This window comes from Ostrinia nubilalis, chromosome 3 (assembly GCF_963855985.1).
Source record: "Ostrinia nubilalis chromosome 3, ilOstNubi1.1, whole genome shotgun sequence".
NCBI lineage: Eukaryota > Metazoa > Arthropoda > Insecta > Lepidoptera > Crambidae > Ostrinia > Ostrinia nubilalis.
The window spans coordinates 11,014,975-11,256,574 of NC_087090.1; the positions used below are offsets into that span (position 1 = coordinate 11,014,975).

The following is a 241,600-nucleotide window of genomic DNA, read 5'->3' on the forward strand; positions in this document are numbered from 1 at the left end:
ATTGTCACAAAATATTATGGTCATAAACCTATAGATTACGTTTAGAATCACAGATGCGCAATTGCATTAATCAGTCAATATTTATAACACACTAATAGTCTAATGTGATAAAAAGTAACTCTAAAATTGTTACAAAATATTATTATTTAAGAATCATAGATACGTATTTTTTATTTGTTTGTATTGGACTGGGTGTGTAGGGGTTAGTTTCTACGTATAATAAGTATGTAGGTATTTACAAAAAAAAAGTATTTAAGTATGTTTATATCCGTTGTCTAGCACCCATGGTACAAGCTTTGCTTAGTTTGGGACTAGAAGCGCAGTGTAAAATGTCTAAGGATATTTATTTATTTAGTTACATTAATCAGTTGTTGATTAACAATAAAAGTAAGTTTAACTGTCACAAAATATTATGGTCATAAACTTAAAGATAACTTTTAGAATCACAGATGCAGATATTAATAATAAGACTCCTGTATACATTTACACTGTTGAGATGCTGACAGATTTTATACTTGTTTTGAAATCACTTCATAATAGGAGGCGTCGCTGAGCAGTGTGTTTAACAACTCTATGATATTCGGTTGCTTTTTTTTTATTGTTTTATTAAGCTTTTTGTGCCATGCCATGCCTCAAGCATATTAGTAGTCCGGTGTCTCTCTCCAAATACGCACCAGATTGGAATAAACTCGTCTCGTAACCACTGACTGAGCATTTGCGGAAAAGCTTGCTTTTTCCATCGTCAGGGCTCTGGGCAGCTATGTACCACCAACCGTTAAAAATTTGATTTTGTCAAGTGTGCTGTACTGCCTCATTTGCCTCAAAATCAATTTTTTAATAGTAGGTAGTCTGTAAAAAAAACGGGTCACGATCATAGCAAATGTTGTGATAGGGATATAGACATGCGATTTTTGGTTTTACAAAGGTAATACAATAGAAAATAATACAAAGTAATAAAAACCACCGGTTATAGAGGCATTTTTTGGAGAAATTTATCAAATAACCAAAAAAACCACGAATTTAAAAGCAGACTTTTTTTCAAAAAGTATCATTTTTCATTATTTGTTGGCCTTTTTTGTGTATTTGAAGTATTTTTTTAGTATCGCCTGTTATTTAGCATTATTACTGTTTTTATTTTATCAGGATATACCGCTTAGTTTAAAAGTTATTACGTTTTCTTTACAATAAGTAATTGGAAGAAAAAAAATTCTAGAAGAAACTAAACAAAAAATTTTCAAAAATTTTTTGACCTCTTTTTGTCGATAAAAATAGGTCTAGTTTTATGTATTTTCATATGTACACTTTAACGTGACTCACACTGTATTTTGTAACAATTTTAGATTTCCTTGTTACTATTTGTTAGTGAGGAGTTTTAGAGTTACTTTTTATCACATTAGACTATTAGAGTGTTATTAATATTGACTGATTAATGCAATTGCGCATCTGTGATTCTAAAAGTAATCTTTAAGTTTATGACCATTATATTTTGTGACAATTAAACTTACTTTTTTATGCTGAAGATTTTTTAAACAATGACTGTTAAATAAAACTGATTATTATTTACATATTATTATTATTATTATTATTTTTTATATTATTAACAGTTTTTATTTTCGGTATGCAATACCGAGGTGGAACCTTTTAGATCTGTGTCATCCGCCACGATTAGTGAAATACCGGGGTGGTTGAAACTTGATTTGATCCATCCGCCCCGTTAAACGATATACCGGGGTGGTTGACACTTGATGTGTTCCAACCACCCCGTTGAACGCTAAGACTATGACTACCGGGGACGTTGAAACACTTTTTCCCATCCACCCCGTTGACGGGGCAGATCCACCGGGGCCGTTGGGACTAACCCCTCTATTCTCTATCTACGGACAGTTCAGCGTGGGTCATCTATAATCAGATTTAGACATACTCTCTAATCTGTGCTAATAATCTAGAATCGATAGTACGCCCTCCTGTCAATTTCATAGATGGGTTGCTGGGGACCCGGCTGTATGGCGTAATGCCCTTGCATTTTCATGGAATGAATCAAACTAAAAAAAATCGTGTATAGATGACCCACGCTGAACTGTCCCACCAAACTCAATGACAGGGGGGCGCTACCATCGTTCAACTGTATGGTTTCCAACATGGCAAAAATCAGAACCAGCGATCCGGTATTATATTGACGGTGGCGCCCCACTGTCAATGTCATGCATAGGACAGTTCAGTATTTTGGAACTTATAGATGTTCCTTTGTATTACTTTTCTCTATGGATGTCATCACAATCATGATGTCATTTCATTCCGTTAAACCTGTTAGAAAAAAAAAAGATGTCATTTCATTTATGTCACTCAGTGGGTAGACACTTCTCATACAAAAACTAGTCTCTATATGTAGCAATTGATATACAACCTTATCCCTTAAGCAATAAAGTGCATTTTGGATTGATTTTACTATAGCAGGGGAACCCGCGGATCAATACCACCATACTAAAAATAATTGTTAGTGTCCTTATGTTGGTAGTATTGTTAGTTTGACAAATGAAAAAAAATGTCTGTCAATTGAGTTTGAGTTTTTAACCGGCGAATTGATTCGTGTGAAGTTATTTTCTCAGATTTGGTGCAATATTACTGTAAATAAACTTTTCTGTCGTTTACGTTGAGTTGATTAAGTTCCTCCGTATCGGGCGTGATAAAGTTTGCTGTTCAGTGTTATGTTTTTTGTGAGATAGAGACTCTTTTAAATAAGCTGTGTTTCAACTTCTACAGAAGTTTAAACTCTTATTTACTTTTCTGTTTAATGGGTATGTTATCTACTTACTTGAAATATTACATCTATTACAAATCTATTTTTCATTAAAAACAACCCTATGTGATGAAAATGTAAATGTACTTTCAAAACTGGTAAATGCATGAACCAGGGCATTGACACTGGTTGGAGAGAAATTATAGGCTTTGTTTAATTAATACCTATTTCATTTTAGGCTTCTACTGATAATGGAGAGTAGAAACAACAAGAAGTGCGTTATTTGTAATAAGAGGCGAAGTCGTGGTGGATCACCCTTACTTTTGAGTAGGTTTCCTCTGGATTCTGACCGGTGAGTTTCTAATAACACTCATTTATTACAAGATAATTTTACTGATTGTGTAAACTTAAAGGCTGGGATTAATATTTTTAATCATACAGTAAATAACCATAACCAATTTTTAATTTCAGTATTTTGTTTCGTACTCTGCAAATGAATTGCATAACAATACTAAAAGAAATTAGTTGATGAATAAATTTCAGTTTGTTATTCTTTTTCTTTTCTAATAGGTATTTCTTATTTCAGTTGTCGAATGTGGGTTAAAAATGCTGGCTTAGAAGACTTAGCATATGTACCTATTGAAAAGTTACACCAACTGAAGTTTGTTTGTGGTGGGCACTTCACTCCTGAATCCTTCAATGCCAAAGGAACTCGGCTGAAGAACTCAGCTATTCCAACACTGGAATTGAGCAATCCCATCTTGCCAGATGAAGTTTTGACAGAGTTTCCTCTTCATGTAAAAGACTCCAATAAAGAAAACCTCAAGACAGGTATGATGATGACTTCAATTATTTTTTTTAAATTTAATTTACTATCTATCAATTTTTCTGAATTATTTAGATGTCTTAATTAATTTTCTTTGGTTTCCAAAACAAACCAACCGAATGCAATTTAACAAGGTTCTTTCTTTGTAACCACAAACATGTGTTGTATGCTTATCAATAAATAATATATAATTTCAATTATTAATTATATCTATACTTTGTTACAGTTCTTTATGATCATTCATATTGCATTCCAAAGAAGTCAAATCCAGTTGAACGAGGTATGTTTATCTAAAATTATACTAATAATATAAAAAGGAAATATTTAATTGTTTGTTTGTATTTGATCGGCTCCGTAACTCGAGCCAAGATAGCCTAAAGTGCGGGTTAGAACCCCACAGCTTGAATATTGTAGTAAACCCACTCGTAACACAATTTAGCTTAGAATGTGTGTTGAGTTAGAGGGACTTTAGTAATTTGTGTAATACAAATTCTTCAAAAAAAGTACCGGACCAATTTGAAAAATTTTAGGCAATCTACATTAATTAGCCAGGTCAGCTAGTTTAATAATATTTATAAGCTAGTAATTTTTAATGTGAGCAAGACATGTACTAGACTGATTGTACCCTAAAGTTGGGTAAGAACATGACATTTTATTACCCAATTCACATTTCATTATCTGCTTTCAGTTCCCCTTACAACTACAACCAAACAACTAAATTCAACATGTTTGGGAGCTGTGGATATACCAGATTCTGGTATTTCTGCGAAAACAACTTTTGAACCTCTTCCTTCTACTTCCAGTGCACCAGAACATATGACCTATAAACCCATTACTCATGGTAAGTGTACAAACTAATTATTTACCTTCTAAAATATGCCTTCCCTCAAACTAAAGAATGCCACCCTGGATGCGTTCTGCAGTCTGCAGTCAGGTCAAAATGAACTTATATGTACAACATTCTAGGTTTCTGTACATTTTATATTAATGCGATTTGACCGTGCGGATACGAACAAAGAACGCAAAGCACACGTGACTGATTGCCTTATCACGACCACTTACAGATTGTCTTGACATACCCGCAGACCGCATCCAGAATGCAGAACATTAAAACCTCTAAATGCCTTTAATTTAATATTATGTCATTGTTATTGAAGGTGGGCCCACGCTTCATATTTTATGAGAAGAGCTATCATTATCCTGTCTTTGCATTTTTTTAAAACTTGATAATGATTGATTGATTTGGAAATAATATGTTTCATAAAACAACAAAATAAATTTTAAACTAATTTGCATATTTATAATATTTCAGATGATAAAAACATTTGCCATCAAGATGCACAGGCAGAAATATTAGTCCACAGTTATAAAAGACCTAAGAAAAACATTGAAATGAAAGGTAAGATAAAACATACCTAATTTAAAAAACTAAGTAAAATTGCTGATTAATAAACCAATATTCAATTCAATTTGCTTTAATGTTGTTTTTTTTTACTAATGGAAATGTTTTTATTACAGACACTTCATCAACATTTACAATTAAAGAGAAGAGGCTTTGGCGACAGTTACAAAATGCAAAAAAAAACAATAAGGAATATAGCGAAGGTAGTTGCAGAAGAACACAACAGAAATTTTTTAAATATTAAAAAACTGAATAGTACCATTGTAAATCCAACATTCAAAACTAAGATGAGGGTGAAGTATGCTGCGCATGCTCTGAGTAATACCGTGGCAGCTATTTTAAAAATGATGGCATGGAAAGAAGTTTCTGATTGCAATGATACAGCATTTGTGATTGAACAGTTAGATAAACTATTTGATTGTACAAATGGTCCATCATCTTTAAATGACGTAAAGAAAGGGATCCGGGAAAATGTTTCCACATCAAGTAATCACATTGAGTCTTGGACCTTTTATACTGATAAGTTAAAAACCATAAAATTTATAACAGCAGAAAACACGATACTAAAAAATGTTAAATGCGTAAAGGGATATCAAATATCTATCAAATCCTTAAACGATATTTGGGAAAAGTTAAAGAATGAAGGGTTTAAATATATGAACCTTAGACAGTTTAACCAAGACTCTGGAAAACTTATTTGGAATCATTAGGCAACACAGTGTAACCAATAGAAATCCCACTATCACGCACTTTACTGCAGCGCTTAAAACAAGCATGGTTACTGGGCTGAAAGTGCCTCATAGCAGAAGTGCTAATTGTGAAGCAGACAACAATAAACATATGCTGGAATATAAAGACATTTTAAAAACTAAATTAAAAACAACAGAAATAAAAATTAATGTTCAAGATTCCACAGACACTGAATTTTATCCTGTGTTGTCTATCCCGGACCCTGAAAACTTAGAACAGCCCATTGAAAATTTGTGTAGCCTTGAAAACCAACCAGTAGTATATGTAAGCGGGTATTTAGCTGCCAAACTATTACAGAACAGTTCTTGTTTAATTTGTGAAGAGTGTTTGAGCGTGAAAACTCCTGTTGACAATGATTTGTATGCATATATATCTCTTCGCGAATGGTGGCATGATAAAAAAAGTCTCGTTTATCCAACAATTCAATTATGTACCACCGTAAATGAAGCTAAACAATTTTATCATGACCATATTGCCGACCAGATATATATGGAAAATGTTGGAAAATTCATTTTCTTAATGTTGAGTACAAATTGTAATTTTAGTTGGTTTAAATGTCAACAACATAATAAATAAATTTATGATAAGATGTTTAAAATATTAAGTTACCTTTTTCTAAGAAAAAGTTGTAAAATCATTAATGACAGCTTCATAAAAAGTGAAAACAATTTTGCTGACAAAAGTAAAAAAGCACAGCAACAAAGCATTGAAAAGTAATCTTAGGGCTGAGGTTCGATCAGCTGATAAGAAAATTAAAGATGTTTATAAATAAAAATCCTATTTTTTCTTAGAAAAAGTTGTGAAAATAAAAGTTTACAAAATTATCATTTCTGTACTTTGTTATAATTTTCAATAATTCCTCATGCCTACAACTGCTATGTCATGTTCAATACTTATTGTAATATACCTATTTTATTTCGAAATAAATAATTTACGTTACAAAACTTCGTTTTACTTACACATAGTATAAAATAAAAATAGTAATCATTAAAATATTGAAGGTTCCTATACTAGATATCGATATGCAATTACAACCCTAGCAAAGTATCGATAATCGATAAGTTATTACGAACGTCACTAATACTGTCAGAAAATAAGGCATTATGTTGGTAGCTCCGCCTGTAGTTTGTGCGGTTGGTAAAGATTTGCGGGTCGTTCTCTAAAATGCATATGTGTGCGTGAGCTCAAAAAATATCTATGGAGTGCCGTCTCTTACTCTTTTATGCTCTTTGATGTCACTTGTCAAATCATCATCGATGTTTTAAAACTGATTCATCTGGATTCATTGAATATTTCTAAATTATCCGGCTATTCAAGATAAAAAAAATTGAATACGCTACAATTCTACGAAACTATCAGAATGTCATCACCATTAATTGACAAGTTTAAACAGTTAGATGCTTATGCCAAGACATTGGAAGATTTTAGAATTAAAACTGCTACCGGTGCAGCAAGTAAGTTAAAATTTGCCTTACTACGCTTTGCTTTTGCTTTTTTACTTGCTTTAAACGGTGCCGAAGATAATAAACTAAAACGTGCATTTTATTTTAGTTACTATCATTGGCGGTATTGTTATGACTTTGTTGTTTATTTCTGAACTTCATACGTACATGTCTCCAAACATATCTGAAGAATTATTTGTCGACACGTCAAGAGGACACAAGCTAAGGATCAATTTCGATATCGTTATACCTAGGATATCATGTGATTGTAAGTATCATTATAATGTAGTTTTAAATAAGTGAGCCTTGTCCACTAGACTTTGTCATCTGCATTACAAAATCAGTATCATGAATAAAAATAAAAGAGACAAAGCTTCACCTACGATAAGTACTTAAATATTTATTTATTTTATAGTCCATTTTGGACCACCACATCCCAAACAAGAATATGATACATAAGTAGTAAATGAATGTGCTTAGCAATCCTAATAATTAAAGATAGATAATCTTGTATTTATTTTGCTAAAAATATTTTTTTACTATCTGTAACCATTTTATTTTATTTTTTAGACCTGGTGTTAGATGCTATGGATTCATCAGGAGAACAGCATTTACAAATGGATCATAATATTCACAAACGCAGACTAGATTTAGATGGAAATCCTATAGAAGAACCTAAGAAACAAGAAATCGCAATATCATCCACTACTGTAATTTCAACATACATAATAACCTAAACATAAGTATTCTTTAATTACTTACTTTTTAAATATTCCCAACCTACATAATATTAAGTTAATATGCTAATAATTTTTATAGTTTTTGTAGGTCAAGAAATGAAAATGTACTGTTGTCAGCCCCATGAGACAGAAATAACAAGCATTGAGGATAACTAAAAATCCCTTTGGAATAAATGATATAGATTACATATTTCTATATTGTTTATATATTTTTATACATATTGCAGAATCATCAAAACAACAGTATTGCACTTAAAACAACATGTGGTAGCTGTTATGGAGCAGCTTACAATGAATCTCAGTGAGTATTTAAAGTAGCATATTAATTTTTTATGTGGGTATACATATAAATAAAGCAATATTTTCCTTTCCTTTCCAATTAAAAAATGGTTTACTTTTACACTCACATTTACTTCAGATGCTGCAATACTTGTGAAGATGTAAAAGAAGCTTATAGAATAAGACGATGGGCTCTTCCAGACTTATCAACAATTGAACAGTGTAAAGATGATGACTCTATTGAAAGAACTAATTTGGCTCTTAAAGAAGGATGTCAATTATATGGATACATGGAAGTTAATCGGGTAATTTAGATAAATGGAGTTATATGTATGTCATGAGCTTGAAGTTTTTACTTGGTTTGTTATAAAATGGACAAATACAACATTCAAGCTTAGACTTACTAAGCCTAAATTAAATTACTTTAAATTGTAGACTGTTTAATTACAGATGATTCTCTTTTCTAGGTTGGTGGAAGTTTTCATATAGCCCCAGGAAAGAGTTTCACCATCAATCATGTTCATGTTCATGATGTGCAACCATTCTCATCTTCTGTTTTCAACACCACCCATATAATCAAACATCTTTCATTTGGAAGTGATATTAAAAGTGGGAATACTGCACCACTGGATGGTATTACTGGCACAGCTAAAGAAGGTTAGTAAAACTGCATACAAATCCTTCATCTTTGTTTATTTAAAGTTGTTTGTAATTCAAATGAAATCTTCATACTAGAAATCACTAAATTATCATATTAGCATTTTCTGTTCATTACTTTTCATAGATTTTCACAATTTAAATTCCTAATCTTAAATTCCTTTCTACATTGACATAGTAACATTGATAGTTAATTTGGGCAGTACGTAAATGTTTGTCAGAAGAAAATTTTATGCAGTTGAACTAAGTTAGGTTCTCATCAGTGCCGTAACTAGCCTTTTATGCGCCCGGTGCGAGAAATATAAAAAAATGTAACCTTTTTGAATAAAAAGTAACCTTCTACGGGGGGGGGGGGGGGGGGGGGGTATAAGATTGTTCATGGATGGAAAATGAATACAATTGATCATCAATCATTTACCTAAATTCGAAATTTTGACCATTCCATGAAGACCGAAGAGTGACCGGTCATATAAAAACGTTTCATGGATTTGCGTTTCACTATCGAAAAACATTGGCTAAAACTCATTTTTTATAACAAATAATAAATCAAATTCATGTTTAAATGCAGTTTATGACATAATTTTTAAATTGTCACTATTAATATTTTTTACTGAAGAACCTGTAAAAGTTAATTCTACAATTTCTGAAAAATCACCTAAAAGTAACCTTTTCATTAGTGTAACCTAAAAGTAACCAATGCAGTTCAAAAGTAACCTAAAAGGTTACAAAAGTAACCTTCTGGCAACACTGCGGCTATCTGAATGCGTGATTCTCGATGTATCGGGGAATCCCCGAACATTGGGTGGGACGGCGCGGCAGAATGGAACGTTTGTGAATCGTTTAGTTTTGTAAGTCATCCTTTTCACTCTTGTCGAACGATGAATTTTCTATCTATCTCTCGCACGCTAGTGCGTCAGTAACGCCGCACGTAGTTAATGAATAAAATCAAAGATAAAGGGAGGACCAATGAATGTGGCTGACAGCAATGACAGCGTAACGTGAACTATATGTACATCTCCTCAGCTAGATTGACAGATTTGCTTAGAACTTCTAAGTTAGAAGTGGCGCCCTCCAAATGAATATAGACAGAAATTGTCTCATAGTTACGGTATAGCCTCGTAGCGCCCACGCGCCTTTTGATAACCCAAAATAAACATGGCGACTACAGCCCAGAACTTTTTTCAACTAACTTTCAATTACCGCCCATGCGCCTTTCAGAAGGCCATATTATTAAACTTTGTCTAGATTATTGAAATTTCGCGGCTTAAAGAAATAATTTAATTCGATTTCTGAACGAAATATTAGGGAACAGTTTCCGGTATGCTACCATTGGCTGTCACAATTATTGACAGATGGGATTTTTTGAAAAATGGCCGGCGGTATGGACGGCTCACTAACACGTAGTTAGTAAATCGCATTTTTTTATGATAATCCGTGGTTGTCGAGTATGTTTTTATGCAAAAAGTTGCTAACGAATAGGTATTACTTAAATAGAGATAATTACTTTGCATTTTTAGGGCAGAAATTCTGCGAAATCTTGGTTTGAAATAATATGTACTTTGTGAAGGCGGTTGGGTCGAAGCTAGTACTAAAAATATCACAATATTTTTAGTTTGTGGCTTTGTGTTATATTGGTTTATGGAATATTACTAATATAAAAATGCAACTTATCTTTCACTAATAATTAATTTAATTAATTAATTATTTATCGGCCGTTTGGTGTAGTAGTTCTAAAAGGGACTACTATGCCGAGAGGTCCCGGGTTCGATTCCCAGCCGGGCAGAAATTAAAATGATGAATTTTAATTTCTGTGACGGGTCTGGGTGTTACTAGTATAATATGTATGTATTTAAAACGTATATAATGTAGTATATCCGTTAAGCGAGCACCCATAACACAAGCATATTAATTGCTTACTATGGGGCTAGATAGCGTTATGTGTGAAATTGTTAAAAAATATTTATTATTTATTAATTTAATACTCTTTACACTACTATTTTTTTTGTATTATTTAATTTTACTTCACTTAATACTTCCTTTTAATCTAGTATTTGTGGCCCGATGGCCTTTGTAAAGAACAAAATGTAGACAAATAATTGAATTTAAAAACACATGCTAATATAATCATAATTATACCCTGAAAGTTTCACTTCAAACTGGTAACTCTAACACATACGAATTTCAACTCAAAATCTTGGGCTGATAGGACTATAACTATGATGTCCTATAAGAAGGACGGTCGGGTCGTAGTTAAAGAGGATCCAAAAAATCCGTGGGCGCTACGAGGATAGGTACTTTTGTTTGTGTATGTAATATTGCGAGCAAGACAAGGTGGATTTATATTTGTCTGGTGTGTCGTGACGTGACGCGTCAGAACTGTATCGGTTCCATACATAAGACATCACAACACAACACGTTACGCACTAGTGTGAACGTTACCATCCTACTAATATTATAAACGCGAAAGTTTGTATGGATGATGGATGGATGTTTGTTACTCTTTCACGCAAAAACTACTGAATGGATTTTAATGAAACTTTACAATAATATAGCTTATACATCAGAATAACACATAGGCTACAATTTATAAACATATTGTTCGAAATACTAATCCTGCGCAGACGAAGTCGCGGGCACCAGCTAGTACTAAATGTATGAAACCGATACCGTTCTGACGCGTCACGTCACGACACATCAGACAAATATAAAACCACCTTTACAAGTGTTGTTGTTTCAAGATCGCTTGAAAAATGCCATATATGTAGATATAGATAGTACAGAGGGCGCGTCTACACCATATTCGCAATAAAACAAAATGTACCTACTAACTACCATGCATGAAACAAAACTAGATACTGGTCTGGTCATTTCTGCGCCCCTCCAGGGTCTGCGCCCTGTGCCTGGGCACCGCTGGCACCGCCCTAGTTACGGCACTGGTTCTCATATTACATAATGAAAGCCCTAAATACCCCCAATATTTTTAAATAAAATAACATTTTGAGTAGGTACTACAAGTTTAAATTAAAGTATTTACAAAGTACAAAACCATATACTTTCAACAACGTATTCCGGTTCCAATAGCCATAAACGTTCCAAATGTTCCTCCACCTTGAAGCATAACTTTTCCAACAGAATGAACTAATTCGCGCCCTCTTGCTCCATATCTAAATAACAATAAAGATAATATAATTATTGGTAACATTGAAATAATATATTAAAACATGCTAGGTTACATTAAAAAACAACCTCAAAGCAGTGAAGCCACCGAAGAGACCTCCACTAGCCATTCCCACGCAAAATCCTATCATGAATCCCATTTTCATTTTATCAAAACACGAGGGTCCTTGACTTTGATAAACACCTCCAGGAACAGGCATTATTACCTACTCGTAATTTACTTCAAAATTAAATGCGAAATCTGAATCTCAGGTCAAAAACCAAAATGCAACAATGAATGACAGGAGACAACTGTCAAACTGACAACTTCAGTCTGACATTTTACGACAACATTTTTTATCTACTTACAAGCAGAGATCACATTATATACAGCCACTATACAGCCATCAAGTTTTTATTTATTTTTATTGTGCAAAATCTTTTTTTTTTTGACACTGCGTTTGGGCGGGTTATATAAATGTTGCAGCTTCCAAAAAGCTTTCGATTTTTTAACTTTAGTTATTCTTTAGACACTCTTTAGGGAATTCTGATCCATCACTTAACATTCCCTAAACACTTCAATTTTCAGGTGCTGTAATGTTCCAGTACTACTTAAAAATAGTTCCTACAATGTATGTAAAATTAGATAAGACTGTGCTATATACCAACCAATTCTCTGTGACTAGACACCAGAAATCAGTCTCAAACGCCAATATGGAATCTGGCATGCCTGGTGCTTTCTTTAGTTATGAACTATCACCTTTAATGGTAAAATACACAGAAAAGGAAAGGTAAGAAATAACAAGCACATTTTATGATTTAAACTGTTGTTTATTATTTATCTAGTATCTTCTACATTATCTTCTCATTTTTCAGGTCCATTGGGCATTTGGCAACCAATATATGTGCTATAATAGGAGGAGTGTTCACAGTTGCTGGTATATTTGATAGTTTATTATACCATTCACTTAACGCTTTTCAGAGCAAGATGTTATTAGGAAAATCTGGCTAATTCATAGTGTCTTGAGAAACACATTAAAATCATTTATATTACATTTGGCGTATAATTTACAAAAATCTACATCCCTTCCTTCAGCTAAAGCCATTATTGGAACATAATTTTCTTTCGTAGGATCAAATTGGGCTCTGCCTAATTTTTGTAAAAACAAATATCGTTGTTTAACTTTAAAACTTCTACATAATAAAATTTCTGGTTGCTGCAATATTGTTGAATGTGGAATTTTTATTGTATTATGTAGCAGGTTGAATCTTTCTAGAAGTGCTCTTTGATCTGCAAAAAAAGTTTAAAATATTATTTTTCTAAAAGAAACCATTGTGTTAATAACAGTAATAATAGTCAATAAAAATGAAGAAAGAGAATGTCTTGTGGCATTAATAAAAAATAATAAACAATTGTGGGCCGTGTGGTGACGGCAGAGTAGAATACATTTGTCACCAACCCCTACTCTTCCCGCGGGTGTCGTAAGAGGCGACTTAGGGACTACACATCAAACAGAAAATGGGCAGCAGCGCTCTCTGAAAAACATCAATCTTTTAAACTGCGATCTCCAACCCGCCTGCCAAGCGTGGAGATTATGGCAAAACCCTCCACTATAGTGGAGGAGGCTCATAGTCCAGCAGTGGACTGTAAAGGGCTGTTGATGAATAAACAATTGTAAAAACTTGAGAGTTCACATTTTTCATGTATGAATGAGCACTATATTCTCTACATTCATCGTTTTGTTGCACAAACCTTAGTTATTTAATATAAATAAGAGGTACCTATTTAGTATGATTTATAAGAAATTACAACTTACTCATCATCCACAATCTAGGTTTATCTAATAAAAGTTTCTTTACTTCAGATTCTTCAAAGCCCATTTCCTCTTTGATAACAAATGTGTTGGTTGTTACATGATGTAAGCTGTATGTTATCAGTCTAGGTTGCTTTGTTGCTAAAAACCTGACCTCATCACCACATAAACCAAACTTTTGTTGATAGTAGCCCAATCTTCTGTCAATTCTTAAAGTGCTGAAATAAGTTACATTTTATTAAAATTAGTGCTGTAAAATAAATTACTTAGCATTAACATTTCATAACAAACAAACATACCTGAACATGAGCCAAAAGGGATTGTGTTGAATAATTCTACTTATTTGACTTTTAGAAAAATGTTTTGACTGTAAATAATTAATTCGAACCTCTAGATCATCAAGGGGCTGGCATAATATTAATGGATTTTTAGTTAGGTAATTTCCCAGTTCTTCTTTATCAACAAAGTCATTGATAAACAAAATGTGTTTCTTAATATCATCAAAATTCAACTTAAGTATTTTATTTACAACATGCGGATTCTTTTCAATTTTACTCAAATTTATATTGAGATGTAGTAAATTCTGCAAAAATTCTGAGTTGTTAACATATGAAGCCAAATTAAAAGTATTAGGGTAGTATGGAGTTACCGACGACAAATCCTCGGAAATGCTTTCATCAATAAATTTATCATTAATCAGTTCATTTTGCGACTTTGGTTTTTCTGTTAACAAACTAAAATATCTCCAGTTCTTTGTTAAAGAACTTAGGTTAATTCTCAAATTTCTGGAAACCGCCATGGTTTTAGTTTACTAATACTAAATCACTTTAATGTGTTGTCCCATTTAAAGCTGTAGTCCCATGTAAGTAGTCCCCAGTTGGCCCTCTGGTAGGTATAGTAAGATGAAAATGTTTCACCTACTAAAAGACCTGAAAAGAAGAGAATGATACGAATCATACAATTATGTAAACACAAGTAGGCTGAAAATTAGATACATACCTACGTTTAAATACTAAATGAATAAATAAATTAATATTTCTCAAGTACACAATATTTTTTTACTATATAAATTTCGGTGTTTGACATTGACAAGTCAGTTTTGTTGAGGTTATGTTTTTTACCCGACTACGGCAAAGCAAAAGGAGGGTTATGATTTTGACAGGCTATGTATGTATGTATCAGTGCAGTGGGTAGACACTTCTCATACAAAGACTAGTCTCTATATGTAGCAATTGATATACAACCTTATCCCTTAAGCAATAAAGTGCATTTTGGATTGATTTCACTATAGCAGGGGAACCCGCGGATCAATACCACCATACTAAAAATAATTGTTTAGTGTCCATAAGTTGGTAGTATTGTTAGTTTGACAAATGAAAAAAAATGTCTGTCAATTGAGTTTGAGTTTTTAACCGGCGAATTGATTCGTGTGAAGTTATTTTCTCAGATTTGGTGCAATATTACTGTAAATAAACTTTTCTGTCGTTTACGTTGAGTTGATTAAGTTCCTCCGTATCGGGCGTGATAAAGTTTGCTGTTCAGTGTTATGTTTTTTGTGAGATAGAGACTCTTTTAAATAAGCTGTGTTTCAACTTCTACAGAAGTTTAAACTCTTATTTACTTTTCTGTTTAATGGGTATGTTATCTACTTACTTGAAATATTAGATCTATTACAAATCTATTTTTCATTAAAAACAACCCTATGTGATGAAAATGTAAATGTACTTTCAAAACTGTTTACTTTTAAAACTGGTAAATGCATGAACCAGGGCATTGACACTGGTTGGAGAGAAATTATAGGCTTTGTTTAATTAATACCTATTTCATTTTAGGCTTCTACTGATAATGGAGAGTAGAAACAACAAGAAGTGCGTTATTTGTAATAAGAGGCGAAGTCGTGGTGGATCACCCTTACTTTTGAGTAGGTTTCCTCTGGATTCTGACCGGTAAGTTTCTAATAACACTCATTTATTACAAGATAATTTTACTGATTGTGTAAACTTAAAGGCTGGGATTAATATTTTTAATCATACAGTAAATAACCATAACCAATTTTTAATTTCAGTATTTTGTTTCATACTCTGTAAATGAATTGCATAACAATACTAAAAGAAATTAGTTGATGAATAAATTTCAGTTTGTTATTCTTTTTCTTTTCTAATAGGTATTTCTTATTTCAGTTGTCGAATGTGGGTTAAAAATGCTGGCATAGAAGACTTAGCATATGTACCTATTGAAAAGTTACACCAACTTAAGTTTGTTTGTGGTGGGCACTTCACTCCTGAATCCTTCAATGCCAAAGGAACTCGGCTGAAGAACTCAGCTATTCCAACACTGGAATTGAGCAATCCCATCTTGCCAGATGAAGTTTTGACAGAGTTTCCTCTTCATGTAAAAGACTCCAATAAAGAAAACCTCAAGACAGGTATGATGATGACTTCAATTATTTTTTTTAAATTTAATTTACTATCTATCAATTTTTCTGAATTATTTAGATGTCTTAATTAATTTTCTTTGGTTTCCAAAACAAACCAACCGAATGCAATTTAACAAGGTTCTTTCTTTGTAACCACAAACATGTGTTGTATGCTTATCAATAAATAATATATAATTTCAATTATTAATTATATCTATACTTTGTTACAGTTCTTTATGATCATTCATATTGCATTCCAAAGAAGTCAAATCCAGTTGAACGAGGTATGTTTATCTAAAATTATACTAATAATATAAAAAGGAAATATTTAATTGTTTGTTTGTATTTGATCGGCTCCGTAACTCGAAGCCAAGATAGCCTAAAGTGCGGGTTAGAACCCCACAGCTTGAATATTGTAGTAAACCCACTCGTAACACAATTTAGCTTAGAATGAGGTGTTGAGTTAGAGGGACTTTAGTAATTTGTGTAATACAAATTCTTCAAAAAAAGTACCGGACCAATTTGAAAAATTTTAGGCAATCTACATTAATTAGCCAGGTTAGCTAGTTTAATAATATTTATAAGCTAGTAATTTTTAATGTGAGCAAGACATGTACCTAGACTGATTGTACCCTAAAGTTGGGTAAGAACATGACATTTTATTACCCAATTCACATTTCATTATCTGCTTTCAGTTCCCCTTACAACTACAACCAAACAACTAAATTCAACATGTTTGGGAGCTGTGGATATACCAGATTCTGGTATTTCTGCGAAAACAACTTTTGAACCTCTTCCTTCTACTTCCAATGCACCAGAACATATGACCTATAAACCCATTGCTCATGGTAAGTGTACAAACTAATTATTTACCTTCTAAAATATGCCTTCCCTCAAACTAAAGAATGCCACCCTGGATGCGTTCTGCAGTCTGCAGTCAGGTCAAAATGAACTTATATGTACCTACAACATTCTAGGTTTCTGTACATTTTATATTAATGCGATTTGACCGTGCGGATACGAACAAAGAACGCAAAGCACACGTGACTGATTGCCTTATCACGACCACTTACAGATTGTCTTGACATACCCGCAGAACGCATCCAGAATGCAGAACATTAAAACCTCTAAATGCCTTTAATTTAATATTATGTCATTGTTATTGAAGGTGGGCCCACGCTTCATATTTTATGAGAAGAGCTATCATTATCCTGTCTTTGCATTTTTTTAAAACTTGATAATGATTGATTGATTTGGAAATAATATGTTTCATAAAACAACAAAATAAATTTTAAACTAATTTGCATATTTATAATATTTCAGATGATAAAAACATTTGCCATCAAGATGCACAGGCAGAAATATTAGTCCACAGTTATAAAAGACCTAAGAAAAACATTGAAATGAAAGGTAAGATAAAACATACCTAATTTAAAAAACTAAGTAAAATTGCTGATTAATTAACCAATATTCAATTCAATTTGCTTTAATGTTGTTTTTTTACTAATGGAAATGTTTTTATTATTATTACAGACACTTCATCAACATTTACAATTAAAGAGAAGAGGCTTTGGCGACAGTTACAAAATGCAAAAAAAACAATAAGGAATATAGCGAAGTCAAGAGTGAATTTAGACAAGTTAGATTCGGAAGTGCTGACATCGTTAGTAAAGGATGTAGTGCAGAATAACAAAAAAAAGTCACAAGGAAAAAGGTGGACTTTAGCCAACAAAATATATGCTTTGGCTATATTTAAACGGTCCCCTAAAGCATACCGCTATATGCAAAAGCTGTTTACGCTACCAAGCACTAAAACACTCCAAAGGATTTTAAAAAATATACCAATGGAGCCTGGTATAAATAAAAATATAATTGATATGTTAGAGGCAAAAGCATCAAGTATGCCAAAGGAAAATAAATATTGCTCGTTAATATTTGACGAGATGGCGTTAAAGAAACGGATAATTTATAACGAAATTGCTGATAAAGTGGATGGCTACGTGGATTATGGAGAGGGCGAGAACATGGGACGAGAAAAGAAAATTGCAGACCATGCGTTAGTGTTTATGATACAGGGTGCTAAACATAAATACAAACAATATATTGCGCACTATTTTGTGGAAGGCACAATATCAACAGCAAAACTGGCAAAAATTATATCGGACATCATCAAAAAATTAAAAGAAATCGGATTTGTGGTTCTAACAACAGTTTGTGATCAGGGATCTACAAATATAGGAGCTCTTAACATGTTAAAAAGAAACTGTGGACAAGGCATAGATAGCAACTTTTTCTCTGTAAATAATGACAAAATTTTTATAATCTATGACATCCCTCACTTGTTCAAATCATTACGAAACAATTTCTTTAAAAGTGGAAATATGTCTTTCGATGGAAAAATTGCACAATGGAGGCATTTGGTAGTTGCAGAAGAACACAACAGAAATTTTTTAAATTTTAAAAAACTGAATAGTACCATTGTAAATCCAACATTCAAAACTAAGATGAGGGTGAAGTATGCTGCGCATGCTCTGAGTAATACCGTGGCAGCTATTTTAAAAATGATGGCATGGAAAGAAGTTTCTGATTGCAATGATACAGCATTTGTGATTGAACAGTTAGATAAACTATTTGATTGTACAAATGGTCCATCATCTTTAAATGACGTAAAGAAAGGGATCCGGGAAAATGTTTCCACATCAAGTAATCACATTGAGTCTTGGACCTTTTATACTGATAAGTTAAAAACCATAAAATTTATAACAGCAGAAAACACGATACTAAAAAATGTTAAATGCGTAAAGGGATATCAAATATCTATCAAATCCTTAAACGATATTTGGGAAAAGTTAAAGAATGAAGGGTTTAAATATATGAACCTTAGACAGTTTAACCAAGACTCTCTGGAAAACTTATTTGGAATCATTAGGCAACACAGTGTAACCAATAGAAATCCCACTATCACGCACTTTACTGCAGCGCTTAAAACAAGCATGGTTACTGGGCTGAAAGTGCCTCATAGCAGAAGTGCTAATTGTGAAGCAGACAACAATAAACATATGCTGGAATATAAAGACATTTTAAAAACTAATTTAAAAACAACAGAAATAAAAATTAATGTTCAAGATTCCACAGACACTGAATTTTATCCTGTGTTGTCTATCCCGGACCCTGAAAACTTAGAACAGCCCATTGAAAATTTGTGTAGCCTTGAAAACCAACCAGTAGTATATGTAAGCGGGTATTTAGCTGCCAAACTATTACAGAACAGTTCTTGTTTAATTTGTGAAGAGTGTTTGAGCGTGAAAACTCCTGTTGACAATGATTTGTATGCATATATATCTCTTCGCGAATGGTGGCATGATAAAAAAAGTCTCGTTTATCCAACAATTCAATTATGTACCACCGTAAATGAAGCTAAACAATTTTATCATGACCATATTGCCGACCAGATATATATGGAAAATGTTGGAAAATTCATTTTCTTAATGTTGAGTACAAATTGTAATTTTAGTTGGTTTAAATGTCAACAACATAATAAATAAATTTATGATAAGATGTTTAAAATATTAAGTTACCTTTTTCTAAGAAAAAGTTGTAAAATCATTAATGACAGCTTCATAAAAAGTGAAAACAATTTTGCTGACAAAAGTAAAAAAGCACAGCAACAAAGCATTGAAAAGTAATCTTAGGGCTGAGGTTCGATCAGCTGATAAGAAAATTAAAGATGTTTATAAATAAAAATCCTATTTTTTCTTAGAAAAAGTTGTGAAAATAAAAGTTTACAAAATTATCATTTCTGTACTTTGTTATAATTTTCAATAATTCCTCATGCCTACAACTGCTATGTCATGTTCAATACTTATTGTAATATACCTATTTTATTTCGAAATAAATAATTTACGTTACAAAACTTCGTTTTACTTACACATAGTATAAAATAAAAATAGTAATCATTAAAATATTGAAGGTTCCTATACTAGATATCGATATGCAATTACAACCCTAGCAAAGTATCGATAATCGATAAGTTATTACGAACGTCACTAATACTGTCAGAAAATAAGGCATTATGTTGGTAGCTCCGCCTGTAGTTTGTGCGGTTGGTAAAGATTTGCGGGTCGTTCTCTAAAATGCATATGTGTGCGTGAGCTCAAAAAATATCTATGGAGTGCCGTCTCTTACTCTTTTATGCTCTTTGGTATGTATCAGTGGGTAGACACTTCTCATACAAAGACTAGTCTCTATATGTAGCAATTGATATACAACCTTATCCCTTAAGCAATAAAGTGCATTTTGGATTGATTTTACTATAGCAGGGGAACCCGCGGATCAATACCACCATACTAAAAATAATTGTTTAGTGTCCTTATGTTGGTAGTATTGTTAGTTTGACAAATGAAAAAAAATGTCTGTCAATTGAGTTTGAGTTTTTAACCGGCGAATTGATTCGTGTGAAGTTATTTTCTCAGATTTGGTGCAATATTACTGTAAATAAACTTTTCTGTCGTTTACGTTGAGTTGATTAAGTTCCTCCGTATCGGGCGTGATAAAGTTTGCTGTTCAGTGTTATGTTTTTTGTGAGATAGAGACTCTTTTAAATAAGCTGTGTTTCAACTTCTACAGAAGTTTAAACTCTTATTTACTTTTCTGTTTAATGGGTATGTTATCTACTTACTTGAAATATTAGATCTATTACAAATCTATTTTTCATTAAAAACAACCCTATGTGATAAAAATGTAAATGTACTTTCAAAACTGGTAAATGCATGAACCAGGGCATTGACACTGGTTGGAGAGAAATTATAGGCTTTGTTTAATTAATACCTATTTCATTTTAGGCTTCTACTGATAATGGAGAGTAGAAACAACAAGAAGTGCGTTATTTGTAATAAGAGGCGAAGTCGTGGTGGATCACCCTTACTTTTGAGTAGGTTTCCTCTGGATTCTGACCGGTAAGTTCCTAATAACACTCATTTATTACAAGATAATTTTACTGATTGTGTAAACTTAAAGGCTGGGATTAATATTTTTAATCATACAGTAAATAACCATAACCTATTTTTAATTTCAGTATTTTGTTTCGTACTCTGTAAATGAATTGCATAACAATACTAAAAGAAATTAGTTGATGAATAAATTTCAGTTTGTTATTCTTTTTCTTTTCTAATAGGTATTTCTTATTTCAGTTGTCGAATGTGGGTTAAAAATGCTGGCATAGAAGACTTAGCATATGTACCTATTGAAAAGTTACACCAACTTAAGTTTGTTTGTGGTGGGCACTTCACTCCTGAATCCTTCAATGCCAAAGGAACTCGGCTGAAGAACTCAGCTATTCCAACACTGGAATTGAGCAATCCCATCTTGCCAGATGAAGTTTTGACAGAGTTTCCTCTTCATGTTAAAGACTCCAATAAAGAAAACCTCAATACAGGTATGATGATGACTTCAATTATTTTTTTTTAAATTTAATTTAGGTACTATCTATCAATTTTTCTGAATTATTTAGATGTCTTAATTAATTTTCTTTGGTTTCCAAAACAAACCAACCGAATGCAATTTAACAAGGTTCTTTCTTTGTAACCACAAACATGTGTTGTATGCTTATCAATAAATAATATATAATTTCAATTATTAATTATATCTATACTTTGTTACAGTTCTTTATGATCATTCATATTGCATTCCAAAGAAGTCAAATCCAGTTGAACGAGGTATGTTTATCTAAAATTATACTAATAATATAAAAAGGAAATATTTAATTGTTTGTTTGTATTTGATCGGCTCCGTAACTCGAAGCCAAGATAGCCTAAAGTGCGGGTTAGAACCCCACAGCTTGAATATTGTAGTAAACCCACTCGTAACACAATTTAGCTTAGAATGTGTGTTGAGTTAGAGGGACTTTAGTAATTTGTGTAATACAAATTCTTCAAAAAAAGTACCGGACCAATTTGAAAAATTTTAGGCAATCTACATTAATTAGCCAGGTCAGCTAGTTTAATAATATTTATAAGCTAGTAATTTTTAATGTGAGCAAGACATGTACTAGACTGATTGTACCCTAAAGTTGGGTAAGAACATGACATTTTATTACCCAATTCACATTTCATTATCTGCTTTCAGTTCCCCTTACAACTACAACCAAACAACTAAATTCAACATGTTTGGGAGCTGTGGATATACCAGATTCTGGTATTTCTGCGAAAACAACTTTTGAACCTCTTCCTTCTACTTCCAATGCACCAGAACATATGACCTATAAACCCATTACTCATGGTAAGTGTACAAACTAATTATTTACCTTCTAAAATATGCCTTCCCTCAAACTAAAGAATGCCACCCTGGATGCGTTCTGCAGTCTGCAGTCAGGTCAAAATGAACTTATATGTACAACATTCTAGGTTTCTGTACATTTTATATTAATGCGATTTGACCGTGCGGATACGAACAAAGAACGCAAAGCACACGTGACTGATTGCCTTATCACGACCACTTACAGATTGTCTTGACATACCCGCAGACCGCATCCAGAATGCAGAACATTAAAACCTCTAAATGCCTTTAATTTAATATTATGTCATTGTTATTGAAGGTGGGCCCACGCTTCATATTTTATGAGAAAAGCTATCATTATCCTGTCTTTGCATTTTTTTAAAACTTGATAATGATTGATTGATTTGGAAATAATATGTTTCATAAAACAACAAAATAAATTTTAAACTAATTTGCATATTTATAATATTTCAGATGATAAAAACATTTGCCATCAAGATGCACAGGCAGAAATATTAGTCCACAGTTATAAAAGACCTAAGAAAAACATTGAAATGAAAGGTAAGATAAAACATACCTAATTTAAAAAACTAAGTAAAATTGCTGATTAATTAACCAATATTCAATTCAATTTGCTTTAATGTTGTTTTTTTTACTAATGGAAATGTTTTTATTACAGACACTTCATCAACATTTACAATTAAAGAGAAGAGGCTTTGGCGACAGTTACAAAATGCAAAAAAAACAATAAGGAATATAGCGAAGTCAAGAGTGAATTTAGACAAGTTAGATTCGGAAGTGCTGACATCGTTAGTAAAGGATGTAGTGCAGAATAACAAAAAAAAGTCACAAGGAAAAAGGTGGACTTTAGCCAACAAAATATATGCTTTGGCTATATTTAAACGGTCCCCTAAAGCATACCGCTATATGCAAAAGCTGTTTACGCTACCAAGCACTAAAACGCTCCAAAGGATTTTAAAAAATATACCAATGGAGCCTGGTATAAATAAAAATATAATTGATATGTTAGAGGCAAAAGCATCAAGTATGCCAAAGGAAAATAAATATTGCTCGTTAATATTTGACGAGATGGCGTTAAAGAAACGGATAATTTATAACGAAATTGCTGATAAAGTGGATGGCTACGTGGATTATGGAGAGGGCGAGAACATGGGACGAGAAAAGAAAATTGCAGACCATGCGTTAGTGTTTATGATACAGGGTGCTAAACATAAATACAAGCAATATATTGCGCACTATTTTGTGGAAGGCACAATATCAACAGCAAAACTGGCAAAAATTATATCGGACATCATCAAAAAATTAAAAGAAATCGGATTTATGGTTCTAACAACAGTTTGTGATCAGGGATCTACAAATATAGGAGCTCTTAACATGTTAAAAAGAAACTGTGGACAAGGCATAGATAGCAACTTTTTCTCTGTAAATAATGACAAAATTTTTATAATCTATGACATCCCTCACTTGTTCAAATCATTACGAAACAATTTCTTTAAAAGTGGAAATATGTCTTTCGATGGAAAAATTGCACAATGGAGGCATTTGGTAGTTGCAGAAGAACACAACAGAATTTTTTTAAATTTTAAAAAACTGAATAGTACCATTGTAAATCCAACATTCAAAACTAAGATGAGGGTGAAGTATGCTGCGCATGCTCTGAGTAATACCGTGGCAGCTATTTTAAAAATGATGGCATGGAAAGAAGTTTCTGATTGCAATGATACAGCATTTGTGATTGAACAGTTAGATAAACTATTTGATTGTACAAATGGTCCATCATCTTTAAATGACGTAAAGAAAGGGATCCGGGAAAATGTTTCCACATCAAGTAATCACATTGAGTCTTGGACCTTTTATACTGATAAGTTAAAAACCATAAAATTCATAACAGCAGAAAACACGATACTAAAAAATGTTAAATGCGTAAAGGGATATCAAATATCTATCAAATCCTTAAACGATATTTGGGAAAAGTTAAAGAATGAAGGGTTTAAATATATGAACCTTAGACAGTTTAACCAAGACTCTCTGGAAAACTTATTTGGAATCATTAGGCAACACAGTGTAACCAATAGAAATCCCACTATCACGCACTTTACTGCAGCGCTTAAAACAAGCATGGTTACTGGGCTGAAAGTGCCTCATAGCAGAAGTGCTAATTGTGAAGCAGACAACAATAAACATATGCTGGAATATAAAGACATTTTAAAAACTAATTTAAAAACAACAGAAATAAAAATTAATGTTCAAGATTCCACAGACACTGAATTTTATCCTGTGCTGTCTATCCCGGACCCTGAAAACTTAGAACAGCCCATTGAAAATTTGTGTAGCCTTGAAAACCAACCAGTAGTATATGTAAGCGGGTATTTAGCTGCCAAACTATTACAGAACAGTTCTTGTTTAATTTGTGAAGAGTGTTTGAGCGTGAAAACTCCTGTTGACAATGATTTGTATGCATATACACCGTGTTACTTTGCATTCTTGCCATATTCACAGAGATAAAAGTAGGTAACAATACCTATTATTTAAGATAAACAAGATACTCCCATAAAGAAAGTACACTAAGATTTTAGTAAATTTGGTTTTTCAGTACAAATTGGAATAAACCAATTTTGTCACGCACGTTCTACAGGTGCAAGTGGAATAAACCTAGTGGGCGTGGCCTAGTTCTTAATTTTATGGCTTTGGGTACCAGCCTTTTTATCCAGTCATAATAACTATTTTAAAATACTCTTCAGTTGATTTCAGATTTTCCTTTCTACTATTACGGGCTTAGGACCGTCAAAAATACGTAATAATTATTAGGGTTTCAATGAATTTACAACATTGTACCCTATTTTTACAAATTAATAAATTAAGTATGAAATGAAATCACCTTATTTACGATTAATAATTTATTCATAAGTTCCTACTTACAAAGTTTACGTACTACGAAGCAAGTGTTCAAAGTGTCCTCCGTTCTGATGAAGGCACAGTCTAGCACGGCGAAGCGTAGGTTTTTCGCCTTAGTTTTTGCAACACATAAACGTTTTGTATCACAGTTTCACTAAAACAATCCTTTCATGTAACGCGTTTACACTGTTTATTTCTTCTGCGCATACCAGTCGTTTCAAGTCAATCCAAAAATTCCATTGGTGTCAGGTCCGAGGATCGTGGTGGCCAAGCTACTGGACCCCTCGTCCAATCCACTGTTCACCAAACGTATTATTCGCGCACTTGACGTCCTTATTGTGGGGGAGCACCATCCTGCTGGTAGTAGAGCATTTGGTGTAACGCTAAGGGTACGTCATCAAGCAATTCGTCTAAGACGTCCTGCAGACACTCCAAGCACCATTTTGATTAAATTATTCGTTGTTTGAATACACTTCAGTCATTTTTGTATTATTTATAACGTGATTTGTGTTTGATGGATTTCCCAGTTTTTTACAAGTGTCAAAAAGACATTTTAAAGACAATAGATTGCAATAGATATTTAAAAATACAATAAAAAGTAAAAAAGTCTCCATCGCCATCGCCAACAAGTGATGTGCATGCGTTACGATAATTAGTGGTGTGTTTAACAGATTGTCGATAAAATAAAATACTCAAGATCAAAAAAAAAATTTTTCGGGTATTATTTTTTTACGGATTTGTGTTCAGTATCAGTAATATAGTAACCTCTGTAAATATGGCAAGAATGCAAAGTAACACCCTGTATATCTCTTCGCGAATGGTGGCATGATAAAAAAAGTCTCGTTTATCCAACAATTCAATTATGTACCACCGTAAATGAAGCTAAACAATTTTATCATGACCATATTACCGACCAGATATATATGGAAAATGTTGGAAAATTCATTTTCTTAATGTTGAGTACAAATTGTAATTTTAGTTGGTTTAAATGTCAACAACATAATAAAGAAATTTATGATAAGATGTTTAAAATATTAAGTTACCTTTTTCTAAGAAAAAGTTGTAAAATCATTAATGACAGCTTCATAAAAAGTGAAAACAATTTTGCTGACAAAAGTAAAAAAGCACAGCAACAAAGCATTGAAAAGTAATCTTAGGGCTGAGGTTCGATCAGCTGATAAGAAAATTAAAGATGTTTATAAATAAAAATCCTATTTTTTCTTAGAAAAAGTTGTGAAAATAAAAGTTTACAAAATTATCATTTCTGTACTTTGTTATAATTTTCAATAATTCCTCATGCCTACAACTGCTATGTCATGTTCAATACTTATTATAATATACCTATTTTATTTCGAAATAAATAATTTACGTTACAAAACTTCGTTTTACTTACACATAGTATAAAATAAAAATAGTAATCATTAAAATATTGAAGGTTCCTATACTAGATATCGATATGCAATTACAACCCTAGCAAAGTATCGATAATCGATAAGTTATTACGAACGTCACTAATACTGTCAGAAAATAAGGCATTATGTTGGTAGCTCCGCCTGTAGTTTGTGCGGTTGGTAAAGATTTGCGGGTCGTTCTCTAAAATGCATATGTGTGCGTGAGCTCAAAAAATATCTATGGAGTGCCGTCTCTTACTCTTTTATGCTCTTTGGTATGTATGTTCATCTGTTCCCTCGTAACTTCTAAACTACTTATCAGAATTCGACAAATGACATATCATTAGAAGCGTCTTAATTGTCCGCTGGTTATAGGCTATATGAGGTTTCACAAAATCTAATGTGGCGCCCTCTAGCGGACAAAACAAACAGAGTAAAAAAATAAAGTTAAGATAAATGTGCCGTGTTTGGTATCATTTGAAAGCGCTTTACTTGTACATTTTGAATATACATATATATGTTACGGTCAATGTGATAAATTGAAAATTATTAATAATAACCGGTTATTATGAATAATTACCGACAGTCGCGGTAAAAGTGATAAATTAATCACATTTAACAGTGATTATTTAATAATTCAACCTTAGTACTATCAAATTTCATAAAAGAGAACAACATCTTGTGTACGTGCTCGTGTACAGCCAAACTTTTGAACGTTTTGATATCATATATTAATATAATTTGGCATAATGAGTTTGGAATGTTTCTTGCATAATATTACTTTTCCATGATGCCTATAACATAATGTTTTGATTTAAAGCGAAAAATAGGTTAGGGTGCGGCGGGGGTGGCCCTTGGGCCACCCCTAAGCCGCCTATTTAGTTTTATACACACATAAATGACCTCGTATTAATCACATTTACCAAATCATGCGGTAATTATTCATAATAACCGGCGATTATTCATAATTTTCACATTTATCACTTTGACCGTAACATATATATTATAGCCTGACCAGGAACATAAAAACCCTCGCCATGTTGCGGAAAACGAATGGTAGGGGAAGATGGGTAACAGTGGATCGTGGGTCACAGTGAATCACTTTGCATAACTTTGTATGTATTGCACGCACACACTCACGCGCTTGTGTGTTTGATGACCTAGCGGTGCCCCCCGCGCCTAACTAGTTGCTCGCAGTGTTTCGAAGCGGGAGGCCGCGCGGCGACTATCTCGAGACTAGGAAAGTACGAGAATAAATTTTAAGGTTATTTTTGAACACGTGTTTTAAACATATTAAATGAAATTAGCTGGATTTTTGTCTTAAGGCCTTGCTCTTTAATGTTTATGGTGTTATTTTGTAAATAGATGCTTGTGATATACGCAACAAAAACTTTTTTAAGGTTGTTTTTTTGATGAAGGTATCTTTGGGTTTCACTGAATCATTTTGAATTGGGAAACAGTGGATCGAGATCAAGGGTTGTACCAATTTGATATGGACTTTTCTAGAATAGATCTACGTTAATTAGTTTTCTTTTCTACTCAGAAGATGTTAAATGTTTGTAGAATAGATCTGCGTTAATATTTTTTTATGTTGATTTTCTACTCATAGGATGTTACTGTTGAGTTTTCTTTATTAAAATTTGAATTTTATGTCAAAGTGGCTAACAAATTGCTTATTATAAAGTTTTCCTTAAGGGTATTTTGACGGATCTAGTCTACCTACTCATAGTTAGTTTATTTCAGTACTTTCAAAGTATAAAATGTTGACCTAATTGAATATTGAATATCTTTGTTCAGTGATTCAATGTGAAGCACTATTTTAGAATTTAATTTTTGTTGTCTTTTTGTTCAAAAACGGTAGTTGCCTAGTTTAATTTTCTTTGAGTTTAATTTTTATTTAGAGGGAGTTCTTCATTTGATTTTGACTTGCAACAATAGTGTTGCTCAACTAAAAGTATTATTTGATCTCATTACGCATTAAATAATAAATATTGTGTCTATAATTGGGTTTTATTACTATTATAATAATGATGATCCTGTGTACCCCATATGATCCAGTGTGCCCAACCCACTGATTCACTGTATCCCAAATATGGGTCACAGTGAATCAATCACCACTTTTTAAAAAAACGGTTATATCTCATTAATTTATCTTGTAATATGGCCGTTGACGTTTTTTTTCAATAGACAGATATATTTATAGCTGAATCATTCAAAAACGCAGTACTTATAGCTTAAAATTCCGTAATACAGCCGCTTCGAAAAAAAATGATTCGCTGTCCCCCATCTTCCCCTACTAATTTCTTTTAATGGCAACAGTAACTAAAAACTTCATTGTCATGTCACCTTGCATGTCAGTCTATTGCTGTCAAAGTGTAAACAAACTTTATTTTAAATATGCGCAATTGATTTTGTGTATTAAATTGCTAAAATCTTTTTATAGTCGTGAAAGAAAAGTGGTTTACAATGTGTTAAAGTATTTGTCGAAGAGAAATACTAAGGGTTCGGACAATATTTTCATTGAATAATGTTTCCGACAAAGGTTGTCAAATTGACTGACATGTTTATCGCATAGTACAGTCCACTATGAAAATTTGCTGTGGTTTGTTTCAACTACCTATTTTAAAAATTTTTGTCACTTTCTAAGTGTTGAATTTTATGGAATTGAGAATGTTACTAGGTATGCAAAATCACTTGAAACCTATGTTACAGTTAAGCTTTTACATTTACAAATACATTAGTTTTTATTTCATTCAAAAATACCCAGTAGTTATGATTTTATAGGCATTCAAAGTTCGCTTAAATATTGAGTCCCGCCGACGGTCACGTGACCCCGCGTGACGTACATTCACAGTGTCCGCTCACTAGAAAACGGTTATAAACATACTTAAATACATTTTTTTTTGTAAATACAAACTTATTATACATATTAACACCCAGACCCATCACAGAAATTAAAATTGAACCAAATCCAAACTTGATGCGATTGTATCGTTTTTTTGCGAATTACCTTCCAGCTCCATCATTAGACCCTGATTACTATATAGAATTAAAGTACTCATCAATTCAAAACGAACGAGCCCAAACTCGATGGATTTAAGTCGTTTTATTATAGAGTTCCTATGGCCACCTTCCAGCTCCATCCTCAGATCAGCTCCATGTCATCATAATATTGCATGGTCATCCAAATCACATGTGTTTGCGAAATTTCAGCTTAATCGGTTGTCCGAAAGTGGGTCTTAATTCAGCTTGCAAGATTCCACCCATACAAATATGAGCCAGTCACTGTAATATGACGTCACGCGCATAAAATGGCGGGCTGGCCGCCGCCCGCACTTTTAAAATTCAATATCTTGGAAACTAATTGACGTATCGAAATAATTCTTTCACGTGTATTTTTTATTTTTAACAGAGAATACAGAAAGCTAAAAAACAAAATTAGTGAACATTCTTCATTGGAAAAGAAGTAGGTACCTACCGAGTTTGAAGCGTTCATGAGCAAACATTGCAGTTGAATATTCAAGTTCTGAATTTGATTATTGATGAATATTAAAATAAATCCTACTAGCTCGATTGATGGTTTCATTTAATTTATTTAAACCAGGTTACCTATAATAATATTTTTTCGTTAATTTATGAAAATATCAAATTAGCCCGTAATCCTGAATCCTGATACATAAAGTTAGCCTATTAATTTAACACAGGTACGACTGTACTCAGTGTTGCACTATCAAATGCAATTGACGCGCCTCTATGCCAGGGTTTTTATGTTCCTGGTCAGGCTATACTAGCATTTGCTTATGACTTTACCTGTATTCATGGGCTGATTGCATATAATTCACATCTTTTCGTTCATAGCTTCTTTACTACGTATTAGTTCATCAATTTAACTTTTGTTCATATTATGCGCCACAAATACACTTTAACACCAAAATAGTACAAATAATAAATAAAAAGTAAAAAAACTAAAACCCAACTACGACAAAAAACGGCGCTGAAAAAGTATAAAACAAGATTTTCAGAATACTGAACTGAACAAAGTTGCTAATGTAGTTGCATAGTTATTTTCATGTTTGGAAAGGCGTAGTCACACGTTACATATACCTACCGCAGCACTTTGACAACGTGTGACTGCGGTTTTCCAAACATGAAAATTACTATGCAACTACATTAGCAACTTTGTTCAGTTCAGAGCCCCGATTACGGTAATTTTTAACGTCAACAATCCAGACACGCTTCTCGATTCTGCGATACGATTGGTCGTAGTTGGTCGTTCAACAGCGTACGTCAGCTGTTTTGACCAATCGTATCGCAGAATCAGAAACGCGTCTGGATTGTAGACGTTATAAAAGTTACCGTAATCGGGGCTCTGTATTCTGAAAATCTTGTTTTATACTTTTTCAGCGCCGTTTTTTTTTTTAATGAACAAAAATGCTGCCGGGGAGAGCTCCAATCCAAAGACCTAGTAAAATAGGGATCCAAATTGCGAATTTATCCCGTCTGCTGACGCTGTCTTGTTGGGGATTCGAGTTAACAAGACAAGCGGGTCTAGTCAAAACGCACTTTAAAATCGCAAACCCATCGCAAACCAGTCGCAAACAAATAAACAAATCGCAAAAGAGGTCGATAACAAAAAAGGCTTAGTCAAACGGCAAAAAATCGAATCGCAAAGCCCTACCTATCGATAATCGAAAGACTGGATTGAAATTTCCCATACAAAGGCTTAGCCAACATGCATTTAAGACTCAATCAAAATCGAATCGAATCGCAACACCCGCCATTTTCATTGCGATTACTAAAACCCCGGTGATAAGCTTCGATTCGATCAAAAACCAATAGGGTGAGTTGCACCACCTAACTTTGACCGTAACTATGACGTTAACCGGTGTTTTTTGTATGGAGTTTGACAGATTTAAGACGTTTGTCAACGTTAAACTAAGATGGTGCAACCCACCCTAAGGCTGTTTTGACAAATCCGTATCGCGATGTCGTTTTGACAGTTAGTTTGACGGCGAAGCATAGACGTAAACAGAGAGCAGAAAGAAGGAAGAAACAAATTAAAAAAAAAAAAGCTAAAAAAAGTAAAAACAATCGCAAAGTCATAGACATTTTTTAACTTTTTTTCGATTTTGAATGAACTTTTATATCGCCGCGTCGTTGGTGGTTCAATGTGCATTTTGGCTGCCATTTTCCGATCGAATCGAATTACTGGTGACGCGGCGACTGACATTAGTGAAAACTTCATATCGGTTTGCGATGGCATTTTGACTAGACCACAAGAGTGCTGTTTGTCTCGCTTGCGTACACGTTCCGATTCCCTCATAAATTGCAACAGCATTGACCCGATTTGAATAGTATCGATTAATTACGTTAAAAAGGGTGAAACGTAGTAGACATCCCTAAATGAACTGTGTCTGTGTGATGTGTCATTTTCGTCGCCTGCCAATGGTCTGCCGTCTCTCTCTCATGATTCGGTCGGAGTTCGGAACTTCGGACGACGTTCACACTATTCACCTATTCACCACTACATCGGTCTTCTCATTCATTGCTTCTCTCTCATGCTTTCATTTGCCGTCGTGTCAGTGTGATTTATAAAATTATAAAAGGTTATTCCTGAAACGCCGAAAGGTTGGTTTTAATTTTGTATTAAACATCTACCTTAAGCTTCATAAATGCATAAATCCAAACTTTTAAATTAATGATACGCATTGCAGTAGAAATGCATTCTCTTGAACCATATGGCATACCCTGGTATACCTTCTTTAGATTATCCTAATGAGATATGCACCAAAAGCAGCTTAATACAGTTTAACCTGATGCTGTTGTAGATTAAAATTACTTTTTATCGTTATTTTAATGTTGTTCTTGTAATTGTTAAAGTTTTAATAATGTATTTTATTAACAACTTGTTTAATTATGATGATGCAATAAACAAATAAATTGTGGCTAGCCATATTAAAATACATACATGCTATAGGTACCTGAGGTAGGTACCTACTTAAAAATAGTTAAAATAAATGTATTTGTAAATAACGTAATTTGTAACTTTGAACTTGATACATTTATTGGGATCAGGGATTCACAGATGTTTATAGATTTGCAAAGGCTATTAAGGCCCTAAGGAACTGTATACATTTCCTAGGATATGTGCATATTGAATAATCTCTGAATCAATATTTTATACATTTACTAAATAGCTTCAGAATTGTATATGTTACGGCTAAAGATAGGTGTGAACATAAACTTAAGATTAGCCGGCTAAACTTAAGTTTATCTTCGACGAGGTGTTAATGTTAGTTTCTTCTATCTTTAGCCGGCTAAACTTAAGTGTAACCGCAGGCCCTTGGCTAAAAATGTAGAACGAAATGGAAAAGGAAACAATGTAATAATGTTTACTATTTTGACACGAAAACTTTATTAACACGTTCCGACGCTGTACTCCAGTCCACTATGACACTAACAATCTTCACATAAATGTTTCATACACCTATACCCGTACTGCTGTTCACAATATTTTGCAACAACAAGTCTGCTCTCTATGAAACTCTAATGTAAAATCGACGGTTGTTGCCGTAGTGATTTTTAGATTGATTTTCGTGAAAACGGCGAGACCCGTACTGCCATAATATGAATGAATTCCACCTTTACTGTATGTGCCGTTACCGCGGCGGAACGTGTTAAAAAATAATCACTTTCATTACACATACTTTTATGTACCTATGTAGGTATTCAAAATTACAATTATTACAATCACAAAATATTAATCACTTAAAACAAAATCTACCTAATCATTAAAATAAAATAATAAGGAACCATTTGGTCATTACAATTGAATCTTCTGTAGGTATTTAAAATTACAAAATAAAACTGCGCGCGCGTTGTCTCCCCAGCGCCCCATCAAGCCCTCCGCCGCACACTGGTTCAAGAAATGATAAAAATGGAATTAGCGATTTATTCACTTTTTTCGATGGTATCATGTGTAGAATGTCATAAAAAACGTTTTGTTATATTTTTCTGAGAAATGCGTAGTTTTTGGTATATTTCATGTTTTGTGTTTTATTTGTATGAAACGTTTCCTTCACGAGGCTCTTATTCAAAATGTTAAAGTTTGTTAGATATGACTACTTATAGGTTTTAAAGAGTCATACTAATAGAAGCTAATACAGTAACAACTTTGTCCCAGTGCGTCCCCGTTTAGGATATAAGTGATATTTTCTAAGGTACGAAAAAGTAAACAAAATATATGGATATAAGGCAACTTTATGATAATTTGTTGATTTTCTAAAATAAAAAGAAGCTAACAATCATTCCAATCTTAATCTTTTATTATTCAACATCATCATCAACATCTATAAATTCAAAAGTTTCATCATTATTTGAAGCTAGTAAATTTTTAACTTCATTAGGAAGAGGAGATTTTGACTCATACTCATTTTTGGTCTTATTGTGACAAAAAAAGGATCCGAAGAAATAAGTAAATTATTTAAAATATCACGATTGGTCACTTTTCGGTTAAATTTACGCGTATGATTCTCTCTGATCTTTATTCCGCGATTCTGCAGCTTCTTCTCTTCCGATAGTGCTCCTATTGGCATAATATCTAAGTAAATTGAGTGAAGTTTTGGGGGTTTATTTGCTCACCGGAAGCCATAGCCCTTAATAATACAGACAACCTAGAAATCAGCTCTTGACTAACTCCAGTGATGTTGGATATTTTTTCTGGATCTGCAAAAAATCTACGCGCAGTATTTCCGTTGTTTGTTGTTCCAGCCCCTTGCTGCACAATATCTATTAGCAATCCAGTTTCATCGCGAAACCGTTTTTGTATTTCAGCTTTTCGTTTCTCCATAATATTTGCTTTTTTATTTCCTCTTGCTGTCCAAGTTTTAAATTCTAGTCTATAAGTAATGTGTAATATAGTCTCCATAGCCCGTATCCATGCGTGCAATGAAGATAGGCCATACTTGTACATATCGATATTTAAAGATCTTTGTTTTAATTTTGTTAAATGATTCATGTCAGTTGGTTTTGCTTTGCACTTAGATATTATGCCAATAGGAGCACTATCGGAAGAAGCTACAGAATCGCGGAATAAAGATTTTAGAAAGATCAGAGAGAATCATACGCGTAAATTTAACCGAAAAGTGACCAATCGTGATATTTTAAATAATTTACTTATTTCTTCGGATCCTTTTTTGTCAACAATTAGACCAAAAATGAATGTGAGTCAAAATCTCCTCTTCCTAATGAAGTTAAAAATTTACTAGCTTCAAATAATGATGAAACTTTTGAATTTATAGATGTTGATGATGATGTTGAATAATAAATGATTAAGATTGGAATGATTGTTAGCTTCTTTTTATTTTAGAAAATCAATAAATTATCATAAAATTGCCATAAATCCATATATTTTGTTTACTTTTTCGTACCTTAGAAAATATCACTTATATCCTAAACGGGGACGCACTGGGACAAAGTTGTTACTGTATTAGCTTCTATTAGTATGACTCTTTAAAACCTATAAGTAGTCATATCTAACAAACTTTAACATTTTGAATAAGAGCCTCGTGAAGGAAACGTTTCATACAAATAAAACACAAAACATGAAATATAGCAAAAACTACGCATTTCTCAGAAAAATATAACTTAAACAAAACGTTTTTTATGACATTCTACACATGATACCATCGAAAAAAGTGAATAAATCGCTAATTCCATTTTTACCATTTCTTGAACCAGCGTGCGCCGGCCTGGCGCGCCCATCGAATACATTTTTAGCCGTTTCGTTTTGGCTAATGTGCACATTAGCCGGCTAAAGATGGAATATCACGACGCAAACTAACATGCTATCGAACTTTAGCTGCTTTTCGAAGATAAACTTAAGTTTAGCCGGCTAATCTTAAGTTTATGTTCACAACTATCTTTAGCCGTAACATACCTATACATTTCCTAGGAGATTCTGATTCTGAAAAATTGTTTATTTGGCACAATGTATGGAGATGTATACAATTCCTAGAATTCATACATTTCCTGTAACATTTATAAAGAAAAAAATATGTTCTAGAGTCACAAATGGTGATAAGCTGATAACATCTTTAAAAATATATGGATTAAGCAAACTTGATAAAAAAAACTTTCAAAGTGCTGCAACTGCACTGCTGCTACTTTACATATTCTAACTAATTCATTAATAAATATTCTTTGTTTTACAGAATTGGTGCATCATGGACACTTCAATGACGGGGAATGAAATTCGTAAGACCTTTATAGATTTTTTCATTGGAAAAGGACATAAGTATGTTCACTCTTCATCAACAATACCATTGGATGATCCAACTTTACTATTTGCCAATGCAGGCATGAACCAGTTCAAACCAATTTTCTTAGGATCTGTTGATCCCAACTCTGACATGGCACAATATGTAAGAGTTGTTAATACACAAAAATGTATAAGAGCTGGTGGAAAGCATAATGATCTAGATGATGTTGGAAAAGATGTGTACCATCATACTTTCTTTGAAATGATGGGCAACTGGTCATTTGGTGACTACTTTAAAAAAGAAATATGTGCTTGGGCTTGGGAGCTTTTAACTGCAGTGTATAAGTTGCCTGCTGATAGATTGTATGTAACTTATTTCGGGGGAGATGCTTCCTCTGGTCTTGAGCCAGATTTAGAATGTAAAAACATCTGGTTAAATTTGGGTCTGCCAGAATCACATATTTTGCCAGGTAGTATGAAAGATAACTTCTGGGAAATGGGAGAAACCGGACCGTGTGGCCCATGCTCTGAATTGCATTACGATAGAATTGGAGGACGCAATGCCGCACATCTCGTTAATATGGATGATCCAGATGTATTAGAAATTTGGAATTTGGTATTTATACAATTTAATAGAGAATCCGATGGTTCTTTAAAATTATTGCCCAAAAAGCACATTGATTGTGGATTGGGTCTCGAAAGATTGGTGTCAGTCATTCAAAACAAAAGGGCTAATTATGATACTGACTTTTTTATGCCAATATTTAAGGCAATTGAAAATGGTACAGGCGCAAGACCATATTCTGGAAAAGTAGGCGCTGATGATGTAGATGGCATAGATATGGCATACCGTGTATTAGCTGATCACGCGAGAACATTAACCATCGCCTTATCTGATGGCGGTTGCCCTGATAATACTGGAAGAGGATACGTACTACGTCGAATTTTAAGAAGAGCAGTTCGATATGCTTGTGAAAAACTCAATGCTAAGCCAGGATTTTTTTCTTCATTAGTTAATACGGTAGTAGAGTTATTGGGAGATGTTTTCCCAGAAATTAAAAAAGACCCTGAATCAATAATTCAACTTATAAATGAAGAAGAGATTCAGTTTTTAAAGACACTCTCTCGAGGTAGAAATTTGCTCAACAGAACTATTGAAAAATTAGGCGATTCTAAAGTAGTGCCAGGGGACATATCATGGCGTCTTTATGACACGTATGGATTCCCTATTGATCTGACTCAACTTATGTGTGAAGAAAAAGGTCTGAGCATTGATATGGAAGCTTATGAAAAAGCTAAGAAAGAGTCCATTCTAGCTTCTCAAGGAAAAGTTGCAGGTCAAGAAGATCTTTTGGCGTTAGATATCCATGCTATCAGTCATTTACAAGAAAATGGTATACCAGTCACAGATGACTCGCCAAAATACAATTACAAAGCAACTACGCAGGACAAAGAAGCAGTTTACAATTTCAGTGACTGTAAAGGTAAAATAATTGCAATTCGAAAAAATAAGCAGTTTGTTAATGAAGTTTCATCGGGAGATGAATGTGGTTTGATATTGGATCGCACAAATTTTTACGCTGAACAAGGTGGCCAAATATTTGATGAGGGATACATGGTTAAAATTGACGATGAGAGCTCTGAATTCACTGTTAAAAATGTACAAGTCAAGGGAGGTTATGTTTTGCACATTGGAAAGGTAGAAGGAGTGTTCAAAATAGGAGATCAAGTAGCTTTACATATTGATACAGTAAGAAGACGTCTTGTTATGAATAATCATACTGGAACGCACATATTAAATAATGTGTTGAGAAAGGTTCTCGGCAATGATTCTGATCAACGCGGATCACTTGTCATGCCCGACCGCTTAAGATTCGACTTTACAAACAAGGGACCAATGACTACCAAGCAAATCAAGGACGCGGAAGATCAAATTAAATGTATAATAAACGACAATAAACCAGTATTTGCGAAACATACTAGTTTAAGTGATGCTAAAAAAATTAAAGGATTAAGAGCTATGTTTGACGAACAATATCCGGATCCCGTTCGTGTGGTATCTGTTGGCATACCTGTAGAAGAGCTAGAGAAGAACCCCGAAGGTCCCGCAGGTTTTGATACGTCTGTTGAATTCTGCGGTGGTTCGCATTTACATCAAACTGGTCATATTGGAGAGTATGTAATTGTAAGCGAAGAAGGTATTGCTAAAGGTATCCGAAGAATTGTGGCTTTAACAGGCCCAGAAGCTATTAAGGCTTTGAATAAACTTAGTATTTTAGAAAACGAAGTAAATGGTGTTGCTACTATGATTCAAGAACAAGGTGACACTATCAATCAGAAAGAAATAGTGAAGAGGATCGTTGATCTTGCCAATGATATATCTCAAGCACAAATATCATATTGGAAGAAAGATGAGTTAAGAACTATGCTAAAGAATTTGAAGAAACAATTAGACGACAAGGAAAGGGCATCTAAAGCAATGACAATAAACATAGTCACTGAAAAAGCTAAACAAATCTGTCTTGAAGAAAAAGATTCTGAAATAATTGTATCTGAACTACAGGCTTTTGGAAACACCAAAGCATTGGACAGTGCCTTAAAACAAGTAAAACAGCTGTGTCCTAAAACCGCAGCTATATTCTTTTCAGTTGATAACGAATCTGGTAAGATCTATTGTTTGGCTGCGGTCCCTAAGAGTATTAATGAAAGAGGTCTTTTGGCGTCTGAGTGGGTTCAATCCGTCGTTAACATTATGGGAGGCAAAGGCGGTGGAAAGGCGGAATCAGCTCAAGCATCTGGTAATAATCCGCAAAATCTAAAAGAAGCTTTGAAAGTTGCTGAAGAATTTGCTAAATCCAAATTGTCTTGAAGTGGAAATTATCAACATTTACTAAACTAAATTATTTTTTTTTTTTTAAATATCGGAAACATGATGGTTTCATACATTATTACCTATGTAGGTACTGTTTCTAATTTTTAAAAAAACTTTCTGTTGTGTGGTGCACTTATGTTTATTATAGCAAATAACTAAGTTGTATTTTTGCCATTTATTATTGGAAATAAACATTTAAGTTCTAAATGAATCTTTTTTTAACGCACACAAGTTACCGACCATCAAGGACAGTTTGACAGGACTCTAAATTGGAATTTATCGGGTTAGTTAATTGGACATTCTGAATGGCATCTTGTAGTAGTGTCAGCATATTATTAGCTTTTATTACAAATCTAGTCTTTCAAACAATTTAATTGATTTGTTTTATTTTCAAGATCGATATTTTAATGTCTATGGTAAGACGGAAAATACAATGAAACATGACAAGCCTTGCGCGCTTGCGCAGATTTTATCGGTAAAGCACCCGCACAATCATAATCTTGAACAAACAGATGCAACAGCATGTACAAAATCACGGCCAAAAGTGTCCCAAAAATAGCAAGAAATAAAACAATCAAGATAATTTATTTATTTTATTGAACTTTATAGACGAACTTTGTTAAATATAGTTCAAACAAAATATTTTCTTATATAACTGACAGTATACTAAACATATCTACATAATAATTATAGTTTAAACAAAATATTCATACAGTATTTGGTTGGTCTTTTCGTGACAGCACCAATTCTATTGGTGAATAACCCGCTGTTACTCAAATGGTGCAATTTAATGTGCTAATAATTTACATTGGGTTCTCTATGTTTTATCAAAAGTCGTTTCATCGTTCGATGTAGCGTTTTCAATGTTATGACATTCGATGCAACGACTTTCGATATAACGTAGGAAACCCATATTTTACTAATATAGTTATTTCATAGACATTTTTTATTCTTGTCCAAAGCCTTCGGTTTCTTCGATAGCATAATTAAGTTTTTCGCATAGTTGTTCATAACTCTTATAAGGCGGTAAATCAAGCCTGTTGAAACAGGTATGTGATCGAGGCAGCCAAGTATCTTTGCCCACCTGTAAATAAAAACAACATGCCAAATATACATAAATCCTGATGTAGCGTTATTTTTGCAAATTCATAGATAACAAAAATCTAGTAAAATAGGTCCTTCGTACACAGCGAATTGACAATGCGATATAAATTGTTCTTTGACTCGACGTTTTTAATTCGACGTTTGGTTTGTGAAAGGAAGACACTAGAACATTTCATAGAGTGGTTCGTTGTTCTGATACAAGTAAATGCTCTGGTCTGGTCTATACTCACCTTAAGGAATTTTAACCTTGTGATAGTAAAATTTAAGAGTGAATTTTATTTGCAATTACAACAGAGCGACTTGCAAACATGCAAGTGTGGCAAGCAAAGATTCCGTTTTTTATTTTTCAATATGAGCAGTTCTGTTCTTGCTGAATAAACATTTATTTCTGCCATTACCAACGACGATATCTAACCCCCAAGAGGTCACGAGTCTGGTAAACAATTTATTTATGTACCAACGTGGCAATGTGTTATTATGTGTCTCAAAGTAAATGGGTTAAATAAATCATATTATTATTATAACTTGATTATTAGTAATAGGTTGATACATTATTGATAAGGGACCGTAAACTAGTACATAGTAGGTTAGCAGTGTTATTTTACATCTACTATCAATATAACACCTTTCATATCGATATAATATACTATATCGGTTTTCAGGTCGGTAATATTTTAATAAACGTGTATTTACTTTCGTGTCATTTCTTATGCTGATTTAAACTGTCTATGAGAATATGAACATTTGTTTAATTAACAAGGGGGAAAAATTACTATCTCAAAAAAATGTGGTACAGTTAAAATTAAATGTAAAAAGTAGTTGAGTATTTCTCAAAAAAAATGTACATTTTGAAAAAAAAAAGTGTGCTTTGAAACAGTTCAAAAGTTTTATATTTATAAATCATCACACAAAAAAAACACACACACAATTTTGAAGGATGAATATTAATCTTTAAGATAACGAAGAATTATAGCTATAATCCTACTTATTACCAAATATTTAGATATTTTAAAAATAGTCCTTTTTTACCTTTCATACAAAAACCTGTTTGCCACCCTAGCTTTTTCATGTATTTTTGTTTCATAAAATGCGATACGTAACTAAATTATTGTAAATTTCTTTGTATTATCGTTCTACAGTAATCGCAGTTTCTGTATCAAATTGATTTTCTATGGGGTGTCATAATGAATTGGCAATTTAAAGCAAAAAAACAAAATGAGTCGCTCTCATTTACTATTTCGTTATTTACTCTTTAGTTACGATTTATTTCTACTTTCCCATGGTTTCTGAACAATTCCGTATTTATTTTACACGGACAACAATAGCTGCACTCTGAATGGCTGTTGGCCTGACGTCTCCGCCATAACATCTATCGCGAAAATTAGTGAAAACGTGTGTGGTTTGTGGGATTACTTTTTCGTAACAGGCAGTAAAATCAGCGATTTTATATAGAACGGTAAGTATTCATTTAACCATTTTTTGTAATACGTGTGGTACGAACATTTAGTAAGCTTTTATATTTGCTGTAACAAATTTTATCAAAAAAATACTTGTTTCTGATCTCATTTTGTCTAATATTTCGTTACGTTTTTTACGAATTTCGTTACGTTACGAAAAAGTACAACATAATGCTGAGTGTATACTGTTATTACCTGACTATGCATAGTAATATTCACTACTTAATTTATTTCAAAAAATATAGAGCGTTAATAATAAAAGGATTGGATACTATCTGCTTTACAGAAGTGCCACCAGCAAAAAATTATCAAATCATTTAGATTACGTTTTTATGTGATTACTTCTTTTGTTTTTTTAGGAATGCCGCCAAAAACCAATGCCGAAAGGCAAAAAGCTTACAGAGAACGACTCAAAATGGATAAACATGATGGAACAGAAATAATTTTATTAAAATAGTATGAATGATTACTCCCTTATTTTATTTCTAACCCCTTAATATTACCCCGTATTTGGGTGCATACTTACAAATATTTCGAATTGAATAAATGAAGAGCATTCACAATATTTCGCCAATGTATAACAAGCCTTATGGCCTTACTATTTCGTTACTACCGTTTCGTTACGTACATTTTTTTTGAGAAATACTCAGTTTACCTTTTCAATGCAGAATCTTTGTGGTCCATTGGACCCCATCAATTCGGCGAAGCCTCCCACGGGCACGCGGCACGTGCCCGTGACGAACTGCAGTAGCCTCGCTCGCTTCTCGTTGTCCATCTGCCGTACGAACTACAAAATACCAATAGACATGGCGTTTCAGTTGCTGAATTGACAATGTCTATACTTAGATCGTTTCATCCACGAAGATGCGCCCAACCATTCTTCCGCTAATGTCTTAAGTGTTATCGGTGCACGCTAAATTATCCATAAGTGCACACGCACACTACAATACTGCCCTCATAAGCCAAAAAGCGGCATCATATTTCTTACATTTCAGTAGCCTTAATTGGCATTAAAAAAATCAAAAGATACCTAAGATATAGACATTAGAGATCTCATGACGTCATGGGCATTTTAGACAGACACGCACACAGAGTCCCATACAAGCTACTATAGGCGGGTGACATTTGACGTCACGCTCAGCTATTTCCATACAAAGTTTAAACACTTGTAACTTTTTTGTTTCCAGTTCGATTTCTAGATTTTTAGTATGATTTAACTAAAGTGTTTATTTATACATAATTTATTAACTTTTAAAATCGATGCATATCCTATTGGTGTTTTCCGATGTCTGTACCTGCCAGAACCAGACGACTTGCTTGCTGGTCCGCGTGTAGTGGCGGTAGATGGTGTTGCGCTGCCAGTCGTCCACGTCCACCTCCTGCATGCCGCACAGCATCAGCTCCAGCTCGCGCTCGTCGAAGTACTTCAGCCACTCCAGCGGCACCACCTGAAGTAAAACGTAAAATTGGTTGAAAACCGCATCTTCATTGCATAAAGCTCGATTTGATTTGGGGTCTAATTAGTCATACTTGGATAAGGGTTAAGGATGAGCCACAATTGAGCGCTGCGTGGCGCGTCACGAAGTGTCAAAATATTCTTTTACACATTTTAAATGGTGAGTGTCGCATCAAGGCGGAGTTACAGCGAAGGTCGTTCCATAAGTGATGTGCAACGCAGTACACGTCTTCAACAGCGAGTATTTGAACAACTACATTAACGCGAAAGTATAAAATCTTATATGAACTATAGTCTGGTCGCTGAGCACGTAGAATTTCGTCCAATGACCCCAAGCTACCCATCCTTATGTTGCTGTCGCGCTCGCACACTCACTGCGACAGCAATATAATTACGCGCGAGCGATAAGGATGGGTAGCTTGGGGTCATTGGACAAAATTCTTCGTGCTCGGAGACCGGGCTTTAGTAGGTAACACAAATTATAAATGTTTATTAAAGTACAAGGTAATTTACAATTGAGAAAAGTGATGTTACCTCATTAAATCCATCTAGAAAAGCAGACGTTTGTTCTTCTATACCTCGTGTCATTCTCCATTGCGTCACGAGTTGAAGATATTGTTCTTTATTTGCCTGAAAACCAAGAAATACATATCAGTCAGTATTTCAAAATAATGTGTATGTATAGCAAAATAAGTTTCTCAACTTGCAGAAAAATAGAGATTACATTGAAAAATCATTGTGCAACTACTTACTTCAGTAACGCGTTCCTTGTCTCCTGCTGGTTTCAGTTCATGGTGAATAACCTGCCCCAGAACTTCGAAATCAACGCTAAACCACATCTCAAGGCCACATTCGTCAATATTATTGTCTTTTATCCATACTAGTGAATTGTAAAACTCTGGATCGATTGATTCTATATCTTTCATTGTTAACTTTTTATTTAACATTCTTTTGTAAAATGGCATCGTGAAACCAGAGTATATGAATCTTCCGTGATATAACGCCATTGCGATAAACCTTCCTATAAATTTGAAATACAGCAAATGGTCAGGATTCACGTAGCTAGCTGGGTTGATCTGTAGACTGTAGTTGTTCTTGTTGGCGTACTCGAATAAACAGTACATGGGGTTTAAAACTTCATGCGAAAGCAAGAAAAACCATTCTCGACTGACACCGCCATAATCTAATCCTTCTTCTCCACGAAATATTATATACAGTCGTCTACGTAACTCGTAGGCTGGTAACCTCATGATCTGAAAAAGTAATAAAGTATTTTTAAACAAAACTTTTATGTACCAACTTGATTTGGGTGTGGCTCTGATCATAATAATAATGTGATTAAAAGTTTCCCAAAAGTAACAATTAAAATAGATAAATAAATTGACAAACGATAATACAAATAATAAATTTTATAAAAAGAAAGATCAAAACTTACTTGGTGGTAGGAGTCTTCGAAAAGCGTTTGCCTTGAAAGTGTAATTTTGATATGGCTTGGCAGAGCGTTGCTCTGGCAAAGGTATCTGAATTGACTGAGCTTCCACCGGAATGATCTCTCGTATGCGCGCGGTACTCCATACGCACCCTATGGAATGAAATAGAAGGTATTAATTAAGCACATAAGTATAGCCACTGTTTTGAAACAGAAGTTTAGTTGATTCTGAACTGAACTGATTTCTCAGAACTTAAAACCGTTACTGAGCTGGTATTGTCACAATTCGCCTGCTTCTTGCTACCCGCTGGCTGCTTAGTTGGGCGTCTCTAACTCAAGGCACCTTTAAGTTCTGAAAAATCGGTGTTGTTTCAACTCATCTCTATTTCAAAACACCTCGGTCTTTCCTACTATTATTCAGTTCTGCTGATTCTTAAATGTGAGTAATTTAAGAATTTCCAGAACAGGTTTGGGTTTTCCCTTTGTTTTTTCATGTGAATGAAATGAAATAAGAACGACTTTTATAAAGGATTCAAACGACTAATCATAAATTGGCATAAGCAAGAGTGCGGTGTACACCTACTGTTGTCAACAGTAGGGACGGTAGGTAAACAAACGTCCGAACGAGTAACAGTGTGACTGGATGGGATTTCTTTTCCCAACGAGTAACAGTGTCACTCGTTTGGGTGTGACTCGTTCGGAACAAGCGATTAAAGCCTGCGTGCGCGATGGTGATCAATGCGTTTAAGTCTGATCGCCATCGCGCACGTAGGCGTTGGTTTGGCCGAACCTTTAAAAGGGTCTAGTGTTACCTGCGGGCCCTTGGGCGCGCCGGGCCGCGGGTCTTGGAAGGTGGTGGTGCGCGTGTTGTGGTCCACGAAGTAGCGCGTGCCCTCCTCCGTGAAGCGGATCTCCCAGCCTGGAGGCAGCGCCTCCTCCGGCGCGCTCACTTCTTGGCCCTGCAGCGACAATGACACAGTCAAGATAAATAGGTAGTCTAGGGGGCATCATCATTATCAGGGCCCCGATTGCGCTAAAAATTTTCAACTGCAACGCAACTGGACGAAGAACGAACATCAGCTGTTTTGACGAATTCGTATCGCGGTTTTGACATCTAGTTCAAACGAATCTTTAACGTAAACGGAGCGCAAGTCACGCCTTTGAGTAAAAACTGACAAAAAGATACTTTACAGATACGTTTTAGTAATTTTAGTTTAAAAAATAACTTAATGAAAAGTGCATAAATCAGTTGTTACGTTTTTGTTTGCGCGTGAACTTTACCACGATACAGTCCTCACAACTTAAGCTGAGAATTGCATTTGTGTGAGTGCACACCGAATAGTGTAGAGTGGCAATCGGCTTGAGGCGCGGCGCGTCCCGCGCATGGTTTAAACCGGTTTATACTAGTTTATAGCAATCGGCCTGAGGCGCGGCGCGTCCGCCACGCGTCACTTCCCTGCCGCTCACATACTTCACTTCACCCCCGGTACTGGTAGCAGATAGAAACAAATTTTATGCTAATTGAATACGTATTTTAAAGGTGTGAACGAAAAGTTTTTAGTCTGTTTTTATTTTGTAATTTTATAAATTTGTTTGTCTTTTTGTTGTATTTTGTAAGGCTGGTTGGACGCCCTCTCTATAAACGGTGCTCGCAGAATATCAGCGTCGCGGTACTTCGTGCCTTGGCAATTGGCATAAATGCTGAGCGAGGACCTGTTTTTATTTATTTATTTATTTAAAAGGATGTGTCAAGTGTCGTTACATCGGCCCAATTGGTAGCTAGTGTTTTATGGAGTTCCTTTTAATAAAACATTAATTTTATTTGTATATGTTTTACTAACTGTACTTTTGGCGATCACTCACACAAATGCAATTCTCAGCTTAAGTTGATAGGACTGTACCGAATTGCACATCACTGGAATGTAAATGGTACATGACTGGAGTGTAGATTGGAGATGATGGAATGGAATTAGCGCAATCGGGGCCGTGCCGTGTAGTCTCTATAGCAGGAACACGGCCATCTCTAATTTACCAAAGCAAATGTAAGATTTGGCCTATACTCCCCGCGATAGTCAGAGGCTACATCTCAAGACTGAAGAAGATTTTTTGATAAAAGAACGTTAGTAGATTGAGTACGCTAACCAGTGACGTCATAGTGTCACTTTGTCTTAATGTTGCTAAAAATAAAACAGCATAAAATTTATCCATCTTTAAGACACGTCATGCTCAGCAACCTTGCTCGGTCAATAGGGGTCAGGGCCGTCTTTAACCTACTAGGGGCCCTGGGCACTTAAGGATCAAGGGGGGCCCTTATCATCTGGAGAAAAGGTATTTTGAGCGGGGCCCTGGGCATGTGCCCAAAGTGCCCAGTGGGAAAGAGGGGCCTGATAGGGGTTATCCAGAATTTTATGCCATTTAAGCGACGCCAGTAGTTTTAGAAACAAACTTAACAAAGCAGCCCGAGTAGAGAAGTGGTATGAAGTGAGCAGTGTTCTGCTTACATTGACCCTCACAATCAACCCTCATTCGGCTAGTTGACCCTGACCTTTCTTATTTCTTTTACACTTAGTCAAGTAATTAAGTAGACTTCCAAAGTCAAGTTCAACCAACCCCCACCCTGAGAAAGGCATTATTGATTTTTCACCTTCCACTCGAAAGTAGATTAAGCTCATGGCCATTAGGTAATAAAGACGCTAATTAAGGCTACACGATAAAGGCCATAAAATACTCCAGTTAATAAAAGTATTACTTTTGTACTGCATTAAATGAAAATTGGCTATGATTTCTATGGGACTTACGCTCGTATTCACAAACGATGGTTGCTTAAGTGAAGAAGCAAATCGAACGCACAGCGTTGAATAGAGCTTTGTGATTGGTTCATATGTCAGCCTGTGCGTCCACGCGCACTGTGAGACCTCATAGTAATGTCTGTGAATACGGACGTTAGTTACATGGTGTGTCTTAGGCCCGGTTTCCACTAAAGCGGAGCGGAGTGTTGAGTTCTTGTGGGGGATGCGTCCACGCGTTTTAATATTAACTAAGACGCGGCCGTAAATCTACTAAGATGCGGCTGTAAACCTGCACGCGGCGATCCAGTGGCGTAACTACAGGGTGGCCGGGCTGGCAAAATACCACGAGCCCGAGCTAAAAAAAAATACATTTAAGTATAATGCACACATTAAATTGTTTGGGTTAGCGATTCGAAGTTGATAGAAGGTACTCATTCGTCTCATTCATACGTGCTAAGATACCAACCCCCCCTTGTCATTATGGGATTTCAATGCCACGGGCCTCGGATGGTATAGTTACGCCACTGCGGCGATCATACATTCCACTATGAATCGATGTGCCATACCTGCGTCCTGGGGTCCTCCCACTGCGTGGTGCGGTTCTTGTGGTTGACGAAGTAGGGGCGGCAGTAAACTTGCACGCGGCGCTCATTCATTCCATTGTGAATTGATGTATCTTCCATTGTGAATTGGTGAATCTTTCATACCTGCGTCCTCGGGTCCTCCCACTGCGTGGTGCGGTTCTTGTGGTTGCAAGGTGCAAAAAAAAACCTGCACGCGGCGGCGCTCATACATTCTATTGTGAATTGGTGTATCTTTCATACCTGCGTCCTGGGATCCTCCCACTGCGGGGCCCGCTTGACCCGATTCTTATAGGGGACGCGTCAACGCGTTTAACTAATGCCCGTGTTCACCATCAATTCCTAATTTTTAAGTAACCCCTATTGTAGAACTTATCAGGAATTTTGTTTTCATAGGGGTCACTTAAAACTGAGGGAATGATGGTGAAAAAGGGCATAAGACCTAACTAAATGTACTAAGATGCGGCTGCTATTCCACTATGAATAGATGTGCCATACCTGCGTCCTCGGGTCCTCCCACTGCGTGGTGCGGTTCTTGTGGTTGACGAAGTAGACGCGGCCGTCGGGCTGCACGCGGCGCTCCCAGCCGGCCGGCAGCGCGCCCAGCGGGTCGTCGGCCGCCACCGCCGAGCCCACGCCGCCCGCCGGCGCCGCGCCCGCCGCGCTGCTGCTAGCACTCGCGCCTACACCGGAGGCGGCGCTTGGAATAGGCGCAACGCTGCTGCCGCCTGGACCTGTGGGGAAGATTAAGTTTAGACAAGGAATTCTCTTCACGGGTTCGCCCGTCTTTTTTACGCGCTGGGGATAGGGGCCACGCTGCTGCCGTCAGCACCGCTGCGGTCACCTGGACCTGAAAAGATTAAGTTACGCGGAACGCTCTTCACGGGTCCACCAGCACGTCCATTTTTACGCGCTGGGGGTAGGTGCTACTCTAGTCACCTGGACATGTGGGAAAGATTAAGTTTAGACACGGAATTCGCTTTACGGGTTCGCTCGCCTTTATTTTACGCTCTGGGGATAGGGGCAACGCTGCTGCCTCCTGGACCTGTGGGGAAGATTAAGATTAAGGAATTCGCTTTATGGGTTCGCACGTCTTTTTTTACGCGCTGGGTGCTACACTACTGTCACCTGGACCTGTAAAAACAAAACTAAGTTTGGACGCGAAATTCTCTTCACGAGTCCACCAGTACGTCTATTTTTTACCTGCTGGAGATAGGTACTACTCTGCTGTCGTCTGGATCTGTGGAAAGATTAAGCTTAGACGTGGAAATCTCTCCGCAAGTCTACAAGGCTCTTTTTTACGCGCTGATGGGTAAGTGCTACTCTACTGTCTCCTGGACCTATGGGAAACCTTCACTTTAGACGCGGAATGCTATTCACGGGAACCGGTACCGGGTACTTCAAGATTTTAAAGAATACGCCTGTACCTATATAATATTTGTAATGCAAAGCTATAAATTGTTTTTGTGTTGCTAAAATGATAATAAAATATACAAGATATATTTTATCCTCTCCGACACAGCTCAAGTTTGCTAGGAATTAAATAACTTTCTGTATTTTATCATTATCATTCCAAGGTGTTGCCTTTTTACTTGTTTATCCCTCTTATCAAAGGCGGACTTATTTGCGGTATTAAAAATTGAACCTAACTAAGCCATTTCATATTTACATAGACGACGAACTAATTCAACCTAAATTAGCAAAAGTTTTTTATAACTCATTTCGACATACTGAAATGCATGATAAAAAAACATACTATAAAAACGTCATATAACTTATCTATGCTTATCAGGAATTATCATTATATCGATAATGAGTTTTATCAAATAAAATACTTTCTCTGTGATAGATAACTTAACTAAAATATTGTTATGAATTATATTATGAATAATAATAATTTCTTGCTATTTTGGTATCCTCATTCAATCATTGTTCAATCTTAAATACAAGCTTTCTTAATTCGCTCCAATACATTGCATCTTCGTCCCATTTACAAGTCTCGTTTCAAAATGTTTAGTTTACTCACTAACATCATTATCATCGTCTCCACATGAAATACCACACAGATTTTTCTACGACTATCCGGAGCGTTTTCGCATTCGGATCAATCATAGACATCATAGTGCGATGCGAAATCGCTCTTTAGCTGTTGGCTCATAAAATCTGACACGACAGTGTTGAAAGTTGCTCCGAAAAAAACGTTAAATGGTTTTGGTTGTCAGGAGTTATATACATTTCTAGTAGCAGTGTGGTTACGTCTGGCGTTCCGCAGGGCTCCATTCTTGGGCCGCTGCTGTTTATAATATTTATAAATGACATCAGTGCTTTAAAAATTGCGAGTTTCTGTTATATGCAGATAATCTAAAACATTATAACTCAGATGACTGTCTTAGTCTTCAGGCAGATTTGAATCGTCTTGTTGAATATTGTAAGACTAAATAAATTACATCTTAGAATGTATTGAAAAAAGTGTAAGCCCATAACATTCACAAAAATACTGACATTGACAGTTAACTTTCTCCCGGAACAAACTTGACCTTCACTGGTTGGGTTTTATTGGAGGTTAAGCTGTAGATCCTGGCTACACAGGGCCCCGATTGCGTTAATGATTTTCAACTGCAACGCGACTGGAACACGAACGATAATCAGCTGAAACGCGAATGAATTGGAGGCGTAATAAATTAGCGCAATCGAGGACCAGGAGTGGGAACAGTCCCGTGTCATACCGACGGCGGCAGCGTCGCTGTCAGCGTCGGGCTGGTGCGGCGGCTGCGGCGGCGGGTACAGGAAGCGCTGGTTGCCCTGCGCGACGACGTGGCGGCGCTCGCCGCGCCAGTGCTGGAAGCGCGCCAGGCGCTCGGTGTCGGGCCGCTGCCAGGTGGTGGTGCGCGTGTTGTGGTCGCGTGGTACTAACTAGTCTCGTGACATACCGGCGGCGGCGGCGTCGCTGTCAGCGTCGGGCTGGTGCGGCGGCTGCGGCGGCGGGTACAGGAAGCGCTGGTTGCCCTGCGCGACGACGTGGCGGCGCTCGCCGCGCCAGTGCTGGAAGCGCGCCAGGCGCTCGGTGTCGGGCCGCTGCCACGTGGTGGTGCGCGTGTTGTGGTCGCGTGGTACTAACTAGTCTCGTGACATACCGGCGGCGGCGGCGTCGCTGTCAGCGTCGGGCTGGTGCGGCGGCTGCGGCGGCGGGTACAGGAAGCGCTGGTTGCCCTGCGCGACGACGTGGCGGCGCTCGCCGCGCCAGTGCTGGAAGCGCGCCAGGCGCTCGGTGTCGGGCCGCTGCCAGGTGGTGGTGCGCGTGTTGTGGTCGCGTGGTACTAACTAGTCTCGTGACATACCGGCGGCGGCGGCGTCGCTGTCAGCGTCGGGCTGGTGCGGCGGCTGCGGCGGCGGGTACAGGAAGCGCTGGTTGCCCTGCGCGACGACGTGGCGGCGCTCGCCGCGCCAGTGCTGGAAGCGCGCCAGGCGCTCGGTGTCGGGCCGCTGCCACGTGGTGGTGCGCGTGTTGTGGTCGCGTGGTACTAACTAGTCTCGTGACATACCGGCGGCGGCGGCGTCGCTGTCAGCGTCGGGCTGGTGCGGCGGCTGCGGCGGCGGGTACAGGAAGCGCTGGTTGCCCTGCGCGACGACGTGGCGGCGCTCGCCGCGCCAGTGCTGGAAGCGCGCCAGGCGCTCGGTGTCGGGCCGCTGCCAGGTGGTGGTGCGCGTGTTGTGGTCGACGTAGTACACGCGGCCGCGCGCGTCGCGCCGCACCTCCCAGCCCGGCGGCAGCGGCTGCGGCCGCTCCCACGACGTCGACCGCGTGTTGTGGTCCACGTAGTATCTGTTGTCGTTCGATTTTAACTTTTAGGCCACTTGTAAACAACCGTTTTTTTTTACCGGACTACGGCCCGATTTTTTCGCCTGAATTAACGGTGGTATATGGTGTATAATGAACGTGTGCAGATGCATCGGACATAGGTCCGGCGAGAAAATTGACAGCAAACAAAAGATATCCGTTTTGTGACGGTCGGTCGTCCAGTAAAAAAACGGATGTCAACAAACGGCCTTAGAGCGCTTGTAGACGTCCGTTTTTTTCACCGGATAACGGACCGTGTTTTTCACCGGATTTAGCAGTGGCGTATGGTTTATAATGAACGTGTGCACATGCATCGGACATGGGTCCGGCGAGAAAATTGACAGCAAACAAAGTCCGTTATCCGGTGAAAAAAACGGACGTCTACAAGCGCTCTTACGGCTTGTTTTTGAGTTCGTCGGTATGATAAATCGCGGACACTCAAGTATTAGTTTTTGATCTAAGCTACAGACAGACCAAATAGGCAACGAAATAAATGTTTATGTGACTTCTGAAGATTTATGATGATTAAATTGTTAACAGTGTTTATCTAAGTCACGAAACCGAGATCCAACTTTCCTCGTTTCCTCGCTACAGCTAGCGTAATATTAAAATGTAAGCTGATAAGTTAGTAGACAATGTATCTTGCTCAATTTTCTCCTTTACCTCCTGCCGTAGACGTCGTATCTCATCTCCCAGCCAGGAGGCAGGGGCTCCTCGGTGGCGGCGGGCGCGGGCGCGGGCGGCGGCGGGTGGTCGGGCGCGGGCAGCGCGGGCTGGCTGGAGGGCCCGGCCGCGCCCGTCCCCGCGGCGCTCTCGGCGCCCGCGAGAACAGACCCGTTGCTTATAGGCGGTGGGCCCGGGGGTGGCTGAAAGAAAATAAACCTTATTATACTTAAGGCTTGAGGTTGAGAGCCATCTGCGCTCACCTATTGTTGCTATCAGCATTGTCAATCCGAAAAAAAAAAGTTTAGTTTTAGGAAATTATCTCACCCTAAATTTGCTATTATCGAAATGTGTTCACGCCACACATGAAGAATAATGCAAACATCGAAACACACAGCATGACCTAGATTTATACGCGCACTTTTTTTGCTAGATGTTTTATTATTATGCTACATTTTGAGATCCGCGTCAATTAATCTTATATGTGGCAGAATGATACTGATGTTTAAAAAGGCTATGCTGTTGTAATGTTTTTTCATCAGATAATGGTGTATACTAGTTGAATGATTATAAACAAAGTATTGAATACATAACATGTTTATAGGATTAAATTCTATAGCTACCCTCAATGTTTGTGATCGTAACATCGATCTTAGTGTTTCTGGATTGTTTCGTAGTCTGATGCGAGCTCGAATTCCTTCGTTTAATGGATTTCTTGAAGAACTTGCTTCTCCAAGAACTTCATGTGACTGGTGTAAAATAGCTGGGTCAATTCTTAGGCCATCCAAAAGTATGATAAGCTCAGCTGTTTTAGTTTCAGAATTTGCACTGGAAGCATTGTCTTGGGATGGGGTTTTCATCATATCTAAAAAAAAGTATTATAAGAACATATTAAATAATTGGCAATTGCTGAAGTAACACAGGAAATAGTGTGAAAATTCATAAACTCACCTAAAGTCAACTCTATATTTTCGCATTTTCCGTTAAAGAATTGCAGAACTTTTAAAAGATTTATCCTTTTTTCACCTAGGATATTGTCTTTTCTAAAGCTATGATGGTCTGCAAGTTTGAACAACAACTGTGACAATGGTGTGACCAATATTGTGAAATTTTCGTTCCATTTTGGATGTAAAGTATTCTTTATAACTTCAGTTTTTCTTGATAGCTTGTCATCAACAGTTACTTGCAAATAAGGATTTGGCTTGAATAGTCCTGAATTCCGTATGCTTGCTGTTTCAACTAAAATCAAGAATATTATAAGTGTATTGTGAAGGTCGCATTTCATAAATAAAAATTACAAATCTAAACCCTGGAATAAGCAGACTAATGATGTCAAAAGATACAATATATTTAATTAAGTTTGTATCCAGTAAAATGTACCTGTTAAGCTAAGCTGGTGATATGTGGACAGAGATATTGGAGCTGTGAGAGTTGCTATACTTTCAGTCATTGTGATAACTAATACTTCATATTAACACTCAATTCCAAAATCTGCTATATATTTGAAGTGAAGAGACCTGAAACAATTTTATTTGAAATTAAAATTAACTAATCTATAGTTGCATATCTAGAGGAAGTATCAACAAAGGCCATCTAAAAGAAATCTAGATAATCAAAAATATAAATAAATAAAACACTATTAGTCATCTTTTTAACATAATTTCCAACCAAAAGTATGAGTATGGGGAATGGAAATGTACAGAAAGTCTAATTTCTAACAATAGGTACCTATTTTTACTACTGCATTATTGTAGGACAGTAATGGCACAAATGGTTTGTAGTTTTCAAGGAATGATAATATTATTATCGAATTAGCTGAAAATGTAGATAATGGGGAGATCTAAGTTGAAGATGTAATAGATTACTGTACATCATGATCAAAATACCAAAGTTTAAAGAAGCGCTATTGCTTAAAAAAATAATGAAATAGGCTAATCATAAATTTTATTCTAGAAAAGTATTTTATTTTAAGAGAAGGAACAAAGGCTACAAATTAAAAAACATACAATATTTATCCTTCTTTTACAGTGAACAGAAACTGTTATCTTTATCCTGTTTTTGAAGTAAACCTACCTCATGTCATGCATACAACGTTGATAAAAGGGAGTATCAGTCTCGATAGCACAAGAATTTAATTAAAAAAAACTATGCACTAATTAGATAAAAAGGTGCATTAGATTACTATAAAAAAAAGTGCCATACAAGCAAGTAAACAAGTGTTTTGGTAGGTAAGTGTTATTTATTAGAAATCGATATTATTTCATAACATTGTTACCAATTTAATACAATTCAATCTGCAAGGCTCTTTTAAATTTATCTCATTATCGCAAAGCCTTATCTTGCTGGAAGGAAAAGACAAGAATTATGTACTCAGAAATCATTAGAATGAGTCGATTGCAATATTTACTTTGTAGATCTTACTCACTTGACATCGTTAGGTAAAACTTTGATTAATTGTGTAAATAACTTCACTGCTACACCATTAAATTACAAAAAACGCGAAACTTTAGCGTAAATAAAACAATAATTCTGAAATTAATCACCAATGACCACAGATGTTGCAAACAAACATGGCTTTCCTTCTGACAATTTGACATTGACTTTTCTTCCTCCTCCCTCACAACCATTGATAATGTAATAATGAGAAAGACATTTATAAAAGTTATATGGATTAATTTTCATCGTATTATAATCGTGTCGTTTTTCTGTAAAGTCCACGAATCAGGAGAGAAAGTTGGGGAAACGTAGAGAAGAAATTATTTTAAGTTTATCTTGAATTCTATGAATAGGAGTATTTAGTATTATTATTATTATTCTGTCTAATGGCTTCAATAGTGCAAATTTGAAGCACACTATTTTAAAATAATACTTATCAGTTAAAGGTTCAATAATCAATAGATTATTATATTAAAGATATGCATTTTTTTATAATCTTCTATTGCTAGCTATGCTGGTTATGGTTACGGCTGGCTAAATTCTATGCTTTATTGCCTTTATTATTTTATTATCGGTATTCTATAGGTTTGTGCTAGCTACATCTTTTCTTAAATAATCTCTGACCTGCTTGCTTGTGTCACTTTTATCAGCTGTCTATCTGACAGATAGCGTTATTTGACTGTTTGTCAGACGTTTCATTCATGTTATTGATTTTCGACTTTTTCAATCTTCGATTTTCGTACATCATTTTCAAAAACATTAATACACAATACATACATATATCGTCATTTATAAGTTAGTCATAATTACTCAAGCTACATACTGCATCTTGTTTTCCGTTGTATGAAAAAAATATACGTAGTCTTCGGACTTAAACGGGGTAAGTATTTCCTCACTTGCAAGACGTAAATACACCCACAAGCACACACATTACCATTTTGTCTTTAATTTGTTTGTCTCAATGCCAACTGGTAGTCTTACAACACATCCATTACGTTGTAATAATGAATAATAGTAAGAATAATTTGAACCATATGCCACAGTCTGTAATAATATCCATCATAATTTTCATTCATTTGTAATATATCATACATCATAAGACTTTCACATAATTTCTTATTACAAACAAACACCAATATAACAAGATTTCACTTTCTAAGCAATGCTAATTTATAATTAACAAAAACTAAACTTAGTTTATTATTTAGGTTTATCATGAGTCCTGTGGAAAGTGTACCAGTAGCAGTACTGAACTGCATTGATGATTATGTGGAGTTGCTCTATGATGATATTCCAGAAAAAATTAAGGGATCAGCTCTGATTCTTCAGTTGGCACGAAATCCAGATAATTTAATTGAATTGTCAAGAAACGGTCAGTCTCTCATTTTATAGTTTGTCTCTACATAGTACTCCTAAACAGCCTTTTCTTAATATGCTACAATTTTATTTCCAGAAGCTTTGCTGAGTGCTCTATCAAGAGTTTTAAGAGAGGAATGGAAAAGAAGTATTGAACTAAGTACCAACATAGTGTACACTTTTTTCTGTTTTTCAACTTATAATGAATTTCATCCTGTAATTATACAGTATAAAATTGGATCACTTTGTATGGATGTTATAGATTATGAACTGAAAAGGTATGACCAGTGGAAAGAAAAGGTAGAAGGGAAAAAACCATTGTTAACTCCTGATAAAGTAAGTAATTCAATTAATTAATCAAAACACTGCTATCCTATCCTAATTAATCCATAATAGTAAGAGGGTAATGCAATAAATATTTTCCTCACTCTTTTCAGACTAAATAACTTTTGTATTCAGTTTCTAGATTTATAATCTGAAGTCTTTTTTGCAGAGTGAATTACCCAAGAGTAGGATTCCTGAACCAAAAAGGAGGCCTAAGTCAGGCACATGGGCTGTGGCTGATGTTAATATGCAAAAATCTAGAGCTCTTGTTTCTAGTTACCATGAAGACCTATGCAATGCTTCAGATGAATGTCTTTCTAAAAATGATGAAGAACAAATGAAACGAAAACTAAAGACCCTATCTAAGAGACAAGAACAATTGCTAAGAGTAGCCTTTTATATGCTGCTTAATATTGCAGATAATGTAAAAGTGGAAGAAAAAATGCACAAGAAAGATATAGTTGGTCTATTGATTGGAGCAATGGAGAGACATTCAAATATTGATTTACTTATTTTAATTGTGTCATTCCTACAGAAATTGTCTATTTTTGTGGAAAACAAAAATAGTATGGCTTCAAGAGGAATAATAGAAAAACTGGCACCTTTGTTAGATTCTCCCAATGCAGACTTAGTCAATGTTTCTTTAAAACTGTTGTTTAATCTAACATTTGACACGAAATTGCGCAATAAAATGATTAAGATAGGTTTGCTGCCGAAATTCATTCAGTTCACAAGTAAGCCACCCACTGCATTTATTTTTCAACATCCATGAAATTGATATATTTCATACTCCACTGAAATCATATCACACCTTTTTTTTATTTACAGGTGACGACAAGCACATCAATTTAGCAATGAAAATTTTGTATCATCTGAGCATGGATGACAGAGTGAAGCTTATGTTCACCCAGTCAGATTGTGTAAAACTTGTAAGTACATACTTATCATTATTAATCCTTTGTAAAATGTGTATTTCCAATAATTTACATATTTTTCTAATGAGTTATTAAATAAGGGTTATTTGGTCATGTTTCTAAAAAAAGGCGCTTCTGAACGTGAACAGGACAGCAACCCGGCTTCCAGCCCGGGCGTGACGGACTTGCTTTTGGTCATTTTTCGTAATAGACCCTATTTTGGCACCCTCGTTTCCAGCTAACGGACATGCTGCTGCTAAACGTGAACAGCGAGAGCAGCCCGTACTCGGGGCCGGGCGTGACGGACGTGCTTCTCTATATGTATAGGGTTCTTTTTCAGGGAGGGCCTGGCCCCTGATATGCCATGTCTTATTAAATTCGTATCATAGCTCATGAGTTGGTACTATCAACTATCATCTTCAAACCAGTTGCCCAACATCCTGGGAGGGGTACCAGACCATACGCCCCTCCGCTATGTACGCGCATGAATGTTATCCTTCGTTATGAGTACCTCGTTTCCAGCTCACCGACATGCTGCTGCTAAACGTGAATAGCGAGAGCAGCCCGGGCTCGGGGCCAGGAGTAACGGACGTTCTACTAGCCTTGTGCGTGAACCTGGCGTGGTGCGAGCGCGCCGCGCAGCAGATGGCCGCCGAGGGCCGCCTGCGCGAGCTGCTCGCGCGCGCCTTCCGCCACCGCAACACCATGCTCATGAAGCTCGTGCGCAACTTGTCGCACCATGCCCAGAATAAACTCCTCTTTGTGGTGAGTTGCGAATTTATAAATGATGTGGGCACTGACCTGTTATTAATACACACTTGACTGGCTGCTGTTATAATATTGTTGTGCCGCCTATTTCAGTTTCGCCATTTTGGCGCTGTAGGCCATACTCTACGCAGATACGATTGTCCATGGAACTAAAATTAAATTTCTCGCTTAGTCCTATGCTTCCTCCATACAAAGTACGTCAAAATTAGTTCTCGGGACAATCGTAGTGGCGCTTCAAATTGCCACACAAAATTAGCTGTAATTAGTATGGAGACAGTAGCCTGTCCAGTGTGTAATAATACAGGTCATTAGATGTGGGAACCCATAATTGTACAAAAGCCAACTATGATAGTTCAAAAAGGCCACAAGGCCCTATTTTAAGGCCCTGCCGCTGATACTTGATTCTCTAAATCAGCTACAAACGTTTATCACTTTGTGAAATTACTCACGATTTCAGGAATTTGTTGGTGACATAGCCGGGGCCGTCACTAGCGGTGACGCTGCCGAGGAGTTTATAATTGAATGCATTGGGACTTTGAGCAATATTCTGAATTCGAACAATAACATCGACGTTTATGCCGTTGTGGAGAGATACAACTTGATTCCTTGCATTATGAAAATTTTAGATCCAGGCAAGTACTTATGTTAACTAATTAATATTAATTTGATATGTAATCGTGTACTTTTTAAAATAGGTAAGTTTACGACATATCAGGCTATCCTACGTTTTAGGGTAAAACGAAAATATTGTTCAACTTATTAGCAGTTCGCGATTCGTGAAGTCTACTCCTAGTTAAATGAGATCGATGAATCCGTATATTCTTCTATCTCGCACGTTGTGATAATTTTTGATTTGTGAAAGTCTTTTTGATTTCCTGCCCAGTGCCCGTTTTAACCACGTAATGAGGGTTTTCGCGATTGAAAATTCCGCCAGATGGCAATACGTAGACGCGAGGTCCAAATGCTGCATGATTGGTTATTTTTGACTTGACATTGACTGACAGATATGTCAAAATCCACCAATCACGCAGCATTTGGACCTTGCGTCTACGTATTGCCATCTGGCGGATTTTTCAATCGCGAAAACCCTCATTGGGATAATTTTATTGAGTAGGTAACAGTCGACGATTGCCAGCGCTCATAAATAGTCTTGTGTAGTCAGACGTCCTCTTGCGACAAGAGTGTGACATCTCTATAGTTCTTGCAACTCACGGAGGCGAGTGAGCTTTACTTGTGTGTGTACGTGTACATGCACATAACGATATTGTAGTCTATCAAAACTTTTGAAAGACAAACAGTAGCGACTAGCGAGCCACCACACATGTAAAGCTTATTTGCCTTCATGAATTGCAACAACTATAACTATAATACATACATATAAGAGACTAGCTTTCCGCCTGCGGCTTCGCCCGCGTGAAATTTTGTCTGTCACAGAAAAACTTTATCGCGCGCGTCCCTGTTTCAAAAACCGGGATAAAAACTATCCTATGTCCTTTCCCGGGACTCAAACTATCTCTATGCCGAATTTCATCAAATCGGTTCAGTGGTTTAGGCGTGAAAGAGAGACAGACAGACAGACAGAGTTACTTTCGCATTTATAATATTAGTATATAGATGTCACACTGTCGTCGCAAGTGGACGAGAACGGGACTATTCCCACCTCTCGTTCCCACCACTGCAACTCCTGTGTAGCCAGGATCTACAGCTTGACCGCCACAAAAACCCAACCGATGAAGGTCAAGTTTGTCCCGGGGGAAAGTTAAACTGTCATTGGACCCGCAACGAAATTAATCAGAAGAACATAGGAGGAGTTCGAAATTAAGGTTCGACTTCCCTCCATTGCAAAGCGGATGACAGGTGACAAACAAAGGTTTAAAACCTTCAAGAAGAGATTATGCACCACGGACAATAAATTAAATTAAGGGGGCCTATCTTATGAGCAATTAGCAACGCAAAGTGGACGAGAAGTGTTCGACGGGGGGCTTATATTCCTTCGGGTGTCCTGCGCAGAGAGCACGTGCGACCCGGAGCTGGTGCTGGAGGGCGTGGTGTGCGCGGGCGCGCTGGGCGCGGAGGAGCGCGCGGCGGCGGCGCTGGTGCGCGCGGGCGGCGGCGAGGCGCTGGTGGCGCTGCTGCGCCTGCGCCAGGCCGACGACGAGCACGTGCTGCAGACCGTCTACGCCTTCCGCCAGATGCTGGCGCACCCGCGCACCGCGGAATACCTCGTCACGCGCACCGGTCAACTTTTTTTTTTAATATTAAGTTATTTGTTATTACACTATGAGGGTTTTCGCGTATGAAAGATCCACTAAATAGCGGGACGTGGATGTGGGGTCTGACTGTTGCGTGATTGGTGGATTTTGACATATCTGTCAATGTCATGTCAAAAATAACCAATCGTGCAGCATTTGGACCTCGCGTCTACGTATTGCCATCTGGCGGATTTTTCATACGCGAAAACCCTCATTATAGTTCGTTTCATCCACGAAGAGGCGCGGGGTCGAGGGAAGCGCGGGGTGCTGGGAGCATGATCCGACCAATCCGAGCGTCATCATTGTAGTTTGCGCGCGCACTCACGGACAGACAACTATCCAATGAGGGCTATCGTTTTAGCGCTCACCAGTTGGCGCCACTGTAGAGTAAGGTCCTGTCACTTGCTAGTAGCGAAGACAGTGGCACCAACTGGTGAGTGCTAAAGTGGTAGGAGGACTATCGCATTTGCACACATCAAGATGGCGCCACTGTAGAGTAAGGTCCTGTCAATCGCCAGGGGTGCCAACTGTTAAGTATAAAAACGATAGCCCTCATTGCAACGCTGCCAATGCCAACAATGACGCTCGGATTGGTCGGATCAAACTCCCCGCACCTCCCGCTTCCCTCAACCCCGCGTGTCTTCGTGGTTGAAACGAACTATACTAATAGTTAGTTAGTTCAAGCTTGCTTTTTGTATTTAATAACAAATAAATAAATGTCGTTAACCCCTCATGATAATTGCCGATGCTTCATGCTTGTGTTACGAGTGGGTTCACCACAATAGTCTAAACGCGTTCCTCATAATATCAAGTTGCGTGTGAGTCGGCCAGTCCGACACCTTCACGATTCGGCTTTTGTTAGTATTTTTAGTTAGTAGTAAATTTATTAACATATTTTTATTTTACAGAAGCTCCAGCTTACCTCATCGATCTCATGCAAGATAAAAATGTTGAAATTAGGAAAATGTGTGACTCATGCTTGGATATCATATCTCAGATGCAAAATGACTGGGCAGCTAGAATTAAGGTAACACTATAGAAGAAGTATAGATCGTTCCATCCATGAGGATGCGCCCCACCACTTTTTGGGTGCGGGGAGTTTGATCCGACCAATCCGAGCGTCATTGTTGGCATTGACAGCGTTACAATTGGATAGTTGTCCGTGAGTGCGCGCGCACACTACAATGATAACGCTCGGATTGGTCGGATCAGGCTCCCCGCACCCCGCGCTTCCCTCGACCGGGGAGTGGTGGGGCGCGTCTTCGTGGATGTGATTTCTATAACGTGTAATATTTTGTGAAAGGTTGAACGGTTCCGGTGCCACAACGGGCAGTGGTTGTCAGTGGTGGAGACACTGGGCGCCGAGGGCGGCGCGGGGGACGCCGCGGACGACCTGCCTCCCTACCTCTCCGCAGAATACCTCACTACGCATCGACTTACTACCTCAGGTACATATTTATTTGAATGTTAACGCTTCATCGAAATTAATTAATATTATGTGTGTACTAAGAAATCGATTGAGTATTCAATCAACTCAAATTATTACCATACTGTTAGGTTCCTGTTGTAAGTTGTAATACATTTTTAGGAGCAAAATAAGTGGGCATTTTGCATTTCTAATTTTTCTGATAATCTTTAATTTTATTTTAGATTCCCAAACTTCGCTCAACGAAGATTCGGACAGTTTCTCAGGAGAAGTTGACATGGATCGTATGAATAACAGGTAAACTAAAATGAAATACAGTAATAGGGATGATGACTGGGTAATGAAATCGAAATTCTATTTAGTCCGCCAGTCAGACAATAAAAAAAATTTTAGACTCATATTTTTGAATTTTTTTCATAATCGAATAATTACAGTATTATAGCCCGACCAGGACCATACAAATTCTACGTGCTCACGGACCAGGCTTTAGTGCCACACTGAGTACCGACGTACCTGTGTTAAATTAATAGGCTAACTTTATGTATCAGGATTCTGGATTACGGGCTAATTTGATATTTTCACAAATTAACGAAAAGGATTATATTATAGTTAACCTGTACGGCTAGCACGAAAAACTTTCGAGTTCGAATTGTTTGCGTATTCTAATCGCCATCAAAAGATTTAGTACGAAAACTACAACAGCGCCCTTGTGAACGTGTCGTAAAGTGAACTTAGTATGAGAAATAGTAGCACGAAACTTATTTTGAGAATCAAAATTGTCACGTTATCGTTTAATTTGAAGGTTGAGTATCGAAATTTGTCGAAAACGTAAACGATTCGAACTCGAAAGTTTTTCGTGCTAGTCGTACCAGTTTAAATAAATTAAATGAAACCATCAATCGAGCTAGTAGGATTTATTTTATTATTCACAATAATCAAATTCAGAACTTGAATATTCAACTACAATGTCTGCTCATGAACGCTTCAAACTCGGTACTTCTTTCCCAATTCCATAAAATTCAACACTTACAAAGTGACAAAAAGCTTTAAAATAGGTAGTTGAAACAAACCACAGATAATTTTCATAGTGGACTGTACTATACGATAAACATGTCAGTCAATTTGACAACCTTTGTCGGAAACATTATTCAATGAATATATTGTCCGAACCCTTAGTAGGTATTTCTCTTCGATAAATACTTGTAACACATTGTGAACCACTTTTCTTTCACGACTATAAAAAGTTTTTAGCAATTTAATTCACAAAATCAATAATTGCACACATTTAAAATAAAGTTTGTTTACACTTTGACAGCAATAGACAGTTTAATTAATGACATGCGAGGTGACATGTCAATGAAGTTTTCAGTAGTTACTGTTGCCATTAAAAGAAATTAGTACCTTTAGTTTTCCGCAACATGGCGCGGGTTTTTATGTTCCTGGTCAGGCTATATTATATTGAGTTGAAATGTCGTCTCACGTCACTCTTGAGTAAAAAATCTACTCAAGTGTGACGTAACGCGCCTTTTCAACTCGATGTAGCACTGTTATTATTTAATTATGAAAGAAAATAAAAAATATGATTAATATTTTCTAATTATCTGTCTTTTTTCGGACAAATAATTGAAATTTTGTCTTCTAGCCTACAAAACGTACAAAAAATATTAATTTATAAACATTGGATTTCGATGTGATGAATGGTTTTGAACTTTGTTTATTTTTTTATTATTTTTTTTATTAGGGATAACAATAAATAAAAGTTGCGGGCATCTTTTAGTATAGTCAAACGATTTTGAAACATCAAGTTGCAAAAATCCGAACTAATTAATAACCCAGAATTGATAATAGCGCTCTCCTATAAATGCCATAATTATAAAATTGACCAATGTGGCAAAAATCGGAACTATAACCCAGTATTGATAGTAGCGCCCTTCTGTCAATATCATATCTGGGACGGTTCAGTTGGTTCAGTGTTAGACAACTATACCTATTTTTTTGCAATGGGTACATTGCAAATACACGGAGATATATTTTTTAAAAAAATGTAGAATCACCTCAGCCGATTCTCACTAACAAGGTTAGTTTGTTTACTTTTTTTCCACTTACTTTATTTTTTTAAATATTTTTTTTATTCGGTCGTGGGTTTGAAGTTAATTTGCCCGAAATAAAACTGTAGCATTACTATTATAGAGCATGTTGATGGAGCAAGAATTTGATAGGATTTTTTTTGCAAATACACGGAGATATATTTTAAAAAAAAATGTAGAATCACCTCAGCCGATTCTCACTAACAAGGTTAGTTTGTTTACTTTTTTTCCACTTACTTTATTTTTTTTAATATTTTTTTTATTCGGTCGTGGGTTTGAAGTTAATTTGCCCGAAATAAAACTGTAGCATTACTATTATAGAGCATGTTGATGGAGCAAGAATTTGATAGGATTTTTTTTTGTTATTATTAATGTTTAATCCACTCTTGGCTTCATTTTCAGTAACCTGGGAAGCAGTCAACACAGTGACTTGTATGGAGTATCAGAAAAAACATTGGAAAGCGATGTCCTATACAATAATGATTTGAAATTATTTGCCTAAATATTTTTTTAACATAGAATGCGATATTCTTAAAATTTTAATATTCTGAAAACTAGTTACCAATATACATTAAACTATAGAAATAGATTGAAACATAATTAATGTATTTTTTTTATGCTGCTAGGTGATCCGTGTCATGAATAACTAAGCTTTTACGACGAAACCGCGACGTCGTGATTTAACAAGTGAATTGTTCATTTTCTGTTCCTCGTTTCTTCCAACGGCAACTTTCCAGATTTTTTTTTAGTTTTAACTAAGTAAACAATAACACAGCGCGCTATTATGAAAGCACAATCTCACCTAAGTTTCATTGTCACAAAATAAATACATAAATAAATTACTATAATGATATGTGTTTTATTTTCATACCTATACAGTTGCGTTTACGGCTCGGTTGCGGTGCAAAGGTGCGGTATGTATGAGAAACGATGCGGTAAAGGGTTAAGGTTAAGGGCTACCTTTTTAGGGTTCCGTAGCCAAATGGCAAAAAACGGAACCCTTATAGATTCGTCATGTCTGTCTGTCTGTCCGTCCGTCTGTCCGTCCGTATGTCACAGCCATTACATTATTAAATTCATAATATCCGGCGATTATTAATAATTTTCAATTTATCACATTTACCGTAATACCACAGAATAATAATAAGTACTGGTAATACATACACTTAATTAATTTGTAAGGGGCTCATGGCATGGTCCATTGATGGTAACTGGAAATACCCTATTGACGGGGCATGCGAACGTTGTAAGAAATTATAGATGGATTAAGTAAGTGCCCCTTTTCCTGTGATGCGGATTTCGGCCGCGTGCGTATTTATTTAGTATGAGTTTTTCCTATTACGCGGGCTACACGCACGCGGAAAAGTGGATTGGCTGTGGGCATACAATACAAAATCTCTGTCCTGCATGCAGCCAGTAGCGTGATTTTACACGCAAGCGGACGGAACATAACCGCACGCGTGCCGAAATCCGCATCACGGGAAAAAGGCACTGAGTAGGTAGGGACTTAATAATAAGTGCAATATTTAGAATAGAGGCTAGAATTATTTATTAAACAACAATTTTCATAAAAGTAAATAATCAGGTAAGTGTATCACATTGCTACAATGATAAATGAAAATAATATCGATAATACATACAATCACATATTTTTTTAAATCGATAATACCGTACATTTCAGTAGTAACCCAAATAATCAGTTGCCATTATTACTTTTCAATGGACTTCAAATTTTCGTTTCTTAATTCTTCTCTAATACTTCTATTAGATTGTAAAAGTTCTTTCAATTTTTCATGAATGTCATCCGTTCTTTTTTCTAAGAAATCCAAAGCCGTATTTAGTTCATCAAGTTTCGTGTCTAGTAAATAGTATTCTGTAAAAAGAAAATAAAAGAAGAAAATACATTATATAAAAAACTAAATCAAAAACATTTAATTTACATTGTATTCTATCCTTATACCTTCACTCATGTTCCCGTCGTTATCTTGTTCTGGGTCTGTGATGTCTACATCGTTTTCAGGCGCAACTTCGTCTTCATTGTGTTTAGTTTCATCTTGTCCAGCCATTTTTAACAATTTATAATAGATTTTATTGATTTTAATTGAAATCTGAAAGCGCACACAAAACACAAAAACAAGATAGATATTATCCCACTGGGAAAAGAAGTCTTTTAGTGGCGCTAGTGTGTAACCAAAATATGTCAAAATACCTAATAAATTTTAGTTCCAATAAATTCCGCGTACCAACAGAATCATGGCGATTCATCGTAAATTGTCTATGCCCGACACTGGTCAAGTGACTGCGGGGTTATTCCGAAAAACGATATCGATATTTCAAATGTTGCCATCCCTCCCGCGCACAGGGAGATGCCAGCATGAGCGACGATGACAGATAGATTCGAAACTACTACGTAAACAGCGTTTCAGAGTAGCGGCCGTGACAAAATAGGTAGAAGTAGTTTTATAGAGGCTAGACTATGGTTTTTTCCACCATTTTATTGTGTGCTTGGAGCTTGGAGCCATGTCGGGGAACATTTTCTTTTACTTTTATTAGCTGGCTCAAACAAAATCACACTCCCATCTCCCATACAAAAAAAAACTGAAAATAATGGCGTCACACAACTCGCACAACACTGAAGCCTGAGGCGTTCAAAGCTTTCGTTTTAGCGGGACACCACAAATAAGGAAAGATCCTAAAAGATATCGACATCGATAAAATCACTGGAACATGGAATACGATTAAATAAAGTTTCGTTCCAAAGATACAATAACACGATGTACCTATTTGACATTGAATTTATAACTTCCTGCCTGCCTACGTGTTCCCTTTCACTAATCTCTTCTTACTCTTTGCACTAGACTTTGCTCTGTGAGCCAACATTGCCAACTAACTATGGTTTCCACCACAGTTTCAACTGCCAATAATTTCAAGGTAGGTAATGTCTAATTATTTATATGTAGTGAAGAAGCTTAATTTCTCGAAGTTTGTAAGTATAGATTCTCATTTGTTATTTATAAAAGTTAACTTAATATCATCAATTAATAGAAGTTTACAATTTTTAGTTCCTAAAAGATTATCAATTGTTTTAGTGGGTAGGTAAGTACCTACTAAATATTAGTAAAAAAATTGTAAACAACTAAAATTACTGGAAAAATTGTTTAATAATTATTATCAAACAATTACCTATTTTAAGTATACCTAAGGTTTTTTGTAATACATATCTATGATTGTGGGCTTACCTAACAGGTACCTTATTTGTTATGTAGACCACAATATCATGCGGTAGTGCGGTACATAACTTATAGTCATTATGCACTGCCTAATAATAATAAAATATAATGATAATTTTGTAATTCAGTAGCACACCAAACAATACCTACATTTTTGATCCCCTAAACATTCTAGCTTTGATTGAACATCAAAATAATGCCATTATGTATTTAATTTTATTTGCTATTATTTTTAAATTAAATTAATTTTAATAGAAAATAAATAGGTTGGCAATGGTTGGCATCAGCACATGCCTAGCTTCAAGTTATAAGTTGCTTTTGCCATACAAACTAGTTTCAGGCTATCCTTTTTCTAATAAAATATGTACTTATGTAAGTAGGTAAACAACTATTTTTAGAAGAAGAAGAGCATTTAACCAAATTAATAATTTAATGGTATTGTCAATATAATATATTGGTTTTCTTTGGATTTTTTTCAGGATTCAAAAATGCTACGAGCGGGTTATAAAGTGGTAAGCAAACTAATACACATATTTTATCTTAACCCCTTGAGTATCAAAACCGCCGGCGGTCGCTGTTCTAATGCCGATTTTCCGTCAACGATCACAAGACCGCCGGCGGTCGTGCTTGTTCGGGCGACTTTTGCTCTTATACCTCTCGATACGTTATATTTTTGTATGGACAATGGACATGTTTATTTCATACATCAACAGGGTATACCTACTTAGGTACCTATACCTATCAGTAATACTGTGGTAATACCAACTAAGAAAAAAATGATATGTTATGTTTATCGTCTTACTTTTTCTTACCTCCACCTAGACAGTAGATGCACGTAGATGTCGCTAGCGTAGGTCAAAAAAATCAGTCGAGTAAGTTACTAAATCATTAGTCGAGCCAGTTTATTTTGTTCTATTTTGACAGGCGAATAGTACCTACCCCCCACCACGCCACCACGCATCCCTGCTCACTCGCTCATCGGCTTTAAACAAGTTCGAACCGGGTAGTTTAGTCCAGTCCATTAAAAACACTAACTACTTACAGTAGCAACATGTAACCTACTCAACTAAATTTTTGGTTTTCGGACACGTATAGCTACTAAATTACTCGCCACTCGCCTAAATTAATCGACTAGCGCGAACAAGGCTTTACGAACTTGTTATGACATGTAACTATTAGGATTTAACTACTTTTATTTGTAACTTTATATGAGACTAATTTGTACGCCACTCATAGGCAAAACATAGAGCTCTACTCACTATGTACCACCTGAATTCCACATGTTCACCTATGTTTTAATAAATAAATGGATTTGATTTGATTGGAACTGTGATATGTATTTTTTTTTGTTACAGTGTGGACCCAAGAGTCTTTTTTTGAAACCTTATGCAAGTTCTTTTGAACTGTCTGCTCATTATGTATCTGCAAATACTGCTGCTAATGTTCAAAATCTTCCGCGGCTGCCAGTCCCAAAGCTAAGCGATACCCTCGACAAATATTTGAAAACCGTGAGGCCACACTTGAACGATACGGAATTTTCACAAACGACGAAATTAGTAAAAAGCTTTGAATCTGGGGAAGGTAAACAATTACAAGTAAGTCTAACTTAATAATTCTTTGCTTTAATAATGAAGGTAGTAGTATAGAATACTAGAGGTGGGTACTTATTTAGCTAATAATTTATCAGTTTTTCTTTTTTCCACTTTAGAGATTTGCCACTGGATCCGCGCCTTTGTGTTAAATAAATTAGTTTTGATCTGATCGTACATTTTTTTACAGAGTTTATTGGAAAGTCGAGCTGAGAAACATCTAAATTGGCTAGAAGAATGGTGGTTAAATACAGCGTATCTCGAATATCGCGACCCAGTCGTTGTTTATTCCAGCCCTGGCTTAGTATTCCCGTTCCGTAAATTTAACAATCAAAACGACCAACTCCAATACGCAGCGAAGACTTTGCTCGCTGTACTGGAATATAAAGCTCTAATTGACGGGTAAGGGTATAAAATTTAGCATAAACATAATATTTAGATTATTGATTGTTATTTTATTATGAATACCTTCTATGTTTTAGTCTAGAAAATTGATAGTTATTTTATTATGATTACCTACTAGGTACCTACATAAACATTCTTAATTGCGTTATAATACTTGTGTTTTACAGGAACAAAATACCCGTAGAAATGATGGGAAAGAATCCACTGGATATGTCACAATACAGAAAAATATTCGGCACATGCAGGATACCTGGAGAAAAACGAGATAAACTATCATACAACGATAGCAAATATGTCACCGTCATCCACAATAATCACGTAAGAATACTAAGGCTTAATCTATACTTCTATACTAATATTATAAATGCGAAAGTAACTCTGTCTGTCTGTCTGTCTGTCTGTCTTGCTTTCACGCCTAAACCACTGAACCTATTTTGATGAAATTTGGTATAGAGGTAGTATGAGTCCCGGGACATATGATACTTTTTATTCCGGTTTTTGATACAGGGACGCGCGCGATAAAGCTTTTCTGGGGCAGAAAAAAATCCACGTGGGCGAAGCCGCGGGCGTAAAGCTAGTATTATGAATATAAAATACTGCACTACAATGAACCGTTAAGACTATGTATTGTACATTAATAATAAGTACTTAAAGTGAGCATTTAGGTATTATCCTAAATTGTTGTGTTAAAAAAACTGACACTTAACACTTCTAATATTGTATGGCTTTATTAAATGTATGTAAGCTGGAAGTATTGAATTTTCGGATAGATCCAGTTTATTCTGTAACTTATATTGATATCATTGGATAGAGCACGTGAAGCACTTTTAGGATCAGTAATATCAATATTGATTTGTTCTTGCAGATATTTCATCTAGATTTATGGGGCGAAGATGGTGTGAGATTAAATGAAGATCAAATCAAAGATCAACTTAAAAAAGTAATGAAATTATCCGAAACAGCAACAGATAAGGGTATTGGAATACTTACATCTGAAAATCGTGATACTTGGGCTAAAGCTTATAATATTTTAATTAAAGGTGGGTATCTTCTTGTCTATGTAAAATAATTAGCTATGTAATTATAAATTTAGCGTTATGAGTTGCTATTTTAGAGGCTTTACCTGCGTTTTATCATACATACAAAATTTAATTGGTAATTTCTTAGATAAGCATATCACTAAATATATCCGAGATATCCATAACACTAAATTACTTACTAATGCAGATGCGAACTCAATTTTAATTATTTATTTCTTGGTGGACACTGGTGTACTACTCTATGTATAACTGCTAAGAAGTTACCTACAGTACCTAATAACATTTATTAGATACGTACTACACTACTGTAATATGTAATTAATTATTTATTCAATTGTTTATTATTATAACTCAATCGTTATTTTCAATTCATAGATAATTTGAATAGGGAGTCGTTAGCCGATATAGAAAAAAGTTTAGCCGTACTCTGCTTGGACGCACCAGTAGACTTATGGAAGTGTCCGGACAAGAATGCTCGTCAAAATTTAGCCGCTGCCCAAACAATTCATGGCGGTGGTTCAAACAGCAACGGTTGCAATCGCTGGTTCGACAAAACAGTACAGGTTAATTCACTAAATACCCTGTAATAGGTGATTAAAGTGGTGGTGGAATTTTACTTTAAATTATGTTCACAATTCTGTAACAAACTAAAGTTAAATGATTTTTACCGCAACGCGCAACCAATGAAATCTATTGCTAAAAATACTAAAAACTTTTCCAAAGATTATTAATTAAAGGAAAGTTTGACAGGCCTGATTTAGTATTAAATATTTTTCCTGATGAAATAATGATAGTTAGGGAGGCGAGGTAGCTAAATGGCGTAATTCAACGGCGCCGTCGAGACCTATCAAAATCGAAAGATAAAATAATTTCGAAAAGAAAAGCTCGTATGGCAAAAACCATTTTAGCGGTGGGTTTGGCGTGTACGGTTTTTCAAAAATGTTAAAAAAAACAGTTACTTGGGCATTCTCGAGCGCGTCAGATATTCATACTACGTATGCCCCGAGTGCCTCTGATAACAACGGTATACTAATCTGCCGGTTTGCGTGGTGGGGGTAGGCATATAAAGTAGTCAAAAATGAAAAAAAAAAAATTACTCGAGCGCGTCAGATTTTCGGAAGGGGTGTTAAGTAGGCCCCAAAGAAGCTCCCTTTAAAAAAACTGACGATTTCGGCGTGACGATAAGTTACGATGAATTTTTGAAAATGCAAAAAAAAAAGTTTTTTTGAAATACTCGAGCGCGTCAGATTTTCATAGGGGAGGTTTATCTCGGTATCCTGAAAGCATATTTTTTTAATCTGACAAAAATGTTGGTGGGTTCTCTTAATCTGACCGAAAAAGGTTTTTTGGTTTCTTTTTTTTCCTTTCTTTCTCCTTGATAAAATGGGGAATTTAAGAATGTCAATAAAGCGATACAACCAACGTAAATGTTTATTTAAACTTTTTTTTTGTAAAATGTACCGTTCGCGACTTATATGCCGTAACGCGTTCTTAGGAAGACGAAATGGCTTCTCCACACTTCCGGTCATGCGGAAACCGGCAGATTTTGTATTTTTAGTAAGTTTTAGATTATATTCTTCAAAATAAAAAATAAAAAATCGCGCTCGAGAATGCCGGATTAACGTTTTTTTTTACAAGTTCGCGACCCTATAACTCGGCGGCGTCAAGGACTTATCGTCAGATTAGTTAAATTTAGTCTTTAAACACTAAAATCAACCCCCAATATCTTAATCTGACGCGCTCGAGTATTTCAGACTATCCATTTTTTTTACTAATCTGATCGTCTATCCTAGGCGCGCGTCACTACATATAGAGCTAAATACTTTACAAGGTTGTTCTATTAGGTCTAAGGTATCTCTCATATCTTAAACTGCCACGCTCGAGTATTGCCGAAAATTCCCCTATTCGCCTCCCTAACTATCTTAAATCCATTGCTACTTTAGTTCAGCCTTTATTAACCTTTAGCAAACCTAACAAATAATTTTAAGGTGCCCAATAAATAATGGCAAACGAAGCGGCACGAAGGCTTGCTGTACCTACTACTTTCACCATACACGCCTCTACCTCGTTCTATCTTCTTTCTTTTCTTATAGAAAAGTGACAAAATTATCATATTCGTAATTTGTGTTGTTTCCATTTGCAGTTTTTGAAAGTTTAGCAACCAGATAATAATTTATTATTATAAAAATATTTCAGTTCATTGTTGGCGCTGACGGAATAACGGGTTTGACTTACGAACATTCTCCAGCGGAAGGACAACCAATAGCTGTTCTAACCGATTATATTATTCAATACATGTACGTTTTCTTTCTTTATTATTCGTTAAAGGTATTTTTTCCAAATAAGGAAAATAAAATAAAAAATGTAACTTGCTGTGCCATCGTCTATTACATTTTATTTCTCAAATTTTCAGAGAACAAGATAAAAAGTCGCCGACGCAGTCCGCTAGGCCTAAGGAACCAGTTTTATTGAAATTTGCGATGAATAATGAAGTTTCTGAAATGATAAATAATGCCAAAACGAACTTGAACAGGTGCGTATTGTAGAAATTATTTAATTTCATGTATGTAGGTAGCTACACAACAATTGAAGAAAAATTACAGTCTTTTAATAGGAGCTTTATAGCCGCTACTGAAAATGTAATTAACATAAATTGTTATTTAAGGAAACGTTGTTTAAAAATGGCTTTTATAGCCTGACCAGGAACATAAAAACCCTGGCATAGAGGCGCGTCAATTGCATTTGATCGTGCAACACTGAGTACAGTCGTACCTGTGTTAAATTAATAGGCTAACTTTATGTATCAGGATTCAGGATTACGGGCTAATTTGATATTTTCCTAAATTAACGAAAAAATATTATTATAGGTAACCTGGTTTAAATAAATTAAATGAAACCATCAATCGAGCTAGTAGGATTTATTTTATTATTCATCAATAATCAAATTCAGAACTTGAATATTCAACTGCAATGTTTGCTCATGAACGCTTCAAACTTGGTACTTCTTTCCCAATTCCATAAAATTCAACACTTAGAAAGTGACAAAATTTTTTAAAATAGGTAGTTGAAACAAACCACAGCTAATTTTCATAGTGGACTGTACTATGCGATAAACATGTCAGTCAATTTGACAACCTTTGTCGGAAACATTATTCAATGAAAATATTATCCGAACCCTTAGTATTTCTCTTCGACAAATACTTTAACACATTGTGAACCACTTTTCTTTCACAACTATAAAAAGATTTTAGCAATTTAATTCACAAAATCAATTGCGCACATTTAAAATAAAGTTTGTTTACACTTTGACAGCAATAGACTAACATGCAAGGTGACATGTCAATGAAGTTTTCAGTTACTGTTGCCATTAAAAGAAATTAGTACCACTAGTTTTCCGCAACATGGCGAGGGTTTTTATGTTCCTGGTCGGGCTATAAATGACATACCAATGAAGCTTTGGGCATTAATTCAAATTAATTCTTTTCCCAGTTCTGGGGGCGTATCTTATCTTATCTTATTTTTGGGCCGCGCATGGGCGCAGTGCACGTCGACCCATTGGGATCTTTTGTGCTTCCCTATACCTTTATCCCCCCTCATCCACAAAGATCCTATCCATATAGTGGATCAAGTGCTTGGGTGAGAAGGACCTATATTCTTCTGGCGTCGGATAAGCCGACCCCAGGAGACCCATTCTAGTTCTAGCTAGCGCGTCACATTCGCAGAGTAGGTGTTTCATGGACTCCGCATGTTCTCCACATGCTCGACAGCTGTCATCCGTAGTTAGGCCCATTTTGTGGAGCATGTGGTTTGTAGTGTAGTGTCCTGTTAGCGCACCCGTGATCACTCGGGCTTGCCTTCTGTTTCCATTGAGTATGAGCTTTTCCCATGATCTTGTGTTTCCAACTAGGAATAGTTTGGAGTGGCTCATGCCGTTGGAGCTTTCCCATTCAGCTCTGTGCTTCCTGGATGTATATTGCCTCATGGCCATGTGTGGCCCAATAGGTGCCGCCTCTGACCCTTGTCTCGCTAGACTGTCGGCTCTCTCATTGCCTTCGATTCCAGTATGTCCAGGTACCCACATGAGGGTCACCGTGTTGTGCCTTCCAAGTTTATTCAGTGCCAAGATTGCCTCCAAAACGAGTCTGGATCCAACCCTCACTGAGGCAATGGCTTTGAGTGCTGCCTGACTGTCACTTAATATGTAAATGTCACGCTTTTTATGCGCCTGTTCTATATTCCTTACTGCGCACATGATTATAGCATAGGTTTCAGCTTGAAACACTGTTGCAAACCTCCCTAAGCTTTCACTGTGCTCAGATTGTTTGGAGTAGATGCCCGCTCCTGTTCCTGAGTTCATCTTGGAGCCATCAGTATACCAGATCAGGCTGTCTTGTTGACGTTTTGGTCCTCTTTTCCAGTCTTCCCTTGTTGGTATAGACACTTTAAAATCCTTGCTAAACATGTACCTAGGCTGCATTGTATCACAACCCATGTCCATTATTGCATCTAATTGAGGATCACTCCCCATCCTTGTGTGCTTGGTGCAAGGTTTGGATGTACTCCAAAGTCCCGCCCCCTTCAGTCTGTGCAGCGCCTTCCTTGCATCTACTTCTAGCGCCAAGTGCAGTGGGGGCAATCCCAGAATAATTTCCAATGCTGCAGTTGGCGTAGTTCTAAACGCACTCGTTATTGCTAGGCATGCAGTTCTTTGCAATTTGCCCAGTGCCGTTCTGCACGTCTGTAACCTAATTCTAGGCCACCAGACAATGCTGCCATAAAGTATTATTGGTCTCACCATAGTTATATAGATCCACCTCATCACTCTGGGACTAAGTCCCCATGCCTTCCCGTATGCACCACGACACATTCCCAGCACTCTCATAGCCTTAGCTATGACCGTATCTTGGTGTTTACGCCATGTAAGTTCCTTATCTAGGATTACCCCTAGATATTTCACTTCATTGGTCCAGGTTATTTGCTTACCATAAAGGTAGAGATGTCCTAGCCCTGTTGTATTTCTCATTTTTGTAAATGCAATAGCATTCGTTTTTCCCGGATTCACCGAGAGGTGGTTTTTGTCACACCACTCTTCCAGTGTGTTGAGGGCTCTTTGCATGATGTCTGTCACAATAGTTGGGAACTTGCCCCTTACCATAATTACCAAATCATCTGCATATCCAACCGTGTAGAGTGGTCCTTTGTTTAGTTTCACAAGTAGTGAGTCCACGACCAGGCTCCATAGCAAGGGTGAGAGTACCCCCCCTTGCGGGCAGCCCTTGACAGTCCTTACACTCATGCACTCTCCTTGCAGTTCTGATTGAATAATCCTGCCTTTAAGCATACAGTCTATCCACCGGCATAGAGGTAGTGGTACCCCGTGGTCAGAAGCAGCAGCTCCTATAGAGCAGAAGGTAGTGCGGTCAAATGCCCCCTCTATGTCGACAAATGTCCCAACAGTAACCTCCCTACTCTCAAGAGCCGCCTCCGCCCTGCCGGTTACATAGTGTAGCGCAGTTTCTGTAGATTTCCCTGCCTGGTATGCACATTGAAGCTCATGTAGAGGAAATCTTTTTAGTGGTCCTTGTCTTATGTACTTATCTACAAGTTTTTCAAGCGATTTGAGAAGAAAAGATTGTAGACTTATTGGCCTATATGCCTTAGGGTCGTTGTAATCCGGTCTACCTGGTTTAGGTATAAAGATCACTTTGACTTCTCTCCATACCTTAGGTATGTATCCAAATGCTATGCAGGCCTTGTATAACCTGCATAGATGAGGAGTCAGAATGGAGATTCCTTGCTGCAAGAGAATTGGGTAGATCGAATCTGGGCCTGGTGCCTTGTATGGTTCAAAGCTCCCAATTGCCCATCTCACTTTAGTCTCATCCACTACTCTCTTAGCCGTAACCCAGTCGAGCTTGTTTGTTGTTCTATTTTGTTCCTCCACGCTGATTGGATCTTGATCATCGTTTAGGACCTGTGACACAGAATAAGTAATAGTACAGGTACAGAAGGATTACTCCGCAAGACGATTTAAATAAATGCGAGTCTTGCTACGACGCGATACAGTGGAATTCAGCTCGCACAGCACTACGTACCTACAATTTTATTCACCTACAAGTTTTGTCTCTTTCTATCGCGTGCCTCTGAACTCTTCTTACGCTGTTAGGGTTGCTGTCTAGTGAAAAAATAATTAATCTACTTATTTGTAATGAGGTAAGGTAAGTACGCATTCATTATGGAAAACCTTGGTAGAGGCCTTTGTCCAGCAGTGGACGTCATTTGGCTGAAACGAACGAACGCATTCTGAGCAGTAGTCATGATAGGTTAGGTTCCTATACTATCCTAAGAATTATTGATTACCTACATGGCCAACATACCTTTCAGCATCTTTGAGAAGCGAAAAAAAAGATAAATCCGGTAGATTTATTTTCGAATTTAAACACCCGAACGCCGCACAATATTTCTTTCTCTTTATGTCCATTTTTAAATAATACTTCGATTATAGAATTAGGTACTACAACGCACGCCAGCGTGTCAGGGCGCGCGCGTGACACTCGACTGATATAATACCCGCCGGCGGGGCGCTTCGATGTAGGTAATTATCGGATGTACCGCGCGGAGTGAGCCAGGCCTGCCTGTGATTCAGGAAAGTGCGTTGCTATCATTGTTTTCAACGTATCTTTGCCTGCTTCCGTATATCCCCCCCTCTCACTCCATACTGTAGTGAGTGGGTTCGCTTTGGTTGTTGACATGGCCTTTGTTAGTCTTATGCCCTCGGGAACTGAGTTGATCATCTCACAATGATCCCTCCATGCCTTCCTCTTTGCCTTTCGCACCGCTTTGCTATACTCCGTCAGTGCTCTTCTATACTCTGTAAAGTCATTCCTAGCTCTTGCTATATTGAACGCCTTTCTTGTCTCCCTTCGTAAGAGGGCTATTTCCTTGGTCCACCATGGAAGTTTCTTCGATCCCGCCTCGCGTTCCGGGCAGTTATCCCTCCAGGCAGTCTTCAAGGCATTGGTAATTCGATCAGCGTCAAACTCTATTTCAAGCACAGAGTTGAGTTTGCATTTTGGTTCACTAAGTTCCGTCCTTAGGTCCCGTTTGAAGTCTTCCCAATCAGTGTTCCTGGGATTCCTTCTTTTAATTGCGTCTTTTCTTATAGGAGCATTATACTTAAAGCATATATAGTTATGGTCAGACAATGATATCTCGTCCGAAACATACCAGTTAGTGATTTTCCGGACTGCCTTCTTACATGCAAGCGTCAGGTCAATCACCTCTGCCCTCCGGGCATTGAAGAATGTAGGTTTGTTACCCTTGTTAATAATATGTGTTTCAGAACTCACCAGAAAATCCAGTAACCTCTCTCCTCTGGCGTTGTTGTTTGAGCTGCCCCACACAACATGATGAGCATTCGCATCGCAGCCAATGATGGTTTCCAGATCTTCTTGGTTGCCGTGTTGTATCAGATCCTGCATTTGCCTTGACACAGGATCTGCCTTTTCATATGGGAGATATGCCGATGCCACTATCACTCCTCGCAAATCCCCCTCCCTTTGGATCTTCACTGCTGTGAGATCCCTGTAAGAAAACCTGGATAGAGGAATCGCACTTATCCCATTTCTGACATAAATGCAAGTCCTCGTATCATTAGTAGAACAATTATATATTAATATTCCACCTGTGCCGCCGAGTCCTTTCACCTCACCTTTGTACAGGTAGGGCTCTTGGATTAAGGCGATATCATATCTTTTGACCTTGAGCTCTCGTGCCATGATGGCAGTCGCCGCTTTGCAGTGATGCAGATTAATTTGAACGCACCTTAAACCCCCGAAGAGAGCTGCAGACGTCAAATTCTGTCCCCGAGCTCGGTCTCCTCATCCGCGGAGATATCATACTCCAGCGGCGAGGACCGTCCCAGGTCCAGGTCAGCTATGGCCTCCAGCGAGCCTATGGATGCGGGAGACAGAGCGGCAGCAGGTTCATCTACCACCAGCTTCTCCCCCGCACCCCCAGTCCCTCCGGATAGCCCTTCACTCGCACTAGGTCCCGCTATTGGTTCCAAGGCCTGCTCCTCTGTCCGCGGGCAGTCTTCCGGGACCGCCACCGCTGGGGGCGTAACTGTGAGTTTACATCAAAAGTCGTCACTAGTGAACGCGTAAAAAAATGACATTAAAGAAGAACGGTCACGCCCCATACAAAAAAAAAACCCAGACCCGACAGAAACGAGACATACCTCAGTTTTTTTGTCATGTTTTAATTAGTTAAATTATATATTTTTTATATTCGAAATCTATGTATAACCACAGAATAATAATAAGTACTGTATAACACCAAAATATTACCCTTTGTTTTTGTTCAGGCGTTATACAAAAACTAATACAAAATGCCTATTTATCACCAAAATTGGTAAATGTATGTACCTAAATGTCTATTACAGTTGCTATGGAATGTATCTAGGGGACCTGGAGATACAGCCGGATTATACAGGGTGGTTATACATATGGAACGATAGTGATCTCACTCGATTATTTCTAAACTATACAAGATATCGAAAAACTAGTTACTGATTCTGAAAGTCTCTTTCAAATGGTACCAATAATAGGTTACAGATTATGGAAGCTAGTAACATTGAATTTTTGGATTTTGTAACTTCTCGTTTCCATCCTGTATAATCCGGCTGTATCTCCAGGTCACCTAGATACATTCCATAGCAGCTGTAATAGACATTTAGGTACATACATATACCAATTTTGGTGATAAATAGGCATTTTGTATTAGTTTTTGTATAACGCCTGAACAAAAACAAAGGGTAATATTTTGGTGTTATACATAGATTTCGAATATAAAAAATATATAACTTAACTAATTAAGACATGACAAAAAAACTGAGGTATGTCTCGTTTCTGTCGGGCCTGGGTCACAGATGTCCGTTCTTCTTTATGACCCCCTATGCGCCCCTAGCGGAAACTTACAAGAACTAAAATTTCCATACTTTTTTTTAATGCGCTTACTACTAGTGAGCTTGTTTGATGTAAACTCACACTAAGCCCTCAGGATGCTGAAGTACCTACCTAATACCACTCCATTCAGTAGCAACACATAATAAATACGGTTGCGATAGCTTTTAAATAGTGCTGCTATAGGCAAATGTACTTCGTTATGGTTACTCCAATTAATTACGGTTCTGTGATGAATGGCTGTCCATCAAGATTTTAAGTCAGTAGGTTTTTAATAAGAAAATTACTGTAGCGAGTTTAATTCACTTGGTTCGTACAAAGAACTTGACGGATATTTTTAATTAATTCATCATAATGTTCCAGACTCGCAGACAACTTGGAACTCAATTGTTTTACTTACGATAAATATGGCAAGAATTTTATAAAAACTCAGAAGATGAGTCCCGACAGCTATTTGCAGATGGCGATGCAATATGCTTTTTACAGGTTGGTTATACATCACATTGCTTTTGAATATTGTTTATATATGTTGTTAATAAATCATAAAGTTAATATAGGTTCCATAAACTAACTTTGGCAGAATGATATGATATCAAAAATTATGACTAAACCATTCCAAATGCTTTTTATTCGAAGCTAATGAAGGTTGAAGAACTAACTAAAAGAACGCAAGCCATTGCAATGGTATCCTTCCGTTTGGCCAAATTACTTTTCGCCAAATTTCACTTCGCAAACAACTTATCGCCAAAGTTTCATTTCCCAAATGAACTTTTAGCTACTGTTACTTTTCGCACCTAATTCATTTGGCAAAATTTTACTTGGTCAATTTTTTTATGGCAAATGTTTAAAGCAAATGTTTTATTTTGCCAAATATATATACCACAAATCAAAGCATAAGGTCATAAGATCATGATTTTCTTTTAAACAAAATTTTTAAATTTACCTTAAATTTAAATTTAACAAAATAGTATGGTTTCAGAAAGTAGGTATTGCAGAAAATATAATATAAATATCCTTGGACATTTTACACTACGCTTCTAGTCCCAAACTAAGCAAAGCTTGTACTATGGATGGGTACTAGACAACGGATATAAACATACTTAAATACTTTTTTTGTAATACATAGGGTAAACCAGAGAGTGATTGCCCACTGGTAGTAATTGCCCGCTTTAAGGATAATATTGTCAGGTGCTGACTTTGAATCACTCTAGTTATATTTGAATTTACTAAGTAGATGGCTCCGAGATCAATGAACAGTAGATTTAAAATTTACAATAGGAAACACTAAAAAAACAGTCATGGCGGATTTTGTCAAGACGGGTGAAAATGTTACTCAAACAGGTAAAGACTTTAACAATTTTACTAAGGAATGACTTGCTTGGAGGTTAAATTTTTTTTTGCAAATTATTTAATATTCAACTAATGGTGTATAGTCATGATGAAATTATTAGTGTTTTCCCCATTATCAATGAAAATAACTGGTAAAATTTGATTTCTAACGGTCATTTTAACGGTGGGTAATCACTGCACGTAAATCTGTATATTTTTAGTTATTGCCCACCATCATTTCAGTTATTGCCATATGTTAAGTATAGTTATTGCCCAGGGCAATTATTATTAGAGTGTTGCCACCATGCAGTAGCAGTGTTTACGTTGCTCATTGCTAGACTTGTTTTGCAATTTACAGGCATAAATATTGAAATGTCTTTTAATGTTTCATTTACAGTATGTCAAAGACTCCAAAAGTTCAATATAGCATAGAAAATTTGCAAAAAGCGATCGAAGCTGTACAAGATGTATCCAACAATTTATCTACAAGATAAATTGCTGAAAAATATGGTTTGGCTTGAAAAAATTGATAAAAATTCAAACGCAAATACAAAAAATGAAAATCCTACGTTAAATCTACTAGTGAAAATGTTAATTGTAAGGAAATAGATACAACTTTAGGGAAGAATAATCAACAGCTAATTGAACATTCTGAGCAACCACTTGAACTGATATCAAAGAAGATAAAAAAATAAATACATATATAAAATTCAAATTTTTGCGTCATCTATGTTTTGAAGTAGATGATTCTGTCTCTACCGATTCTGACTCATCAACATTAGCTCAAGAAATATTTGATAATATGTTAATAAGGCCAAACGCAATTTATTTTGAAATAAATTACTGTAGTACTAGAATTTAAGTTTAATGTTTTGTTTATTTAAAGCCTATTTTGTCATTTTAAAATTGATTATTTTGTTTTAAGATACTGGGCAATTACTGTGCTTTGATGTGGGCAATTAGTGTAAGTAATGGGCAATGACTGTACTTTTTGGAGGATTTTAAATTTATTTCAATATTTTCTAAGTTACGTAAGTTTTAACTAAAAACTGTTAATATTCTGTTTAACAGTTAATTGAGTTATAAGAAAAAAGTCATAAATGGTCGATAATTAAAATACTCTCTTTAATTTTTCATCTCAATGTATTTGAAATCTTTAAGTGGGCAATAGCTATACGGTTTACCCTACATACATATTATACATAGTAACACCCAGACCCATCACCACAGAATAAGTAATAGTACAGGTACAGAAGGATTACTCCGCAAGACGATTTAAATAAATGCGAGTCTTGCTAAGACGCGATACAGTGGAATTCAGCTCGCACAGCACTACGTACCTACAATTTTATTCACCTACAAGTTTTGTCTCTTTCTATCGCGTGCCTCTGAACTCTTCTTACGCTGTTAGGGTTGCTGTCTAGTAGTGTCTAGTAAAAAAATAATTAATCTACTTATTCGTAATGAGGTACGCATTCATTATGGAAAACCTTGGGAGAGGCCTTTTTCCAGCAGTGGACGTCATTTGGCTGGAACGAACGAACGCATTCTGAGCAGTAGTCATGGTAGGTTAGGTTACTATCCTAAGAATTATTGATTACCTACATGGCCAACATACCTTTCAGCATCTTTGGGAAGCGAAAAAAAAGATAAATCCGGTAGATTTCTTTTCGAATTTAAACACCCGAACGCCGCACAATAATATTTCTTTCTCTTTATGTCCATTTTTAAATAATACTTCGATCATAGAATTAGGTACTACAACGCACGCCAGCGTCCTGACGGGCGCGCGCGTGACACTCGACTGATATAATACCCGCCGGCGGGGCGCTTCGCTGTAGGTAATTATCGGATGTACCGCGCGGAGTGAGCCAGGCCTGCCATCACAGTAATTTAAATTCATCATTTAAATTTCTGCCCGGCCGGGAATCGAACCCGGGACCTCTCGGCATAGTAGTACGTTCCGAACCACTACGCCAAACGGCCGACAGTGACCATTAACGCGCGAAGGCGAGCGAACGGAGCGAGCGAAGTGAGCGTGCCGCGGTAGCGGCCGCCGAGCGCTAGAATCACCTCTATTGTTAATGAATAATTTGGAAATTTCCATGAAAAGAATGAAAATTTAAATTTAATCTAAATGAAAATTAATTTAGAATAAATTTAATATTAACTAAGTACCCACAAAATAATAATAACCACAAGCTAATTTGTTTTCCATTCTATGCACCAATCAAATTATTTTGTAAATTGTTTATCATGAAATACTTTGGGAAAAGTAACTTTGCCAAACAATAATTTGGTAAACAATAATATGCCAAAAACGATATTTGCTAAACAAAAATTTGCAATAAGTTGTTTTGCCAATGAAAATTTGCGAAACGTTGTTTGCGATGTGATAATTTGGGAAACGTTTTTGGCCAAACATTAGTAATCCCATTGCAATGCTTCCGTCTCTGCTCCATATACATACAATAATGTTGTGTAACATTATATGCTTTTTTATAATAATTAATTATACAAGGTGTTGATTTCAATCCTCGCCATATTTAGGGAGTTGATTAAGGCGATTAGAGTCCTCAATGACCTTGGGCGTTTGACCTTCACGCCGCGAGCAACACCCGCGTACCCCGCACCAAAAACTCCGATTTGACACCGATCAAAAATACACGGGCATAGGTAGATACAGAATAGAAGCTCTTTCTTCATACATTACTGCCTATTATTTTAAACTTAAATTGATGAACCTTGATGTCGGTGTCATTTAACTCAGGCGTAAAGGTATTTAATAAAAATAACAAAATCCATGAACATTTTGTACGGGATAAAATTTTATTTTATTTTTCGTAAATTTTCTAATGCTTTTGTCGGTTCAGTCGTTCTCGAAATTTGAACAAACCCGACTTTATTACAAGCTTTTATTTAGCTTGCAATTTATGATGTATGTAGGTAATTACATAAATGTTTGTTCGGGTGGAATCTTGCAAGCTGAATTAGTTGCAAGCTGAATTAGTTAGACCAACTTCCTGACGACAACTAGGCTAGATGACAAAATTTCAATTATTTGTCCGCCAGACAGATAATTAGAAAATATTAGTTATTATTTATTTTCTTTCATAATTAAATAATAACAGTGCTACATCGAGTTGAAATGGCGCTTGAGTAGAATTTTTACTCAAATGTGACGTCACGACGCGACATTTCAACTCAATATAATACTGTAATTATTCGATTATGGAAAAAATTAAAAAATATGAGTCTAATATTTTCTAATTATCTGTCTGACGGACTAAATAGAATTTCGATTTCATTACCCAGTCATCATCCCTATTGGAACGCATTAGTACCTACCTAGTATGGTCTATGGCTTAAAAAAGCAAATGTTTCTGCTTTTGTCTATCACTTATGAAGAATAAACTGAAAATGTATTTGTCTTTTTATTAGAAATCCTTCATCAATTGAGTTCAAATTTCGGATATACATGTAATTCGGGTGACAATGCAATATTGTGATGACATGGAGCTGGAAACTGCAGGGTCTGATGATGGAGCTGGAATGTGGCCATAGGAATAGGCTAGTTTCTTTAAAAAAGACTTTTGGTCCGTCAATTTTACATTATCAAAAAATATTGGACACGGGATATTTTTATTTTTCAATTAAACAAGTAATTACGAAGATAATGATGCGATGAAATTCCGCGTGACGACACAAATCGCCACATTTTTAAGCATGCCTTGACGTCATGTGCCTCATCTTCTGAACTTTGGTGCGCTTCATCTCTTTAAATTTTCATAAGTTTAAAAAAGTGAAAAATACATTTAGAGTTTTTTTTTGGTAAGTTCACCGACGGTCTTATTCAAACTCTTGCTACTTTCTTGCTTTATCCACGAAACATCCCTATTCTTCGAAATTATTACGATCTACAAACGGAAAATCTCTGCTACTACGCCGCAGTAAATTCCCCATCATAAATAAAAAGATTTTTTTTAAAACAAGCTCTTTTATGCTAATAATTTTGGTTTCATGACATGCTCCTAAAATTCATCACCTTATAAGAGGATTTTAGTTTTTATCTGCGAAACTTTTTAATAGTAGGTACGTTTCATGGTTTGGTAATTTAGGGAAGTTTATTTGCACTTAACATGAAAAATATGGCATCAATGTACTGAGTACCTATGCACCTTCAGTGGCAACAACAAGGTCTACTGGGTACCTATAGTCTACTAAAGGCATGAAATAGATTAATTTCACTAAAAATTAAAACCAACTCCAAAACGAATCACCAAAAGGTAGGACACCGACACCGACTCCGAAAATGGCTAATTTTGTAATCAGTATCCAAATTTTTAATAAGTTCTATAGAACAATTCAATACCACTTTATCTTAATTTTTTTTAATGTGACAGGAGGCAAACGAGCAAACGGATCACCTGTTGGTAAATGATTACCGTCACCCATAGACACCCGCAGACCCAGGGGCGTTACAGGTGTTATTTTTAATTGTGGTATTTTCGCGAAGAAACATATTTAAAATCTAATTCTAATAAGTATGAAAAATATAAATTGTTTTCTTCACGTAAATCGATTAAGTTACAGATTCTGACTAGCTCCTAATTTGGATACTGATTGCAAAGGCCTAGTAAATAAATAACGTAATAATTTTTCTACTTGTATTTATCTAGTGCAGTTGTTTTGGAGTCAATTATAGTTTTTTTACACTAATAGATTCTATTCAGGTAGAAAATAGCGTCTGAGCGCGTCATAATTCAATTGTATTGTCTGACTGCACGTACTCTATGAACAATTCTGACATAAAATCTATTGTCGAACAAAAGCTGGGTTGCACCATCTTACTTCAACTTTGACAAGCGTCAAAAGTCTGTCTAACTCCATACAAAAAACACCGGTTATCGCCAAAGCTACGGTCAAAGTTAGGTCACGTCAGGTGGTGCAACTTAGCCAAAGAAAAAATTCATTTTGATCGCTAATGTCAGTTTGTAGCGAGTGACACAACCTCCCCGTCTGAAGGCCAGCGGCCGACTGCCGCCCGCACCCCGCGAAGGCCCCCTCAACAGCAAAACGTTCGGAATTTATCAAAAGTAAAATTTATGAATGAAAGTAATGTTCGATTGAAAAACGCAACGTGTCATTTAAAGGTTAAAGAATTCCCAATCTATTCGTGCAAAAATCTTTTAAATTAACATAGCCGTTTTGGAGGAGTAGGGAATTTAAGTAAAAAATCGATGTCCCGTATTTATTTTTTTAATCCAAAACAAAGAGACGTAGCGAAAATTCAAACGTCACAAATGTAGTCCTTGAACTGTTGTATAACATATATTTTTTTCAACTATTTCTGTCCAGCAGTAAAAGAGGAGTAGGCTTTACAAAATGCCCATTTAGCGCGGATTGAGGACACTAATCGCCTTAAGTAGCTTATTCTGATCACGAATCAGTAAAAAAAATTACTTCGAAATAAAAATGAACTTTAGTTAGTCAACTACTTTACGTGGCTTCCTTCTGTAGGCTATCCAACATGATAAGCGAGCGATCCGCGTGGCTCGATGGTGCCGCAGTGTAAACGTGCAGTATTGCGAGCCACAGTACAGTTGATGTCGCACGGAAAATATTCGCTAAAAAGTCCACTTTCGTTTGTATTTTTTTTGTGGAAAATGCGTTTATATAAGTCATAATAGATCACCTAAATAAATATGGTGAGGATTGAAATCAACACCCTGTATAACTAACAAGCTTTGTTTTATAACTAAAATAATTTTAGGCTTCATCAAACCCCTGGCGCTCATTACGAATCGGCTGCTACTAGAATGTACGTTGGAGGCCGCACAGAGACTATTCGATCGTGCTCTATAGAGTCTATTGAATTTGCAAAAACAATGCTAAATGCTCAAAGTAGTCCAAAAGAAAAAATACAAGCTATGAAGAATGCCATAAATGCTCACAAGAACTATACAGTACAGGTAATATTTTCATAAAATTACATCTGTTATCACTTAAATTATAACTAGGGATCAATTCAATATCAGATTTACCAGGAGGCTAAGTGAACACTTTAATAGAAAACCCATCGAATAGTATAGAGACTGGGGGAGGAGGAAATAAATGGGGTAAATCCCCACTGAGCTAAGTACCTAATCTTCGTAATCAAGTACATACTATAATAATATTATTATTTCTTTAAGGCACTTCAAGGATATGGTGTTGACAGACATCTGCTTGGATTGAAACTTACTGCTTTGGAAAATGGAATAGAAGTTCCCAAATTGTACTCGGATGCAGGGTATATCAAAAGTGCACACATGAGAATTTCCACAAGCCAGGTAAATACCACCGATAGAAATCGTTACAGGGTTAAACAAATGAATATTCCAAAGAGACAATATGGTAATTTCAATGGATGAATTTGGTTAAATTACGTTTGAAAGACATTATCATAGAAAAAATATAATTTTTCAGATAAGTTTTTGTTCTTTACTTGATAAAAGATGGAACGTTTAAACACTACAACTACACTAAAGGCTGATTTACACGTATTAAGTAGTTAAGTAGGTAACTAAAAGGCAATGCCGGAAATAGGCGCATTTTTTTTCGCGCGGCCAACAACCAAACCTTGTTGTTATATTACAAAATAGTGTGATAAACCAAACTTACTATGACATGTATACCTCTAAACCCAGTCTGAACTGAGTTACGAGCGTTAGAAGTTAGATGATTTTACATACTACTAGATTTATATGAAACTTTGCCTTTTGCGCGCAAGTTTTGTAAGAAATTGCAACAAAATAGCGACATTGTATGTGTAAACAAACAATACAACCTATTATAGTCTCCACCTCCAGCCATTAGTGTGGAGCAGAATCAACGCAATAAAAGAAGGATGGCACTATACAAACGCCATCGACACTGACATGTTACATTCGGACATTCTAGTACATTGAGATAATGCAGGGCAGACAGGCAATACATCCACTTACTCGTACTGCAGATGTTCCATGTTCAAACATCAAATGCCGTAACATTGAATGATCATAATATCGAAAGGTAGATTCATCGTGACATCTTCTTCTTCTATTCGTATTCGGTTCTCTTTTCTTCGTCTTCGTCTCTTCTCCGCTTCGCCTTGGTGCCGGGCCGGGCCTTAATCGAAAATCACATACTCCGAGGATTTCTTTAAGATTACACAGATAATAAATTAAAAAAATATGTTTAGTCATGCCTATCCTAGGAAACCTTTTTGATAAACAAAATAATCTTAAATTCTTAATAAACATGACTCTTGTATATTTGCAGGTCGCCTGTAAATGCGATGGATTTATGTGTTACGGACCATTAGTAGCTAATGGATATGCTACGTGCTACAATCCTCGCGATAATGATGTCAACTTTGCAACATCTTCATTTGCGTCGAATACCGAAACAGACTGCAGTAAATACCGAACGGCTTTGGAGCAGTCCCTCCAAGACATGCACGATGTTTTGCTACAAAATACACAGTCTAAACTGTAAAGCTTTTTAATCAGCAAGTTTTGTCATATGTACTGAAATGCATTTTACCTTGTCATTTCTACATAACTACTTTGATACGTTTTAGTTTAAGAAATTGGGTATTGGTGGAGAAATTATGCATATTATGTAACTTAAATATTTATAATTTATGTAACTTAAATATTTATAATTCACTGTAATACTTATAATAATCCCAACTAATATTATAAATGCGAAAGTAACTCTGTCTGTCTGTCTGTTACGCTTTCCCGCTTAAACCTCGCAACCGATTTTGATGAAATTTGGCATAGAGATAGTTTGAGTCCCGGGAAAGAACATAGGATAGTTTTTATCCCGGTTTTTGAAACAGGGACGCGCGCGATAAAGTTTTTCTGTGACAGACAAAATTCCACGCGGGCGAAGCCGCGGGCGGAAAGCTAGTAAGTACTAAATGTTAAAGATGTATAATGCCTACATATTTTAAGTGATTGTTATTACAAGACTGACAAATAATCTTGCGTTACACTAGTTGCGTTATAAAAGGCTTGAGATTATTATAATTTCCTTTTATTGTAAACTAGCTTTCCGCCCGCGGCTTCGCCCGCGTGGAATTTTGTCTGTCACAGAAAAACTTTATCGCGCGCGTCCCTGTTTCAAAAACCGGGATAAAAACTATCCTATGTTCTTTCCCGGGACTCAAACTATCTCTATGCCAAATTTCATCAAAATCGGTTGCGAGGTTTAAGCGGGAAAGCGTAACAGACAGACAGACAGACAGACAGACAGAGTTACTTTCGCATTTATAATATTAGTTGGGATTGCCGAATCGCTAATAAATTGTAACTGTTTACATTTGCGTATTAATTATAATACTATGTACATATATGTAGACGACTGCCCATCAACTTAGACCAATGAATAGTACTGTAATTAGTACAGTATCATACCGTGAGTTAGTAACTATCAACTCATCTTCAAATCAGTCAATCACCATTCTTGGGGGGGTGCCACGCCGCTATAAAGGGTGGAATTTTGTAATGCCACCTGGAGGAAAAGTACTCTTAATATATAAATTTTTTCTCAAAGAAACATTCCTTTATTTTTGAAAAGAAATAGAACTGCATTCAAAGATTTCCAAAAATTTGCGTGCCACACCCGGGAATCGAACTAACTATAGTCTGTTAAAAATTACACCCTGTATTTTTATTACATCGATCGTTAGGGTTTAGTATAAGGATGAAATCTCTCTAACAAACTTGATAAATCAAATGAAAGGAAAATATGTTACAGAAAATTGTATGGTACGTTAGTGAATTTTCGAAAATCTTTGAATGCAGTTCTGTTTCTTTAAAAAAATAAAGGAATGTTTTCTTTCAGTAAAATTTTCTATCTACAGTATTAAGAGTACTTTCCCTCCAGGTGGCATTACAAAATTCCACCCTGTATACGCGCATGATTAATACATTAATTCTTATTCGAGCGGTAGTAGTAACCGCTTAGTTCAGTCAAATCAAGAAATACTTTTATTTTTTGTTTTGCTTCAACGTTTGCTTTAACACAAGGTCAGCAGGCACTGCGGTATTTATGCAAAATAAATAGCAATGCAATGTAAGTACTACCTATTAATGATTTATGGTGGATTTAACTAATTGTCTTTAACACTTCCGATTAGGAATTCCCAACCCTTTTATAGACTAATAGTTAGTAGTTTGCAGGAAGAACCTCCCTTTTATTGGCTTATTCCACTATTCCCCGGGGATAAGTGAACTTTTTGTTCACTAATCCCCGTTAACGCCAATTGGAGCTTATAATGGGAATAATGAACTTAAAAGTTCATTAATCCCCGTTATATTAGGATTTTATTTTGAACGTAATGGGGATTTATGAACTTTTTAGTTAATTATTCCCCAATATAAGTTCCAATTTAACGTTAACGGGGAATAGTGGAATAAGCCCTTTAGTTGGGAACCCTTGCGTTTTAGCAAAAGTGTGCGAGTTGGTTGCAGTACTTTTCTATTTTGTGGTTGCAGTCTAACGGTGGCACAGATTTAATAGACAGCCATTTTTAACTACCTAAAGCTATTTCCGTATGCCTGTTGAAAAAATCTCGCAAACTGTCGATGTCCAATTCTTTAAAAAAAAACGTGCTCAATCAATTGTAATGTTTCTATTATAAATAAATAAGTAAATACTCATTGTTTTATTATTTAATTAAGACCATTATACAGATTGCGAACTATAAAAACGCATGTGTAATAATATTGTAAAGCTAGATTATTTTACATAAAATATTTATATTTTATAATACATTTTTATTTTAAATTAGAAATTTGATATTTAATATATATATTTACATCAAATAATGCTCTTTTTTTTCTTCTTAAAATACCTATCAGTAGCGATTTTCAGATTCTGCGCTTGGGCAACGTTCTCAACAGAGTCTACTTGGGTTGAACCATCTTACTTTAACAAATGTCAAAAGTCTGTCAAACTGTACTAAAACGCCGGTTAACGTTATTTATACACTCGGCGTCATAAAAAACGCACCTCCCGCGACAATAACTTAGCCTAGGTGCAGAACTTATAGTTGGCCGATTAACTATCGGTCTAGTATTAATTGGTGGAGTATTAAGTGGTATTAACTAGTCGGGTTTACTGTATGAAAGTGCGCACATTTTACACTGATTTGATATCCGCCGATTCTTCATACAAAATAAAATCGGGCCCAACTATCGGACAACTAAAAGTTGGTGGTCTGCGCCTAGGCTAAAGATCATGGAGGTGGTATATACGTCGGTGCTAAAGATTGTCCTCTGACACAAACATGGTGCTCCACCAATTTGGTGTTATTTGAAAGCCCAATACTGAAATTTAAAGAAAAACACACATTTAATAAACGATTAACAGGTACCAGCAGGCTGATTTTAGCACTGTCTGAAACCCTACTACTATTGTAACTTTGTTTCCTGTAATTCCTTTGTTTATATTAAAAAAAGCAATAAACTTTTTTTTTATTTACTGGCTTTGAAAATAAAATAGTGGCTAGTGTTCAACTACTCAATTGATGGTTTATGGGTGAACAAAATAGATTTTTTAGCAGGGTTCGAAAATATCCGATATTTATTATAAATATCAAAATATCGGATATTTATGATATACAGTCGTGGTCAACTAATTAGGGACAGATAGAATACTAAGCAATACTAAGTGTTCATATCCTATTATTGTGAGCTTCATTCGATATTACTGGCTGTTACTTTGTAAACATATTGACTATCAAGTACTCTATTTAACAGAATACAATAACAACAAAAAAAACTTACTAACTTAATAAAAAATCTAAATCAAATCACATGAATCGGTAATTATGGTACGGACGGTCTGGCCACCTAATTAGGGACGCTTAAGTTTTTCCTTCTAAATTAAAAAAAATAAAAAGTAATAACTTTTATTCTGTTCACTTGTAATTTCGGCGTCAATTTGAAAAGCGATATTCTTATCTTGCGAGTTAAAAACTCATCAAATTATTAAAGGTAATGGGCTGAAAGAAAAGCAACAATGCGCTAAGTTATAATCAATCTTTATCAGTGTGGATGGCCATACCGGTAAATTGCAGATCATCTGAAATGTTCAAAAACATGAATCTACGATGCAGTGGCTTATTTCAAAATCATGAAACCATAGAAAGTATGCCTAGAAGGAAGAAGCCAATAAAAACAACCCCACAAGATGATCGCAGAATGGTCACTCTCGCAAAGAGACCCCTTTAAGGGTTTCGTTCTGATCAAGAGCGAGATTTTTGGACCAGAACCGACTGCTGGAGTATCTGCGAGGACCGTCAGAAGGCGACTGGTGGAAGCAAAGCTTGTAGGAAGAGTTCCTCAAAAAGTTCCACTACTGAAGATGGAACACAAAGAAGCAAGATTGGCGTTTGCAAGAAAGTATGGACATTAGGCTTTTGCTCAATGGATAAATGTGCTGTTTTCTGATGAGATCAAGATAAATCTTATTTCATCCGATGACAGACAATACGTGCGACGACTTGTAAAGTCCGAAATGATACCAAAGTAAACGAAGAAGCAGGTGAAACATACAGGCGGCAATATAAAAATCTGGGGATGTTTTTCTGGACATAGAGTGTAACCTATAAAAAGAACTGAAGTTAAACTTGAGCAATTCCAATACAAACAAATATTGGAGAAAACGATGCTATCGTATGCTGAAGAAGTCTTACCAGTCTTATGAACATTTCAACACGATAACGACCCAAAACATACCGCGTACTCTGTTTAATCGTTCCTAGCGCAACAGTCAGTGACGGTACTAGATTGACCCGAAAACAACTCAGACTTAAGCCCTATAGAGCTTATGGTATGAAACGAAGGAAAAAGTTGCAGCTCAACGTACTGGCACTAAAAATCAGCTTTTCGTGGCATTTCATGGTGTTTGGAATAATATTTCTTTAGAAACCTGTAATGATTTGATTGCATCCATGCCGCGCCAATGTCAAATGGTTATAACCAACAAAACCAACCATATTGGTTATAAAAATACGTTTGATGATTTTGTTTTGTATTCTATATTTATTAATGAAAACTTTTTATGTAAGAAACACTTAAATAATTTCCAATTTATTTACATTTACAGTGAAAGTGTTACGTGTCCCTAATTAGTTGTCCATCCCTAGGTCAATAAATGTGTAGGTGGCAATGATTTATTTATTTTAAAAATATTGATCGCAACTAGCTAGTTTCTTTTCTGGCCTTTTAATATTTAGAATACTAGCCAAATTACTTGTTATTAATAGGCACAAGCTACAAAGCCTCGTGAAGATTTTTTTTTTCGGACTGGAGAGACGGTCTTGTGTTTTAGTCATATAACGTCCCTAATTAGTTGACCACGACTGTATATCAGATATATATCAACTTTGATATATATCAATTTTGTATGAAAGTCATACTATTATTTTATTGTATTATTCATGAATACTATTGCATAAGTGTTGCATTAACATGTTTTTAATGTTTTTAAAACTTAAAATCAGACAAATAAAGCAAAATCATAAAATTTCTTTTGAATCCGGCAAAATTTACAAAAAAAATAAAAATCTTATGTCAAAAAGTACAAATACAGTAACAAATTTTAAAAGTTGATATATATCATTAAAACCGGCTTGATATATATCGGATATATATCCGATATATATCTTGATATATATCCCTTGATATATATCCTCGAACCCTGTTTTTTAGTGTCCTCATTTTCATCTCGGAACCATTTCACCCAGGTGAATTGAGTCGACTAAAGCAGTCGTCTTTATTCATCTAGGAATTTATTTACCCAGGTGAACAGATGCGACTTTTTTCATTGATCAAGTGGACTTATATCACTAATTCACCTGGGTGAACAAAGTGGAATAAACCAATTGATGCTAAAACTTAGATTAATAAAATTTTAGCATTAATTGAGTAGTTAATCTATGTACTAAAAGCCAACAGCATTAACTTGTAAATTGGATTTTCATAAAAATGAGCTAAACTAATGCTTTAAGTTCATGATTATTTTGAAATTATTAAACGCCGTGCATAACTGGCCAAGCGCAGGTGTATTTGCCAGTCGTAACGCTAAATCTTCTTTACCTAGTTATAACTACTGGCTAAACGTCATCTACGTTACTTTCTATGAGTTGCAATACTTATAATAAATATTTTAAGTTCGTCGACTGTTACGCAATTCGTAAAACCGTTTGTACTTTGTAGCTGTGATAGTTTGCATACAAAGTGTACGGCGGGTACGCCGCTCGTGTTTTGTTTTTGATGCATACTCGGGGAGACGAATGAACACTGACAGCTCTAATACAACGCACGAGAGTGTAAACTAACAGTGAGTTAGGTTAAGTTAGATTGTAATCTAATTACTTCTGATTATAATCTGACGGAATTCTCAATTTTAAGGTGACATTGATAGTATAAAATAAGTACCTACCTGATTGAATATTAAAATTTATACATATAACTCATAAAATCTGAGAACTATTAATATCTATTTTAGAAATTGTGTACAGATTGAGGGATAGCGAATATTATGTTTCTTTTTGGCAATTAAAGAAAATAATAACACTATCACTGTGCTTCTAATGCGCGACTTTAAAGAAGTAATAAAGTAGAGGAAGTAAATAAAACAATATATGCCATCATTTTCCAGTGTAATAAATGAGGCAGCATAATGATTTACAAAACAATATCTATAAACACGATTACCTATTTGATTAGTATCTTTTACCAAACATTCTTCAAGAAGACTACATAAAAACCAAGTGCTTTAAGGTCATATTATGCGGAAAATAAATTGCTTCGGACCGATAAATAAATACTTGCTAAAGCCTGGTCCGTGAGCACGTAGAATTTTGTTCAATGACCCCAAGCTACCCATCCTTATCGCTCGCGCGTAATTATATTGCTGTCGCGACTGTGCGACGGGTACCCGCAGTAAGTGTGCGAGCGCGACAGCAACATAATTACGCGCGAGCGATAAAGATGGGTAGCTGGGTGTAGTGGGTTCATTGGACAAAATTCTACGTGCTCACGGACTAGGCTTTAGTCATCGATTGGTCCAGTCTTGAATATAACGTGGAATGTTAAAACAGTGTAAATAAAATAAAAAGAAAGTAACTGAATTCATAATAATTGCAATTATTACTAACAATGATTTCTTAATAATTAAATACGATTTACTATAAATAAGGTTGAGGGTTAAGAAGAACCGCGGAGCGCCGCGGCGTGTTAGGGCGCTTTCAATTTAGACGTTTCGTGTCGCACGTTGGTCGTGCGTTTGCAAGACCGCACACTAACTATTGGTAATTGATAATTTTATTCTGACGCAATTGTCATACAATTAGCCATGTGCGGTCCTGCAAACGCTCGACAAACGTCCAACACGAAACGTCTAAATTGAAAGCGCCCTTAGCACGAGCAGTAGTCGCGCGCGGCGTGTTAGCACGAGCAGTTGTCGCGCGCGGCGGGCGGCGCGGCCAGCGGGCGGCCGGGCGACGCCGGCTTGTGCTGCACGCCCGACTCCGCCGCGTTCAGATCCAACCGACCGTCCTGAATACTTTGATATATTTTTTTTGCCGTTTCAAGGAAAGCTTCTTCAACATTCTGTCCCCTGAAAAGGAAACGTATGCACTGTTTATTTCAGCAGCTTGTGGTATGTGTGCGAATTATCGGCAACACTATAAAGATATTGCCCAACTGCGAACGCTCTGTGGGCTCCCGACCAGTGACTCATGGCGTATTTCGAATCCGCATTATTTTATACTCTATTTTGAAACAATAAAGGCTTCCACAGACCAAACGTGGGTCAGAAGCAGTGCGGGTCAGTTGCAGCGCGGCTGAGGCACACTGAAAGCAGCGCAGTTTCAAAGCAGTTGCAACGCGGACGGTTCAATCAACGCGCTGCTACCGCCCTGCGTCCGGTGTGTCATGCTAATTTATGGCCGCCATAGTAATAGGTACAACAGCGCGGGCCCGCGTTTAAATTTGGTGTGACACACTTCAAAGAGTTTCTTGTATTACAACTTGCGCGGGCCCGCATTCAAACTGCACTGCTACTGCCCCGTGTTTGGTCTGTGGAAGCCTTTAAACTTAATGAAAACTCTTTGGCTTTATTTGTATTCAATTTTGAACTTGAAAAATTTCCGCTGGACACTCTTTACAACGTAAACTCACTTCACAACTTTAAAACAGCGTGACAATACCGCGTCCGTTCAAGTCTGATTGGATTCAAGTCTGATTGGAACCATGAGTGCACCCGATTCACTCCGAAGATATCCAAACGTTATACGTCACCATCTTCTTCACGTATTTCTGATATTCGGTTTGGCCGAAGCTTCGGTTGGTTTTTGGCCGAAAACGAATATTCGATCGGTCACTAGTATTTTATTCTGACGCATTTGTCATACGCCTTAAGTACTGTTTTTTATGTGCATGTAAGTTTTAAATAAATAAATAAATACAATGGTGAAATCAATAATAATTTTACTCACGTCTTGGCACTAGCTTCGACGAACATTAAGCCATTCTCATCAGCAAATTGTTTAGCTTCTTCATATGTAACATCTCTCTGACCATCTAAATCCGATTTGTTCCCGATTAAGAATATCACAGTGCTGGGATTAGTCAAGTTACGTGTGTCTGTAAGCCAGCTACTTAAATGATTGTAAGTTGACCTAAGAATGTGAAATGACAGTTATTGTTATTGTTATCAAATCAGTTTTTTCTGCAATGAAAAAATATGTAGGTACTAGGTGCCCTTCGGGTCGCCTAAAATGTTGGGTCCGTGGCCGACTCCCCCAGTGTTCGACGCACCCGTGGTCGACGCCCCCGGTCAGTGAAATTTGATTAGAAGCAATTTTTAATCAAATGTACAGTCAGGCACAAAAATGTTTATAAACGTATAAATATTTATATTGATCGTACAAATAAATGTTTAATATATTTTACCATAGTGATTCCTACAAAAAATGATAGGTTTTATTTTGTAACTAACTACAAATAAAATTTTAAATTATAAAAGTTTTAAGTATTTATAACAAAAAATTAAATACAGCATTTTTTGTAATAATAACATAAATAACAATTAATAGGAATTAAATCACATCTTTTACTTAGTCATCATCATTGTTTTTTCATTAGTTTTCGTTGACTGTACTTAGTGCAAAAGCCGAAAAAATATGACATTAAATTAATTTAAATCGCGGGCGTCGACCACGGGTGCGTCGAACACTGGGGGACTCGGTCACGGACCCAAAATGTTTGGTCTTTATTGGCGTACATTTATGTATGTTGTTCGTTCGTTCGTTCGTTTCAGCCAAATGACGTCCACTGCTGGACAAAGGCCTCCCCCAAGGTTTTCCTAGCTCGTAGAGACGATGTATGTTGTACCTACATAAAATTCTGCCCAGTTAAAAAGGCGCAACAATTTTTTTTTAGATATGAGTTAAACTCAAGGACAGGTATTTATCACCGTTTTAACTTGTTGTTACGCCCAGCGGTGCGCCCTTTTAACTGGGTTACCTCCGCCATGTCGAATAAAAAATGATCGAAAATCAAAATATCGAACACGTTTCTTCGAACGATCAAAATATCGAATTTACAAATGATTGAACATTCAAAATATCGTTTTTGTAAAAATAGGTATATTCTTGATGAACATACTGTGCCTATTAAAACGGCACATATGAAAACTCTGGCGATTCTGTTTTTTTTTTGCCAGCTCCTTTCATTTTTCGTAACCTTGGTACAAAATAAGCATAAAATATTAATACATAACGAAAACAAAATTGGGACTATAGTACATCGGGACCATAGTAATATATTTGAATTTGGAAAATAAATAATTCCTGTCTTTGAAAATTAATCAATGGTAAATCATAAGGTTCATCAGAATGTGAATGAATATTATTTATTTAAAATAACAGCTGTTTTACCTTCTCGTTATATCATAAACCATTAGAGCACCAGCTGCACCTCTGTAGTATGAACGAGTGACAGCTCTGAATCTTTCTTGTCCTGCAGTATCCCAAATTTGCAATTTGATTTTTTGTCCAGCTACTTCAATTATTCGAGTCCCAAATTCTACACCAATAGTATGAGGACAGTCGGCCATAACTGTAACAAAATATTATATTTTAGTAATGTTGTGTTTATTTATTCACTTAATTTTATCCAGGTCAAGCAGAGACATAGGTTATACAGGGTGGAATTTTGTATTGCCGCACTATGGATCGAAATTGCGATTTATGGACATAGCGATTTTTTTCACAATTTCTATTTGCAAAAATTACCTATCGATAGGTTACGTTATTCTAATGAATAAATGCTGCACAAGTTTTTCTCTAAAACCAATAGTTTGGCTGGAAAAAAATATTTTCCATTTTCGTTGTATGGAATGAAACATAAAGTGGTCGATTTCGACTAAGCCTTGACAGATCTTGCTTTGAAACTTCTTGAGCCTTTTTTTATGGCTTATTGACTATAATCGTACGCTATCAGCGCGTGCCCAAAGTTGCCCGTTCACAAGTTATGAGGTTCTGAATTTTTTAAAAAAAGTAAGTAAAAGTGACTTTTTTTTCGAATATCTTTAAAGATTTAACGAAAATATAAAGATTCTATACGTTAATAATGTGAATTAACCTTAAATTACTGCTAAAAACACATTTTAATAAAATTCAAAGGAATAAAAGCAGCGATATTTTTTTCACAATTTCTGTTTGAAAAAAATACCTATCGATAGGGTATGTTATTCTGATGAATAAATATTATGAAACGTTTTTCTCTAAAACCAATAGTTTGGCTGGAAAAAAATATTTTCCATTTTCGTTGTATGGAATGAAACAAAGTGGTCGATTTCGACTAAGCCTTGACAGATTTTGCTTTGAATCTACTTGAGCCTTGATCTATGGCTTGTTGACTATAATCCTACACTAACAGCGCGCGCACAATGTTGCCCGTTCAGAAGTTATGAGGTTCCGAAAAATTAAAATTAAAGTAAGTAAAATTGACTTTTCTTTAGATAAGACGACAAGAGAAAGGTTAATTACATTACTAAAGTATAGAATTTTCATGTTTTAGTTGAATTTTTAAAGATATGTCCCAAAAAAAGATACTTTTACTTACTTTAATTTTCATTTTTCGGAACCTCATAACTTCTGAACGGGCAACTTTGTGCGCGCGCTGTTAGTGTAGGATTATAGTCAACAAGCCATAGATCAAGGCTCAAGTAGATTCAAAGCAAAATCTGTCAAGGCTTAGTCGAAATCGACAACTTTATGTTTCATTCCATACAACGAAAATGGAAAATATTTTTTTCCAGCCAAACTATTGGTTTTAGAGAAAAACGTTTCATAATATTTATTCATCAGAATAACATACCCTATCGAAAGGTATTTTTTTCAAACAGAAATTGTGAAAAAAATATCGCTGATTTTATTCCTTTTAATTTTATTAAAATGCGTTTTTAGCAGTAATTTAAGGTTAATTCACATTATTAACGTATAGAATCTTTATATTTTCGTTAAACCTTTAAAGATATTCCAAAAAAAAGTCACTTTTACTTACTTTTTAAAAAAATTTCAGAACCTCATAACTTATGAACGGGCAACTTTGGGCGCGCTGATTGCGTAGGATTATAGTCAACAAGCCATAAAACAAGGCTCAAGTAGTTTCAAAGCAAGATCTGTCAAGGCTTAGTCGAAATCGACCACTTTATGTTTCATTCCATACAACGAAAGTGGAAAATATTTTTTTCCAGCCAAACTATTGGTTTTAGAGAAAAACTTGTGCAGCATTTATTCATCAGAATAACGTAAGCTATCGATAGGTAATTTTTTCAAATAGAAATTGTGAAAAAAATCGCTATGTCCATAAATCGCAATTTCGATCCATAGTGTGCCGCCTGGATCGAAATCCTACTCTAAAGGCTTCCACAGACCAAACGCGGGGCAGTAGCAGCGCAGTTTGAATGCGGGCCCGCGCAAGTTGTAATACAAGAAACTCATTGAAGTGTGTCACACCAAATTTGAACGCGGGCCCGCGCTCCAACCGCGCCGCACTTCAACTGCCGAACGACAAACGAGGCGGCGCGGGTGCGAGACAGAAGCGGCGCGAACGCGGGCCCGCGCTGTTGTATTACTATGGCGGCCATATTAGCATGACACACCGGACGCAGGGCGGTAGCAGCGCGTTGAAAGCGGTTTTCGAATATTTAAATTTTTGACAACCGCCCGCGTTGCAACTGCTTTGAAACTGCGCTGCTTTCAGTGTGCCTCAGCCGCGCTGCAACTGACCCGCACTGCTTCTCACCTGCGTTTGGTCTGTGGAAGCCTTAAATATTTCACTCAAAGAAAACATTCTTTTATTTTTGAAAAGAAAGAAATCTGAATTCAAAGATTTCCGAAAATTCTGAAAATCTGTTAAAATTGTAATACATTCTGTGTTATATTGCATTGATCATTAAGGTTACCTAATTATAAGTATGAAACCTCTCTAACAAAGGGCATCTGACAAAATGGACGAAAAGTGAAGTAGCCGGCCAAAGAAAATTGTGAATCTGATATCAGGTTGGCGGGTGTATGCTGAAATTGGACGATACAAGTTATGGTTTTGTAATATTTATCATTATATTTTAGTACCTCAGATGTACCTCACAAATATCTATAAAAGCTCGATTATTAATATAAAACCGAATACGACGAATAATTAACGAGAAAATCGATATGAAAAATTGCTACATGACTAGCTGAACATTTTTTATTGTGACGTGAGATGTCATTCCTCTAGGTCTAATAACTGATAGTATGAGTTTTACCACGTTTTACTTACAAACATACTCTTTTTGCTTTGACTGAAATGCTGTGTTTTAACCTTGTGTACGTGACAAGATTAATATCTGGGACTATTAAAGGACTAATGTCCTATAGGAATGATGTCATGATAAAAAAAATCGGGTAATCAATCATGAATGAATGAATACTGAGGGAGAGAATTTACTGAAATACCCCTCCATAAGAAGTCTAGACAAAGTGCAATTAGAATCGCAAACCAGTCGAAAAGTAGTCGAAAGGCCTTTTATTTTGTATGGAGTTTTGATGGATTCGATTTTCGAATTGATTAAAAAGTGTAACTTGTCTAGGGGGGCTGATTATGACCCAAGTCGATTGCAGATAAAAAAATATAATAAAAATAAACTTTTTTAAAAACAAGCTTTTATTCTGAATTTCGAAAGTTTGTATCGCGCATGGAATTTATTCCTCTTTTTCTCTGTTTGCGCTACAAGCTTTCGAGATTCAGAATAAAAGCTTGTTTTTAAAAAAGTTTATTTTTATTATAATTTTATTTTACACTTTTTAGTTATATCTTAATCTCAGGACCCTGGACATTATCTAACACTAAAGTGATCGAAAAGACAAATCCAACGAACCCAAACTCGATGAGTTTCCGCCGTTTTGTTTAGGAGTTCCTATGGCCACCTCCCGACTCCATCATCAGACCAGCTCAATGGTACCATAATATTGCATTGTCATCGTACTTACATAAGTATACCAAATTTCAGCTCAATCGGTTGAGGAGAACTGGTCTTAAATTCAGTTGCAAGATTTGTCCCACACATACTAACAAGTGAAGTCAACAATATACAGGGTGACTGGAACTGAACCCGCCATAGCTAATACGCGTATAGAGGAGGTCATTTGCTAATTATTGAACCTTACTTTCCATGACTAAAGTTTTATAGTTTAGGAGATATGTAAATTTTTATACTTTTTTCAGATTTTTCCGAAATTTGACCTAAAAACTGCTTAATTTTTTTTTCTCGCATGATTTTAACCGATTTTTTTATTTGATACTAATATCGAATAAACCTTTAGTCATATAAAATAAATTTCAGATCTAGATTATGATTCAATAACTAGTTACAAGACAAGCCGTCAAAGTTCAACAAAAGTACAAACCACGATAAAAAATTCAAGTTTGAATTCGATTTAAATAAAAACTAATGGTGATAATGGATTGCCAATGATCTTAAAAATATCTCTACCTTCTCTTCTTTCCAATGATATATCACACGTAGTAATTAGATATTGAAATTTATCAAAAAATCAAAGTTTATGGAAGAAAATGAAGTAATAATACGAAAATATCTATACAAAGTTTCTTCAAACATCTCACATTTTCTGCTATACTCCTTTTCATAACTATTTTTGTGTGCTTTTTGAAAAATGAATTTAAAAATAATAATCACATTATGAAGAAAAGAGTTTAAAAAAATTCAAAATCAACTTTGTATGGATATTTTTTGTATTATTACTCCATTTTCTTCCATAAACTTTGAATGTTTGACAAATTTCAATATCTAATTACAACGTGTGATATATCATTGGGAAAGAAGAGAAGCTAGAGATATTTTTAAGATCATTGGCAATCCATTATCACCATTAAATTTTGTTTCAATTGAATTCGAAGTAGAATTTTTTATCGTGGTTTGTACTTTTGTTAGACTTTGGCGGCTCGTAACTAGCTATTCAATCATTATCTGGATCAGAAATTTATTTTATTTAAATAAAGACATAGTCGATATTAATATCAAATAAAAAAAACTGTTGAAATAACGCGAGAAAAAAAATTGAAGCAGTTTTTAGGTCAAATTTCGGAAAAATCTGAAAAAGGTATAAAAATTTACATATCTCCTAAACTATAAAACTTTAGCCATTGAAAGTAGGGTTCAATAATTAACAAATGACATCCTCTATACGCGTATTAGCTATGGCGGGTTCAGTTCCAGTCACCCTGTATAGGCCAGTAGAATTAAACACAAAAATGAATTAAATCGGAAATAATTCCTACTAAAGATTTTAGTGCTTTAATGGCTTCATTAGTTGCCCATAAAGACTCTCCAAGGTTTTCGACTTCGACGGAGTTGTGCTTAAGTGGTGGGGGCCCCCGAAAGGGGCGCTTTTTCGGTTTTCCGGTTATACCGCGTAAAGGGCTTACCCTATCGAAAAGTGGTCTTCCTGACGGTTGAAGGGTATTTAATCCTGCATTAAATAAGACCAAATTCATATGTTTTGAACAAACCGTTCTCGTGCAAATGTTCGGTAAAGTAGAAAATATGTGTATATAATTAATGACCCTCTCCGCGTCCAATGGCTCGTTACCCGCAGGCTTCCAAGTCTTGAAAAGGAGCGCCTCAACCAGTGTAACCCTATCAAGGCATACGAGCTGGATTCACCTATCCTTGTTCGTCCCAGCCGTTCCTTAACTGCGGTTGCTGCACCTCTTCCTGGCACTCACCTGAACGACTCTGTGTTACCTACTGTGGCTGCTCCTCTTCCTTGTATCCTCCTGCACGACTACGTTGCCTAGCCGTATGCCTGGTCTAAGGTTTGACGCCAAAAATCAACAACAACAAGTTCATATTAAAACGCTGAAGAGTTTTTGATTGTTTGTTTGAACGCGCTAATCTCAAGAATTTCTAGTTTGATTGAAATAATTATTTTTGTGTTGCTCATAAATTGAGGAAGGCTATAGAATATATACAATCACTCTACGACTAATAGAGGCGAAGCAGTAAAGAAAAATGTTGCAAGCATGGAAAATAGTATTTAAACTATTTTCACGCGTGAGAAGTTGATTTTGTGGCGTCGAGCCTTGGACCAGGCATATGGCTAAGCAATGCAATCGTACAGGAGGGTACAAGGAAGAGGGGCAGCCACATTAGGTAAGGTAACACAGAGTCGTTCAGGAGAGTGCCAGGAAGAGGTGCAGCAACCGCAGTTAAGGAACGGCTGGGACGAACAAGGATAAGCGAATCCAACTCGTGAGCCTTGACAGAGATACGCTGGTTAAGGCGACCCTTTACAAGGCTTGGGAGCGTACGGGAGACGAGCTATTGGACGTGGAGAGGGTCATTAATTAACATATTTTCTACTTTGCCGAACATTTGCACGAGAACGCTTTGTCCAAAATATATGAATTTGGTCTTATTTAATACAGGATTAAATGCCCTTTAACCGTCAGGAAGACCACTTTTCGATAGGGTAAGTCCTTTATGCGGTATAACCGGAAAACCGAAAAAGCGCCCCTTTCGGGGGCCCCCACGACTTAAGCACAACTCCGTCGAAGTCGAAAACCTCGGAGAGTCTTAATAGGCAACCAATGAAGCCATTAAAGCAATAAAATCTTTTGTAGGAATTATTTCCGATTTAAAATCTTATTCTACTGGCCTAATAAAGCTTGTAAAAATGGAAAAAAGGTAATCATGTCTATCATATTAGTAGGTCATTAATTTTCTTAAGCCAGCTACTTTGTATTTGGTCCATGAAGCATGTTTTAATTATATTACAAAAAATACTATGGTATGGTAGAATTTTTGGAAATCTTTGAATACAGTTCTCTTTCTATCCTACTAATATTTTAATCCGAAAGTTTGTATGGATGTTTGTTACTCTTTCACGCAAAAACTATTGAACGGATTTTGATGAAACTTTACAGAATTATTTTTTATAACCCATAAGTTTAATTTAGAATTTAGCGACGAAATGGTAGGATGAATGGCTAAGCTGAAAAGAGCGGGACCTAAGGGGTCACTTTGCTGACAACCGACGGATGAAGAAAGAAGATTGATAGCTTTAAAAAAAAGACGGTGGGATTAGACCTATTGACCTTCCTTTATATGTCTGGCAGTGTTACAGTATACATTCTAAATTAATTTACAAAAATAACTCAGAATAACATTAGGCTATAATTTATGACGATCTGTGACAAATGAAATTTCACGCAGGTGAAGCCGCGGGCAAAAACTATTAAAAAATAAAGGAATGTATTTTTGAGTAAAATTTTCTATCTACGGTTTTTACTTTTGCAAGTAGGCTTTTAAAAGCCTCTTTTAGACGTCGAAGTAATAACCCTACCTTCTTACTATTGCTTCGGGACTATAAATGGGGTGTGCGTGCGTTACCGCAGCGTCCATGGTGACGCTGATCAAGATGTGCATATATGGAAAAGTTAGTGCCTTATAATATCCTGTGAATGTGCTGCAAATCTAGAATTTGTGCCCAATAAGGTTTAGGAGTAATTGGAGAAAATAAGATTCCGCTGCGGTAATGCTTCAAAAAAATCAATCAAAAACATTTTATTCAATTTAGACCTCTGGTTCACGTTCATAACGTCAAAATATCGTAAATAAAAAAAAGCTAGCCCTTATAGATATGTTACTTATCTTTTGGGCCCTACCAGCGCTTCGAGACAAACATATGGCAAGTGCTGAGAAGAAACGCCGGAACAAACTCAGTCTCTCTTTCAAACTCTTGAAAACGTAACCGCAGCAGCATAATTTTTATCTATAGACAAATTTAAAATAGCTCAAAAGATAGATTGTATTTGTGCCTTTCCTTGTTCAAGCAGCGGCATTTGTGCCCCCTGTAGTTTTTGAGTAATTGCAAATGCCGCTGGGGTAACGTTTCGCAGATTTCCATAATTATCTTCAGAACGACTTGATGGATACGATTTTTTGTCAGCAGGAGCGCTATGATTAGTGCCAATTTGTGCCATAGTCATTATTCCAAAAAAACGCATATGAATTATATGGGTTTCTGTGAATATAAAAAACAGCCTCTAGCTCTTCAACCACATAAGAAAGGCGCTGTGATTGCAGTGGCAGATGCCTATTGCCTATACCATGAATTCATACAGAATTAATCTATACTTCTATACTAATAATTATTATAAATGCGAAAGTAACTCTGTCTGTCTGTCTCTCTTTCACGCCTAAACCACTAAACCGATTTTGATGAAATTTGGCAGGTAGATAGTTTGAGTCCCAGGAAAGGACATAGGATAGTTTTATCCCGGTTTTTGAAACAGGGACGCGCGCGATAAAGTTTTTCTGTGACAGACAAAATTGCACGCGGGCGAAGCCGCGGGCGGAAAGCTAGTGACAAAATAATATAATAATAGTTAAAAATCATGCCGCTGCGGTTACTGTCTACGCACGGACATTGCCCGCGGGCGGCGTGACCGGAGGGAGCAGCGAGCGGGCGGCGAGCATTCAGCGAACGGACGAGTAATGTTCGGTTCGCAAGCGAACATCCACAAAGACAACCCTGAGGCATTCTTCAAAGATTTTGCACTAAACGGTTGCTATTGTAAAGAACAATGGGACAAAACGTCCCCAGAACTGTAGCACTTTAACCCGGCGAGGATGTCAAAGTCAAAGTCAAAATTTCTTTATTTGTTTAGACTAATAAATAGTTCTTACAAATCGTCATTTTGCTCTTAAGGAGCCTCTACATGTCTCATAATCTTTTTACCCTACCAGCGCTTCGAGACCAACATTTGGCAAGTGCTGAGAAGAAGCGCCGCAACAAACTCAGTCACCACTGTCTGCCGGTTAATATAAATACCTAAATAGAAATAGTAGTAGTAGGTACATTCGATTCAGGAGCAGTTCACTGAATTTACCATGCATTCTTGTATGGTGTATCATAAGAATGGGTATACAAGATTGCGTGGTATATTAAACAAGGTAGTGACGTGCTAATATCTAGACTTACATATTAAGGTACTAGTAGAAATGACTCGCATAAATTTGAATAACTTGGATTGACCAGTCCCCGAAAGCAGCGCCTGTTCACAGACATGACGAGTGAACCAGCCATCGCTTCACTCGACCATATTAGAGGGAATGTAACGTATGCTATACGATGTGGTACAAAAGGTATAAGTCGAGGATGTGGAGGGTCTTTATGACCCTGTATTTGATTTGTAGATTTTCCCTATTTTAAGCGGTAATTAAAGTAATATTTATCAAGAAACTTAAGTAATAGTTAGTAGTTAATGGATTTAAATTAAAAAATTCACCAATAGCCATATACATGTTTAAATAATAGAGATATTCTAACACTCTAAAAAATAGTGAAATTTGCGTTATCTTGTAACAAAAAAGCAATTTCATCATATTTCATAATATTAATTAGTATTTTCTAGTAATCAATATATTATATCATTAGTTATTCATAATTAGTCTTCTAGGGCACAAATTAGCTCATTCTTAACAAAATAGAGCAATGTTATTTTGGCAAAATTTCGTCATTTTTACGTTTTCGCACGTCTATTTTCTTTCACCAGCGATGGTTGACTCACTAGTGGCGTGCAAAGGGTAGCAGAGTTCAATTACTCCAGCTACTGAGACGTTCAACAGCACACGGCTACGGGATAAATAACTGTACACAAAAATATGAAGCACGGGGTCAAATTGACCCCTCCACATCCTCGCCGGGTTAATACCTACTTTATATGATAGACCATGCTAATACTATAATTTTATTATACAACAGCTCAAGTGTGACATGTCTCAGAAAAAAGTTATATCAAACGGTATCACGACTGCTTGAGCGTTAAGAAAACTCGACCCGGACAACTCGACCCCTGCGACAAGTCGATCTCTATTACAACTCGACCCCTGTTACAAGTCGACCACTGCGACACGTCAACCCCTGCGACACGTCAACCCCTGCGACTACTCTGAGCACTTATTATAGATTCAGTTCAGGCATTGATTGATGGAGCTAAATGGTTTGCAATATAATATAATACAATATAATATAATGGTTTGCATAGTTGAATATTTTGGAGTCAAATTGTCACAGTGGTAGACTTGTCGTAGGGGTTAAGTTGTCCGGGTCAAGTTTTTGTAGGGTCGAGCATCGTTTGAAGTAGGTTAAAATTAATTTAATCGAATTATAATACGATGTTATAGTACAATCATATAAGGTAGGTATTAAAGTGCTAACAGTTCTAGGGATGGAGTTCATACAAACAAAATGTCCCATTATTCTTTAAATCAAATAGATTCTAATTTTATACAGTCCACTCGTTATTTTATTTATCAACCTGCACTTACTCCTAAACCTTATAGGGCACAAATTCTACATTTACGGCACTATTACAGGATAATAATTATAAGGCACTAACTTTTTAACCCTTACACGCTTATAACTATTCCAAACCATAAAATTCTTTTTTCTTTAGTTATATCTATTTATTTAAGTCTAATTAAACATAAAAGTAGGACAGAAAATATAAGTGCTATGTATTTCAGTGTTTTTCAGTCGGGGACACATATGTCCCTATATGCGTTAAGGTATACATTCCCTCATATATTGAAAATAAAATACTTCGACGCTTTTATTGCAAAATAAATACAAATCACACTAAAAATGCACATCTAATCAATAAGCTTATTTTTAATATTTATAGGTAATAAGAAATTTAAAATAGATAGCATCATATCTTACGTATTTTTATATTTGATCCTCATCTCATCATAGACTTCTTTCTTGAAGTTAGACCTACCTAACTAAATTGTTTGTTTCAAGAACAACTTCGAGTGTAGAGTCTCCAGCGTGCAGAGGAGTGCGTGTCACACGGATATTTGACATAATTTTTTCGTGTTGTCCATGTTTATTTTGAATCCCATTTATTGAAAGCCTGTACTGAGGCCATAGAGCATTGATTCTAGGTCTTCCAAGGTCTCAGCCGTGCCGTGACTACAATCGTTGAATCTTACTTGGGGGGACAACATCCGAGAGGCTTCGCGACATCTTTTTACCCAAAATACCGCAGTGTCTCAAGACCTTTGACTGAAAGTCTTTGACCAATGTGTGTTGGCTTGGCGGCGATGACGCACGGAACGGAGACGTGTTCCTTCACTGTGGGCTTTATGAGAAGGCTCAAAGTCACCCAAAGGGTGATGAGGAAGTACGCAGGAGACTCAAAGTAACAGACATAGCTCGCATAATTACCAAACTATCGCGGCAATGGGCAGGGCACATAGCTCCCAGAAGTGATGGCCGTTTGGGCAGAAAATTTCTCGAGTGGCGCCCACGTATAGGAAGACGCACTGTGGCAGGCCTCATGTTCCTGTGCTGCTCATGTACATTCATGTATACGAGCAGCACAGGAACGATTGTTGTGAAAATCCTCAGGGAAGCCTCTGTCCAGCAGTAGACACCCTTTCATCAGGGAGGAAATCCTTGTTGTCACTATTTTCAGTCATCATGACTTCTAAAATTCGTCTTTCCTGAGCGAAATTTCTTCAAGTCGATTTGCAGACAAATTATTTACAAAAAATATGTATAAATTATAAATAAAACATCAATATAAACATAAAAATTATAACGAAGCAAACAATATCCTTAGTAAGAACCAAGTTGCCTTTGACGCACATAGGGACACCCGTGTCCCAATACAGATTTTCACATAATATTCATTATACATACGAAGAAAATGGAAAATATGTAATAAAACGATAATTATACTTATTAGTGAATGTAAATCGGAAGAAAAGTAATGGCCAAACAGCCGCTAAGTAATATTAAAATATTTTTTAATTTTGACGTCTAACGAATTTTTTTTTCACATTTTGTGCCAGTATTTTTTTACACAAGGAATCGCGTTTTTCATTATTTATAGCGCATAATCATGAAAGATAATAAAAAAATTTAAGAATATTAAACTACCAAGGGTTTAACTTAACTAGTATTACTGTAAATCGTAAAAACTATGCGGGGACAAATGTGTCCCATATGCGTGAAAGGGTTAATAAATATATGCACATCTTGATCAGCATCACCATGCCGCTGCAGTAACACACACTAAATGGGCCAGTGCTTAGACAAAGCAGCGCAAGAAACTCAGTCACTATTATCAGTCTCTTTTCCATGAGTTTACAGTATATTATATTGTGATGAATGTGAAAATGATTAATAAATTAATTACTGCCGGTTATTATGATAATTACTTCATGTCTTGGTAAATGTGATTAATCTTGGTAAATAAAATCATTTATGTATGTATAAAACTAAATAGGCGGGTTAGGGGTGGCCCAAGGGCCTATTTGACACTTGAAATCAAAACAATATGTTATGGGCATCACGGAAAAGAAAGAAAAATTCTAAACTCATTATGCTAAAATATGTTTAAATTAATGTATGATATCAAAATGTTTAAAATATGTGGCTGTACACAAGCCGGTGTTCTCTTTTATGATATGTGTTAGTACTAAGGTTAGGTTACATTATGAAATAATCACTGATAAATGTGATTAATTTCTTACCTTTACCTCAACATGTGTTTTAAATTTAAGAATGGGCAATTCTACGATTTATTGGTAATTTATTGAAAAGTTTAATGCATGTTCCCAAAAATTAATTACCAATCTTATGCAGTCTCGATATTTGGAACGGCCAACTTATGTAAATTATCCAGTACATAAATATTTCACACACAGGTAGATAATGTTGTCAGTAGGCACATTCAAAATAAATAAAGGATAAATAAAAACAAAATTACTTACATTTTTTATCAGTAAATTGATGTAAAAGACATGACTTTCCAACTCCCATATCACCAATAATGATGTACTTAAAAATATAAGAATAATTATATGGTCCAGAAGTCATGATCCTGCAAATAATTAAGATAAAAAAAGGTAAATAACACTAATTAATTAGAAAAGTTACATATTCAACATAATTGCCACACAAACAAAAAAATCGTAGCGCTTTAATAACATTCAATCAATTCAATGGAACCAAATGATAAACTAACAATTAATTTGAAGTAGCCCTATTATTGGTGTGTCAGTGATTCATTCATAGACCTTCAGTACCCAAGGTAGAAATGCACAAGTAAATACATATTGACAGTAAAATGTATATAAAAACCCAAGACCAATTTAATATTACTTACGTAGAATAGAGATGATTTTTATTACGCGTAACAACACAAAGAATTTTTTGTCTTTCTTTTTAAGCCTCAGCAGTAAGTGTCAAGTGCAAAACTTTCACTAGTTGGACTAATATCTTACAAAGTTTCAAATCAAGAGACTTTCAACAATTCCAATACTTAGATACTACAATGTATTGTTAAATAAAAATTATTCACACTAGTTTTCCACCATCACAGAAAAATCAGCAAATGACAAACAACAGTCGTCAGTCACTCGCACAGATTATAAAACTTTAGTGATGTAGTCAATGCGATTACTTAAAAAAGTGCGATTCGGTATAAATAGTATAGATGTCCTACACTGAACCTGCGCCACCGTCAATACTCTGTTATTAATAGTTCCGATTTTTGCCACGTCGGAAACTACTGAAAAATGTCATTTGCAGGAGGGCGCTGTCATCAATTCCGAGTAATATTTGCGATCTTTCCACCACCACGGGTGAGACGGTTCGGTGTAGTTCATCTATACCCAGAGCACACCCAGAGCCTACTAAATAAAAAAAAACATCATCTGTCAATGTCACTGTGGCCATCATCCCACATCATCCATCAAACCTCGAAAAGTCAGTGTAATTTTATGTAATCTTCAGAATTAGTTTCAAAGGATAACAGCTATATAAAATGAATTCTTCAGTCAGATTATTGCAATCTAAAACGCTACTTCAATCTTATAAATATGTGACACCGTGTTTAAGTCGCAACGTTTCAAACAAAGTAGAAGATATCTGCACCCACACAGGCCAAGTACATACTTTTGTTTTTTATTAAATTTTATAGCATAGAAGGCTATTTATTCTGAAAATATTACAGTTTTGGCAAAAAATTAAGATAAAATTAACTACAACTTAAAATCCACACTTCAATAATATATTATCTTTACCAGCAGTGTGTATAATTCAGGTATTCTATACAATACCTAGGTAATTTATACAGGATGTTTGACGGAAGGTTAGACGTTAGTTAGGGTCATTTAAAGAATACAAGTTCGCCCATTTGACCCTAAGTAAGCTACTTTTTGTTTAATTAATAAAGCACATAATTAAAGACCTAATGCCAAACAAAGCGCCAGGTTATCACTGGCAGGGTATTGAAGGAGTTATTTAGAAAGGCAATCATGCTAATAACATATCCAACGCCATAAAATACTGTTGAAACGAATGAAACCCCACATTGATGACGTGATACCTGAACACCAATAACATTTTTCAATAACATCCACAGAACCATAAACATCTTTTCAGAAGCACTAAAAAAGAAACGATACTCTCAGCTGCGTTCTTGGACATAAGTCAAGCCTAGCCCACCACCATCTACAAGTTCTAGCCCGTTCTACATAATGCTTGGGTCATATTTCAAAGACAGATGCTTTGAAGTCAGACACTTGTTCTGCCCTATGCAACATAACGTCTGGTATGCTCCAGAGTAGTGTCTCGGGGTCTGTGCTGTACCTATTGTTTACCGCAGACCTGCCAACCACTGGATTATACAGGGTGGAAACGATAAGTTATCTCACTCGATTATTTCTAAACTATACTAGATATCGCAAAACTACTTACTGATTCTGAAAGTGCTTCACGAGCTCTTTCAAATGGTATGTTAAATTCGTACACATACTCACTCACAAATTGGATATTAAATACAAATAGTCTGAAACCAACTTATTCACCAATACCATAATTTGCCAATTCAATCCATCAATCATAGGTACACAACACACTGATATTTTAGAAGGCTCTCGGGTCATGGCGTTTAGCTCGCGGCCAACGTTCGAATGCCACAAGGAATATCTTTTTGTTATCCCGTACGACTCCCCGCGTTCCTCAGGTGTAATTTGATAGCCAAATCAGCGTTAATCCTTTCGTTGCTAACATCGTTGCTAACAGACGGCCGTCCTGATGCCGGAATGTCCCCATTCCGCTTCGGCCATTCGAACGTTATGATGTATGTCCCCATACATGTATGCTATCTATGTCGTTTAATTACTTGAGAATCAATTATCATCTGCAACACCTTAATCAACAGTTGAATCAATCGTCCAGCTGAAATTCGATTCGCATTTGACAACACCAGTGTAGTGTCAACACCTTCCTTGTGAATAGTTTCACCCGAGGACCTTAAATTAAACATTCTATTTTACTCTTCCGTCTTCGTTACATTTTCTTTTTCTCTGTTATTGCAATCATTCTGTCTGAGCGATATTCAGTACCATTTTCATAATAATGATTCTGGCAGTCTTCGAGGCCAGTGTCATAAATCAATCTTCTTTCAGTAAGTCCTGAGGTACTTTCTTCTTTAGTCTACGAACGAATACTTGAAAATATATCGTCCACAAATAAACTGTTATGTAGCTCCAGTTTTCATTATGATAAGTTTAGCTTTATTATTTATTTCTTCTTTCACTGTTTTGATACCGAATTTTCGGTAAAGTCTCTCGTGACGTACCACGGTGCTTCTACAATATCTCAATACTCCATCGTATACTGCTGCTTTACCACATTAGTGCATTCACATAAAGATTTACAATTCAGGTAGCATCTTCGACAGTTTCCATTGAAACTTCAACAAAAACGTTTGTCTAGATTGGTTTCATTATACACTTATACTATAACAAGACCTTATTTTCCACTGCAGGTTGACCATTTCTTATGACTTTTTGCGTTATTGTTGTCCTATTGCTGGACGTTTGGTAAAAATATGCTTTTTCCACGTTACGTTTCATCCAAGTACATGCCAAGATGTAAATATCTCTTCATCGAAACTAATTTTGTCACGTTCGCTTTGACGTTCGTTATTTCATTTCATTATTTCATTTCATCATTTCATTTCATCATTTCATTTCATCATTTCATTTCATCATTTCATTTCATCATTTCATTTCATCATTTCATTTCATCATTTCATTTCATCATTTCATTTCATCATTTCATTTCATCATTTCATTTCATCATTTCATTTCATCATTTCATTTCATCATTTCATTTCATTTCATCATTTCATTTCATTTCATTTCATTTCATTTCATTTCATTTCATTTCATTTCATTTCATTTCATTTCATTTCATTTCATTTCATTTCATTTCATTTCATTTCATTTCATTTCATTTCATTTCATCATTTCATTTCATCATTTCATTTCATTTCATCATTTCATTTCATTTCATTTCATTTCATTTCATTTCATTTCATTTCATTTCATTTCATTTCATTTCATTTCATTTCATTTCATTTCATTTCATTTTATTTCATTTCATTTCATTACGCTTATTCATTTCATTATTTCATCTCATCTCATCTCATCTCATTTAATTTAATTTCATTACATTTATTCAATTCATTTCATTATTTAATTTCATTTCATTACAATTCATTTCCTCATTAACAGGTTTAGGCGGCATAGATACAGTGTAGGTTCCATGACATGACCTTGTGGAACTCCTGCTTTCACTTTATCAATCCCTTTAAGATTCTACTTGTTCAAAAACTGAGTAAGCATCGCTTGTGCATCGGCATTCTTTTCACTCATAATAATATGTATATTCATAATATTTATTTATTCATTATTTGCAAGTCATATTTCATCACATACTGTATCATACTTAATATTAACTCTGTAAGGGTGTAGCAATTTTACAACTTATAATAATTTAGGTACTGAGTGAGCGCAGCTTGTGCTTCGACATCCCTTTCACATTTTTGAGTGAGCACCGCTTACACTTCTGCCCCCTTTTCACTAACAATATACATATTCGTAATAATTCAGGTACTGAGTGACTACCGCTTGTGCTTCGACATCCCTTTCACAATTAAAGTGAGCACCGCTTGCACTTCGGCCTCCTTTTCACTCATAATAATATAAGATTTATAAACATTAGCGTTCCATTTCAATTCAGTAAATCGTATAAAATTGTCACATTGAGACCAGCGTTTCTTTATTTTACTCATAATGTAGTTTTAAAATAATTCAGCTATCTACTGAGTGAGCACCGCTTAAGCTTCAGCATCCATTTCACGATTAAGTGAGCACTGCTTGCTCTTCGGCATACTTTTCACTCCTTTGTCTAATAAATAATATTAAATCATTACCTCCATTGGTGCCAGCATTGCTACCAAAATAATATTCTTAATCACCTTTTTTTTTTTTTATCACTTGCTTTCCTTCTAAGTAGTTTGGTCCCGTAACAGTAATATAATAAACATTCTGAAGTAAGGAATTCCACCATTGCTTTAACAGTAACATTATAATTTACATTACATTACATTTTATTCTCAATATAGTCAACCAATATGTAAATGTTCATAAATAGGACCCAGTAATCATTACTTGTACACATGATTAAAATAGTTGCCTGCAAATTTTGTCACGTACATATCCCAAAATGAGTAGTAATTGGATAGTCCACATGTCTAATCTTAACTCTCAATGCGCTTTTCATAATTTAAAGTAGGTATCCATTGGTGACGACTTTTCACATTGTCAAGTCTCTAGTTGACTCACTCTAGTCTCAACTCTCAATGCATTATATCCTAAAGTAGGATCCATTGGTAACAACTATTTATTTCACATTGTCAAACCTCTAGTTAGACTCACTCTAGTCTCAACTCTCAATGCACTATATTGTAAAGTAAGTATCCATTGGTGATGTGACTATTTCACATTTCAAATCTCTCATTTTAAATTCACCTTAGTCTCAATTCTAGTATTCGCTAGATTCACAATCGGCCTTGTTATTACTGCACTGCTGTCCAGGGTTTGTTTGGAATTATAAATGCTTGATAACTTTAGTGCTGCTCCTTTACTCAAGGAAATAGTGGTGAGTCTGGATGTACTACTCACATCTCGCATACACGGTATGGTGGATTAGATCACTATCATAAGTTTCATTAATGCTTTTCAAGTGTGACAAACTAATGAAGTACCACTTATATTCGTCAATATGTCTACCACTTCATAAGACAAGACATGTTTATTCAAATTCAAATTATTTATTTCTCATTATGGTAGATAAAGATTTTACCACGTGTTAATCGTACCTATGTTTTTTCAAGTGTATCCCATTTATAAAAATTCACTGTTTTCTATAAGTTGGAACACATTATCATGTATCTGTATACATACATCTTGGATTATTTCACTGAGATGGCAGTAAATATACTTTTCTTTGTTGTCACGTCCACTAAATGTATAGTAGTAAATGTATATATTAATAAGTACTTTCACCAAACGTACCTATAATATGTAAAACAATAACACAATCACTTTGATTTCATCATTCACCATTATTGTTCAGTTTCATAAAGTCCAGCATTAAAACTCTTCTCATTTAAATGAACTACGACTTGTTGTATCCTTTGCAACTTAATTATTTATGTATGAATTTCGTATACATAATGTTCCGATAATGTTTTATAACAATAACTACACTCGAGCCTGGAGTCGGTCATTTGAAATGTTTGTAAACATCTCAGTGTCCACACTTGTATCGACTTCCATGGACAAATTTTCATATGTGGCCAATTAATTATTACATTATCATCTTCAACTTTTCATTATCTTATGCTGTTAAATTCAGTTACAGTCCGGAATACCGGAAATGTAATGTAACATTTCCGGTGTAACATCATTATCTTCAGATTTTAAAAGTGGGAAGCAAATAAGTATGCGTTATAACTCTTGTGAACTGGGTCGATCGTTGCAGAATTCAGTAAGTACTTACTAACTCTTCCACCAATGAACTTGAATCATTATAAAGAAGTTTAGTCCCATGTAAATAGATACATAATGTACTAAAATAATGTCTTCATTTAACACTGGAACAGCCACTTCGAGAATCGCCAAGATAAACGTAAACTTTTACTGTTTGCAATTATCGCTCTATTTTATTAATATTTCATTTATTCTAGTGATCGGGTTTTCAATAAAATTTTGTCCTCCGTCAAAAGCCTGCTTAAGGTATCTTTTGCTACTCGTATTATATATCCATTATCAACAGGCAACTTTTTTTTTTCATTTTCTTAACGTTCCATTTATTAACCTTTTACTTTTATTTCCATCCCTGGAATATCATTCTGATTTAACTTAATCACCAAATAAGTACATTACTTATTTTAAACTTTCGTATACCATATTTTAAGTGTACCTTGAAATGTGGTTAAATTTATTTCTGTATAATATTATAAGATCTATCCATGCGAGGATTTTATATTATCTACTCAATTGAGTACATTGTTTTCACCGTATGACACTCGTAGAAGCTGCTCTCAATTAACAAAATGCTCTAAGATCTGTCTGTCAGGCACATGCCTCCTCGTAGTCCTGTTTTGAATTTACATAGTTGTATTCTCCAATTTACACACCTCTAGTTCTTTCGTCTTCAGTGTTGTAGGTCTCGCATATACGTAACAACAGCTAAATTGAGTCTCATAAATCATTAGTATTGTGTTATCAATTCATTATCAGGCAGGTCCACTAGTACACTGCTCGAAAATGGTAGGTAAACATTAAACTCTACATAAATTACAGAGAATGTGACCATGTAATATGAACTTCAGAACGACGAGTCTGTTTCGATTCCTTGTCTCGCAAATAAGCAGGTTGCTTCTTTTATTTTTAAGTCGTATGACATTTGTCGCGGATATTTATTTTTTTACATACATCACTATCACATTTCACATATCAATAAACATACATTCTTTTCACATAGTATCACTCGTATATTAGTCTCTTCTCCATAGTGATTCAGGTCTATAGCTTACTTATTTGTTAGTTCATTCATCACTATTCATTCACTATAAAATATAGGGTATTTGACACAATTTGTGTTACTAGAATCAAATAGTTCGATTTGCATCAATTATTATGGGTAATTTGTCTATTTATAAGAATAATCTCTGGCACCCTTGTATTTGTTCTCATAGCATTTCCCTTACTCAATAATTCAGGTATCTATCTACCTACTGAGTGAGCACCGTTTAAGCTTCAGCATCCATTTCACAATTATGTGAGCGCTGCTTGCTATTCGGCCTACCTTTCTTACTCAGTCATCGAATAATAATAATAATTACAACATTAACACACCATAACTTTTCCCAACGGGATAGTTACACTCAAACTAATATAACGTAATTTCAATGATGTATCTATTTTCACTGCTAATTGGTTATACCACCAATCACAATAAACTGTCTCTTGGTAAATCAATTGTAGGTATGCTTTAAAACACTGTTACCCATATGGTACACAATTTATCTAGCTCTAATTTCGCTACATCCGCTTCAACAAGATCAACAAACGTAAACTTAAAACCGCTCTAAATAACTGTTGTAAAAACCAGTAATTTGATTAAAATTATATTCATCGATACTACATGGTATCGCTCACTACACATGGCTGTATAAGCTGCACTGGATGTATTACACATCAGTTATGTATTAAATTACCTTGTTCCGGTTAACAAATCATCATTTAATTCAAATCTTTCAATCAGTATCTGTAAACATTACCTGTAAAATCATTGTTATCATCACAACATCACCGGACTTTCGTGATCTTTACACTTAGGTATCAAACCATTATTAACTCAAGTTAAATTTTTCATAGTGACGTAATAACCAATACGTTACTCATATAATATCACAAACATTCTAGCACAATGGCTACCAAATCTGAAAGCCCAACTGTTAAATCCCACATTGATGGTTGAAAACAAATTACTTACTTATCACTTCATTTACCTCAGATACGATTTTATTTCAAATACATTGCGTGTGGTAACATAAATGTAACGCAGACACATTTAGACAATCACGTAGGTGTCGCTTTTCAACTTGTAAACTTTGACCAATCTTTAACCACTCTGACAGTGTTAATTACGTATCTTCAAAACAACTCCATTCACTGGAGTAATGAACTAATTACCGAATCTTATTTATTTTTCGACGTCAAAATCAAAACACTTATCATTTGTGTTCACATCTCTACGACAATTAGGTAGTCTTACCTACTTATTATCGATTTGTTAAAATTACCAACTTTCATCGTCCATGTGTTCAGTCAGTCAATGTTATGATTATTTCAGTACATTTGCCATTTGTAAATATAGCAGGTACCATACCTTTCCATGGGCTAAAATACACAAAATATAAATTATTATTACCAGTAACTCTTAAAATATATGTATCTCCATAAATCATGTTTGCACAATCACGACAAATTGTCGAACCAAATTCATCATAATAGTAACAAATCACAAGTACTTACTTTGAACCTTTAGAACCACACACAATGGTGTTTATTGTTTCGAGGCCTCGCCACGAAATTTTATCTTAATGGTGTTAATATAAACACAGGTTCGCTTCGCTAGCGCAATCCGAGTCAGGATGTGTTTGTTCCAAACAGCATGTCATATTACATTATTTTAATACAAAACAATTACGAACTCTATATGGGTAATTTAAATTTACTTAATTTACATCACCATAATTATTATTTCACAGTAATATATTCCATAATTGACTCACATAACTTCTAATAATCCTTTGTCACTTTCAAATAATTCACATTTATTTTGTTAAGATCTTAATAACCAATGATGGAGTAAAAATAAAATTAATGAACTGTGCCATTATGATATATTTTTATATTAATCATAAACTATCTGCTGAGAACTTATCTTTTCTCTTAGTAAAATGGTACTTTTACGAATTCAATATATTCACTATAAAATCACTTTTAGCAATTCCAAATTCATACCTTAGTTTCTTGCGAAGATCTAAATTATAAATATCTTCAATACTTGATAAATAAAAGAAATCTTTCTTTGCAAAAATTGCATAATGACATCCTCATACCAAAAATTACTCACTTCGCGTTTTTTTTTTTTTTAATTAAATTAAAATTTTAAATTATCGAAGCAGATCTTCTCAAATAATAACGTAAGTAACAGTATCCAAAATAATATCAGTTTTTTTTTCTCACTGTATTTTCCATTCATTTGTTGTGAACTTTATCGCGCAAAATAAAAGCGCATAAAATAAGGACTTAATGTTATTTTCTGCCAGTCAACTATTGATTGAGCGGCTACTTCCAGAAAACTCACTTGTTGTTTCATGCAACTGCATCAATAATAATAAAAATAATTTACATACCAATGGGCGTCGGACTCACTTCTGATATGTTAAATTCGTACACATACTCACTCACAAATTGGATATTAAATACAAATAGTCTGAAACCAACTTATTCACCAATACCATAATTTGCCAATTCAATCCATCAATCATAGGTACACAACACACTGATATTTTAGAAGGCTCTCGGGTCATGGCGTTTAGCTCGCGGCCAACGTTCGAATGCCACAAGGAATATCTTTTTGTTATCCCGTACGACTCCCCGCGTTCCTCAGGTGTAATTTGATAGCCAAATCAGCGTTAATCCTTTCGTTGCTAACATCGTTGCTAACAGGTACCAATAAATAGGTTACAGATTATGGAAGCAGGTAACATTGAATTTTTGGATTTTGTAACTTATTATTGATATAATTTGATACAGAGCTCATGAAGCACTTTCAGGATCATTAACTAGTTTTGCGATATCTTGTATAGTTTAGAAATAATCGAGTGAGATCACTTATCGTTTCCACCCTGTATAATCCGGCTGTATCTCCAGGTCACCTAGATACATTCCATAGCAGCTCAGGTTCATACATTTACCAATTTTGGTGATAAATAGGAATTTTGTATTAGTTTTTGTATAACGCCTGAAGAAAAACAAAGGGTAATATTTTGGAGTTAAACATAGATTTCGAATAACTATTTTGTCATGACAAAAAAACTGAGGTATGTCTCGTTTCTGTCGGGCCTGGGTCACAGATGACCGTTCTTCTTTGAAATTTCTTTTTTGTTCACAGAAAACCGGAAGTAAAGTTTTAAAATCGAATTTTACATAATTTCGGGATTTTCAAAATTTTTATTTTAAAATATAACTAGTAGTCTATAAATAACGTGTGTAACGAATCTGCATTGGTTTTTTATTTAGACGCAGTACAGTGCGAGAGCGCGCCGCAATGAGCGTCATACTGGCTATCGACAGTTGGCTACTGAATAAAAATTATTTGTTCGGCACTCGGAACTTCGTTCTCCTAAAAAACAATGATTGTTGGCATTGATATGGTATTAGGGCAAGTGACCCGGTTGTGGCCACCGACCCCTTTGTGGCCATTTAGAACTTCAAATCGTTATAACTAAGTCAAAGACTAATATATTACTGTATGGTTTACGGGAATAAAAATATCTAATATTAGCAACACTGATAGCGTTAACAGCTTTGATGTGTCAAGCTTTACTTCAATCCAACAAATCATTATTTTTTGAGAAGCGTTAATTGTTTTAAGTCTTAGCAAAAAGGCTAAGGCGAGCGGGTGAGTAAACAATCATTATTTTCTAAACCCTTCTTATTTTTTTAAATGTTTATGTTAATCCTTAATAAAGAATACACTGTCTAAGTAGTACTAATGATATTTTATCGCTATTTGTTTATTAAGTGGGTTTATGAGAGGTGGCCACTAATGGAGCCAGAATGAATGAATTTTCCCATCTTTGGCCACATGACTGGCCAAAAGTGGTGCGCGAAGAACCCCACTTTTGGCCATTTAGTTTTTATCGTGATTTTTCAATTTAATTACTTAGCTATTTTGATATAAGTAATCGATTCATTTTCAGAGTTACGATTATAATGCCTCCATCGAAACCAAATACTAAAAAAATCGGTGTTGTGAAAAGAAAATTGTTCCAGTACTAACCGCATAAACTTATACTATAGGTTAATGTTGATCCTTAATTGTAATTTCAATTCAAGCTGAGATATTATATTTCATACTAGCGGCCGCCCACGACTTCGTACGCGTGGATCCCGTTTTACCCCCTTCATCTATCTTACGCGGTTTAGATTTTTTCGTACAAATGTTTTTTCCCGCTAACTCCCGTTCCCGTGGGAATTTTGCAATATCCTGTTGTAACTAAGCTTTAAGTTTACTAAGGTACCTGCATGCAAAATTTCAAGCGTCTAACTTAAGCGGTTTAGATTTTTCATACAAAAGGATTTTCCCGCGAATTCCCGTTCCCGTGGGAATTTCGGGAATTCCTTGTAACTAAGCTTTAAGTTTACTAAGGTACCTACATACCAAATTTCAAGCGTCTAACTTAAGCAGTTTAGATTTTTCATACAAAAGTATTTTCCCGCTAATTCCTGTTCCCGTGGGAATTTCGGGAATTACTTGTTGTGACTAAGCTTTAAGTTTACTAAGGTACCTACATGCCAAATTTCAAGCGTCTAACTTAAGCGGTTTAGATTTTTCATACAAAAGGATTTTCCCGCTAATTCCTGTTCCCGTGGGAATTCCTAAGTATACTATAACCTGCCCAGGAGTATGAAAAATAATTGTACCAAGTTTCGTTAAAATCCGTCGAGTAGTTTTTGTTTTTTTTTGATGAATTTTGATGGCCACAACTGGCACATGACTGTGGCCAGAAATGGGGTAAAGCTGGCCAAAAGTGGCACAAATTCCCATTTCTTTTTCTTTTCTACAGGATTATTTTTCCATTGAATCATTATGAAAAAAAATGTATCCTTAGGCTAGATCTAAATATATTTAATCACTTTTTACAAGAAATAAGTCCGTGATAACAAAAACTGTAAAATGATATAGCCTCAAAGTCTAAAAAATTCTTAAAATGGCCAAAACCGGGTCACCTGCCCTAATTAGGTCGCGCGCGGACTACCCACAACTTATCCGATAATACACTAAAAACATTACCCTTCTTTTTTGGACCAATGCAGATTCCATTCTACAACTTTACACATGTTATTTATAGACTACTAGTTATTTTTTTAAATAAAAATTTTAAAAAATCCCGAAGTTATGTAAAATTCGATTTTAAAACTTTACTTCCGGTTTTCTATGTGAACAAAAAAGAAATTTGAAATTTGTAGTAAATAGTAAGAAACACAGTTATTTATTCTAAAAAATCCAATTGTTACTTTATTTTTAATCAATTGTAATAATAGCAGCAATAGCTTCCGAAAAATATGTTCCTAAAATTTTATCAAATTTTTGAACGCTCATAAAAAACTATGCACATCCATTCAGGTCAGACAGCAGTACATACATTTAATCCAAATATGAAAAAATCCAAAACCTGACTTGATTTTTGCTGTCCGCTTCACGTGATATGTCCCTACAGTCAGAGAGAAAATAAAAAACCACACACTCCGCTACAAGGATAGACTATCAAATCATCCTAACACATCGGTCCAACATCTCATGACTATTTTATTTTGCGCCTGCCACGCATTTAACTCTTCTATTCATTGAATATTAGATGCAAACGGCACTTGAGCTTTGTTTTATAATCAGATCATTCGTATTAGGTACTTACTAACGCATTTGTTTTTTTTTTCAGAAATGGGATTCAAATGATTATAGAATGGTTAGATTCATGAACGCTCCTAAACAAGTTAATCAGAATTGGGCAATTAACTTAATAGCCGAAGTTCCTCCAAAAGAAGTGACAGGTAGAATTGTTTGGTGTGATGGTGGCAGTGGACCAGAAGGACATCCAAGAGTATACATCAACTTGGTATGTTTTTATTTTCATTAATTTGATTTTGTGGCTTATTGTATTTCCAGAATGAGGATCAGTACTGTTGTAGATAGAAAATTCAATAAAACTAGTATCTACGTTAATGTTTAAGACATAAGAAAAATATATCTTTTTGAATTATCCAAATCGGACCATTACTTACGAAGATATTAAGTAATAAACACAGGCCGTTTTTGCCGCTAAAAGTCAAGGTACGCAGGGCCGCGTGACGTCACTATATCCGAATCGAGCAGCCGGCGTACTATTGGGATGGAAAATATTTTTTTTCAACTTAACTATCAGTTTTAGAAAAAAATTTTTGATAACATTTATTCATCAAAATAAAGTAACCTCGACCAGTAATTTTTGAAAATAAAAATTGTGAAAAATAGGTATCGCTATGTCCAAAAACCACATTTTGGGGGGAGGGGGGGGGGGAGAGGTCAAGTCAAGTCATAACCAGCTTCTGGCCGAGGGGGAGTCATACCCAGCTTATGCTTATGGGCTGGGGGGAGGGGGGGGGTCAAGTCATACCCAGTTTCTGGCCTGGGGGGGGGTAAGTCATACCCAGCTTCTGGCCTGGGGGGGGGGGGGGTGTAAATTAGAGATGAAACGGATAGTGGTTTGGCCGGATACCGTATATCCGGCCAGCAGCTAGGCCGGATAGCCGGATATCCGGCGGCCGGATAGTTGGCCAATTGTCTCGTTGCATGTCGTGACGAGCTTAGCGCCGCACAGGTGCTTCGAACGCGATCAGTGGGTCTATTAGTAGACTAGACTAGTCACACTTTTCGAAAATCGAATCCGTCCGAATATAATGTCAGATTTTGCCACTTGTCTAGGGGGCAGATCAATTCGGGCGATTTCGGTTCCTATCGTGAGTGTGTGATTGAATAGCGAAAATTAAATTAGTTTACTTGCTGCGAAATCTGACTGAACTGCATCATGTCATCAGATCATCAGTGAAAAAAAGATCGCCTATTTTATTTGACAATATTTCGACATTAACAGATATTTACTATTTATGTATTCGTCATTAGAGTGAATAGCCCAGAAAAAGATTTTAGTTTTTTGAAAGGCTTTAATATGGCTTTTTTGTAACATTTTGGACTTTAAATAAAAGCCGTCATTATTATAAGCCATTTTATTGACATTTACCTCAAAGATTAATGCATTTCATTTTATTAATAGGAAATTGTCGTAGTTTTTTAATATCCGGTATCCGGCCAGATAGTGAGTTACTATCCGGTATCCGGCCGGATAGTAAATTTAGGCCGGATATCCGGCCTACCGGATAGTTACCGGATATCCGTTTCATCTCTAGTGTAAATCATACCCAACTTCTGGTCGAGGGGGAAGTCATGCCCAGCTTATGACCTGGGGAGAGGAGGGGGGCGGGGGAGTCATACCCAGCTTCTAGGCTAAGATTAAATAGATTTATAGGAGGGAGCAGCTGTCCTTTCCTGCAGCAGCTGGCCCGCCCATGGGAACGGCGAATAGACAGGTATTAGGTACGTAGGTTTAACTCAAAAAAACTAAATAACAGGTAGGTATTGCGTGTACATCAAAATGATCTTCATAGCAATGTCGCTCACTCATTGCTCGCTCAGTTCTTTGTTGCTCTATTCCGCTAGGGAGGTAATTTAAGATGCTATCAATTGAAAGAAGATATTTATATTCTTTTATTTTATTTACTTATCCCTGGACCTGTGGCCAATCTCCTCGTTGTGAACTGTATAAAAATGATAAATGTTAGTAATATTACAAGTTTGGCGCACTGCAGTGGCAGTGGGCACGCAATAATAATATGATATTTACCAAACTCGACGTCAGCCGGCACTTGTAGAGGCGGCGTCGGTTGCCACGAAGTAGATGGCTGTAGTGGATCCACTTGCGGCGTAGGTTGCAGTGGATCCACTACTTCGGGCAGCTCCCTCTCAGGAGAAGCATTTCTATACAGAAAAATCAGTAATTACATGTTGATCTAGCACATTCAAATAAAGGTAAAATATCAAAAAGGTAGGTACTTACAAAGTACTGAACTGTCCTATGCATGACATTGACAGTGGGGCGCCACCGTCAATACTGGATTGCCTTCCTTACATTTTAATTTCTATGTTATGTATCTATTTGTGGTGTCTCAATTTGTGTTGTCTTTTTTGTTATAAGTACACAAATAATAATTTTGCTTATTATTAGAAAAGTTAAATATTTTTGTTTTTTGTAAACCCTGTTACTTTGTCAAAACTGTTTACGTGACATTGGCGAAATCATGGTTCTCAAAACCAATCCGTTGCCATAAAAAAAGAAGAAGAAGAAGATGGTTCCGATTTTTGCCACGTTGGAAGCCATATAGTTGAACGATGGTAGCGCCCCCCTGTCATTGAGTTTGGTGGGACAGTTCAGCGTGGGTCATCTATATCTCCAAATTGTCTATGACTTGTCTCTGACACATCAGTGCTGTAACCTGTGAGTCATAGACAATAATCTGTAAATTTAATCGATATTATTTTAAGTATTCACTTATTCAGATTACTGATAATTTTAAATAAAAAATATACGATCCTACTTTGTTTAGTTTTCCAGCGATAACTTCGACAATATTGGAGATCCCATCAAAAACAATACTTGTCAAAAAAACCAAGTCTCGCAACTCAGTTGTTCTACGGTAAAAAGTTGTGAGATCCATGTAATACCAAGTCCAGGCCAGGAAATCTTTAACGTTTTACATAAATATATTGACTTGGCCATCGCACTAAATAATTTAATTTACACGTGTTTTCATGCGATGGCCAAGTCAATATATTTATGTAAAACGTTAAAGATTTCCTGGCCTGGACTTGGTATTACATGGATCTCACAACTTTTTACCGTAGAACAACTGAGTTGCGAGACTTGGTTTTTTTGACAAGTATTGTTTTTGATGGGATCTCATTTCTTTTTGTATTTTGTAGACAGCAGTTATGTATCTAGAAAACTGGACCGAAATTGAAAAATTTTACTCGACTTGGCGGTTGCGCTACCGTGCCCCCAAATATTTTAGTTTTTCCTTGATTCATACACCAAACACTACTTATATTCCAAATTTGAAGCTTCTAGGTCTGCTAGAAGTGCCTTAGAGTTTTGATGATCGGTGAGTCAGTGAGTCAGTCAGTGAGTGACAAAATTAAGTAACTTTGACCCGTTATAATTCTTAAACTACTGGTTCAAATTGAATGAAATTTTAAATATACCGTGTCTTTTACAATGCCTGCATAGCTAATGAAAATTCAGCCTTCTAGTTTTATCCACAACGAAGTTACAGGCGGTCGAAAATGGCCTGAATTGCTTCGAGAAAAGGATGGTACGGCCGTGCCGCTTTTTTGCTCGACTTGGTGGGGGCACTGCCGTGCCCCCAGATAACGTAAAATTATTTTTCTACTTTTAGTGTATTCTTTTTCGGAGTCGGTTTAATTTTTAGTCGGTTTTATTTAAACGAAATTATTTTACTTTTTTATGCAGTTATGCTTACGTATTGTTCCATTGCTTATTTTCCTATATAACACATGATTTTAAACGTCAAGTCAATTTGACAAGTCTCACAAATTTTCATCGTCCACGTATTTTGCTAAAATAATTTGTTTCAAAGATTGATTTCAAACTTGTATAAACGTGAAAATAAAGTTGGTTTCATGGGCTTGTTAATAATGTGTATGTTAGTATGAACACGTAATTGATTAAGGTGTAATTGTGTATGAAAGTGTTTGTTTACATCTCTGCTGGATTCTAAAAAATCAAGGTATATAGTAATGGTCCGATTTGGATAATTCAAAAAGATATATCTTTCTTATATCTTAAAGATTAACGTAGATACTAGTTCTATTGAATTTTCTACAACCGTACTGATCCTCATTGAATCATATTGAACCTATTCACTTTAAAATTAAATGAACACACTTTGAGGTGTGTTACTGACAATCTCAGTAGGTTTGTGTTAATCCAAACATTTTGTTACAGGATAAACCTGGTGACCACTCCTGCGGATATTGTGGACTTCGTTTTGTTAAAAAAGAGTGTCATTAGAACTACTCGATCTCGATATCGATGTTACTGTAGTGTAGATAAATAAAAAAGAAATATGTAATTTAAAAATAATGTTTTCTGAATGTAGTAATGTGATGGCATTCAATATATTATGTTTTTAATTGGTTACTAATAAAAATAGTAGTTTTGAATTCTCATGATTTGTCGTAATATTTTTCCCAGAAATTCAAAATATTTAAAAAAAAATATATTTTTTTACCCCTTCACGACAAAGGAAAAAAATTTCATGAAATAAATTTCAGATTTTTTTATCTAGTTTTATAAATGCAGTTAAATCATTCATATGATTTTTATTGGCTTTTTGTTTGTTGTGAAATTTATCCACGAAAACTATTAATGTATAACTATAACTATACAGGGTGTTAGGTAAATGGGGATGAGCCGACACTAGCCCATGTTAACATGGTCATATAAATAGTATGGTGAAGTCAGAAAATTGATATCTTCATTTTAATTATTTTAATTACAAAACATACAAATCGCCGAAAATTTTATCACCGAAAAAAATTTAACAGGTTATGTAGAAATGTGTGAAAAATTTAAAGCAAAAGAAAAAGAAATGTTTTTCATAAAGTTAATTTTTTCATAAAATTTTCTTTAGTCCGTATTTTACGCGTCACAGCTTTGTCACTCCGCTGCTCGCTAGAGTAGTCGTACGCGCTCGCACGTTGCATCGATCTGTATATCTCGCTCACGCCTCGACCACGCTTCCTGTCAGGTGTTATTATTACATACTTAGCTAACTTAGACCATTTTGAATTCTAATAAGTGTTAAATTATCGTACGTAAATAGTGCTAGCGACGTGTGTGTCCATAAATTACCAATTTTAGGAGGAAATTTTGAGTCACTTTATTTAACTTTTCTTTTTGCACAAATGGGATCAGTATCAATAACTCATTATCCATATTTTTTTTTTCGGTGATAAAAATTTAGTGGTGTATATCTGATATACAGGGTGTCCCGTAATGTAACGTCAAGTCGGAACTGGGTGTTGAGGCAAGTTGTGCTGGTTATCAGAAAAATATAAAAAAAAATCTATGTGGCATATTTTCAAAATAATAGGCATTTAAAAAAAATCTAAAAATTCTACTCCAAGTGACGGTCCTTTTACTCGTGTTGCCACAAATCTTCACTTTTTCCAATTTTTTTTTTTGTTATGTACTAACTCTGAATAATGCTTCTCTAAATTGTTATCAAAATTACAAAACCAGCTGCTCCAGCTTCGATGAAAAAATACATTATTCCCAAAAAAATTTTCAAAATAAAATTTTTGCCTAGTTTAAACTGACTGTACTGAAAAAAAAATGTACTACGCGAGTGTGGCAAGTGACGTCATAATTTGGCGCATTTAGTAAGGATTCCAAAATGGTATAACACTTGGTAAGATTTTGCTGTAATTGTCGACAATTTTTGGTTTTTTGGAAATAGTCCCGTTTTTAACTTTATCTACCTTGGTTAAAAAATATTATTCTAATTTGCCCAAAATTCAAGTTTCTGTGACTGACTACCGTACAGTCAGTCACAGAAACTTGTGTCACCATGACAGTAATAGTAGTTGACATACTGTGACAAAAGTCACCCGTGCGCGCGCGCCTTTACTACCTGTTCTGCCTGCACTTGTACTTGGTCAGGGATAATAAGGATATGAAGTTTCGGTTATGGATACGGTTACGGATATTAGAATAATATTATACCGGTTTCGGTTACGGTCACGGATATGAAATCATTTCAGATTATCCGAAAGTTTCGGATAATTTCGGTTACGGAATTATTAGAATTTCAAAAATGTAGGTAATACAAATAGCAAGATGCTGCGTGAGCGTGACCCACATAGCTACTTTATGTACCAACTAAGACGACACCTATGTATGATAAAGGTAAAACAGGCTGGCATATTAGATGGTGCCAGCGAATGCCAGACAAGTTGGTAACAAATATTAAGATTTAAGGTACAATTCCAAGACGGGCCGCAGACCGCAAACTGCAAAACTATGAAATCGGCAGCGCGGCATTGCAGCTGCGGCGTGTATACTGCAGATTTCTTAGAGTTTTGCAGTTTGGAATTGTACCCTTAGACTCCGCCTTTATCCGAAACTATCCGTAACTTTTGAATCAGTTTCGGTTACGGTTATGGATATTTTTTTATTTCGGATATCCGATAGTTTCGGTTACGGTTACGGATATCCATAACATCCCTGCCTGGTAAGATGGCCCTCTCCGTCCCGCTCATACCTTTTAAAATGGCTTCTCCACCTCACTTAAGCCAGAAACTTTAATTTTGGGCACATTAGAATAATATTTTTAACCAAGGTAGATAAAGTTAAAAACGGGATTATTTCCAATAAACAAAAATTGTCGACAATTACAGCAAGATTTTACAAAGTGTTATACCATTTTGGAATCCTTACTAAATGCGCCAAATTATGACGTCACTTGCCACACTCGCGTAGTACTTTTTTTTTTCAGGACAGTCAGTTTAAACTAGGCAAAATTTTTATTTTGAAATTTTTTTTGGGAATTATGTATTTTTTTCATCCAAGCTGGAGCAGCTGGTTTTGTTATTTTGATAACAATAATTCAATAAAACTAGTATCTACGTTAATCTTTAAGACATAAGAAAGATATATCTTTTTGAATTATCCAAATCGGACCATTACTTACGAAGATATTAAGTAATAAACATAGGCCGTTTTTGCCGCTAAAAGTCAACGTACGCAGGGCCGCGTGACGTCACTATATCCGAATCGAGCGCAGCCGGCGTACTATTGGGATGGAAAATATTTTTTTCCAGCTAAACTATCAGTTTTAGAAAAAAAACTTTTAATAACATTTATTCATCAAAATAAAGTAACCTATCGACCAGTAATTTTAAAAAATAAAAATTGTGAAAAATAAGTATCGCTATGTCCAAAAACCACATTTTCATAGGATTCGATGCAATGCGGAGACGCGGTTGGGGTGAGTGTAACTTAATGATTGTTTGTATTGAACATAATAATACATAATATGATGCTAATAATACCCAGTTTCTGGCCTGGGGGGGGAGAGGGGGGGGATTAGTCATACCCAGCTTATAGCCTGGTGGGAGGGGCAAGCCTTAAACAGCTTCTGGCCTTGGTGGGAGGGGGGAGAGGCAAGTCATACCCAGTTTCTGGCCTGGGGGGGGGGGGGGGGGGTCAAGTCATACCCAGTTTCTGGCATGGGGGGGGGGGTGTATGAGGGGCAAGCCTTACCCAGCTTTGGGCTGGGGGGAGGGGGAGGGATCAATTCATACCCAGTTTCTGGCATGGGGGGGGGGGTGTCATAACCAGCTTCTGGCCGAAGGGGAGTCATATCCAGCTTATGCTTATGGCCTGGGGGAGGGGCAAGCCTTACCCAGCTTCTGGCCTGGGGGGGGGGTCAAGTCATACCCAGTTTCTGGCATGGGGGGGGGGTGTATGAGGGGCAAGCCTAATAACAGGTAGGTATTGCGTGTACATCGAAATGATCTTCATAGCAATGTCTTGTATGTAGCCTAGGCAGAGTGTATCTGCCTCAGCTATACCTTATTTGTCGGCCGTTTGGTGTAGTGGTTCAGAACGGACTACTATGCCGAGAGGTCCCGGGTTCGATTCCCGGCCGGGCAGAAATTGAAATGATGAATTTTAATTTCTGTGACGGGTCTGGGTGTGACTATGTATAATATTTATGTATTTAAAAAAAAAGTATATAAGTAGTATATCCGTTAAGCTAGCACCCATAACACAAGCATTAAGTTGCTTACTATGGGGCTAGCTGGCGCTGTGTGAAATTGTCCAAAGATTTATTTATTATTATTTATTTATTATTTATTGTTAGAAGTAAATAAATTAATACTTATACATTTTTATATTTTACTTGGAAGAAGACAACACTTTATGAACACTTTATTTGAATAAATCGCCAAATATACCACCGCGGAGACCCCAATCGCGTCTCTGCGTTCCATTGAATCGTATGAGCGTATGGATTTTTTGCGTTATTTTTCACAATTTCTATTTTTTAAAATTACCTATCGATAGCTTACTTTATTCTGATGAATAAATGTCATTACAAGTTTTTCTCTAAAACTGATAGTTTGGCTAGAAAAAAATATTTTCTATCCACGCAGTACGCCGGCAGCGTTCGGATCGGATATAATGACGTCATCGTCCCCGCGCCGGGCGGTCAGTGAACTTTTTTAGTAATTTGGCCATAACTTCGTCAATTTTTGTCGTAGAACAAAAATTTTTGGACTGTGTATTAAGGATTTCTTAGCCCTATAAATCTGCATTCACAGCTAAAAATCGAAATGATCCTCATTTAGAGAAGCATTATTCAGGGTTAGATAACAAAAAAAAATTTGGAAAATGTGAAGATTTGTGGCAACACGAGTAAAAGGACCGTCACCTGGAGTAGAATTTTTAGATTTTTTTTAAATGCCTTATTATTTTGAAAATATGCCACATAGATTTTTTTTTATATTTTTCTGATAACCAGCACAACTTGCCTCAACACCCAGTTCCGGCTTGACGTTACATTACGGGACACCCTGTATATCATAAGGATATTTATGATATACACCACTACATTTTTATCACCGAAAAAAAAAATTCTGGGTAATGAGTTATTGATACTGATCCTATTTATGCAAAAAAAAAGTTAAATAAAGCTACTCAAAAAGACAATGCCGGAAATTGGCGTCTTTTTTTTTTCGCGCGGCCATCGACCAAACCTTGTTTTTTGATTACAAAATAGTGTAATAAACCAAACTTAGTATGACATGTATACCTCTAAACTCAGTCTGAACTGAGTTACGAGCATCAGAAGTTTGATGATTTTCATACTAGATTTGCTGTTTGGGCGCAAGTTTTGTAAGAAATCGCACCACTCAGCTGTTATGGCGGATCTTAAATTCACGAACTACGAACGACGCGCGATCTCAATTGGAGTTACACAGTAGGTATTATTATTAACTAGTGTTAAAAACTCACAGAAATACAACGTGACGTATTACGTAATTACTAAATTACTGTTTTCGTCCTTTGCCCTGCGTTTAATTACAATTCTAATTACCTACTTGAAATGTTGCAATAAAAATAGCCTAAGATAGGTAGCTAAGTAATACATTATTATTATTCTGTGATGATAACACTGAAAGCCGCTGTTTTGGCAGATCTTTGAATTACAAATTTCTTTTAAAGTCGTAGTAGCCTCGTAACGACACATTGGTGTGTATTCGTAACGTATTCACAGTAGGTAGGTAGTGTATTATTAACTTACAATTAGTGTTAACAGTCAGAATACCACGTAAAGAAGTACGTAAGTGTAATGAAACACTTATTAGAACTCAAAATTACTTGAAATGTTGCATTAAAATGGTCTAAGCACAGAATAAGTAATAGTACAGGTACAGAAGGATTACTCCGCAAGACGATTTAAATAAATGCGAGTCTTGCTACGACGCGATACAGTGGAATTTAGCTCGCACAGCACTACGTACCTACAATTTTATTCACCTACAAGTTTTGTCTATTTCTATTGCGTGCCTCTGAACTAGAGGTGGGCGCCACGCCGGCGCGCCGCCGCCGCCGCGAATTTTTTCACGCCGCCGCCGCCGACGACCAGCTGTCGGCGCGCCGATACTGATACTGTACAAACTATTTGAAATTTATTCCTCTCCTATACTGTACTAATTTGTGTTTCAAACGCAGAAGAACTATTTTTTTATTGAGTTGAGCGGCTATTCTAGTTCAATAAAGTCCTAGTATCACTGCGACCGGTACCGATCTATTGTGAATTTGTGATCGCCGCTATTTTCCTTAAAGTTCGCCTCCGAGTCCTGCATCCATTAGGAATTGCAGTATCTTTTGAGGGGCGATATGTTTTACATCTTGTGGGCTTAGGATGTGTTTGCCCAGGTGTAAGCTCCGCTTGCGCATCAAAGGTCCGCAGTCCGTGAGAATGTGTAGTGGCGTTTCATCTGCCTCTTGGCACATCCTGCACGTTCTTGGATTCGGACAGTCCCATAGTGGACAAGTGCTTTTTAAGCTGCTGTGTCCAGTGAAGGCTCGAACTGAGATGCGCATTTTGATCCTACTCAGTCCTATGATCTGCTTAGAGCATTTTCGGTGATAGGCAAAAGCCTATATAAGAGCTTTGGAATGAGTTAATCCTAGCGTATCTGACCATGCCTAAAAGGATTTGTTTAAATAGATGTTCTCCAGGGTCATTCGAGCGAGACTTTTGAGAATGCCACAAAAGGGTTCTGGACCATATTGTGTTCCCTCCGCTCCCGCTCTGGCCAGTTCGTCGGCATTTTCATTGTCCACGATTCCCGCGTGACCTGGAACCCATCTCAGCGTTACTCTGTTACGTTTTCCTAGGGTATTCAGTCGACTCATGCAGTTTTCTACCAACTTTGAGGTGATTAAGTTGGAGTTTAAGGCCATCAGCGCGGCCTGACTGTCTGAGTTAATGTAAATTATGTCGTTGGCATATTTTTTTCGCAGGTTAGCTCCCGCACATTCAATAATGGCGTAGACTTCTGAAAGATAGAGGCAAATTTACCCAGGCTTTGAGAAAGCCTAAGCTTCGGCTGCTCTCCATACACGCCAAAGCCTACGTTAGGGCCCATTTTTGACCCATCAGTAAACCATATAACAGAAGAACTAACTATAATATTTATTCTTTAATGCCATATAAATTGTACACAAGGCGAACTTAATGCCATTGATATACTAATAATTGATTGAATACCTTAATACTAACTATATTAACAGTTAATCAAGTACATTATTCAAGTTACTGCTTGGTCTAGTAAATAATTGATCGCAAGAGGCGCCGGTCCCTCAAGATAACCCACACTATTGGAATATACTTTAAGCGAATCACTCACACAGAGATTGGCAAATATGTCTCGGAATGCAAATGGGTACCACAACCTCTGGAAGGCAACAAAGTACCTCCCTCAAAGTGTTCTCTGCTTATTAGGTCCGGTAAAACATGAGTGCGAACTGACAAGAAAAATCTCAGACCTTTGCTACATGACACGCGGTTTATTTAAACCCATTGACACGGATAATCCAAAAAATCCACAATTCAATCAAAAAAATTAATAAGATCAAGCATTGGACTTGATCCGAGACTTGCAGCTATGCCTGTCTTTGATTCCTACTGATGATGCTGATTCATCCGACCGATTTCGGTCATGGTGACCACTTCGACTTAGCTGTCTTAGCGGCGCTGGTGCGTCCGAAGATGGCTTACATAGCCGATCTTCGCGGCAAACTCCTCGCACACTGAGAGTTAGTTAGTTAGTAGAGAGTAAAGTTACCCGCCGCCAACATAATTGTAGTGAATGGCGGCAGATGGACGGGATTTACATAATCGCGTTTTGCGCCGAGTTCAGTTGTGCGTTGCTCGTTGAATTCGCGGACTCGGCCTTCCCATTGTGATTTGAGAGGGCTCATTTTGCATCTTTTCGTATGCTGCTTCTGGATATCTTTGTACTTGACTATCTGAGGAGTTGACCGCCATGTTTCCGCTTACCCTCCTCAAGTTCAAAGTAGAAGATTGATTCCTACTACGCTAATTGAGGACGAAAGACGCAGGAGGACAAAGTGACTGACATAGCCCATAGAATCGTTAAAATCAAGTGGCAGTGGGCGGGCCACATATCTCGTAGAGCTGATGGCCGCTGGGGCAGTAAAGTTTTTGAGTAGCAACCACGAGCCGGAAGACGTAGCGTGGGCAGGCCTCCCACTAGGTGGACCGACGATTTGGGGAAGGTCACAGGAAGTGCCTGGATGCGAGCGGCACAGGACGTCTTTCGGCTGAAACGAAAGAACTGACGCTAAGAGAGATGGCTAAGCTAAAGAAATAGCCAAAATGGACCCTCGTAAAGCACTTGCATTTAATCTGATCACCATGAAGTCCATGGTCTTGACAATGACCACACTGAGTGAGAAGAACCTCGCAAGTCTCTTAACTTTGGAAATTATCCATAAGGCTGGCAAGTCGCCTAACGAATTCTCTTATCGCTCAATTAATCTGACATTTGTATTGTTAAAATTATCATTCTTGCTCGTTTATTCCCTTGCCTAAGTATGACAAATGTAATATAGTATACCCGACCATAAATTTTGGCAGAAACCATACCAACCATAATCAGTACAATGTTTGAAAAATAAAGAATCCTGTACGTCTGCTTTCGCTGCGGCTTCAGCTGGGTTTATCATAAAGGACTACTCTTTGAAATTAAAAAGTACCTTCTAGCACACTCCTGCTGATGGATTCTTATCTCAGTGACAGACAGTTTTAAATCAAACTCGGTGACAAAATCTTCTCTTTTTAGCTGCAGAGCTGGAGTACCCCAGGACTCTGTATTTGGTCCGATACTCTATAACATCTACTAGTAAAGTAGCCCAGACACCAGAAAGCTGCGGCATTCCTCAAATGTAACTGTGATCTTAAAGTGACTAGACTTTTGCAATGTCAGCTGCTTCGCTGACCAAGTGGCGCATGTAATTAAGCCCCGAAGTCTCACCATATTATCATTTAAGACGTGACAGCTAATCCAACATTAACTATGTGCCTCCAAAGAGCTCAAAAATACATGTTAAGGGTACTTTTATCGGCACATTGGTACGCTCGCCTTTAGGAAATACACGAGAACCTGATCTCAGCCAAACCCGCTATCCAAATATCAAAGTATCTATGATCAAGAGAGCTAATTTACTAGGGTAAACCACTGCTTTAGTGGCTCAAACCCCAACCAACTGCATATCACCTGATTAGTCTTGACGACAGATACTAAAAAAGCAGATTTTAAAAAAAATACCTAATGAACAAAGGTCAAACAAGGTCACGCCGCCGACGCCGCCGCCGCCGAGGTCAAAAAGTCGGCGCGCCGCCGCCGGCCAATTTTATATCGGCGCCCACCTCTACTCTGAACTCTTCTTACGCTGTTAGGGTTGCTGTCTAGTGAAAAAATAATTAATCTACTTACTTATTTGTAATGAGGTACGTATGTAGGTAAGTATGCATTCATTATGGAAAACAAGGCCTTTGTCCAGCAGTGGACGTCATTTGGCTGAAACGAACGAACGAATTCTGAGCAGTAGTCATGGTAGGTTAGGTTCCTATACTATCCTAAGAATTATTGATTACCTACATGGCCAACATACCTTTTAGCATCTTTGGGAAGCGAAAAAAAAAGATAAATCCGTTAGATTTCTTTTCGAATTTTAACACCCGAACGCCGCACAATATTTCTTTCTCTTTATGTCCATTTTTAAATAATACTTCGATCATAAAATTATAATCATACTACAACGCACGCCAGCGTCCTGACGGGCGCGCGCGTGACACTCGACTGATATAATACCCGCCGGCGGGGCGCTTCGCTGTAGGTAATTATCGGATGTACCGCGCGGAGTGAGCCAGGCCTGAGCCCCGATTACGGTAATTCTTAACGTCAACAATCCAGACACGCTTCTCGATTCTGCGATACGATTGGTCGTTCAACAGCGTACGTCAGCTGTTTTGACCAATCGTATCGCAGAATCAGAAACGCGTCTGGATTGTAGACGTTATAAAAGTTACCGTAATCGGGGCTCTGGTCTAAGTTAGTAATAATAACACTGGAAGCGTGGTCAAGGCGTGAGCGAGACAGACAGATCAATGTGCGAGCGCGTACGACTACTCTACTGAATGAACGAGCAGCGGAGTGGCCCAGCTGTGACGCGTAAAATAGGGACTAAAGAAAATTTAATAAAAAAAATAACTTTATAAAAATTTAACTTTTTTTTTTTACTTTATAATTTTCACACATTTCTACGTAACCTGTTAAAATTTTTCCGGTGATAAAAAAGTAGTGTATATCCGATATTATATCGGATATACAGTGTGAGTCACGTTAAAGTGTACATATGAAAATAGATGAAATTAGACCTATTTTTATCGACAAAAAAGAGGTCAAAAATTTTTTGAGATTTTTTTTAAATTTTTTATAGAATTTTTTTTCTTCCAATTACTTATTGTAAAGAAAACGTAATAACTTTTAAACTAAGAGGTATATTCTGATAAAATAAAAACAGTAATAATGCTAAATAACAGGCGATACTAAAAAAAATACATAAAATACACAAAAAATGCCAACAAATAATAAAAAATGATACTTTTTGAAAAAAATCTGCTTATAAATTCGTATTTTTTTGGTTATTTGATAAATTTCTCCAAAAAATCCCCGTATAACAGGTGGTTTTTATTACTTTTTATTATTCTCTATCGTATTATCTTTGTAAAACTAAAAATTGCATGTCTCTATCCCTATCACAACATTTGCTATGATCGTTTGAACAAAGGCCTGCCACAACATTATTCTCCGCTACAGGTAGAGACAATTTTAATTTGAACTAAAATGCTTGTTTTACTTCGAAATCTTTTGTTTTTATTTGAAATCTAACTTGTCTTTATCAAAATTACAGATCTAGAGCCATTTTCAGTTTCGTTGTTAACTAAGCGTTGAATGGCGCGCCCGCGTCTTTCCGTTCTATACATAGCCAGAACGCAAGGGTGTGAAACTAATCGAGTATAGTTTGGAGATGACTTTTTTTACTAAGCTCCTCCAAACTATACACGACCAGTACGCATATGCTGCGTACTGCTCGCGTATACTTTTTAGTGACTTAGGTCAATTATCTTACTCCAAAATATACATCGCCAGTACGCATACGGACTAATCATGTATGTATTGTAATAAGTGCGTGATTACAATTTATACGCGAGTAGTTGCATGCTAGTCATTTTGACTTATTGACCTCTCTTTCTATTACATATTAATTCATATCTGCGTGTCTACTTTAAACATTGAATCATCTTTCGACACGTATTCTGCCATAGAAAAGATATTTGTTTTGGGGCTGATATTTAATTTTCACCAATTCTCGAATAACTCTTAAATTAAGAATTATGTAGGTATGGAAATATTATTATGTCAAAATGATTTTGTTCTTGAGATAAAAGTTAATAAATAAAATAAATAATAAATAAATATCCTTAGACATTTTACACTGCGCTTCTAGTCCCAAACTAAGCAAAGCTTGTACATAATACTAAGTATTAAACATACATACTTAAATACTTTTTTTTTGTAAATGCATAGTTACTATACATAGAAAACACCCAGTCCAATACAAACAAATATGTTCATGCACACAAATGTTTGTACTGTGCGGGAATCGAACCCGCTCCCTCCGGAATAGTAGTCCGTTTCGAACCACTACACCAAACGGCCGATAATACAAACCTATTTAGTTCAAACGATCATTGCAAACGTTGTGATAGGGATAGAGACATGCGATTTTTGGTTTTACGAAGGTAATACGATAGAGAATAATACAAAGTAATAAAAACCACCGGTTATATATCAAATAACCATAAAAACACGAATTTAAAAGCAGATTTTTTTTCAAAAAGTATCATTTTTTATTATTTGTTGGCCTTTTTTGTGTATTTTATGTATTTTTTTAGTATTGCCTGTTATTTAGCATTATTACAGTTTTTATTTTATCAGGATATACCGCTTTGTTTAAAAGTTATTACGTTTTCTTTACAATAAGTAATTGATAGAAAAAAAAATCTATAAAAAATTAAAAAAAAATCTCAAAATTTTTTGACCTCTTTTTTGTCGATAAAAATAGGTCTAGTTTCATCTATTTTTATATGTACACTTTAACGTGACTCACACTGTAGGTATATCATAAGGATATTTTCGAACCCTGGAATACACCCAGAGTCAAAAACCAATGGAGTGTGGAGAAAATAGGATTTGTCGATAAAATTGATCATATTACTGCGCCCTAACGGGTCGGACACTGCAGCTGACCGGACACACTGTAGGTATAGGATTTAACTTTTCATAATCTAGTAGCATAGCTGGGCATTAACTCGTTAATCCGTTAATCGTTAATAAACGAAGTTAACATTTCTATTAACGTGTGGAACTCAGATCATAGAAAGAAATCCCTTTCTATGATCTGAGGTGTGGAACAACTCTTGCAACTGAATTTAAGACCAGTTTTCCTCAACCGATTGAGCTGAAATTTGGTATTACTTATGTAAGTACGATGACAATGCAATGCTATGGTACCATTGAGCTGGTCTGATGATGGAGTCATGAGGTGGCCATAGGAACTCCTAAATGAAACGGCGGCATCGCATCGAATTTGGGATCGTTGAATTTGTCTTTTCGAGCACTTTAGTACGAGATAATGTCCAGGGTCCTGATGATGGAGTCAGGAGGTGGCCATAGGAATTCCTAAACGAAACGGTGGAAACTTATCGAGTTTGGGTTTGCTGGATTTGTCTTTTCGAGCACTTTGGTGCTAAATTGTATTGTAATAGGGATGTTTCCTGGGTAAAAAAGCAAGAGTTTTATCAAAACTACTCGACACGTATTTTTAACTTTTTAAAACTAATGAAAATTTAAAGAGATAAAGCGTGCCAAAGTTCTAAAGTAAAGGCCCGTGACGTCAGTGAGTGCGTAAAAGTGCAGCACTTCGTGACGTCGCGCGGAACTTCAACGTCTTCAACGCCCTATAACTTTGTAATTATTTGTTAGATTGACAATTCAAAATATACGTGTCCAATATTTTTTTATATTAAAATTGACGGACTAAAAAAATTTTTTTAGGAAACTAGCCTATTGTACCAAGGCCTGAGGCTCTGAGATTGAGATACAACTAAAAAGTGTAAAATAAAATTATAATAATTAAAAAACTTTTTTAAAAACAAGCTTTTATTCTGAAATGCAGTTGTACTAAAACAAATAAATAATTGTACTTATTCAAGCCTAGGTTCAAATAATTTCGAAAGCTTGTAGCACAAACATAAAAGAGGAATAAATTCCATGCGCGATACAAGCTTTCGAAATTATTTGAACCTTGCATACAATCATTTTTTTCGTTTTATCATGTGTTAACGGATTAACGATTAACGTTAACTTGCGTTAAATCTTTCGAAATGTAACGTTTTAACGTTTAACGAAGTTAATTTTTTTATTAACGGTTTAACGATTAACGAAGTTAACTATTTGATTAACGGTGCCCAGCTATGTCTAGTAGGTAACCCATAGGCCCTGTGAATTAAAATAACAGAAACAGAATTTGAATTATTTTTATTGATAAAAAGTCTCATTTTAATTTATATTTACTGACTACATTGATTTGCTTTCTTCTACACTTTAGGCTTGAAACTAGTTACTTACCTACTAACTAACAACATAAAAAATAATTTAGTGTTACATTATTTCGTGTTTTGATGCTTGAGTACTTAGGTACCTACATACTTAAATAAAAAGTGACCCATTCGTGGTTCGTGGGTGATCAAACAGATAGGATTGATTAAAGCTCAAAATATACAACAACTTTTCTACAGAGGTACTTACAAATTCCAACAATAAAAAAAAGATTTGAACTTCTTTCTCTTGCGCATGGGTCTGCTGGACTGGATCACACACATCGCGATAACACGAAGATTTGCGCTATCGCGACGTGTGTAGCCAAGTATTCGCGTACTTAATAAAACCTACCTACATTATTTCGGTGCTTTTTGCATAGTACAAGCTTCGGCAACAGTGTTAACTATCCATTACCTGTCATGTCGTCTCGTTCTATCGCAAAGAATTACCATTTGATGAGAGCGAGAGCAAAAACGGAAATGGATAGTTAACAGTGTGCGGAAGCGAACTGCAACGCGATTGAAATGACGTACGAAAATCCGCTTTTTGACAAATCCAATAAGCCCTAAAACGTATACGCGGGAAAATGCCGCAGTGCGGACGTTTGCATTAGTAGGTATTACTTGGTTATAAAATCATGCGGCAGCGGTCTAACCGTAGTGCGGACTCGGCCTAAAAGCTGACAGAAATCTACTTTTACTCAAACGCAAGTCAAACGCTTCACGAACAATTGCTGTGTTCTAGTAATTTTAGTTTAAAAAATAAGGTGTTCGGACTTTTAATGAAAAGTGCATAAATCTGTTCGTCTTTGTTAGCTTTACCGTTAGAACTTTACCGTGATACCGGTCTTAGATATGTCAAAAAAGGTTACAATATTTTTACTAAGAAATAATCTTGAGTGACCCTGGCTGAAAAATTAAAAACTACTAGATTTAAAAAAAAAATGGATCTGTCAACAGCACTGGACCAGACAGAGCCCCGATTGGGCTAATTTTTAACGTCTCCAATTCATTGCCGCTTCTTCACCAGTTGCGCGCCGTTTTTCATTCCAGCTGAGGTGCAAATTCGGTATCGCGGTAAAGTAAAGAGTTAAAGACGAAATAACGGAATTAATCACTTTCCAATAAAAGTCCGAACACCTTAAGGTAAACGGCTACTAGTTCGTGATAGTACGTAAGTTCGTAAGTTTTTTTTCTAGCTCAAATAATAAGCAAATGGAATATTATTTATAAAAATTCTTCATTACTATAAAAACTCTATTATTTAAGCTATCTAAAAAACCAAGTACCAACATTGTGGCGCCAAAAATGAGAGCAATACGAAGCTTCAAACTCTCAGAGAGCCAAAAACAGCCGTGCGGCTTGCAAAGGTTGTTCTCACCGTAAGGTTAGCGCTCCAACTTCTTAAGCTTATAAAAAGGCGAAGGAACGTCCATTTAAATAAAACTTGTAATAGTGGTTTCATGTGTTCCTTGACAATTGATTTGGCTTAGAAAAAAGTTATATGAAAACGTAGAATTCCTTTAAAATTGCGATTAATTGACTCACGAAATAGCGAACATATAATTTTTCGGGTGTCCCCTATTTCGTGACACTACCGATTCAAGGATATTATGGATAACATTTTGATGCTTGGTTTTTAAATAATTATTTATGATAATTTAAATGTAAGTTATGAAACAAATAATGCATTTATTTAAGTTTCTCATGACCTAAATTCGGTATATGTTTCGTTCACTAGAATTTATATGATACGAGTTTGAAGTTCACATATATGACCAATTTTAAGATAAATTAGCTTAAGTAGTACCAGCATAATTTTGGTTTTATTTCGATTTGTTTTATTTATCTTTGTTTATTTGTATTGTATCTGGGATAGATAATAGTTAATTGACACATTTTGACAATAATCCATGAATTTTACTTGGGGAATTTGGAATAATCAGTATCACGAAACAAGGAACCGTATTATTGTTACTTTTTTCCAAGTTCGTGATATGTTAATGTATGGTGTTAGGTACTTTTATGACACATACCATTAAAGAAATCGACATATTTTTTAGTTTTTAATACTTACCTACCTAAGAAATTAATTAATTACTTACTTTTTATTATGAGTTATTGGCGTATCTGGGGTTCTTTTCAGGAGGGGGGGGGGGCTACCCTCACTTGAAACAGCTCCAGGGGTGGGATTATGGGGAGAAGGGGGAGGGGTGTTACAAATAACAAATCAAAATTTTACGGCTACGAAGGGGGAGGGGGGGGGGGTAAGTCCCCCTCCACATTTCTAATGGTTATATAAATATTTTCACATATCGCTAGAAATAACAAATCAATATTTCATGGGTACGAAGGGGGGGGGGGTAAAGTTCCCCCCCCCCCTACATTACTAATGGTTATATAAATATTTTCACATATTGTTAGAATTAACAAATCAAAATATTACTAGACACATTATTTCTTATGAATATTTCAGGTAAGTAATATCGTCAATTTCACTTAATTATTTTATTCTAAATTTTTATTATCGTTTTTCAATTTATTAAACCCTTAATCATTATTTAAATATCCTAACTGGATGCATAAAACCTTATCCCGAAATAGGGGACATGAGTTCACGAACTTAGAAACAGAGCAAAATTTTGTCACGAAACAGGATCCAAACAAGAGGTCCGCAGAACAATTAATATAAAAAAAAGTTCAAACTATATAACTATAAATTATGTATTAACTTACTGTCAAAAGACCAAAGTTTAGCATACAAAAGCTTTCATACTGATATCATGCTTGGTTATTTTTAAATAAAATGTTAAAGTCGTAAGAGCCTTAATATACCGAAGCAGGGGGCACTTACCTTATTTAGTGTTTTTTCACTGCAGACCCACGATACCCCTGGCGATACCCCTGGTGGTATCGTGGGTCTCGTTAAAGAACTACACTTCAGACCTACGATACCCCTGGGAGTAAAGCTGACAAACGAGGACGGCGCGGGCGCGGCGCGCGGGGAGGGGGGCACATCGCGCGCACAGTGTTGTTTGTGCAATACCTCTATCAATTCTAAATTGATTTCATTGAACATGCAATAAAATTTATATCGTTCAAAATAAAAATAAAATAACAACAATTCATACCTACATACTCGTATGATGATTAATTAGTATCAGGTAAAGTACCAGGGCAACATAACCATATAGGAGCTATTTTGTGAATACATAATTTATTTCTCGGGTCAACCAAGAAGAATTTGATAATAGCTCCTATAAGGATATGATACCCTGGTACCTTTTATTTACCGCAGTAAATTCCTTTTTTTCCCCACTGCTCAACTAGACTGCTCAACTGCGCAACTGTTCAATTAAAATATAGCCTAAATTTAATATTAGGTGAATAAAAAAAATATAAATTATTGATAATATCTCTTTTTTTCCCAAGGGCAAACTAATCATGTGAATCATTGTCGCACACAACGTGGTAGATGAAATTATCTTTTTATCACATCAAATAACATAGATTAAAGTACCAGGACAAAAAATAAATACATAATTATAGTCAAAAAGTTAATTTATAAGTGCTATTAATTAATTATTCGTTGTATGTAGATATGAATTGTTGTTATTTTATTTTTATTTTGAACGATATACATTTTATTGCATGTTCAATGAAATCAATTTAGAATTGATAGAGGTATTGCACAAACAACACTGTGCGCGCGATGTGCCCCCCTCCCCGCGCGCCGCGCCCGCGCCGTCCTCGTTTGTCAGCTTTACTCCCAGGGGTATCGTAGGTCTGAAGTGTAGTTCTTTAACGAGACCCACGATACCACCAGGGGTATCGTGGGTCTGCAGTGTATTTTTTCACTATCCACAGCAATGTTCGTGAGGGAGTTTGACTTGAGTTTGAGAAAAAGTAGCTTTCTTTCAGCTTTTACACAAAGAAGCAACAGTTGCATTTTGTTTTCGTTTGAACTAGCTGTCAAAGCGACACCGCAATACGAATATAGCTGACCCACGCTGAACTGTCCCACCAAACTCAATGACAGGGGGGCGCTACCATCGTTCAACTATATGGTTTCCAACATGGCAAAAATCGGAACCAGCGATCCGGTATTGACGGTGGCGCCCCACTGTCAATGTCATGCACAGGACAGTTCAGTATTTTGGAACTATATGTGAATAATTTCGTTCGTCGTCTAGTCGCGTTGTAGTTGAAAATATTTAGCGCAATCGGGGCCCAGGGGTGATTTACTGTTTGTACTCCGAATGACTGTCGTGACTATACCGATCAAAATGGCGCAAATATTTGTACGCGCAACTTTAGGGCCCTGTCACTTTTTTATTTGTAGAGATATTTTCATGATTCTTTCACAATTATTATTAGTTTTATTTACATTTTCAAGTTTTATGAAAAGAAAAAAATTGGAAACTTGTCCATTGCACATCAGCTAGAATGAAATTGGAGCGCGAGTCGCGCGCGACTGGAGATGAAACGCGAATGAATAGACAATTTGACACCATTCCCCAACAATTCGAAATCACACCTAAAAAGGACACTTCATTCTGGTTCTTCATTTTAAATTGTCTATAAATTACGAATACGTGAATCCTGTCTTATTAAAAGTTCTTGAGTCGTAACTGCATACAACTGATGAACTGATGCGCGAGCATGCGTCGGAAGCCGGTCGGCTTCGAGCGTATTCCAGCGGATACGCGCGTTCCACCGCATTTTTGGCCGAACGGACGCTGCGCTGCGCGCCGACTTGCACCGGTCAATGTGAATCCTGCCTTAACGTATAAGATCACCCTCGAATCAATGGGTCTGTATTTCACCAAACTGAGTTATGCAAAAAGACAGTAGGATCGACTAATGTACCTAGTCAAAAAGACTTTCTAGGATTTCTATTGGTCAAAGTGTTAATGTTCGACGATTTTACTTAACAAGTACTAAATAAATAAGTTCGGCAGTAAATTAACTCAAATTAAAAATTAGACTAATAGCTATCGATATACTTATTCGATACTGATGTAACCTAAGTGCCTAAGGTTATAGTACCTAATCGGTACAAGTATCATAATTATTGATACCAATGGGATGTAGTATCATTTTACTTCGACGTAAATACGAGTGAGTACTTATTCCAAGCCTAAATTGTACAGTTGAATAATTAATTAGGTATTATAATTATTATAGATAGACAGATAATTAATACAGAGTAACTTTTAAATTTGTTGACAACTTACATTACCATTCATGATTTTCATGAAGCATCCAAATAATTCTTATTAATTCGTCTATTTACGCCCTTAGGCTAAGCCCTTATAGTGGTTTATTTTATCTAGGGTTTCTGCCTAAAGGTGGACGGACGCGCACCTGTCCGCGTCACATTTTATAAATCTTTATCTACGATCGCGCACCTATCCGCGCCGAACGATCCGCATTCCCTAAAAAGCTGGGGCAGATGACGTCATGAAATTCAGCGCGTTCGATGTGTGCAGCTGGTGCAGCGCGTACGGTACACATTACGATTGCAAGTGAGCGAGACTATGAGGAAATGCGATGACTGCGGCGCGGACAGGTGCGCGTCCACCTTTAGGCCTCAGCCTCGAACTTAGCGGGCAGCGGGGCGGCGGCGGCGGCGGCGCGGGAGCGGCAGGATCTTATGCGTAAAATCAAATGGACCGGTTCTCGAAAACAGCGGCGCGGCAGCGGGCAACGAGCGGGCAGCGGCGAGGGAGCGGGCATCGAGCGGGGAGCGCACTCCTTCTTTTGCCCACAATAAATCGAGCGTTAGGAATAAATTTGAATCGAAATAAAATTGTCGCCGTTGTTCAGACATTTCGTTTGCGAATAAAAACAAATATCTCGACAACACAACCCCGAACACAACACTTCGCCGCTAAAGCGCCGCGCGAGCTGCCCGCTGGTTTCGAGAACGGGTCTGCGTTACCCGCCCCGCTCCCGCGCCGCCGCCGCCGCCGCCCCGCTGCCCGCTAAGTTCGAGGCTGAGGCCTTAGGCAGAAACCTCCAGTTAAAATGTACAGTCAATTATAACATCTATTTCTGATGACATAGTACCAACATGTTTTGTAATGTACAAATTTTATTATATAAGTAAGTAGCAAGGACTTCTGTTCTGTTCTGTACCTCTAGCACGAAAAACTTTCGACTTCGATTCGCCATCAAAAGCTTTATTTTGAAAACATAAACAGCGCCCCTCTGAACGTGACGTAAACTTGTATGAAAAATGGTAGCATGACTGCACGACACTAATTTTGACAATCGAGATCGTCACGTTATCGTTGAATTCGAAGGGCTTATTCCACTTTTCACTACTACACTACACTACAGTGAACTTTTTGTTCACTAATCCCCGTTAACGCCAATTGGAGCTTATAATGGGGAATAATGAACTAAAAAGTTCACTAATCCCTGTTGACAATCCCCGTCAAATAGTGGAATAAGCCATTCGAAGGCTGAGTATCGAATTTTGTCGAATACGCAAATAAATGATTCGAAGACGAAAGTTTTTCGTGTTAGAGGTACTGAGGGAGTGATTAATTAATTATAACATTCTACAAATGGGATGTTAATTCACCAAAAAAAATCCACTTAACCAATTTAATGGTTGGTTGGTAATTTAGATATTCAGTTTATTTAGATGGGACAACTGTTTACTAAATAGTATCAAGTACCAACAAAGTAGAACCCCAGGTAAATAAGCTTCCTGATATGTTTTGGTTTTACATAATGAACTTTGGTGTAGTTTCAATGAGTTTAATAGACCTTATTTGCTACAAATCAATACATCAATAGTTACTCTGTCCAGATTATTACATAATATTGATATAGGTAAGTATGCAAGATAAATATGCTTATAAAATCATGAGTTTTATGCTTTAAGAATACAATAGATATATAGCAACTACAATAATATGCAAAGTACAATCACATTAATCCAGCTTAAATGCAGGCCATAAATGTGTTTTGTAAGTACAAGTATAAAATATTGGAATGTAGGTACATATAATTAAGATACATCTTCTTTATCATATAGCTGAATGTTACTAACTTATTACAATAGTACTTACAACTTATGTGTAAGTTTAAAACACTTAAATGTAGTTTAACTTCAATTAGAAAAATATGCATCTTATTTGTGGCTAGATTAATGAAATTGTACTATGCCAATAATTCACTTAAGCTTTTTTTTATCCACAAATAAATATATTTGTGAAACATTTACAAATCTATTAGACAAGCTCCAATTACAAAACCATTCAGATGTTTTTAGCTGTGCATTGGTGTTTATTTAAAGAGGATTCTTTATGAATACAGATACTGTTCCATAAATTTCTGCCTTTCTAGCATAATAGCTACAAAGTACACTACACAAGACAAATATAGGTAAAGGCTCAAGATATGAGGTGGATGTATAAAATCACCATTACAAGGTCTGCTCATGATTGCAAGATTCAATAAAACATGCAATAGATGTTTTTTCCGTTTTCTGCACAGTTACCTATACCTAGGTGTAGAATTCTCATTATGTAGGTAGAGTACCTCTAGAAAATTAATTAATAACCTAAAGCACTGAATATCCTCTTAAACATCATCAACAGTGGGCAACCAGAATGCCATATTGGTACATGCTGATGCTAACATCATAAATTTTGGATTAAACTGTACACATTGTATTGGTGCTGGATGGTCTCCATTTAAGACACATACTTTGTAACCAGTGTCAGCATTCCAAACATGGACCCTGCCATCTGTTGAACCACTAAATATATATTGGGAATCTGGACTGAATGAAGCTTCTATTGGAATTCCTTTATTATTCAGGTGTCCCGTGAAGGTTTGTAGAGGGGTTCCATGATAAGCATCAACAAGACGTATAATTGAGCCATTAGTACTTATCAACATTGTTTTGCCATCCCGTGAAAATTTTAAACCTGTCCAATCACACTCCTTTTCTTGATTTAGTTTAAATGTCACAAATGGGCCTTTATCAAAAGACCTCAAGTCATATAATTTGATACTTTCAGAATTTACTCCTGCAGCAAATATAAGACCCTCAGGGTCATATGCTGCGACTGGTTTACCTGATAAATGCATTAACCCTTGACAGTTTGGTGAGCGTAAATCCCAGAGTCGTAAAGTCTTGTCCAAAGATCCTGATAAAAAAGTGTCTTCTATGGGAGATAAACAGAGTGTAACCACTTTTTTGGTGTGTCCCTGGAAATATCTTATGTATTTGTTGTCATGTAGTGACAAATATCTTATTGTATCATCAACTTTAGTGGAACTGTGAATTGCTGTGTTTTTAGCATGGGTGAAATGTATCAGATCAACTCCATATTTCTTACTGTTAACTGTAATCATTTGAGTTCCTTTTTCGCAATCATATATCACAATTTGATCATCTTCACTGCATGAAATTAGTGTTTCACCATTCGGTGAGAAATCTATACTGTTTATTTTATCTGTATTTTCTCGAAATACCTTCGCCACCTTAAAACTCCTGACAACTTGGTCTACTAGCTTCATCATAATGTTCAGAATGAAACGCCGATGAAGCAAATATTTCTTTTCTTTGAAGCTTTGATCCAATATATTGTCAAACTCCTGAAGATCAGAACAGCAGAATCACTGTACGACGTAGTGAACACGATAACTACTGGGCACAACAGTCGGTAGATATTTGTCTGTTAATGCTGGCTGATCAACGTATCGTTTTGTGTTAGCTAATTCAATTTTCACGACGGTGCTTCTTTTTCACATGAGCTTGCCTTCATAAAATTCATTTAAACAAACAACCACAGACCAGCCATATTTCAGCTAGAGAAGTGCGAAAACTAGATGAAATGATTGACTCGTAATCGTATAATAATCGAACTTAACATCCGTATCCGTGTCGACCATGTTATTTAGAGCAATAAACAATTTTAACTTACAATCACGAAATAAAATGTAAATTCTAAGGTTTTTCGTGCAAAAAGCAAAATTAATAGATACCATGGCGATTATTTATCGACAACGATATTTGTCTACTTTGGATACCGTAAAGTGGGTGAATAATCAAATTTGAGGGATCTGGAATCTGGATGAAATCTGGAATAATAATATTATAAAATACGACATACAGGCATTCATATAGTTCTTACAGCAAATAACGATAGCATTGATAAAGATAGCATGATAAACTAAGCTATAATCATGTCGTTGTTATTCACCCCGTTTTTAATACAAAATCGGACCTCAAATTTCAAATGACCCAAAACTAAATAGGTAATAATTGAATAACGCTTACCTTTCAGCAAATATACAAAGTAAACAAGATTTGTTTTGTTTCCGTTAGTTATGTTGTAGATAATTGCAAAGTTAGTCACCATCAAATCTGCTTTCAACTGTTGGACTCACTTTGACACCAAAAATATCTGCGAAAATGGCAAATTTCAAATGAAAGCATTAAAAACTATCAAAAAATTAAGTTCATTTAAAAATGCAAGGCCTTGTTTTATGAATATAAGCGTGATTAAAAAAAGAAAAGATGTTTATTTCTTTCCATAAAAATGTTGCACTTAGAGATGGGTAGTGGGTAAAAACCCATTTCACCCGATTGGGTTTAAACTGGGTGATTTGGGTAAAAACACCCATTCTGGCGGGTGAAAACAAAAATAGCGTTTTTTTAAAGTGAGAAGTGGTATTTGTTGCTAAGGGGGCGTTCTAGTGTTACGTAATGCAATCTGGGGGGAGAGGAGGTCTTGAAAAACGTTACAATGCGTTACAGTGGCGGAAGGGCGGTCGATTTCAAGTTTTTAAGCAGAAGTACTTTGTAGTTGGTGTTGTTATTTGTAACTTTATACCGTAATGTCATCAAAGAGAGAGTTTGGCATCTTTGGCATCACCCCTCCATGTCCTTGCCATGATCACAAATTATTGTGTTCCTACTAAATTTCTTTTAAATCGGTTCAACGATTCTTGAAATAACACCATTTTATAAAATAATTGGTCACATCATCATAACGTGATCAATTTTACGATTTGGCCACGATATAAATGCATATTAGTGTTAAATTTGACTTATTACTTATTAATCAATAAACTTAAATGAGAAAAATTCAATAAAAATAAAGAAAAGATACCAATTGAAATAATTATAAAATTATTTGTTTTCACCCGGTGTAAACACCCACGGGTGGAATGAAACGGGTTTTTATTGGGTTTTTACCCTCATGTGGGTTTTTACCCGGGTGGAAACCCATCTCTATGCACTACACCCCGCAGTTGCTTTTTACCCCAGAATACTGATTGTTTCCAAAGAAGTTATTGATAGGTAGGTACATAGGTACATACTCCATTCTCTTCTCATTTAATCAATAATCATAATTTGTTGTATTTGTCATCATTATTTATTATTATTTTCTTTCTCATTATTCTCTCGTACTTCTTTTTCGTTTTAAAATCTCTAGTCTCCAAACATAATATCATATTATACAAATAGTTTGTGTAAGCTATGCAAACTAAAGCCGGGTCTCCAGTGTGGTCTTTGGCGCCTACACAATCCGGCCACAGGCTATAAGTATTGTAAAAAGTAAAAACTATTACTGAAAATTAGTTTCAACTCACATGATAATTCACATCAGGCTTTGGTTGTTTCTAATTTACTATTAATATTATCATGCTTAATTTACATTCAATAAGTTTTTTGTTCTTCTTCTTTTTTGATGATGTTGGCAATACACGTCGAGGTCGACTTGATTTGTGCCATTTTCAAGTATTTAAGTGATATTATACGAGTTACAAAATGAGATCAAGTAATATAATGATGGATGATAGATGATACCCCTTCCCACCCTTTGAGTCTCAGTAAAGTTGTGGTGCTTTACTGAGACCTCCTATGGATAACTTGAAAGAACCAGAAGAATCACGATGCACTGTTTTGCTTCACTTGCCCACACTCATGCACGTTCACGAACACTCAATGGTTAATAATCCACCATTATTACACATTAATAGTCGCCCAAACACTTCAGATTCCCGCCAAGAAGTTCAAGTTTTTTGTTCAAATATGGTTCAAAACTAGGCCATATTTTCTAAGATATCGATTGTACCTAGTATCGATTTCATTATCTTTCGAGTCTGTTACCTATCATTCACCCCCATCACCATCACTGGCCCACTTACCAATTTAAAAAATTAAGTTGAAACAAAATGGACGGACGAGTGCAATGGCGTTCTTGTGATTTTGAATAATCGGTGTGGAAATATTTGTTGTTATACTCGTGGAATCTCCCATAAAATAGACCAGAGAAATCTTTAGCCGACTATTCTCATCAGATCACTTATATCTTGCTACATATTGAAATTCAATTTAGCTCATTGAAATTAGTTTAGCCAGGCAGGAGTCTCGACTTTGAGTATGGTATCCATTTTGTGATCTACCTTGTTGTGTGGCGTTTTTCGTAAGTATAAAGTTTTCGATAATTTCTGTTCTAAAGGCACAAAATACACGTTGTTTTTGAAAATATTTTCTTTTAATGACGCTAGAAATGTAGTATGACGTGGTTGAGTGTTGTTACAACTTGTTATTTGAACAAATCCTTCTTGTTCTACTGTCCAAAAATTTAGAAAGAAATCTGCAAAGTACTTGTCTTTATTAAGATAAGTATTGTGGTGCCAGTCCTAAATTTTATCTCCTAGGTCAATAAACTAGTTTTAACTGTGTATAATGAAACCATGTCATGGTTATTAAAAGCTTAATGTACCTACCTGGGCCTAACTGCTAGAGTATTACATACCATCCAGCAGATTAACCCATAATTTTTCCACATGATAGCATCATAGGATAATATTTTTCCAGAGTACTAAAATTTACAAATCTTTTTGATAATTTATTCATTTCTCACTTAAATGCATTTTTTTTCATCTTTTTGGTAAGTACCAATTAAAAGTAATTAAAAATAGTGTGATAACAAACACTTTTTATTTGTTTAGCGTCTTCCATACATCCTCTATTAAATTTTACTTGTAAGTAATATTTTCGGCGTAAACTTTAAAATACAAATTTTCAGGGAAAAAAATGACAAATTGTTATTTTTATTAAGGTATAAATTCTTTAGCTGCAATTTATTATTCAAGATAAGTTGGGATGACTGATTTTGATCTATTGTCATAATAATACCAAAACATATCAATATTAAGGGTGTATGTATATGTTACGGTCAAAGTGATAAATGTGAAAATTATGAATAATCGCCGGTTATTATGAATAATTACCGCATGATTTGGTAAATGTGATTAATATGAGGTCATTTATGTGTGTATAAAACTAAATAGGCGGCTTAGGGGTGGCCCAAGGGCCACCCCCGCCGCACCTTAACCTATTTTTCACTTTAAATCAAAACATTATGTTATAGGCATCATGGAAAAGTAATATTATGCAAGAAACATTCCAAACTCATTATGCCAAATTATATTAATATATGATATCAAAACGTTCAAAAGTTTGGCTGTACACGAGCACGTACACAAGATGTTGTTCTCTTTTATGAAATTTGTTAGTACTAAGGTTGAATTATTAAATAATCACTGTTAAATGTGATTAATTTATCACTTTCACCGCGACTGTCGGGAATTATTCATAATAACCGGTTATTATTAATAATTTTCAATTTATCACATTAACCGTAACATATACATTAAGCCCCGTGTCTTACTATTTTAGTTGTATGTGTATCATGCAATTTTTGGTTTTACAAAGGTAATACGATAAAGAATAACACAAAGAAATAAAAACCACCTGTTATGGGGGCATTATTTGGAGAAATTAATCAAATAACCAAAAAACACAATAATTCGCAGATTTTTCTCAAAATGTCGTTTTTTATTATTTGTTGCCATTTTCTGAGTATTTTTTAGTATCGCCTGTTATTTACCATTATTACTGTTTTTATTTTATCAGGACATACCTCTTAGTTTAAAAGTTATTACGTTTTCTTTACGATAATTAATTGGAAGAAAAAAATACTTTAAAAAAATAAAAAAAAGCAAAAAAAATTTGACCTCTTTTTTGTCGATAAAAATAGGTCTAGTTTCACCTATTTTCATAAATGTACACTTTATCGTGACTCACACTGTATATTCATATCTAAATGTGAAGCTGAAAATTTTATGATTTAAAAACACATTAACTTGAAAACTACAAAAAAACTGATTACCTTTATGGATATTGTAAGTAAAATGTGTCAATTGCCAATTGTGGGCTTTTATATCTATTGTTTGTTTGCTGAAGGAATAAATCAATATCAGATTATACTTTAGAATTGTGGCACTTAAGTAATTCTAAACATTTAATTGTTATCATTAGCTTACTTAGGAGGAACCATGTTATATTTAAAAATGAATTAATCTACAACACCATGGACTTCAAGGCATGAGTGAATAGGCATTTTCCAAGTAACTTGCTTCATCATACAAACAATGCAAACTACTAGTCTTGCAGAAATAGGCTGACTGTGGAGTATCTCACAACTGTTGCAGAATTGCTATGTAACCTAACGGGAGAAGCTGTATCGCTATATGTTAACTTCATATTCATAAGCGTATAGCTTTTCCCCTTGGTCACATTAGCAAAATCATCATCATCCAATGAGAAGATTAACAAAGAAGAACGGTCACGCCCCATACAAAAAAAACCCAGACCCGACAGAAACGAGACATACCTCAGTTTTTTTGTCATGTCTGAATTAGTTAAATTATATATTTTTTATATTCGAAATCTATGTATAACACCTAAATATAACCCTTTGTTTTTGTTCAGGCGTTATACAAAAACTAATACAAAATGCCTATTTATCACCAAAATTGGTAAATGTATGTACCTAAATGTCTATTACAGCTGCTATGGAATGCATCTAGGTGACCTGGAGATACAGCCGGATTATACAGGGTGGAAACGAGAAGTTACAAAATTCAAAAAATGTATGTTACGAACTTCCATAATCTGTAACCTATTATTTGGTACCATTTGAAAGAGCTCGTGAAGCACTTTCAGAATCATTAATTAGTTTTTCGATATCTTGTATAGATTAGAAATAATCGAGTGAGATCACTTATCGTTTTAACCCTGTATAATCCGGCTGTATCTAGATACTTTCCATAGCAGCTGTAAAAGACATTTAGGTACATACATTTACCAATTTTGGTGATAAATAGGCATTTTGTATTAGTTTTTGTATAACGCCCGAACAAAAACAAAGGGTAATATTTTGGTGTTATACATAGATTTCTAATATAAAAAATATATAATTTAACTAATTAAGACATGACAAAAAAACTGAGATATGTCTCGTTTCTGTCGGGCCTGGGTCACAGATGACCGTTCTTCTTTCTGTCAAGATTTACTCAAGACTGAAGATAAAGAATACAGGAGCACTGGTTTCTGCAAATTTAAAAATAGTTTGTTTGGAATGTTATGTATGAACAACATTGTTGGTATTTATAATATTTGGTAAAGATGCGATTTGACCACGTAAACACGCGTATAAAACGCAAAAGGCACCACTGACAGATTGCATTGTCACAACTAACTGAATGCCCTGACTGAAAATGTTGTTCATACAATATGATGAGGGTTGCAATCACTTTCACTTGACCGGAAACACATCCAGTATGGGATTCCTTTTTATAGTGTCTAAATGTATTAATCAAAAATACTTGGAATCATGGACCTATAAAAAAAGGCGGACGGAACTCGCGCTACAACAAAACTGTGACGCAAAATTTTGGCGTTTGTCTATTGTGTGAGTGAATTTAGGGATGCCATGTTAGCCAAAACATTTTACCCATTTATTTTAAGAAAAACATAGATCGGCAGATGTTACTTGGAAATGTAGACAGAATTATTCCGTGCCATTTTAAAAGGATGAAAGGTGAATGCGTTGAGGTAGGCGCGAAATTTTCTATGTGCAAATTTTCTTACATTGTTTGCAAGTCAGTGTGTCAGGGTAGGTATATAATGTTGATCAAAAATGATTCACGCAGTTACAAATTACGAATCTTGTGTACATTATAATCATAATCTTATGCATCATCAACATATTATTATTATCTCTGATAGATTTTTTTTTAAAACATACAACCTGACACTGACTTGCAATCAATGTAAGAAAATTTGAATTTCGCAGTTCCACATTTTTGGGAAGGATCAAATTTGCCTATTAAAATATATCCCATTAAAACACAATTATTATGATGCATTATTTTATTTCCATAGTATGCGTAATAAATAACTAAAAAGTCCTAAAATTATTATTAATTTCCCATATTTCGGGTAATTTTCCCACGTAAATAACTGAGAACACTGGTCTTTGACGTATTATTTTTTCGAGTGAATGACGTTTGATTTCAATTAATTTCAATATTTTAATGTCGGGAAATAAGTGATTGGATTATTATTTTGCTTGTGAAATGTGATTCCTTAATTTTTGTTTGTTCGAACAGAACGGTTTTTACACAATTTCATCACACAAGACATGTCGTATTCGTGTTGTTTTTTCGCTGCTTAAATGTGTCAACTGTGTGAAGTTTGTACTCGAAGTGGTGTATCAGGGTGTGAATGTGTGCGTGCCGGCCTGTACGTACAGGCAAGCTGGTGTATCCTAATGTCACAGTATTTTGTTGATGAGAATCCGTCCGACTTTTTTTATAGGTCCATGCTTGGAATTGCTAATTTAATTGTCTCTAGAATGTCTCATTTTGTATCTATTATCTGGCTTACCAGATGTTTAGTTATCTCAAAAATACTAAAATCTTAGCAGCAATTTTAGTAAGTGACACATTGCTGTTTATTTAAAAGTGGAGCTATTTTATTAATGCATATTTAATAATAGTAAATCTATTGCATCATTTATTTAAAAACTTAGGTACGCCTAATTATTTTATCGTGCACTGCAGTTTATCTAAATTAAATACCATTTTATTTGTCATAATAATCGAATAATTCAATATTAATCACAGTATGTTAAGATCAAGAATCGAATACAAATTGTAACTTCTACTTTCTGTAGTTTTTATTTAATTATTAAAGTAGCTCCTGCTTTAGCGGGAAAAAATAATGCCGAAAAATATTGACATGTACAAAATAATAAGAGAAAAATTTATTGACGAAAATGTAAGCCACTACACATATAGATTAAAATGTGAAAGAGCATACAGGGTTGTACTTCGTGGCCTGCACCCATCCGAGGATACATCAGATATTGCCTTAGAGTTGGAAAAACTAGGACATGACGTGAGGCAAGTGGTTAAGGTCCTCCACAGAACTACCAAAGAAGCTCTTCCTCTTTTCTATGTAGACCTAGAGCCTAAACAAAACAATAAAGACATTTTCCAGGTAAAGATGCTCAATAACATGAAGGTAACATTTGAAACACCCTACAAGAAAAGGGAAGTCATCCAGTGTAAGAGATGCCAAAGATTCGGACACTCCAAGAACCAATGCTTCAGACCTTTTAGATGCGTCAAATGTGGGCACGACCACCCAACAAGCACATGTAAAAAAAGTCGAGACACAGAAGCAACATGCGCTAACTGCCAGGAAAGCCATCCTGCTAGCTACAGAGGCTGCTCAAAATACAAACAGTACAAAGAACAAATTCTAAAGCTGAACCAAAGAACAGGAGAAATTAAACCACACAAAACCTACAATGATAATGGTCACCAATTTACCAAAGTCGCTGACGACAGACAACCAACTGGATTAAAACAATTCATTCTTAATAAAAACCCGACAGCGGATCGTAAGTTCGACCAAATAGATGAGACATTCCCTGCAATTGGTCCTGACTGGCACAGGAACAAAGCACCTCAAACTCCTAAAACAAAATCAAAAAGACCCTTCAAATCATTTGCCGAAGTTGTGAAAGCAAGAAATACCGAAGAAAAATCGGAGCAGCCCATTCGACAGCAGGACTAGAAAACTTAGAAATAATAATTGACAGAATGTTTACCAAATTTCAAATAATCATGACTAACATGATGGACAGCATGATGAATCGTATGATACAACTATTTAGCAGCCTCCTACAGCCAAAATAAACCAAAAAATGCGAATTATGACATGGAACGCCAACGGGCTCACAGAGCGTAGACAAGAACTAGAGACATTCCTCAATACAGAAAATATAAGTATAGCACTAATATCTGAAACAAGGTTAACCACAAAAAGCCACATCTCCATTGATAACTACAATGTTTATACCACTAATCACCCATCCGGCCGGGCACATGGAGGATCGGCGGTCATAGTTAGGTCAAACATAAAGCACTACCCAATTGAAGAATTCTGCACGGAAAAAATTCAAGCATCACAGATTAAGCTCTGTGACACTAAGGCGGAAATGACTATATCATCAATCTACTGCCCCCCTCGCCACACTATAACAAATGAAAACTACAAGGAATAAGTACACTAGGCAGCCGCTTTATTAGTGGAGGCGATTGGAATGCGAAACACACATATTGGGGTTCCCGTCTAATCAACCCGAAAGGAAGACAGCTTTACCGAACTCTGGGAGACCTCAACCTTGAGTGCATCTCCTCGGGCGAACCCTCTTATTGGCCCACAGATCAAGCCAGAATTCCCGACTTGCTGGACTTTTTTGTGTTTAAGTGACTGTCAAGTAACAACATGAGCGCTGAAAATGTTATAGACCTCTCCTCTGACCATACTCCGGTTATTCTCAACATTGACTGCAAGGCTATCCTAACAGAAGTACCGAACAAAATCCATAACAGAAACACCAATTGGGAAGACTACGAAACCAGGATAACCTCAGAAGTGAACCTCAGGGTCCCTCTTAAGACTATCGAAGACATAGAATCTGCCGTGGAGACTTTGAACAGGATAATACACACTGCTGTAATTGAATCTACACCTCTACGTAAAGCATACAGTCCAAAAGAGCATATATACCCAGCTGGTATAAGAAATAAAATCCAAGAACGACGCAGACTCCGTAGGATTTGGCATAGCTCTAGATATCCCAGTGACAAGACTGCTTTTAACAGAGCATCCGCAGAAGTTAAATCGCTGATAAAAGATATGAGAAGCACCAACTTACAGTCGTATCTTAGCAAGCTGACTGCTACTAGCGACACCAACTACTCCCTGTGGAAGGCAACCTCAAAGCTTAAGCGCCCCAAAAGCCAAATAACGCCTGTTGCGGACAGCCGCTCGGGCGTGCGGAAATAAGAAAAACCTTCGGTTAAAATGAAGATGTATTCCTGCAAAATATGCCCACAACGGCTATCAAAAAACATTAAACTTCAATCTAAACAAAAGGTATCAAAAGTAATAAAAAAAGTATAAAAAACATAGACAATATAAAAAAGAGGTTGGTCCACCAATCGGTTCCCAACATCCTCCCCTCCTGTGGCGAAGCCACACTACTCTAGGGGTGCACCGACAGGTGGATCAGCCTGGATGGAATGGGAATGAAGCACCTAAAATGAAATGGAACGGTGTAAGGGCTTCAGGGCAATGAGGGTCGGCTGGTATATCTGCAGTGGACTGTGGGCGGCTATTAGCAAGAGCCTCTGCGTTTCTCGGAGCATGGCATACAAGGCAGTCTCTACGGGGCGTCATGTGCGGAGCCATTGGCGGGTGATAGAACCAAGAAATGCCAGGGTTGGCTCCAGCTTCTGCCATGGACTTCAATATGTTGGAAGCGCCGACGAAAGCCGTCCCATTGTCGGGAAAAATCTTCAATGGAGTGCCGCGTCGTGCAATAAAATGCCTCCAACGCCATGAGCGCGCTGTCTGTCGATAAACTGGCCACCAGCTCCAAATGGATCGCTCTTGCAGTCAAGCAGGTGAAAAGTGCGATCCAAACGTCTCTCATGCTTTCGCCCCACTGTGATTTGAACTGGACCCATGTAATCTAGCCCCGCGTAAGTAAAAGGCGCCGGTGATGCACTAGTCTCTCCGGAGGTAGGTCTCCAATGGGGGAAGATATGGCTTTCAGAATGCACCAGGCACACTGTAGAACGATGGATCGAATGGAGGCCCGCAGATGAAGCACCCAAAAACCTCGACGGACTTCATTCATCACGAGTCTTGGTTGGGCATGCGCAGCTTTCTGGTGGTAGTATCTTAACATAAGCTGTACTTTTCTATGACGGCCATCCAGGAGCATGGGACGCTTTGTAGAAACTGGAGCTTCCGTTGTATCGATGCGACCGCGGAGTCGAACAATGCCTTCATCGTCCATATACGGTGCGAGCTTCCAAAATCGGCTCTGTTTCTCAACTGGGGCAGACCTTTGCAGCGCCTCATATTCCTCCGGAAAGGATTCCTTCTGGCAACTCCTGAATATATGTCGCTCAGCCCTCAGCAGGTCTTCATCTTCAAGAGGTTCCAAAAGCTTCATGACATGACGAGATGAGGATGGACGTCGTGAATGATGATTTAAAAGACTATCCAAACGAGTCGAAATTAATTTTGAATTTATTCGATTTGTAAGAATTTTGATAAATTGGTGCGCGCGAGCATTCGCGCGCACAAATCCCAGCCAAACAGAAAAACGCGTCGAATCTGCTACGACCGGGCTAGACGTATCTACCGTTACATGAATGCTATCAATGTTCTTAAATTTTCGAAAGCATTCTATACTTAGAGCTGACGAAGGTTCAGTATTTGGCCAAAGCTTCAACTGGTCGCTGGGTAAGGCCTCATCCCAGCCAACCTTGGCTGTCCAGGTAGCCTGGAGGAGGATTCGTCCGTGAATGATAAATGGCGATAAAATGCCCATCGGATTAATCAAACGCGTAAAATAAGAAAGTACGTCGCGTTTGGTTAACCTGGACGGAAACTCCTCAGGGAACTCAGGACGAAAGCTTAAAACATCACCAAATTGACCGCTCGAGAGACGGTCGTCTAGAAGATGAATAGTTCGTTGTTGTTGAGACCCAAATGATCGCGGGAGTTTAGACACACCGAGTGCCTCCGATTTAAAATTCTCCCTAACTAAAAAATCTAAAGTCTCTAATGAAGATTCCTCAATAACGTCTAAATGATTGACGAACTCAACTGACTTGGTCTTACTATTGCTAGCGCTAGCGCCATGTACCACCCAGCCCAAATGCGTTAAAGTCGCGACTGGTTGGTCACGCGAACCTAACCTGACTTCACGAGCAATAGAAAGATGCCAGTCCCCTGCTCCTATTAAAATAGTAGGGGTACCTTCAGTAAATGAAATTTCTTTTGCAATCTCTGACAGATGTGCACATGCTGAAATATCAGAATAATTAACAGATTGTTTAGAAAAGTTCAAGTTCTTTATAGTTCTTGCATTATTAATTGTGTATGAAGTAGAAGTATACTTTCCTTTAATTTTGAAACTGACAAAACGAGTTTTATCCTCCCTGGACATTCCTCCTACTCCTTGAACGCGTACACGACCTTCTGGTCCACTCAAACCCAAACGATCAGCAATGTCTGAGTCAATTAACGTAGCTGTGGAACCGTCATCCAAAAGAGCTAACGTCTCTATATCACCTAAAGGACCGCTAACTATGACCGGTAACACTTTCAGTAAAACTTTCTGAGACTGGAACGGTTCATGGGAACTCGCGTAAGTAGAGTTGTTATCGACTGTACTCGATGGTTGAGTCGATGTGGATTTTTCCAAAGGAGTATTAGTTTCAGTTGAGAAAACTTTTTGTTGTGGCGTAGACGTTACTTTTTGGTGTGACGTTGACGTCTGTCGAACTGGCATGCTAGCACCATGCAGTAATTTATGATGAAAATACTGACAGCCGTCAATGTCACATCGACCAGACTTACATTTACGCCAAAGATGACGTTTCTCACCTAAACAATAAAAACATCGGCGAGATTTGCAAATAAAAATCATTCTTTCGTCTGCGGAAACGTTTTTAAATTTAGGACAATCAGCCAAAACATGTCTACCGTTACAAAAACCGCATACTCCAGAATCGTGTACAAAAGTGTTGTGACAAAAATCAACACGTTTGTGTTTCGTGTGTTCAACACGTTCACTGGGAATTTGGAAGTGAAGGCCAAACTGGGCGTGACAACGCGCTTCCTCGCTCAAGAAATCTGCTAGCATCTCCAGCTTCGTGCAGCTTGAGGAATGTTTAGCTGCGTAGTGAATCCACAGGCTGCGAAGAAGCGGTGTTAATTTGACTAAAAGTGAATTGTACAAATCGGGTGAATAAAGATATTCTTTACGGTCTAAATGTTTCACTGTAGCTATTAAATTTTGCACTCTACAGGCAATGAGGTTCAAATCTTTATAGTCGCCGTGCAACCTAGGTAGCGCTCTAACTACTGAAAGTTCCTCAGCGAGAATGAACTCAGGGCGTGCAAAACGGTCCTCTAGTGCCCTTAAAAGTTCCTGAGGATCAGTAGCTGTTAAGGCCAATGCTGAGACAGAAAGAGCAGCCTCTCCTCTTAAGGCTGATCTGATCCGAGCTAGGTTTTCCGATGACGTAAATGCTGTAGATGTCTGCTTATACGTGTGCCTAAAAGGTAACCAATCCGTAGCCTTACCCGTGAAGATTGGCAAGTCACAAATCCTGGGCTTATTACCAAGTGACATTATAGCTCGTGCCAAATCTTCAACGGCGCTGTTGCGGTTCTCCTCCGCACGATGTGGAGCTTGAGGGTCGTGCGGGCGAGGAAGAGGAGCTGGTTGCGGGATGACAGGACCCACGGCTTCCGGGATTGGAGGTTGAGTGGAAGGTGGGAACTCGGCCGGCAAACTGTGAAGCCAAGATTGGACAGAATTAGCATGCGAAGAATTCGAAGCCACCTTGGATGATGCTGCTTCCAAGGTTGCCAGCTCGGCAGCAAGAGCTCTATTTTGGGCTTCTATCCTTAATTGACTTAACCGAGCTTCTTTTTCTTCCTCGATCTTGAGGATTGCAGCAGCATGTCGGGCCTCTGCCGACAGGCGTTGCGCCACGACTGAGCGTGCGCTTCTCGACGAATGTCGAGTTTGAGATGATCGATGGGATGAATTTGACTGGCGATCTGACGCCTCCCCAATGGCATGATGGGCAGAATGAGGGTCAGAGGGAGTCGCCTCTACAGGTTGATGTGCGGAAGCTGTCGCAGTGGACTTACCTCTGCTCCGCGTTATCATAGTTACCAAAATCCTTCGGTTCGGGGCTAAATGTAGATCCGGCTCGAAGCTATGTTGCGGACAGCCGCTCGGGCGTGCGGAAATAAGAAAAACCTTCGGTTAAAATGAAGATGTATTCCTGCAAAATATGCCCACAACGGCTATCAAAAAACATTAAACTTCAATCTAAACAAAAGGTATCAAAAGTAATAAAAAAAGTATAAAAAACATAGACAATATAAAAAAGAGGTTGGTCCACCAATCGGTTCCCAACAACGCCCATTTGCATTCGACCGGTAACATGGGCGCGTTCGGACTTGGAAAAAGCCAACACCTTTGCTGACCACTTACACAAAGTCTTCCAGCCATTGCCAAGCTGTGATACGGACCATGACAGCATGATTGAGGATAGTCTTGGAGCAGCTACACAGTTATGTCTGCCGTTGAAAAGTGTCACACCCAAGGAACTGATCACAGAGATCCGTCGTCTTAAGAACTGCAAGGCTCCTGGATACGACCAGATTGATGCAACACTCCTGAAACACCTCCCGAAAAAAGGTATCATGTTCATCGTAGCCATATTCAACGCGTGCCTAAGATTGTCAGTTTTTCCTAGTCAGTGGAAAATAGCACAAGTGGTAATGATATTGAAGCCAGGCAAAGCACCTCACCTCGTCTTATCGACCAATAAGCTTACTCCCATTAATTGGCAAACTATTGGAAAAAATTATCCTCAATAGACTGCGAGAACACCTCCAGGATATCATACCTAAGCACCAGTTCGGCTTTAGGGAAGGCCACGGCACAATCGAACAGATTCATCGCCTGGTCGATATAATAAGCAGAGCTCTGGAAAACAAAAAATACTGTTCAGCTATATTCCTAGACATAAGCCAGGCGTTCGAGGCGGTCTGGCACAATGGACTTCTGTACAAAATAAAACATTCAGTGCCTCACTCGTTCTTTCTCATCATCCAGTCGTACCTTAAGCAGAGATGTTTCGAAGTCAAATACAATGAAGAGTTGTCTGCAATGCACAAGATTGAATCTGGGGTGCCTCAGGGTAGCATTCTTGGACCTGTACTTTACCTGATTTACACATCCGACCTGCCAGCTGCAGATAGCTTGACTACTACAGCCACATATGCCGATGATACTGCCCTCCTATCAGTCCATGAAAATCCTGAAATTGCCTCAGAGAATCTCCAGACACACTTGTCTCAAATCGAAGAATGGTTTGGCAAATGGCGTATTAAAGCAAATACATACAAATCGGTGCATGTTACGTACACACTTAGAAGAGACACCTGCCCACCTGTGAAACTGTATAACAGGGAAGTTCCGCAATCGGACAATGCGAGGTATCTGGGAATGCATCTCGACCGCAGACTGACGTGGCAAAAACATATATGGACAAAGCGCAAACAATTAGATCTCAAAATCAGAGGTATGTACTGGCTTATTGGACGCGAATCACAGCTAACCAACAGCTGCAAAATGTCAATATACAAAAGCATTATCAGGCCAATCTGGACCTACGGGATCCAACTATGGGGTTCAGCAAGTCACAGCAACATAGAAATACTCGAAAGGTTCCAGAGCAAAACCATAAGAGGCATTTTTAAGATACCTCCCTATGTCAGTAACAAGATTATGTACATGGATATCAAGCTGGATACAGTGAAACAGCAAATTGAAAAGTACAGTAAAAGTTATCAACTGAGACTGGATAGTCACAGAAACGAACTCGCCTCTCAACTGCAAGGAACTGGCAGTCTCCACTTTTCTAGACTGAAGAGACATAGCATTCAAAACCTAGCGAAAAGATTCGCAGTGAAAGAATAAGAGATGACTCACTGGACTAGTCTCTTACTGAACGCCTCAAGAACCGGATTGAAATCGGACATATAATTGGATTATTGTTTCGCGGAAACAGATTGCCAAGTAGCAGATTAGAAAAGGAAAAAAAAAAAAATTAAAGTAGCTCCTGCTTTAGCGGGACATCCACGCTTGCGTTTTTAGCCAATAAGTATATTTTTGGATGCAGGCGGTGTTACATACTTGAGTCGAATCACAAGCCCTATAACATGCTTGCATATCAGGGTTTTTGGTAGAACGTTAGACAAATTTCGTGGGTGTATAGGTAAGGTATAGGGTTCATACAAGAAATGTGGGTCGAACGAAATATGAAAATCTTTGGACCTCCCATACAAAGTCCGTGATAGTTTTTATATTTTGAACCTTGTCTCCTTGAGAAAGTCAGCAGACAACTGCATACCGTTGAATATAGCGACTGCGTGCGGTTGCTGATGCGACTTCGTGCGGTTGCAGTTGTTGTAGTGCAGTCCGTGTGATGGCGGCCTAAGTTCTAAATAACCAACCAAAAACAGAGGGCTGAGTGTGTCATTTTAAAAGACCTATCCAACGATACCCCACACGATAGGGTAAGGGATGAAAAAAAAATCATCCCCACTTTACATGTAGGGGAGCTACCCTAAAAAATTTTTTTTTCAAACTTATTGTACCGTTTTGTCCATACATACCTCCACAAAATTACAGCTCTAGTGCCAATAGTTTTCAAGCAAAACCTCGGACAGACAGACATATCGAAACAATATGGGTTCCTTGACTCAGGACTACGGAACTCTAAAAAATTAAAAAACCAAGAAATTTAAGAAAAATATGTATCACAAAATTAACTCTATTTCCTAAACTAAGCAAAATCGTAGAACATGATACATGGGGGTGATTTAGATACACCTTGATGTGAGGAACCTAAATTTTAGCTTTGAACGTCAACTCCCTGGCCACCCTGTATAGCTTTACATTAGGGATGTTATGGATATATGTAGTTTCGGTTATGGATACGGTTAAGGATATAGGAATAATATTATACCGGTTTCGGTTACGGATATTTTTTATTTCGGATATCCGGAAGTTGCGGTTACGGTTACGGATGTCTGTGCTTTTAACAAGACGGTTTATTCAACTCGTTCATATTTTTTGTAGATTTCAAGTTATATCTACAGGGTGGAAACGATAAGTGATCTCATTCGATTATTTCTAAACTATACAAGATATCGAAAAACTGGTTATGGATCCTGAAAGTGCTTCACGAGCTCTTTCAAACGGTATCAGTAATAGGTTACAGATTTAACTGGATCTATCCGAAAATTCAATGTTTTCAGGCTCCATACTAAATGTATGCCAGCCACACAATGTTGGAAGTGTTAATTTTTTTTATTCAATAATAAACACTTAAATTAAACTCCAAATTGCATTCTTATTTAAAATTATTCATGAAAAACATTGGTTTTAGGCTTTACTTGCTATAATATCATCAAGACATGACTGTCATGACTGTGGCAGTACTAAATGTATGGAAGCTGGAAACATTGAATTTTCGGATAGATCCAGTTTATTTTGTAACCTATTATTGGTACCGTTGGATAGAGCTCCTGAAGCAGTTTCAGGATCAGTAACTAGGTTTTGGATATCTTGTATAGTTTTTAATATTACGTGATTTTACTACATGTATGGAAGCCGGAAACATTGAATTTTCAGATAGATTCAGTTTATTTGGTAACCTATTATTGGTACCGTTGGATAGAACTCGTAAAGCACTTTCAGGAGCAGTAACCAGTTTTTGGATATCTTGTATAGTTTTTAATATTACGTGATTTTACTACATGTATGGAAGCCGGAAACATTGAATTTTCAGATAGATTCAGTTTATTTGGTAACCTATTATTGGTACCGTTGGATAGAACTCGTAAAGCACTTTCAGGATCAGTAACCAGTTTTTGGATATCTTGTATAGTTTAGAAATAATCGAGTGAGATCACTTATCGTTTCCACCCTGTATAAGGATTCAGGCCTTAACATCCATGACATTATAATATTCATGTTATTCTTTTTAGTTTGGTACTTAAAATAATTCTTAAGAAAAAATAGAAAAAGTACCTAAGTTCAGCTTCACATTATTATTATCAGGAGAACGGACGTCTTTATAAACACTCGTAGATTAACAAATTATCGAGCTCAGCTCATCGCTCATCTGCCAAGACTTGGAACTTGTAGAATATTTTAGATATTGTCCCATACATTTTTATTTAATATTCAATTAATGTTTACGAAAAAAATACCCAGAATAAGATCCGATCGCCTTATATGGTGCTATCGATTGGCATAATAAAAAAATATATGTAACAAAAACGTGCTATGTCCGCAAATCTGAAATTCGTCCCACTGTGCGCCGGTGTGTACGAAAAAAAAATGCTATCCTGCCGTGCTAGGACGCGCGCCGTGATAATATTATATCGATTATTTTAGACGTGAAAATCGTTACCGCGTAAAATCGTTATAATGGCGCGATAAACTCTCATCTTGGCGGGCAGGTCCTATCCCTGTTTCCTCGTGGTCCTACTATTTTGTCCTGGACCACCAGGAAGTCTAGTTCTTCGTGGTCCTATTATTGTTAATCTGCTTCTACTAGTAGGACCACCAGGAAATCTAGTCCCTCGTGGCCCCCTTCTTTGTTAATTTGCCTCTTGTATGTATGTGTATCTTGTATGTTTGCCTATTGTGTCGGCCGTTTGGTGTAGTGGTTCATAACGGACTACTATGCCAAGAGGTTCCGGGTTCGATTCCCGGCCGGGCAGAAATTGAAATGATGAATTTTAATTTCTGTGATGGGTCTGGGTGTTACTATGTATAATATGTATGTATTTATAAAAAAAAGTATTTAAGTATGTTTATATCCGTTGACTAGTACTCATAGTACAACCTTTGCTTAGTTTGGGACTAGAAGCGTAGTGTAAAATGTCCAATGATATTTATGTATGTAAATAACAAGGATGTTTCGCTTCACTTAAAACATAGGAACCGGAGTCCTTAATTTGTGAATTAAATCGCCGAACCATCGGACACATACATATAGCCAGCATGGTCTATTTTTTGTCTTGAGCCAGACACCAAGAACAAATAGATGCACCAGCAGGGTTCTTGGATGATACTATCGACTATCGTGCCTGTAGACACTGATAATGTAGTATAAAAACAAAATGATTCTGTAAGTACCTACCTATTTGTTTTATTTATAAATTATCCCACAGTCCCACTTGTCTTCACTGCTGGTACCAGCTAAATAAAAGTACATTCAATGCAAAAATATCTTATCACCTGAGGATATCTCTTAAATTGTATATTTCAGTTTCTGGGTAGATTCCCATATTCTACATTGATGCGACATATATGTATATTCGTAAACTATAGACGTTTATCTTAACATCCAAACCAATTTTGTTCCTGTAGGCCGTGGGTATAGTTTTCATACTTAGTTGCCCAGTGACCTTTGGAAAATTAAAATACTAGTGTGTTAAAAAAATAATGTTTAAGTTACAATAAATAATTAATGTAATGATTTTCTATTTCCGCGAACATGACTCATTGAATTGAAACAATCCTTGTTATTTACATAGAGGCAGATTAACAATGATAGGGCCACGAGGAACTAGATTTCTTGGTGGTCCTACTAGTAGGACAAATTAATAGGATCAGAGGAAAAGGGGCATCCTAGACCTACTGGTTTGATTACTAATCAATTAGATTAGCTTACTTAAATTGAGTTTATATTTTATTTTAGGTTACAATGGATATACCAAGTCATCATTGGATATTTCAACATAAAATCATTTTACTTCACTCTTAAAGAGTGATGGACTCATATAATTTATTTGGTGATGATGGAAGCGGTATGTTGGAAGGACTTACTGATCTTGGTGGCACAGACAGCTTTGCTGGTAATTCTACTTCTGGAGTAGCAGGTGATGCCAAAGAGCCTGCAGACAACAGGTTAATTGTTTTTAAATATTTATTATATTTTTTTAAAAAGTAGATAAGGTAGTGAGCAGATAAATAATATACCTAAATTGTGTCTCAAAATTGATGAATCAAACTGCTAGCTTAACCTCTGACCTACCCTAAAAATATACTTAAAAATGTTTTTTTTTATGCATAACAAGGCAGTTTACAGCAGGGTTCGAAAGGATAATTATCGGTTGATAATAACAAAAAAAAAAATGCGCTCGTGAAAATAAACTGCATTCGACGTTTTCGAACGTGTATTTCCGCACTTGCGTCTAGTGGTGGGCGTTAAATGATCACTAGTTATCTGGCGTCAAAATATTTATCTATTTTCCAAACTTTATACAACTAGCGATGGATATCTTGACAACAATCAGCAACCAAAAACAAAGCAACGATTATCCGATAATTATCAGATATCATGAAACGTAATTATCGTGATAATTTCGAACCCTGGTTTACAGTCAGACCGACCGAACAATCAAAATTATTAAATATTAGTAGTAAAGGTGCAAATAAATTGAAAACCAAAAAAATCATGTGTGTATAATTTATGCTCTTAAGCTTTTGCCCGCGGCTTCACCCGCGTGAAATTTCGTTTGTCACAGATCGTCATAAATTATAGCCTATATGTTATTCTGGGTTATAAACAATAATACTACAAAGTTTCAACAAAATGCGTTCAGTAGTTTTTGCGTGAAAGAGTAACAAACGATTAGGTAGAAGAGAAGAAGAAGTAGGATTAGTAGGATGTGAATAGGTACCATTTTATTAGTATTATCTGTTAACTTATTTACCATCTTTACTGTTTTCATTTTATCATATACCTATTAGTTCCAAAGATTAACGTTTTCTTTACAATAAGTAATTAAAAGATTTTTTTTTATAAAGACAATTAAAAATCTCAAACTCTTTTTGTCATTTTTTCCTTCGATAAAAATTGGTCTAGTTTCACCCATTTTCATGTTATAACATCACTACGAGCAATAGGGGTGGAGCAGTAGAGAATTTTTTTGCAAAAACGGGAAATATTAACTATTTTCACGTGTACGAAGTTGCGGGCACAGCTGTTAGTAGATAATAAAATGTCTGCATAGTAAAAATCTTTGAAAATATTAATTTGAAATTGTGATGATGATTTAATTTTATTCATTTAATATAACCAGTGCGTAAGAACGCTAATATATTTTTAAGTCTCACATCTAATACTTACACAGATAACATAATGTCCACACCACTTACAACGAATATTTTTAAAAAATTGCATGCATTACATTTGATTTATTACACCAAATTTATTACATATTTGAAATTATTTTAGTTACAGACAACCCTATAATCCTGCAAGTGTGGCTCAAGAGGGATCTATACAAAAACTGGCATCTTTTGGAGGCGGAAGTACTGGTGGTATTACCAGCAATCCACAAACAGTACCACCGCCGGGCGGAGGACCTCCAGCTCCTGAGTATCATGACTACGGGAGCTATCCTCCGCGGCCACGCCTACCACAGCCCCCCCATGCTCCCCTACACCCGACGCATCATGTGCACCCGTCACACTCTTACCCAGGATATCACCACCCTGGACCAGATCCAATGTACACAATGCCGGAACAGCCAGGTTAGTTTGTTTTTTATTATTACCATCAATGAAATAATTCCCAAAACCCTTAGATTTAGCCAGTGTCAAGTAATATTGAATTTATAATATTAAACTAATTAAAAAAACGTACTTATACTTGACATTATTTATGCCTGAAATTTGCATTATAAAAATGTTTGTCGATAATTCTTTAAGTAGAAAACGTTATCGATTTGTGTGCTTATTAGATGTATTGAATCTAATTAATAAAAATATGTATTATTTTTCCGAATAAAAATAAATGAAATACTTCGCTATGGATAAATTAGCTTTTTACATGCTTAAGGCCCTTTTCACACGTCCCAGTTGCCGGCTAACCGGCGCCGGGTATCCGGTGGTGAAGTGTATGGGCATGCCGGATTAATTACGCCGGAACATGTGAAAGCTACGTACCATGCCCATACACTTCACCACCGGATACCCGGTGCCGGTTAACCGGCAACCGGGACGTGTGAAAAGGGCCTTACAGTACTTTGTTATAATTAGCGCCGTGAACACCATGGCACGTGTGACTTGAGCGACAATTCGCTCGCTACTGATCTTAATCGGTTTTCAAAAGTTTTGACAGACATCACATTATCGCAAAGTATACACACACAAGTTCACTCGCCTTCGTGATTATGAGTTTGGGAAATAGCCTTAATGTTGTGCAATTTGTTCAGGTATTGGAGACATGGGTGTGTGGTCTGGGCCTTCGAGTGCTAATAGATATTCACCTATTACGCCTGGTTACAGGCATTCTTATGAACATCAACAAAAAATGCACCAATATGCACCGCCACAGGTAATTATACCTTTTTTTTTACTGAAATCCTCAGTCTCAATTTTTTACGAAATTTAAGAAAAAAATATTATTTTAATTCTTTCTTTAGTTAAACAAAGAACAAGATGCCATAAAGTTTTTTTTATTCAAATAGCATGACGAAACCAGCAGATGTTTTTTTCATATTTTGCTGATTTAAAGACAAGTAAATTAATGACACTACTTGGCACTTAAGCCTAGGCGCAGACCATCGATTTTTCGTCGGCCGATAGTTTAGTCGGGCAGTTGATCAGTATGGGCATGTATGGAAGTGCGAACATTACACAGATTTGATTTGGCCGATTCTTCATACAAATTAAAATCTGGCCCAACTATCGGCCAACTAAAAATCGGTGGTCTGCGCCTAGTCTAACTGGCATTCTTATAATGGGTTTTGTAACTTGCTCAGTTTCTCGCTTGCCTCAAATGTAATTTATAAATTTTATATTTTATTTAATGTACAAACAGCAACACTGTTAACTGACCATTCAAGACGCAAATCTTAGTGCGAGAAAGGGATAAACTAATAAATAGTGTTCTGTCAAAAAAGTTTTATAATGTCGTTGTGTGTGTGTGTTTTGACTTTGACTTAATAACTTTATGATCTTGACATGCTTTGTGTTGTTGCCGCTCTTCCAATGAGAAACACGGCAACGTCGCTATAACAAAAATAGATTTTGAAAACTAAGTTTCTTAGGCTGGCTAGGCTAGGAGGATAAATAACAAAGGAATTTATTATTATCTCATACTAATAATCTTTTGAGTGCCTAATGAATGAAAAATCTACGATAATAATTATTTCTGCTGCTAAATAAATACACACAATCATAACTACGCAAACTTTCTTCGTTAAATTGCTTTTTTGATTATTCTAATATGGCAAATACACAAAATTTCGTCTACCTATTCCGATCAGACAATAGATGACTTGTTATTATGTTTTAGGGAAGTGGCCTAGGTGGATTACAGGCCCAAAGTGGAGCTTACTTACCCAGACAGCCTCATTTTTCTCAACCTACGTCACAACAAATATATGGACAACAACAGGTAAATGGCCCTAAAAAGTGAACCGCTCTGTGCAGATATTAAAATGAATTATGTTAACTCTCATAATTTAATGATAAAATATGGTATAGATAAATACTGTGGCCAGTTGTAAATAATTATTTACTTTTTCTCTTATTTACTTGCATCGTCCGTCAATCAATAAATTAATAAAAAACTTGGTATTTTCAATAGACACCTTTTTTTTTGTCTGACAGTGATTGGTGCCCAATTTGTTGTCATGCATGTACACTTGTACAGTCAGCATCAAATAGTTCGTGACACCCAAAATGGCCAATCTAAGTGGACAACACAACCTTATTGCAATTATAACAAAGACGTGTGTGTCCTATAAAACTTCCTAAATAAACTGTCTCGTAATGGGCAACAAATGAAGGCGTTAATACAATAAAATCTTTAGTAGGAATTATTTCCGATTTAAAATCTAATTCTACTGGCCTAAAAGTGGCTGTGTCACTAAGCCAATTTAATTACTGGCTTTCATTTCATGTATTGTTAGCCTAATAATATGTTCTATATTTATTTCAGAATTATCCCAATTACACACAAATGCATCCTCCGGCCGCATCTAGGATTGGTCAACATCCAACTTACCATCAGCAAATGGAAGTTAATCCTCATCAATATGGATTAACACATGCACAGCCAAGTCATCCTGGCATACCTCAACACCAACCTCATCAAAATATGTCGACCCATGCTAGCGGCCTTGCCCCTGGAATCCAAAGTCATCCAAATGTCCACCTTCATCATCCAGGGGCACCGCCACTTCATCATGTGTCCCGTCAAAATCAAGGACCTCCTTCATCAGTTGCCCCATCACACCCTGTGCCGACTCAGATGCCGTATGCGTCACCCCATCATTCAGTACCTATGAACTATCAACCGCATCAAGCTCAACATCCTTTGGATGTAAATGTTTCAAATCAGTATAATCCTGTTAAAAACGCAGGTATTGAAGGAAGTCCGCAATATCGTCCACCATTTCCACAATTATCTCCTCAAATGTCACCTAGAGCTCAAATATCGCCACGACAACAACAACAGCCACAACTATCTCCGAGACCAGTAATGTCACCTGTGAAAGGACCCACTGCTTCACCGCATGCGTCACGTAATCTAGTCCAGTCGCCAGTTACTACGGGACCTGCACCGTCATCAGGTTCTTTTACGTCACAAAATACGCTTCAAGCGTTGGAACAAATGGTTTTACCGAGTGGTGCTGAGTATCCATATCAACGTAATCCAGCTTCACCCGTAGTCGGACATTTAAATGCTTCTCCTTCTCAATGGAACCAAAACAAATTGCCGGCTCCACTTCCGAACCCTCCTCAAATGGATAATGTGGAAGTAAAAGCTGTAGAAACTTCAGCGTTAAAATCTGAAGCAGTCAAGACTGTAACAAATTTAGATTCTAAAGTTACAGAAAAATGTGAAGAACCTGAAAAATCATCAGAAAGTCCGCACACATTCGCTACGCCAGCGAGTATAAATGTTCCTAAGGACATCACAACAAACAGTTCATCGGGTATATCAAATAATTCAAATTCTCCTGTGGTATCTTCTGAAAGTTCAGATGTAACCGATAAAACACAAGATAAGATTCAAGTGACTGAGACTACTAGCGAAAATTTAGTATCAAAAGAAGAAAAAAGTGACAAGAGCGTCGGTAATACATATATTAACGACCCGAAACTAGAAGTCAAATCGATTCCGGTCAGTGCTGATAAAGTAATCCAAAGTTTGCCTATGACAAACCTTTCTTCGTCCACTGTAAGTGAGCAAATGTCACAAAATGCTTCGCAAAATTTACATGTGCCTGTTAATCCAACAGCTTTGAGTGCAGTAAATCAATATGACAATATGTCTAATTTGAACATCGGCAGAAGTCAACCATATCAAAACATTTCAAGCAATTTACCTACTGCTCAAGTTATTTCAAACAATCCGACAGTGAGTGTGTCATCAAATTTACAGAACAATACAAATATTAATGTTCCGGCTACATTTCAATCAAGTGTAGCTGCTACTACAACAGTTCCTGGCGGGCAAACTAATCATTCTATGCAACATGCCAATTCAGTACCATTACCGGTACATAATACACAAAGTAACTTAACTTGTTTGCCTCCGAATATTCCAAACCAACTTCCAAATATGCCTCCTACGGCTATGACTAATGTTCCTGGTAATATCCCTATTGCATCTAATGTACCGACTAATAGTGTTCCAAATGTACAAGTGGGTATCCCCCCGCCCATGAATGTACCAAGTATGCATACTGCAATGACTTCAAATATTCAAAACGCTTCGTCTAATCTTATACCGAATCTGCCACATAACATCAATTCAAATATGATTATGATGGGAGCAAACACTGCACCCCACCCGAATATGACTAACATGTATCCTACTTCACACCATCAAGAGAGAATTTCATTGCAGCAACAAATACAAGAAATATATTGTCTTCCGCCGTCTAATGAAAATCAAGAAAAGGTCAGGTGTTTACAGGAAAGACTTGCCCTTCTACAACAACATGAAACTAATGACAAATGCAATGGTGGTCCTAATTGTTTATTACAAAATACACTGTATGGCTCTAAAATGGTAGAAAGTCCACAAGTTACGAGTACAACTGGTCGAGGTAGAGGTAAAGGACCTGCTAAACCTAGAAAACCAAGAGTGAGGAAAGAGAAGGTGAATATTTCTGCATCTCTCGATCAGCTCCCTGTGTCGGAAGATTGTGTAACTGCAGGGACAGGGTTACAAAGCACTTCAGAAATTGATTCTGAATTACATGATGATATAACAACGCTAGATAGTAGCGCACTATCAGTTGATGAACTTTCTGGAACCAAAGGTACAAAAAAAAGAGGACCTCGTAAAAGTAAGGAAAGAAAACCCCGAACGCCGAAAGAGCCGAAAATAATTAAGCAGCTTGGGGAAAAGCCAATTAAAGAACGAAAAAAACGAGAACCTAAAGATCCGAATGCTCCCAAAAGAAAACGGAATGCAAAAAAAGATGGTCCTGAGTTTCAGGCGGATACTACTACAAGTTATGAATCTTTAGAGAAAAGCAACAGTGATGGTCGTCCAGTTGATACAATTGTAAATAAGTCTGTTGCAAATACGGACTTAATGAACAATACTACAACTACCGCAGAATTGCCGTCGCTTGATGACACAAACGTGACTGATTTTGATGACATTCCAGTGTCGAAAATAGCTATAAAAGATTTACTTGAAGAAGCAGAGGCGAAGAGAGATCAAGATGATAAGGAGGATGATACAGATTCTCTATGTCAAAAGAAACGTTCTTCAAAAAAAAGAAATTCCGGTGGAGGTAGTGCTAAAAAAGTAGCATTAAAAAAAACGCCTGGAGGACGAAGGAAAAAACGTGGTGGTATTGTACCAGACTCTGATGGTGAACCTGATGATATGATGTCCACACCTCCGCCTTCACCTCCCCCTGAAGGCGATGACAGTTTGAAACGTAGATCTGCCAGAAACACGCAGCGTAAAAAATACACAGATGACGTTATGTTGCGATTGTCAGATGATGAATTTAATGTGGCTGCACCTAAGATCGAAAAAGATATTAAAGCCGAAGATCTCAATATTGAAACCAAAGATATAATTCGGCCAGAAGGTGCTCCTAAACACTATATTTATGTGAATCCGACAGAAGAAGATGCCATGATAGTGCAATATGTATTGGCATCGCGGATGGGAAAAAGAGAAATAAAACCTGAAGCACCATCAGAAATATTAAAATCCGAAAAAGAAGAAACTACAACTGAAGTGGAATGTACAGATGAGGATAAGTCGGAAAATGAAATTATAAAACAAAACCCTGAGAGTAATGTGATGGAAGTTTCAGAGAAAGATGCCTCCCCTGTTATTGCTGCAAATGAAGAATCGCAAGAAATACTCAAGCCATTGGATACACAGAGTAAAGAAAGTGAAACAAAAAATTTAAAATCGGTTGTGGTTGATGTTGAGGAGTATTTTGTCAAATACAGGAATTTTTCTTATCTTCATTGTGACTGGAAAACAGAAGAAGAACTGTATAAAGGCGACAAACGTATTTTTTCTAAAATCAAACGATTCAAACAGAAACAAGCTCAACAAATGAATATATTCGAACTGTTGGATGATGAACCTTTTAATCCAGATTATATAGAAGTAGAAAGAATACTAGATATGTCCGAAAATCAAGATCCTGCTAATAATACATTAGTCAAACATTATTTGGTGAAATGGAAAAGTATGCAATATGAAGATAGTACATGGGAGTTAGAAGAAAATATTGATGTCGACAAAATTAAACAATTTAAGATTTTTAACGAAATACCTCCAAGAGAAAAATGGAAATACAAAAAGCGACCCTCAGCCGATCACTGGGTGCAGCTTAAAGAGTCTCCTCTTTACAAAGGAGGTAACACATTAAGACCTTATCAACTAGAAGGATTGAATTGGTTATTATTTTCTTGGCACAATAACCGTAACTGCATTTTAGCGGATGAAATGGGACTTGGAAAAACTATTCAAAGCTTGACATTTGTGAATTCTGTCTGGGAATATGGTATTAGAGGTCCATTCCTTATTATTGCACCCTTATCAACTATTCCTAATTGGCAAAGAGAATTTGAAGCTTGGACCGAAATGAACGTAGTAGTATATCACGGTTCACAGCAAAGTAAAAGCATGATTCAAGAATATGAGTTTTATTATAAAAACGAAGATGGTGAAACTCTTAAAGAAATTACGAAGTTCAATGTTTTAATAACAACGTTCGAAATAATTGTCACAGATTTTCAAGAGCTAAAATCATTTAACTGGCGTGTATGTGTTATAGATGAGGCTCATAGATTAAAAAATCGCAACTGTAAGTTATTGGAAGGCTTAAGACAACTTCATCTGGAACATAGAGTTCTGTTATCTGGAACTCCTTTACAAAACAATGTAAATGAATTATTCTCTTTGTTAAACTTTTTGGAACCATCGCAGTTTGCCAGTAGTGATGCATTTTTAAATGAATTCGGACAACTTAAAACGGAATCTGAAGTGGTAAAATTACAAGCCTTGTTAAAACCTATGATGTTACGAAGGCTTAAAGAAGACGTCGAAAAAACTCTGGCACCAAAAGAAGAAACTATAATCGAAGTCGAATTGACCAATATACAAAAAAAATATTATAGAGCCATATTAGAAAGGAACTTTAGTTTTTTGCAAAAAGGCATCGCAGCAGCGGCAAATATTCCAAATTTAATGAACACCATGATGGAATTAAGGAAGTGTTGTATTCACCCATATTTATTGAATGGAGCAGAAGACCAAATTCAGTTTGATTATAAACAAGCTAATGGAGAAGATAAAGAAGCTTATTATAAAGCATTAATTCAGTCATCTGGAAAAATGGTATTAGTTGACAAATTATTGCCAAAGTTAAAAGCTGGTGGACATCGAGTTTTAATATTTAGTCAGATGGTTCGATGCTTGGATATTTTGGAAGACTATCTAGTATTTAGAAAGTATCCCTATGAGAGAATTGATGGGCGGATTAGAGGCAATTTAAGGCAAGAGGCAATAGATAGATTTTCTAAACCAGACTCTGATAGATTTGTCTTTTTGCTTTGCACGAAAGCTGGCGGTTTGGGTATAAATTTAACAGCCGCAGATACTGTCATAATTTATGACAGTGATTGGAATCCACAAAATGATTTACAAGCTCAAGCACGTTGCCATCGGATTGGACAGCAAAAAATGGTAAAAATCTATAGGTTAATTTGTCGGAATACATATGAAAGAGAAATGTTTGATAAAGCATCTTTAAAGTTAGGATTGGATAAAGCTATATTGCAAAGTATGAACACGTCTCAGGGAAAAGAGACAGGATTAAAACAATTATCTAAAAAAGAGATTGAGGACTTATTAAAAAAAGGGGCGTATGGTGCAGTTATGGATGAAGATAATGCTGGCGATAAATTTTGTGAGGAAGATATAGAAATGATATTAGCTCGCCGCACCCAAGTTATTCAGATGGAGTCTGAAAAAGGATCTACATTTTCCAAGGCAAGTTTTGCAGCCACTGACCAGCGTTCGGATATTGATATCAGGGACCCAGATTTTTGGAACAAATGGGCTAAAAAAGCTGAGATTGACACGACAGAAAAAAAAGAAGATGAAGATTTGATAGTTACAGAACCTCGAAAACGAACCGTCATTAAAAGGTATGGACATGACGATGGTCCTATGGAAATGTCAGATATGGAAGTAACGCCCGATTCTGAAGAGGATGAAGAAGGTAAGTTGTTTCAAAAGGTAACATCCGAAAAATTAAAATTGTTGAATCATATTAATTGTAAATTGAATTCATATAGATAGATCCTAAAGTTTTCGCTTGTAAGGTCATCCAACCTCGTAAGCCTGGATGTACTTCAGGAGGAACTTATAACTGTAGTCGACGCCGAGACATTTTCGAAAGTAATTTGGCAGTATCGCTGAATGTGCCTCCAGAGAAACTAAAACTAACGATAATTTTGAGTTCAAAAATCGCGCCTTTTGAAAAAAGAGTATGGCTTAAACCATTCAAAATCGTGTATCCGAGCATAGGCCCGGTTTCCACCAAGGCGGAGAAGTGTCGGGTAACTTTTCTATAGAATTTGACAGCGGCGCGAAGCGGAGCCGTGCGGATCGGAGAGAAGTGGAAATCTGATCAGTTTTTCAAAACACTGCTCCGCCTTGGCGGAAACCGTACCTTAATAACCTAAAGAGGTGGTTCGTCCAAGAATTAATGTGAGCGATTAAGTTTTTCTCCATGCAAACAAAGTTTAATTGCATAACTAACTAGCCAGTATAGTTAAACTACTGCTAAACAAGCAAAACATTTTTTTCACCATTTTGGCCCTTTTCACAAAATGTTAGTTCTTCTGAAAGCACATTCGGTGTTACCTAAAGCTCGACAAAGTTTACTCTTCGGTTTACAAAAGGAACCTTTAGCTAGATAACTAATCACATCGTGTTCGTCCGTACGTCCGTTTGTCTATGTCACGCACGAGTGAGTTGTAATAAGTTCTCATTTAGTCACGTGTTTTTAGGTATAAGTTTGCGCAGCAAAAGGAAGAAAGACAAATTTGGACGAAAAGGACGACGATATGCAAGTGATGATTACATACCACGACATGAAGGTATACCTGTAGACGAGGAAGTAGTTTATGGGTCGTGGACGAGATCTGAATGTTTTAAAATAGAAAGAGGTTTATTAACATTCGGGTAAGTTACTATTTATTTATTCCTTTTTAATTATACATTATTGGAAATAAGAAATTCAGATGCCTATATTTTAACAGTCTAAGATGTTGGCTACAAATATTTTATATTATTTTTTTATGCAGAACAAGGCAGGTATTTGACCGCAATCGAACCTTCCCCTAGGGGGCATACAAGTTGCTCTTTTTGATCGAATCGAAAATCGAATCTGTCATAACTTCATACAAAAAAGGCCTTTTGGCCATTTTTCGACTGGTTTGCGATTATAATGTGCACTTTGTCTAGGCCCGTGTCTAGACCCACTGATGTTAAGTGAGATGTAGTCTAGGATGTTTATACAGGCTGTCCCAAAAAGTAGTGTCAAGCCGAAGCCCAGAGGTAGAGCATCACTAGGGGCTATCCAAATTACCCCCATATATTTTCTGCGCTTTTTGATAGTTTTCGAGTTATGATTGTTTTAAATTTCTAAGCTTAGGCACTTTTTTGGTCACTATAATAGTCTAGTTACATGCCAGATTTTTTTATTATTATTAGATGAATACTAGGCCTAACTGATTCAGAAGTATTTACATCCGTAACACGAATGTAAACTAAAATCCTGTATGTTGTAAAAAAACATAATTCGAAAACTATCAAAAGTCACGGTGATTGGGTAGCCCTAGTGATTGATGCTCTACCTCTGGGCTTCGACTTGACACTACTTTTTGGGACACCCTGTATTTTCAGTGACATCTGTACTGGGGATAAGTACGAGGGTGGATCAAAAAGTTATTGGAATGAAGGATTAACGAGTTAGTCTAATACATTTGTTATATTTATCAACTAACTAATTTATACCTTCGAAATAAAACGATTCGTTCATGATTGTCGTCAAAATTGGCCAAAATTGCACACTTTTCTTCATAGTCGCTGGAAATTTATTCCCTCGAAGTTTGTTTTTCATTTTAAAAAACAAATAATAATAGCTGAAGGCTAAATCTAGACTACAGGGAAAATTTTCCCGGTTTCAAAGCTCACCCTTTGCACAGCAGCCACCGCAGCTTGCAATTTGCGCACGGGTGCATCGTCATTTAAAAACAGCACACTTGGATAGTTAGGAGGTTTTCATTGCTTAGGCCGAGTCCGCACTACGGCTAAACCGCCGCGGTTTTTAACCGCGTGACTTTATTATTTATAACAAAGTAAAACTAATGCAAGGGGCCGCATTGCTTTTATAACCATTTATGCTATTTGAGTGTGACAACTAGTGCCGGTTGAAAAAGGGTACCCTTTCCCCCTCCATAGACCTCGTTCCAAGAACTTTTTTATCCGTTCTCGAACACTGTGAACTTTATTACTTGCATGCAAATTAAAATGTTATTTGTTTTAGCTGGGCTCGATGGGAAGAAATAATAGACAAAAATCAATTTCGAAAAGGATGGACCTTGCCAGTTATAGAAGATTGTGCCCGAATTATAGTAAGTTCCATGATCAAAATACACCTACAACCTTGATTGACATTTCAAATATTAACTACGTAATCTCCTTGTCACTCATAATAACACAAAGATTGTGGAAATAGCTTACAAGTTTGTAGAAATTGTAATGAATACACTTGCTTTATGATACAGCGCACCCTTCAGTTGATATTATCATCAGGAGCAAGCATGTTAACTTGGGCCATTGATGTTTTCATGACGCAGCAAGTGCTATAAATGGAAATTATAAAAAAAACATAATGTAATGGTTCCTATTTTAATCCTAAATTCTTTAGAATTTTCCATCGATGTAAACAAACACTTGTGCACACAATTACACTATAATACTCACGTTTTCTTAATATCATACACATTATTTCACAAGCTCATGAAACCAACTTTATTCTCATGATGAAACAAATATGAAATCTAACATTGAAGACAAAATATTTTAACAAAATATTCCGATGGTGCAAATTTGTGCTTCATGTTAAAATGTCAAATCGACATTTGACGTTTAAGTTTAGGTCCTATCTCTGGAAAATCTGTAAGTCATAGACAATATTCATAGATAATAATCTGTAAATTTTATCGATTTTATTCAAGTATTCAATTATTTCAATTACCAATTACTTTGATAATATTAATTTAAAATAAAATATAAACGAGGTTATATTCAACAATGTATTTTTTCTTCATTGAATGCAACAACACACTTCACTTTGTGAAGAAGTTTTGAATTCAGCTTTATTATACAGACGAGTGTCACATAAAAAGGCCTTTCGACCACTTTTCGACTGGTTTACGATTTTATTGTGCACTTTGTCTAGAAGTATAATTTAAATTATATTTCCGAAACAAATAAAAAAGGGAAAATTAAATTTTCTTTGATTAAGAAGATCCTATTTTGACGATCACATTACTGATCTCAACATCAATCAGAAGAGGGATTGATCTTAATAATTAAGTATACAAACGATCTTTGAAAATCTAATAATCGTCTGTTGCAGTCCGTAAATGACATTTACAGAATTGCGATTAACGAGAGATTTTTTCGCATCACTAGTAGATCAACTGACATAGACTAAAAATTCGTCAATGTCAGTTGGCCATATTTGTTTACATTTAGGGAAATTTCTAAAGAACTAAGGTATATGCTTAAATGGTCCTATGGAACATATGACTATAGTCTATCCAATATAGCTTGATTAGAATGACGGCTGTCAAACGAATGTGACTAGTGCTGGGTATGTTTCGTACGGTTCACATAGATGTATCGATAAGTTTTCGAAAAAATGATATAAAAAAATGCACCCAATTTTTCTTCATATCTTTATTCATAAAAATGATAATTATGTTTTAAATTTAAAGACAGTAAAATTTAAAATTCATGTCAAGGGTGTACAACCTAAGTCGTAGTCATTATCATCATTGTTCTTCAGTGGTTTTTTCCTCTCGCTAGAGGGCGGTGGGCATCTCTTCTAGAGCAACGGTGCTATGAATACCCAAAAAATTACCGGTGATTGATTTCCGATGTTTGATTATTTAAGAATGAAATGTTTTTTGGTTTTTAATAGTGAACATTTAGAAAAACGTATAACTTGACTTAAATATGTTAAAAAATTAGTTAGAAAAAAAATTTGTTAAATATGTTAAAAAAATAGTTTTAATTTAATATGACATTTAATTTTGTCGATATGTCCCTACACTAACATTTTTGTAACTCGAGATAACCTTGTAGAGACGTCGTTAATACTCTAGCTTGATTTTTATAATTTCGAATTACTACTTATTGGTGTAATTTAACGCTGCATATACACGAAATTAACATTTTTATTGGAAGCACTGTCGTCGAAAATATTGTTTGTAGGTCAGACGTGAATTATTTCTTGTCCGCCAATATTTAGCTCTCATTGATCGCTACTACAAAGTTATGTCGTTACTTTTGATGGCAGCTGTCATTCTAATCAAGCTATATTGGATAGACTATAATGCAGTCAATGCATACTTAAGTCGACAAGAAATAAAGAAACGGAACATCTACTCGAATCGTTTTAGAAATAGCAATGATGATTTGCCATGCTAATACCGAGAAAGTTATGGGCTTTCACTGAGTTAAATGTTAACAATATTCTGAACTTAACAAAATCATAGACCAATAATATTTTAGTACTTAGAACATTAAAATATTCTTATTTATTGATTTCAGGTTTTGTATTGCTTAAGGCATTACAAAGGGGACGAAAAGATTAGGAATTTTATTTGGGATTTGATAGAGCCTTGTGAAAATGGAGAAGTGACAATTTCTAGGAATCATAGTGGTTTACACAACCCAGTTCCCCGAGGAAGAAATGCTAAAAAGAAAAATAAACCAAAAGACTTACCAAAACCTAATGATACCCAAAAATGGGAAGATCCTAATCATTGGAGTTCTATTGACAAATATGACTGCGAAGTTTACCTAGAAAGCAGCTATAAAAAGCATTTATTTAGACATGCCAATAAGTAAGTTTAAAAAAAAAATTTTAATTCAATAACTGAATCATACATAATACTATGTAAAGTCTGAAAAATCCTAGTAGTAACAAATATAGCTTTATTTATCTGAGCCAGTTTTCTGGGGATTAGTAGTATATTAATCCCATAATGTGTATATGTTACGGTTAATGTGATAAATTGAAAATTATTAATAATAACCGGTTATTATGAATAATTACCGACAGTCGCGGTAAAAGTGATAAATTAATCACATTTAACAGTGATTATTTAATAATTCAACCTTAGTACTAACAAATTTCATAAAAGAGAACAACATCTTGTGTACGTGCTCGTGTACAGCCAAACTTTTGAACGTTTTGATATCATATATTAATATAATTTGGCATAATGAGTTTTTAATGTTTCTTGCATAATATTACGTTTCCATGATGCCTATAACATAATGTTTTGATTTAAAGTGAAAAATAGGTTAAGGTGCGGCGGGGGTGGCCCTTGGGCCACCCCTAAGCCGCCTATTTAGTTTTATACACACATAAATGACCTCATATTAATCACATTTACCAAATCATGCGGTGATTATTCATAATAACCGGCGATTATTCATAATTTTCACATTTATCACTTTGACCGTAACATATATTCTGTTTTTTTTTGTTTCTGTATATTTTCAAAGACTTCAACATTCATAGTTACACCGTGTAGTCCAGTCATTTGGTACAAATTAACGTGGTTACCTGGAAAGCTTACCGAGAATTACCAAATGACTGGACTGGTGTGGGCTCATACATTTTGCAGAAAAACAAGTTATTATATTATAATTATTTTAAGATCTTTGTATAATACGTATTTGTTTTTCAGAGTCTTGCTTAGGGTTCGAATGATGTATTACATAAAACATGAAGTGATTGGCGACTTTGCCACTCAAATAGAAAATGGATTACATGCCAGGTTAGTAAAATAAATAATACTGAAGTGGGTAGTTAAAATAGTTATTGATTGTATATAAAATATGTATTTTTTAAATGTTGTATATCTTTTTTAGCTCTTTAGGAATGCGTGTGCCCCGTGGAGTAGACAGTACTCCTCCTCGGCTATGGTGGGATACCGAGTGTGATGTTTCTTTATTGGTCGGGACATACATACACGGTTATGAAAACTACTTAGCCATGCGTTCTGATCCTCAACTGTGTTTTGTTGATAAATTGGGCCCGCCAGATGACGCAGAGTGTACAGATATAAAGTAAGTACATCAATTATTAGCTACCGACCAAACCACTAAAATCAATACTTGAGTACTTTACAATCCGTAAGGTAAACAATGATTATATTATTATTATTTGTGTTGAGCGGCTATTCTGGTTCTATAAAGTCCTAGTATTAATGCGACCGGTATCGATCTATTCTGAGATCGCCACTGTTTTCCTTACAGTTCGCCTCACGTTCTTGTTTCGGACAGTCCCATAGTGGACAAGGACTTATTTAAGCTCCAGTGTTGAGTGAGCGAGCACTCAATTAGGATGCGCATTTTGATCCTACTCAGTCCTAATGATCTGATTAGAGAATTTTCAGTTATAGGCTTTTCTAAGAGCTATGGAATGAGTTAGTCTTGGCATGTCTGACCATGTCTTATGGGATTTGTTTAAATAGATGTTCTCCAGGGTCATTTGAGCGATACTTTTGGAAATGCCACAAAGGGGACCATATTGTGTTCCCCCCGATCTCGCTCTGGCCAATTCGTCAGTATTTTCATTAGTTTTTGGCCATGTTTACTATAGTTACGAACGTAATAAATGTATCATAAAATGTACATTCCAATCAGGGTTCGAAAATATCTGATATACAGGATGTCTCGTAATTCAACGTCAAGCCGGAACTGGGTGTTGAGTCAAGTTATGCTAGTTATCAGAAATTTTTTTTTGGGAATAATGTATTTTTTTCATCCAAGCTGGAGCAGCTGTTTTTGTAATTTTGATAACAATTTAGAGAAGCATTATTCAGGGTTACATAACAAAAAAAAAAGACCGTCACCGGGAGTAGATTTTTTTGATTTTTTTTAAATGCCTATTATTTTGACAAAATGCCACATAGATTTTTTTTTATATATATTTCTGATAACCAGCATAACTTGCCTCAACACCCAGTTCCGGTTGACGTTGAATTACGGGACTCCCTGTATATCATAAGGATATTTTCGAACCCTGGGTTCGATATTTATCATAAATATCCGATATTTATGATATATATCGGATATATATCATAACGATATTTTCGAACCCTGATTCCAATCCAAGCAATCTTTAGGTTTGTCGAATTTGTAAAAGCTTAGGTTATTATTTTGCTAATGGTTCATAGCATTTATACAACATAGGTTTTATCACAAAAACACTGCATATTTTAATGTTAAAATACTTATTTTTAATCTCAATATTCCGATTTCAGAAGCGAAGAAAGGAAAGTAAGAGGAAGTGTTGTTGGGGATGAAGATTGTACAGATGATGTATCTAGCGGTGCCGGGGCTACTTCCCCTGCTGCTTCGCCAAGGCCTGATGACGATAGCACCCAGGGCAGCTCTGGAGGCCATTTATGGCCCTCAATGCAGGACTTGAATACACGGTTGCGACGCCTCATCACTGCCTACCAACGAAATTATAAACGAGAAGAGCTAAAAATGCAACAAAGAGCTAAGGTGAGTCATCGTTCGACCTCCTGAGGATATACCGATAGGTCGGGTGACGTAATCGTGAAATTCGCTTGGGCGGCGCGAACCTTCAGGAAGGTCGGCCGACGCCACGCCACTTTAAACCGTTTGCTTTTTTTTTATAAAAAAAAAATATTTTAACAAAATTATTTTGCTTAGATCTAGATTGTAATTCAGAAGTATGTGTTATTAGAAAAGCAAGGTGGGAGGTCAGTACAGTTCAAACGTCACCACGCTTTGGCAATTATATTTTATATTTATTTATATTCATTCGATTTCAGAATAAATTCCCAATTGAATGAACAGAATAAATACAGAAAGTCTGAAAGGTGCTTTAATTTGTATCACTTCACTTGATATGATTTGTATTAGAAAGTGTTATAACGCTTGAAGGGTGAAGAATTGGTGTAGCTGTAGAGCAAACGGAGCAATATTCTTTCACAAAATATACTTATTGAGTCAAACAAAACATTTACGTTTTTAGATGGAGCGCCGCGAGCGAATGGATCAACTTGCAAGGGACGAAATGGCACAATGGCGGTGGACACGTGCAGATGAAGAAGCTTTTCGACGTACCGTCGCTTCTTATGGTGTTGAATTTGATCCTTCTACCAAGAGTCTTCGATGGAGCCGATTTAGATCCTTGGCGAGACTTGATTCAAAGAGTGATGATGCACTTACTGACTACCTAAAAGCATTTATGGCCATGTGTAAAAGACAATGTGGACTTTCTGTGGGCGAAGCAGAACTGCCTACAAGAGCAGACTTAAAAGCGGAACCTATAGGGGAAGAAAGAGCAATAGCAACTCTTGAAAGGTAGGTTCCGTTAAATCTATCTAGTTGACACTTTTATTACTAAATAGCGGCCCGCCCCGGCTTCGCACGGGTAGAGTATTAAACAAAAATTAAACCCATGAACATTTTGTATGGGAAAATGTTTTTCTTTTATTAATTTTTTTTTTCGTCAATTTTCCAATATTTTAATAGTTATTTTGCTTTTCGGGACTGAGATAAATACAGCAAATCAAAAACCATGAACATCGGTTCAGCTGTTCTCGAGTTATGTGTTCGAAGAAATCCGACTTTGTTTTGTATATGTCGCAGTAGGAGTATAATCCGCCGTTTTACATTACAGCTAGCCATTTTCAAAAACAGCTAATCTCAGAAACGCTGACTCTTAGGAGAAAGTGTATAGACAATGGAGAAGTTTCAAATTTTTTCCTATTAATAAAACTTGAAAATATAAGTAAAACCAATAATAATTAAACAAGTTACAGGGCCCCAAAGTTGCGCATAACAAATATTTCGCGCCATTTGATCAGTGACGTCACAGCACTAGACTTGAAAATTACTATAGCGGCTGAATTTAACTGACCGTCATTTACGGTCAAATTGGTCAAAAACAGTCAAAAATAAGTCATAAACTGTCAATTGTCAATTTGATTTCAATATTAGTTTAGAACTTTTTTAGTTTTTTCTTAGATTTTGTGACTGACTTTTTGTCTACAACATTGTTCAACAACTAATGTTGCCTACAACATTGTAATTGAAATAAAAAAGTGTTTTGTAATGATTTATTATACACTCGCGAGCAAAAGTATGGAATCACTTACATGAAGTTGTTTCCACGCGACCTTGTGTACTAACGAATTTGTTAGTAACAAATAAAGTGACACCATTTTAAAGATTAAACTTTTAGCTTTAAATTGATACCAAATTCATTTAAATCACACCAGTATTTAAAAAGATATCCCGCCTGATGTGAAGAAGTAAGGAAAAAGACATGTATCAACTGTTTGATACGTCGCGAGTTGCGGCCTATTTACGAAAAATATTAAAAAAATAATTACGGCCCCTATAAAAGCACGTGTTTTCGGAGTTTTGTTTTCACACGTTGATCCATACACATCTCCGATTCTTTTGACACTTTACCTGGGATTCTACACCTTCAGAAGCAGCACAAATCGTTGCACTATTGCAAGAAGGGCTCAGCCAGCGGGCTGTCGCACGTCAGTTCCACATAAGCCAGTCCTGGGTTTCGAAAGTTTTAAAACGCTTTCGGGAGACTGGTGGTTTTATCCCAAGACCAAGTTATGAACAGCGCCGGTGCACATCGCAGAGGGAGGACCGTTTTTTCATGTCAAACTCTCTATGAAATCGTCACTTGACTGGTATCGACGTCCAGCAAGAGCTCAGAAATATTCGTACGATAGCTGTTAGCGAGTGGACAGATCGTCTAAGATATAAGCAATAGAATTTGACTCCAAAAAGGCCTACCACAGGCTCGAAACTGACAGCAGGTCACCGACAAGCACGCTTTCAATTAGCTCGCACTTATTTTGATGGGAAGACGAGTAATGGAGGCGAGTTTTGTTCTCCAATGAATGCAGACTGTGTTTGCAGTGCAGCAGTCCAAGAGGTCGGGTCTATAGGCGGCCTGGGGAGCGATTTGTGCAGTGCTGGTTCGCTGAAACAGTGGCTTATGGGGGTGGCTTGCTCGACTTCCCATCGAGACGTGTACAAGAAAATTGAAAGCGTGCTTACCGGTGACCTGCCGTCAGTTTCGAGCCTGTGGCAGGCCTTTTTGGAGTCAAATTCTATTGCTTATATCTTAGACGAAGTGTATACTCGCTAACAGCTATCCTACGAACATTTCTGAGCTCTTGCTGGACGTCGATACCAGTCAAATGACGATTTCATAGAGAGGTTGACATGAAAAAACGGTCATGCCTCTGCGATGTGCACCGGCGTTGTTCAGAACTTGGTCTCGGGATAAAGCCACCAGTCTCCCGAAAGCGTCTTAAAACTTTCGAAACCCAGGACTGGCTTATGTGGAACTGACGTGCGACAGCCCGCTGGCTGAGCCTTTCTTGCAATAGTGCAACGATTTGTGCTGCTTCTGAAGGTGTAGAATCCCAGGTAAAGTGTCAAAAGAATCGGAGATGTGTATGGATCAACGTGTGAAAACAAAAATCCGAAAACACGTGCTTTTATAGGGGGTAAATAGGCCGCAACTCGCGACGTATCAAACAGTTGATACATGTCTTTTTCCTTACTTCTTCACATCAGGCGGGATATCTTTTTAAATACTGGTGTAATTTAAATGAATTTGGTATCAATTTAAAGCTAAAAGTTTAATCTTTAAAATGGTGTCACTTTATTTTTTACTAACAAATTCGTTAGTACACAAGGTCGCGTGGAAACAACTTCATGTAAGTGATTCCATACTTTTGCTCGCGAGTGTAGTTAAACATTTTACAGTGAGTCTACAACTTCTAAATTGAAACAATACTCACAACTGAAACAATTACTCGAGCGCGTCAGATTTTCATAGGGGAGGTTTATCTCGGTATCCTGAAAGCATATTTTTTTAATCTGACAAAAATGTTGGTGGGTTCTCTTAAACTGACCGAAAAAGGTTTTATGGTTTCTTTTTTTTTCCTTTCTTTGGACAAAAATGTAAAGAGACCTTTTTTGTGTAAAATAAAATTACCTTTTTTGTTTATTTAAACTTTTTTTTTGTAAAATGTATCGTTCGCGACTTATATGCCGTAACGCGTTCTTAGGAAGACGAAATGGCTTCTCCACACTTCCGGTCATGCGGAAACCGGCAGATTTTGTATTTTTAGTAAGTTTTAGATTATATTCTTCAAAATAAATATTAAAAAAATCGCGCTCGAGAATGCCGGATTAACGTTTTTTTTTACAAGTTCGCGACCCTATAACTCGACGGCGTCAAGGACTTATCGTCAGATTAGTTAAATTTAGTCTTTAAACACTAAAATGAACCCCCAATATCTTAATCTGACGCGCTCGAGTATTTCAGACTATCCATTTTTTTTACTAATCTGATCGTCTATCCTAGGCGCGCGTCACTACATATAGAGCTAAATACTTTACAAGGTTGTTCTATTAGGTCTAAGGTATCTCTCATATCTTAAACTGCCACGCTCGAGTATTGCCGAAAATTCCCCTATTCGCCTCCCTAACTATAAGTGTTTTGTAATGATTTATTTTGCTCTCTTTCTTTCCGTAGGTACGCAATTGCCCCGCACCCCCTTCACATGCATTATAGGCGAATGGCAATGTCGCATCGCTGCGTACGTCAACTTTGATGACAATGATGATGTCTGTTTAGTTTTTGTTTATATTTTGATCTCATTCAGTGAAATATAATGTTTTCAACATTACGAAACTTCTCCATTGCATGGTCTATAATCTTGTCTTACATATTTTTATGATAAAACTTACCGTTTGGCCGAAAATCGCAAAATCCTGTATTTTTCAACTTTAACATTGAATTTTTTTAGCACATGTCGGATCGATGGGGACTTTTCACATTTACATTTTATAATTTATAATTTTAGTCCGAGTAATTCACATTTTATAATTGTAGTCCGAACATCCGTACTAATTTTCAGCTGTATGCGAATTATTGCAACCTAATTGTCTAAGGCGGTTATCACACTGCGCCGCGCTCCGCCGCGGTACGCGGGACAACAGATTTAATCATTGTATGCAATAACTCAGTTTGTATAGGAAACACGCGCGGCACAACACACTGACAACGCGTCTGCGCGCGGGATTTTTTATATGAAATCACGCGCTCCGCGGCGGAGCGTGGCGCAGTGTGATAACCGCCTAATTTGACCGGACTATAATGATTTAAAAGAATTTTGTAGAAGTCTTGTATAAACACCAACTGGGCATTTTTTTAAAGCAAAATATATTTTATTACAGAATTGACCTTTTACGCGTATTGCGTGAAGAAGTGGCTCCGCATCCGGCTTTAGATACACGTCTTGCGTTATGTGAACGTTCTCCTGAAACACCACCTTGGTGGCAACCCGCACGCCACGACAAATTATTGGTTTTAGGAGTTTGCAAGTTAGTACTATTTTATTGATTTTTCCTTTATATTTTGTAATACACCAGTAACGTCCCAGGACTAGATAGCTGACATCATAAGCCACAAAATTTAAACAACAACTTCTAATAATGTATTGAGTTATTTTAAAACTGTTGATGAAGAAAATACGTTTATTTATTTTATAGAAACCAACAGCGATAGGTACATTGAAAATGTTAGTTATAAGATTTAGACTGATAGTATAGCCAATGAAAGGTTTCCCTTTTTATAAAAATACATTGTTGTTGGGACAAAATATGAGTAAAGGATTTAAAAAAATGTTGATGTTGGATGTTGTTGTATTATGATGCCAGCTATCTAGTCCTTCAAGGTTACTGGTGTTTTTGAAATAGCCACGTATATCTACAAAAAAAAAACAACTATACAGGGTGTTAGGTAAATGGGTATATGAGCCGACACTAGCCCATGTTAACATGGGCATATAAATGGTATAGTGAAGTCAAAAATTTGATATCATCATTTAATTTTTTTTATTTTTCATACAAAATAAATTTTATAACATCCGATTTGTATGAAAATTAAAATAATTAAAATGAAGATATCAATTTTCTGACTTCACCATACCATTTATATGCCCATGTTAACATGGGCTAGTGTCGGCTCATATACCCATTTACCTAACACCCTGTATATTATATTTTGTTTGTCGAATGGATTGTTTGATTTAGTGCCTAAGTAATTTAGCTATAATGGGTATTAGTACATAATTTCACATAAAATAAATAAATTGTGATTATTATTTGTTTTAGGCACGGCTTGGGTGACACATACAATAAAATATTTTGTGACCCGAAGCTGCCTTTTGCTGATAGCGCAACTAAATGGTACACCAGTCACAAGAGTTCAAAAATGGACAGTCAAAAGATGTCATCTGATGAGGAAGACAGAAATAATTCAGAAGAATCGACTAGCGAGACGCGTATGTCTCTGAGACGTAGCAAACGGACTTCAAACGTTTGCGATCGCGAGAACGAGGACGACACGGACGCTCTCTCCGAACTGGAGACGTTAGCCAAACTGGGAAGAATAGAAGGCTCGCTGTCCACCGAGCACTGGTTCTCGGAAAGGGCCCTCGAGACCCGGCTGCATCACATCGCTCACGCCGTACAAAACCGCGAATGGCCCGCGGCCGTCACGAGCAAGTCCGAAGCCGCGCGGGGAGCGCACCAGGAGGCGGACGATCGCAAGCACCCTCTGAAAAGGCACATAGCGATCGACGTGGAGACCGACCGCGCCAAGCTGCACGCGCTGCTGTCGTCGCCGGGCGCGGCGCACGCGCGCGACGACGCCTCCAGCGACTCGGGCTCGCGCCGCTCCACGCCCGCGCCGCCGCCCGCGCACCAGCGGCCCGCGCCCTCGCCCGCGCCCGCGCCGCCCGAGCCCGCGCCCGCGCACGCCGCGCCCGTCGACCTCTCCGCGCCGCTCGACCTCAGCGAGGCGCACGACTTCTCGCTGGGCCGCCGCGCGCCGCTCGAGCCCGCCCACGCGCCCCACGCGCCGCCGCCCAGGAGCAGGCTGGACGACACCCTATCCAGACTCATGAAAAGGAAAAATGCTGTGAGTACTGTTTTATTATTGCCCTGATTATTTGCTCTTTTACTGTCTTAGTTCTGACTGATAACCACCGAGTCTAGATTTACATACCAATTATCCGATGTTGAAAGTGGATGAAGTCATCGGTCATACGTTCTTTCGTTCGTTACGTTACGATCGAAGAGGGTTCCGATCGCATCACTAAGAACTCGTTGTCTTGATTACAGCCTGCTCCGGAGCAAATAGTTGGTAAGGAAAAGAAGAGGAAGAAACTTGATGAAATTGTTTTGGGACTGTCGGCGGCCAAGACCCGAAGCCCCACTTCAACTGTGACGTCCGAAACGAGTCGCAGCAGGAACACACCTATCCTGCCTGATGTGACTGTCACTCCGGCTGCGCCGCCGACGTCGTCTGCGGCAGCGGCAGTTCAAAAACCATTTTCGGTAACTGTTACTAATGTTCCCTCGCCACAAGCGTCCTCTAAAGAGCTATCGTCATTTTTGCAACAATCTTTAGAACAAAATAAATCTCAAAAATCTTCTTCTCCTGTTACTATGAAATCGTATTCGCACGAAGCTAAAGTCAACAAGTGGTTAGCTGAGCAAGCTAGTGTTGAGTCTCGTCGACGTGGACTTACACCTCGGTTAGCTCCAGACGAACATGTTCCAGTAGTACATCGAGTGACTGGAAAACGTATTGTGGGACATAAGGCGCCTCAGCTAAAACATCTGGCACAATGGATCGCCGAAAATCCGATGTATGACATTGATTCCAAGTGGACGGAAGGTATTAAAGAACACGTTAAGTTGCCGCAGGATGTACGCAGTCAAAGACACTCGCCTATGCCACCTGCCAGTTCAATGGGTGAGCGTAAGAAAGGACGTCCACCTACCCTTGACTCACCGTCTTCAACTGTGCTTTCTGCAAATTCTCATTTAGCACAAAACATGAATTCATTGAACCCAGCACTACTGGCAAGTTTATCAAGTTTATCTGCATTTGATCCGAAAACATTAGCTGCAACTTTATCAAATTTAACAGGATTTGATCCAAAGCTGTTAAGTTCTTTCGATCCTAAAGTACTGTCAAATTTAGCTAACTTCGACTCTAAAAATAATCCACTATTAAACTCCTTTGGTAGCATGCCAAATTTATTAGGAAATATTGCTGGTGGGAATTTATTTGCTAATTTAGCTGGTTTAGGCCTACCCGGTTTTTCTTCACTTGACATGAACGCTCTTGGAGCTGCTGGTACATCGGGGGATAAAACAAAACAAAGGAAACCTTCTGAAGCAGGTAGCACTTCAAGTTCTAAATCTGCTAATTCACAATTTCCGTTTGTGTTTCCCAATCCTAACATGTTATATCCTCAACTAGGTTTGAGTGGTCTAAATCCATTCGGCATGCATTCAGGTATGTCGTCCGCTTATGATGCATTAGGATTGCTAAGTAATAGTTTAGCAGCGAGTTCTGGTTCCTCAACACTACATAGTTCAAGTCATAATTCCGGGCGCAATAGTACTAAGACCACTACCCCAAGATCGTCAACAGTAGTAACTAATTCATCGACCTCTCGACAACAAAAAGTTTCTGATCGGCAACAGTCAAGTCAGTTACCTCAAATTCTTTTACCACCTGACCCCTACTTATTGGAATCACTTTCTAAGCAGTCATTAAATTATGAATCCATATTGAGGGCTGACAAGAGATCACGAGATACAGAATGTCACGAGACAACTGCTACTGACTTGTCAAAAACTGATAAGAAAAAGTTACCTTTTGATACATTGCGGTCTCAAGTACCTCCTGAATTTGCGGCGGTCCAAGAAAAACTACTGAAAGGTGATAAAAAAGATATAGATATAAGTAAAATGTTATTAGAACAAATGGCATCCGGAGCACTAAGTGCAAGTCTTGTAAGTTCAGCTGAAGCAAAAAAAGTTAAAGATGCCGAAAAAGATGCTTACGAAAAACTAAGTAAAAGTTCATCCGAGTACATTGCCAGAACACTTTCATCAGAGGACGGCTCGTCTAATGTATCGTTGGCGCTAAAAAGAAGTCATGATGAAATGAGCTGTGAACCTGAAAACCTAGCATTACAGTCACCTGAATTGAAGAAAGTCAAGGAATCCAATTCGTCAGAAAATAATTCAAATAAAGAAAAACCACCAGACCCTTCACCCAACACAGGTGAAATGGATCTCGAAGATTTAATTGCACCTTCAACTGTAATTAAAACTGGTATGAAAGCGAGTGACTTTGAAAATAGTAAAGCTACATCTGTTGATTCGGCTTCTTCAAATGTAGAAAGAGAAGAAAAATTACAAGTGAAACTATCAGACCCTTATGTCGAAGACCCAAATGTTCAGTTGGTAAGTGAACACAGCCAAATTAGTGAATGTGTTTCTAACAAACTGGACTCGGAAAATAAAGATATGATAGACGAAAGTAACAACAGTGGTGATAATAGTAATAGCGACCATAATCGCAAGGGGTCCAGAAAAAAAGGTCGAAAGTCCACAGACGAAGCAGCCGCTCCATGTCCTCGACGTGAATTACGTTCTAGTGCCGGACGACAGTCTACAGAGACGTCTACATCAAATCACTAATTTCGCGGCTTTTTTTTTTCAAGACTGGATAATAGTTTTAAATTACCTATAATATAAAATTAACTGCATCATAGGCAAATGACAATGTTTTTATAGGAAGAAATTATGATCAATCATACATTTTATGTATTTATCACAGAAAAGCTTGAAACCCATCCCATAAGATTTATCATTATTTTATTATTAAGTAATACTGGTACAGTTTTACACAAACATATGAAAGCAACCATTTACATATTGTAGAATATTAATTAATATAATATAATACTGGACTCAATTCCTGACAATATTTTATGGTTATCATTTAATTGTCCTTGCCTAAGTCCAAGTATTCTACTTTGCTTTATTGTAGAGTAGATTTAATATACATGGTGTTTCCTGTAAGGTGTCAAGCCGAAGAATCGATAGGTATGGTCCTTACCTATCACCTGGCTTCGGCTTAACACCTTACAGGAAATACCCTGTATAACTAATTTACTACTTGATGATAACCATGTTTGTATACAATTTCACATCATTAAATGACACAAGCTGGTAACATAACCTATCTTGAACATCACGTACATCATATTTTTATGGCGATGTTTATTTATTTTAGCTGCCTCAACTAAATAATGTTAGGTGCCTGGGATTATCTATAGATACCCATAAAGTCGGTTAAAAATGCGCTCTAATTACGAAGTATTATCATGAAATGTCATGTTTGAACATGTATAGTAAACAGAATAATTGAATTTGAATAATATGTATTTAGATCAAAACTATCAATTAATCTGAAAGAAAATATCAAAACATTTTCACGATAGGTCTACCGAGTATTTACATAAAGATAAATCTCAAATTATTTCTTTTATTGCTCTACAATCATGAACTATCGATCTGATGGTAACAAAATCAGTACCTCTAGTAGGAAAAACTTTCGAGTTCGTTTCGTTGCGTATTCAAAGTGTCATCGAAAAATTTTGTATGAAAAATTAAACAGCGCCCCCTAGGGCGGCTATAATATAGGGGGCGCTGTTTAATTTTTCATACAAAATTTTTCGATGACACTTTGAATACGCAACGAAACGAACTCGAAAGTTTTTCCTACTAGAGGTACAGGACATTATGGTTGGAATTTTTATGAATTTTTAAAATGTAATTTTTATGTATATTTAATAACCGAAAGTTTAGTTTCTTTATCAAGGTTTTTAATTAAATTCAACTATGTTGTTGTTTTAACTATTTGTATGTGAATCGCAGTCATTGCGAGACCGGATTATTATTATGCAGCCTGTAATGTTTTAGAAGTAATAAGATGTGTATTAAAATATAGCATAATAAAAAGTTTATTTATAACTATTAATAACGTATTATTTTATTTAGAAAATCAGTATGCACTTACATACTGAAATATATTTATATTAGGAAAAAAATATTCAACGACACAATCCTTTTAGATCGTCAGTTTTTAATAGGGCTACCTCCGCCATATCGAATGACGAATGATCTAAAATCAAAATATCGATCATGTTTCATCGAACGATCAGAATATCGAACGATCAAAATATCGAATTTCCAAATGATCGAACGATCGAAATATCGAAAATCAATGTAGAAGTTTTAATTAATTTTCATAAGATTAATGTAAATAAAACATAATTCATATACACATTTTTTATTTTCCTTTTCCACTATAGGGTACCATAGTCAACAAGGAACCCTTATTACCTCCATCTACCTATTATACTATGCAGCATAAGATCGACTTTCGATATTTAAATCATTCGATACTTTAATCGTTCGATCATTTGTAAATTCGATATTTTGAACGTTCGATATTCTAATCGTTCGATGAAACGTGTTCGATATTTTGATTTTCGATCATTTGTTATTCGATGTGGCGGAGGTAACTCATTTTAATACGAGTATTAAGTCAACGCAAATCACAATGGTTAAGGTCCTATGAATGCGTGTTAATTTCTTGTTGGCTTGGCGATGAGGCCTTTTTATCTAAAAAAAATATATCTGTCGATCTAGAGAAAGGTTCCCAATAATATCTAATTACTTTCGCATGAGGCGAAGAAACCAAAATTGCCTGTTATTAAAAAAAACTTTAAAAAATGTAATTCCTTCAGTAAAATTCTCAATCAAGAAAGAAAATACATAATCCGGTCTCATAATGGACATTAAAATGCATATTGTTTATACATCCCGACAGAAACGCGAAGGCAATGTAAAACTGTACGTACTGTCGCATAATAAGCAGCTAACTTATCAAAAGATGTTAAGGTTTGTTTTATTTGTATAACTTTTTATGATTAATGTAGAAATTAAGAACATTAAAATAAACCCTTCTGACCCACCGCACTACCAAACCACACTACCAGTAGTGTCGTGGGGAATATTTTTTCCCTTCTACACTACCAAGCCAGTAGTGTCGTGGGTAATTTTTAAGGGCCATACATCTTCATTCCCATCGACACTACTACCATAACTAAATGTAAAATTTGTAAAATTTGGGATTGTTTTGTAATAAATTATGTTTATATGCAACACTAACCTCTGTGCAATTTTGCAGTATGACGGAATTTACTGAAAATAAAATATATCCTAAAAGGGCTTATGTACATGTTTCGGTAAATGTACAAGTAAAGCGCATTCAAATGATACCAAACACGGCACATTTATCTTAACTTTATTTTTTTTACTCTGTATGGTTTGTCCGCTAGAGGGCGCCACATTAGATTTTGTGAAACCCCATATAGCCTTTAACCAGCGGACAATTAAGACGCTTCTAATGATATGTCATTTGTCGAATTCTGATAAGTAGTTTAGAAGTTACGAGGGAATAGATGAACATACATACATACATAGCCTGTCAAAATCATAACCCTCCTTTTGCTTTGCCGCAGTCGGGTAAAAATAATTTTATTTTTATTTTTCTTTCACGCAAAGTTATATAGGTATAAGCCCTTTTAGGTAATATTTTATTTTCAGTAAATTCCGTCAAACTGCGTACCGAGGTTAGGGTTGCATATAAACATAATTTATTGCAAAACAATCCAAAATTTTACGAATTTTACATTTAGTTATGGTAGTAGTGTCGATGGGAATGAAGATGTATGTTACCCACGACACTACTGGCTTGGTAGTGCAGACGGGAAAAAATATTCCCCACGACACTACTGGTAGTGTGGTTTGGTAGTGCGGTGGGTCAGAAGGGAAAATAAATAATCTTCGATTTTTTTGTATGATATTAATTAAAGACTGGATTCTCCACATAATTTCATTTATTATTGTGTCTGTGTAATAAATATTATTGTATAAGCATATCATTGTGCGATTCTTATTTTTTACGATACGAAACAAACTAAATAAATCGATAACATTTAAAAAACGGTATCATGAAACTAATCAGACAGAATAGATTTAGGGTCTTCGTCTGTGATTATATTTTACTTGTTTTTATTGCCGATAAAGCCGATAATCTGCTTTGTAGAGGAATCTGCCCGATATCAAATCGGTGAAAAAATGTGCGTACTTCTTTCATGCTGAATAACAGTCCAATTATACAATCGTCGGCCGGTCTGTCTGTAAGTAAATCATAATCGGGATAGTAATAAAAGAACTTATAACTTCAAAGGTTATTATTATAATAAGGCATGTATTTAAATGATCTTTTTAAATTAGCAAAAACGGCAAATAAAAAAATCTAAATGGTCATCTATTTTAATGATTGATCCTCTTTCTTTGAGACATAAAATAAATAAAATCGATCGATATTTTAACCTCTTTTGAACTACGCAAAAAAAATTTGCGATGTAAAAATTATATCTGATCGTTACTTGTTGGTCCTCAAAAATAAAATAAATGAGCACCAATTATTCAATATTGTGATACTTTTTTAAATAATTCGATTTGTATAAATTATTTTTTGTCTATATCAAATAATCTTCAAAATAATTATGTTATGGTACTTATTTTTATTAAGTTGAAGTCAAAGGATGGAAACTATTTAAAGGCACTTGATGTTCAAAGATTTTTTTTTATTAAAAAAGCATACCTACTTAACACGTTTACACTGCGTTATCGGGTCGAATTGACCTTAGGTGCTGGATGCGTTGGTGCGGGATGGATATTTTCGGTCTTTTCAGTAGTACAAAAGATAAATATTGTTGTGCAATTGTTTCGACAAACACAGTAAATATTTGGAAAAAAAAACTTATCAGGTCCTTACGACCCGATGTCGCACTAAAAGTAAACAAATATCGTTTAGTGCTTTTATCGTGTCTAATCGACCCATTGACAGATGACTTTATGGTCACTGATCACGGTCGAGATCGGTATACTAAGAGAAAATCAACCTTGCGATTTGAAAAAAATAAAGAGGTAAAAATTATGATGTCGGGTTCAGGGATGTCAGAAGTAAGAAATTATTTTACATAGCGCCTCTAGTCCCAAACTAAGCAACGCTTGTAATTTAAACAAACATGGCAATGTACCATTCTGCTTGCTTATTGGCCGCTAAGCCCTTGGCCAACTCAGTAACCAATGACGGACGATTGTCACTCAACCACAAAGTACCGCGTAAATTAAAAGATATTTTTTAATTAAAAATATTAACCAATAATATTTTTAGTTAGATCAAATATATTTTAAAGTTAAGTTATACATAGATCGAAATGTATTTATTAGGTGATCAATATTAAAAGGCAAACTTGATATAAAAATCATCAAATTAACAAAATTAAAGATCAATAACTAAAAAAGAGGATCAAATATTATTTTTGTTTACCAAATATTAAAAGAGTATGTTAAACATAAATATTATGTTACCTTTAATGAAGATCATTCATAATTTATCCGCAGATCAACTAATATAGACCCAATAATTAATATAAAGATAAAATATAATAAAAAACATCATTTATTTTTAAAAGTGCACATACAAAAAAGATCAATTAGTTTTTAGAGGATCAAATAATATTGTCCCTTATAATAATATACGAATCTTACAGGACGAACTAAGCTGACGTCCTGTTAATAGCAAAACACCCGAACGATGACCTTTTGGAGCCTTTTGGCTATAACTGTGTCTGCTGTCACATAATGAACATAAACAGACTGTCGAAATTTCTGTTAAAGCTGCCTTTTATTGGAATTATGTAATTGCTTGCATATTCAGTGTGTAGCAAAAAAATGCTGCAAATAAAATTCTTCGCTTATTATTTGTCTAAACTCTAGGCAATCAGGGATGAAAAATAGGTTTTCAATTCGACCGTTAAGTAGGTTAAATACTGATTCACCGACGTCCTGTCATGGATTGTGACTATGACTGGGCTTCCTACATTTTTTTTTACACGATGGCAGATCGAAAGTGCAAGACAATGAATTAATTTTTCCTTCTTTTCTGCAATTTCTTTTATTTTTCTTACTTTTAAACTAGTTTGTTAATCTTTTATCTTTTCTTTTGATATTGTCAGCGCATGTTCCCAACACAAGAGTTTGGTTTAAGAGTCGTGAAGTTTGGGTTATTGTGACTTGGCAGCAGCTATCCTACTCCTTTATCCTAAAACTACGTACGTGGGTTTCATTTGCTGTCCAAATTTGAAAATTTTAAGTCTTAGGTGCTGGGCGTCGCGACTAAGGGCAATGCAATACACTAGTGTTCACATGGCAGTATCCCGTTTTTTTGAATGGCAAACGGGATGTCTTCGAGGGAAACAGCACAGCCCATAGGCCGATGTAGGGCGACGCGACTAATTTTAAAAAATAATGTTGACATGTCCGGGCTGTGGGCTCCGAAATCCGGGGATTTCACGTGTCTTGTTCTGGATGACAAGTTTTGAAGACGGCAATACCTATCTTAAAAATATACATATTTCACACTATACAGGGTGATTTTTTAATCTGTATCCACATTTTTAGGAGCGACTCAGAATCGATTAGTAACCTAATCGATTTACGTAAAGAAAACATTTTTTTCTTTTCATAATTAATTTTTCTCCGCTGCGCGCGGTTTCAAAATAGGCTCACGTGTATAATTTGCTTCGTTCATAGAAAAATACGTAACTACACGTTAACTGCACAGCATAATAGACGATGGTGAACGGAAATAAGCCATAACCCTTAAAACTTAAGATATGGGCACCCGCGAATTAGATTAATTTTTTTTTGCGAAAAATACCTACCACTAATTATTAAGTTAAAGTATAATCCGGCTGTATCTCCAGGTCACCTAGATACATTCCATAGCAGCTGTAATAGACATTTAGGTACATACATTTACCAATTTTGGTGATAAATAGTCATTTTGTATTAGTTTTTGTATAACGCCTGAACAAAAACAAAGGTTTTTGGTGTTATACATAGATTTCGAATATAAAAAATATATAATTTAACTAATTAAGACATGACAAAAAAACTGTGGTATGTCTCGTGTCTGTCGGGCCTGGGTCACAGATGACCGTTCTTCTTTTGGTCCAGTTTTCTAGATACATAACTGCTGTCTACAAAATACAAAAAGAAATGAGATCCCATCAAAAACAATACTTGTCAAAAAAACCAAGTCTCGCAACTCAGTTGTTCTATGGTAAAAAGTTGTGAGATCCATGTAATACCAAGTCCAGACCAGGAAATCTTTAACGTTTTACATTAATATATTGACTTGGCCATCGCATGAAAACACGTGTCAATTAAATTATTTAGTGCGATGGCCAAGTCAATAATTTATGTAAAACGTTAAAGATTTCCTGGCCTGGACTTGGTATTACATGGATCTCACAACTTTTTACCATAGAACAACTGAGTTGCGAGACTTGGTTTTTTTGACAAGTATTGTTTTTGATGGGTCATATTAACCGTAACATACATACACATCTTGACTTAATACATCAATTATTATCCCACATTAACGAGTAGGTACCTACTTAAATCAACTAAACGATTGATCGTAAAATATTATACTGCGACAGTCGCAGGCAATTTGTATATTTCCGTATTTTACAAACGGCGTCAACCGTTTACAAACGCTCGCTGTTTTATAATATGCCACAACATTTGGTAGACAATTCAATCGCCGTTTACAAAATGCCGCGGCAAATGAAGTATTTAGTTCTTTTACCACGCGTGGCGTGATTCTGATGCGCAATCAAAACAAGAAAAATGGCGTCGAGTAGTGGTGTTGTGCTTGTGATACAGAAAAATATTGAAAACACTGCAAATTCTACGTGTTCCAAGGATTTTTTTACAAACAAAGTATTAGTTTTAAAGATATTTATTTTACGATTCACAATTAATAGGATCAGTAAAAAAACCGTGGACAAATGAAAAAGGTTTTGAGGTTATCCGGCACGTAAAAAACGCTAAGATGTCTATGGAATCGGATGCTCGGAGGACTGCTGCTCACTCAACTCAAATACAGGGTGGCCAAAACAGTGAGGTCTAAAAGAAAAATTCTTTACATCAAGGTGTACCTAAATCACCCCCATGTATGTAATACGATTGTGCATAGTTTAGGAGATAGAGTTAATTTTGTGATATTTTCAAATTTTGTGACCTAGTTGGCTATGGCTTCCTACCTCCAAATGCCGGAATACAGTAAAGCTATTAACATTATTTTTGTAGTGACAGACTTAGGAAAATAGAGTTGCTAGCCAGGCAGACTTAGATCAAACCCTACCACCAACCAAACCGAGCAGAAAATTTCACCTCCACTGGGAATCAAACCCGGGACCTCTGAAGCTTACCTCTTACCACTTGAAGACAGAGGCAGTTGTTACATTTTACTATTACCCTTGAAATACCTACTACAGTGAGAAGAAGAAGGAGGGATGTTTGGTTTATGTTCATTAAAACTTACTTAAAATAACAATGTGTTCCGAAATTTGGAGGTAGGAAGCCATAGTTCCTTAGTAGTTGAAGTTCCCTTCCACCTTCAGCCTAATCATGAGTTTTCACCAGGTGTGATGAAGGGCAAGAGCTTCCTCGTTGAGAATAAAAACATGTTCTGTCCAGTTACTGCTCTAAATCTGTTCTACGTAATGTAAACTTAGAGGATTCCCAATATTAATTCACTCTAAGAAAGTCAAAAACATGTAACGGAATCTCCGACTTACCACTTTAGTGGACCGATTACAGGAAATAGTGGCCCATTAAGTACATGTCTTTTTGTATTATTATGAATGTTCAGAAAACGGCACAGATTTTAAAATGGTTTTGGACTTATGGAAGTTCTTTTTTTTACTTAAACTTTTAAGTTGAAAATTTGATAGTGTTCTGATAAAAGCATAATTTTAATGTTTCTAGCAAAACTTTTGTATCTTGAATCAAAGATAGGAAGGTGATTATTTTTTTCAAACATCTGCAATTAATAACAAATCTGTCAAAAAAAAGAAATCTGAAAAAAGTCAACCCAAAAAAAAGATAAAAATGTTTAAAGCCTACTAGGTCATAAAATTTTAAAATATCACAAAATTAACTCTATCTCCTAAACTAAGCACAATCGTATTATATACATGGGGGTGATTTAGGTACACCTTGATGTAAGGAATCTAAATTTTTCTTTTAGACCTCACTGTTTTGGCCACCCTGTATAACAAATAAGTATTTACTTGATACTTTACTTCAATATTTTAATTACTTTGGGAGTAGCACGTATTTTAGGTTTGTCCTACCTACTTGAGTAGATACCTGATTTCTGAAATAAAGTCTGATTTGTAATGATTTGTTCAACTTAATGTGTTTTATGATGGTCATCCTATTGCAACAATCATACACGATTGAACGAGTAGCCAATTTGCCTTCGGCATTTCATGAAACACTGTCACCACAGTAGATAAATCAAACAGTACGGAAGCTTCATACAAACGCTCGAAATCAGACTCACGCACACAGACGCACGCTTTACACGAGCTCTAAGCGTGTCTAAGCGAACCTCGCAGTCCATCCGTCGCGAGTGTCGCGCGCGTTGTGTTTTCAATAATAATTTTATTGCATGCGCTGTCCGCTGTATTTTTAAAAACATGCCACGAGTGTAATATTGCGTAGTATACGGCTGCTTGAACTCGGCATCTTCAAAACCAGAACTTTCATTTTTTAAACTTCGTAATAATTCTGAATTATTACTTTTTTAAATAAAGTGCTTACATCTGATTTTGTAATAGTTCTTTTTAAATTACGTAATTACGCTTTTTAACAATTTATGTGTTCTATTTGATAAAGTAATTTGCTCCGCGCGCTTTTGAACTAAGTGATAACTGTATTTAAAATGAGGCAATAGGTATGTGAAAGTAAGTATCCGGTATTTTATTTATGAGAATAGATCTTCTACCGGCTTCTAATAGTACCTACTTAATCAATTTATTCGATTATGTATTCGATCATTATAGAACCTAATTAACGTTTTATTTTTTTGTTAACTACTTAGTCAATTAATTTATTCCATTAAGTATTTGATAATTAAAAAACCTAAATAAACGTTTTAATAAATAAGTAAGTAAGAACCTTATTAATGAGGATCATTTCGATTTTTAGCTGTGAATGCAGATTTATAGGGCTAAGAAATCCTTAATACACAGTCCAAACATTTTTGTTCTACGACAAAAATTGACGAAGTTATGGCCAAATTACTAAAAAAGTTCACTGACCGGCCGGCGCGGGACCGTTGACGTCATTGTATCCGATCCGAACGCTGCCGGCGTACTGCGTGGATAGAAAATATTTTTTTCTAGCCAAACTATCAGTTTGAGAGAAAAACTTGTAATGACATATATTCATCAGAATAAAGTAAGCTATCGATAGGTAATTTTAAAAATAGAAATTGTGAAAAATAACGCAAAAAATCCATACGCTCATACGATTCAATGGAACGCAGAGACGCGATTGGGGTCTCCGCGGTGGTATATTTGGCGATTTATTCAAATAAAGTGTTCATAAGTGTTGTTAGAGTCATATCTTCTTCCAAGTAAAATATAAAAATGTATAAGTATTAATTTATTTACTTCTAACAATAAGGTATAGCTGAGGCAGATACACTCTGCCTAGGCTACAAGACATTTCTATGCAGATCATTTCGATGTACACGCAATACCTACCTGTTATTTAGTTTTTCCGAGTTAAACCTACGTACCTACCTATCTTTTCGCCGTTCCCATGGGCGGACCAGCTGCTGCAGGAAAGGACAGCTGCTCCCTCCTATTTAATCTTAGCCTAGAAGCTGGGTATGACTTGACCCCTCCCTCTCCCCCCAGGCCAGAAGCTGGGTAAGGCTTGCCCCTCCCCCCAGGCCATAAGCATAAGCTGGATATGACTCCCCTTCGGCCAGAAGCTGGGTATGACACCCCCCCCCCCCTCCCCCCAGGCCAGAAGCTGGGTAAGGTTAGCCCCTCCCCCAGCCCATAAGCATAAGCTGGGTTCCCCCTCGGCCAGAAGCTGGGTATTACATACCCCCCCCCCCCAGCCCATAGAAACTGGTTATGACTTGACCCCCCCCTCCCCCAGGCCAGAATCTGGGTATTACATACCCGCCCCCCCAGGCCAGAAACTGGGTAAGGCTAGCCCCTCTCCCCAGCCCATAGAAACTGGTTATGACTTGACCCCCCCCCCTCCCCCAGGCCAGAAGCTGGGTAAAGCTAGCCCCTTCCCCCAGTCCATAAGCATAAGCTAGGTATGACTCCCCCTCGGCCAGAAGCTGGGTATGACTTACCCCCCCTCAGGCCAGAAACTGGGCATGACTTGCCTCTCCCCCCCTCCCACCAAGGCCAGAAGCTGGGTAAGGCTTGCCCCTCCCCCCAGGCTATAAGGTGGGTATGACTTATCCCCCCCCCCAGGCCAGAAACTGGGTATTAGCATCATATTATGTATTATTATGTTCAATACAAACAATCTTTAAGTTACACTCACCCCAACCGCGTCTCCGCATTGCATCGAATCCTATGAAAATGTGGTTTTTGGACATAGCGATACTTAATTTTCACAATTTTTATTTTCTTAAATTACTCGTCGATAGGTTACTATATTTTGATGAATAAATGTTATTAAAAGTTTTTTTCTAAAACTGATGGTTTAGCTGGAAAAAAATATTTTCCATCCCAATAGTACGCCGGCTGCGCTCGATTCGGATATAATGACGTCACGCGGCCCTGCGTACGTTGACTTTTAGCGGCAAAAACGGCCTATGTTTATTACTTAATATCTTCGTAAGTAATGGTCCGATTTGGATAATTCAAAAAGATATATCTTTCTTATGTCTTAAAGATTAACGTAGATACTAGTTTTATTGAATTTTCTACAACAGTACTGATCCTCATTTTATAAAGATTAAGAGTGCCAACCCTAACACTCAGTTGAAGTGTAGGTATTTAAGAGCCATTTTACATTTTCGTGCGAATTTCTAAGATTTTGGAAGCATGAATTACTATCTTAAGCAACACCCAGAGATTATTTAATAACTGCGAAAGATAGGTCAATCCTTATTGTTGACCATTAATGAAACGGATTTACTAAAACTCTTTTGCTTAATTCACAGTGCCCCATCTCCCAAAACCATTTTACGAAAAAATTGCCGCAGACTCATTTTCAAAGTCCTGTATCTATTATTTATGCTCATATAATAAGCTTAAAAATATATAGTAATCATCGGACATATATTCTTGTAGTCCATTAATGAAATAGATTCTTGAATTTCATTACCATTATTGAGTAAAATCTAAAAATAATTTTTCAAATTTGAAGATTAACGTCACATTTTGATCGTGGTTTTTGGTTTAAAAACACATCAATAACTGCAATAAAAGTATCCCAAAATAAAGAATATTCATTGTAGAATTAATTTCTACAGTTATTGTTTAAATATTAGTAACCACTTTGTCGAAATATTGATGTGAATATCAGTATAAATTACAATGCGCAAGCCGACATCGATTAGTATGGCGCGAGCGCCCGTCAAGGCAGGACCTGTGTCATTTTTCCCGCCGTGACGTTTACGTGCGTTCGTGTCGTAAAGCGGTGATTTTTACGGCGACCAAATACATTTGATACTATGCCGAGAGGCTGTTTCGAGTCGGCCGGCCGAGCAGAAATTGAAATGATGAATTTTAATTTCTTTGACGGATCTGGGTGTAACTATGTATAATATGTAGGTACCATGTATTTAATTTAATAAATAAATTATAAAAAAGTATATCCATTATGATAGCACCCTTAACACAAGCATATTGGTTGCCTACTTTTGGACTAGGTGGCGCTGTGAAATTGTCCAAAGATTTGTTTATTTATTTATCCGCTTTGAGTTTTGTTTCGTGAAGAAGAAAAAGAAGCGTTTTGTTTTGTTGTTAAATCTATACTAATAAAAGAGGAAAGATTTAATTGTTTGTTTGTTTGTTTGGAGGCAATAGGCTCCGAAAAAAATGTCTTTCACGATTTAGAATCCTAATTTTTTTCTATGTAGGCTATAAAATATTTTCAAAAACTTTAGTCCAAAATCTTTGATAAAATTCGACGTTTAATAAATAAATTAGATAACATATTAATACTTTTTTTTCCAGTACGATTTTAGTACTTGTTTTTCAGAAATTCTACGATTTAACTAAACTTCTAAAGTGTTTATATTTTATGCATAATTTATTAACTTCTAAAATATACATATATCCTATTGATAGATGACGTGCTTCGTATTTTATTAAAATTATTACCTGACTAGGTTAAAAGGGTGTGGAATGTTATTTTGGAGATAACTTGGTTCCATAGAAATATAGAGAGATGCTAAGTAATGCGCTGAGTTCGAAACTCAGTGTCGTATTAGAAATTCACACACACAAAGAAATCAAATTATGTGCTCATTATACATTGCGGTATCAGTATTCAACGTTCGAATAATCTTTAGTACTATGCAAGCAATATAAACTGTTTCATAATGACGTCGCTACAGTCATCATTGCTTTCACAAGCAATATGTTCCAATTTGTCCCTTGTCACATTTCCCTTTAGTTTCTGTGATCTGTGCTTGTTTCTAAGTTGATATCAATGAAATATTCCTTAGTACTTTTGATTTAAATTATTTTTTTTATTTTGACACGTGTTTGAAAAATCAAGGTCAGATTACAATAAAATAACAAGTGAAAACGTAACATTGCATTGCAACTCGCAATTTCGCAATATTGATGAGGAGATTCCATTGGAAAGTCTGTATTCATTCCTAGGATTCCCCTAACACCATCAAATTCAAGAGAATTCAAGAGAGTGCAGTTTCCCATCTCATGCTTAGGGACCACGGTTTAAAATAGTGTGGTTGCATAGAGCCTGCAACGGGCAACCGCGTGCGCAGCTGCTCATACTAATTTTCGATACAAAAGCAAGTGTTGGCGCCCTCACGAGTTTTAGCGGAGTTCCATATGGTAGCGGGAGTAGACTTAATGGAAATCTATGCTTCTCCGACGACCAGTTGTATGTGGAATACTCCAGAGTATGCGCACACAATAGCCTGGTGATTTTAGCACCTGAAGGAAAAACAAAAAAACATTGTTTACAAAGAAATCTGCGGCAGGTGTAGTGTTTTAATTTTGTTTTAGAAAGATCTCATAATTTTGTAAGTATTCAAATATTTAAACATAATGATGTGTAGATTTTATATCAAAAAATATAATCATTTAACAAAATTAATTTTCTTAGAATATTTTAATTCTATTAGAACCATTTTCCACTTCATCGCAGAAGAAGTCGCGGGCAAAAAGCTAGTATGAAAAATTATGTAGTATTGCCCACGGCTTCACCCGCTTGAAATTTAGTTTGTCACAGATCGTCATAAATTATAGCCTATACATTGTTATTCTGGTCGACGCCAGGGATGGATGAGCGTCGCTGTCGCTGGCGACAGGGTCTTCTGGTTCAGGGTTCATGGCGTAGGTCTCAGGCAAAATGAAATCCACTCGTAGAATTTAATAAACTCAGTGTATTCACGAAAATAATTACACACAGCACTAGAGTCGTATCGGAACTGAGTGAACCAAAGGTCTTGCGATAGGAACGTCCGACCCGAGTGATAGTTGAACACAGACTGCCTAGTACTGCTGTACTGTACTGTAAAGTTTCATCAAAATTTGTTCAGTAGTTTTTATTTATTTATTTTATATTTAGTTTTTGCGTGAAAGTGTAACAAACATCTAGACATCCACACAAACTTTCGTATTTATAATATTAGTAAGACTAGTAAAAAGTAAGATAGTAAGATGAATTATTTTAGTTATTTGTTTACTTATAATAATATTTATTTATTTATTTCTTAGCTCTGTCTGATAATGGATCTGGAGGAGATGCAATGGCCACCTCCGTAATAAAACAATAGAACCCTATGGAGTTTGGGCTTGTGTGATTCGCCTTGACGAATATTTCGTATCCAGGGTCCGATGATGGAGCTGTAAGGGGGCAGATTTTTTTTTTCACTATGTGACTGTCTTTATTTTGTACTTAATATATTTTACATATTATACCTATTCGTGTTTCATTATTCGTATCCAGGGTCCGATGATGGAGCTGTAAGGGGGCAGATTTATTTTTCACTATGTGACTGTCTTTATTTTGTACTTAATATATATTTTACATATTATACCTATTCGTGTTTCATTATGAATCGAAATATAAAAGACTTAATAAACTCTATTAAAAATTTAAATTAATTAATCAAGTTTGAATACCTCATTCTACCTTAAAATTAATAACTTAAATCAAGTCTTAATACGGTCACGGCTCAAGATTTTTTTGTCCATTTCAGCGTTCTTTTTACTCTTTTGACGTTGCGTTGACAGCTTTTACCTAAATTCGCGCGGAATATTTTTGTGAAATGGCTCTTAACTCGCCGAAAGGGCTAAGTTTCCGTACTGCTTTAGCTCATATATATACTGTGCTGTCACTCAAAGGGAAGAAAAAATATGGCATTGAGTAACAGTGTTACTAATCGGTAATTATTTTACCAATGGGTAACAGTGTTACACAAAATGGTGTGACTCAACGGGAACAAACGAAATTGAGTTCTCACGTTAAAGAATTTATCAATAACAGTTATGGGAACTTTCAAAATGAGTATTTCTCCAAATGACTTGATGTATGCTAATCTAATGAAAAATACCATCATAACAAGGAAAAAGTGGTCCTTAAAAAAAAAATTAAAGTAAGTAAAAACATTAGATTTTATTAAAACTTAAAAAAACATCAAGGAAACAACAGAGCTTTTTTTGAACTTTAGATGTTGTGTTAGATACTGAAATTAAGTTTATAACAATTTTAGCTGTAACTATAATAATAATTGTTGTAGAAAAATGTGTGTCGAAATTAACAAGACGAATAAACAATATTAATTAAGTAAGTAATGTAGCAAAATTGTTCGATGCATATTACATACTTTTTATATTTCCATTGTTTTAAGTACCTACCTAGGTACCTATTTCTCTAAACCCGAATAGATTTTTTCACACAAGAAATATATAAAAATTTATTAGAAATTAATTAACATTATGTAAATGTCTCCATTTAGAGAATTACTCATTTTTATGAAGTCTTATTTTTATTTAATAAAAATATTTCAGGTTAATGTTAGTCTAATAAGTGCAGGTTTCAGTTATTGATTAAGAGTTTTAATTTTAAGAATTATTTAAGTCAAACACTGAATGTGATAAGATTATTTATTACATGTAGGAATTTCTTTTATGTATTGCTCTTGCTCTATTAATAAATTGTACTATAGATCAGATACCTTAATACGTGCAAAATATTATTAAATAATTGAACATGATTAAGTTTAGTGATTGTTTAACCCTCCCGTAGTGAGAGGGTGGAATTCCCCCACCCTGAGCACTCCTAGCCGTTATCACCACTATCACTCACTCCTACACTGACTAGGGGTACTACTAACTAGTGAATCAAACACCGTCTTGAGGTCAACTGAATTCAAATTTATTCTTTCCTCGGTTATACAGTGTGAGTCACGTTAAAGTGTACATATGAAAATAGATGAAACTATACTCTGATTTTTAATTCGACGGAATTTTGACATTTCAGAAGTGTTGTCAACATTGAAACATTCCCACTAAGAATGGAGAGCATTTTCACAAATTTAAAAATAATCCTTTCTTGAATTTAAGGTTTCACTTGAAAAACTAAGGCTTAAAAATGTACTGATCCTATCAAAATGGTCATTTGAATTTTTGTTATCATATTTTTGAAGTTACAAAAAAAATTGGGAAATTATTTTTCTATTACTGGACTCCCTAGCCAATTATCCATGGATTACAAACCTTTTTTATGAAAATCCTTTTGTTAATAAAATTTAGCTTCATAAAATAATCAATTTAACAAGATGCCAATTTTATAATCCAAGTTGATTAAGATAAACGAAAATATGTATTAATCATCAATCATCATTATCGTCATGTTAATATGTCGTTTTTCTGTGTTAAAAACACGTTTTTTTCTATTTAGTCTCTAAAATGTACATAATAATTAGTGAACATTGAATTCACAAAACAAACAATAGTTCATTCTTAAAAGTTTACTTGATGAAATTTCATTTCATATTAATTATTATTAATTCAAAGCAAAAAAGGCTTATTACATCTGAATTGTCAAAAAATGACAGCTGTCAGAATTCCGTCGAATTAAAAATCGGACTTTAGACCTATTTTTATCGACAAAAAAGAGGTCAAAAATTTTTTGAGATCATTTTAAATTTTTTTATAGAATTTTTTTTCTTCCAATTACTTATTGTAAAGAAAACGTAATAACTTTTAAACTAAGCGGTATATCCTGATAAAATAAAAACAGTCATAATGCTAAATAACAGGCAATACTAAAAAAGTACATAAAATACATAAAAAAGGCCAACAAATAATAAAAAATGATACTTTTTGAAAAAAATCTGCTTTTAAATTCGTGTTTTTTTGGTTATTTGATAAATTTCTCAAAAAAATGCCCGTATAACCGGTGGTTTTTATTACTTTGTATTATTCTCTATCGTATTACCTTCGTAAAACCAAAAATCGCATGTCTCTATCCCTATCACAACGTTTGCAGTGATCGTTTGAACTAAGCCTCTCCTGGCGCGCCATTCAACGCTTCGTTAACAACGAAACTGAAAATGGCTCTAGATTTGTTATTTTGATAAAGACAAGTTAGATTTCAAACAAAAACAAAAGATTTCGAAGTAAAATAAGCATTTTAGTTAAAATAAAAAATTGTCTCTAACTGTAGCGGAGAATAATATTGTGGCAGGCCTTTGTTCAAACGATCATAGCAAATGTTGTGATAGGGATAGAGACATGCGATTTTTGGTTTTACAAAGATAATACGTTAGAAAATAATACAAAGTAATAAAAACCACCTGTTATAGGGGCATTTTTTGGAGAAATTTATCAAATAACCAAAAAAACACGAATTTAAAAGCAGATTTTTTTCAAAAAGTATCATTTTTTATTATTTGTTGGCCTTTTTTGTGTATTTTATGTATTTTTTTAGTATCGCCTGTTATTTAGCATTATTACTGTTTTTATTTTATCAGGATATACCGCTTAGTTTAAAAGTTATTACGTTTTCTTTACAATAAGTAATTGGAAGAAAAAAAATTCTATAAAAAATTTAAAAAAAATCTTAAAAATTTTTTGACCTCTTTTTTGTCGATAAAAATAGGTCTAGTTTCATTTATTTTCATATGTACACTTTAACGTGACTCACACTGTATATGTCACCGTAAAATTGTGAATTTCGTCAGATTATAATCTGACGTAGTTAAATTACAATCTAACCTAACCTAACCCACTGTTAGTTTACAATCTAACGCGTTATATTATAAACTGACAGAATTCACAATTTCACGTTGACATATACAGACAGGGTGTTAGGTAAATGGGTATATGAGCCGACACTAGCCCATGTTAACATGGGCATATAAATGGTATGGTGAAGTCAGAAATTTGATATCATCATTTTAATTTTTTTAATTTACATACAAAATAAATTTTATAAAATCCGATTTGTATGAAAAATAAAATAATTAAAATGAAGATATCAATTTTCTGACTTCACCATACCATTTATATGACCATGTTAACATGGGCTAGTGTCGGCTCATATACCCATTTACCTAACACCCTGTATAAAGGGCGGGCAAAAAATCTGGACACCGCGCGCTAATAGGGTAAACGGTAAACCACCCAATCATTGGCACTCTACCAATTTATTGGCATGCTCCAGTTTTTTAAGAAAATTAAGGTTTTTTGTAGCCAAACCTTATATTTTTTAGTAGAAATTGTACAGTAATATCATTTATTACTCAACTGGCTACACACGTTTTTTATTTTTTCAAACATCGCGGCGCATCAACCATTTGTATGACAAACCGCGACCTGTGCGACAAAAACAATCGAAATATTCGTTTTTTACTAAGGTAAGAGCTATCATAATCTTTTAAAAAAATGCAAATCTATTTTGTTGTCCCTATACATAATCATTTTGTCTTATTATTGAATATATTAACTGCCTTTTTAAAACATTATTTTATAATTTAACCGCCAACTTTTAATTATTTGTGGTGTGCCAACATTTGGTATGCGTAAAATCTGTTTATCCATTTTATTGGCACACATGCCAATAAAAGGGTATTTAAAATAATCTGAGTTTATTAAAAATTATACCTTGTTTGTCTCAAAATTTAGTTTAAATTGCATTTAAAATATTTTTTAACGTTTTGGATACACCAATCCAAATGTTGGCCCACTGCCAATTATATAAAATCCATTTATTGGCACGGGTGTCAAACATTGGTTAAAAAGGTGCCAATAAAAAATATTTTCTTTTCAGCCACTTTCAAAGCCTTTAAAGTCTTATTCCACTAATCCCCGTTGACAATCCCCGTCAACGGGGATTAGTGAACTTTTTGTTCATTAATTCCCGTTAACGCCAATGGAGTTTACGATGGGGATTAATGAACTAAAAAGTTAATTAATCCCCAGTACGTTAAAAATAAAATACTCATGTAAGAATCAGGTACCTTCTATTTATTACTAGATAAGAACTCACTTATTATTTTTATTATCAAATTAAATTAAATTTAAGACTGATTACAATACTTAAAAAACCTGATTAACCAAAAGCAATATTGAATCGTTATTCCGCATTCATCATTGTTAGTTAGTGTAAAGTTCGTTCATTGTCCTATCACTAGATGGCACCACATGCTATGTTTGTGTTTAAGTTTACATAGTTTTACCAATAGATGACACTTGTATTTTATGTGCAAAATATTAGCCCGCGGTGTCCAGATTTTTTGCCCGGCCTTTAAATATAACCGGGACGCAATAAAGTAGAGATGGGTTATACTAGGTAAATTTGATACTAGGTGCACCTATTCCAAGTATTTATTAATACGTGATCCAAATACCTGTTCCACTTAGTACGTAGTAATTTACCATACTTGACGCGACTAGTGCGGACTAATCCACGTATTATGACTTTAAAATACAATTTTCTTTGAAAAGATCCACTCGTAGTATTAATAATGCAATTTGAAATTGAATAATAATGTTTTTGCTGGTTGTTGATTGATTGATATCCTCCCTTCATACTTCAACAGACTTAGGACTGTCAACTTAAAAGTTGGCGTATTTAAAAGATATCAATTTCATAAAAATATTTACATAATTTTTTCTATTTTTTATTTATGCAATTATCACGGACGCGTGACAACAAACCAAAACAAACCTGTCGGAAGAATAAAAACTGGTTTTTTACCGGCTAGTCAACAAGGAGTGAGCTGGATGAGAGAGAACAAAAATTAAAATATTCAAAACCTTACCTGTGTACAAATAGAGTTTAAATTACGTAATACATCAAACACCTATTCCTATCTCACACCTGCCTGCGCTCAAATTTGTTTGTCAGACAGAGACGGAGTGAATCTCTACGTTCGCACATAAGCTTAGCGAGAAATACGCGGTGCGCGTAATACACGACTACGGATTATGCAATAATAACCTCTATTACTTTGATGGTAGGGTCGGAAATCGTGTAATTTAAAAAATACTTAGCGAGAAATACGCGGTGCGCGTAATACACGACTACGGATTATGCAATAATAACCTCTATTACTTTGATGGTAGGGTCGGAAATCGTGTAATTTAAAAAATACTAGGTGGATCAAGTATTTTAAAAATTGGAATAGGTGCCACTTAGTACTGTAAAATACCTAGTGTGTGGATCTGTTCTAGTAAATACGTCTCATCTCTACAATAAAGCATTGAACATTCGCTTCGCATCGCTCGCACGGTACGGACGTGCGCTCCGCCTCGCCCGCCCGCTCGCATGCGCTGCGCTCCGAGTTCCTCGAGCTTATCGCCCTCGCTCTGCGAGTCTTGTTTCTGTGGTGTTTTGTCACAATTACGTGGCTTGCCCGCGGCTGCGCTTGGGATACCTAACGGTGATAACGAACAAGCGTAGTTAAACGCCTTTCTAAAGGCGGTTCGGTTCGATTGGGAGCGACCGACAGTGCCTTTTTCAAGGCGCTGAAATTTCCTGCCGCCGCCGGTATATTAGGCTGTGAACCTTGGCCTCCTGGAAGGCACGTTTGAGAGGGTGAGGCGTTCCTCCTCGCCCTTGAGACACTCGGTTTCACAGTCTTTTCACTGCCGGGCGTGACCCCCCCTACCCCTCCCTACTTTCCATCCCTGAAGGAGCGTATCCCTGGTTGTTTTTGCGACCGGGGCCCTCCTGAAGGACTGCTAGGAGTAGGTACTCACCCTACGTCGCGGCGTTGCTACGTTGCGGCGTAGTTACATTGGTTAGGGCACACTTTTCCCACTCACCCCGCACGGTTTACACCGACTGTGCGGGACTTACACACCGATATAACCACCGAGTTTCTTGCCGGCTCTTCTCGGTGGTTGCGACTTGCGAACCGGCGTAGATTCACGCGTCGCGAATACACCCTCCATGCCATGGACACGGAGGAACTATTAAAGTTCCTCCGGGCCACTCACCCGGAGGTCCTCTCCGGGTTTAAAGCCCATATACGGGCAAAGACCCTCGCAAGCTCCGTCTATGAGGAGCCTGCTTCCCCATCATGTCCCGAGGACGCCATGTGCGATCCTAACTCGGCCCCGCTACCAATCCCGCTCACGAACGACCACTCTATTATCATAGAGCACCAATCCCATGCCCCCAGTAGGGACATGGATTGCGATTTTCCGGTCTCGGACGCCGACGACGATGGCTTCACCACCGTCAGTCGTTCGAAGAGGACCCGCAAATCCGCGGCCTCTCCCCCTCCTTCCCCCCCTGCGAAGGCACTGAAGGCCAACTCGGGCCTATCCCAGCCCTCGCAATCTTCCCAGCCCTCCGGCTCGCAGTCGAGCACCGGCCGGACTGCCAGAGTCCCCCCAGTCTTTGTCCAGGACAAGGCGTCCTGGAACAAAATTTCCGGCGCGCTCAAGGAGCGCCACATCAATTTCTCGCACGCTAAGTCGTGCAATGTAGGCATTAAGGTGTCCTTGTCCACCTCGGACGAGCACCGAGCCCTAACTCGCTTCCTTGATGAAAACCGTATCGGTTATCATACCTTCCCCCGCGAGGAGGAAAGGGAGCTGCGGGTTGTTATCCGTGGCCTTCCCAAGGAGCTAGACTCCGCCTCCATCTTGGCCGACCTCAAGGCACAAAACTTTCCCGTCAAACAGGTTCACCGTCTGTACAGGACTCGTACACGTGAACCATTTGACCTTGTCCAAGTAGTCTTGGACTATTCCAACGAAGCGAAATCGATTTTCAATTTGAAAACGGTTTGCTTCATCTCCGGGCTCAAAGTTGAGCCACCCCGAAAGCGCGGCGCTCCCGGCCAGTGCCACCGCTGTCAACATTACGGGCACGCTGCCCGTAATTGTCACGCCCGTCCTAGGTGCGTCAAGTGCCTAGGCGATCACGGCACAGCCGACTGTGTCCGTGACAAGGCCACAGCCACCGAACCACCGAGCTGCATACTGTGTGGTAGCCAGGGTCATCCTGCGAATTATCGCGGTTGTCCCCGGGCTCCACGCACTCAGCCGCGTGCCCCCATCCCCTCTGCCCCCAGGCAGATCAATGCTACTCGCAACTTTGCGGTAGCAAGTGAGGCTCCTAGCCTCCGCCCCAACAGGCCCAATGCTTGGGCTAGGCCTCTGGCCTACACCCAGGCTGCCAGCCTTACTCCCACACCCACCCAAACAGCTGTGGCCCCACTCGCGCTCCAGCAGGCTCCTCAACCCCACCCAGCCCCTAAGGCTACGCCAAAGGCACCTACCCAACAGGCGCCTAACCCAAGTCCCCCTGCCCCTAAGGCACCAGCCCACAAAGTCCCGGCCCCTCAGGCCATGCCCCAGCCTTCACATTCACCTGCGGCTGACATTAAGTTGGTCAGAGACTTCTTTGGCCAAATTAATGTCGGCGAGATGTTTGTGATCGCCGCAAAACTGCGCGCGACTAATGGCGAAGGCAACATCATGGATAGGTTATCTATCCTCGCCGAACACGTAGACTTTTGCTACGCTATCTCCTCTTTCCACGCTCCGTAATGGCTAATCCCACCGCTAGGATCAAACCCCGGTCAATCACCTTAGCATTTTTCAACGCTAACGGTCTTAGACAGCAGAAGGACGAGGTTACTCAGTTCCTTACCGACCACCAGGTCGACATCTTTCTGGTTCAAGAGACCCTCCTAACACCCTCTATTCGCAATCCTAGGATAGCGAACTACAATATCATTAGACACGATAGGCCCACACGTGGCGGCGGCACGCTTATTTATTATAAGCGTTCTCTGCACTGTGCTTTAGTCGATCCCCCTTCTCTCTCTAACCTAGAAGTCTCACTCTGTCGGCTAGCCATGACTGGACACGAGCCCATCCTCATCGGCTCGGTTTACCTCTCCCCGAACAAGACTCCCTTAAGGAGCGACTTTCAGGCCCTCTTTGCTATGAATAGTGCAGTCATTCTTGGCGGCGACTTTAATAGCAAACACACTCATTGGGGTTGCGTAACATCCACTGCCAATGGCAACATGTTAAGCGAACTCTCTGAGGAACTCATCTTTGACATCTTAGTCCCTATGACGCCCACTCACTATCCTTACAATGTCGAGCATCGGCCCGACATTCTGGACATGGCAATTCTAAAGAATATAGGCCTCCGCCTACACTCTATAGAAACCATGCACGCGCTCACTTCTGACCATCGCCCGGTCGTACTCCAACTAGGCTCTCCTGAGTCTACACCCACTATGAAGACAGTTGTGGACTGGGACAAACTCAAGGTAAAACTTGGGAACTGTCAGAGCCCACAACTGTCCTCAATCCCCGACGATATAGTTTCGCCTCACGAAACTATTCACGCGATCGATGCGCTCACTAGTCACATCTCGGTCGCCATCGGCGACTCGTCTAGGCAAGTGCCTGCGATGGCTAACCACCGTCTCAGGTTGCCGGACGACGCGCGAGAACTATTGAGGGCAAAGAACGCAGCCACTCGCGATTATGACGCTTATCCAACCGAGGAAAACAGAGTCCGCCTACGTTCCTTACAGCGCGCTGTCAAGGCCCGTATCGCGGAACTCCGTAACAATCAGTGGGATGATCTACTTAAAGAAATCTCGCCATCTCACCAAGCCTATTGGAAGTTGACGAGAGCCTTTAAGTCTGACACCGTAGCGTCCACGCCACCGCTTTTACGTCCCGATCAAACGCTTGCGTTTGACGACGACGCCAAAGCCGAATGTCTAGCCGACAGTCTAGAAGCACAGTGCTCCCCCAGTACCCTCCCAGTAGACTCTGCCCACCTCCGCATGGTGGACAGCGAAGTCGAACGTAGAGCCGCCCTCCATCCGACCACAACCCTAGACCCGACCAACGTCGACGAGGTGCGGACGATAATCAAAGGTTTCCGTCCCAACAAAGCCCCCGGCCCGGACCGTATCTCTAATAGAGTCTTACGCGCCCTGCCCGCCCCCCTAGTATACCTCTTGGTTGCCATTTTCAACGCGGCCATGTCTCACTGCATCTTTCCCGACGCGTGGAAAGAGGCAAAAGTCATTGGCATCCCGAAGCCCGGTAAGAAACTGGCTGACCCCACAAGCTACAGACCCATCAGTCTCTTAAAGACCATGGGTAAGTTATACGAACGTATAATTGTCTCTCGATTAAGAGATTATGTTTTTTCTAATAATCTCTTAATAAACGAACAGTTTGGCTTCCGCGCCTCACATTCCTGCGTACAACAGGTGCACCGCTTAACGGAGCACATACTTAGCGGCCTCACTGCTAAGCCACCCGTAGGGACAGGAGTGCTATTCTTCGACGTAGCGAAGGCATTCGATAAAGTCTGGCACAATGGCTTGATTTACAAGCTTTACGAACTCGGTGTGCCGGACAGTCTCGTGCACATCTTACGTGACTTTTTATCGAATCGCACCTTTCGTTACCGAGTAGATGGCTCCCTCTCCTCCCCACGCCCCATAAGAGCCGGAGTCCCCCAGGGCTCCGTGCTCTCGCCCATCCTCTTTTCATTGTACGTCAATGACATCCCCAAATATGTCGGCCGTTTGGTGTAGTGGTTCAGAACGGACTACTATGCCGAGAGGTCCCGGGTTCGATTCCCGGCCGGGCAGAAATTGAAATGATGAATTTTAATTTCTGTGACGGGTCTGGGTGTGACTATGTATAATATTTATGTATTTAAAAAAAAAAGTATATAAGTAGTATATCCGTTAAGCTAGCACCCATAACACAAGCATTAAGTTGCTTACTTTGGGGCTAGCTGGCGCTGTGTGAAATTGTCCAAAGATTTATTTATTGATCTGTTTCTAATACTCGATAAACCAAATCTAACGACAGAAGATACGTCGATTTTTTTTTTTTTAATATCCGAATACGGATTTAGCCCTCTTTGCGGACGACACCGCACTCTACAAGTCCGGACGTAATCGGAATTACGTCATCTTGGCGCTCCAACGCGCAGTCACACAATTAGGCGAATGGTTCAGGAAGTGGCGTATCGAGGTAAATCCCGAAAAAAGTGCAGCAGTGTACTTTTCTAGGGCTTTGTCTGCGAAACGTCCTCCCGTTCGCACTCGTCCTAATGTCCCCACCCATCTCACCTTATTTGACCAAACTATTCCTTGGAAAAGTGAGGCCAAATACTTAGGTGTCACCCTCGACCAGAGATTAACGTTCGCTCCGCACCTCAGACGCGTCTTGAGCCGTGCAAACCACTACATCCACCGACTCTACCACCTAGTTGGAAGGAAAAGTAAATTGTCACTTAGAAATAAGTTGACAATTTACAAAACCTGCATCCGTCCAGTGTTGACTTACGCCAGTCCGGTGTTTGCTCACACTTCCTGCACAGACCTTAAGAAATTCCAGACCCTCCAAAACAAATTCTTACGCCGAGCCGCGGATGCCCCGTGGTTCGTGCGTAATACGAATCTCCATAGAGATTTCGAGATCCCATCGATTGATCACTTTATGAAAGAAGCCTCTCGCCGCTACTTTGATAAAGCGATCAACCACAAGAACCCTCTTATCGTTAGCGCCGCCACGTATACACCCCAGAAAGATGTCGCTGCCCAATACCGACGACCTAGGCATGTCCTAGACGACCCGGACGATCCTATTACCGAATTTCTGAACACAGACATCACTGCCTTAAGCACGCCAACTACTCCACAACACAGTAGCTCGTTACACCGTACTCGCCGGCAAGTACGAGGCCCTGCTTTCCATTTCGGACGGTACAGACATGTACCGGGCCGGTTCTCCCCTATCCGTCCCCCGGACACGGCCTGAGCCGAGGTCCGAGCCTACCGTGGCGCCCTCAGGCCGCGTCCGTAGTCCCCTCGATCGGGCCCACTAGAGTGAGCCCGCCGTAGGCTGGACTTTGGTCCAACACCGCGGTGGGCAACCCTCTAGTTGGGTTCGCCACTGATCGGGCGCCTTATGCGCTCGATACGGCCCGATCGCGAACGTCGGTCTGCGACCGACGCGGACGAGCCTGGGCTTCGCTTCGCGAAGCCCACACTCGGCCTCGTCGGCACGCGCACCGACGATCGCCAAACGGCTAGAGTACCTTCTGTACTCGCCACTCTGCCCGGTGAAGCTGGAAAAGCTCCTCAAGCTACCAGCGCGCGTCCCTTCAAAAAAAAAAAAAAAAAAAAAAAAAAAAGCATTGAATTCAGTTGACCTCAAGACAGTGTTTCATTCACTAGTAGTTAGTAGTACCCAGTCAGTGGTAGGTAGGAGTGAGTGATAGCGCCTAGGAAGTGCGCAGGGTGAGGGAATTCCACCCTCCTCTATGGGAGGGTTAAACATGGTCCTTCGAGCCGGATGCTGTGAGGAGGTACTAGCATCCTAAGGAGTGGATTCCTCCTCCACGCGAGCAGTGGACTGCTGCTGTGGGGCACCTCAGAGGTCCAGAGGAGGGCCTCAGACGGCGCTGAGCTTAGCCGGCGTGCGTCAGGAACCGGTGCCATTGGAGGACGGAGGAGGGTCCAAGCACAAAATATAACAGAAGACAAACTCCATACTAAACGCGCTCGAGCCACGCACACATAGACACCGCTCCTAGCAAGACTGTCTTGGACGAATGCGAGCGCGACGTGGCGCGACAGACGTTCGCCACACGTTCGCTGTGGTTCGCTTGAGTCACGCGCCGGTCAACCGCCTGTGATATTATTTTGTTTTGCGAAATTGACGAAAATGAGTGAACAGAAAAAGTCGTATTATAATTATTCGGTATTTGGTTGCTTAAACTCATCATTAAATACCGAATTTTCATTTTTTAAATTACCAGTTGATTCGGGGAGGTAAGTAAGTTATTTATTTGAATTTCAATTGAAATTGAAAGCCAACTCAATTATTAGGAATATCGAATTGTTTTAGAGAGGTTTTAGGAATTATTGGATAACTAGCTTTTGCCCGCGGCTTCACCCGCGTGAAATTTAGTTTGTCACAGATCGTCATAAATTATAGCTTGTATGTTATTCAGGGTTATAAACAATAATACTGTAATGTTACATCAAAATCCGTTCAGTAGTTTTTGCGTGAAAGAGCAACAAACATCCAGACATCCAAACTTTCGCATTTATAATATTAGTTGGATAATAGTGTCAACCACTCAACTAAATACTACTTCCTTCTCGTGTATTTGTTTGCAAACTATTACTATAATAACGTACTAAATATGAATAAGTACACGTGGATATCTGTTATTGTCTTTCTTGCATAGTATTAAGAGTAACATTTTTCTATCATAACGAAATAAACACAACACATGACAAGACAACCCTGGCGCGACGGCCGAGCGTGCGAGCGAGAGAGGTATGCAAAGCGAGGTACATACATGAGTTTACCTTCTGTTATATTTTGTGGTCCAAGGGCAGTCCTCAGAGGCTGCAGGAGGTGAAGATCTACTTCACCTAAGAGGTCCTGAGGAGGATCTCGACGGCGCTTGGCTTAGTCGGCGCACGTCAGGCTGAGGACGGAGTGACGTCCGCGGAGCAGCCCTCCTACCAGACCAGAGGTTGCAGGAGGTTCGGCAAGGATTGGCAGAAGCGAGACTTCAAACTTCGGCATAATTCGTGAGAAATGTCACTGTGAGTAACTTTTTGATTGACTGTCAGTGTCAGTGCGGGTTTTAATTTTGACAGTCGATTTACTTTTTAGAAGACTTTTAAATTTTTGATTTTTCGGTGACAGGTTTTGTTTATTGTTTATTCTGTTTTGTCAAATTCATAAAATGGCGAACATGGACCTATAAAAAAAGTCGGACGGATTCTCATCAACAAAATACTGTGACATTAGGATACACCAGCTTGCCTGTACGTACAGGCCGGCACGCACACATTCACACCCTGATACACCACTTCGGGTGCAAACTTCACACAGTTGACACATTTAAGTAGCGAAAAAAACACGAATACGACATGGTCTTGTGTGATGAAATTGTGTAAAAACCGTTCTGTTCGAACAAACAAAAATTAAGGAATCACATTTCACAGGCAAAATAATAATCCAATCACTTATTTCCCGACATTAAAATATTGAAATTATTTGAAATCAAACGTCATTCACTCGAAAAAATAATACGTCAAAGACCAGTGTTCTCAGTTATTTACGTGGGAAAATTACCCGAAATATGGGAAATTAATAATAATTTTAGGACTTTTTAGTTATTTATTACGCATACTATGGAAATAAAATAATTTATCATAATAATTGTGTTTTAATGGGATATAATTTCATAGGCAAAGGACAATGACCAAAAATGTATGGAGTGTGGTCCAAATGTCCACCACTAACGAGACCTATGTAGTAAAATAGTCTACTAAATACTGATTCATTATAACTAAACCGCAATAAAAAATATGCTGTCAGTAAAAAGTTATGACTGAATGAAAAGTCTGTTTTTTACCTTTTCATCCGAAAAATGTTCTTGATATCATTCTATTCATTGCACATTTTGGACTAATCTACGCATGTTATGTCATATCGCATGTGGCGCGGGGTTATAGATGAATTTTATTAAATATTATACTAGCTGTGCCTACGACTTTGTACGAGTGAAAATAGTTTGAATAATATTTCCCATTTTTACAACATTTGTCTTTACCGCTCCGCCCGTATTGGTTGTAAGGTGATGTTATTTATCCTAAAACCATCCTTGATAAATGGGCTATCCATAACAAAAACATTTTTTCAAATCGGACCAGTAGTTCCTGAGATTAGCGCGTAAACTACTGCAGTTTTTGAAACAGTCATAACTTTTTACTGACAGCTTATTTTTTTTTTCGTCCCATACTGAAAGTTAATCTCTATTCAATGGACTATAAGCCAATATAGGTCTCATTAGTGGTGGACATTTGGACCACTTGTGGTCATTGTCCTTTGATCCTTCCCAAAAATGTGGAACTGCGAAATTCAAATTTTCTTACATTGATTGCAAGTCAGTGTCAGGTTGTATGTAAAAAAAAATCTATCAGAGATAATAATTATATATTGATGATGCATAAGATTATGATTATAATGTACACAAGATTCGTAATTTGTAACTGCGTGAATCATTTTTGATCAACATTATGTACATACCCTGACACACTGACTTGCAAACAATGTAAGAAAATTTGAACATTGAAAATTTCGCGCCTACCTCAACGCATTCACCTTTCATCCTTTTAAAATGGCACGGAATAATTCTGTCTACATTTCCAAGTAACATCTGCCGATCTATGTTTTTCTTAAAATAAATGGGTAACATGTTTTGGCTAACATGGCATCCCTAAATTCACTCACACAATAGACAAACGCCAAAATTTTGCGTCACAGTTTTGTTGTAGCGCGTGTTCCGTCCGCCTTTTTTTATAGGTCCATGATGGCGAAACGTAAAGAATGTAAAATTGAAATGGAAAATACTATTAGATTTCAGTATGATATTTTTAAGCGTTTGGACAAACATAAAGTTAATTTCAACAAACTTTCGGAAAGTCAAATAACTAAACAGTATGTAGAAGGTAAATTGGAACTGTTGGAACAGCTGTGGGTAGAGTTTTCTTCAGGACACAAAGAGTTGATGCGTAGTGCATGTCCTGAGGAACTAGCTGATTCCTTGTATGTTAAAGAGGACATATCGACGGTCCCTACGTATAAAAACGTATCTGAAAACGGTCAATTTTACAGGAGAGCGGTTTGAAGGTTTAAACATGTATATCTCGCGTTCTATTTATCATACATTGATGAAATTTGGTATGATAGTTTTATATGAGGTATATTTTATAAAACATGAAGAATTATCAAAAAATAATCACAATAAGTGTATTATTTGTCATTTACTCACTTATACAACGGAAAGTTTCTAATTACAAATTACGTAAGTGGTACTTACAAACTTTTACGTCGGAGTAATATATTTGTTTAAATTATTAACTGCCACATAAGTAGTTGTACACGGGAACGAAGTTCAGCTACTATTGACAGTAACACTCCGTACGAGTCAACTCGCACATTTTTATTACTAATTAATTTATTGTTAACTTGCATTTTATTCATGCACTTTGGCCAGCTACGCCTGACCTACATTTGGGACTTTGGTAGTTCTAACATTTTTATAATCAGTGCAATAAAGCATTCGGCAGCTAATACACGTCTTTCAATAAATCCCATCAGCGGTTGATACGGCGTAGTTGTCTGACATCTTGACATCAGTCTTACTTTGACACCACATCTTACACTCTCACTCTAGGCTCATAGTCCTGCTCGACGAGGCATAACAGCGTCCCGCCTCGTTTCCCAGATAGTTGCATTTTGGAGGCACTCAATGCCTTAAGATTCTTCATTATCTAAGGGGTCTTTTGACTGAAGAATACTTGTAGAACCGGTAAATTTTCTTTACCAATAGTGCCGGCCAAGTTTGACAGCATGGCATCGAGTACGAAGATCCACATGGCTCTTTTTTGAGTTCTATCTTGTGGAACATTGAATACAACTGGGTACTAAATGGAACCCTTTTCAAGGCATGGATATTTCAAGGTATCTGTCATGCAGATAGTTTCATCATTACAAGAATATCCTCATAAATAAATAAATAACTTTCACAGCAAGGCGGCTTGCCTGGTCGCCACAGACGGCTTTATGGTCGCCCTAGGCCAGGGACCACATATATTTAAAGGCATCCCTGACACCTTCACTTGACGCCCACACCACTGTCAAAATTAAGGCCCAGATAAAATATCTAAGAGTTATCCTGTTAATCACCAGTGGCGCCAAGTAGTGAGCGCAAATACGGTGACCTTATGTATATAACCAGTGGCAGCTCGCACTTTTTCCAATCCGTCGCCGTGCGAATGGAAGACAGCTTGCTTTTTCATGGCTGCTTCCCTAATTTGGAGGTGCGAAAACTCTCATGTCGGAAGGCTATGGAGATACGCTATCTATACTGGTACCCTCAAAAGCATGATTCTGTCCCATCTAAGGCATCACCCTCATAGAAAAGGGTAACGCTGCCCATCTTCTAAGACCTTAACAGGCCCAGAAAGTCTACAGGGCTACATCGTCGTCTTGAACGCAGCGTGAAGAACGAGGTGAAAGCTCCGCCATAGGAGGACAGAGAGGCCGTTTGACGTGAGACTCGCTAGACTGTGCTGTAGTCTAATAGTTGATAAACCACCTCGCCGTGGGCCGTGGCTAAGTTGGGTCGCCGAACCTTATTCGCACTCGTGCTGAAGTTTAAGGTTGCTCTAGCGATCGCACCATGACTGGGCACGGATCCTTCGAGCCCTACCTGTATTGCGGTGGCTAGGAGCATACGACACACCATATTCTTGCGGGATAGCATAGTCAAAGCTATGTGGACGGCAACAAAAGTTGGGTGGTAATGAAGCACATCTATCTGAGAAGACAAGGTGCCACAAGAAGCTGCAGTACGATAGCGCAACTACGAACCAAGTGCGGGTGCATTTTAATTCGCTCCAGGGAAGGTGACAGTATGATTGCCTCCTATCTTCCTTCCTCGGTAATGGCCAGGGTAACGGGGGCGTGAGGCCGCACGGAAGGCATTGCATAGATAGGCCACCACCACCGTCTGCTGACGGTGAGTGTGTGTACGGAAAAGCTGTGTACTTCCAGTTGCTCTCGTCCCAACTGTCGCCGTGTAGGTGGGAGATCTTTGCCCGGAATTTCAAAGTTAGCACTTATAGAGAGTGACGGGGCACCAGGGTATTTTTAGTGGGTATACCTCATCCTTCTGACGGGTATATGTTTGCAATATCATGTAAGCATTATCATGTAATAGTAGATTCTAAATGCAGTTAATTTAAACTTTTGTTTGTAAGTGTTACCTGCTTATCTTTATTTCTGAATGCCTTAATATGCTTAATAAATAAATAAAATAAATTTTACGAATTTTTACTTATATCATGTATTATAAAGTAGTATAGGAGAAGAACTTGGTTGCGTTGAGTCTAATAAATGACCCTAGATACTTCAGTCGTGTTGTATATCATATTTTATATTGTTTTGTCTTCACTTTTGTGTCCACCAAATATTGCTAAAATACAATTTCTCAGCGTAAAACACCGTTACTGGCACTAACTTATAGACATAAAACAAACTTTTCCAAAGTAAAACATTTATAGTGGCAGTTACGGCTAGAAGATTCTTGAATTTTCCGACGTAAAAATAAGTAAGTGCCACCTACTTATAATAGTTACTTTAATTTTCCCGAGTAAAACAACGCAACTACGTTATGCCTACAGTTAACTGATTAATTTACCGTTGGTTTAATGTTGACTGAAATAAATTAAGTCAGAAATCATAATAATACCTATTTCCTTCATAAATTACGTATCAATTTACTCGATCTGCGCGGATGAAAGTGGCAGTTGCGGGGCTGGGCGCGCGGATTAAGGCGTGCGGTCCAACGTAAAATTTCTTAACTCCCACTAATGCAATTTTACTGCGGAAATCGTTCTAATTTTGTAGTTGCGGGATTTGTTTTTTGACGTTTTAAGGTTCAATTTGAATAAAAACTGTATGTTTTTTTAACTGAGCCGAAACTCTTGGGTGCTCTGAAGGTTTTGCAAACAAAAACGGCAAATCACGGAACTGGTAGATACTGAACTATACGTAGGGACCGTCGATATGTGATCAAGTAGAGGAATTGTACACTTGGTTCAAATGTGATCTCAAAACCTGTTTGTTGAAGTTGACTTCCAACATCGATACAGATAGTACTCTGCAAGTTGTTCAGGGGAAAAGTAGTCAACTTGAATTGCCCAAAATTATTATTCCATCATTTTCGGGGAAATATTCAGAATGGCCCACATTTTGCGATTTATTTTGTTCTTTGGTGCATTTCAATGAGGTTTTGACAAAGGTACAAAAGTTCCATTATCTAAAAAGCTACCTTACAGGAGAAGCAGAACAACTTGTGAAGCACATATCTATAGCGGAATGTAATTATGATAGGTGTTGGCAATTATTAGAGGAGCGTTATAATAATAAGAAATTCATTTGCCAACAAACATTAAATCGGTTATTTAGTCAGAAAAACATTGTAAATGAGTCGGCACATGCGCTGAAGGAATTAATTGATACAACTAATGATTGTTTGGCTAATTTGATCAATATTGGTGTAAATGTAGATAGCTGGGATGTAGTTCTTGTTCATATTTTGACATCGAAGTTGGATACTGAATCTAGACGTCAGTGGGAGTTCATGATTTCGGAAACTCATACATCGGATGAACTGCCTACTTATGATCATTTTAAAGACTTTCTAAGTAATCGTTACAGGGCATTGGAGTTTTTAGATTCAAAATCCACTTCGGTAAATGTAAATAATGTACATAATAGAACTACTAAGTCTATGCATATTGTAAAAAATGTGCAATGTCCGTTTTGTACGGAAGGAGGGCATAAACTTAGTTATTGCAAAGAATTTGCAAGGGAGGCGGTGGAGTCTCGTCGGGAATTTGTTTTAAATAACAATGTATGTTTTAATTGTTTAGGACTCAATCATTCTGCCAAATTCTGTAAATATGTAACTAAATGCCGAATCTGCAAACGCAGACATCATTATCTGTTGCACCCTCGAGGTAATGTCCATAGAGGTGTAGGAAATAGAAATGCAAGGGAGGAAGTTAAAAGTTCTGGGTCTTGTTTGTCGACAGGAAATAATAATCAAGTTTTACTGCCGACTGCGGTAGTTAAAGCTATGTCGACCAAGAAGGATAGCATAGAGATTAGAGCATTACTTGATCAGGCCTCGGAGTCGTCTTTCGTAACTGAAGAAACAGTACGAAGACTTGGGTTGAAAAAGACTCCAATCAAAGAGCGCTTGTCAGGAATAGGTGGGGATAGTTTAGTATCCGAGGCTTTTGTTGACTTGGAGATTAGTTCAAAGATTCATCCAGGGGAGAATTTAGGGGTGAGAGCTTATGTTTTAAAGTCAATAACTTCTCTATTACCATCCCATAAGATAAAACCTGTGCAATGGGCTGAGAGTATGAATTTGCCGTTGGCAGATCCTGGCTATCACACGCCAAATCGTATCGATTTGCTATTGGGAGTAGATGTGTTTAGTCAGGTCTTGCTAGAGGGAGTTAGGAAAGGTCCAATCGGTACCCTTGTTGCACAAGAGACATTGTTTGGGTGGATTTTATCGGGAAATTGTACAAAGTCAACAAACAGAAATTTTAGGGCTAAGGTTAGATATAAGGATAGTAGTAAGGTTAGAAGGCAGACTGATTGAAGTAATATAAAATGTTTAAAATGTCAGGGTTATCTTTCAAAATTATTATCGATGGTGGAAGTATCAATTAATGTAAGGGACATTTTGGCCAAAATGAGTTATACAGGGTGTTTGGCGCATCGTGTGCCAAAATGATTTGGCGGATAGAATGGGTCATTTCCTATATTTTCAGCCCCCATAACACGTTCCATGCCAGGCGGCTACTTTTAAATTAATTTTTTTAGTAATTTCACCAAAATACCCAAATTGCATCATTTAATTTCGATTAAAAAAAAACTACTAGGCGTAGCCTCATAGTAAATATTTTATTTTGACGTGCATTGATGTAGGGTTACATCAAATCTAAATTTACTGGCAAATATCATCTAGTTTTTTTTTAATTCAGCTTTGAAGTTTTCCGAAAAGTTAAAAGTGGACTGAACATTTAAGTTTACATGGCTATAAATTTTTTTTTAAAAGAGATAGAGATCTTCGGATTTTATCAAAACTTCTCTAGTCTCTCCCCATTCAAACGGTATACTAATCTTGTTTAAATAATAACAACAACTTCACAAATTCCTTAAATTAGTGCATTGACTCTACTCGGACTGATTTGCGAAATTTGTGTTTATAGCCCCTTTTTGTGTGAATAGCACGTTAAACACCTAACAGGTAAAAATGATTTATCTTATGCAATGTAAAAACCTTTTCCCTATCGTTTTTCAATGTGGATTTCTTGAAATTATAGACGAAAATAATTATTTTGATCGTTTATTAATTACTACAAATTTCAAAATGTCCGCCTCGGCAACGTATAGATACACTCACGACATCTTCTTCTAATTTCGACTGTTGTCGTATGCAGCCACATTACTCTTTTTATTACTACAAAGGCGTTTTCTATTCGTTGTTGTAGTTCTTCTATTGTTTGAATCCGTTACTTACACCAGTTCTTTAGTTTGTCCCCAGACGTAAAAATCTAAGGGAATTAGGTCTGGGGAACGTGCAGGCCACTGTATAGGGCCATCTGTTCTAATCCACGAATAGAAAACGCCTTTGTAGTAATAAAATGAGAAATGTGGTTGCATATGACAACAGTCGAAATTAGTATACGTTGCCGAGGCGGACGTTTTGAACAAAATTTGTAATAATTAATAAACGATCAAAATAATAATTTTCGACTTTAATTTCAAGAAATCCACATTGAAAAACGATAGGGAAAAGGTTTTTACATTGCATAAGATAAATCATTTTTACCTGTTAGGTGTTTAACGTGCTATTCACACAAAAAGGGGCTATAAACACAAATTTCGCAAATCAGTCCGAGTAGAGTTAATGCACTAATTTAAGGAATTTGTGAAGTTGCTGTTATTATTTAAACAATATTAGTATACCGTTTGAATGGGGATAGACTACAGAAGTTTTGATAAAATCCGAAGATCGCTATCTCCTTTAATTTTTTTTTATAGCCATGTAAACTTAAATGTTCAGTCCATTTTTAACTTTTCGGAAAACTTTAAAGCTGAATTAAAAAAAAACTAGATAATATTTGCCAGTAAATTTAGATTTGATGCAACCCTACATCAATGCACGTCAAAACAAAATACTTACTTTGAGGCTACGCCTAGTAGTTTTTTTTTAAATCGAAATTAAATGATGCGATTTGGGTATTTTGGTGAAATTATTAAAAAAATTAATATAAAAGTAGCCGCCTGGCATGGAACGTGTTATGGGGGCTGAAAATATAGGAAATGACCCATTCTATACGCCAAATAATTTTGGCACACGATGCGCCAAACACCCTGTATATACCAACGCATTCAGAATTTTCGGCTCTATCGATTGGTATACTTGAAATGTTGATATCTTAAAAAAAATGTCCCTTACCTTAAACATTTTTAGTCGTCTGAATACGACTTTTGGGGAAATAAATGATTTAAAGGACGTAAATTCCTTTTAATAATACAATTCAGCCCTTACCCTAAACTGTTGGTTTTAACTTTTGAACTCATTGAACCTTACTTTGTTTTAAACTTTTTGATTTATCATAATTAGGCCCTTACGTTAAAATATGCATATAGGATATCAATTACTTTTTTTGGTGGTGATATGCATTTAATGTCTCCCACTCCTACTACACTTATTAACACTAAGTTGTCTTGTCTCTATCTTTTTTCTGTTCATTTTTACGCAGTTGGGTTTTTGACCGAGGGGCTGAAGGCTCTTCAGAAGCTGTTCAATTCCGTCATCCTCGAAGGAAAAACGCCTACGGTATGGCACAGAAGTGTGGTGATACTCTTCTTCAAAAAAGGCGACAAAACCTTGTTGAAGAATTATAGACCCATCTCACTTCTGAGCCATGTCTACAAGCTGTTTTCGAGAGTCATTACGAATCGTCTCGCTCGTAAGCTCGATGACTTCCAGCCTCTCAAACAAGCCGGTTTCCGAAAAGGCTTTAGTACACCACATACATACGCCACGGCAGATTATACAGAAGACCGAGGAGTATAGTTAGTCACTTTGCCTGGCGTTTGTGGACTATGAGAAAGCTTCGATCGAGACCTGGGCAGTACCTACTACAGTTTCTCCAACGGTGTCAAATTGACTATATCGATACATCGAAGTGTTGAAAGGCTTGTACGAAAACGCCACAATGTCGTTCCGTCTTCAGGATCAAGACTCGAAACCAGTTGCAGCAGCAGACAGGGGGAACTGAAAACTCCGAAACTGTTCACCACCTGGAGAACTGCTTCTGGACTGGAACGGATTCGGCATACATATCAACGGTGAGTAAATAACCCACCTTCGATTCGCACTCCAAAGGTTGGATACTCTACACTCGGCAGTTGTTGACAATTATAATATACCTAGTACAAACAGTCCAGTTAGGCTGGTTATAGTGTCACGAGGACCGTCCAGTGCGGATCCGCTCCACATAGCCGATCTGTAAACTTCGAGGAAGCGTTTTAGAGTAATGCGGTCCGCAGGAATCGCTCGCTCCCTAGCAGTTCATACAGATTGGCTGTGCGGAGCGATCCGCACTGACGGTCCGCGTGACACTAAAACCAGCCTTAGGTAAGTCCAACTTCGAGGAAGAGGTCAATCGTCGAATCCAACTCGGCTGGCAACGTTCAGGAAGCTTCGCGATATTCTCACGTCTGAAATATCGTACTGTCGCAAGACAAAAGTCTTTGATAACTTATGGATCTGAGACGTGGTCGCTTACTGTGGGCCTCATAAGAAGACTCAAGGTCAAAGGCGATGGAGTGTGCTATGCTCGTAGTGATTGAACCAGAAATGACGTGATCCGCAGGAGAACCAAAGTGACTGACATAGTCCGCAGAATCGCTAAAATCAAGTGGCAGTGAGTGGAGCTCGTAGCTTGCAAAGCTGATGGCCGCTGGGGCAGAAAAATTCTTGAGTGGCGACCACGAGCTGGAAGACGTAATGTGCTGCAGACCTCCACTAGATCGACCGACGATCTGGTGAAGGTTGTAGCAGGTGCCTGGATGCGGGCGGCGCAGGACCGGTTGTTGTCGAAATCCTTGGGGGAAGACCTTTGTCCAGCAGTGGACGTCATTCGGCTAAAACGAACGAACGATGATTGAAAAAAAAATCTAACTGCGTAAAAATGAACAGAAAAAGATAGAAACAAGACAACTTGTTCACAAATGCAGACGTAGGCATCATCATTGACTAAATGTTTTGTTGGTGATGTGTATTGGATGCCTCCAACTGCATTTGTGAACACTAAGTTGTCTTGTTTCTATCTCTTCTCTTCATTTTGTTAATGAAAACTCGAATGCAACCTCTAGTTACATCAGGTTTCAATGTTAAAATTGTCAAGTTACAATAATATTACTGTCGTATTTATTCTTAAATGTACCTTACAACATACATGACATTCCATACTGTGAAATTTCAACATTGTAAGGTACAGTCAAGCTCGTTTTTTTAATGTAAGGGACATGCTATCTTTTAAACTACCCATTTTTTGAAAATTTGGCGTTTATATTATGAAAGAACAGAAAATTCTAAGAAACTTTGCCATAGAAACTATTTAAATCGTAACATCACATAAAAAGATATTGAGGTATAAAGAAAAAAAAAATCGTTTTTTGGCTCTCCTGAAAAGTCGTGTTTTGTCCCTTATAGTAATTGATATTTCCACCATCGTTATGCCTTCTTTCTTGAGTTTTAAGTGTTCATAATGGGCGATTGTCATGGTGGGCGATGTAGTGAAGGACGAAGCTTAGCTCGTCCTTGGTGGGCGATTATGTTAGAGTTAGTGTAAAGTTCGTTCATTGTCCTATCACTAGATGGCACCACATGCTATGTTTGTGTTTAAGTTTACATAGTTTTACCAATAGATGACACTTGTATTTTATGTGCAAAATATTAGCCCGCGGTGTCCAGATTTTTTGCCCGGCCTTTAAATATAACCGGGACGCAATAAAGCATTGAATGCTTTCCATTTCGGACGGTACAGACATGTACCGGGCCGGTTCTCCCCTATCCGTCCCCCGGACACGGCCTGAGCCGAGGTCCGAGCCTACCGTGGCGCCCTCAGGCCGCGTCCGTAGTCCCCTCGATCGGGCCCACTAGAGTGAGCCCGCCGTAGGCTGGACTTTGGTCCAACACCGCGGTGGGCAACCCTCTAGTTGGGTTCGCCACTGATCGGGCGCCTTATGCGCTCGATACGGCCCGATCGCGAACGTCGGTCTGCGACCGACGCGGACGAGCCTGGGCTTCGCGAAGCCCACACTCGGCCTCGTCGGCACGCGCACCGACGATCGCCAAACGGCTAGAGTACCTTCTGTACTCGCCACTCTGCCCGGTGAAGCTGGAAAAGCTCCTCAAGCTACCAGCGCGCGTCCCTTCAAAAAAAAAAAAAAAAAAAAAAAAAAAAAAAAAAAAAAAAAAAAAAAGCATTGAATTCAGTTGACCTCAAGACAGTGTTTCATTCACTAGTAGTTAGTACCCAGTCAGTGGTAGGTAGGAGTGAGTGATAGCGCCTAGGAAGTGCGCAGGGTGAGGGAATTCCACCCTCCTCTATGGGAGGGTTAAAAGAAGATGGAAACGATTACATACAAATTTGGGCCAAGTTGAACAAGATAAAAATGGTGTAAATTAATAGCTTTGTAATCAGGCTTAAATTTAATTTAATTTGATTATAAAAATAATCAATAAGTGAGTTCTTATCCAATAATAAATAGAAGGTACATGATTCATACATTAGTATTTTATTTTTAACGTAGTTTTCTGAATAAAGAAAAATAAAATAAACTAAAAAGTTCATTAATCCCCATTATAAGCTCCATTGGCGTTAGCGGGGATTAATGAATAAAAAGTTCACTAATCCCCGGGATTAGTGGAATAAGACTTTGAGAGTGGTACCACGGTCTACTATACAATTCAGATTGAAACATCCTGATCATCGCTCCAAGCCCGGTCCGTTCACAATTTTAACTGACGAGGAAGAACAGCTTTTTGTTGAGTGGATAAAATAAAAATCAGTAGCAAAAAAGTATTTCCGAAGAGAAAAGAAGATTTGATAAAAGTGTTTATGGAAAGTTTAAAACCATATTTAAATATAAGCGTTTGAACTGATATGGTATGTTCCTATACAAATAAAAGTTACTTTTCTTATAACAAAGGATTTTATTTTGTTTATTTCTATCATGAATCTCTTTAAAACCTCTACATAAGACCTAGCAGCTATTTTTCAGTCTTGCGAGAACAGTGCCAATAATAGGTAATTATCACTGCCAATAAAAGGTTTGGCTATGCCAACAACTGGTATTTTGAGGTATTTTTTTAAAAGGTACACTATATTGAATAAATGATTTAATTTATTAATGATAAGTACTTTATAATATTCTGCAAAGATTGAAAGACCAATATAAATGTTTTTTTCTTTGATAAAACATATTTTTACATGCAAATTTTACCGGTTTTGTGAAGTAGCTGCTTAAAGTGCCAATAATTGGGTGGTTTACCCTATTTTGCCTTAATCTAAGAAGTGCCATCTATTGGCCAAACTACGTGAACTACCTGTCATCTAGCGCGCGGTGACATCTATCGGTAAACCACAAAACCTTAAACCGACGTCAACAGTGATGAAAATACTTCAAATTTGGGGCTTGACCCATTTCTCGCAAAATTACGAGGATTTAAGTTTTTAATTTTTAGTTTTCACCTCTTCCTTCAAAAACAAGTGAAAGCGTGGGTAGCTTAACACTAATAAGCAAAAATTTTATATCATGCGATAGCCAATAAAATTATCTATTAGCAGAAGTAGAAAACAGATACAAGTTTCATACATTTTAAGGGAGTAAGAATGGATTTAATTAGAAAAAAACATGACTTTTTTCACTTCTTTTTCAGTTATTTTCCAACACAAGAAAAACCAGGTCGTTAAGGTATGTTTTATTTGCATTTTATTATGGGGAATTATAAAACGAGCGACTAAAAAAAAACTTTGCGACTGATGATGGCATACTGTTTTAATACCTTGAGCGGTATGAATTTGAGTAAGCGAAAAAATAAAACCGACTCCAAAAAACCTACACTAAAACGTAGAAAAATAATTACTAATTACCTACTTATTTATTAGGACGAATTATTAATATTTATGTAGGTATACCATGATTGATACTTTTGGAGTCGGTGCAGGCAAACTTTACATGTTTCATAATCTTGGCACCGACTCCAGAAGTATCAATCATGGTATACCTACATAAATAATAATAATTCGTCCTAATAAATAAGTAGGTAATTAGTAATTATTTTTCTACGTTTTAGTGTAGGTTTTTTGGAGTCGGTTTTATTTTTTCGCTTACTCAAATTCATACCGCTCAAGGTATTAAAACAGTATGCCATCATCAGTCGCAAAGTTTTTTTTTAGTCGCTCGTTTTATAATTCCCCATAATAAAATGCAAATAAAACATACCTTAACGACCTGGTTTTTCTTGTGTTGGAAAATAACTGAAAAAGAAGTGAAAAAAGTCATGTTTTTTTCTAATTAAATCCATTCTTACTCCCTTAAAATGTATGAAACTTGTATCTGTTTTCTACTTCTGCTAATAGATAATTTTATTGGCTATCGCATGATATAAAATTTTTGCTTATTAGTGTTAAGCTACCCACGCTTTCACTTGTTTTTGAAGGAAGAGGTGAAAACTAAAAATTAAAAACTTAAATCCTCGTAATTTTGCGAGAAATGGGTCAAGCCCCAAATTTGAAGTATTTTCATCACTGTTGACGTCGGTTTAAGGTTTTGTGGTTTACCGATAGATGTCACCGCGCGCTAGATGACAGGTAGTTCACGTAGTTTGGCCAATAGATGGCACTTCTTAGATTAAGGCAAAATAGGGTAAACCACCCAATTATTGGCACTTTAAGCAGCTACTTCACAAAACCGGTAAAATTTGCATGTAAAAATATGTTTTATCAAAGAAAAAAACATTTATATTGGTCTTTCAATCTTTGCAGAATATTATAAAGTACTTATCATTAATAAATTAAATCATTTATTCAATATAGTGTACCTTTTAAAAAAATACCTCAAAATACCAGTTGTTGGCATAGCCAAACCTTTTATTGGCAGTGATAATTACCTATTATTGGCACTGTTCTCGCAAGACTGAAAAATAGCTGCTAGGTCTTATGTAGAGGTTTTAAAGAGATTCATGATAGAAATAAACAAAATAAAATCCTTTGTTATAAGAAAAGTAACTTTTATTTGTATAGGAACATACCATATCAGTTCAAACGCTTATATTTAAATATGGTTTTAAACTTTCCATAAACTTTATTAATGATAAGTACTTTATAATATTCTGCAAAGATTGAAAGACCAATATAAATGTTTTTTTCTTTGATAAAACATATTTTTACATGCAAATTTTACCGGTTTTGTGAAGTAGCTGCTTAAAGTGCCAATAATTGGGTGGTTTACCCTATTTTGCCTTAATCTAAGAAGTGCCATCTATTGGCCAAACTACGTGAACTACCTGTCATCTAGCGCGCGGTGACATCTATCGGTAAACCACAAAACCTTAAACCGACGTCAACAGTGATGAAAATACTTCAAATTTGGGGCTTGACCCATTTCTCGCAAAATTACGAGGATTTAAGTTTTTAATTTTTAGTTTTCACCTCTTCCTTCAAAAACAAGTGAAAGCGTGGGTAGCTTAACACTAATAAGCAAAAATTTTATATCATGCGATAGCCAATAAAATTATCTATTAGCAGAAGTAGAAAACAGATACAAGTTTCATACATTTTAAGGGAGTAAGAATGGATTTAATTAGAAAAAAACATGACTTTTTTCACTTCTTTTTCAGTTATTTTCCAACACAAGAAAAACCAGGTCGTTAAGGTATGTTTTATTTGCATTTTATTATGGGGAATTATAAAACGAGCGACTAAAAAAAAACTTTGCGACTGATGATGGCATACTGTTTTAATACCTTGAGCGGTATGAATTTGAGTAAGCGAAAAAATAAAACCGACTCCAAAAAACCTACACTAAAACGTAGAAAAATAATTACTAATTACCTACTTATTTATTAGGACGAATTATTATTATTTATGTAGGTATACCATGATTGATACTTCTGGAGTCGGTGCCAAGATTATGAAACATGTAAAGTTTGCCTGCACCGACTCCAAAAGTATCAATCATGGTATACCTACATAAATATTAATAATTCGTCCTAATAAATAAGTAGGTAATTAGTAATTATTTTTCTACGTTTTAGTGTAGGTTTTTTGGAGTCGGTTTTATTTTTTTTTATAAAATTTTACTTATTTCTTGCTTTTTAGTTAACTAATTATTACCTTGATGTTACCACTGAAGGTAGGCAGTACACTGAGACCAAAAAAAATTGGTTCATAATCGGCGGAGATATTGCGTATAAAAAAGTTCATCCCCAATTTTCCACCCTTGGGGGTGAAATATTTTCTTCAAATTCGCATGAAACCACCCTTTTGATAATACCCATTCAACAAAAAAATAATCGTTCAAATTGGTTTATAATCGGCGGAGATATTGCGTATAAAAAAGTTCATCCCCAATTTTCCACCCTTGAGGGTTGTTTTTTTTATTATTAAATTTAAATGGGACCACCCTTGAGGTATTACCTATACGCCGAAAAAAGATTTGTTCAAATCGGTTCATAATTGGCGGAGTTATCGCGTAACAAACATAGAAAAAAAAAAAAAAAAAAAAAAAAAAAAAAAAAAAAAACATACTGGTCGAATTGAGAACCTCCTCCTTTTTTGAAGTCGGTTGAAAAATTAACCAAACTAACGACGAATATTGATCAATAATAAAATCCAGAACGAGCTTACAAAATGTGGGTTTTGATTATTACATTTCAGACATAAAAATACTATCCGGGCGACTAAATTACTAAGTGAGCGACTAGAAATACAGAGAGGGCAACTTTAATATGAAGGTACATTAGATTTTTCTAATTGAGGTTTTACTGAACGAACTACAAAAAAGTTAATTCTAAGCAAAGTTTTGTGAGCTGCTTCATTAATGACTAGCTGACCCGGCGAACTTTGTTCCGCCTTAATGGCAATAAATAAGCAGACTTTTTTTATTTCGAACGGGATAAAAAGTATCCTATGTCCTTCTCCTGGCTCTAAACTACCTCTCTGACAATTTTCAGCTAAATCGGTTCAGCCGTTCTTGAGTTATAAGTGGTGTAACTAACACGACTTTCTTTTATACAGTATGTCCGGGCATGTAGTGATCAAACTTTAAAGGCGTAATCTATGAACAATTTTATCGATGAAAATACTTCAAATTTGGGGCTTGACCCATTTCTCGAAAAATTACATCGATTTAAGTTTTTAATTTTTAGTTTACACCTATTCTTTAAAAAACAAGTGAAAGCGTGGGTAGTTTAACATTAATAGGCAAATATTTTATATCATGCGATAGCCAATAAAATTATCTATTAGTAGAAGAAGAAAACAGACACAAATTTCATACATTTTATGGGAGTAAGAATGGATTTAACTAGAAAAATACATTACTTTTTTCACTTCTTTTTCAGTTATTTTCCAACACAAGAAAAACCAGGTCGTTAAGGTATGTTTTATTTGCAATGTATTATTAGTATTTGAGCTATTCTACAAAACGAATGTAAATTTATTAGTCTACGTCTATTAGTTTCGACGTAATTGTTGAACAAAGATACCCCTTCCCAGCGGTTTCCATAGTAATCGGAATAGGTTGTGTGATTCTTTCAGGCAGTGCATCTTCGCATGTCGCGTGCGCTATGGAAACCGCTGGGAAGGGGTATCTTTGTTCAACAATTACGTCGAAATTAATAGACGTAAACTAATAAATTTACATTCGTTTTGTAGAATAGCTCAAATACTAATAATACATTGCAAATAAAACATACCTTAACGACCTGGTTTTTCTTGTGTTGGAAAATAACTGAAAAAGAAGTGAAAAAAGTAATGTATTTTTCTAATTAAATCCATTCTTACTCCCATAAAATGTATGAAATTTGTGTCTGTTTTCTTCTTCTACTAATAGATAATTTTATTGGCTATCGCATGATATAAAATATTTGCATATTAATGTTAAGCTACCCACGCTTTCACTTGTTTTTTAAAGAAGAGGTGTAAACTAAAAATTAAAAACTTAAATCGATGTAATTTTTCGAGAAATGGGTCAGGCCCCAAATTTGAAGTATTTTTATCGATAAAATTGTCCCTAGATTTTGCCCTTAAAGTTTGATCACTACAAGCCCGGACACACTGTATATATAGATTATTGGTTACTGATATTATATTTGAGGTCTCATGTTTTTCATTTTGATACGCTTTATTAATGAAAACTACAGATTGTTACAGCGCGCGAATTCGAATGGGGGCGGGGCGACTGTCCCGAATTTTTAACAAAATATGTATGCAAACACGTTTTGGGTCTAGCAATTCGGCTCAAACTAACAACACCGCCACTGGAAGCAAAACTGATACCTATTGGACAAAAAAGAAAACGAGGCCGGCCCGCTAAGTCCAAGCCAGCACTTATCATACAGTGACGATGAGTAGGTAGAGCTCCTCAATCCTCATACGTACCAATCAATGAACCTTATTAATAAGATTACTTTTTTTGGGTTGACAGAAGCGACTTATTTTATTTTGTTTTTTTTTGTTGATTCGATTTAAGAAAATACAAATTTATTTCATTTTTCGTAATACATTGTTTCATTTGATTACCTACCCTTAAATTTTAATGATTTATTTTTTTCGCTACTAGAATAGTGTTCCGTCAAATATTTATTTCATAAGATCATTTTTTATTTAAATGTGGGCTCATAATACGCTGCTCATAATAGTATTTTTCAAAGTAGTTTTTGCATTCGAAACACTTCATTAAAGTTAAAAATACCGCTCAGTATAAAAAAAGCATTTGCCAAATATTGAAAAAAATGCAGGACCTAACGTTGACACTCAATCAAATATTAGGTCGCTCAAATATTATGAAGCTTCTCATTTTGTATTTTAAGGAACTCAAATCTTTTTTGTAAGTTGCTGTTCTTTTGATTTTTCGTCACTCGCACTCAGTCGCTCACTTAGTAATTCTTTAGCCCACATTAATTATTTTTGACACTTACAACATAAATTTACAGTCACTCGTTTAAATACTACCCTTTTATTATTAGTATTTGAGCTATTCTACAAAACGAATGTAAATTTATTAGTCTACGTTTATTAGTTTCGACGTAATTGTTGAACAAAGATACCCCTTCCCAGCGGTTTCCATAGCGCACGCGACATGCGAAAATGCACTGCCTGAAAGAATCACACAACCTATTCCGATTACTATGGAAACCGCTGGGAAGGGGTATCTTTGTTCAACAATTACGTCGAAACTAATAGACGTAGACTAATAAATTTACGTTAGTTTTGTAGAATAGCTCAAATACTAATAATACAATGCAAATAAAACATACCTTAACGACCCGGTTTTTCTTGTGTTGGAAAATAACTGAAAAAGAAGTGAAAAAAGTCATGTTTTTTTCTAATTAAATCCATTCTTACTCCCTTAAAATGTATGAAACTTGTATCTGTTTTCTACTTTTGCTAATAGATAATTTTATTGGCTATCGCATGATATAAAATATTTGCTTATTAATGTTAAGCTACCCACGCTTTCACTTGTTTTTGAAGGAAGAGGTGAAAACTAAAAATTAAAAACTTAAATCCTTGTAATTTTTCGAAAAATGGGTCAAGCCCAAATTTGAAGTATTTTTATCGATAAAATTGTCCCTGGATTTGGCCCATAAAGTTTGATCACTACATGCCCGGACACACTGTATATAAAAGAAAGTCGTGTTAGTTACTCCACTTATAACTCAAGAACGGCTGAACCGATTTAGCTGAAAATTGTCAGGGAGGTAGTTTAGAGCCAGGAGAAGGAGATAGGATACTTTTTATCCCGTTCGAAATAAAAAAAAGTCTGCTTATTTATTGCCATTAAGGCGGAACAAAGTTCGCCGGGTCAGCTAGTTTCATATAAATGTAACCAGTCAAAGTAAGCTTTGAGGTACCCGAAGTAGTCAATATTATGATAGCAACACCGATATCAATTTTATATATAATTAACAGTAGC

General features: G+C 36.7%; 11 protein-coding genes and 1 long non-coding RNA gene across 17 annotated transcripts; 7 read left to right on the forward strand and 5 right to left on the reverse strand.

Annotated features, from left to right (window-relative positions):
* Window positions 1-4,367: 4,367 nt before the first annotated feature.
* On the forward strand, window positions 4,368-6,616 carry LOC135088325 (uncharacterized). The gene is made up of 3 exons (XR_010261014.1): window positions 4,368-4,404; window positions 4,876-4,962; window positions 5,082-6,616. It is a non-coding gene; the product is annotated as an uncharacterized LOC135088325 (long non-coding RNA).
* Window positions 6,617-6,947: 331 nt separating this feature from the next.
* LOC135087916 (endoplasmic reticulum-Golgi intermediate compartment protein 3) lies at window positions 6,948-13,042 on the forward strand. The gene is made up of 8 exons (XM_063982771.1): window positions 6,948-7,169; window positions 7,267-7,425; window positions 7,728-7,867; window positions 8,125-8,198; window positions 8,316-8,481; window positions 8,644-8,833; window positions 12,579-12,780; window positions 12,866-13,042. Exons 1-8 carry the CDS (start codon window positions 7,076-7,078, stop codon window positions 12,999-13,001), a joined length of 1,161 nt encoding a protein of 386 aa, XP_063838841.1. The 5' UTR covers window positions 6,948-7,075; the 3' UTR covers window positions 13,002-13,042.
* On the reverse strand, window positions 11,829-12,308 carry LOC135087919 (reactive oxygen species modulator 1). The gene is made up of 2 exons (XM_063982774.1): window positions 12,080-12,308; window positions 11,829-11,997 (listed from the first exon to the last, which is right to left on the reverse strand). The coding sequence occupies exons 1-2, from the start codon at window positions 12,208-12,210 to the stop codon at window positions 11,889-11,891; spliced, it is 240 nt and encodes a 79-aa protein (XP_063838844.1). The 5' UTR covers window positions 12,211-12,308; the 3' UTR covers window positions 11,829-11,888.
* LOC135087918 (transcription termination factor 3, mitochondrial) lies at window positions 13,003-14,915 on the reverse strand. 2 transcript variants are annotated; one of them, XM_063982773.1, is made up of 4 exons: window positions 14,807-14,915; window positions 14,103-14,732; window positions 13,807-14,021; window positions 13,003-13,280 (listed from the first exon to the last, which is right to left on the reverse strand). In XM_063982773.1, exons 2-4 carry the CDS (start codon window positions 14,600-14,602, stop codon window positions 13,003-13,005), a joined length of 993 nt encoding a protein of 330 aa, XP_063838843.1. In that variant the 5' UTR covers window positions 14,603-14,732; window positions 14,807-14,915. The 2 variants fall into 2 exon arrangements, with proteins under 2 accessions (XP_063838843.1, XP_063838842.1); XM_063982772.1 differs by having other exon boundaries at window positions 14,803-14,915.
* A 17,375-nt stretch (window positions 14,916-32,290) lies between these two features.
* On the forward strand, window positions 32,291-39,137 carry LOC135087928 (alanine--tRNA ligase, cytoplasmic). Its single transcript, XM_063982783.1, has 2 exons — window positions 32,291-32,427; window positions 36,012-39,137. Exon 2 carries the CDS (start codon window positions 36,024-36,026, stop codon window positions 38,925-38,927), a length of 2,904 nt encoding a protein of 967 aa, XP_063838853.1. The 5' UTR covers window positions 32,291-32,427; window positions 36,012-36,023; the 3' UTR covers window positions 38,928-39,137.
* Window positions 39,138-39,509: 372 nt separating this feature from the next.
* Window positions 39,510-54,842, reverse strand: LOC135087941 (E3 ubiquitin-protein ligase Su(dx)). Its single transcript, XM_063982802.1, has 14 exons — window positions 54,673-54,842; window positions 53,628-53,764; window positions 53,199-53,486; window positions 52,871-53,112; window positions 52,248-52,450; window positions 51,322-51,569; window positions 48,245-48,459; window positions 45,189-45,335; window positions 44,383-44,529; window positions 43,700-44,200; window positions 43,482-43,577; window positions 42,787-42,939; window positions 42,147-42,278; window positions 39,510-40,014 (listed from the first exon to the last, which is right to left on the reverse strand). Exons 2-14 carry the CDS (start codon window positions 53,695-53,697, stop codon window positions 39,877-39,879), a joined length of 2,580 nt encoding a protein of 859 aa, XP_063838872.1. The 5' UTR covers window positions 53,698-53,764; window positions 54,673-54,842; the 3' UTR covers window positions 39,510-39,876.
* Window positions 54,325-64,658, forward strand: LOC135087931 (kinesin-associated protein 3). Of its 3 annotated transcripts, XM_063982790.1 has the most exons (12): window positions 55,358-55,563; window positions 55,892-56,055; window positions 56,137-56,375; window positions 56,533-57,097; window positions 57,192-57,292; window positions 57,800-58,042; window positions 58,503-58,681; window positions 60,060-60,283; window positions 61,206-61,324; window positions 61,601-61,745; window positions 61,948-62,020; window positions 64,213-64,658. In XM_063982790.1, exons 2-12 carry the CDS (start codon window positions 55,899-55,901, stop codon window positions 64,310-64,312), a joined length of 2,145 nt encoding a protein of 714 aa, XP_063838860.1. In that variant the 5' UTR covers window positions 55,358-55,563; window positions 55,892-55,898; the 3' UTR covers window positions 64,313-64,658. The 3 variants fall into 3 exon arrangements, with proteins under 3 accessions (XP_063838859.1, XP_063838860.1, XP_063838858.1); XM_063982789.1 differs by lacking the exons at window positions 55,358-55,563; window positions 60,060-60,283 and adding an exon at window positions 54,325-54,475 and having other exon boundaries at window positions 58,503-58,677; XM_063982788.1 differs by lacking the exon at window positions 60,060-60,283 and having other exon boundaries at window positions 58,503-58,677.
* Window positions 64,659-65,853: 1,195 nt separating this feature from the next.
* Window positions 65,854-88,713, forward strand: LOC135087929 (carnitine O-acetyltransferase). 3 transcript variants are annotated; one of them, XM_063982787.1, is made up of 13 exons: window positions 65,854-66,586; window positions 67,520-67,552; window positions 68,396-68,635; window positions 68,820-69,031; window positions 69,202-69,352; window positions 69,900-70,074; window positions 70,450-70,637; window positions 72,271-72,371; window positions 72,488-72,607; window positions 79,401-79,523; window positions 86,140-86,338; window positions 86,561-86,698; window positions 87,669-88,713. In XM_063982787.1, exons 2-13 carry the CDS (start codon window positions 67,529-67,531, stop codon window positions 87,882-87,884), a joined length of 1,887 nt encoding a protein of 628 aa, XP_063838857.1. In that variant the 5' UTR covers window positions 65,854-66,586; window positions 67,520-67,528; the 3' UTR covers window positions 87,885-88,713. The 3 variants fall into 3 exon arrangements, with proteins under 3 accessions (XP_063838857.1, XP_063838856.1, XP_063838855.1); XM_063982786.1 differs by lacking the exon at window positions 65,854-66,586 and adding an exon at window positions 66,603-66,741; XM_063982785.1 differs by lacking the exon at window positions 65,854-66,586 and adding an exon at window positions 66,715-66,796.
* A 5,338-nt stretch (window positions 88,714-94,051) lies between these two features.
* On the reverse strand, window positions 94,052-110,420 carry LOC135087938 (ras-related protein Rab-14). Its single transcript, XM_063982799.1, has 5 exons — window positions 110,168-110,420; window positions 109,773-109,882; window positions 97,351-97,531; window positions 95,908-96,090; window positions 94,052-95,027 (listed from the first exon to the last, which is right to left on the reverse strand). The coding sequence occupies exons 2-5, from the start codon at window positions 109,876-109,878 to the stop codon at window positions 94,856-94,858; spliced, it is 642 nt and encodes a 213-aa protein (XP_063838869.1). The 5' UTR covers window positions 109,879-109,882; window positions 110,168-110,420; the 3' UTR covers window positions 94,052-94,855.
* A 309-nt stretch (window positions 110,421-110,729) lies between these two features.
* Window positions 110,730-127,062, forward strand: LOC135087939 (NADH dehydrogenase [ubiquinone] iron-sulfur protein 6, mitochondrial). Its single transcript, XM_063982800.1, has 3 exons — window positions 110,730-110,950; window positions 122,663-122,839; window positions 126,839-127,062. Exons 1-3 carry the CDS (start codon window positions 110,828-110,830, stop codon window positions 126,902-126,904), a joined length of 366 nt encoding a protein of 121 aa, XP_063838870.1. The 5' UTR covers window positions 110,730-110,827; the 3' UTR covers window positions 126,905-127,062.
* Window positions 127,063-147,444: 20,382 nt separating this feature from the next.
* Window positions 147,445-149,011, reverse strand: LOC135087935 (WD repeat-containing protein 82). Its single transcript, XM_063982794.1, has one exon. The coding sequence runs from the start codon at window positions 148,710-148,712 to the stop codon at window positions 147,765-147,767; it is 948 nt and encodes a 315-aa protein (XP_063838864.1). The 5' UTR covers window positions 148,713-149,011; the 3' UTR covers window positions 147,445-147,764.
* Window positions 149,012-151,377: 2,366 nt separating this feature from the next.
* Window positions 151,378-195,588, forward strand: LOC135087927 (chromodomain-helicase-DNA-binding protein 7). Its single transcript, XM_063982782.1, has 16 exons — window positions 151,378-151,627; window positions 167,958-168,166; window positions 169,500-169,798; window positions 170,482-170,603; window positions 171,567-171,668; window positions 172,215-177,996; window positions 178,790-178,964; window positions 180,331-180,418; window positions 182,628-182,923; window positions 183,776-183,865; window positions 183,960-184,157; window positions 185,357-185,603; window positions 186,100-186,431; window positions 190,356-190,502; window positions 191,295-192,102; window positions 192,306-195,588. The coding sequence occupies exons 2-16, from the start codon at window positions 168,030-168,032 to the stop codon at window positions 194,685-194,687; spliced, it is 11,205 nt and encodes a 3,734-aa protein (XP_063838852.1). The 5' UTR covers window positions 151,378-151,627; window positions 167,958-168,029; the 3' UTR covers window positions 194,688-195,588.
* Window positions 195,589-241,600: the final 46,012 nt, after the last annotated feature.

Excerpts from the sequence above, each read along its gene's own strand:
- LOC135087916 (XM_063982771.1), top strand. The coding sequence starts at position 7,076 with ATGTCATCACCATTAATTGACAAGTTTAAACAGTTAGATGCTTATGCC. Across the intron at positions 7,868-8,124 it reads TCGCAATATCATCCACTACT|AATCATCAAAACAACAGTAT; the intron begins GTAATTTCAACA and ends TACATATTGCAG. Across the intron at positions 8,482-8,643 it reads GATACATGGAAGTTAATCGG|GTTGGTGGAAGTTTTCATAT; the intron begins GTAATTTAGATA and ends TCTCTTTTCTAG.
- LOC135087919 (XM_063982774.1), bottom strand. The coding sequence starts at position 12,210 with ATGCCTGTTCCTGGAGGTGTTTATCAAAGTCAAGGACCCTCGTGTTTT. Across the intron at positions 11,998-12,079 it reads GGTGGCTTCACTGCTTTGAG|ATATGGAGCAAGAGGGCGCG; the intron begins GTTGTTTTTTAA and ends ATTGTTATTTAG.
- LOC135087918 (XM_063982773.1), bottom strand. The coding sequence starts at position 14,602 with ATGGCGGTTTCCAGAAATTTGAGAATTAACCTAAGTTCTTTAACAAAG. Across the intron at positions 14,022-14,102 it reads CCCTTTTGGCTCATGTTCAG|CACTTTAAGAATTGACAGAA; the intron begins GTATGTTTGTTT and ends AACTTATTTCAG. Across the intron at positions 13,281-13,806 it reads ACCTAGATTGTGGATGATGA|ATCAAAGAGCACTTCTAGAA; the intron begins GTAAGTTGTAAT and ends CTTTTTTTGCAG.
- LOC135087928 (XM_063982783.1), top strand. The coding sequence starts at position 36,024 with ATGGACACTTCAATGACGGGGAATGAAATTCGTAAGACCTTTATAGAT.
- LOC135087941 (XM_063982802.1), bottom strand. The coding sequence starts at position 53,697 with ATGACTGAAAGTATAGCAACTCTCACAGCTCCAATATCTCTGTCCACA. Across the intron at positions 53,487-53,627 it reads TCACCAGCTTAGCTTAACAG|TTGAAACAGCAAGCATACGG; the intron begins GTACATTTTACT and ends TCTTGATTTTAG. Across the intron at positions 44,201-44,382 it reads TCGAAGACTCCTACCACCAA|ATCATGAGGTTACCAGCCTA; the intron begins GTAAGTTTTGAT and ends TTACTTTTTCAG.
- LOC135087931 (XM_063982790.1), top strand. The coding sequence starts at position 55,899 with ATGAGTCCTGTGGAAAGTGTACCAGTAGCAGTACTGAACTGCATTGAT. Across the intron at positions 58,682-60,059 it reads AAAATTTTAGATCCAGGCAA|CACGTGCGACCCGGAGCTGG; the intron begins GTACTTATGTTA and ends CTGCGCAGAGAG. Across the intron at positions 60,284-61,205 it reads ATACCTCGTCACGCGCACCG|AAGCTCCAGCTTACCTCATC; the intron begins GTCAACTTTTTT and ends TTTATTTTACAG.
- LOC135087929 (XM_063982785.1), top strand. The coding sequence starts at position 66,749 with ATGTCTAATTATTTATATGTAGTGAAGAAGCTTAATTTCTCGAAGTTT. Across the intron at positions 67,553-68,395 it reads TACGAGCGGGTTATAAAGTG|TGTGGACCCAAGAGTCTTTT; the intron begins GTAAGCAAACTA and ends TTTTTGTTACAG. Across the intron at positions 72,608-79,400 it reads GCCAAAACGAACTTGAACAG|ACTCGCAGACAACTTGGAAC; the intron begins GTGCGTATTGTA and ends ATAATGTTCCAG.
- LOC135087938 (XM_063982799.1), bottom strand. The coding sequence starts at position 109,878 with ATGACTTCTGGACCATATAATTATTCTTATATTTTTAAGTACATCATT. Across the intron at positions 97,532-109,772 it reads TCAATTTACTGATAAAAAAT|TTATGGCCGACTGTCCTCAT; the intron begins GTAAGTAATTTT and ends ATTTTGTTACAG. Across the intron at positions 96,091-97,350 it reads GTTTATGATATAACGAGAAG|GTCAACTTACAATCATTTAA; the intron begins GTAAAACAGCTG and ends TCACATTCTTAG.
- LOC135087939 (XM_063982800.1), top strand. The coding sequence starts at position 110,828 with ATGAATTCTTCAGTCAGATTATTGCAATCTAAAACGCTACTTCAATCT. Across the intron at positions 110,951-122,662 it reads TCTGCACCCACACAGGCCAA|AAATGGGATTCAAATGATTA; the intron begins GTACATACTTTT and ends TTTTTTTTTCAG. Across the intron at positions 122,840-126,838 it reads CAAGAGTATACATCAACTTG|GATAAACCTGGTGACCACTC; the intron begins GTATGTTTTTAT and ends ATTTTGTTACAG.
- LOC135087935 (XM_063982794.1), bottom strand. The coding sequence starts at position 148,712 with ATGATGAAGCTAGTAGACCAAGTTGTCAGGAGTTTTAAGGTGGCGAAG.
- LOC135087927 (XM_063982782.1), top strand. The coding sequence starts at position 168,030 with ATGGACTCATATAATTTATTTGGTGATGATGGAAGCGGTATGTTGGAA. Across the intron at positions 171,669-172,214 it reads AAATATATGGACAACAACAG|AATTATCCCAATTACACACA; the intron begins GTAAATGGCCCT and ends TATTTATTTCAG. Across the intron at positions 178,965-180,330 it reads AGAGGTTTATTAACATTCGG|CTGGGCTCGATGGGAAGAAA; the intron begins GTAAGTTACTAT and ends TATTTGTTTTAG.